This window comes from Leptinotarsa decemlineata, unplaced genomic scaffold (genome assembly GCF_025532065.1).
Source record: "Leptinotarsa decemlineata unplaced genomic scaffold, Ldec_3_MD MMD2_tig00000505_RagTag_RagTag, whole genome shotgun sequence".
Taxonomy (NCBI): Eukaryota; Metazoa; Arthropoda; class Insecta; order Coleoptera; family Chrysomelidae; genus Leptinotarsa; species Leptinotarsa decemlineata.
Window position 1 is genome coordinate 20,054,593 of NW_027412549.1, and position 201,968 is coordinate 20,256,560.

Sequence of the window (201,968 nt, forward strand, 5' to 3'; positions counted from 1 at the left end):
ATTTGTTCACAACAAGTACATTTTTTTCATCAATCATCGTGCCAAGAAATTCAGTTCAGGCTTGTGGACACTTCAAAATCTTCTATTTCGACAGTTGTTTCTCCACTAGCCAACTGTTATATGGTCATATTTATCATATAAATTATCCAAACATAATTTCGTTATTTGGAGTCTTAGAAATGTTGTCCACATTGACATTTCATGAAGCTGCTAGGTAATGTGTCTATGTTTACTCAATAAATTAAAACTTAATAGCAATAAATATGCATGTATATCTTTTTTCAGAAATAACATACCGATACATTTTCAATACTCCCTGGACAATGCTATTATTAACAGAGTAGACCACATAGACATTGGAATCTATTTTGATACAAAAATAACTTTCAATTCCCATTTTGATTATTACGTAATAAATTCCTGCAGCCAAACCTTGGGATTTTTCTGCAGAATATGCAAAGACTACAACAACGAGGCAATCAAATATATTTACTATGCATTTGTTTATAGTAAACTTAATTTCGGAAGTGTCATATGGAGTCCACATTAAAATACACATAGATTACGATTAGAAAGACTCCAGAACAGATTTGTAAGGTTCTTGCATTTCAAAATGACGAAGACTTATATAAACTTGGCATTAGCGAAATTCGATCTCACTACAAAATACAGCTTCTAGAACAACAAAGAATAATAACCGACTTAGTTTTTTTTTCATAAAATTATAACAAACTTTTATGACTCACCCAATCTAGTATCAGTGATTTTTTATCACGTTCCTCATAGGAAAATTATTTGCTAGTTCGAATTTCAACACAAATTTGAACAAAAACTCCCCAATGCGTGATTCAACAAATATTGTAGTAACGTAAATGTCTTCTCTTTTACGTTGAATTCCTTCAAAATAACTATGAAAAAAATATTCAACCCATTGCAAAAAAAAATGAATAATTGGTCAGTATGTACGAAATTTATTTATTCATTAATTTTTATTTTTTCTTGTATCTGTTGACACCGTGTATCTCTGTAACCACTACTATCAGTGGATACTTCTATGGGTATTTATCTGTTTGCATCCCAAATTTTGAATAAATGAATAAATAAATAAAGTCTGCAACGGTAACTGGAGCAGATTGAATGATCTGTTGATTGCTCAAGGAAGAAATTAGAAACCATGTGTTTTAAAAAATATTGTGATTCTTGTAAGCAGTTATTCACTGAATTACAAATTTCAACTGTGATAACTTTGAATATTTCAAATTGTGGCACTTAACAATAAAAATCATTACTATAAGTTTCAGCAAAGGGATACTATTCGCATAGCCGTTGGTTATTCTCTTAGACAAAATTATAATCCGATAGTTTCTGTACATGAATTAACATCTGTATCAAACGCACCTGATATTATAAGAAAACTTCTAGTCTCATTAGTTTCAAAAATAGCGTTAAAAGTCTATTGTGAAAAAATGTCTTTACTCACTTGATGAGTATTTTCAAACTGATCTGGCTGCTTGACACAATTACTGTTTGCTTGTTTACTATTCTACTGTTTATACTTTATATTTTTTAATTGAATAGAACTGGCCGATACTTGCTGAAAATCCTTAATAAAACCCATCATTATCGGTAATTGTATGATTTTCACTATATAGGATTTTGCAAAAACCGCGACATCGGTTTCACTATAGAATAACTTTCTCAGGAGGTTTTTGTAAAACCCTTCATGGTGAAAATCATACAATCCACGATATCAATGAGTTCTTATATATTTTTTTTAATACTTGAATTTATAATTATTGCATATAATACATTTGTAATATAATTGGAACATACAAATACAAATCAATTAACAGAATTAACAGAAAAGAGAAAAAAAACACCTCAAAAGTGCTACTCCGTTCTCCCCTTCTCATAAAAGATGACATATGCCTCCTCACTCACAAGCGAATTAGGTGAAATTGGGCACCCATTTGAATCGTTGTATTCATGACATGTGCCACTATAAGGGTGTCTGCAATATGCTGTGTAGTGGCCGTTGTAAGTAGTCCCACTGTGAGTCGAAAGTGCATATAGATTATAACGACAAGGGGTCACATTGTCTGCTGCATAATTGCTCATATCTAATGAGCAGAGTAGGAGTGGATTCTTGGTTTGGTTTTTTCCACTCGTATATTTTGACAGGTGGAATTTTGCCAATTCGAGTAATTTTGTTTCAAATAGATTAATGAAATAACATACAATATATTTAGAATAATAGTCTAGCATTCTGACTTATGAAAACTGACATTCGTCGGTCTGCAATGAATGCTTTCGCCAACTCTCCACCAAGGAAGCCGCGGGGTTTATGACAATGCTAATATGACCCTTTCTATCTATCTGAATGAAAATTGTTCCAGATGAAAATCAATTGATTGAAAACAAAAAATTGAAAAACTTTGCTGATACAGAGAATAAAACTAGTCGAATTTCTTGTCTCTAATTCAACGTGTCCAGAGTGGATACGAATGTATTCAGTTTCACGGTGAATTTACTTGAAATGTTCATGACGTACCTCATAAAGTTTTTCAATAACAATTCGTGTCCGAATGAACGATAGTGAACAGTAGTATGTGAATGATTGCAAAGTGAAGTCTTCTTTTGTGGAATTATCGTAACCTCGTAGTTGAAAACTCAGATTATTTTCGGTGAGTGGTTTCAGTAACACGGTAAATTTATTCGGAAAGTTCATGATGTATCTCATTCATTTTTCTAATAACAATGCGTAATAGTAATTTACGTAGCAAGGCCGGAAAATACTGTTTTCGGACGTATTGCGTAGGTGAACTATTTTTTCAGCAAGTGTGTAGAATAAGGAATCGAAGAGGCACATTTCTTCATTATATTTCTTTATACAAAGGAAGTTTCCACATTGAAATTTTCATTTGTCCTCGATTGTATTTGATTTTTCAGGAAATACTTGTGCTGTAGCAGCAGCTGCTGCGTTGGAAATTCCGTAAAGTATATTTTCAAACTCACTGTTGTTGCTGTTTTCAATAGTTTATTGTGATAATTGCGATCAAAAACCACGCAAACTTCCAAAAATCGAAATGTTAACTAATTTTATGTCAGAAAGCTGTCAGTCGTTATTTCGCTGTTATATAAATGACCAACGTCTTTTATCACAACCATACCTACCAAGATTTTCATATTTACAATGACAAGAATGATTCTTCTCGACCTAGTCAGGTCGAGATATAAAATTGAATATTTTGGGAAAAATTTAAATTTTCATGGGAGACATTAATACAGGGCTTTTCATGATGAGCGTTAATTAGCCGTTTCTGACAAACTATTCGACGGATCAACCTGAAAATTCCACAGTATGCATAAATCGATACGACCTACACGCCTAAAATATTTCAGACGAAGCGGCGTTGCCGCTTCTACTATAAAGTAGCGGCTTCTTTCATTTTTCAAATGGAACACCCCGTATATAATATCATATTATGATTCATTATCACTTTTTCGACAAATTCATATACTATTTTCCTATACCTATCTATTACCGTTTAGAAGATATAGATGAATTTCGATATTTGTTTTAACAAACATGAACTTTTATATATGCTGATAATTTTGAACTCTCTTGAACTAAAACGCTCAAATTTGAAATGGAGTGGAGTGATACTATGAGGATCTTCACTCCGAGTCATATTTTCATTTGCCTCATACAGGGTCTTCAAAAAATGCAGATACTTTGATCTCATGAAAAAATGAGTGGAACTCAATTTTTTCAAATGAAACACCCTGTATATTTCAACATTTTTGAGCTCAACATCCAATTTCAGATTAACTCTGTTCTGATGATACTATTTCTATTTTGAACCGTTTTCGAGATAAACTGTTTCAAACGGAAACTGACGTGGTTTTCTTGCTCGTTTTTTGGAATTCATCACTTATTTTGGATATTCAACATTTTTTTTCATACCTAGTAATATTTATTTTAGATCCAGTTTTTCAACTGTCGCAGATCAGTCAATTCAAAATTGGTATGTACCTACCATAGAAAAAGTTACAATTTGTATACATTGAGGTATTGGTCTCTGACGTACAACAAGTAAACATTGATATTTTTTAATAGTGTGCTCTGGCCGAGTATTTCATGAAAGATATCCACAACTTCCGAAGCCAAATAATAATGTGATAAATCGACTACTAAAAAACTGTAGGATGAATGGAACCTTCCGTCCACAAATCATTCGTAAGAAGACTAAAGTGGATGATGATGACAATGGTATAACAGTTTTGGGATAGTTTCATGCATTTCCAAATGCCTCTCTACACGAGGCTGAAAGGGAGATAGGTATACCCTACGTGACAATTCTTAATAAGCATAAATGGCATCCCTATAAGTTCTACTGTGTCCAACATTTGAAAGAGACTTACCTCGTAGAGTGGAATTCTTCGAATGGTTACTTGTCAAGACTCAAGAGGATGAACATTTCCTTGACAATATCATATGGACAGATGAGGCCAAATTCACAAAAAAATGGAGTTTTCAATAGACACAACAGTCATTATTGGGCGCCAGAAAATCCCCATATTGTCCGCAAAAGGGGTTTTCAAGAAAGATGGCAATTCAATGTATTTTGTGCCATAAAGAATGAGTCAATTTTTTATATCGAGTTTTATCATGATAATTTGAATGCATCAAAATATGAAGATTTACTGAGGAATGGAATTCAAATGATTTTAAATAATAGACCAGGAAGAAAACGTGTATGGTACCTAATGGATGGTGCTCCGCCCCATAATTCTCATTCAGTCAGCGAAGCTTTAACCGAAATCTTCGAAGACAGATGGATTGGTAATAATGGATTTTTTCGTTGGCCTCCTAGAACACCAAATGGCAATCCAATAGATTATTTCGTGTAGGGTTTCATTAAAAATATGGTTTACTCTACTCCAATGACAACAATGGAAGATATGAAATCGAGAGTTACAACTGCTTTCAATAGTTTGACTCCAGACTTGATCAGAAGCGCTACACATGACAATCTTCTGGAGAGATTACATGTTTGTTCAAGTAGAGGTGGAGATGTGTTTGAACATATTCTGAAATACACTGACGATTAAATTAACTCATTAATTTATGGGTTTATTATTTTCAGTTCGTGTTTTAGCGTTAATAAAACCATTGTTTTGAAAAGAAGTTTCATTCAATGGTTGAGGAGTATTTAAATAATTATCTTTTCATTGTATTATCTGTGACTAATTGAGAAACATCAAACGAAATCTGTTTTACAAAAATTAGTGATGAACAAGGAAACCATGTCAATTTCCGTTTGAAACAGTTTATCTCGAAAACGGTTCAAAATAGAAATAGAATTATCTGAACAAAGGTGATCTGAAATTGGATGTAGAGCTCAAAAATGTTGAAATATATAGGATGTTCTATTTGAAAAAATTGAGTTCCACTCATTTTTTCATGAGATCAAAGTATCTGCATTTTCTGAAGACCCTGTATGAGACAAATGGAAATATGACTCGAAGTGGAGATCCTCATAGTATCACTCCACTCCATTCCAAATTTGATCGTTTTAGTGCAAGAGAGTTCCAGATTATCAGCATTTATAAAAGTTCATGTTTGGTAAAAAAAATATCGAAATTAATTTATATCTTCTAAACGGTAATAGATAGGTATAGAGAAATAGTATATGAATTCGTTGACAAAGTGATAGTCAATCATAATATGATATTATATACGGGGTGTTCCATCTGAAAAATCAAAGAAGCTGCTATTTTATAGTAGAAGCGACAACGCCGCTTCGTCTGAAATATTTTAGGCGTGTAGGTCATATTGCTTTATGCATACTGTGAAATTTTCAGGTTGATCCGTTAAATAGTTTGTCAGAAACTGCTAATTAACGCTCATCATGAAAAGCCCTGTATAAATTTGAATAACAAGGTCTCAAACGAAGTCAATGATTATGTCAACAATTGAACAGAGAATGGTTATCTTTCAGACATAAATGAATCAACTAGAGTAACCAATGAATCAAAGAGTATTCTGGATCACATTTTTGTTAGAAACTGTACAAACTCAAAAAATTATGCAACGGTAATCAAAATAATGTAGCTTCACGAACCTAACGTGATAATATCACCATTAAAAAAATTGACTATGAAAATTAAAGGACATCCTAACCAATGAAACATGGGCCGATGTTTTACAATGCGAAAATTTCCAAAGTTCATATGATAATTTCAGCGACAAATTGAAGCAATGTGAATCGAGCAACTAAACATCAAGTCATATCAAAAAATAGAAACTACAAACTTACACCGTGGATAACTTGGGGTTTGATAAAATCAATAAACAAAGACAATATGAAAAAAGGTTTATGAATAACTATTTAGATGAGTTTAAAAATGAATTTACTCAATATAGAAATGAATTAAATAAATCAGTTAAAACAACGAAAAATCAATACTATAAACAGAGGTTACATGAAAACTCAAGTAATTATAAAAAGACGTGGAAAATAATAAATGAAATCACGAATAAAATGGTAAAAAAAAGCTCTAATAATAATAATGTTAATAATATGTCAGGTTCAAATGGTGAGGTTTTATCTAACAACAAGACGAAATTCAACTCATTTAATGCGTTGGCTACGATACTTTTAGATACTCAAATGGAGTAGCCGAGATTTTGTAATCTTTAATTAGGAATAAAATGTCTGCAGGTCAAGAAGAAAATTAAAGGCCCGTATAGAAACAAAGAAATGGGTAGCAAAACAACGTATTTCGAAGACGTACCACTTATATTGGAAAAAGGCCTGAAGTACAATAACAAAACAGAAGATGAATTAAAACAAGATATTCAGATCCTCCAAGAATGGGTGGAGACTCAGCCACATTTACCTGAAGTGCCAGGTTAGTTGATATTCTGAAACTGTTTAGTGGAAATTTCTTTAAATTCATTTTGAAATCAGTGTTTGTGAATGCAGGAAAATGATTTATGACAACAAAGTTATTTTCAAATTTCCAGAATGATATTTTCATCTTTTCACTGTTTGAGATTCATTTCATTCTTCCACTTTCACCAGGTCTCTGGAAAACACTGAAACCACGTGAGCTTATTCATATATTCATGAATTTTCATCCATAGGAGATTATTTGTTGGATGTTTGTTATTTTTTTCTGCACTGAGTTCAGGTTGTTCATGAAGTGAAGAATGTGATCCAATTCTTATATTTGTATAGGACATGATGAGCTGTTCCTTCTTTTTCGTTGCTGTATTGGATAATATTCAGTGATTAGCCCTCAGCCGATATCTACTCTGCTGAATCAGTTCTTGGGTTTTTTTTTCAGATAACCTTTCGTTTAGTTATACCTGCTATTAACTGACTGATTTCAAAATTTAGTCAGATTGAGTCGATACGGGCTGTTTGCTAACAACAGTACGAAACTTCAGAGGGTAATTCATTCGTTAGGTCGTTTTAAGGAAAAAGTTCCTATGAACATATATGTTCGGAATTGCTTCGTTTCTGAAATACATGGTATTTATGAAATATCATAAATATCCTTACACCGATTTGATTGAAATTTGTTACAGTTATTTAAAGTAATAAGGCGATTATTTAGCCCTAACTAGATTGGAATTAGTAGGTCCAGTAGAGTCTCAGTGGGCAACACTATTGCCAACAATATTGGGAGAAAAAGTACGCCACTGACTTTTTTCAGATATTCAACTGAAAATACAACTTTCTCGTCGCTTGTGTTGCATATCATAAACACCTACTTCGGAGACTAGCTGACAGTGGTAGTTTTGTTATATCAGTCAGAGTTGTCAATTAGCAGTGATTCCATTATGAATGATTTTACCAACGCGGAATTGGCTGACATGCACTTTTTTATGGATCAACAAATGGAAATACGGACGAAGTACGGAGGATTCACCAGGGCAGATATCTTGACAGAGTAATTCCATGTGCTAAAACATTCAGAACGCTACGTGCAAAATTACGTGAATCTGGGAGTTTCGAATTGCAGGTGATGGAAGGCCAAAAACTGTAACTACCTTTCATACCCTAGGAAGTAGAATGGTAGGCGCGAAACGATGATGTGGCCCCCACAATCTCCAGATCTGAAGCTGGGTGCAACCAAGTTGCAAAATTTCAAATATTTTCTTGTGAAAGGTTTTGCTTCAGATCTGTGCGATTTAAAATCGTCATAAAATGTAGAAATTGAAGCGTAATCCCAATACACCGGTGCGAGTGATAGATTGAAGCTGATAATAAAGGAACCCTAGAGATTCGATCAGCAGGGTCCATTCACTAACCACCATTAGTGATTGGCCACTGTTTCGACAATAAACAAATCTACGGACACATACCGTGCATTTTGCGAATAACTTCCAAAGTAATTCTGCTGATTTCGACTCGGATTCGATTTTCTAACTACTCTGAATTCAACGGTCCAGTAGCTTCAGATCTGGAGATTTTGCGGGCCACTCTATCGTTTCGCGCCTATCAATCTACTTCCTAGGTTGACGTCACATGGATAATTTTAAAATATACCAAGTTGCAACCATATGCTTCCATTGGGTAAGTTGGGGTTGTGTGCGTTTGGAACAATACTGCGAGACTTATCTATGCTGTTCTCAAGCTTATCGCATGGTTGTAACATCCCACGATTTTTGCTCGGATTAGTCCAAGCTTGCGCTCGTCTCGTCACAACCTGAGATTTAGGAAAACATTGCAAAATGAATATTGCAAAATGTCACTCCTCGGAGCTCTCACCAAGGCTCTAACCCCATAGACTACACCAATGGTTTCTTTTCAGGTATGAATAGTTCGTATATCCCATACTTGAGTTTTCATCTAGCTATTTCTCTAAAACGGATGAAGAACAATCGCAAATTCTACAGGAAAAAGTTAGTTAGTGTCAAGTACAACTCAGTTGAGAAATAGACCTTTTGTGAAATATTCTCCACATATTCTGAGTGCAGAAGGTTTTGAAAGTGAACTATGGCTGCTTTGAGTGAAATCCAACATATGTTAATTCTGATATTTGATGGATTTGGACATAAAATCAGAACTCAGCAAGAGGCATTCGAACTGTTCTACACGAAGAATCCAAATATACTACTCCTCACTCGTTCAACAGTGTACATGATTGAATAAAATAAAGAAACTGGTCATGTTAAACATATTCCGAATGCTGGAGGTCGTTTAATTGAAGATAAAGTTGAACTTGATACTCTATCAAGTGCAGAGAATAGTACATTGTATTTCAGATTGTATTCTAAAGTGTTCTTGAAGTTGACCAGTACTGAATTTGAAACACTGAGGAACAAATACTGTTTTTTGATGAGGGTACTTTCTAGCTGAATGGTTCAGCGAATCATCAAAAATGCAGATATTGGAGCTGGTCGTCATTGGACGATTGAGAAAGTCAATGTTGGAGCAGGGATTATAAAAAAAGCATTGTTAACCCTTATTTTGTGAAAAAATTCTCACAAGGAAGCGTTACTTGGATATTTTTAGTAATAAACTCATACTCCGCACTATGAATGTGATGGTTACCAGTTTCTAAATGAATGTTTCTCTAGGAGGTGAATTGGTAGATGTGGAACGGTAGAATGCCCTCCAAGATCTTCGAATCTGGCGCCACAAGATTTTACCTTGTGAGGTTACTTGAAATCGAAGGTTTAGGTTTGTAGTCAGCAAGATTCAGAGGAGTTTGAAAATCGTATTCGGGTCGAAATTATCAGAATTACCCCACAAGTTATTCACAATGTGCAAGAGAAATGTAACTGTAAATTTTCTGATTGTCAAGATACTAGTGGATGGTAGTTTGAACATCTCATTTGAGTGATGTTTTTTGTCGGCTATAAAGTTGTTCTCCCACTGAAAAAAATATTGATTTTTGGTAACCCAGTACAAATAGATCAAGTTAATGATGATCACTGAACGCAACGGGCAGGTTCCCTGCCCGTGTGGGTATGGGGAGCCGGAAGCGGCAGAGCACGTGATCGATAGATGTTTGATAGGGGACAGGATTGGATGGAGAGAATGGAAGGAGAGAATGGAAAGGATGAATGGAGAAATGAGTCTAAGGGATGAAAACGGAAATAAGAGGGAATGGATACGATTTGCGAATGAATGGGCAGATTGTGTGGTGAGGGACGATAGGGAATGATTTGGGCAAGTTACCAACTCATTGCAATAAAAGAAAAGGTCACCTCTGGGTGGTGTGAACATCATCCTGGTTATGGTTGAACACAAGTTTGGAATTGTATAAGAATCCGACATATGACACAAGAATATGATGTGAAGAAAAAAGAAAATGGGTGGGGGGATAAATTATTGTAATATGGGCTTGGGTCACAATGGTTTGAAGAAATGTTCATTTGCATTATTTTGAATTAGTTAAGTTTAGTTAAGGTAGCGATAGGTAAATAGTTATTGGAATATGGTTACATTGGTTAGAAGGATTGTTAAGTTTCATCATTTTGATTTAGTAGTTAGTTGAGTTAGTGATAGGAAATAGAAATTTCAAATGTTTTTGTATTATAAAATTATGTATTGAAAATTATTATTTAAATAAAGAGATGGGTCTTCTACCCCGCTGATTCGTCCCGGCGCATTGGCGTCGCTCTGCGGCGGTGATGCGCTGGGGGGGAGAGTTCGGAGGAGTAGGGGTTCCCTTGAGAGTGGTGGCGTTGGATAGAGGGAAGTTGCCAGTTGAAAGGCTTTCGGGCTAGGCCAACGAAGGCATAGGCATTGTTCATGAACGCAATATTCAAGACACAAGACCTATATTTCAACTTGAAAAAATCAACAATTTTGTCACTACGTCAAAACCAGTGGACTGATATCTTGAGAATGAACATTTGAAAATTGGCATTTAAAAACAAAAACCGACCCATTTCAGGATTTTTGTCATGCTCATGAGGCAATTACATAATTACATCCGCGTAGTTTCAATTTGATCATCAAAGCGTTATACATGCCTTAATAAATTGTATTTCCATCAAGGAAATCTGTTAGGAAGATATTTTCGAAGCTGCAGAAAATAGGAATGAATTGATAATCTGTCCGGATCAGATACCTAGCTTTGTTGAGTCTACACGAGTTCCATCCAGTGGTCAGAAGTATTCGTACACCGAGTTGCGTCCCATGGTCAAAGTTTGTACATGAAAATCCGTCCGGCGCGCCCTCGTTCACTAATCAACTGAGAATGCAGAGACTAAAGTAAAGCAACTAGTATTGGAGTGGGGGTAGAATATGATTCTGTCACGATCTCGGACGGCAGCTGGTTGGGTTGTCGTGGATGGTTTGCACCACTCACTCAATCGACTGCTGTGTGAACCGGTGGTTCAAACCGTTACGTTACGTTACGTTAAAAGGTAAGACCTTGTTAGTTCTCAGCTCGCACAAGTTTCGACTTTTGAGAGTTGTCGTTTGTAGGGGTACGACAGCCGGTTGACGGAAAACAGATTTTGAACAGTTTTTTTCCACTTTGAAATCATTTGACTTCTTGTCATGGTAACGAATGCATCACACCCTATCGAAACAAACAAATACACTCTAAAGTTTCAATTCCAATATATTCAATCTTTTCTCCATTAACTTTTTGTTTTATCATGAACAATATATAGGACGAATGAATGCTTAGTGAGAAAGGTAATCGTTTTTTTTTTTTTTTTATTTAGAAAAAACCGCATCAGCCGTAGCTATTAGCGGCAAACATATAAAATATATCTAAAAGATGCAGTTAGTAGGAGATTTGAGCCGGTTCTAAGCCTCCCCCCACCACTATGACGTATTAATTGCTTTTTTATTGGTTGTTGTTTGGTGAAGTCAAGGTGATGTGACCTTGAAGGGTGTGGTGTATGGATCGTTCAGAAATTTTTGCCCGGTTCTAATCCTCCCCCCACCAATATGACGTGTTATTTGCTTTTTTTTGTTGTGCAGTGAAGTCAAGGCGTTGTGACCTTGAAGTGTCTGGTGCATGGATCGTTCAGATTTTTTTTTTCATATGAGATTTTGTGTGTGTATGTGTGTGTGTGTGTGTGTTAGAGAATGCACGGTACAGGGTTTCATCATGTGCTTGTTTGTCTATGTACAAACATACGTCTGCATACTTCGAAGATCCTCCAAGTAATGAATGCTCCATCGGTGTGAGGGCACCAAGTTAGTAGTGGAGTGACGTCACAGCAATAACCGTTCAACGGCTAGAGAGCGACATGTTCACTCCACGACGTGTGGCAGAGTAATGCGTATTCATCGGTCTGCTCTCACCTCCCTCGATGTAGTGAAGGATGTGACGTAACGCCCCAGACTCGCCATCAATGGTGACACGCAGGCGGGCGAGGACTGCGCTAACGTCTGTCTTCTCCGAGAGCGCAACGACAATTGCTTGTTCGGCTATCGCTCTCGAAGCAGTGAATGATGTGACGTAACGCATCACCCTACCCTCGCTATTGATGGTGACACGCAGGCGGGCGAGGACTGTGCAAACGTCTGCCCTCTCCGAGAGCGCAACGATCACTGCTTGCTCGTGCCGGCAACTGTTATCGCATCAAATTGGGAGATGGGCTTGGCTGTGACGTCAGGCATGTCTAGTGGATAGCAACTAGCAATGTGAACCTTTCACGGTTTCATGGTGGGGGTGACTCGCACTGTTTAATATAAAAGAAATGCCTGGCACACTATGAAATCAGTAGACGAATATATCTGCAGCAGTTAGCAATTGGTAGAGTGTTATTCAGTTCGTAATAGAAGGAAGACGGTGAGTGTATTTGTCTGTTGGAAATTGTTTATATTTTCATATATATTATCATCATGTCCGTTTCAAAAGTAGACTTGAATAAAATTAATAATTTGATTGTACAGGAGGTTGAAATACTAGAGCAAAAGGCCTTATCATCATTGCCAATTGATGAAGTGTACATAATTAAAAATATGTCAACTTATTCTACACGATTTGGTAAATCAATTTTATTAACTTTGCAAGATGTGAGCAATGATAAATTATTTAAAACATGGCTACCAAAACGTATTTCGTTGCAATTCAGTGATGACGATATATCTTGTATCAACTCATCAGGTGGTAAATATACGATGGTGTATTTAGGACAGAGCCAACAAAGTTTTGCTGGCATGAAAACGCGATCTCTAGTTAAATTCAATATGATTGAATAATAATTGTAATAATTTATAGCGAATTTCTTTAGGTCATAGCTTACAAAGTTTTTTGGTGTGAAAACGCTAACTCTAGTCAAATTCAATATGATTGAATAATAATAGTAATTATAATGAATTTCTTATTGTTTTATTAATATTCATATATTAGATGATAATTATATGGAAATATAAACATTACTAACTTAGTTGAATACACCCACTTTGTAACTACAAGTAAAATGGGAATGTGAGTATTATATCACTGAAAAATTGGAGGTTGCTTATTGTTTTTTTTTATTCGATTTCAGTTCCACCATTTAAAGATGTGGATGCAGTACGCAAGTCAAGATTGGGTCGATGTTGTAGATCTCAAATCATCGGTTCAACATTTGTCGTCTAAATTGAAGGTGTTGGGTGATGGAGCCGAACATGCAAGCAATTATGATATGAGTGTATGCTATGATGAAAAACAAATCGAATTATGCCTTCGTGATGCTGAGAAGTATTGGAGTGGTGCAGAAGTTTGTAACAAATTTTTGGATAATGAATTGGAATTGTGGCAACTTTGTGAGGTTATGATTGAACTGAACCTAAGAAGATTCCTGTATAGCCTCCAACCATACTTGCCAGAATGGATTATTCATCACTTTGAATTGAATGATGAAAATCGAGAGGAAATTGAAGATGGTCGCGAAAATGATGATTATGAGGAAGAAGTTATTTTAGATAGTCTGTATGTTCCTGTAAATCATAAATAATGTCAAATAAAAAACTTTGAATTATTTTCATGTTTTATTCATTTAAATCTCATGAAATACAATAGAAAATGATTACAAAACAATAAATATGATATAAAATACAATACATGATATAAGTCAGTTACAAATAAAAAAAAGATCATAAAACAGTATATGATAGAGTGAAAAAAAGTGTCAATATCTGCTATGAACTGAACCATCCAATGCATTGTATGTTAAAACTGTATCATGCAAAATTAATGCATATACTTTAGTGTTGTCTGGAAACTTGGTCTTCCTCGTCTCAAACTCAATCTTTATATCAATAGTTGATGATTTTGTTGCATTCGGTTGATGGGAACAATCGATGACGAATAGTGGATTCTCTCTAAATTGCCCAATGTCCATCAGAGGTTCACTCATATCTTTATCATAATAACTTCGCTGGAAACTCTCAAAAGCATAATAAGCAGGAGCATCAAGTTTTTTATCGAAATTCAAATTCCAACGCTCATATGGATAAACTTCAGAATTCAAGTATACTCGAATACTATTGATATCAGCAGTTGTGAATTTTGTAATATCCTGTGTTCTATCTTCAGATGTGGTAGTACTTTGGAATGCGATGATGACAAAACGAGGAGTTTCCAATGCATTAGTTGTTTTGATGGCCCATATGTCTGAAGAAGTCCCACGTAATGATGGTAGTTCATAGAGGTCCCACATACGATACGCCAACTTGATTTTGGCATTCAGACCGCTTTTGTTTATTCTACTCAAAAGTTTTAGCTTGTGTTTATCATCTGGTACAATATGTCTTATTTTCCATTCGATTTTATTTATTTCCAAATCAGCATCAACCTCACCTATATACGAGTTTTTGAATGATCGAGCGATAATCAAAATCAATTCCTGTTTGGCATTCAAGATACTTTTGTTGTAATCTTCAGCAAAACCCATCAAATATTTCAGTGGTAGTTTTCCACTAAAAACATGACTGTTTGTATCCAAGATATCTTGCTTCAATTGTGAAAGTCCCCAACCAGATGTCAATAATGTGTTAGCATGAGATTGTCCAAATGATATCATGGTTTTCATTGTAGATGTTATCCCAGGTTTTCTAACAACAGCCACTTGTTCACCACCCATTTCATAACGAATTTCGTCAAAGAGAAATGCAATTGCATTATTCGAGAGATAGCATGTTTTCGCTACATCTTTGGGGGTGAATTTACCTTCTATGTAAATGAAGCTGTCGGCAATATCTAGTATAACATCTTGATTATTGATTGCAATTCTGATTTCATCCGAATTCCTGAATAGCGGTGATCCATAGGGCTTATATGTGTGCTCATGTAAACTTATGAGAGAATGATCGAGCACTGGTTCATTGAATATATTCAACTTTTCACTGTTTGTTTCGAGCACCATTGTTATTTTCTCACTTTCAATCCAATCGATTTCAAAAATTTAAGATCACTCACAGACAGAGCGTTATGTGCTAACTGTTTAGCATACACTTGTGGAATGAGCTTCTTTTTATGCACACTTTTCTTTTTATGCACACCTTTCTTTTTGATAGTGCAACTCGTTTGGGATTGTTCAATGCGATTTTGTCTATTGTAAATGAAACCCATAACAACAGTTATTCGATTTTCTTCAATTCCAAAATAATGAAAATCTCTTCTTCACTTCCAAAATCGATAAGGTTATTTTTTTCATCCAAAATACGCACTGTAATGTTGTGAATCAATTGACGACCTTCTGGACTGACAGGCATATATATAATACTGTGTGGTTCTTTAGTAAGATTGTAGCCAGGTTCAACATCAATATCGAATGAGAAAAGAATGTGAGATTCTTCACCATTTATATATGAACCTGATATTATATTGCAATCTAAGCGGATAAGTCTCACAGTTGTAATGTTTATTGGTAATGATGATTCATGTATCTGATTTGGTGGAAATATTCCATGAGCGAACCCCATCATTTCTGCTATAGAATTTGGATGTGTCAGATCAATTTCATATTTGGATCGCATTTCACATTTGAATGTATTATTATTGGCGTGTAGATAGAAAATATCATCTGCAACGACATCATTTGGTTTTTTATCATGAAACAATCTGAACATGATATGTTTCTGTATGACGGCATTGATCTCTTCTATTTCGTAAGCACCACATGGAATTTCAATTGTCAACTTTTGGGGTATCGATGAGTTGTCATTACTGATTCTAAAACTAACTAAGTTATTAGCTTCAGTTATATTATTGATTGTATTGCATCCATAGAATCCCAAAAGTCCTAATCCATAACGACTGTTCCTATCCAATTCAATTGGTGGAAAAAAATCCGCACTCAAGACACTTGTCCCGACAGCTTGTAGCTCGAACTTTCGTGACATGACTGATGAATATTTTGAAACACATTTCAATTTATTATTGTACACAGCAACAGCACATTTGAGACAATTTACACTTTTTGGAAGGTGTTGTATTGTAATAAGTATCATTTTTATTGATACCAATATTCACATCCTCTATATTACAAATACAACACATAGATTTTCGAGGTATAGGACCATCATTAACATCCGAATCTGAATTTTGATCGTGGTGGTGCTCATAACAATATCTATGTTTCATTATATCGATGTCATCTTGCAGATGCTTAGGCAACTTTTCCCAAACATATGCAATCTCATGTGCAACACATGCAAGTATCACTTCCTTAGGCATATTTGCAAGCATCACTTTATCCATTTTTTTCAAGGTACCATATTTTGAAAACATTCTAAGTGAAAACCCCATTCCCTTGATAGCCTCCCGATCCAGTTTTGGTGTTGAATCCATTTTTATTTGGAAAATTATTTAGAGAGAAACTGCAAGCACAAGTGACCACAGAGAACTGTATTAAATTTCTGTTGTCGATCATAGTTATATTTGATTTTTACATTCGAACATTTTCGAAAGAATCGAGTCAATTCCAATGGTGGGGGTAGATCTCCAAAACTATCGAAATATGTGACTTCTTTCCCACATTTTTTATATGCCACCCAATGTGTTCCTGGTCCACTTATTCCATCTAAATTAACAATAGCTGTCTCGTTTTGTTTTGGACCTGAAGATGGTAATCTATCACGCATAAAAACACCACGAAAATGTGGAATTTTCATTTTTTGTGCATAATAACTGAGATCGAGATCAGTAAGAGGCCTCTGAGGTAGGGGTTCAATCAGTTTTTTGTTTTGTTTGTGGCTTTGTATGGTTTTAAATATAGTCCTAAACCTTTACGGTATGGTTTGAGATATATTCCACTTCCGCGTTTGCCTAATGCTACAGCCTCCATGGTTTTATTGTGACGATTGGCTTCCATTAAAGCCGCTCTGCTGGCTTTTGCCGAATTCACGGCCTTGGTAATACCAGCAGCGGCTCCCGCCAAACTTCCTAGTGCGGATAGTCCAGCAAAAATTGGTATCAATGGTAAAAGTCCACCGATCTTGGGAACAGGAATTATGCGTGGTGTGCGGATTTTCTTCTTTCCACCGGCAGCTTTAAGGTATTTACGTGCCGCCTGCAATGCCACAGTGATAGCTTTTTTGCTATTATTCGTCACAAATTGATTCCCACCAGCTTTCTTCAATACATTTCGCACTTTATGGACTATCCCAGCACCAAATGCAACTTTTTTAATATTATTTTTCTTCGATTGTTTCCTCTTACATTTTTTCTTATTGGTACTACAACCCATGCCCATATGTCTTTTCGCTTTCATAATGTTGGTGACAAGTAATGCAGCTGCTCTTTCCCCAATACTCGCGTCCTTTGATTTAACCCTATCCCAAGCGCTGTATTCAAGTTCTTTGTCGGCTAAATGTCTTGCTGCAAGATCAGATGGATGCTTAGAATATTGAATATCGTGTTTTTTGCATTCAATATCTAATTTATTGATTCCAGGATCGTTACGAGCTAAACGTTGTTTCAATTTTGTACCCGGTCCACAGTATTGATATCCTCCAGGTAGATGTAATTCGAAAGGAAGTTTGTTTATTAAATCATTAACAAAACCACAACCTCTTTTAATTTTACGATCACTTTCAATACGTCCGTATCGTTTGATGGTACACATTGAAATGAATAAGCTAATAACATTTATATAGTCTCCAACCACGGCACGATGCGCATTGTAAAACAGAAAGAAAAGTTTGCTGTAGATAATCTAGATGAGAAATTTGGGTGTGGATTGAATGGACAAAGAGTATTCAGACATGGTCCACTACTTCCATCATCAGTTCGAGGACTCATTATAGGACCTTCAAATTGTGGAAAGACGAATGCAATGATATCACTATTAACACATCCACAAGGATTGAGATTTAGAAATGTGTATCTCTATTCGAAGTCACTCAATCAACCTAAATATCAGTACTTGCGAAGTGTTTTGGAACCTATAAAAGGATTAGGTTTTTATACATTCAGCAATAATGCAGAAATAGTGGAACCCTCCGACGCTAAGCCTAATTCTGTTTTCATTTTCGATGATGTGATATGTGAAAAGCAAGATATTATTAGATCATATTTCTGTATGGGACGTCATAAGGATGTTGATTGTTTTTATCTAGCACAGACATATTCACGGGTACCCAAACAGTTAGTGCGTGACAATACCAATTTCATTATAATGTTCAAACAAGATGAGACGAATTTACATCACATTTATTCAGATCATGTTTCACCCGATGTAACATTCAAACAATTCCAATTGATGTGTGTTAAATGCTGGGAGGATCAATATGGATTTCTAGTAATTGATAAGGATAGAAAAATAGATGAAGGTAGATATCGCAAAGGATTCGATAGTTTTATATACCCATGATCTTGTTTTTGAAACTTATTCGATCACTGAATATTGTAGAGGTCACTTCATCAACGAATTGAGCTATAATTTAAAAAGGGCATTATGAATACAAAAAACGATTCTGAACATAAAAACAATGAAATGAATTTGAAACGTCAACTAGTAGAGACAACAGAAGCTGTCAGACAGAAATTCAACTCTATCAAGAATGATAATATTGAAAATCGTTCGACACTTGAAAGATTGTATGAGCCCATAATGAAACCATTGAATGTTTTATCATCAAACGCTACTTCTAAATCAGCAGTGTTATCACCAAATCGTGGATCTGTTCAATCTACTTCAAATTATCCCATGAGTACTCCAATAGGAAGAAAACAATCTTTTGATGGTGTATCATCTGTGAATAGTGACACGAGCACACTTCAAGACGATATGAGAACAACTCTATTCGAAACACCATCATCGTCCCACATCGATTCCTCGGATCCTGACATCTCACCTGTTATGAATGAAAGTGGTGAAGATGTTTTGATGAAACATTTGAATAATGTAAAATCTAGAAATCCAGCATATGATGGAACATTTGGCGTACGTATGGATCCAATTACACAAAAGCTGAAAATGGGAAGTCTAGTGGTACATTTCAAAGATGGAAACATTTCATTTTGGGATGCTAATAAAGTAAAAAAATATGAATGCGCAGGTAGTCCAGAATTATATGATATGATCTTTTTGAAGAATCCACAAGATGTTGATAATGAAGAAACTCGTCAAGTATATTCCAAAATATTGAAAATAACGAATGCTCCATATAAACAATATCATCTGAAGAATGGTTTTAAAAATACAAATTCTAAAAAATTTCGTGAAGTCATCAAACCACTATTAGACTCACGACAATATCCAATTAGGAGTAGAAGTAAAATTGGTGGAGCACTCAAACGAGTGAAAATGGAGAAAACATATAATTCTAAACCTGCGAATTATGTGTACTGGAATTCACCGAAAGAGTTAGTTGCTCGCCTACGACTATTGGTAGCATCAAAGTCAGCTGGACATACCGGACATGATAATGAAATAATTTCAATAATTGAAGAATTACGTGAAGAAGGTATAATATATTAATATATATCCACAAGTAATGATCACTGTCACATCATCATTCAATGCAGTAACATTATCACTTTTTTTCTCTTTAATCATATTGAAATAGAATGACTAATGAAGTAAGTGATATCAAACGACAAGTTGTTAATGAATTACATAGACCTGCAAGACGTAATTTTCGTAGAAGAATAACTACCATCAAAGGTTTTGCAGATCTATGGCAAATAGATCTAGCTGAACTACAACCTTATGCAAAAAGTAATGAAGGATACCGATATATACTTGTAGTAATTGATTGTTACTCAAAATATCTATGGACTGTGCCAGTTAAAGATAAAACAGGTAGTACAATAACTAATGCAATGAAATATGTACTGAAGGAAGCCAAATTTTCCCCTAAACATATACAAAGCGATCAAGGGAAAGAATTTTTTAATAGAAGCTTCTCATCTCTCATGCGAGAATATAATATCAATCATTATTCAACATTCAGCACAAAGAAGGCAGCTATAGCAGAAAGAGTGATTCGTACAATAAAGGCATGGCTCTACAAGGAATTTTCGATGAGAGGTCACCACAAATGGCTTGATATTCTTCCAATTATAACTAGTAGATATAATAATAAAGTTCATCGTACAATAGGTATGGCACCCATCAATGTTGATTCAACAACAAAATTGAAATTCAAGGGTATCAATGGAATTGGAGGAAGACAAAGTAAACCCAAATTCCAATTGAATGATATTGTACGTATAAGTAAATACAAAAATATTTTTGAAAAGTCTTACACTGCGAATTTTACCACGGAGCTATTCAAGATTGTTAAAATTAATAAAACCATCCCAACGACTTATAATCTTGAAGATATGAATGAACAGCCGATTAGAGGATGTTTTTACGAAGAAGAGTTATTACGAACCGAGAATCCTGACGTATATCTGATTGAGAAGGTGTTGAAGAGAAGAAAAAATAAAGTATATGTAAAGTGGTTAGGTCTTCCTAGCGAACAAAATTCTTGGATTGATGAATCAAATATGGTTTAAATGTATCTAATAGTGACTTTTATGAATAAAGTAATATTAAAGTTCATTATTGTTTTCATTTCAATTATAAGTATGTGAATTGAAAAATATTGCAGCGGTAAACATTGCCCCAGCCATTCGCAATGTTCTGTGTATACCAAACCAAATTAATTGTATACTCCATTCCCGCTTATATTTTTCAACTCACGATATTGAAAACACATTATCATTCCCAAAACTAATCGCCGTCACTTTGAAATGCAGTATCCAACTCCTTTTGCCAATTATCTCTCACTGATAATGCCGTCTCATAAAGCTTAGTCGACTGCTCAAGCTCAGCCTGAGCTTGCATTCTCGAACGTTGATGGAATTGCTTATCTTTACCTATTTTTGAACGGAGTTCATCAGCATCTTTAGACATTCTAGCCAATTCAACCTTCGCTAATGCAATCTTGGCATCTAATGCTTCAAGAGTTTCATTATTAGCATTAATAGCTCGCTCACTCTTTTCAAGTTCAGCAATAGTCATCTGTGCCTTTACAAGACGGTATTTTGCTTTCCTTTTCATTTCCCCAAACCGATGGAGGGGACTGAAAGAAGATAGCGGTTCAGCTTTCAAATCACTCTTCATTTCTTTAGGAGTACCTTTTGGCTTCCTCTTCGATCTGTCACTTTTCGTTGCGGGTTTTTTCTGTCGCACAACACTTTTGGATTCTTTCTTTTCTTTAAAGTCAGTGACAATCGATGAAGATGCCTTAGTAACCTTCCTCTTGATTGTTCTAGATTTCTTATCAACACCAAGAGGAAGGGTAGATGAAGAGTGTTTGAGTGATGATAATTGCGAAACGATCGGATTTTCAATAATAATTTGCTCATTTGGTTCTGGCACATCTGCAAAGTTAACGAAGTCGTTAATATCAAAATCATTTATCGAATCTTGACTGGATAAATGTAATACTGGAATATTTTCAAAATCAGTCTGATCGATATCAATAAGTGGTGAACCATCTTCAGCAATCAATAGCGGCATAGAGCTCATGATTATTAAGGTCTGAGGAATGATATGTGATAGCAATAGAATGTGGATAGGAAAGGTGATGATGTTACTGAGACCTCACCATTTATAGAAGAAAATAAACTAGCGCATGCGCTCTTTCATCAACTGGCACATGCGCTCTCTCACTAAACTATTCACGCATGTAACAATCTTTGTCATTTAAGAGGAAAACTTTGTGTTGCATGCATGTATTTTTAAATGTTAGAAAATAATACAAATAAATTCAAAATATATATATATATATATTTATTAATAATAGAGGACAATAACGATAATAAAAAATATAAAATGAAAAATGTTAATATGTCTCTGTGGATGTGGAACGTTCTTTGACTCTATTCCTCAATAGTTGTTGCTCGTGCGTCAAACACCAACATTGAAAAAAATGGATTCTCCTATTGGGGTAGAGTTGACCAACCTTCTCACACAGATCCCAAGTACTTCTACATGCATTGCATACATGATTCCAACAATTCATGGAATATGTATCACAACGCAAACAACGTTGCAGTGGAGTTGGAACGGCAGCACAGGTACCGCAAATATTTCTACAGATACCTATATTGTTAAATATTATAGGTTCGGAACACTTCAGACACTGTAACTGTTGTTGACGATAATCCGATTTTGTTCGCTTCGGTGGATGAGAAGGAGGCGATAGTTGAATCCGCAACACGCAATCACTACACATACCAGTACATGGATTGATTGAATCCTTAGGTCTACTTATTTGACAAAAGTAGCACACAATAGCCCCTGCAATCATCATTGGGTAGACACACACTTTTGGTTTTTCATTCCACTCTTTTGGAAACGGCATTTTACTAATTCGATTAGAAATATTAAGAGATGACTTACAGAAACTCTGAATGCTCTCTCCTACACCTACGATCTCTATTTATACAAATCAACATCATGTGAAAGTATAGTGGGATAACTTCTCCTACTATTCCACTCTAAACGAGTCAAGTGGGAGTCGCATCACCTCCTATATAAGTCGACTTGCAAACCTAGAGTTCATTCATTCACTCTCTACAACTGTGAGCAAACAACAACAAGATGAATTCTGCAAAAATAAATGCTGCATTAAATAGAATATCTGCTGTTGATGAAAACAATTGGATAGACGAATCAGATGATGAGGATGTCAATGTTCCGCTAGAGGAAGTGATAGTTGAAGCAGAAGATGTTGGAGTCGATGAAGATGAGATAGACGAAGTTGAAAACGAGGCCAACCAAAGCGACGAAGATGATGACGTGATGGAGTTTGAGAGGGTCATGGATGAAGAAGGAGATGATGAAGGGATAGAAGCTGACACAACTGAAGGCGATGGTGCTTTGAGGATCGGTATGCGAACGCTCAATGTCAGTGAGACACTGGAAGATCCCTTGGATTTGTATTGTGCAATGGATGCATACGTATTGATCAGCACAATAGATGGAGAGAACAAAAAACTATGTTGGTGCTGCTTTCGGTTTTATTCGCATAGAAACAATAATGGAGGGTGGTATGCCCATGTCAACACCCACAACACTGTCTCAATTATGGAAATGGGACAGAATTGGTGTGAAGCTTGCGAGAGGCCACTAACAAACTTCACCCGAGTATCTACATGTATTATATGTAATAATGTCCAACCTGTGGCACAATAACCGTGGACCTACTGGTCAAAAAAAAACAACAGCCCTTTTCAGGGCTACATTATTCACACAAACAGTAGTTAGTTGTATTAGTATTCATAGATTATATGACAAATGAATACTTTGACTAATAAAAGTCTAAGTAATTTGTTAGTCTTTGAATATCTATACATTATATGACAAATAAATTACTACTTTGACTGAAAAGTCGATATTTGGAATTTGATAGTCATTGAATATCTATGCATATGATGAGTACTACTTTAAATGAAAGTTGAAGTTGGCATTTTGTCAATCATTGTATGCATATAATGATGAATACTTTTACATACATACATTTTGTTTGAGACTATAATGTTAACAATGGTATGAACCTGTTTCTGTTTGAAAGTATAATGATAGCTCTGAAAAGAGCTATTTTTTTTTATTGTTTCAGTCTTCAATTGTAGCCCTGAAAAGGGCTGTTTTTTTTTATTAATCCATGCAATGGTATGGACTAACGCTCCTCATCATCATCAGAAACAATGATGATTGTATCATCATCTGTATCTGATGATATACTGATGATGTCATCCTCATAATCATCTGAATCAGACGATATACTAATGGCATCATCATTAGCATAATTATCTAGCTCGTTATCCTCTAGATCGTCTAACTCATTGACATCCATCTCTAACTCTGCCTCTACTTCCTCTTGCATACCTTCTTCCATACGTGCCGGGAAATCATCAGGTAGATCATAGATACGTTGCAGCATTTGTGCAAAATTTGTACTGAAATGATCGAACGTTGAATCTATTCCATGTACCTGGATGGGGCCTGTACTCGTCATAGAACACTCTGGTACACTCATCGGTTCGGTGGTGGAATCAGCACTCGACATTGTGGAAGAATGATATAGAACTGGGATTGATGCTTTATTTATATTGGAAAAAAAAGGAGGGGGTGATTATTATTATGAGAAACTCTGAGTGATTATTATAAAAAAAACTAATAAGGGAGAGGGAAAAAGACACTGCCCCAACCTCGCAGTGCCTCGTGTACACCAACCAAAAAGTGTGTACTCCGTGGAAGGAAAGGAAAGGAATAGAAAGGATGGGAGAAATGAGGAAACGATTACATATCATCGTCTGAATTCAGGACTTCATCAATCAGGATAGGGGATGGTGGAGGACTATCATCGGACTCATTGTCAGCGTCACCGTCATCATCGTCATCGCTGTCGTCGTCGTCTGTGTTTCCGGACTGTGTATCCCATTCGTAATCATTCCGCCAATCATAGGGATCTGGATAATCCCCATCAGACAGGTCCGCTTGATCGGTTCCAGTAACGTGAAGCACTTGTATCCGATCATCATAAATTATGTCATCATAATCCATCGAGTGAGGTGCCGTCGTGGAGGTAACGAAACCTTCATGGATAGAAGCCCAGTAAGGATGTTGATGCGCTGGGTCACTGTACGGCTCAGTAGTTGAATCAGGTTCCATGTTGAAGGTGGCTGATCAACTGAATATTCCAACAGATAATTCCTACTTTTATACTTTTGAAAGGGAGTGGGGGAGGAGTGGGGAGGAGAGGGGATTAAGTGGGAATGAATTTCAAAAATGACATGAGCTATATTCCATGAAAGAGAAAATTGAAAATACTATATGAATTATATGAAATATACTTATTGATTTCATTATGAAACATATTTTCTTCCCAAGAGATTATTTACAATAGATTAGAGAACACAAAAATTGATGTGAGGTATTTGCATAGAAGAACTTGTAATTGAAATAAAAAAAGGAAATAATAATGAGACGAAGTGAAGAAAAATGCTCCAACCATCGCATTGTTCAATGTGTACCAAACCAAAACAATGTACACCCTTAATTTCACTTCTTTTTTTTTATTTTATTTTTATTTCCTAAAATTACAAACATAAACTTAAAACTATCTTAATTAAATATTCCTAACTAACCTAAAACTAATCTTACTACACTTACACTTAATCTATGGGAAAGTTTTTATAAAAGTCACTAACTTTTTATAAGTCTCTATCGAAGAGGTATCTGCTTCACACTTTTTCTCCAGAGATGCATACTTCCGATCTAGTTCGGCTATTACTTTTTCTGCTTCCCTCCGTCGGTTAACAATTTCAGCCATTTCGCGCTTCCTTTTAACCAACGCGGCCTCACTAGCTCGAGAAGCATGTTCTGCTTCCTTACATCTCTGTAGAAAACTGTCCAACATTTCACTAACCTCTCCGATAGGCTGTCGCACTTGTGGCACTAACACTTCAGGATTCGTCACCGGTGTTGCCAGCATCGGCGAAAGCGGCACCACCGACGGAGTGAATACGATGGGAGCCTCCTCCGATGGGGACAATACAACTGGTGGCTCCTCCGGAGAAGGCGCCCTAGGTTGTTCCACTACTGCTGCGGGTGGTGTGGAGGGCCTTAAGCTGTTTGGAGCGGTCGACCAACTACCTGCATAAGGATTAGTCCTATTGCAAGTAGCTCGGTACTTAGAAATAGGACCAACCTTCGCTGCAGGTCGTTGGCAAACCTTCTTTACAGGCCTGACTTCCTCCTCCTCCTCGAATAAGTCAGGGCTGGTGGATCTGCACCTAACTCGCGAAGTGGATGCCTTCTCCTGCTCTGTCATAGGCATGATGGATGCCACAGCGTTATTTAATTCCTGAGTGTTGGATGCCATTCTGAAAATGTAAAATAATACAAAGTTAGTAGATGTAAAAAATTAAAGTACATTGTTAACTTACTCAAACTTAGCTCCTCGTCGTATAGTACACTGCTTCTGGTTGAGTATGGCTGGACTGCTCTGGATGACTGGAGTTGTCGTACTGAATGTAGAAGAACGTGCTCCTCGGGGTATCAACATCATTGGGAGTGGAGGGAATGAGGTGGGGGCGTGCATGCGCAATGGTTGGAATATGGTGGGGCGAGAAATGGTAGGAAGTGGGCGGGGTGAGCAATGGTGGGAAGAAAGCGGGCCGCGCTCCGCGCGGCTTACGCCCCAATTCGCTACGCTCGCGCCGGCGCGCTTCGCGCGCCGGCGCGAGCGTAATGGGGCCACCGCGCCGGCGCGCTTCGCGCGCCGGCGCGGTGGCCCCCCACCCACCACCCCGGGGGGAGGAGGGGGGGGTGGGGGGTGGGGGGCGGCGGGGCCGCGCTACGCGCGGCCCCGCCGCCCCCCACCCCCACCCGCGCGCTTCGCGCGCCGTGAAACCTAACCTAACCTAACACCTATGACCCTAACCTACAGTATGTATTAATCTAATCTAACCTAACGCGGGAGTAAATTCACCATGTTGGTTCAATTAATACGTCATCTGTTGGTTTTGGTTTTGGTTCTATTATTCTAACATTTGGATCAATGTCCAGTCCTGGATATCCCAGTCCACCTGATGGCCTGACTTTATGGCTTTTCTCCAAAACTTCAACTCTCTCTTCTAGTACATCATACTTTTTCATTGTAGTCCCTGTTATGTTTGACATAGCATCAAATTTTTTATTTGTAGACGCTGTTATGTCAGACATTTTTATGTCCACATCATTTGTAAGTTTGTCAAATTTACGAGTGAAAGTTATCCGAGCCTCTGCAATTTTATCGTCAAATGCTTGACGGGCATCGCGAGCAATATTACCTATTGTGGATTGTATTGCAGCTTGTAGGGCTAGAAGTATAACCTCCTTTGTTCCGTTAATTTCCCCCTCAAGATATGATACAGTTACACAATCACTCTTGTCAATTGGTTCGCTTATATTTTTCAATATTTTTCTTTGCATGTCATAATGACCATCTTTTGTTAATTTAAAACCAATCCCGGGAGGACCTCGAATGACATTACCACCCAATTTTCTTTTTCTACCAAACTTATCGATTGTTTTAGACATTGTGCACTCTACGATGATTCTTTTCAAACTGATATTTCTTTCATTTACATTATGCTATATACTTTACAGTAATTGGTTAGGAAAATAGAAATGAAACAAATAATATTTTTATCATTTTTTATTCATCTAAGTAACTTGGTAAAAGTGATACATATACAATACATAATACAATAATCACAAATAATCACAAATAAGAATGTTCCGGTTTGAAGGAATAAGCAATAATACTTCGAATTATAATTCAATTATTCATCTCTACAGTCAACAAATTGATTAGTTGGTCTAAGGCGCTCTCTTGAGAAAAAGAATGAACGATTTCAGACACCCAACGAATGTTATCATTAGGATCATTTCGATAAAATTCTATATCGCTATGACCCCATGGAAGAGTTCGAGTGGTATTCGGAATGATGAATCTCTTGTCGTCATGATACGATAAAGCGACTTTATTTTTCAATTCAGTGTAAATATCATGCAATACGCTTCTGAACGAGTTCATCTTCCTGAATATCATACCTCCCTCTTCAATGATTTTTTCATAGTCTTCACATGTCAATTCATTCTTTATAACAGATCGTTTCACACCTTTGGCCTTCTTCAGTTCACCATCAACAGATTTCACGTAATACGCTTTAGCACCTGTACCGTAAAAGCTGATTATTGGATCATTTGGGAATTCATCTTTGAAATTACCCAGAACTGACTTTGTCACTGGAATATTGAATTGGTTTCCTATTTTATAATTAGATGTATCGAACTTATTTATATTATTTTTGATAAATTCATAGAAATTGTCTGTATTTACTTTGAGAATAAGGGAGTCGGTATCAGTGTAGAGTAAGGACGCATCTTCTCCAAACTCTTGTTTGATACATCCATAGAAAAAATCATACATAACTGTTTTAGATAATTCTAGAATGGAAAATCCTAAATATAGTGGTTTATCATAATGAACTTTTACTCTAGCCAATTGAATGGCAACAAAATTTTCTGTAAAAATAGAGCATTTTTTAAAATTTGGTCGAGATATGAGACAACTAGCACCTATAGTTCTTTTTATATTTTCCCAATGTGTAATGAGTCTAACATCAATTCTATTGTCTACGTTTTCCATTGTTTTTCCATAGACTGCATTATTCATTAGTTTGTAGAAATCTTTTTCAGATTTGTTATTAGACCTATTACGCATTTCAGTATTCAAATCTATATAAGGCTTCATCCAACATGATTGCTTAAACCTCAATACTCTATGTGTGTTCATCACTATCAAACCATGATTGACAGCTTGCTGTAAGTTTCTATAGTGAACAATATATTTTCTTTTGTCGTTTAAATTTGGAATTAATTTGGGAACTTTCGATTTTGCATATGGAGGTATCAAACGTTCAACTAAGAATGGTAAATCGGAATGTTTATCATGAAGTTCTTGGGGATAATGTATATCCACTTCCAATACATATCCATAAGGACTATCGATATCCACATTCATTATATCAAGATTGAGAATTTCATGAGGTGCTAACCATGAAAATTCACCTGTTGGTAATGGTTGCGACATGCTGTGACCATATAGATTTGTTGCATCCAAATATGAAATGAATGAAGATGGTTCATTTGGATTATAATCCGGTAAAAATGTATTGTTTGCTTTATGTTTCCTTTCACTACATTGACTTATTCCACCACGAATACCTTTTTGAAAGAAGTGAACCATATCAATATCAGTTAGTAATTCCAATTCAATATTAGTATATTTCAACATGGCATCCCACGATAATCCGGGTGCAGTGAAGTATTGTGCCGGATCCAATTTATATTTATCAACAGATATATTTCTAAAGTTTTCAAAAATGTCACATAATAGTAACACATCTGACTTTAAATATAAATCAGAGTATTCACCCAAATCCTGACATTCGAATAAATTCCAAACAAGTTGAGCTCTCCCATAATCATTATCTGATATATGTTCACAATTGAGTTTATCATAAAATTGATTTTTGGTTGGAAGTCTTGGATGATTCAGTTTTTCGATGTCATCAACAAAACTATAGGGAAATACACCTTTCTTTCTCATCAAATTAAAATTTTCAATTTGTGGGAAATGTTTGCGCATCTCGATACACTGATCAGATGTTAAATTTGCACCTAAATTCTCCAAAGAACTAGGCATGAATCTGAAACTATCAATGAATCTCATTTTCAAATAATTCTTCTTCACCCTACCATCTTTATCCGTATAGGAGTGTGTAAAGAGATGTTTTGTGAAAGATATATATTTTTCATTAGTTTGTGGGATGACATCCACTTTATCTTTGTTTTTATACAATTCCTTTATGAATAAATGACAATCATATCCACTGAGATTGTGAAAAATTATAGGAATGAAATTTGGCAATTTAAAATTCAAATTACAAGATGAATGAGCAGCAGGGGACCTTTTTTTTCCTGTGAGGTGACAATGATCCCTCACTTTGACTTCGCCATCATTAAATTGTTTGGAACAAATGCCACAATTTGTGGCAGAAGCAAACTGTTCCTCTTCCTCAGGAGTTTGTACATCCATAGGAATAGGAAACCTGAGATGATTTTCATAAATATTTTTCAAATCATCTTCGATTTTGCTAACGAATTTTTGGGCTGCATCCACACCCCTATACGAAACAAATTTTGATAAATCATCATTGTATGAACATTTAATCAAATAAGCAAATGAATAAGGCTCATGTTTGAATGTCTTGATCGAATACGAGTATTCAGGATTTGGTTTAGTGGTTTGAATCGGCTTCAGTACTGATTCAAAATCTGCATACACTACAAATGGTACCTTCATTTGTTTCTCAAAGTTTTCAAAAGTTAGTATATTTTCAGGTACCGTTTTCCCATATTTATTGACTTTGAAATTGGTTGATGGTGTTGTAGTACTCAAGTGATTACAATCATTTATCTTATGACGTAATAGTAATTGTTCATTAGAAAAATATAATAAACAGCCATCACAAAAATATTTCTTATGTTCATGAGCCGATAATTGGCTTGAAACTAATCTTGAAAGATCTTTGATCCAACAATAATGATTATTACCGAAATCATCTGTGATAAGTAACAAATTGACATGTCTTCTAAGTCTTCTCTGAGAGTAACGTAATGGTCCAATTATTTCATACATTATTTTACCCTTCTCGAATTTACTTTCTAAACCGTACACATTAACTGAAATATCATTCTTGTCTTCAAATTTCACAATATCTTTCAACTTTACCGGAAAATTCATACCTGTTACATCTATGACTGTACTGAAATGTGGATACGATGAAACTTCTGATGTTCTATCGATTGCAGGATGTAGTGCTGAAGTGATAGCCCATGCAAAACAATGCTGATCTTCATTACGGACATTAACCACGGCTTTCCTACGCTCAATACATTCAGGCAGCTTCACATATGAACATCCACTGAGCGGGCTGTATTTATTAATGTTCAACTCCAGAAACATGATTTTTTCACAAGTCCAACCTTAAATACAGAACAATATTACTAATCCATCCAATTAAAACTTGGTAGAAATGTTTACCTGAATCACGTTCCTGGAATTCTGTAGTTTGAGCGATAATCCCATTTCGAAATCCATCAAATAAGGAATTCAAATCAGTAGATTGATCAACTGTTCTATTCTGTGAATTAAATGATTTGGTTTCCTTCAGGTCTTGTGTTTGTAGAATATAACTCCCAAATACTTCCATATTCACTTTGATGATTTTGTGAACCCTGATGGCCGATTCCAATAATTCTATAACTTTCTGCCTGATTTCATTAAAGAATAACATGTAATCGGTGGAAACAATGGAACTCTGCACCCTGTATGTCGCAATCCGACGTTTGAAGGCGCTCTTTATAATTTGAACACCATCACTGAATTGAACACATGTATTATTCTTATGTTGTAGAGTTCTATTGTGAGAATTCACTTGAGTCAATGGAATCATCACATTACAACAATTACATGTGTACATAGGTGCTGCAGCGTCATCTAATCTCACTCGTTTCACTGATGGCCCTCCTTGGCAACTCTGGAGCTGATGACGACGAAGGTTGTCACTACGGGTAAAAGATTTACCACATTCACAAGAATACATTTTCTATGATATGTTCTCACTAACTCACTCGATGGAAACTGACATAACCAACACTCGCCCCCTTCTTAAATACCATAATCCACGTCGCCTGCGCATCACCGTAGAGAGTGAGGGTAGGTAAGGACACATCGATGCATCCGCTAGAGATGCCTGACGTCACAGCCAAGCCCATCTCCCAATTTGATGCGATAACAGTTGCCGGCACGAGCAAGCAGTTATCGTTGCCCTCTCGGAGAGGGCAGACGTTTGCACAGTCCTCGCCCGCCTGCGTGTCACCATCAATAGCGAGGGTAGGGTGATGCGTTACGTCACATCATTCACTGCTTCGAGAGCGATAGCCGAACAAGCAATTGTCGTTGCGCTCTCGGAGAAGACAGACGTTAGCGCAGTCCTCGCCCGCCTGCGTGTCACCATTGATGGCGAGTCTGGGGCGTTACGTCACATCCTTCACTACATCGAGGGAGGTGAGAGCAGACCGATGAATACGCATTACTCTGCCACACGTCGTGGAGTGAACATGTCGCTCTCTAGCCGTTGAACGGTTATTGCTGTGACGTCACTCCACTACTAACTTGGTGCCCTCACACCGATGGAGCATTCATTACTTGGAGGATCTTCGAAGTATGCAGACGTATGTTTGTACATAGACAAACAAGCACATGATGAAACCCTGTACCGTGCATTCTCTAACACACACACACACACATACACACACAAAATCTCATATGAAAAAAAAAATCTGAACGATCCATGCACCAGACACTTCAAGGTCACAACGCCTTGACTTCACTGCACAACAAAAAAAAGCAAATAACACGTCATATTGGTGGGGGGAGGATTAGAACCGGGCAAAAATTTCTGAACGATCCATACACCACACCCTTCAAGGTCACATCACCTTGACTTCACCAAACAACAACCAATAAAAAAGCAATTAATACGTCATAGTGGTGGGGGGAGGCTTAGAACCGGCTCAAATCTCCTACTGCAGTTGTTTACATTACAGTTTAAATAAAAGGTTACATTCTTTGAGAAATTCAACAATATTGTTGGTATTGGTATTTTGGAAAATTTCACTTAGTTTGGAGGGAATTTTATTGTTCAGTCTCTCAACTGTGAAGAGCAGGCACTCTACTAGACCATGCTTAACAGTCACAAGCACTTCACACGCGAAACATTTTGGTGGCGGTTCTTTCCTCAATAGATGTTCATGCGTGAGGCGAGTGTGGCCCAGTCGTAATCTGGTAATTATGACTTAATGGAAGCGGTTTGTTGCTTTGTTGTTCCAAGGATATAATTTAGCCTGGATTTCATTAAGTTTGGAAGTGGTGATTCCACATTTCTACAATTTTGCAATGGAAATAGGATTTGAGATCCATCGGCAATGCTTTCATACTGATATTACATGCTGGATGTTCTACAGCTTCTCTGGCAAGTTTATCGGCTATATCGTTCCCACAAATCCCAGTATGTGAAGGAACCCATAGAAGGGTTACTGTCCTCTTATCTAGTTGTTTCATCTTCTCTTCAATCATATTTACCAGTACGTGATGGGTATATATTTTCGACAAAAAAATAAGGGAGTTGAGAGAGTCCGTAATTATCAAAAACACTTTGCCAGGTGTCATTTTAATGAAGGAAAGAGCTTTATAGATGGCATAAAGTTGTCCAGTGAGAATAGTGGCATATTCATGTAAAGAATCAGGCGGTCTCGTTCGTTATGAATGCACATCCTACACCACGAGTTGTTTTTGAAGCATCAGTGAAGATTTTCTGGTGAAGTGGGTATTCAGATATTACAGTTTGGTAGTCAGCTTGGATCAGCTGGGGATTTGTGGTTGCTTTGCTCATGGATAGTAGCTGAGTATTTGTTGATGGGTTCAAGTGTGAGTATTCCGTCTCTATTGTGATATGAAGCATTTTTGTCTTCAGAAATTCTTCAATTTCAGTTTAGTGTGCGTGCTTGCGTAAGTGTGTGTGTGTGTTTGAATAACGGGTAATTTTTTTGAGAGGTAAAGGATTTGATTTTCAAAGCAACACAAAAAATTTGCAAAAATTGATGAAATCTTTATTGGAATCGCCAGAACGATCAATATAATTCAATGTTTGAAAATGATTCCATGCAAATATTGTTCGCGGTTCCGCTTTAGATGGCCTATGCGCAAGGTCCAATTTTGGCACACTCTCTCTAACATATCGACCAGTATTTCACGTATAAATGTTTCAATATTGGCCTCCAGAGTGTCAGTCGTTGCTGGTTTATCCCTGTAGACATGATCCTTAACATGACCCCACAAGAAATAATCCAAAGACATTAAATCACACGATCTAGGCGGCTAACTGACGGGCCCCAAACGTGAGATAAACTGTTCACTGAAGGCGGCTCTCAATTGAGCCATTTTGTCGCACTGTCTTGTTGAAATCATATGTCAGGTAGTTAATAATCTTTCCCATAGAGGAAGGTTTCATACATCCAGTTGAGCCGCGTTGAAATTAATCAATTTCCAGACACGGATCTTTCCTGCACTTGTAAGTGGTAATATATCGAAACCGATGTGTAGGTGATCTATTTGAATAATTTTAGCATGGTCCTGCTGCTGGATGAACGAGAAACACCTGTTTGACTAACCTCTGTGAGGTATCTTCTCTACCATCTCTATTCTTCCCAAAGTCGTTGAAATAATAATGAAAAAGCGTCTGTATGAATACTTCGAGAGCAACAACTTCTTTTCTCAAGGTCAATATGGGTTTCGCAAAAATCGTTCTACTTCTCTAGTCGTCTTTGATGTTGTTGGATCTATTGTACATTGTACATTGCGGATATATTCCATGATTTAGCCGCCCAGTATATAAAAGTATGGTTGGATCTGTTTTTTTTTTACGAATTGTTCCGTGATAAGTATTTGACAGACTTGATCAGTTTTTCATTCAGAGTAAAGCGAACGAAGGAAACAAACACTCTTTTCAAAATGTTCGTTAGTGAAAAATGAAATCAATGTTCAAATTCAATACGGAATTTATACAAATATGTTTCTCATCAGAAAGTTGAAAATTTGTTATGTTATATAAGTGTAGATGTTCCAAAATATTTCAATAGACTTTTTTTTCAGACAATAACATGATGACATGCTTCTTGATGATGAACAAATTCAGTATCGAGAATACCAAGCGAAGGATTGATATGTATTACAGTATGAGATCTTTGTTTCCTGACTTTTTTGAGAATAAACATCCATTGGCCTCACATATGCTGAAACTAATGGATACTGTGTGAGTGGAAACAATTTCAAACCCTGTAATAATGATTTGTCATGGGAATTCAATTTCATTTGTTCTTTTAGGTATTTTTTACCATTACCGAAAGCTACAGAAGAGGGATATCGAGTTAGTATCTTCACAATTCCTGTAGAAGATCACTGCCTTTTTGAAATATCAGATTTCTTTGGACATACTTATAATATAGCAGATGTTAAGTTGCGAGAGGACTGTATGTTAGGCGATATTTTGATCTACGATCTGAAGAATATCAAAATGGCTCAGCTCACTACTGCTACACCTACCATTATGAAGAACTCAGCGACCATTTTTCAGGTATATATATTTTTCCAAAAATTATTGTAGGAAACTGGAAATTGAGTTGTCACAAAAAAATTCTCATCTAAACTACAAACTGAAAATCAACGAAAAAACCATCTCCTTTCAGTAATAACGAAGAAAATAAATATTTATTTCATGTTGGTGCGTTACATGCAGTGTGACCCATTATATTAATGGAAAAACCCCCCTAAAATTTGAAATTGTAAACCGATTTCAATAATTTTTTTTGAAATGTCAAGTACTGAAAGTTCTACCTTGGGACAAAATTTCAAATGTTCATTGAAGTTTCAGGGCATACTACAATATTTTTTCTTAGTCGAAAATCGGGATTTTTCATTAACGATTTTTTAATTGAAAAAATTACTACGTCACTGGATTCATAGTGCCTCTAAACAAACTTGACCGAAATTTCATGGAAAAATATTCATTATCAACAAAGTTATGACAACTCAAAAATTCGAAAACTCACACAGCTCAGTCATAAAAAACACCCTATATCAACAGATATAGCCATGACAATATTTTTTTTATGATTTCAACAATAAAGTGCCCCCAGATGAAAAAAAAACAAATAGCGTAAATATTTTTAATGAAAATAACGGAATTACATTGAAGTTTTCACGAAAATTACCCAAAACTAAGACCTAATATTTCAATTTGAATCTTAGTTGCCATGCAAATTATATTACAGTTTGACACTTGTGAAAGATTTAAGTGTACTATTGTCAACAATATTCACCTTACAGTTCTTCGAATTATTATGTGTCATGGCTGCAAGATTGAGCGTAAGAGAGAAAATTGAAATTGTACGCCTTTCGGGAGATGACGTTAGAAGTGCCATAGAGGTTTGTAGAGTATTTAATGAGAGACATTCAGATCGTCCTCGTATTAGCTGCGGTACGGTAAATATAATAAATAAAATATTCAATGAAACTGGTGCAGTATCAAAAATGGTGTTAAAAAGTAATCCTGTACAAAGACGAAACAGGAGTGGCAGGAGTGATCAAATCATTTTAGATTATTTCGGACATAATCCTAACGCCAGTATAAGGAATGCTTCTTTAGATTTGAATATTCCACGAGAAATTATTCGAAGCTTCAGTGATTACCCTGTTTATTCATTTATATGTATTTGTATATTATATGTGAGAAATATGTATAACTTCTATTCGTATTTGTTGAAATGAACATTACAAACAAACAAACATAACACCAGTAATGACATTTCTATATGTCTTGCAAATTCCATGCTGATATATTTTTACGGTTACATAATGCGAAAATTCTTAGGAATTTCTTTTGTAACATTCGAAGGTGTACATAATTGTTCAAAAGTGCCTGTGAATCATTTTATGCATGAAGTTTTTGTGTATCATTGAAAAAGTTATTTTCTGATTGTAATGATAATTCTCATTTCATACATATATGCTTCTGAGATTTCAACCGTTACAAATTGAACTCAAAAATAGTAGATACATTCGAAAATATATCCATTATTACTAGTGTCTCGTCCATGAATTCTATGAAGTCAATATCAAGTGATATAATCATATATTTTTTTACAGGAAGTTTTCAATGCAAATTTGAAACAATTACACTTTGTCAACTGCCCGTCATTTGCGGAACCTATTATATTGTTAGGTAAAACACTGACGAAACCAAAAGTTGCTCAAAGGGTGAGTTGTTCTAAAATTGTAATCTTTACGTAATTGCAAAAACTACTACTCACGATTTTATCTCCACAAACTTTATTTGAAAAATATATCACATGTTTCGCTAGCACAAGAGCTTTGTCAAGTGATTTGAATACTTCAAGAGGTTTCTTACACTAATATTTATATACTACAGGTAACTATAATTCAAAAAATTACCAAAACCTCTACCCAATGAACCTGTTCAATTATGATCACCTGAAGCATATTACCTCACATCTACATACAGAGTGGTCCAACGAAAGGTATGCACCTTGCTTTTCTCCTTTTTTTGTAACTTAACGCAAAAATGATCGGACAGGTCGATTTTGCTTTTGAGGGGGACACATTTTAGATGTATTTTTTTACCTGTGTCTTCAACCCCCTAGCGAGGGTGAGTAACAACCCTAAAATTTTAAATGGAAAGTGGGGTCGAGTGATATATCATTTGAAAGGGCACAAAATTATTTTTCCAATGATACCTAATTTGTTGTATTTCACTCAAACATGTAGGTATTATGAAGAAAAACCTTTACAACCTAGTACTTTGAAATGTGTAATTGACTTAGTAGAATCCTAATTCAGCAAGTGCTGGAAATGTGACCCATTTGCTTCCATACAATAATACAGATTTTGCTCAAATCTATTCCTAACATTCTATAGCATATCAGGTGTTATACTTCTCTCTGCTGTAATTCGTTGGCGAAGATCTTCTATGGACTCGGGCTGCGTAGCAAAACATTTATTTTTCAAGTGTCCTGAAAGGAAAAAGTCTAAAGGCGATAAATCAGGTGACCTGGCAGGCCATTCGATGGGGCCTCTCCTTCCAATTCACCGTCCAGGAAACCGGTCATCTAAACACTCTCCCACCAGAGCAACATAGTGAGGAGGTGCTCCATCTTGCTGGAAATGGAGCCGATCATCATTATGATTTTGGTCATTTTCAATTATTTCTGTTATGAGAGGATCAACTGTATCTTCAAGCATGTAGACTTCACCAGTTAAATTTCCAGGAATGAAAAGTGGCCCTACGATATGACTACCTAATATGCCACACCAGACATTGATTTTTTGAGGGTACTGGGTAAGGACCTCTCGGAATAAGTGTGGGTTACTGTCATCCCAGTAACGGCAATTATGCCTATTCACAGCTCCATTCGAAAAAAATGTACTCTTATCGGGAAAGCACGTGTTGAATGATAGGTGCGGATCATCAATTAGTAGCTGGCTCAGTTGTTCACAAAATTGCAGCCTTCTATCAGGATCATCTTCATTGAGTTACTGTATTAATTTAATTATGTACGGATGAAATTTATAGGCTTCAAATATCCGTATTATGGACGAACGGGAGACACCTGAGGCTGCAGCAAGCTGACGGGTACTTTGAGTATGATCCAATTCAACATGTCCCAAAACAGCGACTTCCACTGCTTCATTTCTGATCGGTTTCCGAGGCTGGTGTTTCACATTACAGACAGATCCGGTATCGATAAACTTTTGGACTAACTTGGCAACGTACGAATCATTCACATTTTTCTCGTGATAACTGTTATTGAAGAGGCGAGCAGTAAGTCTATCACAACTATTATGTTGATAATAAAGTTTAACAATTTCAACTCGTTCAGGAATGAAATAAACCATTTTTACAGTAAAGTTGAAATAATTTCAAAAGCAACCGAACTGAATCAATGAACGTTTGCCTAAATTCTTTTTGTACACTTATCTGCTGTTGTTATTTGAACCAAAAAACACACGAGAGAAATTGAGGAATGTAGTAGTGATAAAAATGCCGTTTTTTCCGCATTTTAATTAACACCATCATTGGAAAGATAATTTTGTGCCCTTTCAAATGATATATCACTCGACTCCACTTTCCATTTGAAATTTCAGGGTTGTTACTCACCCTCGCTACGGGGTTGAAGGCACAGGTAGAAAAATACATCTAAAATGTGTCCCCTCAAAAGCAAAATTGATCTGTCCGAGCATTTTTGCGTTAAGTTACAAAAAAAGGAGAAAAGCAAGGTGCATACTTTTCGTTGGACCACTCGATATATCAATAATAATTCTTTCTCGGTTTTCAAGAAAACAAGTTCAATAATGGTGATCTATTCAAATCCAGTTGGTTATTCATTAGGATGTTTGAATTTTTGAGTTTATTAATTTCCATTGTTCCAAATGATTCAGTTTCAAACCTTTATTTTCTATGTGCAAAATTTCGAACTCTTCGTTGAAAATATGATTTTCTTCTAGAAGATGATTTGAATATGTTGAATTTGTTTTTTTATTTACATAGCTCATAAGATGTTTCTGGATTCGATTCTTAAATGTCCTGCCAGTTTGACCAATATATACCTTAGGGCATGTTCCACACTTTAATTTATATACTCCTGATTTCTCAAATTTAGATGTTTTGTCTTCATTATTTTCAACTAACTTTCCCAACGTATTACCTGTTCTATATGCAATTTCAATATTTCGTTTCCTCAAAAATGAAGCCACTTTTTCCGTTGGTTGTCCAAAATACGTTTAAGCTCTATAATTTTGGTTATCTATCTCATCAATAGGAAAAACGTCTCGAATTGCTTTTACGTAGACTTTCTTGACAAGTATTTTGTTTATTAATTTGACTTTAAACCCATTGTTAACCGCAATTTTCTTGATAATATCAAGTTCTTTATTGAAATTATCTATTGAAAAAGGACCATTGACTAATCTGTGAATCATGCTATTAAAAGATCATTCGGATATGCCCACTGACTACTTAAGGTGAAATTTTATAAAGTTCTATGCATGTAAATATTTCTTCCTGAATAAAAATGTAAAAATTTTATGTATTGTTATGAAAATTTGTACATGAGGAGAAGTTGATTCTATTGAAGTTGATTCAATTGTATGTTTCAATTCAGGAAACTGCAGTCAATTCATTGAGAAATCTTATCAGAACCAGATCACATGGAACAGATAAGGCCGACATATCTGTTAGGTGAAGATATCCATGAATTTCAATGAATACAAAAATACATGAACTGAATTGAATTTCCAAAGATCAACAATTCATGACAGTGGGTGTTATTAAATATTGCTTTACTGAAAATCAACAAACTTTTGTTTTGACTCCATTTTTAATTCCTATCTCCGTATTATGAATATTATTTATGAGTCTGTTATTTTGTTTTCAGTTCCATTTTCACAAAGATATACACTCCCTTCTGAATTTCATCCCAGCTCGAATACTCCCAAGTGATTTTGGTGGAGAAGAATTGCCCTTGCAGAAATTGAATGGTTAGTATACCTGCTTTTCATGATGTTATGATATATCTTTCAAATCACCAGAATTACTGGAACTATTCATTAACTAATTTCGTGATGAGGTGAAAATTTTTCTTTTTCAGAGCAATGGAAAAAGAAATTTGGGGAATATAAGGTTGTATTCGATGTATTGGCAACATTGCGAGTGGACGAAAAGCTGAGGCCTACTCCATTAGTCAACGACGAAGTTCTAGGATTTTACGGAAATTTCAAAAAACTAGACGTTGATTGAGTGTATTTAAGCTGAACGCATGTTGTTTTGTTGGATCACAAATCCATCCTGTTGAATACATGCTTTTCCATATCTTTTTTTTTCTCATTCATTTAGTTCGAAGGTCTGTAATTTAGGTCGTTTGAAGTTCGCTTGGTAATGACATATCGTAGTTTCAAGGAGTAGAGGAGTTTTTTCAGATAAAATCTATCGTTGTTCACGTAACAAGGTTGTATAGAATATAAATATGGTGAGGAGTGAATAACAAGAAATTAGTGATACAATTTTTGATACAAGCTAGTATAGAATGATTTTTATAGAGGTAGAGAACTTTGAAATGGAATAAAACAAAGATGAATTTTTAAATTGACATGAAATTTACTGTATTCGAAAGATAATCTTCTGGCATTCAAATTCAAATATAATCGGTGAAAGTTGTCATACAAATGATTAATTGTTTTGAGCTTATCGGCGTAGACTGGCGACTCCACATTCCTACAGAAAATAATAACAAGAAAAAAAAAACTGTTTTTTCATCAATCAGCTGTCTCCCACATACGAACGATAACTCTCAGAAGTACAGAAACTTGTGCGAGCTAAGGACTAACGGGGTCTTACCTTTCAACGTGTGATTCCTAATAATAATAATGATAATAGGTAAAGACTAAAGATCAGTTGGTTGCATCAAAAGATGCAACTTCTGTTCTTCATCTTAGGCCAAAAAAAAACTATATATATACAGCGTGACTCACGGTCGATGGTAGGTTAGACGTTTCTGGAAAACGCAAAGCATGATTTTTCTGAAAATTTCACCTCTTACCTGTTATATCGATCTAAAATATTTTCAGCATTGCGGCGTTGCCACTTCTATCAAAAAGTCCTGGCAATTATATTTTCTCAAATGGAACACCCCGTATATTAATACATTTTTGGAATCGCTCTAGTATTTTAATATTTTTTTGTCGATGATATCCTATACAAATCTCTATCTGTTTTAGAGACAAAAAATAAATTATGCTAAATATGGTCCAAAACATAGCCTTAATTGAAATTGAGTACATCAGTACTCTCAATTCATGAAAAATTGATATTTTGATGATAGTTTGGACAAACTCGAAATATTCACCAAGAAATCGACTCCACATCATACAGGGCGTTCTAAAATTACTATTATTTCCATTGTGCATAAAAGTAGTCAAAAGTTCCTTTTTTCAAATGAAACCCCCTGTATATTACAGAAAAGTTGAAAGATGGTGAAAAATGCTTCAAGATGATATACATATCCCTATACCTAAATCGTCAAGTTTTCTTGATAAAGCCGTATTTGTGGAAAAATAGTTATTCACGTTTTACCTACAAGTGTTGAAAGTGGCATTTTATTTTGTGAGTGGGGATTATTACAAAACGAGCGTCAGCAAGTGGAGCAAACTCACAAGCAAAATAAAATTACTTTTAACAAATGAATCATAATTTTTTTTTGTATAACGTTACTGCTGATAATAAAAAAAATTATAGGGTCCATGGGATTTGAACACACGATCTTCGGATTAGAAGGCATATGTTACAACTACATACGCCAACTCACGTTATTTTAAGGAGGATTATTGGTTAGTCATGAATGACTTTTTACAGTTGGACTGAATACTACTTCGTCATCGTCAGTAACTTCACAGGGATTCAATTTTACCAATAGCACGAACTGCATGTGTGAACTTTTATAAATTATTTTTTGGTAGGTGTTCTAATTGAAGTGTTTCTATCAAAGAGATTTTCAAAAACATTGGTACAAAAAGAATTTTTGAAGAATTTGATTTCTAGGTAGCCGTGAAAATATCAAGCTCATGACAGTTTGGTGACTTTTATAAGTAATTGATGAATGGTTATTGACGGTGTTTCAAAAAATCGCCAAAAATGAATGCAAATAGTGATTATTCAAACGAAGTTCTTGTGAAATTATTCATTATACACGGACAGTGTATAATGGATCAAATCATTGCCAGAACTTGTAGAAAATTCAACCAAATGTATCCTGAATTAACACCAATGAACGAGAGGAAGTTTGTAAGATTACAAAATAATTTCCTTAACAATGGCTCCATGTTAAAAGCGCCTTCAACATTATCAAAACCTGTTATTTCAAATGAGAACAATACTGTTAACGTTTTGGTATATTTTTATGCATATCCTGAAGCTTCCATTCACAGTGCAGAAAAAGATTTAGGTGTATCACATGATTCAGTACAACGAATTTTGAAAAATCACGGAATGCATCCGTATAAATTTACCAAAGTTCAAGCTCTAAAAGCAGAAGACTTCGAACGTAGAATGCATTTTTGTGAACCCCTTTCGATTCATACACAGAAAAATCGGAAATTTTTGTCAAAAATAATTTGAAGCGACGAATCAGAATTTACGAGGGATGGTACTTTCAATAGAAGAAATAAACATTTTTGAGCTGATCATAATCCTCACGTTACAAAAGAAATAGGTTTTCAAGAAAAATTGACCTGAATGTTTTCTGTATTCTGAAGACCAATAAAATTAGCTTTTTTATTTATGGAGACACACTGAATGCAGAGAGATATCTCCAAATATTAAGGACGACTGTGACCGATTTTCTTGAAAATTTGCCTTTAGAGGAATATAGGAATTCGTGGTTTCAACTGAACGGAGCGCCAGCTCATTCTACCCAAGAAGTTTCCAGGAAACTTGACGAACTCTTCGACGATCGTTGGTTTAGGCATTTAGGGCCGTGGGATTGGCCACCGAGATCACCCGATCTCACGCCACTTGACTTTTTTGAACGGAGTGTTTTAAAAGAAAGAGTATACAGTACTCAAGTGCTCACCAAAGAAGAATTGCGACGGCGAATAGTGCGGAATATTGAAGATCTGGATCCCAGGAAATTGAAAAAGCAACCACAAGTCGCGTACAAAAAAACATTTTAAAGTGTTTAGAATGTAATGGACAACATTGTCAGCATTTATTGTGAAAATGTGATATTTTGTTTACAATTTTGTTATTTTGAATCATCCTATTCTATTATTGTCTGTACTTTCACATGTTTTAGCCCACAAAATCTTAATTTTATCTAGAAATGACTGATTTTCGGTACAGTTGTTCCCTGAAAACTTTGAGCCATAGTTAAGGAAATTATTTTGTAACCTCACAAACTTCCTCTCGTTCATTGGTGTTAATTCAGGAAACATTTGGTTGAATTTTTCACACGTTCTGACAATGATCTGATCACTTTGTTCATGTGTACAATAAATAATTTCATAAGAACTTCGTTTGAATTTTGAATAATCGATATTTGCATTCATTTTGGAAGATGATTCGAAACACCGTCGATAACTCTTTGTAAATTACTTATAAAAGTAACTGAACTGCTATAAGCTTGATAATTCCACTGCTACCTAAATCCAAATTCTAAAAAAAAATGTTTCTAGAAGAAGTGACTTTATTGAGAAAACTTGACGATTCAGGTATAGGGACATGATATATTATCTTGAAGCATTTTTCACCATCTTTCAATTTACCAGGGGGTTTTCATTTGAAAAAATGAACTTTCGACTACTTTTATTCACAATGGAAATATTAGTAATTTTAGCACGCCCTATATGATATGGAATCGATTTATTGGTGTTATTTGAATATTTCGAGTTTGTCCAAATTATCTTCAAAATATCAACTTTTCATGAATTGAGAGTACTGATGTACTCAATTTCAATTAAGGCTATGTTTTGGACCATATTTAGCACAATTTATTTTTCATCTCGAAAACAGAGATAGGTTTAGGACATTATCAACAAAAAAGTAATAAAATACCAGAGCGATTCCAAGAATGTATTAATATACAGGGTGTTCCATTTAAAAAAATAAAGTTTCTGGGACTTTTTGATGGAAGTGGCAACGCTGCAATTCTGAAAATATTTAAGATCGATAGAAAGATAAGGAAATGTGAGAGGTGGAATTTTCAAAAAATTCATGCTTTGCGTTTTCCAGTCTAACCTACCATAGACCGTGAGTCATGCTGTATACTTTTATACACATATATACATACATGAATATACACATATATACATACATATATATACATATAGTATATTAGACATAGATATAAATGTGTAGAAAAAAGAAGATAGTGATGTTACGAACCACCATTCTTATTGACAATGGGTCTATTTATTTAAAGGGGTTTGATCAGGGCTTGCTTCCAACAATTTGGATGATCACCTGTTTGAATGCATGAATTTATTATGTCTGTTAAGTAATGTACTATGAAAGGGCAACACATCAATAATCTGATATGAATGCCATCGGATACTTTAACATTGCTTTTTATAGTGTATATAATTTTTTGTATATCAATTTCGTTTATTTGTTGGGAGGAAAACACAAGACTATTCTGCTTCCTATTATTTTTATAATATTCCAGAATTTCAGGATTCACATTTGAATTCACGTTAAAGTTATAAAGTCCATCAGGCTTCTTGAGTTCCTCTGGAATATCAGTAGGTTTTGTTATGTTGAGTATACCTAGTTTCTCACACTACATTCAGTCATCGTGTAGGTGAATTTGTGATATTTTAAAGGTCTTTTTTGATATGCGGATTGTTTATTTTTCTGGCATCAAATGAGAACTTTGATTATTTCTTGTTTCTTGCATTCTAATGTTCATAACAGTTTATCACAAATCATGATAAACTGAATTCCCCGCTCTGTTTGTCCCAACAGATTTTCTACAGCATCATGGCTGCAAATGATGTAACAAGTGTGACATTAATGGAAACTCTTTGGATTGTATCTCACATAGAATTTTTCATTTATAGTTTTTTTTTATATAATTTTCAATTGTTTTACGTCAACCTTGTGAAGGTTAATTCATTTATGATATGTCAATTGAATCTAATTATATTATTTCATTTATATTATTGATATCATTTGTATTTTGTCAATTGAATATGTAATATGTGAATTTATTTGTATCGAATGTTATTTTCTTCAGTATATTTCCTGTAATTGGGTGTACACCTGTTAGAAATGAAGTACTATCTATCTATCTATCTCTATATATATAATTCTATCTATCTATCTAAATGAAAATTTAGAGGGAATAATGTGTTATGTGATGTGAGTGAACAGCTGTATTGCAAGAAAACCCTACAGAACAATTGATGATGACTTAAAAATTGTATGCTGTGAAAGGCTGTTTCACTAAACAATCGTGATTATGTGAATTTGAAAACAGAAAATTTTTATTTGAAATAGGTATCAAGCGAAATGAATCAGAAGTTTGCAATTCTAAATGTAAACAAAACACTTTTGGACGATAAAATCGACTTCAAACCAAACAAAACAACCTCATTGCCGGGCTACAAGTACGTCAGACAAAAAACAAGCAACATACCATTCCATATAGCAGTGCAGGTGGACCTACGAATAAAAAGATGCAAGGTCAAAATACGACATCAAAACATAACAGTGGCGTCCTAACCAAGAAAGAAGACTTCAAAAATGAAAATAAAAATACAGATGGCAGATGTTTATGTTTCCATAAATTTGTTCGATAATTCTGAAACGTATTTGTGTCGAACATTTATTCCTGGATGATTATCATTGAACAAACAGCCAGCAGCTCTAGAACTATTTCCATTCTTGTAGTACAAACTCACTATTTCAATCCGTTCTCGAAGCGTATAAACAAACCATTGCTTCTCAAGAATTCTCAAAAACAGAAACACCAGTTGTAACTTCATCTGGTAGGTAATCGTTATTGTAGGATGAGGCAAATACAAAATGAGGAGAATATCGAATTCAAACTTAACTAGGCAAGTAAGACTTTTTGAAGTATACTTCACAAAAATACCTCTGAAACCAATGTAATAGATTGTACAAAAGTTCATTAAGGGTGGTTCTTGTTCAATTTCAATAATTTTTAGCTACCAAACTATGAGCTTTAGACCATAATGTATTATACTTTGTTGAAATCTATTTATTATGGAACATCTAATGATACAAAACAATTGTATGTGTATGTGTATGCCATTTTGATAACAAGTGAATTATTGAAGTAACAAATTAAGAACAGAACAATAACACACAATTAGTTTCTTTATCGATCTTTTTTGGGTAATTGTTACCTTCCACAATCTGAAAAAATATAAAAATTATAATGGAGAACTTTATACAAGTGTAGAAGGGCAAACTTTTTAGTTTACTCCGATAAGTTACTGCGTAAAAATCAAAGTATTTTTCTCAAAGAAAAATCTTCTATTTATCAGTAACTTGTCGTATTTAACAATTTTGCCTTTGAAAAAAATTTTTATTTTACGTTTCAGAGGCCAAAATCTGCCTCCGTCTTCAGAAATGGATAAAAAATTCGAATATATTCGCAGTTATTCCTTTTTTGATAGCTTATTTCTTTACTTCTTTGACAGATGTCAAAGAAGTTTTCAAATATATTCGAATTTTTTATCCATTTCTGAAGACGGAGGCAGATTTTGGCCTCCGAAACATAAAAGATAAGTATTATTTCTTAATAATTTTTTTCATAGGCAAAATTGTTAAATACGACAAGTTACTGATAAATAGAAGATTTTTCTTTGTGAAAAATACTTTGATTTTTACGCAGTAACATATCGGGGTAAATTAAAAAGTTTGCCCTTCTACACTTGTATAAAGTTCTCCATTATAATTTTTATATTTTTTCAGATTGTGGAAGGTAACAATTACCCAAAAAAGGTCGATAAAAAAACTGATTTTTTCCTCAACAAAAAATGACTTTCGTTGAACACAATTAGTATTATTTCAATTTCGAAAATTCACAAACTGACAGCGTCATACCAATTTAATTGTGACTATCGCTAATAGCGACCTACTGGATAGATTAGTTTCGTATTTTCGCATTTAGGACGATGTATCTCTGTAGTTTGTCGTAAAATAATATTTTGCTGCGAACTGGTTTTTTTTTGGGCAAAAAATCCAAGAGACATTTTTTGTTAAGAATGAAACATGTAACAAAACATGTAAAAACAGAATGTAACAAAAAGTTACATTGGAAATAAATTAGGGGTTGTGTTTTCCACCCCTTATAACCATGGGGTAAACCAAATAAATTTCTGGCTAAGCGTCTTTTTGGTAGTACAAAACGTCAGGTTAATGGTTGAAGTTTGTTTTTTTTTCTGCGAATCATTGTACCAAAAGTTATTCAGGGTGGCTCATTTTAAATGTAAAGCACTGCATACGTATTCAACTTTTTGAAAGTAGAGGTACAAGTGAAATATAAATATATAATTTCATCTCAGAATACATTGAAATATTTTCATTATACAAAAAATGGAAGTGAATTTGAATTTTTGCCTTCTGAAATGTCTATACTGTAATTCATAAAAAGTAGGCACAAAATTCTCAAATATGACTGACGTTTTTGCCTCGATCTATTTCTTGTATAGCATACAAAAATTATACTGAACAGTTGAGAAAAACTGAGTTTCCAAATATCATGCCTCTTTAATTTCTTTAATATTTTTCCAATCAACCAGTCAGGATTTCGTAAAGAAGACAGCTGTTTACTGCTCTCTTGAAATTAACTGATGATATTTTCGAAGCTGCTAATAAAGGTAATACGACTGCTTTGATTCTTATAGACTTCACCAAAGCTTTTGATACTATTAGTTATCCAATTCTATTTGCAATTTTGAACTTCATTGGGTTCTCTGAACCTGCTATAAATTCAATTAAAAGCTATTTCAAATATCATTCACAGTTTGTAGAAACTTCGAAGGGAAATCAAGCAGTGAATTTATTGAATTTTGAGTGCCTCAGGGATCTATACTTGGACCCTTATTATTTTGCATATACACTTGTGATCTACTTTATATTTTAGGACATTGTCATTCACATATGTATGCGAATGACACACAACTATATCTATCATTCAACCCTAATGACGTTGCTACTGCTAATTGAAAACTGAATGAAGATCTAGCTCGTCTTATTTCAGCATCTGAAGCTCATAACCTCAAAATCAATTCAAATAAAACTAATCTGTTTGTTTTTGGCACTAACCGTAGCTTGGTGGAAAGACATAATAATATTGTTAGTGGTGATATAGTAATATGCCCCACGAACGTGGCAAAAAATTTAGGTATCGAAATGGATGTGAATTTAAGGTTTACAAAACATGTCACAAAATGTGTTCAAAGATGTTACATGAGTTTGAAAATGCTTCATCCTCATCGTCATTTATTATCAATATGTTTGAAAATAAAATTAACAAATGCGCTTGTGTTCAGTCATTTTGCATATTGTGATGTTGTGTATGGTTCATGCCTAGATAAAAAAGACATATTTAATGAATTGAGAGAGTTCAAAATTATGTATTAGAAAATATGACAGAATTTCATATAAACTTAAGGAAACCAATTGGTTAACTATGGAAAATAGACGTGTTTTACACTCGGCTACCCTCTTTCATAAAATATTGATTAACAATTGTCCATCATATTTGTAGATGTAACAAAATAAGAGTTCGTAGCGATGTACATACTTCAAATTTGAGGTTTAAAGGTTTACTTTCTCCTCCGCCCCTCTCGCCCTCCTCGAACCACTCTACATCGACGATCCTTCAGGTATAAATATGTAGTTTGTATAATAATATTCCACAAAAATATAAAGTTCCTTCATTTAAGTGCTGTTACAAATAATATCTTTTCGCTGCTCAATCAGAAAGTCATTGATTTCATAGATTTTTTACTTCTGAAAACTTTTCAGTAATAACATTCAACATGTTTCCTCTCCCTCTTCCCTGTCTCTCCTTCCTCTTTTCTTTTCTCTTCCTTTTTCTTTGTTTTATCACTAATTTAGTTTTCTTTTCTTCAAGGCTAGAACTAAGATCAATAGTACCCTTCCGGTACATGTTGTGTTGTCTCTAGCCTTATTCGTACTTTTTTTCAATCATTTTTATAGATTGAATATTTATTGTATCTATATGTAATAAGGAACTACTATTATTATTATTATAAATATATTGAATCACAACCTTGACAATAATGTTTTCGTTTTATTGTAATGATATTTCTGAGAATTCACTGCCTACTATTATGGAATTGTACTATAGTTGAAAATTCTGTTTTTATTTTATTTTTCTACATGACCTACATAAAAACTGCGTGCATTCACGGATGATTTTCAACATACTAGTTTGTGAAAATTCATACATCCAGTTGCATTTCATGCACTCGAAGTAACAAGTTTCTTGCATTTCTTGCTGGTTGAAGGTCGGTCACAACTTTATTCAAGAGAAAATGGGCGACCGAGGACGTGACAGTTTTTTATTTTTAATTCCGATGAACTGAATATCGTTTCGTTGAATTGTTTGTACTACCTTTTGAATTTTTAGTAGCACTTGATTTACGTTTTGCTTTCTTGTATTCCTGAACGCTATAAAAGTGAGTAGATCAGAATACTGAAAATTCGTCGGAAGGACTTTTGTATTGTGGATATTTACTTTAATTCAGATGTATTTATGTTATTCTCAAAGTAGAACATTTATTCGACAAATCCACCTACATAAATGAAATATGAAATCGTGTATGTCATTCGGAATTAACTGCTCTTCAAACTCATACCCCTTTCAATCGAAGTTCTCAGATGTGCCAAAAATCGTAGCAAGTTTGTTGATATTCCAAAAATGCTCACTACAAACAAACGAATGTAAATAACTGCTAAAACAAGGAACTACGTCTGTCATAAGACGCAGATAATAATACATCAATAATAATAATAATATTTATTTGTAGCCCCTTATTACACATGAATACACTAATTATTTGATCTATAAAGATAGAAAAACTACAAATGAGGCCAGAAACAACATGTACCGGAAGGGTACTGTTGATCTTAGTTCTGGCCTTGAAAAAAAGAACCCAAACTAGAGAAAAACAAAAAAAAGAGAAAGGAAGAGAAAACATTTCGAATGTTCATACTGAGAATTTTTCAAAAGTATGAAATCAATGACTGTCTGATTGAGCTGCGATGAGATATTTTTTGTAACAGCACTTAAATAAGGAAACTTTATTACTAACTTTACATTTCAGTGAAATATCATTATATAAATTATATATGTTATAACTGAAGGATCGTTGATATAGAGTGGTTCGTTTGTTAATTGATATTTTATGAAAGAAAGTGGCCGACTGTAAAAAACGTCTATTTTTCACAGTTAACCATCTGGTTTCCTTAAGTTTATATGAAATTCTTTCATATTTTCTGATACCATATATATAATACATGATTTTTGAACTCTTCCAATTCTACAAATGCCTTTTTTCATCCAGACATGAACCGTACACCAAATCACAATGTGCAAAAGACTCTGAACAAGCGCATTCGTTAATTTAATTTTCAAACTTATTGATGATGAATGACGATGAGAATAAAGCATTTTCAGACTCATGTAACTTTTTTGAACATATTTTGTGATATTTTTTGTAAACCTTGTATTGTTGATGACATAATAAGGAAGAAGAAGTTTAGGTTAAGAATGAACGAAATCTCGACTTTCAAATACAACAAAACCCAAGATAAATATATCTCAGTTCGTTTGAAGTTGGTTGACAATGTTTCGGGGTGTATTTCATCAGTTCGGACTTCCATTGTCTAATATAATATACATTGATTTGAAATCCCTGAAACAAAAATGAAAAAGATTAACCGAAAATAAAATTTTTTATCAAACAAAAAACTGTTGTTATAAAGAAATAACATACAAGCAACAACCAAAACAATAAAAATTGAAATATCAATAAAAGATGAAAATTAAAAAATATTATTAACAAAGAAGAAAAAGTTATCACCAAAAGACGATTGTGAATACTAACAATCGAAACGTCATGACATAACTTGGTTTGAAATTTTTTAATTTTAATTTTTCTGTTTTGTTAATACTTTTTTTAATTTTCAGCTTTCATTAAATTTTTTTTTTTTTTGTTGTTGCTTGTATATTATTTCTCTGTATTTATAGTTTTTTGTTGAATAAATATTGTTATTTTTGTTTAATCTTTTTGATTTTGTTTTCAGGAACTTCAAATCAGTTTATATTATATTAGACAATGAAAGTCCGAGCTGATGAAATATCTCAGTTCCATACCACCAGTACATGGAAATATTTATAAGTAACTCGGTATGAAGGTGGTTTTTAAAACAAGTCATACACCACAGAGACGTTTAGGGAGTCCAATTCACGAAATTGAATGTAAGGACTGCGATGCAAAATATTATAGACAGACAAAAATATCTATTAAAATGAGATATAAGGAACAATTAGCACACTTGAAATATGGAAGACCTGAAAAATCACCAGTCGCCCATCATATTTTGCAACAAAACAATTCCATAGGATTAGTTAGACAAGTTAACAACAACAGTCATCTAGATGCCTATTAGAGTGTAGAAATCAGTAAACATAATAATATCATGAATAACGATAGTAGACCAATACCTAACATAACATTATCAAATAACATTATATATGCATCCTTCAGGGTGGGTGATCATTCCTCTACAAAATTTTGGTGGAGCAATGGATGCCAATATCTGGCCTATAAACACATTTATAGGGTGTTTTCTATTCCACAGGAACACGAATTGGCAGGCAGAAGATCGACATTCCAGCCTTCAACTCCGGTCATCAACATTCAAAAATTGAACGATGCTAAACGAAATAAGTGAACTGGAATTATTTTCAAATGATTTCAAGAAGATGAAATCAATATGTGAGAATGAAACATGTTCTACGAAAAACTCTATTCCAAATTTGATAATACGTGGTTTTGATTTGACAAATGATTTTTGCCGAACTAAACTAAATAAGGAGAAGTCAGCATTTGGTGTAGCCTCGTCGTTGAGGCGATTGATTTGAGTGACTTTTGTATAAAGGGTAGTTGTGAGGGTTGTATGTGCCATATCACTTGAAAATAAGAAGAACCAAATGTTCAACATGTTGTTATAGATCCCAAAGTGCAAAATAAGAATAAATTGAGAATGAAGCAGTCAGAATCAAGGATAGGTATCATAAACCTGATGTTATATTCATTATTTGTGGTGACTTGAATTTCGATTATTCAAAAGTGAGAAGTAAATATGGGGATTTCTCTAATGCTTCACTACAGTTCAATTTCCGTAACTCGGTTTTTCAAGTAACCAGATTGACGGACACGACAATCTCTTCTATTGATCATACATATTCAAATTTTTTGTGTACTCGATTTTCAATTTTCTGATCATAGGATGATCTTGGCGTCACAGGATATCGTGTTGTGAAGTCGTTTTATGGCCGTTCCAATAACAAACAGGCACTTCCATATGAAATATCCTCCATTGCTGCGTTTCAAAAAATATAAAACAATGGATCATTGTTCAATTTATGATTGGCCGAAGGCAATATGTAACCATCACCAATATTATTGAGGTTAACAGAAAAACAATCTACTCTCAACGGAACCCTCTATCATTCGGAGTACCAAAAGGTTCAGTCTTGAGACCTGTGCTAGTTCGAGTATATATAGATGAAGTTCACTAATCTGTTCCTGATGGAAAGTGCGTGGAATTTTCTGATGACGCAGACACAATTATAACACACACCGACCAAACGAGTATACAACGGAAATGCGAACAGACAATGAACTGGTAGTTTCCCAGTATCTCATTTGTTTCAAATTCAGAAGGAGCAGTAGTTGTTCAATTTTGCAATCATTATAAAATTCTTGATCCACTATATATTGATGTGGATAATCATTTGCTTGCATTGTCGAAAAGTATCAAGCTCATGGGTCTTTGGAATTGATGAAAACTTGAATTTTGAAGCACTTTGCGATGGGCTCATACCAAAATTGCATTCTTCAGCATTTGAGCTATGAAATCTTAGCAATATTCAAAGTTAAGACCAGCTTATATACTATGCTGAAGTGGAGTCGAGGTTGTGCTATGGTGCCCGTTTCTGGAGTTGGTCAATCAACACAGGTGAAGTTTTTTGTTTCAGAAAAACATTATCATTAATATAATAATAATAATAATGTTTATTCATCCATTGAAATCATACACATGATATAGGACAAGTCATAAGATGTATATATATAGAGACATATATAGGTACACATAACTATATTACTATCGTCCATACAAACAAGCAAACAACAAATCAAAAAAACTATGAATTAGCAAAATATTCACTAATATCATAAAAATAGGACTCCACTAAATATGTTTTCAATCTTGTTTTGAATTTATTGATATTTGTTTGGTTTTTGATATCACTTATATTTAGGAATGCTTTCGTAAAGTGATGTACGGTGCTTTATACTTCTAAAAAAGTTACCATGCCTCGTAGCATGGTCATGAGAGTCAGAATTTTTTGAGAAGCTCTTGATGTTGAGTTTAACATATGTTACAGTTTTATAAATGTAGATCGATGGTACCGTTGGTAATTTAAACTTTTTAAAATGATTCCTACAATTCATTCGGTAATTTAAGCCAAAAATTAGACGAATCAGTCTTTTTTGACTGATGAAAACTCTGCGATCATTGGCCCTACTTCCTCAAAGGACAAGATTACGAGAAATATGTGAATATGAGAGAGCATAGTACACATTTATCAATTGTTCTAGTGTGAACATATTTTTCAGTTGCAAAACTGCATAATAACTACTATTGAGCCTTGAGCCTCTTATACACCTGATCAACATGTGTTTTCCACTTCAAATTTACATCTAAATATGTGCCCAGAAATTTCATTGAATCCGAAAAATAACTATTTTTGTTGTTTACGCGAACAAAATAGTCATTTGAGATTTTTGTACGAGAATAAAACTGTAGACATACTGTTTTGTCAGGATTGACAATTGAGGAATTGTCACTACACCAATCAGTATTCTTTTGACAAGTTATTCATTTTCTGCACAAGTATTACTGTATCACTGGTATAAGTTATATCCAGCCCTGTAAACCTTTTTTCAAGAAATTGGAAATACTAACTCCACCCTGTTTGTACATAATGGAAATTTGCGTCTATGATTTTCAAAATAAGATCTCCTTCAACAGGCTCTATTCTTACAATTAACACCAGGCAAAACGAAATTATATCTCAAGTTCCGCTAGCTCCAGGACGGATTGCTCTTAAAAGGTCTTAATGTTTATTTGATGTTTTACTAGCTGAAATAAGAGGAAGCATAACATTGAAGAGGTTATTTTTTTCATTTTTGATGCGTTTTGAAGAGTTAATGAATTTTCAGCGTAATAGTCTGTATGGTATGTGTATGCGTTTTCGTGTGTGTGTCTAGTTGAGTGTAGTAGTCTGTAGTTCATCTTTATTTTCATTATTTAGCTCTCACTGATTATTCCTAATACAATTACTCGTGAAATTGTCAAATAGAACAATAAAGGATTGGAGTTTGATTTTGACATAGTCTTTTTTTCCCCTAATCATACCCTGAACTGCTAAATTGAGTCCTGAAAAGAGCCGCATTATTTCAAGAAACATTTGCAGAGTATTTCGATGTTCTTTGAAAGCGTGTTTTTCAGTTTTTTAATTTTTTTTCATTTTTTAGTTTCTTATGCAATAAAAGCGTGTTTTTAGTCTTTTTGAACTATATTTATTTTATCTAAACTTTGGGATCAATCAGCCGTATATTGTTCAGAAAAATGACCATAGATTTTTTCCGATTCCGGAGAGGGAACCTGAAAATCAACCACCAAGCCCAAGGCAGCAGGCGCGCGTGTTGATAAAAAAATATTTTTTTCAAATGAAGAAATACGTGTAGAGCGAGTTCGAATTATATCAAGGAAGCTACGAAGAGCGCCATCTGCCTGCAAATCAAGCAATAATGTTGATAATTTTGTCAAATACAGATCTCGAGCTTGAGAGTTACAAACAAAAAAACCAACATACATACAACCATACAGATGAAGCTAATGAAAGCATGTTGAAATACCTGCGTATGTTGCTCGCTTGCTTATCAACCAGTTCTTCCATAAAAGTTTCAACTGTGATGAAAAATAGTAAAGTTCTTAACGTTTTCTTATCCAATATCTGCCTTCATCTTCAGAATTGGATTATCAAATATGTCTAGCAGCTTCTTTCCAAAAATATATTCTCAAACTTTCTTGCCATATGTCAAAAAAGATTCGAGAAAAAATCATCAACTAATCATATGGACACCTTTTTTTGCATGCAACAACTTTTCCAAATTTTCAGTGTATAGAGCATGTCCCCCCTTTTAATTTTTTCAACGGGTCAACTAAAAAAATTGGAATTTGGGATAATGAAATAAATGCATGAATACTTTATTTTGAAGTGAAATTGACAGATGAAACTTTCAAGATGGCCACTGGGCGTCTCTAGGAAAAAATGTAATGGACAGGATGTCTTGTTATATATCATTTTGAAGCTCCTGTCGGAAACTTCAAAACCCTATGATATGAAGTCAATATCTTTACCTACTACAAAGTGACGGAACATTTAATAATTTCCTTAAAACATATTGATATTTCTAGAAATATTCCTTTTTATCTGCCATGTGGCAATTCCAACAACCCGATAAGATTTGTTGAGTTATGTTTTCTTCATGAAAAATTTTCACGTTTTCCAGGAAACACATACCAAATATCCAGAAAAAATTAACATTTGGACAGGAGTATCGGGAAACCATATTGAAGGGCCTCTATTTATTGATCAAAATTTAACAATGGCCTGTATTTGGATATGCTGGAAACTACTGTTGACCCTCACATCACTGAAATCGTCGAAGCGAATCCTGATGAATTCGATATGGATATTGTATTCCAACAAGATGGAGCACCACCAAATTACTCCAGACCAGTAAGAAACTGTTTGGGTACTACTTTTCTCGGTCGTTGGATTGGTCGTCGAGGTCCTACAGAGAGGCTAGCCCGCTCGCCAGATTTGACACCTTTGGACTTTTTTTATGGAGCTATTTGAAGCAAATGGTGTACGAAACTGAATTTGCTCCAATATTGGATATACAGCAGAGAATAATAGATATTTGTAGAGATATTGATGTTACTGTGTTCGAAAATGCTCGGCATGAAATACCGGATAGGCTGTTCATATGTCAAGAAGTTCAAGGCAACCATTTCGAGCATCTTCCGAACTAACCTCAAGCTTATTACGTCATATTATGTAGTTAAATGTCAATGTATTCAGGCAATTATTAAAAGTTCCGCCATTTTGTAGTAGTTGAAGATATTGACATCATATTCTAGGGTTGTGAAGCATTTGTCAGGAGCTTCAAAAAGATGTGTCACAAGATCTCCCTTTTCACTCAATTTTTTCCCAGATGGCGCACAGTCGTCAACTTGATAGCTTCATCTGCCAATTTATAATAATAATAATGAAGAGGACATCCATTACTAAGACTTATTCTGGTCTTATAATGATGGGCAGTTTATATTTAAAATTGGCTTTCGAATAGAAGTAGTTTGAATCTTTTCTGTAAAACAGAAAGTTCTGAATTTCTTATTTTTTTTTGTAACAGGTTGATCAGTTGGCAAATATTATAGCTAAAAGATCGCTTGGAAAATTCAGTTTAAAAACTAGGTGGGGTAAGAGTACCCTTAAATCTGATGTTCAGATTGTGAACATCAGTACGAAAAGTGATTTTTCTGTACAGATAAGGCGGCGTTTTGGTTTGTATAATTTTGTTATATAAATTAGCAGCATTCAATATCCGTCTATTTTCCATTGTGATCCGCCCCGTATCCCGTAACTTAAGGGATATTCTTTGATATTTCCTAACTCCGTGAATGAACCGCAGACACGAGTTTTGTAATTTCTGTATTTTCTGAGCATACTGTTTAGTTAAACATGGCCCATATAAAGTATCCGAGTAGTTGAAGCGCGATAAAACCAGTGCATCACAGAAAGTTGTTTTGTCTGCTTCGTGGGTATGTGTCTGTGTCCATAAACAAGTTTCAACGAAGAATATGCCAGTTGTATTTGTTTGTTTATATGTTTCTCAAACCGCAAGTCAAAGTCGATTATAACTCCAAGATTTTTGCATTCATTTGTGGATTGTAAAGGAACATTATCATTCGTGATTGTAAGAGATTCACTTGTTTTCTGGCGATTCTTTTTTGATCCGAAAAGGATGATATTCGATTTAGTGGCATTTAGTAGTAGACAGTGCTCTCTTGCCAACTCAACAAATGACTCGAGATCATTGTTGATAAGCGTACATGCGTTTTCTACATCTTGAGCGAGAAAGCTGTGATAGAGTTGAGTGTCATCAGTATAAAGGTGAAATTTACAGTGTTCTAGACTACGCAACATGTTTGATGAATAAATTGTAAACAATAGTGGACCCAATATTGAACCCTGTGGCACACCTGACTTAAGTTTTAGATAGTTTGAATAGATTCCACCCTGGCACAATTTTTGTTCCCTGTTTTTGATGTAACATTCAATAAGTCTGATAGCACTACCCGATAATCCCATATAGTTTAAAATGGCGAGAAGTAGATCATAGTTTAGAGTGGCAAAAGCTCGACTAAAATCAAGAAGTACAAGTACAGAACAAAGACCCTCATCTGTAGCCCTAATAATGTCGTCCACGATGTGCAGCAGAGCAGTGGCGCAGCTATGACCTTTGCGAAACCCAGATTGTACTTCCGGAAGTAGAGAAAACCGAGAGAGATGATTTCTCAGCTGCTCTTCAACTGCTCGTTCAAAAATTTTTAATAAAGTGGGTAAGACACTAATTGCACGCAAATCCTTATATTCGGTTGGATTAGTTTTTTGGGCAATACTGTCGCCACTGCTCTCCCCCACATCGCTGGAAATACACTATGGGTTGAACAAAAATTCACTATATGGGTGATATATTGCACAATATGGGTACAACATCTTTCAATTAATTTAATGTTTATATCATCACAACCTTTAGCATTCGATTTTATGTTACATATAGGTAATTTTATTCACGGATGATTAATTTATTGCCTGGAAACCAAAATTCGGTTCTACTCGATGGTTTTCCTTCTAAAAAGTTATCAGATTTTGAGCTGGCTGCATGTTAGGTATAGAATTAATGAAAAGTTAATAAGCCAAATGCTTATTCAAATAATCTGGAATTTCATTGCATTTTTCAGATAAGATTCCATTTGATTTTAGTATTTTCCACATTTCTTTATTATTTTTAGTGTTCTCTAACTGATAACATAAACATGCTTTTTTTTCTCATGATGTCTTTATAATACTGCAGCCGCCCCTCGGTTCTATTTCTTTTCAATGCTCTCAGTTTGTCCCTAGTAGATATTATCTGCCTCATGTTAAACGTTAGCCAGGGTGCTTTGGGTTTGGTGACTCTAGAAGTAGCATGCCGATCAAATAAATTATGAAGGATATTTATCAACAAAGAAATTTTTTCATCAATGCTTTCTTGATCGTAAATCTGGAAGAATGGCATATTGTATAAGTCTCTCTGAAAAAGTTCTTCATTAAAATTTTTAAAATTCCTGTATGTACACAATTTTTTAATCCGCTCCTTATCAACAACTCTTATTTTACATTGAACTATGAAGTGATCTGAAATTCCATTATTATCGATGACACCCCCTTCTATCTGTTTTTACCGATTCTAGTAGGCAAGTCAATGATTTGAGTCAAACCAAAGTTTTTTAAAACTGTTGAAAGATTGTCTACGTGTTTATTTCCGAAATCTAGGACGTTGATGTTGAAATCGCCAGTGCATATAATTTCATCAACAGTTGGATGAAAATAACTCAGAGTATCTTCGAATTCTTCTAAAAACAGTTTTTCATCATTTTGAGGGGGCTTGTATATTACATCCAATGCAAAAGATTTCCCTTGAAGAGATTTTTACCCACAATTGTTCACAAAAACGGTTCAGTCGACTGATGACTTCACATTTCAATTTATTCGAAACATATATACAAACACCACCTCCTCGGCTCTGCCTGTCTTTCCTAAATAACTTAAAATCATTAATTTTGATCAGATGATCCTGTATGTAAAAATATAAAAATTTTCCTGTATTATAATAATTTCACTTCAAAAAAATAAAAGGGGTGGGGGAAATTCAAGAAATGCACTGTATACAAGGTCGTGACAGAAAGGAATCTAACAGCATATTTTGGTTGTAGCTGAAATATGCATCTTATTTCCCTGATGATACTTTTGTTAGCGCTACAGAAAACGATAGACATTAATTTTTTAAAGTTCATGAGAGACTTCAATAACGTTCACCTCTATTTCAAGGCATGATGATACGAATAGAGTTTTTGTTGCTCACCCCGTACTATTTCATGGTGACAAGATAATGTTATGGGACTTGAAGTTAATTATCTTCGAATGTACAGGCATCAAGATTTTCCCAGCGACTCCGTTGCAATCTTCAAGTATAACAGGTATTGGAGTTATTTTTGTTTTGCTCAGCGTGAATTGCTGAAATCTCAGATCGACCTCAACAGTGGTTACCGAAAGTGAAGCGAACGAAGTGGAGATCGTCTCTGACGCCGACTGGAATAAAATTGGTGAGTGTTTTTATCATTTTTCTAAATGAATATTGAGTGGTTGAATTATATTGGTTGAGCTGAATTGAATTATTTGCAAATCGCGATTACTCATATTCTCTCAAATTTCGAATTGGAATTACTGAAATTTTAAAGTCTAAATTTCTTTCCGAAATTTTCAAAACCGACATCATTTTCGTATTATTCCTATATTTTTTTTATATTCCATATTTCTAAACATTGAGTGTATGGTATTCTTATTCACGTTCAGTCTTTTTTGATTTTATAACATTTTGTCTTCCATAGACTCGTAGGATATTTTTTTTATGTGAAAAAATTCACATCAATTATTCCAAAGATATTACAATTCGTGTAATGAATAACAGGTTCATGAAAGTAATTTTTGATGATATATTTGATAATCTCATTTCTTAATTGTCTCAGTATATGTCTTTCTCAGTCGATATTTCTAATTATATACGAATGATACAGACACATTTCAATCTTTATTGAAAGAAACGTGTACTTTCACTCGTTTTTTTGTGATTGATTCGGATGCTACTTGATGAAGTTCCATTGCATATAGAACAAGTAATACGTTGGGAAAGTTAGTTAAAAATAATAAAGACAAAACATCCAAACTCGAGAAATAAGGAGTAAATAAATTAAAGTGTGGAACATGCCCTAAGGTATATATTGGTCAAACTGGCAGAACGTTCAGGAATCGAATCCAGGAACATCATACGAAAAAAACAAATGCAACATATTCAAACCATCTTCTAGAAAAAAATCATATCTTTAACGAAGACTTCTAAATTTTGCACATAGAAAACAAGGGTTTGAAACAAAATCATTTGGAAGCATTAGATTTTACTAGATATGACTGGATTTGAATAGATCAACATTATTGAACTTCTTTTCCTAAAATCCCAGAAAGAATTATTATTCATGTAGATGTGAGGTAATATGCCTCAGGTGATCATAATTATGGTTACCTGTAGTATATGAATATTAGTGTAAGAAACAACTTGAAGTATTCAAATCACTTGACAAAGCTATTGTGCTAGCGAAACATGTTGTGATATATTTTTTAAATGAAGTTTGTGTAGATCAAATCGTGAGGTGCAGTTTTTCAAAATCTTTTCTCGTTGTTGATATGAATATGATATTGAAATAAAATGACGACACTGTGGCACAACTGTGATCTTATGGGTTGATTTGGTAACATGTCAACCTCAAACCACCCTATATCAACTTGAGAATTCACAAATCTAATTATACTACCCGCCATCAAAATTACTATTATCATCAAAGAAAAAGTTTGCCAAACTGTAGGAAAAATTACAAGAAAGCATTTGAGAACCAATAATTTATAAGTAGTATTTGGAACCTCTAACGTGAAATTGATCTATCGAAAATACTGTTGCCACACCAGAACTACTGTCCTCGACACTCATTTCGCTAACCAAGTTAGCATCATCAGGAGATGATGCTAACGTATATACTATACATTCACTCCAAATACAATATTACATGTGAATGAAAATGTTGTTATTCCAATAAATTAAAAAAAGTGAATATATAGGGTGTCCCATATAATAGAATAGAGTATATTTTTTTCATCACATTAACTGCAAAAGTACAATACTGCCGCCAGTAGTAAAAAGGCGGCAACTACAATTTTTAGTGATTTTCAGGTTTAACGGTCGGTAAGTTGGTGTGACCGTTTTCAACCTATATACGAAGTTTAAAAGCGGTAAAAGTAGTCAGTATAAATAAAAAAGGCGAATCAAATTGGCCGTAAGTTCGGAGCGTCATCATTTCAGGAAGTTAAAAGGCGGCAAGTAGTAAATATTTAGTGAGAAAGCGGTAACTACAGAAAATGTTGTCAATTACCGCCTCTTTATTACAACTCCTCGATTGATATATGTTAGATATATAGTTGGTGGTCAGTTCAGTAAATGAGTGAGTGCTGAGTGGGATTATTAATAAATAAAAATAGTGCAAAGAATACACTTCTATAAATAGTGCATTTTGCTGAAATAATATTTCACTATAATGTCGACAAGTAGAGGTCATCTTCTAGTGGCCTTAGCTAGAAATGAAAGCCTAATGTCTAACATTGTAAAGTGTAAATCAGCGAAAACAAATGAAAATGATGATCCTACTTTTTCTCCTCCGGACAAATCTTGTTACCGAAGTAGTTGTAGTAGTAGTTTTCACTCTTCAAATCTTCCTTGCACACGAAAGGAGCTGCAGGAATTACAAAATATCAATTGCGACAGTCCCAACACTTTTTCAACAAAATTTTCAACAAAATGATGACTTAGGTAAAAATCATTTTTTATATTACGAACTGATTATCTAATTGACACTCATTATTTCAAGATGTTGAATCTGATAAGATAACCGATTATACTGAAATTAGAGAAGTTATATTTGAAAGAACAACTTCAACGTTCGATCAGCTAGATGTTTCCAATGATATTCAAACAAATCCAATTGATGTTAATGGTAAGTTTAAAACATACTACTTGTGGTTTGGGGTGGTTATTATTAACAATATTTGCAGACAATAGTTGGAATATTGATATCAACAACATAAATGAATTCATTTATGTCCGAGAGAGTAAGGATGATAACAATTCAGGCGTCTTTAAATATGGTGAAAATGAGATATCATCAGGCTCAGCTATGATATTGAAGGATGCTAATTCATTTCCACATGAGCATGCACCATTTTTACCAGTCTCTAATGAGAATAGCAGGATTAACGTTATACAGCAGATTATAATAATACCGACACCAATCGCGAAAGTAGATTCTGAAGACCAATTCAATCAAGAACATATTATGGATCCCTCGAATAGTCTTTTATTGGTTACCAAAAAAGGTAAATCCAGAAAAAGGCGTACTCTTTCGACGCCACTCGATGCGAGAAAAAAAGCCAAAAAAGATGAAAAACGAAAAGTATATCACGTTAAACCTCCATGTTCAGTCAAATGTAGAAGAAAATGTATCTCGCATATAGATGAGAATAGGAGGATCCAGATAAATGATGAGTTCTGGCAAATGAAGTAACTAACAGAGTTGATGTTTCTGCTAGGAAAAATAGCTACACCTATCACATGAAGAATGAAAATGGGACCATTTTTCAAGTATGCAAACCATTCTTTCTGACTACCCTTGGTTTTAAGCCAAGCAACGACAAAGTTGTTCAGAACACTCTCAATATGTCTGTCAATCACCTTACGTTTACACGCAATTTGCGAGATTTGCGAATTTCGGTGAGGGAGGCGGAAAAATCATATGTATAACATGAAAAGTGCCTTTTCCTCCCTTGAATGATCAATGCCCTCCGCTACGCGACGAATACTTCATATCGGAAGTAAAGTGAAACTTTTCTCCCTTGTCATACAAATAGCTATCATTCAATCAGTATTACCTTTCAAGAAAGAAGCCTTCTACCAAAAAAACTGGACAGAACTAAGATACGGCTCCATATTGAATCATTTCACCCCTCAATCTCTCATTATCGTAGAGAACATGCTCCCAATAGACGGTATCTACCAAGTCATTTAACTTTTACATATATGTGTGGGAATTTAATGAGGATAATCCAAATTTTGAACGTTCATATGACGTAGGTATATAGAAATGTTTCGAAAGAACTCAATATTTCCTCTGCTAAACTTGGCCACGAAGAGTGTGATATTTGTGGAACATTTGATCAACACGAACACACTAAAGATAATCATCTGCAAGCAGATTGTACCACTTGTAATTCATACAGCTGTCATAAGGATAGAGCTAATAAATCCCGAGATCAGTATCGTAAAGATGCCAATATGATGAATAGACACATATCAGACGTGTGCTTCTCTGCGGATCTGCAGAAAGTCATAATGCTACCACGCATGGATCAATATAAAATTTTCCTATTTACCCCGAGAATCGTCTTATTCAATGAAAGTTTTGTTCCTGTAGGTGTACATCAACGTCAATTAAATCCCATTGCCATTTTATGGCACGAAGGAATTTCTGGAAGGAAGAAAGAAGACATAATCAGCAGCTTTTATGCATTTTTACTCAAAAACAGGGATACTACCACGATAACCCTCTGGTTAGACAACTGTTCGGCACTGAACAAAAATTGGTGTTTCTTCACGTTTCTGGTCTATATTGTTCATAATTGTACTGAGATTAGTGCAACACAAATTTACATGAAGTATTTCGAACGAGGACATACATTTATGAGCGCAGATAGTTTCCATCACCAGGTGGAACAAGCGATGAAGCGTTATGGAAATATTTATGACTTTAGTGATTTTGAAAAAGCAGTACAAGATGCAAATTCAAAAAAGGTGTCGATTATTTCCATGCAGCCAAAAGATTTTGCAAATTGGCTGGATTGCACTTCATAGGCCAAACTTGAAAAAATTAACCCTCGGCCATATTTGAAGAGCATAGTTCAGGTTTGTGCAACTAGGGGTAAGAATACCCTCAGATACTGGACGGATTTTGATGGTGAAGCAGTTGAATTGAATTTTTTAACAGCAAAATCAATTAAAACAGGTATAACAAAACCACAATTTCGAAGTGCCTTTCGTGGTATAACTCAAAATAAAAAAGATACCATCATAAAGAATTTATGTCCACTAATGCCGTAGAACAGGAAACAGTTCTGGCATAAAATGCCCGATTTGAACGTTGTTCAAGAATAAAAATTTTATATTAATTTTGTGTCTAATAAATTTATTTTCTTATATTTTGCGTTCATTTTATTCAAGTGATCTGAGAAATTCGGACAATGATTCTTATATTTGGTACTTGCCGCTTTTATATGTATAACGTAATACCCTACTTTTTGTCTATTATCAAAGTAGTTGAAACGGATGCATGTGATACAATGTAAATGTTACGTATCGCTCTAGGTTCCAAATTGTATCTACGTAGTTAAAACGATGCATGTGTTATAACTTCAATGTCTAAGGACACAAAGCAAAAATATACAGGGTGTCCCTAGACTTCCTCTTTTCCTCTCGGGAATGTATAGATGGGGTCAAAATATCACCAGTACTTCATATAACTTTTTTTCCTAAAATCCTTCGTTACCAAGTAACGGGCCCTCGAAGTTACAAAATAAAAAATGTTTTTCTTTGATAACTTTTCAAGTGAATATTCAAAATCATCCAAATTTTGGTAATTGACTAAACAAATGAATTCCGTCGATGAGCTTTCATGCAGGAGTCAGTTGTTTTGCTACAAAGTCAGGAACGGACTACCCCCGATGGTCCACACCCCAAAACTTTGAAATGACAGATATTTTTCAATATTTTTCAACAAATTAAGGTTACTTGGACAATTTTATGAATAAAAGTACTCGTGTGGAAAGCCGATCGGAGCAACGAGTCTTGATAAAAATGTATTTTCACTCGACGACATCAAACCCGCTCGTCCACCATTATTTGAAATGAATAATTATCAAAGCAGAAATAATAATGATAACGTTAATTCAACAACATTTATCCTGAGATGTCTACCATTATTCGAAAATATTAGTTTTTGAGGAAAATGGAAATGATAGGTAAAATATTCATAACGAATTTTTATAATGCAAACACGTTTAACTAACGAAACTCAAGAGCCTCAAGAGCAAACAGAAATGAAAAATCCGCTACAGAAACTGCTCGATATGACCACCTTCTCTCTCTATACATTTTCTTAGTCTGCGAAGACACCCTCTCTGTACTTGAAATAGCATTCCAGGGTCGTTTCGTATGGCTTCACAATGTAATGTTATTCTATTCAACAATGCATCTCTTGTGTGAATAGGTGTAGCGTAAACAAGGCTTTTTAGATGCCCCCACAGAAAGAAATCCAATGGATTTAAATCCAGAGACCGCGATGGCCATGAATATGGCCCACCTCTACCAATCCATCTATTTTGGAAAATATGGTTCAGATGGTCACGCACAATCAAACTAAAATGAGGAAGAGCGCCATCATGCATAAACCACATATCTCTCCGGGTTTGCAATGGAACATGTTCCAAAAGTCCATTCAAATCGTTCTGAATGAACTCCAAATAACGTTCTCCATTCAATCGGTCCTGTAGAACGAATGGTCCTATAAGATGGTTTCCTATGATACCAGCCCAAACATTCACGTTGAATTTTGTGTTTGGTGTTTGGTTTGCAATATCCCATGGGAATTTTCTTCGGCCTATATATGGAGATTATGAGAGTTGATAACTCCATCTCTACTGAAACCTGCTTCATCAGTGAATGAAACTCGATTAATAAAAGTCATATCCTCTCTTTGCCTATCCATGAACCAATTGGCATATTCCAGTCGTGCTGGAAAATCTTGAGGTGTCATGGCATGTACCTTCTGGATGTGAAATGGATGGAGCAGTTGTTCCCTAATTATTCTATGAATAGTGGACTTGGATGTATGGAACTGTTCTGATAGATTTCTGATGCTCATTGAAGGATCATCAGCGACGGCTTCCAAAATATTTTCCTCCAATACAACGGTACGTACAGTCCTAGGAGCGCCCTCACCACCTCGTACAGACGACGTACACCTCGTACAGACGACGAGCTTCTGCAGCATTACATTCATTGAATGTAAACTGTTCGGCCATATAAAAAAAATTCAAAATATCCTATAGAATATTGACAATACAATGATAGTCATATGACAACGCACCACTCAACAAAACAAAATCGCATTCCAGTTTCTCATTTTTTATCAAAACTTTCTAAAAGGTTTTTTTGTCAACATCTGTGGAAGAAATATTATTCCCTGGATATTTTTCACCTGATCATGTGCAGCCGTTTTTGTAGTTCATTCGTTTGCTTTTTATTAGTATAGTAAATATTTTTTCCGATGTGCGTTTTTTCAGCTAAATTTAGATTCGTGTTAAAGAATTTCTCCCATAAAATTATAATTATCAGTGAAACTCCTCAACAGTTTAGCTGTGAAGAAGAATTTGAAACATTCGAATGTTGAGTTTCATGAGATTCAGATAACTGATCGACACGAAACGTGATTATTCCACACGTATTATGTACATACAAAATATGGAATGAATTCGATATTTCATAGTAGAGTAGCTTGTTAGTTTAAAAACACCACGAATCTACAGAACTTGATATTTCTTTTGAAAAAATATCTGCTATCACAATTGTGACTTAAACTTCCATTTAGGTACTGTACTTTTTGTTTACGACTTCATTTTAGCATACTTTGTATTATTCCTGTTATAAATGTTGTTGAATTAACGTTATCATTATTATTTCTGCTTTGATAATTATTCATTTCAAATAATGGTGGACGAGCGGGTTTGATGTCGTCGAGTAGAACTACATTTTTATCAAGACTCGTTGCTCCGATAGACTTTCCACACGAGTACTTTTATTCATAAAATTGTCCAAGTAACCTTATTTTGTTGAAAAATATTGAAAAATATCTGTCATTTCAAAGTTTTGGGGTGTGGACCATCGGGGGTAGTTCGTTCCTGACTTTGTAGCAAAACAACTGACTCCTGCATGAAAGCTCGTCGACGGAATTCATTTGTTCAGTCAATAACCAAAATTTGGATGATTTTGAATATTCACTTGAAAAGTTATCAAAGAAAAACATTTTTCATTTTGTAACTTCGAGGGCCCGTAACTTGGTTACGAAGACTTTTAGGAAAAAAAGTTAAATGAAGTACTGGTGATATTTTGACCCCATCTATACATTCCCGAGAGGAAAAGAGGAAGTCCAGGGACACCCTGTATATTCCAGAACACAAACACTTCCATATTTTTCACTAACGAAACGAAATATTTTGAAGTTCTTTCATTTCTTTCGTGGCATAGCACAAAATCGTTTTTCGCCATTTTCTCAAAACTGTACTTATGGTAATTGCCGCCTTTTTGCTAGAGGCGGCAGAATAGTGGCAAGTCAAGACAAACAATAATAACAATATTTGAACGATAGTTATTGTTATACACGCTGATTACATCTTGAAAAATTATTATGGAAAATTAATAATAATAAAAAACACTTGTAACATATTGAAATATTAATGCCTCACAATTCAAATATTCGTCAATAGAATAGAAACAGTGCCTTTATAGTGAGTGCTCAACTATAGTCTTGAAATGGTTATAACTCAGACCAGTAATGTCTGTTAGTATTTTATTGCATTCATGTAAGTTGACTGAATTTCGAGCTGATAGATCCAGTCTATGAAATTGAGGCCTCAGGTGTGTACCTCTTCGAGTAGGGCTATTATGAAAGTCAGCATTTGTAAGGTACTAAGATGTTATAGAGCATGAAAATACATGGCAATAGTAGAATTCTCAGTTTTTGAAATAGAGGACGACAGTTTTTTCTGTGAGAAACATTGGTTATGATTCGGATTGCTATTTTTGCATACGAAAAGCTTCAATTGCATGTGAAGACTGACCCCATAAACGTACGTATGTCATATGTTAGGTAGCTGTTAAAAAGAAAAAAGTATGTCTGTGATACCATACTTTGACTGAGACACATTTTCAGCTGTCTCAGTAGAAATAGTTGTGTAGAAAGTTTTTTGCACAGACCAGCAACATGTGCCTCCCAATTTGAGATGTCATCAATTTTAAACCCCAATTGTTGTTGCTTCTTCGTTAGTTATCTATTTGTTGATATTATAATTTTCTGTGTCTTATCCCTGTTTAGTTTGATATAATTTGAAGTAAACCAAGTTTCAGCATCATTATCTGTTTTAGAACATAAGTCCATTAAGTATTTAACATTTGAGTCTGCTTCTACCGTTGATACATCATCTGCATAGCGAAAACATAAGGTTGAGAGTAAGAAATTCAAAATATCATTAATATATACCACAAAAAGAGTTGATCCCAGTATGAAGCCTTGTGGTACACCGTGTAAAATAGATCTACATGTGCTAGAATTTCCAGATGTATAAACAACTTGTTTTCTCCCACGCAAGTAGGTTTTCATTAGCTCTAAAGCTCCGCCACGTATCCCATAATATTTCAATTTACCTAGTAGGAGCTCATGATTTTCATTGTCAAAAGCCTTACTTAGATCACATAGAGTTAGAACAGACACCAACCCCTTTTCGATATTCTCTATTATTGTATCAACTATAGCCATCACAGCTTGGGTTATCGATTTGTTAGACCTAAATTCAAATTGATTTTTATTGAATACTGAATTCAAAAAAGAAATTGAGCGATCTTAAATTAGCATCTCCCAAAGATGGGAATGATAGAGATGGGTCTATAGTTATCTGGAATATTTGGATCACTCTTTTTGAATATGGGAATATTTTTTTGTAGAAAAATATCTGGAAAATTGAAGAGAATGTCCATATATCATATAAGTAGATGATTTCAATGTCGACGGGTCCTCTCATTTACGTAGAGATCCAGCCCTAGGCGTCATCCGTTTGGGCGTCGCGATATCGACAATCATTTTTTTGAATGGTAACCTAGATCTCTCAATTTTTTTTTGGATTCTGCATTCAGCCATATATCACACTTATGATTTTCTGATGAATGAAAGGCAATTTCATTGTACTTTTATCATAAAGAGGGTCATGAATAAGTCAAAATAAATGCAATAATGAGAGTTTCATAAAATTCATTCATCAGTTATAATTGCATTGCCTATTCATTTCCATCAAGTTGTGTGTTTCTGTGAAATCGCAATAAATACAAATTAAAATAAATTCAAATTAGCAAAAAATATTTTACTTTGACCATAACTCGACCATCATGATAATAACAAAAACAATTAGTTATAACATTGAATGTTCGAACTACCTTCTTTGGCGTAGAATACACATGTTGCATCTTTTTAGTAATTCTCCATACGTGACAGCGGAAAGCATCTCTCTCGAGCTGAACATGGTATTGAACCCTTATTTCCAATTCATTTCTTCTATTATTATGCGGAAGTGCCCCTTCTTGTTAAAACCACATATTCAGTTGAGTTTGTATTGGTAAATTTTCCAAGAGATTGGGACGCACATGTTGGAGGAAAATCAAGTACCTCTCCCCATTGAGAATTCCTTCGAGAAAAATGAGGTGCTATCAAATAACCAATAATGATTCCGCACCAAACATTAACCCCCGCAGACTCGTTACTTGCATCCAATGAGGGTTCACGTCAGACTAATAGTGACAATTATGTTTGTTTATTCTACCGTTGTTATGGAAACGGCTTTCAACACTGCATAATATTTTGTTCATTAACTTATCATCATCATGAACACGGGTGGATAACTATGCAAGTAATTGAAAATAAAGCATGAAGAGTATTCCTGACGTAGTCTTTGAACCAGATATATTTTGTATGGATTGAATTCATTTTTGACAAAATACGTTGTATGGCCCACTTTATGATATTGTTACGTTTTTTCTCGTGGGTTGACCAATAATTGACTACACTGAACAATCAAATTCAACTTTGTTTCACTTTGAATACAACTAACACTTCAACTAAAGATTTGACTGTTATTTGAATGTATATCGCATTACTAGATCACTTCGCGTACCGCACTGTAGCTTCCACTTGACTGTGTACTTGACTGTCTCGATATGCCCGCCGCTAGCGTTTAAATATCGTGATCGAACATCGTAGAATTTTCGCCGAAGTTCTTGCTGCTTCTCGAGCGGCAGGGAACATTGGGCATTCCCGCGCTTTTAGCTACGCCACGTTTGGTTCGTGGTTACCAGTAGCGGAAGGCGTTACTTTCTTTCGGGCGTGATTTACAACAATATGCATTTGAATTACTTTACATTTCCAGTATTCAAGGAAAACTACAAGTGTGCAATATGGCTGGACTCCGAATTTGATGCAGGATCCAAAAACAAATTGAAAAATCTAGTATTTGAAAAAATTGGCGTCGGTGTCGCGACCCCCTAACCGATAACGCCTAGTGCTGGATATCTACGTGAATAAGAGATCCCTTTTACATCAAAATCATCTACTTTCACAAAATATGGATATTCTCATTCATTTTCTAGATATTTGCCGCTGAGTTTTACATGGGACACCCTGTCTAGTTACTACAATATAATAATATCTGGTGTAATCGATGGAACACGATAACGGAAACTGTACGAGTATATTGTGTAATTTATTATTCACAAACTATGTGATAAAATCGTCTGATACTTGACGAAAATCCATAAAGTATTCAAGTGAAACTTTTTGTGAGATTCTCACTAACCAGTTTTACAAAAATGCAATAGGTGTTTCGCTACACGCTAGCTACTTCAGGCGCGTCTATACACCTGAATAGCGAAATATGTGTAACGTTTTTGTGATGTGGTTCTGTAAATATCTCACAACGAAGTGATTCTTTGAATATCTCACAAAGAAGTGGTTCTAGAATATTCGCAAGCTATAGTTACATATATAATCTATTTATAGCTGCCATCCGTATAAAACTGTGAAACATTTATTATTTGTTTGTTTGTTGAATTTAAAATTAACTATGGTTTGATAATTTCGTTGATATAATTTCAGTTTCGATAATTCTTTAATAATCATTGAATAAATCATTCCTACCTATTTACTGATTATATAATTTTTGAATTTCCAGATCTTCAAGCATTTTCGATATGGATACGAAATCTGACTACTTCGAAGATATTTCTGTTCTGCTACAACAAGCATTGAAAATAAACAACAAAACAGAAACTGATTTGAAACAAGATATTCAAATTCTCAGAAAATGGATGGAAAGCCAAACACATCTGCCTGAAATACCCAGTGAGTAATACTGTGCAATTTATAAGGATATATAACATGTTTTGAATGTGATTTAATGAACTTTACGACGACTCTGATGGGAGTGAGGTCAAGACCAATTACTTACAAAATAATAATGTTGTTATTTCCATCTGTTTTTTCAAAAACAGTGAACTACCAGAATACTAACGCCGATTTATTTTTAGCCATGGAAATTCCGTTTTTTATTGATGAATATTTTTTGGTTCAGATTGAAGGAAACAGTGTCTAAGTGGGTTGAGCAATATGAATGAAATAACTGAAAATCAATTCATATGGTAATTGAAAGAATACATCTTCACTAGCAATTGATGATGAATAACTCCGGCACATCGGCATAAGTTAGAATAAACGTCTTTCCTGTGTAACATGTGAATAGAATTTATGCAGTGAAATTCTCTGATTTTCCCTTTTTTTTTTGGTGTCATCGTTATCCACTATTTTGGTCCTTAGCCTCGTGTTCTGAATAGACAATATTGATGCCATGTAACGATGCAAAATGATCCCAATTCCAATTGGATACATTCTTACGAAAAGAATATCTGGTCAAAGTGGGGATCGAACTCACGACCTTTGGCTTATGAGTTGACAAGTCAACACTGCATCAATTTACTGCTGATTACCGGTATTTACTGATTACCGCTATATACTGATGATTTTTAAGGAGAAACTCTAACCCCATGGAGGAAAGGAAGAATTGTCCATACAATAATACAGTCATACAAAACGGGGCAAGATATCAGAGTCGAACAGTATTATTGTTAAAATATATCATTTGAAGCACTCTTTGATGAAAAAAACGTTGTGAGGTTATTTATATTGGAAATTGAGACTAGAAATTTCGTAATTCGGCCACCCTATTTCAGATATTCTGAAATGAATGATTATTGGAGAGCGAAATCGTTTGCAATAAATGAATGGTGATTTCAAAGGTATGAAACGGAAGCATTTCCTTTCATGAATGAGGTAATGCTGATACAAGTTTCATTAAGAAGAATAGCATGGAAAGGGGTCAAAATCGGTGAACGAGCAGGCCATTCCGCTTATCAATTCACATGCCTGGGTTTGTCTAAATCCAACCAATCTCTTACAGGCGTGAAAAATGTGAAAGCACACCATCTAGTTGAAAAATGAGTAGATTTTTCATTTCATTTTGATATATGGGACCAACAATTTGATTAGCCATTATTCCTGCCGCATTCATTTATTCAGGCGTTTGTGTGTAACCTTTTCAAAAAATATGTGGATGTTTGGGTTCATATCGGACCAATATTGCACCTTTTGGCGATTTACATTTCCGTTTGGCAAAAAAATACAGTTGTCACTAAAACAGTTTCGAAATTCGTTCGGACATCAACTCACAAAACTGCAATCTTTTGTCAGGGTTATATTCATTCAATTCATGTAATATCTTCAATTTATAGTGGTGAAATTTATATGTTTTGTGATATTTTTCGACAGTGGCTCCTAAGATATCATTCTCACTGATGTCATGGATTGAAGGGGGTTATTCAAGATTTTTTTTTGTGTCTCTAATGAGAGCTTCTCTAACGCTAGCTACTTTTTCAGTTGTTCGAAACTCTTCAACCAATTAGATAAATACATAGATAAATATACTTTATTGTCCAAGAATTGATACCCATTGACAAATAGATATGAATATATGTATACATATATAAAAAATATAAATAACTAAAACAGTAATTGAAGAAAAGAATATGTCAAATATATTTGTCAAAGAACTAAACCTTGCAAATAAACCATCCATCTAATTAACACATACAAATATTATTGTGAAATAAAAACAAGAACAAAAGTGTAATAATAATAGTAATAAAAACATGATCATTAATATATATTGTAAAGCTTATTTTGACAGAACACTGAGAATATTTATAATTTGCCATCGTGATATTTCTGCAGGGTATAATAAGCTTTCACGAGCAGTATATTTTTGATCGACTTTCTGAAACGTCACTGTTTTGTTATATCCCTAACTACCCGTGGTAAATAGTTGAATATTTTTTTTCTTCGTACATGATAGAATATTTTGTTTAACTCAATCTGGGTATTGGCAGATGGATATTTGATACTATTGTATCTTTTGTTGTGAATTCTATGTGCCAGGAGAATCGCCATATCTCTTATGAATCAGGCAAACAAATTCAGGAATGAGGATGCTGAATAGAGTGGGGGTTCAGTATTCAACGAAAAGTTGTCTACAACTATCCCTATTGTTTGCCGTACATAAAAACCGCAAAGATCTCTTTTACAACATGAAGACCGGATTCAATAGTTGTTTACTACCGAATCTCCAAAATGCAAAATTATATATCCTAGATGAGACTCTACTAGCGCAAAGTATGTCAATCTAGCAGTGAAAATATCAAGTTCATTGGAAACGATTCTGTCATTAATTGATCCAGAAGCCGATTTTGTGTATGAAGATGTGATATGTTCCCTAAATTTCAACTTATTATCAATATGCAAACCAAGAAATCTAGTGCAAAGCGTTTCTTCTATGATCCTCCAATATCGGCTGTAGCAATATCGTTGATATATAATAGGGGTGAAATAGGCCCTAGAACAATTTGTACTATACTGAAAATCACAGTTTCATAATTTGTCGATAGCTGAAAATCACAGTTTCATAATTTGTCGATAGCAAAATCTATGTGGCAGACTGATGTGGCAATTGGAAGAGAACGACATGAGGACCAAAATAAGAAACAAGGTCACTGATTACCGGAAGGAAATGAAGTGCATTAAGCGCCAGAAGAGCAGGGGTTTGAGGAACTCCTGAAGCTGTGAGCCATAAAATACATAGAAAAGCCATGAGTCAATTATTGATTTAGGCCTGAGCCGTAACAATGAGGAGGCTTGTGACATTAATTCGACAATAAGCAATGAATTTTGAGGAAAAATGTCAAGCGAAATATCAACGAATTGAGTACTTACCAATTATGGGAAAAGTAGATCAACCATTGGGAGAATAATGAGTATATGAAATATTTATTAGTTGTTCATTGAAAAAGAAAGTAATACAAATCATGAAATTATGAAACAATGAAAATTATTTGGCGTTCCGGAGCAACTTCATTGACTCCAGTGGCGCATTTGCTTTTTAAGCAGCAGGAAAACCTGGAAAAACCTGCAGCAACACATCATCTGAAGATATTGATATGCATTGATATGCATTAAACAAAATGTAGGATGTCTCCAGAGGCTCCAATAAATTCAAAACATCTCCAGTGGTCAAATATTTGACAATATCAACTAGCAGACTGAGATACAACATTGCCGAGGATACATTTCATTAAGTCATGTTCTATGACAGTTTGTAATATATTGAGACTGCTCTGTTTATTTGCCTCACTTTGAAGGCAAATTTGAAAACAATACAATTTTTTCAATCATCGATGCGTTCGTTATTTTCGTTAATCTCAGCCAAAAGATAGACCAGGTAGCTGATCTTTCAATGATTATTGTCAACAACCTGATTTGAAAATTTCACTCATTACGGAATATTATTCAATGTACTGTTTACCTTAGTGATTTTTTATTATGATATCACTGAAAACAATTTATTTTTGTAGATGACCAAGTAATAACAGCTTTCCTCATATTTAATAAATTCAGTATAGAAAGTGTGAAGAAGAAGTTAGACATGTATTACACGATGAGGAGTTTATTTCCAGAATTTTTCAATAACAAGAATCCTTCTTCGAAACATATGCTGGATCACATGGACATTATGTAAGTTTGACGTGCTTTCTCAAAAAGAATGTCGATTTCCAATATTTCAGTTAACAGTTAATTCAACAACAACTCTCATGAACCCTTCAATCCTGTTGCACGAATGTACTTTAGAATTCAATTATTACAGATGATGGGTCCCTTATAAAAAATCTGTCATGAGGACCTATATATATACAGGGTCCTGCAACAGTGGCGCGGTGTTCCATATCTCTATATAGGAAGCAGATAGGAATCTAATTTTCTATAATATTACCTTATTGCCCGAGCTCGACAAAATAAAAATATTGGCGGTCACACAGGGTGTTCGATTTTTTCTGGGCAGATCCCAACTGTGTCTTTTTAAATGGCAACCTATATTTTTCATCGCTTTTTCGGTTTCTTCATAGAAAATAAAATAAACTTTATGTATATCTGCACTTCGAAAATATTGACGGTTTTCGAGATATCTAGCATGACAGGTTTTTTTTTCCAATATTCGTCACTCAGAATATTTGAAATTATAAAGTGGTGCCAAGTCCAGTTGAAATTTTTTTTTTGGTCGAATATTCTACATTGGTAACTCTCTCAAACGATATATCTGAAATCGACCTGTGATATACAGGGTATGAAAAACCGCTTGCCAAATATTGTAAATGAAAATTTGCAAAATCTTCCTTAGATTAAATGGAACACCCTGTATATTATTGATCCATAAGAAGCGCCAACGAAACCTCTACAAATTTCATTAAGTATTCCCTATGGCTAAGTTCAATAGTTTTTCTTAAATGAGCATTTCTTTCGAAAAATGGTCATTTTTTCAAAGCGAAATCCATTTGACGACTGATAAAAATATACGAAAGATATCTTGTTTCAATTTTGTACATTAGAAGGTGTCCAAACAAATATTTTTAACGAAATAAATGTATGTACCTATCACTTTTTGCTAAATGGAAAATTATTTTTTCATTGGATGCAGAATTTCACTCATAAATCGTGCAATATCAAACCAAACAAGTTAAAAGAAAGAAACATTATAAATAACTATTTTTTTCATGTTATTATATTCATTCAGAGCTTGAGTTCTAGATATTCAAATTTGTCAACTGGCAAATTACAAAACTACAAAAGGGAGAGTTTAATTAAGGTTGATAATGAAACTTTTATAAAATATGTTCAACATGTCTTCCATTTTCTTGAATGCAGAGCTGAAGTCTATGTTTGAAAGACTGTTCTACCCTGCGCAAGACAGCTGGTGTAATGCTGCGAAAAGCATTCGTTATTCTAAGTCGCATATTTTCGGGAGAAGTTGGTGGCTCAACGTAAACCATATTTTTTATGTATCCCCATAAGAAAAAATCTAGTTTCGTCAAATCTGGTGATCTAGCGGGCCACCGTACAGGCCCATTCCGTCCTATCCATTTATTGGGAAATACTTCATTTAGATGATCTCTCACTTCTGCCGAATAGTGAGCAGGTGCACCATCATGTTGTAACCACATTCTATTGCGGAGGTCAAGAGGAATATCATCTAACAAACCTGGTAAATCATTTCGTAAGAAATTGAGATACATTGCACCATTCATATGTCCCTCAAAAAAGTATGGACCAATTACATATTCTCCAATGATGCCTCCCCAGACATTTATCGACCACCTATGTTGATAATCCACCTGTCTCAATAAGTGAGGATTTTCTGTCGCATAATAATGGTAATTATGTCGATTTACAAATCCATTTTTATGGAATGTCGATTCATCCGACCATAAAATATTATTGAAAAAATATTCGTTTCGACGAATTTTGTTCATGGCCCAATTGCAAAATCTCACTCTTTTCTCGAAATCAGCATACAGTAGTTCTTGATGTAACTGAACGTGGTATGGATGCAAGCGATGTTTCTTCAATACTCGTTGCACTGATCTCTCACTTATATCCACTATTTCCCCAATTTGTCGTTGACTCCTACTAGGATCTTCTTCAACAGCAAGAAGAACTTGCAATTCATTATCTTCATTAGATAATGAATGAATTGGAATAATTAATAGATCCAGTTTCAACGAATCGTCCCAAGACCTTTCGGAAAGATCTTTCATCTGGATGCCTTCTATCTGGATACCGTTGAGAATAAATTCTACTTGCCAATAAACAATTCCTGTCTGATTCACCTAATATGAAAATCATATCAATCAAATCACTTTTTGATAACAACATTCTGATGAAATTATACCGACAGTTCAACTTCACGATTGACTAAAAATTTCAATATTCATTTCCAGCCAAATATTTTGTTCTGTCATTTGCCAGACTACTTGATTTCCAATAAATATTTCATTCGCTGAAAGGTTGTTTTAGACCGAAAGAATATGGCACAAATTCCGAGATTTTTGAAATTATTGTAAATATTCAAGAACGTCCATTTTGTGGTGTAATTCGCAACTTGTTTATCTAGCAACAGGTAATTTTAGGAATGGGCGATATTTTAAGGAAAGGGTATTTTTTGTATATTCTTATCAGTCGTCAAATGGATTTCGCTTTGAAAAAATGACCATTTTTCGAAAGAAATGCTCATTTAAGAAAAACTATTGAACTTAGCCATAGGGAATACTTAATGAAATTTGTAGAGGTTTCGTTGGCGCTTCTTATGGATCAATAATATACAGGGTGTTCCATTTAATATAAGGAAGATTTTGCAAATTTTCATTTACAATATTTGGCAAGCGGTTTTTCATACCCTGTATATCACAGGTCGATTTCAGATATATCGTTTGAGAGAGTTACCAATGTAGAATATTCGACCAAAAAAAAATTTCAACTGGACTTGGCACCACTTTATAATTTCAAATATTCTGAGTGACGAATATTGGAAAAAAAACCTGTCATGCTAGATATCTCGAAAACCATCAATATTTTCGAAGTGCAGATATACATAAAGTTTATTTTATTTTCTATGAAGAAACCGAAAAAGCGATAAAAAATATAGGTTGCCATTTAAAAAGACACAGTTGGGATCCGCCCAGAAAAAATCGAACACCCTGTGTGACCGCCAATATTTTTATTTTGTCGAGCTCGAGCAATAAGGTAATATTATAGAAAATTAGATTCATATCTGCTTCCTATATAGAGATATGGAACACCGCGCCACTGTTGCAGGACCCTGTATATATATATATATATATATATATATATATATATATATATATATATATATATATATATATATATATATAAAATGAATAGATAAGTACTTTTTAATCATTCCCATATCGATTTCAATATTTTTTGAAATCGAGGACCGCCTGCCCAGCAGCTTGACTGCATTAACCGTTCTAGATTATATATATATATATATATATATATATATATATATATATATATATATATATATATATATATATATGAATATTAAATTCTACAAAAAGGATTTGAAGCTTTATATCTTCTATTAATTATCTGCGAGCGCTTTCGACAGTTGGTAGTACTGTAATCTTCATTATTAGATTAATGAAGTGTCGTCAGCAAATGCAATACACATATCCGGAAACAAGTAATGAAATATATCATTGACATGAATGACAACAACGGCCCAAGTACGGATCCCTGTGGCACGCCATGATCAGTACGAGCCCGTAGCGAAGTAGTTCCTTTGACAGATACCACTTGTTGATGGTTGGTTAAATAGGACTTCAAGAGATTCAGTGAGGTTCCTTTCACCCCATAGTGCTCGAGCTTTGCCAGCAGCAGCTCATGTGAGACACAGTCAAACGCCTTAGATAAGTCACAGAGTGTGAGACCTGTTAACTTCCCACTCTGAAGGCCCTCAACTATTCCTTCCACGACTCTGTTTACCGCCTGGACCGTGGAACAGTTCGTCCGAAATCCATATTGACAACAGTGAAATGTGTTGTATTTACTAAAGAAACAATACAGCCGATTTTTCTGAATGATCTCAATAATTTTTCCTAGAATTGGTATCATGGAGATAGGTCTGTATTTTTGAAAATCGGAACAACTTTGGATATTTTAAAAGCATCGGGAAATACACCACCATTGAAACAAATGTTAATTTGTTTCTATGGTGGTGGTGTTTATATTATGCTGGATTATATCACTGAGGTAACTATCGAGTTCATCCAGCCGTCTGCTATTCTATTCATTTCACACTAGCATAGAATATGGGTCCGAGCCCTCCCCATGCCCTCTCACGGATTGAGTGCCCTGAGTTGAAATCTTCCCCACATGGTTTTTGTATGCAGAACATCCCATCCCATTTCGTCCATCCACCCTCGCTCCTCCGAAGCAGTCCTCAACTTGATGATGGTCACTTCAGCACGCTTGACGTCTAACCTCTTCTAGTCGAAAGTTAGCCTTTAGGTGCTTTTGCTTTCTAATCTGTGTTTGCTTTTTTAACGGCTTTCCTAACTGAATTTTTGCATGGGGTCCACAAAAATTAACCGTAGACAAGTGTCTTTTGTCACGAGCAAGTATTGTTTCCCAGTGAATCTGACAATGAAGTGAATTTGAACCTGGTTAAGAAATTCTTATATTACCCGGAACTGCCTGATAGCGACTTTCGGGGGTTGTCTTTGGTTCTGCTTCTGGTTCAATTCGGTACATATTTTGAAGCGTTTACGGCGGCCTTTACGCACGCGATCATAAACGAATGAATCTGTCTTCTGTATGTCGCTGCGCACTGGTCCCAGGCAGGGCAGGCATACATGATTATCGGTAATATTACGGTCTTCATCATCAGCAGCTTCACTTTCAATCCCATGTTGCTTCTTCGAACTATTATTGGTAATAGGTTTCGTCGGGCAGATCTCGCCATTCCTATTCTCTGCCAAATATGAGACCTAAATGTTAATCTTTTGTCTAGGTTGACTCTAGCTTTGTTGGTCCACGGAATCTCTTGTCCGTTGAAGGTGAATTTCCTTCCGGCTGTATCATTCATCCTCCGGGTGAACAGTTAGGGTTAGGGTTTATACTGATCTTCCACAGGTTGCCTAATCTATCTGCATGTTGCTGCAAGTATCTGGTGACGTGCGCTTGGCTTGTTGATCTCGCTAGCAGAGCTGTGTCGTCCGCGTATAGCGCCAACTTGTTGAAGTTGTTCTCTGGCTTGGTATACCGAGAAGAGGTGTGGCGAAAGGCTTCACCTTGTGGGACCCCTGTTTCTAGTAATCGCATGGTTGAGAGTTCTTGTCCTACTCTGCAGCGGCATCGCCTGTCAGCTAGAAAAGACTCGATTGATCCTACTTTTGGTTTCGTGTAGCCAAAAGTGTTCATTTTGGCCAGAAGTCCATGATGCCAAACTCTGTCAAATGCCTTGGAGACGTTTAAAAAAATCACCCGGTGTTGTATCCTTTGCTGAGGTTGAAGCCTTACGTCGCAAAGTCTACTATCCTCAGGAATTGCAACTCTGTCGATGGATCCGGGGAAACCGATCGCAGGATTTATACCAAAGTGATAAGCGTAAAAGACGACTGTGCTCAAACATGCAGGAGCACCAGCTGCGTCTCCGGATGAAGCTTTTTGTTCACTATGGACACAAGGAGTCTGGCCAAATGCGCTCGAGTGAGGAGCAACGACCATGAAATTAGAGAGAGAAGTTATTATTGAATATTTGCAATGCATCTTTGTTTTTCGAAATAGTCAGTATAAACTCCTATATCAAGGATACTTTTTCCATTATATGCAGAGATTAAACATGCTACATGATATTTGTAATCGACTTAGCAAGAATAGTAGTCAAGTATGTATACAAGTATGTAGTGGGTTGGTATTATCAATGAAAAGTAGTTATTGGACATAACAAACCACATACACGTGTTTCTGGCTTTTTAGCCTTCGCCAGTACGGTACAGTCAAGTGTAAAGGATAGACAACACTTGGTTGCAAGGAAGGGGTCGAAAACAAACAAACGGATACATCATCAGGGGCCAACTGCGATTTCGTGTCATCGTGTTGGAAGACCTTGTAATCACAAGGTCTGTCTATCAACCCTTGCTAACCCTCCCGCTATTTTTTCGTGTTAGCTGCATTTGAATAAAATTTGACAGCTGCTGTCTCCAGATTCGGATTTCTCTAGGTCAAATTTTGGATGTGAGGCAAATCCGAAAGAGGCTTGAAATCGGCCTCCTGCACAAAAAGAAGGTATTTAGTTGCATAGAGGAAGATCTTGAGAATTCGCAGACACTTTTTTTCAAGAGGTTACTATGATAGATTTTAAAATATAAGCCTGCCCAAGATCTTTGAAAGATACTATAATCAATAGTGAATTGAACAAAGAAAAAAACTATATAACAAAATAGACAGAGAAAAAAACCCATAGTTTGGCCGATGATTTCTGACCGCGAAATGACGGAACTATAAGGTGCACACTGTATGTGAATTTATTATAGCTAGCTCCTTCTCAAAATCAAAAAATGGTTAGTACACATGTGCATTTAACTCACCGCTGCCTTTTTCCTGCTCGTCTCTTATTTGAATTTTCGCAATACACTGCTCGATATCCGCTCGAGCCTTACACGCTTTCCCATTCCTACGTCAGAATAAAATAAGTCCAAAGTCGCGCTAACCGCCTGTTTTTCAAAATATTTAAAGAAAAACTGAAGATTCAACCCAGGAAAACTATCTTCTAATACAAAATACCGCCGTTGACCGATCGTCGAGAGTACCCTTCAAACTCCAAGTCTTTGAACCCTCCTCAAAGTTCACGCAGACTTCCAAAAACTTTTCTGCGCTACTCTGAGACCGATGCTTCATGCAAAGAGCTCCCTGAACTCTCTGTCTTTTCTGCCTTTCAAAAAGCCAGGAAGAAATCATGGATTCCTCGTCCCTCCCATTTCTCAAACCATTCTTCGTACGAGTCATCCACGTGCGACGGAGGTCACCAGAAAACTCATTTCACTGAATTGATAAAACTCAAGATTTCAAGGCTGGAATATTGATGGGCATATATCTACATCCTGGTCGGTTTTTAGCTACGTGACTAATATATCTGACTGTGCAGCTTTCCAAAAACACGCCGATGAATTTTGTTTATATAAACACTCTCTCGGTCTTGCCATGATGTTACATTGTATGAGGCACAGAACCGGCGTTTAAAAATATCTGCATGGAAGAATTACGTCTCTTGCCGAGGCTAGAATGTATGTTTACCATACATAACTCCGTCCAGGTATTACAGAATCCAGCTTGAGCAGAAGGGTAGAAATGACATATTCTGCATTTCATCAGCGGTGAGGAGCTCAGGCGATTGATGTTGAAGAGTCATGTCTATCATTATTGTGATTTTTGTTACTGCTTTGGAACATACGGATATTGCATATAGAATATAGAAATTTTCGAACTGGTAGTTAACTAAGGTACATTCAAATGTTACACAAATCTCACACTACATATCAAACTGCACACTTATGTTCACAATATCGTCAGAACCAGATAAGATCTCGGCAACATCAATTCGAAATTCATGAATTACCATATGGCCCACTCAATTCCAAGTAAATGTAAATCCATTTCTAACTTTTCAAATTCCTTTACATTTTTCATCGCATATCAACATTTTTCTCAACTGTGATATTCCATATATTGATAAATTGTCATTCTGCACTGTAAAATAAAAAGTTTCATATATTCTGTCATACTTTCTATACTTTCATGATGAGAAACAAATATATCAACCTTGAAGTTTTTCAACTGATAGTTGAATCATATATCTCACGATATTTTTGTTTGTAGGAATATCATACCATTACCAAAATCGACAAAGGATGGGCACAGAGTAATAATGTTCCACTTAGACGACGACAATCCTGGAAATTTTAATATTTACAATTTTTTCGCTCACACTTACAATCTGACAGAACTCAGAATGCACGAAGACTATCCTCTTGGAGATATCATAGTCTATGACTTCAAAAATGTGAAGTTGGGTCATCTGACACAAGCAACACCCACAATTATGAAGAATACTTCTACAATTTTGGAGGTATGATGTATATTGAACCACTAATCTCAGACTTATATTGCATAATTCTGAAATAAAAGTAATTCCATGCTTGCAATAGATATCAAGTTGAATATAGTTGCAAAAATATTTCATTTGAGAAACCAATATAAAATTTTATATCGAAAAATATTACTTTGGAGTGAAAACTGACGAGAAATCAGTTCCTTGTTTATGTGTTCTCGTTTCATTTGCTTTTCAGCAACTGAAATTTAGCCATCCAACCAGTATATTATGTTGTTCATAAACATCAAATTATTTGAATATTTGTCAGATTTAGTTTGAAAGATTTAGTTTTCAGTTATTATGACATGATTCTTGCTTTCAGATTCAGCAACACAAATGCATTGTCAATAACATTAAAGTTCTTGCAACAATCCTGTAAAATTTCAAAATTCGAGCTACTCAAATAATAGTTTCACTTGAACTCCAATGTGAATTTCATCTCTATTTTTTGTTTGTTTTTCTATTTCAGAATGCCTTCAACAGTCACATCAAGCAGGTACATTTCCTGAACTACCCATCTATTGCAGAACCTCTGATAGTACTGGCAAAACAGTTACTGAACCCAAAAATATCACAAAGAGTAAGTTTATCGAAACTGCTTTCGAAACATTCCATTACCTATAATACAAAAAATTACCAGTACTGAAAAAACTCCAATCGATTTTCATCGATAAAGAGACGAACTGCAATTGCAGGAGATAATATTCCTAGTTTGGTAGTTCGATAGTTTTGATTAGTGATGTTTTTCATATCATTATTAGTATTAGTTGACATATTTTGTTATGTTTCTCATGAGCAATTTTTATCAACAATGCAATTATCGATGAATTTTCCTTTTGTCAATGAAAGGGCTGATATTTACCGCGAAATGTCAGCGTCAGCAGCTTTTATTTGGTATAGGATACCTCCGATCCAGAAGTAAAACGGACAGTATATATAGCCAATGAGCTCGCACCACTATTTAGCAAACTTTTCAACCTGTCTTACGAGGAAGGTTTTTCTTCATGTCATTCCATTTGGATTCCAGGAAATCCGGTGCAGATACACATCTTCATCGGCAGCAAGAGGTTGCATATGTCAATGAGGATCTAGAGGCGATTTCAAATTGGGGTGAAGGTAACCACGTCAATTCAATGTCATAAAAAAACAGGCATCGGTTTTCTCCAAAAAGATAAATGTCTTCGAATCGGATATAATATAGTCAGGACAGACAATTCCACTTGCTGCTCAAATAAGTATGTTGGAGGTTGAAATGTACACCAATATGTCTTGGCACAATCATGTCGCGCAGGAATTGCAAAATTTGCTTCTTAAAAGTTTGGAACACTGTCCCGGACTAGTAAACTGTACAAACCTCAGCAATTTTTGGTTCTTTATAGAGCTCAAATTAGACCTTTTTTGGAGAATTCTTCACATGTATGAAGCTCCGCCCCTAATCATATCCTGTAGCTGCTGCATTCCATACAGAAATGAGTGATCCCCCTGATTGGAGACGCAAACGAACATCAGTTGCAACCTTGATAGTCTGGAATATCAAAGTGAGGTTGGAGATTTTTTTTTTCGTAGACACTTCCACCAGAGGTGTTCAAGTGACTTGGCATATTTGATTCCACCAAGAGCAGTACATATAAGAAATACGCGACGGATTGTGGCTGCTCATCGTTTTGAAGTTCAACCCAGTACACCTCAAACTTCACTGAATTCATCACGAAACATTGTCAATCACCTTCAATCAAACTTCACTATTTTGGTAAAAATAATTCGCTATGTGGTAACGGGTGGCAACAACAAGACACTATTCAGTTCACTATTTTGTTTCGGCGTGGAACTTCATGTAAAATTACTTCATTTGGAGTGTTTATTTTTGGTAGATTGAAATTGTGATTCGTCCATTCGTCCCTATGCCATCATTCATCAAATCCGCCTTGATTGTATTCGTTCCATAGTGTTTTAGTCTTCTTAATAATGATATCATCCAGTATTTTGTTTTTCTTTTCACTGTCGCTCAAAAGTTTTGCTTATCTAAAACCACATGCCATTATTAAAACATTACCTAGAGAAGGCAGTTGAACAGTATTGATAAGTTAGGAAATCTGTTAGATATGGTGATCACGTGAGGTATATAAAATTAGAGAAAATAACTCACTTTTTGTATGTTATTCACAACAAAAAATGTACTGTAGTTTCGAAAATAAAGTTTGTGAAGATCAAATCGTCAGGTGTAGTTTTTGAAATTAGTATGGATCTTCATCAGAGAACATTCGAGTCAATCAGGAAACTTTAGAAGTCCTCAGTTCAAGAACAAAGTCCTTTTTCAGATTGTTTTTATAGTATTGATGACTAGGTGTGAAAATCATTTCTATATTACAACAGCTCCCATATAATTTCCATTTTATCATCCTGTGAAGTTATCATTCTGATCCGAGTTCTCTCCAACTTTCTATTTTTGTTTGTACTATATTGTTTACCATATTATCTAAATCTTGATTTTTGATAAACTTTTTGAAGTGTTTTCATTACTCTACCATATCAACTACTTATTCTTTATCCAATGCATTTTTATAATCTAATTTTATATGTTTTGATACCAATTGAACATTTTCATTTTTCACTTCGATTAAAATTTTTGATATCCACGTGAGGTCCAAGGATGAACCTTGGACCTAACGTGTCTAGGTGGTAAATAATCTGTTCGACACGAGGGTAAAGATATACTTGTTATTTCGAGAAAACCTACAAATTATTGGAAAAACAACTTCAAAAACTGCGTGTGTGTTGGTCAGTTATAACGTAGTTTTCAGTTTAATATTCAAAATAAATATATACTTAGAATTCTCATTATCGAATCGAATAATTTGTCTTTTTTTTGTCTTTAAATGAAATGATTAGTTTTCGAGATAATTTGAAGTTGAAATTGCCATGTTAATAATACATTAGACAGACCACTCGGTAATTTATATGCCTAAATTAAAAAAAATCGAGCAGTTCTTCTTATCAGTTTTTTGTTGAATAAAATCCTTTTTTTGAAATCAATACTAACTCCTCTTCTTCCAGTTTTCATTAGTACATCGTTCGATTGTTTTGTTTAAACGGGTCGTGTATTGTTATTTGTTTAAAAATGCCTTACACTACCGCTGAAAGGGTTTCAGTTATTGCTTTTTTTTTTGGCAACGACCAAAATGCTAATAGACCATCAATTTTATTTAACGAGCAAAACCCTGGTAAACACCTAAGCAGAAATTACGTTCTGGATTTGGTCACAAAATTCAGGGAGACAGGTTCTGTTTTAAATAAGAAAAGAAATGTTCAGAGAAGGGTAGTGAATGACGATAATGCGATTGGAGTGATTGGTCAAGTCATCGCCAATCCCAGGTTAAGTACCAGAGGTTTATCAGCAATGGCCAGAATAAACCATATGAGCGCATGGAGGATTCTTAAAAACCCACAAATTCCATGCTTACAAAATTAAATTTGTTCAAGAACTCAATGAGGATGATTTTGAAAGACAGGTGTTTTGTGAGAACATTAGTGAGAGATTATTGCAAAATCCCGAGCTGCTTCATAACATCTGTTTTTCGGACGAAAGCTCATTTTATTCAAATGGTTGCGTGAACCCTCACAATTGTCGTTATTGGTCGGATGAAAACCCAAGACAATACGCAGAAATACATACCCAACATCCCCAAAAGTTGAATGTCTGGGCTGGAATATCAGGCAATCATATTATAGGTTCATTTTTTATTGATGGAAATTTAACCGGTGATTCTTATTTACAACTTCTTGAAGAGGCAATACAATCTCGTATAGTTAAAATAATTGAACAGGATCCAAGTTATCAAGATGAATTTATCCATTTTCAACCAGACGGTGCACCACTCCATTATGCCCAGCAGGTTCGAAATTTTTTGAATAATCATTTTGAAGGACAATGGATTGGCAGAAGACGTCCAATTGAATGGCCAGCACGATCACCAGACTACTTTTTGTGGGGATATTCTAAGTCTGAAGTTTATGCTACACAGCCAGCCAATTTGAATGAATTACGTCGTAGAATTATTGATGAATGCCGAGCTATAACTCCTGAGATGTAGAATAATGTAAGAGCAAAATTCGAACAATATCTTTATTGTTGCATGGAGCAAAATGGCACACATTTTGAACATTTACTCTAAATTTCCTATGTGAGTTACCCTTATTAGGTGTTACTTTTTTTGTGTGTGCTTTAAAAACAATTATTGGGATTCATTAACCCTAAAACAGTTTTTTAATCTTTTCTGTGTCATCAGCATTCAAGGAAATCAGCAGGTTGTATTCGTTGTGTAGGTAAGTTTTTAGTATGATTCACTTTTTTATCAGAAGCCATAGAATATCTACGTCAAAAGGCAACCTTCATAAGGAGGTGCCTCTCAATTTACCTAAAATGTAAGGGTGGTAACCAACCCCATCCCCCGAAAAAATCTCCTCGTGATAAAGAAATAATTCTTACTGTTTTACGAAATGAAATGGACACGTATTAGCAAGTTGTCATAAAAAACAAAAATTAATTTTTTTTATGAAAGTTCTGAACCTAAATTGTACCTTGAAAACAATTTGATTTATTTTAAAAAGAGTTGAACTCAATAAAAATACCTTTAAATCTTCAAATTATTTCGAAAACTAATAGTTACAAAAATTTTCTTTTAACAGAGATGTTAAGGTATTTGAAAGACCTTCAAAACAAGGTGCAACCTACTTTCCCTATCTAAATAAGGGTCGTCGAACGCATCCTTTCGAGGGGGTGTGTACTACAAAAAATCCAATCAGTCTGAAAGGTGTTCCCCTTCAATTGGAAATCGACGTGTCCGAGTGGGTTTTGAAAATGGTGTAATAGCCGAAACCGGTCAACAGTAAAGAAATATAGTGGAAAATAGACAAAAGTATGTTTTTGTAGTGTATCCTCAGTGAACATGAATTTCCACAAAATAAACAAGTCGTCAATAGAAGAAGTGAAATAATTTCAAGCTGAGTAGGGTATATTCAATTTGTTCCCAATGAATAACATAAATACATTTCTGAAGCATTTCTGAAGCAAAGACGTTTCGGAATTCCACAAATATTTACATGTTGAAATCAGAAAGTGTATCACATATACATAAGCTTTTTATACCTACTGGTGCCTATTTTGTTTTTTTTTGTATTATAATTTATTGTCGAAACTATAAGAACCTCTATCTTTCAATAAAACATGAATTCGAGCTAAGAGAAAATCAAATTTTATTTAGAGAAAATGCTCTTATTCGAAACAAGGTAAAATGTATGTTCAAAACAAGAGATTGACAAATTTGAATCAACGTGGAGGATTTTTCAGTTTAAATCAATATACACTTGCAGAGTTCGGCAACTGTAATAATGCATGTGTTAAAAATTACGGTGCATTGGTATAATTTTCGCAAAATGAGGGCAAAATTAAGAGTTGCCGTCAAAGTTCACCACTTTCTCTTCGGTACTACGTATACAACGCGGTACTTACTGATATAGCGGAGTTTTATCCAATTATAATACTTACCCATGAAAATATCTTTCAACTGTGCAAGTCCCCAGTAATGTAAAATCTGTTCCATTATGGTAGATACAAAATAATCGGAAAGAAATTGCACTGCCTACAGACACATAAAACACTTCCTCCTCAAAATCCAACACATACTGGCGCGTACACGATGCTTTCAACGGAAATCCCCGCTACCCTCTTACTTAAAAGGGTCACATAAAGACCAGAGCACCACATTTTTTTTCAAATTGAAATTCCTGTTATTTTCAGTCGATCATAATGTTTTGTATGTAGATACACAAAACTCTTGTTACAAACGAATTGAGTTATTTGAAGGGTTACAGTATTGAATTCAAACAAACACTATGTGTTCAGATCAAGTTGATTTTGCTCTCCATTTGAAACAGTTTATTTTTCCCTTCAAATAAGTGGTGGATTTTGAGATGATATTATATTTTCTTGATTCAAAATAGTTCGTTTTCGCAATGATATAATCAAACGAATGATGTCGTTGAAACTATCTAGTGAAAATCACACAATGAAGTGTTTTTAGAATACGTTAGTTATGAATTTTCATCAAGTATCGACCGATTTCATCATATATTGGAAAAACTATTACTTTATGCCAACATCGCCATGTTCCACCAGGAAATCACACTACTTCCAACAAAGAAATATCCATTTTTAGCAAAATAATTGCGAATTTTATTAAACACGTCTCTACGCATATTTTGTAAAATATAAATTATTCAAGGAATCTCAGTTTGGTTTTCGTAAGTACCGCTCTACAGCAGAGGCAGTTCTCAATGTGGTGAGTGAAGTAGTCGACAACCTCGAGCATATAGCTATTACGCTCTGCGACCTCTCTCAGGGGAGTATCTCTATCCCTCATAAAATCATATCTATCGAATAGGTATCAAGCAGTCAGTAGCAATAATTGCATTTCGAATTTTAAACTTGTTAAACATGGTGTTCCCCAAGGATCAGTATTGGGACCACTTCTGTTCATAATTTACGTAAATGACGTTAGTAATTTCATGCATCCATATAAAGCTGTTTTGTTTGCCGATGACACTATATTTATTTACTCTGATAAAAATTCTATTGAAATTGAAATGTGCCCATTTCACATCTCAACAGTTGATTTTCCTGGTGCAAAGTTCGAATAATGTTTATCCTGCCAAGCCTTGGCTTCGACAGTATTTTTTTCATTACTAGTAGCGCCACCTTTTTTTAGCTTATGAACATTCCAGTCCATCTGGTATACATACATAAAATATTTGGGGAGGAAGGGACGCTTGTTCAGTAGGCGTATATTCTGTAGTACGCCTTCAATTTGAATCTCAATATGCCATACCTCTTCGAATAACTGAGAAGTGAATTATTATAAAGGAAAGCTGCCCAAAGGTTCTTGTAACTGATACTGATATACTAGATTTGTTATGGTGACACTTTTTTTCAGTTTCATTTTCATAAAAGCGAAGAAGATATCAGGAAGTTTATACCAATTGAAGTGTTACCAAAAGATTATGGTGGAAAGGAAAGGTCTCTAAAGGAATTGAATGGTATGTTGTTACATAAATCTGTTCGGAATTTCATAGTTTTTAACTAACTGTACCCATTTTTCATTATTGAAAAATATTCAATCATTTGTCAAAGAATGTAACAGAAATAAAGTCTTAACAATGCTTCAGGAAAGTTTTTTCAAGTCATAGACCATACTATAATATACAAGAATTTTATAATGATAATAAAAAAATTATTTATTTATTATTTTCATTGATTTAAATGCACTTAGTTTTCACATATGAACTGCACTATAGATTAAGTGAAACTTTGTCCACAATATTACTCTTATGATAATAAAGTATATTCTCTCTTTTTCAGCTATATGGAAACAAAAATTTGCCGACTACAAAGAGAGATTTGATAAATTAGATCAACTGCGAGTCGACGAAGCACTTAGACCTACCCCTCTGATCAATGACGATGTTCTGGGATTCTATGGAAACTTCAAGAAACTCAGTGTTGACTGAATTTATTTTTTGAAAAAGCTTCTTTTACAGCTCAATCATTAACGATGATTATATCATTTCATTTGAATTGGATGTATTAACTAATTGTAGGATAAAAATTATGTCCTGGCTGTATAAACCATTACAAAAGTATTTTTATTCAATAAAAGGTTCAATAGAGTTTCTGTAATTGAAATATATAAATGCATACACAATACAAAAAAATTCTCATGAGTGAGAAATATACGTCAAAAATATATTTTCCAGAAATAAATTGATGGATGTGGCCAGTACTACATGGTAGGAGATCATCATGAGAAATGAGAAATGAAACATCCAATCTTTTTTTATCATTTTTATTTTTGACTAAAGTTACTGTATTGTATTGTTACTGTATTGTATATCATAGGACGAAAGTGCAGTAACGTTAGTTACAAGTGAAGGTTGTAAAAAAACATAGAAATTTTTATCTTTATTTTTCATATTTGCACTGAATTCAGTAGTGAAATTTCAACTGCAAAACCGACTGGGATCATTTATATCTGCATTAGATAAATTTATTCAGAATTTCCAAACGATCTTGATCTTGAACTGAATGATCAACAGAACATAGAGACTCCCGTGTTAGGAATCACACGTTGAAAGGTAAGACCTTGTTAGTCCTTAGGACTCACATGTTTCGATTTCTGAGGGTTTTCGTTCGTAGAGGTGCGTAGAGGTTAACGAAAAACAGATTCTGAACAGATTTACTATATTTCATGTGAGTTGAAAATGACTGCAATGAAATATTCCAAATAATTTTCCTCAACTCTTCAAAATTGCATTCCAAAATTGAAGACTATCTGGTTCTACGTTTATGGAAAAAAAACTCCCATTTTTTGGTCACATGGCGTTGTTAAACGTGGGTACAGTTACACTTCAATGTCAAAAAAAAACTTCCGAAATGAGGAAGAATTGAGTGAAAAATTGCCTTATGAACATTTTCGAGAAAAATAGGAATCACTCAAATTGCTGACCACCAGATTGAGTGAACTTCCTGAACACGTTGCATTTTTTTGAAAAATTGTTTGGCGATACCAAAACTCATGTACGCCTTCAGATGTTCCCCCACTTGGTCAAGTCATTTAGAGCTTGACGAATTTGATAATTAACCCGTAACATGACCACATATGTTACCAACAATTAGTCGGTGGAGTTCAGTATTTTCTTGTAAATTGCTTCCAATGATTCTGAAGCATAATATCCAAGAAGATCGAAGGATTCACTTGCAACAAGGAGAAAACAGTAGAAATTGAGCGAAATTGAGTATTTCCGATATTTTGATCTTTCTCCAATCACAGCAGCTGCACTACTGGAATTAGATGTTGCAGCAAGATGTAGAACTGCAACTATCTTTACGCGAGTAGGTCCCATACCAGAGGTTTCTCGAATTTCCAAAAAATCAGAATCATGCCGTCTGGATGCTTCCCAACTTCTCGACAGACTTCAAAAGGTTCAAGAACTGGGATAACTTCTGCAGTAGCTGGAGCTTTTTTCATGAGAGAATTATTGGAACGATGCCTAGAAATTCTGCGAGAACTAAATTTACAGCTCAGCTCATGGTAACTATTTTCTTCTACAGTGAATCCAGATCTGCACTTGTGACTGGCACAAGTTGAAGAACTCAACCGAAGACGTTTCGTAATTCTAAAAGATGCGTGAGAGTACCCGAAGAAGCCACAGTAAAAGCATTCAGCTTTTACTGTGGCACCAGCTAGGCACCAGCTTTTTTGGACATAACTGCTTGAAGTCCAACCATTTCAATTTCGGAACGTTCAGCTGACTCAAGAAGTTGTTATAAACCAAACTGATCATTGGACAATATTAGGCTAACTGACAATTTTATTTTTGGGTACCATGCCTTTCGTTTGAGATGACCATTTATTTCCACCATCAAAGTAATACGCATCACATATTTCAAACAGAGATTCGAAAGGATTGGAGCTGATTGAATGAATGAACAGTTATTGGAGAAAAGGAAAACTGGTAGCTAAAAGAATTACTTTGTTTTTTTCATCAGAGGTGTTGCGTAGAAGCACCAGTATTGGTTGAAACACACTTTGTTTGACTCTGACTACTCGAACTAAACACAAATGTTAGTGAAACTGTTATATTTAACTAGAAAGCTGGCCGCAAAATGAGTTTTTGGTTACAATATCCCAAATGTTTATATAAAAAAGGTATGACATTGTCAAAGGCGAACACGTGGAATATAAGAAAAACTTTCATTGAGCTATGATGAACGCTGGTGTTTCCCAAGGATCCATATTGTCTCCAACCTTCTTTTTTCTGTATACAAGAGACTTATTGGAAAAAAGCAAGAATCCAATATATTGCTTTGTTGACGACAGCACACTTGTCTCGTCATTCCATTTGGATACCAGGACATCGGCTATGGAGGCACATCTTCACCGGCAGCAGGAGGTTGCATATCTTAATGAGGATCTAGAAGTGATTTTGAATTGGAGTGTAAGAGTAAAAGAAGGTAAATGTCTCCGAATCGGATACAATAATGTCAGGACAGACATTTCCACTTTCTGCTCCAATAAGTTTATTGGGGATTGAAATGAACACCAATATGTCTTGACAAAGTCATGTCGCTGTTCCTCAAAAGTTCGAAACACTGTCACCAACCAGGAAACTGTACACACCTAAGCAAAAATACCCTGAAGCAACTGAATTCCATCCAGAGAAGAATCATCCACCTGATTGAAGACGCGAATGTCACGTACAACCTTGATAGCCTGGAACATCGATGAAAGGGTGGAGATTTGTCTTACTTTTATAGATACTTTCACGGAAGGTGTTCAAGTGACTTGACACAATTGATTCTACCAAGAGCGCTACATATCAGAAATACGCGACGAACTGTGGCTGCTCATCGTTTTGAGGTTCAACTCTGTACACCTCGAACTTCTCTGTTAGATAATTCTTTCATCCGAAGAACTGAGTTTATGTGGAATAAGTTTTCTGAGACCGTTTTTTCGAGTGGATTCAATCTCCAGCGATACAAATCCAATGTGAATGGCTACTTTTGCACAGGCATCGCTCTGAGAGCACCTCAAGGATTTTTCTGTACTGCTTTTGTTTTGTCCTTGAAAATATATTCAAGAAAGATGGATGTCAGCAATAACCGGTTCTTATCTTCTACTCATTGTCAAAGATATAGTTCAAGAAAAAAAAAGTATTTGCCGGTTATTATCTTCTGATGATGTTGATCTTCTGAGGACGCTAACTTGGTTAGCGAATCGTGCGTCAAGAGACCGTAATTTTTGCTGAATTGTTCGAGAATGCTTGATAGGAGTCGAGGTGGCTCTAGAAAGAATAATGTCTATTCATCGAAACTTTTCCGTTTGTCTCTAGTTTGTTCGATAATCAGTCACTTGAAACTGATGGTTCTCCCATGGAATATTTCACATTTAACCGTGTCTTACTGATATGAACAATTTTGAAGTAACATATATGCATTTCATTCGTCAACAAGATTGAACTGAGAATACAATCACGTAATCAATAAATTTTTACTTATCAGATTCAATTGGCGAAAAGATGGAATGAAGTGAATGAATTTCACTCAATTTGTTGTAGTCAGTTATAGCGGTTGTGACCAGCAGTACACCAAATAGATACAATAACTACATGAAAGTTCTTGTTGATGATAAGAAAAAGTGAATTAATGTAAGTGAATGAATGTGTTCAAAATAAACTTGAAATAATCAGTTTTCAACACGCTTTCATTACCTTCACTGGTGTGTTTGTAACCGATTCCTTTGGAATTGATTTTGGCTAGCTCCAAACGAACAGATTTATTTTAAACTTTGTACACAGGAATTGTTGACAATACAATTATTTCATAAGTTCATCTCGTTATCTTAATCAGGATTGTCAGGATTGAATAATTTCCCCACACAGTCCCCTGTGTGAGAGCAAGTGAGACAACTACACCGTTTACGCATGCGTAAATATTTCATATTAAAACAAATGGGCTTGAAATAGCCAAACTGAAACGTAGAGAATGAATAATAGTTCAATCAACTAAAAGAAAGTGTCATTAGTTCAAATGAGTCTAAATTCATATTTTCAACAGATATCTTTTCTGAGAAATCATTTTAGGAATATGTCAAGTAACATGACCAATAGTTATGAGTCTTTGTGAGAATTTTTCTGTTATCGTAAAGTGTACCATTTTGTAGCTATATCACATAATTTCAATATGGAACACTTTTCTATTCAAACTGAAAGCGGTATATTTTTCGAAGATTATAATTTTTGATAAAGAAGGGTTTTGACTTTTTACATGTTCATCTTTATACAAAAAATGTGGAATTCTTTCAAAGAAAAGAAGAGATCAATTAATTTCAAAAAGAATTCAATACAAAGATTCGTACCTTGTTTATGCAAAAACTGGGTAAAATGTAATCTTGTAACAACTACTTTCATATAAAAAAGTGAATTACACGAAAGAAAAAATACTGTCGGCACAACTACTTTTACATGAACATTGAACACTTTCTTCTAATCTAAACATTCGTTATGGAGTTGAATCAGATATCATTCACAGGATTTTCACACAATATACAATATGAAAAAATTTCACTTACATGGAACGACAATGGTCCACAACAACAACAACCGATGTGTCGGAAGATTTTCACATTTTTTTTTTTGTATAAAGATAGAGAAGTAGAAAGAAAAATCTTTTTTTCGGTTTCTTTCAAAATAACGACCGTTTAAAATTCAAATAATTCTATAATTCTGATCCTAATCAGTCTATTCACAGTTATTCAGTTGTTTCAACAATAACAGTTTTTGAAGGTGTCTAACTTTTAAATTTCACTTCTGTTCAAGCTCCTTTTTTTACCCACTTTATATTAGCTTAACCTGTATGTATGTATGTTTGCTAACTCTAAAAGCTCGGGATGTATATTGACAGAATTATCGACATTATTATTGCTTGATCTATTCGCGCGCAAATGGCGGTGTACATAAACTTCTCGATATTTCTTGATCTATTCGGGGGCAGATGGCGCTGTATGTGACCTCCTTGATATTTATTGATCTATTCACGGGCAGATGGCGCTGTACATAACCTCCTTGATGGGTTGTTTAAAAGAAAATCAAAATAAAAAATTGATTTCAAGAACTATAAGTGTTATAAAATTTTGTACTACAGATGAAATATTTAGATATTTTCAATAACCCGTGATTTAATACAGAAAAATATTTTGAACGAAACGTAAGATACATTTCAAAATCTAATTTGATTATTTGAAAGCAAACCACAATATGGATTTCAACAATGAAAACGTTATCGTAAAATGTACACCTGAAAAATTCAGATTTCAAAAAATCGAAAAATCAGAATTAAGGTGCTTGATATAAGATATCAAATCGAAAGATTGATTTGAAAAATGAATATAGTTTGGAAAACAAACAAACACGCTTTTCTAGCATATGAAACTAAAAAGTAAAAAATAGATATAGTTGAAGGAAACTGAAAATCACGCTTTTGAAGAATATCGAACTGAAAAGTAAAAATAAATATAGTTTAAAAAATAAGAAACACGCTATTGAAGAACATCGAACTGAAAAGTTCATTTTGTTCAATTCTCATGTTTTCTACTTTTTTGTAGCAACGCGATATTAAAAAAATATGGATAGTACTTTAAAAAAAAATCATTGATTATTTTTTTACTGGATAATTGCTCTAATTCATAAGTAATGAAATACTTTGTATCAAAAGTTTTTACAGCATAATTTTCATGAGTTTGTCAATATGTCTCATTTTCACGAAACTCATACATTTCAAAACTAATAAACACTTTTTCCAGATCTGTGAAAAAAGTCGCTAATCGTTATTGGACCGAAAAAATATCAAAACAGAAATGTGTAGCAAAACAACGTATTTTCAGGACGTATCACTCATCCTAGAGAAGGGACTCAAACAGTACAACAAGACTGAAAATGATCTGAAACAAGATATCCAGATCATAAAGAAATGGGTGGAGAGTCAGCCGCATTTACCTGAAGTACCAGGTTAGTGTAGTGGTTAAATGATTGTACAAAAAAAGTATAATACCCATCTCGTGTCTCGAAGAAAACAAATCATCTGAAGGAACAATTCGTTCAGGCCAGTCTCATCTCCCTACACTGTAGGGTAATGGACTGACACCTATTGGAAAACAATTACTCCCCTGGTTAATACCACGAAGGGCGTTGGATTATATTAGTGCAGGATTCTTCACTGAAATTATTCCTGTATATGCTGTATATTCCTGTATTCCTGTATATGCACAATATATTTTCAATTATTGAAACACACTTGCAGACCGGTTTCGGGTTGTTTGGCCACTCTTCAGTGTAAGGTAGTGTCTATCATCGACATGAAGTCGATGATTTCCGATAATTGAAAAATGAAATTCCTTCAGAGTATCATTTCTCGAACTAGGCTGAAGTGGAAAACAAACGACAGGTTTGTCATCGCTCCATCTGCTCGTAAACGAGGTACTTACCAACCGCATATTCGAAATTTGTCTAAATCCTCGTATAAGAAAAGAAAACTTTTCACATATAGTTTCAGATATGCGGTTGGTTACCTCTTTCACAAGCAGATGATGCGATGACCAACCTGTCGTTTGTTTTCCGCTTCAGCCTAGTTCGAGGAATGAAGGAATTCGATTTTCAATTATCGGAAATCATCGACTATTTATTGATGATACACACTACCTTGCACTGACGAGTGGCAAAACAGCCCGAAACTGGTCTGCAAGTGTGTTCCAATTATTGAAAATCTATCGCGGCAGTTGTATCGCCAACAGCATATGCAGGAATAACTCCAGTGAAGAATCCTGCACTGACACTTGTCGGATATAATCCAACCCCCTTTGTGGTATTAGCCAGACGAGAAGTTGTTTTCTGATAGGTTTCAGTCCATCAAACTACAGTGTATGGAGTTGAGACAGAACGAATAGTTCCTCCAGATGATTTGATTTATAGCCAGTCTTCACTGACTATACGTGTCTAGCGAAGAAGTTAATAAAAGAAGAGAATCACCATAAAAAAATGCTAATATACTTAGTTTTTTCAAATCAATCAACATTATGACAATTTGTACCATTACACTATAATGATGCAGTTTTATTATTGTTCCATTTTCACTGCTCAGAATTTTTAGAATATTCTCCAATGAACTGAAAATCAACTGTATTCTGAGAAGCTGAGTCAGTCTTTATATTGATTCATCGAGAAAAAAATTACGGTTTGCAAAACTTTGCTTTCATAATAAACTCGACGGGTTTCTTCAGATAAAACAATGTGGAAGTGGCATTGAGACCACATGTCAGGTTATCGGATTTCCTTTGCAATGCCGAAGATAAGGTGGTGAAATCTGGAGTTTATGAGCTTAAGTGTTCGAAGTGTAATTGTGTTAATGTAGGAAAATGTGGTCAAAATTCCCGAAAACGGAATGCTGAATATGAAAGGTCCTTCAGACTAGGAAAAAATTATTCTACGTTTTCAAACCATTCCTTGGGATGCAACCACGAGTTTCCGAATCTGAACGACACGGAAATTTTGCAATATGCAAGGAAGTGTTACAACCTCAATTATTAGGAATCCTTGAAAATTCAGAAGCATAAACATTGCGGGTACAACCTGTTGAATGATCAAATCGATTTAGTTTACTCACTAGTTTTCAAATCAGCACATCCGCATTGTGAATTGTAAATTCAGGTACTCAATTAAACCAAGTACCTCTATTATCACCTACAGAAATGCTATAAAAGGGCTAATAAACCATTGTTAGTTCATTGTATGAGTTTGAAAATGTCCTTATAGGTCAAAACTGCAGTAACGTTAGTCACAAATAAAAGTGGTAAAAAACATAAAGAGTTTCAATTCTCTTTTCTTCATCATGATTTCCTACCACGTAATAACGGCTATCTCCATCAATTCATCAATTTCAACATTTCTATTTCAGACGATAACATGTTGACTTGTTTCTTGATGATTAACCAATTCAGCATAGAGAATACCAAAGAAAGGATAGACATGTACTACAGTATGAGATCTTTGTTTCCTGACTTTTTCGACAATAAACATCCACTGTCCCCACATATGTTGAAACTAATGGATACGGTGTGAGTGATAATATCAAAGTTAGATTGTTAGTGTTACATGAATGTTTAACTTCATGAAATTTTTCAGATATTTTCTATCACTACCAAAGGCAACAGAAGAGGGATACCGAGTAAATGTTTTCAAAATTCCCCAGGAAAATAGTTTGTATGACTTGATAGATTTTTGGGCACACACTTATAATATTGCTGACGTGAGGTTTCGGGAAGACTGTATGTATGGAGATATCATAGTCTACGATTTGAAGAATACTAAAATGGCGCATCTTACTCAGGCTACACCTACTTTGATCAAGCAAATTGCGACGCTTTTTCAGGTACTGAATATTTAACAATGCTTGAAAGAATTCAGTTTACTCAATTGTCATCAGTTTTTCTGCTCCATATCCAATTCTAGTTTCATTTTTATGTGAAAATGAAGAGCTTTTTATTTTATGCTGAAATTTTGAATAATAAATTGAATAAAAAATTGAATGATTTCATTTTGGTTAGTTATTATGATATATTTTAACTGTTGGTTTTTAATGCAAAACCTAAATCACTCACTCTTTTTGTTGTATTTATCATAACATAATTGAAGTATATTGTTTCAGTTTCTGCTACAATCCCTTACGATAGGCTCGGAATTGAATTATGAGACTCCAAAAATCACTACCGCCTCTGTTTGCTCAGAAATATGACACCCTTCTTATCTCAGTTAACAAACATCACTCTGAATTAGAAAGAGTCAACAGAAACTTTTTTTTTCCATTTCAATAAAGGAGTTACTAACTCGTTATTTTCAAGTACTCATTTGAAATTCATAACATGTATTACAAAAAATATTACGTTCCATATTAAAAACTCAGAGGGATGAATGATTTTCGAGTTTTCTGAATTCTTCAATATGAGAATATCAATTTGATTCAATTCATTTGTTAGTCAATGAATATTTATATGATAAAATATATAATGAATATTGTCGGTCGAATTTTTTTTGTCAGAAGACTAATATTTTTAATTTCTTTCTGGTTTTGGTTTTATCCATGTTTCATTATAGAAATAATATAATAATAACAAAATTTTCTTATTATTCAGTGGGCTATGCTTGAAGACTGGCAGTAAACAAATCTAAAGAAATGAACTTTAAACGTTCAAGCCAGTCTCGAATATACCTACACAGTAGGTACCTACTATATATATACCTACTATATAATATACCTACTATATTCAAGACTGGCTTGAAGGTTTAGAGTTCATTTCTTTAGATTTATTAACAAAATTGTTTGTTTGTTTTCTCAATATATAACTCAAATCACACTTATTGAAAATGATTTTCTTGCTTTTCTACACAAATACGATTTTGAGACATCGGCCATTAAAAGCCAAGCCACAGAGATAGCCCAATTTATTTAGGTGATACCTTCAAGATGATCATTTTAGGATAAAATATGGCTCATTAAAGAATCACGTTTTGAAAGTACTATTTGACTGAGAAAAACTCTTGATTTTCAAATGTGTCTGAAGGCTGTACCAAGGAGAGATACATTTAAAAAAATGAATTTTCGAAATAAAATTTTGAAACAATAATGACTACTTTCCCGGCTAATACCACGCTGAATATTGAATCAGATATTCATTCAAGATATCTCACAGAGCTTAGTTTCGCACATGTCTCTCGTTTCTCCAGCGTGGTATCAACCAGGGAAGTAGTTATTTTACGGCAGGAATTCACCAGAACCAACTGTGTAGATAGTTGGGAGGAATGAATGTTTCAAAATGTAATTTCCGAATATTTTTTTTCTAACTGAATATTACTCAATCCGTTTAATTTGATGTTGATAAATACAGCTTGTCAAATTTAGGAAGAGACTTGAGAATTTCTGCTCTCTCTCTCTCTTTGGCTAGTACGGTACTAGTGAAAGAGAGAGAGAGTAGAAATTCCCAAGTCTCTTCCTAGATTTGACAAGTTGACCATTCGATTTGATTCAATATGATCCATTCAGAAATGGATTACTGAATTATTACTTGTTATTTTCGTTTCAGAAAGTTTTTAATACCAATGTCGTTCAACAACATTTTATCAACTGTCCGTCATTTGTGGAACCCCTTATATCTTTTGCTGTACAACTGGTGAATTCAAAAATAGACAAAAGGGTAAGTTGTTACAGTAACGTAGGCTACAATTAATGACTTATCGTCAAAGTTGCGGCATTAATGAGATCTTCCAAACGGAGACTACTACAAACACATCACAACCTGTCAGATTCACATCGAAATACTTCAAATCATTGATTGAATTTGCTCACAATAAAAACTTGATAATTCATCTTCATGAAGGCCATCTGCGGAAGTGATATTTGATATCTAATAACAGGTACTTCTCCAGGTACTCAAATATATTGTTACTGGGTAAGAATTGCCTGGTGGCCGAAGGCTTTACAGAAATCGACCAAGGTGAAGGCTTGTCTGGCCATCATTGGTGCCATCAGTGCCATGGAGATTCTTCTAGATCTACCTCCTCTCCACATTTTTCTGGAGAGAGAAGCTAGATGGGCTACCTATAGACTTGTTCCCATTGCCAATTGCACAAATCAATACAATTCATAGTGCAACAGACTGATGGTTGACACTGAAATTCACAGCTTTCTGGAAATGATATCTGACTTTATACCTCCAACTGTCAACTACGAACTGCCTTATAAAGTACTGTTCCCGACTAGAGAGGACTGGATCCTCCGAGAGAAGGAAATATTAAGAGCAGATAGTTGTTGGTTCACAGATGGATCAAAAACACCTTCCGGTTCTGGTGCAGGTTTTCAGTCGCAGACCCAGGACAGAGATACTAACCTGCCTAGGAACCTATGCGACTGTATTTCAAGCGAAAGTTTACACTATTCAATTGTGTGCGGAGAGATTTGAAGAATCCAACCTCATACAAGAGTCAATAAAAATATTCTCGGACAGTCAAGCGGCATTGGAAGCTCTTGACACCTACGAAGCAACGTCTAAATTGGTAGCAAATTGACGAAAACGACTCTCATTGATTGGAAGACTTAACAGATTGTCTCTGGTCTGGATTCCTAGCCATACTGTCATGGAAGGCAATGGGACTACTGACTATCTTGTAAAGAAGCGGGCTGCAAGCAGCTTTATTGGAACAATACTTGTCATTGGCATCGCTTTAGGCTTTGCCAATCAAAATTGAACACGTGGTTGGCAAGAAGATTCATGGACTTCTGGCCGAAACTTCCAGGATGGGCTCACTCCCAGGCGTTTATTCACTCTTCGAAACTTGATATCAAATCAGTTGTTGAACTACAGTAGGGATGAATTACGATGTCTGACAGGCCTTCTTACAGGTCACTGTTAATTGAATCATCAAATGCAGAGACTTGGACTGTGGGAAGACAGTGTGTGTCGCCTCTGTTTGGAAAATGATGAAACAGCACAACACAGCTTCATTTAATTTTCATCGATACATGTCTAAAGTAAGAGGTAAAAATAGGTTATATGTTCGATTCATTGAATATGTAGTAATCAACTGATCCTTGAGAATATTTATTTCATTATGGAGCTATCTTTTGTTTATAATTTTATATAAATTAACTCAATTCATTTCCAGTTTCATTTTCACAAAGATGTGAAATCTCTTCTGGAATTCATCCCAGCCCATGTATTACCAAGTGATTTAGGTGGAACAGAAAAGTCACTACAGGAATTGAATGGTGAGATTTTTTCTATCTGAAATATAATTTTAGGATATGTAAAAACTATACCTACGGATTGAATACACAGCTTCATGAAAGAACCTTTTTTATCCCGAACAACAGAATTTTTTGCATCACTGGAGCCATCGATAGCGAATACAGTTGCTAACAATGGCTGACAAGTTTCTACAGAAACCGTATCTGATATACAGGGTGTTTCTTAACTACGGTACGAAATTTCAGAGGATTTCAGAGGTCGTATTAAAAAAAAATCTTATGAAAATATGTCCAGAGTTGCTCCATTTCTGAGATAGAGGGCGTTGAAGTTTTTAAAAAAAAACGGTATTAATGAATATTATGAATATCCTGACACCGATTTGATTGACATTTGCTTCAGTTACTCGAAGTGATAGGGCGCTTATTAAGCACGAAGTAGATTGAAATTTTTGGGTGCAGTGGCGTCTTAGTGAGCACCAGAGCCGACAATATTGAAAAAAAATAACGCCACTGAATTTTTGTTGTAGTTTTTGATTTTTCCGGATGAGGCAATTGAAAATACAACTTTTTCGTCGCTGGTGTTTTCTTCATATCAGGCTTCGAGAAAAAAAATCACTTATAAAAAGAATCCATGAACAACATGAAATTAAAATAAAAAAAAGCCTTCAGATGATCACATGAATAGAAATCGAGAGGATCATATCAGGACTGCGAGCTGGCCAATTTTGAGGTCCTGCTCATCCAATCCAGCGATATGGGTAGATGATGTCAAGATGCTGTAGGATTCACCTGTTGATCTTGTTGGAAAAAAAATGGGCCGATTAGGTTACCGTCAATTCTTTCTACTCAAACGTTGTTGCTGAAAATGACTTTCTCAAATAATAATACTCTTTATTCAATTTTGCATAATACAAAGAAATGTCTCACAATAAAATGAAGTGAATAAATCCGATGAGCGATAAGTGCTATTGCACTTGTTTCGCCATACAATACCTAAAAATACGGATAACTATAACATACATATACAAGTACTAAACAATAGAAAATTTATAAACAAATACATAGTATATGAAATAATAATCAGAGTAATTATGAAGTTCCTCCCTATTTATGTAAGTCATAATAATTGTGATAATTGTTGCACTTGTTTAGCAGTAAAATGTGATAATGTTTAAAAGGAATGCGAATGATGGAATAGTTACGCAGAAGAATAAACAATGTTAAAGTAAAAACATAGTTCATAAAGTAGTATTAGTGGGGATGACAATAAAGCTCTCATTCATGTGAGCAGTACACAACAACATACTAGAGTTCAGGATTTGTTTAGTAAACATGATCATCGAAAAAGTGATGGACTAGTTGTCTTGGATTCTAAAGAATGAACTTCTTTAATGCATTTTTGAATTGAGGCAGATATATCAATATTTTTAACCGTTCAGGTGATTTATTATATAATTTTGGTGCTAAGTATTGAAAAAAACGTTGTGTTGTTGTTTTCATCATATAGGGAACTGGGTGTTGGTTTCGATTTCGTGTATAGTACGGATGAGTATTGAGAACTGGTGTTTGTGTGGAGTGATATTTTATGAGTGTAAGGGAAAAATATAACTGTCTAGTGTCCATGATTTTTGCTTCCAGGTACAGTGGCTCTGAACTGTATAGTCGATCTTTTGAGAAAATGAGCTTATTTTTGACTTATTCTAGAAGATGTAAGTAGGTTTTTGCTGCAGCTTCCTATCCTAGTATTCCATATCGAAGATGACTTTCCACTAGTGCGTGGTATAGTATTTTTAGTGGGTGTGTTGGTAATATCTTTTTGAGATATTTGAATCTATAGAGAATAGTCTGTAGTCTATTGATAATATATTTTATATGAGAATCTCATCTTGAGTGTGAGTCGATTATGACTCCCAGATATTTAATTTCTTCGAGATGTAAGATATAGCATGGCTTGTCATTTATGTTCACTGTTAAGTTATTGAATATAGGTAAACCAATTTTGTTACAGCTGAAAGGGGCGTAGTTTGTTTTTTCTAAGTTCACTGTGAGCAGTTTACTACTCAAAAATGTTTTTATTTTACTTAAAGTCATTTTGAGTTTTTTCTTTGAGTGCCTCCCAGGTATCAGCAGTATAAAGTATTGCTGTATCATCAGCGAAACCAAGAATTAATCCATCACTTTGAAGAGAGTATAGTTCGTTCACGTATATATTGAAAAGAATGAGTCCTAAGACAGTACCTTGTGGTATTCCCTATTCAATTTTTCTCGTTTTGCTGACAATTTGGTCGAGTTTCACTAGTTGCTATCTATTTGACAGGTAACTTTCGAAGAGCTTGAGGGTCTGTCCTCTTACACCTATATTTTCAACGTAGGGTTTTTTATCAGCCCAAAAATGGTCATTGTGAAAGTTCATAATAGCATATCGTGAAAAATTCGCTTTTTCCGTAAATATAATATTTAAAAAATCATTATTGTGTGCCATCGTATGAATCAACCACCTGCAAAAACATTAATCTTGGGTGGAAATTTCGAGGCAGAACAGCTTGAACCCGTTGTTTGTGAAATGAGTATGAGGTTCTTTTTTTAATTGTCCATACAGGTTTTGGGCGAATTTCAGCTGCAGCGCAATCTTGCTAGTACTATTTGAGGGATCTTCTTCTATCACATCAAGTATAGCAGTTTTTGGTCTTCCACCACCTGTATTTTCATTAAAATTTCCAGTTTTACATAATCTTGCAAGTATGTAGCGTTCTGAATGTTTTAGCACATGGAATTACTTTGTTAAGATATCTGTCCTGGAAAATTCTCTGTGCTTCTTCCGCATTTTCATTTGCATGAATACCAATTAAAAACCTAAAAAGTACAGAGAAATCCTCTGATCCAGAAGAAGAGAAAGTGATAGTTAGGAAATCAGCAGAAGACATGTTGGAAGACATTCATTGTCAGGTTATTCTTTGCTCATTCTTTCGACAACTGTGATAACGAAGAACATGAACACATATTTTGCTAATGTTTTCCACTGTATCAGTATTACAAAAAACAGTACATACCTTTTCCACTCAGTATGGTTATGAAAATTTTCATACTTTTTGTATGTAATAAAACTTTCTTCAAGTATTATCACGATTCTTGTTAGACAAAAGTATTCTATAACTAACGTGAAACATCTTAAAGTTTGAAAAATTTCAACAAAGTGCGACTTTTCAATTTCATTGAGAAGTGCTTACCAGTCCTAGAAACAAAGTTGAGGAACATGCATTGTAGACAATTCTGACCCCTACAATGTGGAATTCTTTTGTAGCCGAAATGCACGAAAAATTGAGTAAAACTGGACGATATTTGATGGAAATATCTATAGATTCACCGATACCGTGTACTGTAATTTTCAATCTGACAGGTTTACAAAACCGCCATTCTTGTGTGGCTATACAAGAGATTTTAAAAAAAATATTGTTCTTGGAACACAGGTAAGAAATACCATTTCAAAGTATTACCTTGCATCAGTGCATCATCCCAACTACCTAAACGTACGATGTAGGTGATCTACTAGAATGATTTCAGCTTCATCCTGCTGATGGATGAACATGAAACATCTGCGAGACTAACCTCATTGAGGTATTTATCTTGCATGAATGCCTGTCAGCTATAACTCAATATTCTGCGTGGTATTGGCCGAGGAAGTAATTGTTTTCTGGCAGGAATTTACCAGAACCTACGGTGAAGGTAGTAGAAAGTGATAAATATTAATCGATTTCATTCTCTTGTACGACACAGTTTGATCTCTGTTAAAAAGAAATAGGCGAAAATCTGAGAAGAGCAACATTTTCGGGTTTTCAAGATGATGACAGGTGCAAAAATGCGGGAATTGTGCATTTTGCATCAGAAATGCAGACCTATCAGGCATTTCATGAGTAAACTTGTCTTTATCAATTGGACCAATATATCTTTTTTCGGTGATCAGTGTCTTTGTGATGCACTGTTTGAAACCTTCGGTATAGTAATGAATATTACTGGAGTACTATCCCAACACCAAACCGTTATTTTAAACACCTCGACACGTGTTTAAATCACCAAGTGATTGGAATATTGAACTTGTATTCAATCTTAAAATTAAATTTAAAATTGAAATTGAACTCAAGGTCAATCTAAAGATTAAATCAATCAATCAATCAATCTTTCTCTTGAAGATGATCACTTGGTAATTCAAACACGTGTCGAGGTGTTGAAAATAATGGTTTGGTGTTGGGAATAAACTCCAGTAATATTCGTGATGAGTGTCGTTGACTGCTGTAGGCATACTTTGGAAACTCTTGAGGCAAACAACTTCAACAGAAGATCACAACTAAATGTTTCAACTCATTATGATTATCGCAAGTATTAGGTGACTTCATGACATTATTTACGCTTTCAGAAAAATGGAAGAAAAAATTTGCTGAATATAAGGATGTATTTGAAAAACTGGCAAAACTGCGAGTAAATGAAAAATTGAGGCCAACTCGATTGGTCAACGATGATGTTCTAGGATTTTATGGAAATTTCAAAAAACTGGAAGTGGATTGAATTTATCTAGGTGGAACCACTAATTATATATGTATTTTTCAAACTGAAATATATTTCGACCTCTTAAGTATATCAAATTTTCGTTTCAATATCTATAGGTTTCACAAATTCTTATTTCATTATCTATTATATTAGTTACTGCCAAATATCAATCCTCAGAACCTGGCATTTCATTACAAGATACATTCCTGAAAAAGAGTACGACTAGTAAAGTTTTGATTATATTCTTCGAAATAACTGAATCAAGTTCAGTACTCAATATTCTCAAGAGAACTTTCCCAAACACAAACTCATTTCTTCAAAAAGTAACTTCATTAGGCCAAGATATATGTTCACTCAAGTTGGAGTGACTATCAGTGACGAAAAATATGTTCTACAAGAAAATATATTCAGATTATGAAAAATCCTAATAATAATAATGATAATAATATGTATTTATCAATTAAAGATTATACAAGGCATAATACATACATAAGTGTATGAAACTTATCAGACTAGTCAAAAAAAGGAAGTAATCTATACATACATAAAATAGAGAGTTTCACAATGTTACGGTATTAGAAAATATGAAATACTGTTTCAAGAAGAAAATTTCTCAAATTATTTTTGAATAGAATATCATACATAAAATTAAAGGTAAAATATGAGCATATGAGATGGTACAAACATACACTATATGTTACAAAGCGACTCCGCCAGCTCCCTCACAAAATGTATAATTTGAGAGAAATCTTAAACATTAAAAATCTAATGACGCTATATAGGTTTTTAACAGAATCAGTTATTAGGTATTGTATCTCCTGGTGGGGTGACACATTTGACTGTAACATGTATAGTCTATAAGCCATGCGACATATTTTAATCACAATAATTCTTAGGAAAAAAACTCTATTGAACAGAACAGCCCTATAAAGAAATCAAGATGTATAACATAAGATTTATTTATATTCATCACTGTCTTATATGGATGTTCAATAATAAATATATTTACTATAGTGAAAAGATAAAAAAACACTAGTTCTGTCGAAAATTCAAATGTAATAATTCCCATTTTTAAAAAACTCATACACAACGAACAATTTTCTATTTTGGACCTAAATTTTACAATATACAAAACCGCAGTTTGAAAGAAAACATCTCCTTCAACAAGTACAAAACTGGTATAAAACAATTCATCAACCATAACTATTTAACACTAGTGAAGTTACTATGAAAAATATATATGGTTGATTAAAAGTCATTTGTGTATGTCTACAGGGCTTTTCATAATAAGCGTTAATTAGCCGTTTCTGACAAACTATTTAACGAATCAACCTGAAAATTTCACAGTATTCATAAATCAATATGACCTACACGCCTAAAATATTTCAGACGAAGCGGCAGATACTTTGATCTCATGAAAAAATGAGTGGAACTCAATTTTTTCAAATGGAACACCTTGTATATTTTAACATTTTTAAGCTCTACATCCAATTTCAGATTAACTTTGTTCAGATAATACTATTTCTATTTTGAACCGTTTTCGAGATAAACTATTTCAAACGGAAACTGACATGGTTTTCTTGCTCGTTTTTTTGAATTCATCACTTATTTTGGATATTCAACATTTTTTTTAATACTTAGTAATATTTCTTTTTGATCCAGTATTTTAACTGTCTCAGATCAGTCAATTCGAAATTGGTAATTAACGCTCATCATGAAAAGTCCTGTATAAGTTTATATGAACGAACCCCATAGTTGCTGTGAATAAAATGATGGATCCTCGCCACATCGACCGCTCCGAAGACTGAAATGTAAGATTAGAGAAAAACCAATTGATAAAACAAGAAAGCGGAAGTTTATGTCGTTAGAAGAAAAACAGATTGTTTGTAGAGTGTACGAAAATTTAAAAAATACACGTATAGTGGAAGCTGTAGCCCAGTGTTCAATTTCAAGGGGAATATCCGTGTCGACAATTGAACGCATTGTACGTGAAAAAAAGGTGACTGGGATTGTGCAAGCTCCAAAAGTGTCGTGGTAGAAAAAAAACTGAATTGGACCAGTACTAGAAAAATTTTGTACGCTATACCATTCATTCTTCCTTTTTTGCGAATAAAGTGCCAATCCTCGAATCCATTAAGACAAAGGCAATAGATAATGATCTCATTCCAAAAATGAGCAAAGAGGAGTTAATGAAAATAATAAAAGAATATTTAAAATTTATATATGCCAAACGATCCAGTAAATCTGTCTTAATAGAGAAGATATAGTCTCATGGCGACGGAGATATCTTCACTCTATTAGAGAAATGTGTTCAACTCACAAAAAGATTTATTATCTGGATGAAACATGGGTTTATGTTGGTCACACAGTATCTAAGATCTGGCAAGATACTACTGTAACTAGTTATCGTCAATCATTTGTGAACGGTTTATCAATAGGGTTACGCGGACCAGTGGGTAAGGGCAACGACTAATTGTCGCCCATATAGGTGGAGATAGTGGCTTTTTAGACGATAGTGCATTAATTTTTTTATACGAAAGGAAGGGGGATTATCACGAAGACATGGACGCCCAACGCTTTGAAGAATGATATGAATCCCTATGACCACCAGAAAAGCAGACATACAGAGTTGGTTAGGACAAAAATTAATTCCATTTTCCGAGGACATGGTTGAGGCCGAGCTTATGAGTGTCATTAAACAGCATCGTGACAGATATCGCCAGCATGTGGTGAATACAATAGCTCGTGCTGAAGGCATCACCATTTTGAGACTTTCTCCTCACCATTGCGAGTTAAACCCGATAGAATTAATCTGGGCTCAAATTGAGGGTTACGTAGCTCATGAAAACGTGACATATAAAATTTTTGATGCTCAACGTTTATTAGAACTTGCAATGGAACGGATACGGAAAGAAGATTGGGCTAATGCTGTGATCGAGGAAAAAGAGAAAATGTGGAGATTGGACGGGATGGTAGACACTGTTTTCGACCTAATAATAATAGATTTAAGTGTGACTGGGGATTCCTCTTCGTACGAGTCAATGGATTCTGAAATTTCATAAGCATAATATAGGTAATTATTTCTCTGCTTTGTAGATCTCTTTCTATATGAAAAGAACATAATTATTTTGTGAATTTTTCTGTTTTTTTGAAGTAATGTATTAGGCATAATAAGAAAATGTAATCAATTTCACCAGTGACACCAGGTAGCGCCACCTATTATAATAATTCTTACCTAATTACCTATGTGTTTAAATGAATAAAAATATCATTTTGAAACGCCTCTGCAGAGTTGGTAAGAGGATTATCGTTGGTCACTTCAAGTGCGATGTTGCTTATGAATCACTTTCAATTGAAAATTGTTATAGTATAGGTATATTTTATTGATATGGATGCATTTTGATTTTTATACTAATAATATTTTTTATCGTTATTATCATTTCAATCCAGTTCAGCTCCAAAGCAAAAGATAAAGAATAAAAATGGTCAATCTGAAAAAATATTTCATTTGTGTATAGAATAACGTCTAACTCCAATAATAGCTGTAAAACCATTAGTGGGTATGGAATGATTGATAAAACGGTATTTCACTCCCATTTGTGAATATATCGGGAGTTTTTTTGGTCTTCTGGGAAAATTACTATTTCTTCAGTTAGAAGGTTTACAAATCAAGCCATCGATAAATATGGTTGCTGGTAAATGTGTCTTTTTTATGGGACTATTCTAGTTGATTTCCTGAAACTTGACTATCAAATGGTTGCTAATATATGATTGAAAAATTACCAAATTTAACAAAACAATTGTTTCTTTAACTTTGAGTTGAAGTGCAAGTATTCTTCATTCACGAATGAGTTCAATCAATAATTCATAGTTATATTTTTCAAATAAAACTTGAAAATTTATCCTTTTCCATTCGGTAATCATTAATACTTACATAATCAGAGAATATGAAAATAAAATATTACACACCATGTTGAGTTAAAAATCAAATCGTGTTTTCGAAAAATATATAATGATAGCTTCCACTAAAAATTCGTGATAAATGTAATATAATGTATGGAAAAATAATTGGTAATCAGGATTCGGTTGAAATATTTCAAAGCAATGGAACGAGAATACATAATTCAGACTATTCAGCATGAATTACTGAAGTTTGATAAAATTCTGACGAGGTTATCACTGGTAAATATTTTCTAGCGGGTGCTACCTACATGTTCTCAAATCATTCACGTTCGGAGTGTTGGCTGAAGTGATTGGTGAGTGTCAGAATAACTGAATCAATCATCTCATGAATCAACCCACTACTGCAAATTTGATAAATTAAGTTTTTTATGAAAAAAAAGTTGTGAACGGCTCCAATTCACTGAATTATCTCTATAATCAATATATGCAAGCTCGTTCATTTTAGATGATTACTTTGAATTGAAACATTTCGGGATGTCTGGAACACGATAGCTCAGGTTGAGATGTTATATCGTGTATTATGAAATTAACATGTTCCCTCAGCTGGGAATACATATAGGGTGTTTCCTAACTACGGTATAAAACTTCAGAAGGTTTTAAGAAAATACGTTTTTATATTGGTGTCGTTCCGTTTCTGAGATACAGTTAAAGTAAAAAAGAAAAGGTATTTGAAAATGTCATGAATATCCTTACACCAAATTGGGCGAAATTTGCTACAGTTATTTGTAGTAATGAGTTTATTCAAAATTGGTTACATTGAAAAAAAAAAGTACCTACGCCACTGTTGTTGCAGCTTTTCATTTTTTTTTTGATTACTCAATAAAAAATACAACTTTTTCGTCACTTGTGATTGATTCATATCTAACTTCGTTTTCGCGGAAAAAATTGAAGCCACTTTGCGTATCATGAACACCTGCTTTAGAGACCAGCTGACAGTGATAGTTTGAAGATGATTGACAATGTTTCATGATGAATTTCACTAGTTTGGACTTCCATCTAATAGTTCTCATAATACAACCATTACAAGGAAAAAATCGTCTTTTGTGAAGAATTCAAGGCATTTTGTCGAACTACTAGGGTCAATTGAAGTACCTCAGTTACTTTGGCAATAAAGTTCAGCAATATTTCGTATTTTCTATTCTCTTTCCCGAAACAGTGAAAAATGTATTTTGAAGGCATCATGAATATTTGAAATGACGGAAACTATAGAAAATAGTGAAAACTGAACGAAAAATCTGAGTAGGGTGCGGTATACTTCTGTCAACATTTTAATCAGACACCCTGCCACCTTCATATTTTGTTATAGTGTTAACAAAAGGAAACGAAGAAATATATCAGTGACGAAATCAAAAAACCGGCCGTCGGAGGCGGTACAAATTTACCAATATTTTTAATAGAGTCTCTGCCACTTTCGTATTTCGTTATAGTGGTGACAACTGGAAATAAAAAAATATGTCAGCAGTGAAATCGAAAAACCGACCGTCGGGGGCGGTACAGATCCAGCAATATTTTTATTAGAGACTGTGCCTTCTTCATATTTCGGTATAGAGCTAAGAAATGGAAATATTTTTATTAGAGACCCTGCCACCTTCATATTTTGGTATAGTGTTGAGAAATGGAAATGAAGAAATATGTCAGGTGTGAAATCAAAAAACCGGCCGTCGGGGGCGGTACAGATCCGGCAATATTTTTATTAGAGACTCTGCCACTTTCATATTTTGGTATAGTGCTAAGAAATGGAAATGAAGAAATATGTCAGATGTGAAATCAAAAAACCGGCCGTCGGGGGCGGTACAGGTCCAGCAATATTTTTATTAGAGACTCTGCCACCTTCATATTTTGGTATAGTGCTAAGAAATGGAAATGAAGAAATATGTCAGATGTGAAATCAAAAAATCGGCCGTCGGGGGCGGTACAGATCCAGCAATATTTTTATTAGAGAACCTGCCACTTTCATATTTTGGTATAGTGCTAATAAATGGAAATGAAGAAATATGTCAGATGTGAAATCAAAAAACCGGCCGTCGGGGGCGGTACAGGTCCAGCAATATTTTTATTAGAGACTCTGCCACCTTCATATTTTGGTATAGTGCTAAGAAATGGAAATGAAGAAATATGTCAGATGTAAAATCAAAAAATCGGCCGTCGGGGGCGGTACAGATCCAGCAATATTTTTATTAGAGAACCTGCCACTTTCATATTTTGGTATAGTGCTAAGAAATGGAAATGAAGAAATATGTCAGATGTGAAATCAAAAAACCGGCCGTCGGGGGCGGTACAGGTCCAGCAATATTTTTATTAGAGACTCTGCCACCTTCATATTTTGGTATAGTGTTAAGAAATGGAAATGAAGAAATATGTCAGGTTTGAAATAAAAAAACCGGCCGTAGGGGGCGGTACAGATCCAGCAATATTTTTATTAGATACTCTGCCACCTTCATATTTTGGTATAGTGCTAAGAAATGGAAATGAAGAAATATGTCAGATGTGAAATCAAAAAACCGGCCGTCGGGGGCGGTACAGGTCCAGCAATATTTTTATTAGAGACTCTGCCACCTTCATATTTTGGTATAGTGTTAAGAAATGGAAATGAAGAAATATGTCAGGTGTGAAATCAAAAAACCGGCCGTCGGGGGCGGTACAGATCCAGCAATATTTTTATTAGAGACTCTGCCACTTTCATATTTTGGTATAGTGCTAAGAAATGGAAATGAAGAAATATGTCAGGTGTGAAATCAAAAAACCGGCCGTCAGGGGCGGTACAGATCCAGCAATATTTTTATTAGAGACTCTGCCACTTTCATATTTTGGTATAGTGCTAAGAAATGGAAATGAAGAAATATGTCAGATGTGAAAGCAAAAAACCGGCCGCCGGGGCGGTACAGGTCCAGCAATATTTTTATTAGAGACTCTGCCACCTTCATATTTTGGTATAGTGTTAAGAAATGGAAATGAAGAACCCAAGCAATATTTCACGTCTAATATTTTCGAAAACTGTAACGTCGATATTTCTTCAAATATTTATTATTCTCTGCCGTATATCCAATACTGAAGTTCAGTTTCGTACAACTTTTGTGCTTCAAATAGCCTTATAAGAAAATCAAAAGGTTTCAAATCTGGTCAGCAAGCCCTCTAATCACCAAAATTGTCGAAGCGAATCCTAATGAATTCGATATGAATATTGTATTCCAACAAGATGGCGCACTACAACTCCAGACAAGCAAGAAACCATTTAGATATCAATTTCCTCGGTCGTTGGGTTGGTAGTCGAGGTCCTACGGAACGGGAGGACCCTCTCGCCAGATTTGACACCTTTGGAGTTTTTTATGGGGCTGTTTCAAGCGCAAAATTGTACGAAACTAAATCTGCTTCGATATTAGATATACGGCAGAGAATAATGAATATTTGTAGAAATATCGATGTTACAATTTTAGAAAAAATTGGACGTGAAATATCGATTAGGCTGTTCTTATGTCAAAAAGTTCAAGACAACCGTTTCGAACATTTTCTCAAGTGAAGTCAGCTTATTTTGTCAATTTATGAAGTTGAACATCGATGTATTCAAGTAATTATTAAATGTGCCGCCATTTTGTAGTAGGTGAAAATAGTGATAAATGATTCATTCAAAAAATAAAAGGGAAAAACTTTAAGGAAAAGCACTGTAGAATTCAGTAAGCAGTGTCTCCTATTTATTATAAATTTGTATTATTTTACCAATAGGCTCCCGACTTGAATTTTATTCATATTAATTTTTTGATATTATATTGTGATATAGAGTTTAGTTTGTATTGTTATTGATTTATTATGTTTTTTTTGATGTGTATGTCAAATGGCTTTAGATATAGATTTTTAAGATATTTTGTGTTTTGAGATTGTTTTGTTGTAAAATTTAGTTTGCGTTGACTTTGATTTATGATATAATTGCATTTTTTAGGATATGATTTACGTTTTGTTTTTTTTGAGATTTTAATAAGTAATATATTTCAGTTTGCATTGCCATTCATTGTTTATAATTTTGTATTTATTTTGCATGTGCCGGTTTTAATTTCCTATCTGCCATTTCTCTTTATACTTAATCAATAAACTACAACAAAATATGAAAGTGATTGGGGCTCTAACGAAAGTATTGCTGGATCTGTACCACCGCCGACGAACGGTTTTTTGATTTCACCTCGGCCATATTTCTTTATGTCCAGCTGTGACTACTATATCAAAATATGGAGGTGGCAGGGTCTCTAATGAAAATATTGCTGGATATGTACCGCTCACGACGGCCGTTTTTTTGATTTCACCACGGCCATATATCTTTATTTCCATTTCTCAACACCATACCAAAATATGAAGGTGGCAGGTTCTCTAATGAAAATATTGCTGGATCTGTACCGCCCCCGACGGCCGGTTTTTTGATTTCACACCTGACATATTTCTTCATTTCCATTCCTTAACACTATACCAAAATATGAAGGTGGCAGAGTCCTTAATAAAAATATTGCTGGATCTGTACCGCCCCCGACGGCCGGTTTTTTTATTTCACCTCGGCCATATATCATTATTTCCATTTTTTAACACCATTCCAAAATATGAAGGTGGCAGGTTCTCTAATAAAAATATTGCTGGATCTGTACCGCCCCCGACGGCCGGTTTTTTGATTTCACACCTGACATATTTCTTCATTTCCATTTCTTAACTCTATACCAAAATATGAAGGTGGCAGAGTCTCTAATGAAAATATTGCTGGACCTGTACCGCCCCCGACGGCCGGTTTTTTGATTTCACACCTGACATATTTCTTCATTTCCATTTCTTAACACTATACCAAAATATGAAGGTGGCAGAGTCTCTAATAAAAATATTGCTGGACCTGTACCGCCCCCGACGGCCGGTTTTTTGATTTCACCTCGGTCATATATCTTTATTTCCATTTCTCAACACTATACCAAAACATGAAGGTGGCAGAGTCTCTAATAAAAATATTACTGGATCTGTACCGCCCCCGACGCCCGGTTTTTTGATTTCACCTCCAACATAGATCTTTATTTCTATTTCTTAACACTATACCAAAATATGAAGGTGGCAGAGTCTCTAATAAAAATATTGCTGGATCTGTACCGTCCCCGACGGCCGGTTTTTTCATTTCATTTCTGACATATTTTTTTATTTCCAGTTGTCACCACTATAACAAAATATGAAGGTGGCAGATTGTCTGATTAAAATCAGACAGACAGACAGACAGACAGTATACCGCCCCCTGCTCGGATTTTTCGTTTAGTTTTCACTATTTTCTATAGTTTCCGTCATTTCAAATATTCATGATGCCTTCAAAATATATTTTTTACTGTTTCGGGAAAGAGAATAGAAAATACGAAATATTGCTGAATTTTATTGCCAAAGTAACCGAGGTAATTGAAGTCACACAGGAAGATCAACTAATTAGTTCCGACGTGGAAAGCTTTTACACCTACGTTCCGGTCGAAGAAGCACTCCAAATCATACAGAGAAAGCTATCCGACGACGGGAACCTGAAAGAGAAAACGAATCTACCTATAGAAGTAATTATGGGATTACTAGGATGCCAATGGGATCGCCACTTTCACCAGTCATAGTCAACATATATACGGAGTGGTTTGAAACTCTGGCCATTGAAGAAGCCCACAAGAAAACTCGAGTATGGTTCAAATATGTTGACGACACCTTCATAATACCATGAGAATACTGTACTAGACGCTTTCCTGAAACACATCAACAGCGTGAGACCTTCCATCACTTTCACAATGGAGAAGGAAATCCACAACGAATTGCCATTAGACGTTTTGGTGACGAGGACCGACACTGAGTGGGAAACATCTGTATACCGAAAACCCACTCACACGGGACAGTATCTGAACTACGAATCCAACCATCATCAATCAACTAATAGAGAAATCATCAAGACTCTATTAGACCGTGCTTTCGGGATCTGTAACACGAAAGAAGGTCTCGAGAAGGAACTAGACATCATCAAGAATGATCTTCAACGGAATGGCTACTCCAAAGCGATGGTAGAAAAGATTTTGGCAAAGAGACAGCAGGAGCCTAGCACAAAGAAGAGAAGCCGTCACAACCAGTGCTTTCGCTTCCCTACATCAGAGGATTATCGGGGAGAATAAGCAGAATTGGTTCCAAGTACAACATCAGAACCTGCTTCAGATCTGGAAACACTATCCGTAGCAGCCTCATGAAAACCAGGCCACCAAACGCGGACTGCGATTCCAAGAACTGCATTTACCGGACACCCTGTGAGTGCGGAAAATCCTATATTGGTGGAACTGAGAGGCCATCAAATGTTCGCATTGCCGAGCACAAGAAACACACACAGCGAGGGGAAACCAGCGAATCAGAAATAGCAGACCATGTTTGGACCCATCAACACAACATTGAGTGGTCCCAAGCTGAGATCTTACACAGAGAGGAACATTGGTTTAGGAGAAAATTCAAGGAAGTCGCATACATTCCGTTAAACAATGTATTCAGCCAAGCCACCGTAGAAATACTCAACATCGTCAAGCGAGAAATGGCAAACTCCCGCCAAACGGTCATCTCCGACTGAACCAGTGAAGCGGAAAAAATGGAAAGCGGGGATAAGTGAAAATACTCGAACGACTCATAAATAGTCATCTCTCGGAGAAGTCAGTCCAGTCATCACCCGAAGACGTTTGTGGATACTAACAATCGAAACGTCGTGAACTAACTTGGCTTGAAATCTCTCAACTTTTCATTTTTACCATTATTCTCATTTTTTTTCTTTATTTTGATTTTTTGTTCAATTGTTTTATTTTTATTTGTATTTTATTTCACTATTTCAGTTGTTTCAGGGATTTCAGATCATTTTATATATTAGACACTGGAAGTCCGAACTAGTGAAATTTGACAGTGATAGAGTTGTCATATCAGTGGAAGTCAGAGTTATCAATTAGCAGTGTTTTCATCATGAATAATTTTACTAACAGTGAAACGGCTGACATGCACATGACTGGAAGACCAGAATCTTCCTGAACTAGAAGAATCTATAGTTGATGCGACAGAAGAAGATCCTTCAATTAGTTCCTGGAATATTGCACTGCAGCTGAGTCATCCGAAAAACCGTATGGAAAGTTCTAAAAAGAAATCTCGTATACCCATTTAACATACAGCGGATCCAATCCCTACTGCCTTGAGATTTCCACACAAGATCAATGTTTTGCAGGAGGTTCATTCATATCAAGACACACAATAATAATTTTTCACCAAATATTTCATTTACGAGCGAAGCAAATTTTTCACGAAATGTTATTATAATTTATAACGAACATTTTTGGGCCGACGAAAATCCCCAAGTTATTGGAGAGAGTCTTATTCAGCAACAATTTTCTGCTAACAACCTAACTGGCACTTTTTTCTAACAGCAAGATTAACAGGTGAATCCTACTTGGACTTTTTGCCAGATCATCAACCCCTTTTGTTAAAAGAAGTGTCGGTACTTGTAACAGGCAACATGTGGTTCATACACGATGAGGCTTCACCTCATTTTAGTGTTCTTGCTCGTCAGCATCTCGACATCAACTACTCTAATCGCTGGGTTGGACGTGCATGACCTCAAAATGGGCCAGCTCGTAGTCCTGAATAGAATTCTATAAATCACTCTTCATGGGGGCATCTGAAGATTCTTGTTTATGAAACTCTTGTACTAGATGTGAATGATTTGAGGAATCGAATAACTGACATTTGCAATGTCATAAGGAATACTCCAGGTATTTTTGAACGTATCGGACAATAAATGACGAATCGATTTCAGTCGTGTATTTCATCAGAAGGTGGACCTTCTGCTCATTTACTTTGAGGTCGAAATCGTTTATTATGAACTGTTGGTTTACATTTCATGTTTTTCATGGATAGTTTTCAGAAGTGATTTCTATTTGAAAACGAAGCTATATATGAAGAAAACACAGTCGACGAAAAAGTTGTATTCATGGTTGCTAAAAAATAAATAAAAAACCACAAAAAAAGTCAGTGTTTTTTTTCTCAATATTGTTGGCTGTGCGGTACCCACTGAGACGCCACTGGACCTGGTAATTTCATTCTAGTTCGGGCTGAATAAGCACCTTATCACTTCAAATATTTTTAGTGAATTTGAACCAAACTGGTATGAAACGAACTAACGAATCACCCTTTGAAGTTTCGTGAAGTAGTTAGGAAATACTGTGTATAAAAGATTTGGTTAATTCGAAAGAGGTGAGTGAAATTTTTTTTTTGAATTTCATCAGTTCGGATTTCCATTGTCTAATATTATATAAAATGATTTGAAATTCCTGAAAGAACCAATACAATTGGAAAATTCAAATTCAAATTCAAATTTATTTATTCCATGTTAATATGCAATTTGTTGTATGACATACATAATTAATAAATTTCAATTATCTTGAATGAGTAACTTTCACATAGACATTGAAATGCCTGTATTGTGATCTGTTACTTACTCACCAAGATAAGAGTTCCGTAAGTACATTTTATAAAACCATAAAAAAAATATGATAATATTATAATAATCCATGGTAATACGATTAGTGAGAAAGAGAAAAAAATAAAATTAACATTTTTTTCAAACTAAAATAAATATTTCAAAATAACAATTATATTTAGCAAAAAAACCCTGAAACAGTGAAATAAAATTCAAGTAAAATATAGTAAAATTAAATAAAGAATTAAAATTGAAAATTAGGAGATTCCAAGCCAAGTTACTTCACGACGTTTCGATTGTTAGTATCTACGATCGTTTTCTGGTGATGACTTCCAGTTGTCACCCAAAGAATAATAAGAATAAGAAAAATTACTTGACATTCTATATCCCACATGAAGGATCACCCAAGAAGACAGCCAAGATATTTTCATTTCATTTTTCGATATGAATATCAAATGATAAAGTTTGTTGAAAAGGCTACGAAAAAATGACATCACTCTGAACTCAGTATAACGGTAATCAATAATTTTCTTGGGAACGAACTACTCAACTTTTGAGCAAACTCAGTTTTTGAGAGAGAAAAACTATTTTCGGAGGCATGTATTCATAATATGGAAGAAGATCCGTTCTCATCAGTAAATTTGGTGTATCAATAGCCGTCGATACAAAACAATCCAAGGGAAGTTGTATCTTCATTTTTTCGCAATGGAGATGATAATGTTTATTTTCGGACAAAACGAGTTGTTTAAAAATTCAGTAATCAACACTTTCATATAAATATTTTTTGTTTTTGAATGATAAATTACTTGTGAATCAGTTTGATTACAATATCTTTTCAACCTTTGGTTGTTACTTATCCTGACTACAAAAATGCAATACCTACAACTGATATATATTTATCACAGTTTGATACAGATATTATTACTCCAGAATATAATATATATTTGATAATCAATCTGTAATGCAACAAATGGAAAAAAACACAAAACTCGATATCTCAATGGTTTGAGATCTCTTACAATTCATCATTATTTTTATATAAAGGGCGTTTCAACCAAAATTTGACCCCCCATGACTGATTTTGGTATGAAAATCATACTCGAAACTTCACCCCCCTGCGATCAGCAACTACCCCCCATATTTTTAACAATGGCATGGGGAGTCGCGTAATAGATTATTTGGAAGGTCTTTTGACCCTCTATTATTTCTGTGATTTTTTTCAAAATTGGTTCATTCGTTTTTGAGATATTGAATTTTGAAAGTTATATTTAAGAAAAACCAGAAAATTTGCTGTCTCTCATTTTATTTAGGAAATGAACAAAAGTAATATCAATGGCAACACAATCAATGGATATAGTGTTGAAATGACCTCTATCTAGTGCTATACAATAATACAGTCTACTTTCGAAAGAGTTTCTTACATTATTGAAGATGTCTGGAGTCAGAAATCGGCATTCTCGAACAATTCTGTGTCGCAGGTCTTCAAGATTTATAAAATTATTTAAATTAGTAGTGAACGTTTAAAAATGGACGACAAGAATTCATAATATGAATCATCCAGACCACAACGTGAGCCATCAACAGGTTAAACAGTTAATGGATAAGTCTCGAACTTCAGGTTTTGTTCACAACAGCAAACATGAAGATTCTTGTCCTGTCAGAAATTACGGAGTCAAAAGTTGCAGTCTTAGGACATTTACAAATGAATAATCGACAATCTATCAGACAACTAGCTAGAGCGTCTAGTGTATGAGCTACTAGTGTTTTTTGGATTTTGAAAGCCTACTAATTCCATTCTTCCAAAATAACGCTAGTTCAGGAATTAAACAAAGATGATCCTGATCGTCGGTTTCAGTGAGAAATTAACAAATAACCCAAACCTATTATATAATACATGTTTTTCAGATGAAAGTTCTTTCATGTTGAATAGTGAATAGACATAATTGTCGTTACTGGAGCGATATGAATCCTCATTTGGTGAGGCAAACACATTCACAAACTCCATAAAAATTTAATGTTTGAGCCGGCATTCTTGGTAATCATATTGTTGGACCATTCTTCATTAAAGGTAATCTCGATGGAGACACATACCTGAATCTATTACGAGAGTGTGTATCCTATGATTACACAAATTTCAGAAAATGATGACAGTTTATTAAAAAATGAATGGAACATTCCAGCAGGATGGTGCAACCCCACATTTTGAGGTTCGGGTGAGACAGTTTTTGGACGAACGTTCTCCAATGCGGCAGAAGGGGTCCAGTGTAGTGGCCAGCCAGATCACCTGATCTCAGACAGATGGACTTCTTTCTGTTGGGACACCTAAAGTCGAAAGTGTACTCTACTGCAACTACAAATCTAGAAGACCTGCGACAGGGAATTATTTGGGAATGCCGATTGCTGACTCCGAAGATCTTGAATAATGTACGGAACGCTTTCGAGAGTAGACTGTATCATTGTATGAAACTAGATGAAGGTCATTTTGAACAATTCATCCGTTTATTTTGTTTCTACTGATATTATTTGTTGTTGATTTCCTCATTAAAATGAACGATAGCGAATTTTCTCTTTTTTCCTAAATAAAACGTTCAACATTTAATTTCTCAATAACGAATGAACCAATTTTGAGAAAAGTTACAGAAGTAATAGAGGGACAAAAGTCCTTTAAATGATGTATCATTATACCCCCATGCTATTGAAAAAAATAGGGGGGTATTTGCTGACCGAAGGGGGGGGGTGAAGTTTCGGGTATGATTTCCATATCGTAATTAGTTCTCCTAGAAATGAAAGATTATTCTGGTAGTTGAGATATTACTCATTGTTAGGAGAACACTTCAAACAATCATTGTGAAGAATATGGTTTATTATTCTCGAGAATCATGTGAAATTCATAGTACCTCAAATTTTTTAGAATAAAAATACTATCATCTGTTTGTTGAAAAATAATCTGTCAAAATCAGTTTTTTTTTGTTAACCAGCTGTGGTAGCACCCCTACGAATGACTCCACTCAAAAATCGAAATTAGTGCGAGCTAAGGAATAACAAGGTCTTACCTTTCAACGTGTGATTCCAGCTACGGGTTGGATAATGAGAAGTAAAAATCGATCGTTCGGTCTTGCGGTTCGAACCATCGGTTCACACAGCGGTGGATTGGGTGAGTGAATCAATCCACTTACGTCAATCCACCATGTTACCGTCTCATTTATACAGTGTGGTACCTTTAACTGGAATAAATTCAGTAGAATTGTAGCAGAATGTTTCTTGCAAAATTCCTGAGACAGGTCGATTTTGTTTTCAAGAGAGATACATTTCTACATTCTAATGAACCAAATTACATGCATCCCTTACATAGGGTAGCTACCTCCTAAATTTTTTTGAATAGCAATAAGGGTTGATTTGTATTAAATTTTAAAGACATATTATTCCTCTAAACAGCAGTGCTCGATTTTTAAAATTTCGTCGATTAGTTTCCGAGATACTACCAATTTAATAATTTGCATAAAAAATTAGCATTTTTCAAATTATCCTCATGTCTTATGAAAAATGCGCAGCTTTGAAGAAAATGTTCAAACAGGTCGATTTTGCCTTCAAGGGAGAAACATTTTAACAATGTAATAAATCAAATTACGTACACTCCTAAGCAGGGTAGCTACCCCTAGAAAATTATTAAATAGCAATAAAGGTTGGGTTGTAATGTGCTTTAGAAACAATTTATTTCCCTTAACAACAGTAATCGATTTTTAAAATTTGATCAAGGAGATTATAGTGAATTAGTTTTACAATAAACATAAGGGTAACGGTTAAAAAAATGATACAAATAAGATTTCATTTAATAGATGCTCAAAGTTTTCACCAAGTACATGCTGGCATAGTCTAAGCCGATGGTTAAATTCATTTCTTACATTTTCAAAATGTCTCGAGATATTTGACGGATTTCATGCCTAATGCGTTCTTGGAGTTCATGTATGGTTTCTGGTTTCGTTACATAAATTTTGGTTTTGAGGTATCCTCATAAGAAAAAGTCTAGTGGGGTAAGGTCAGGAGAGCGTGCCGGCCACTCAATTGCACCTCTTCTGCCAATCCATCTATGTGGAAAAATGTGGTTCAAGTATTGACGCACGCCGCGAGCATAATGTGGTGGTGCTCCATCTTGCTGCATCCATATCCTTTCATCAGGCAAATAGGGATCTATCGGACTAGGATATAGGGCAGATAAGGCCGGAACTAGTTCGTTTCGAAGAAACTGCTCATATCTTTCTCCAGTCAAATTATCATCGAAAAATATAGACCCTATCACTTGCCTACCAATAATACCAGCCCAAACATTAATTTTCACTGGGTACTGAGTGTGAGTTTCCCTCACCCAGTGCGAGTTAACGTCAGACCAGTAGCGACAATTTTGTCTGTTAACATGACCACTTAGACTAAATGTAGCCTCATCAGAGAAAAGTAGCCATTCCGATGATATCTGATTTCCATCAATAGCGTGCATCATAATTTCACAAAACTTAACTCTGCGATCTGCATCGTCTTCACGTAACTCTTGGACTGCACGCATTTTGTAAGGCCGTTTGCCTGCACACGCTAATATTTTCAGCACAGATTTATGACAAACAGAATTGTCACGAGCAACTTGCCTGGCTGCAGTAACAGGTTGTTCTTCGAATGCCAATAGTATATCCAATTTCGTATTATAATCGATTTTAGATGGCCTTCGTCTAGGAACATCTCTAACATGCCTATGTTCTCGGAATCTCTTTTCAATTTTGCTAATAGTACCTTGATTTAAAGGTGGCAAATCTGGGTACTTCTGTCTAAACAAATCGACAACTTCGTCTTGAGTTCGACGTCTCTCTCCATAACCAACCATCATTAAGATTTCTATTCTGTGGAGCTCTGTTAAGTGAGGCATCCTCTCAAAAAATTTTACAAAAGTTCAAAAAAGTAGTAATGGGTTTAACGTCACGCTGACAGTTACAACACAACAGTGTAGATAGATATCACGATTATAAATAAATGAACTAACACCGCTAGAAACTACTAGTCACAGATAACTTTTTATACAAAATCAAACTCAGTTTTTTATTTCTTTGAGAAACAGTCAAGTTTTTGTACATTCCGTAGATTTTCAACTTGCCAGCATGTACATGGTGAACACTTTGAGCATCTATTAAATGAAATCTTATTTGTACCATTTTTTTTAACCGTTACCCTTATGTTTATTGTAAAACTAGATAGTTCACTATAATCTCCTTGATCAAATTTTAAAAATCGATTACTGTTGTTAAGGGAAATAAATTGTTTCTAAAGCACATTACAACCCAACCTTTATTGCTATTTAATAGTTTTCTAGGGGTAGCTACCCTGCTTAGGAGTGTACGTAATTTGATTTATTACATTGTTAAAATGTTTCTCCCTTGAAGGCAAAATCGACCTGTTAAAACATTTTCTTCAAAGCTGCGCATTTTTCATAAGACATGAGGATAATTTGAAAAATGCTAATTTTTTATACAAATTATTAAATTGATAGTATTTCGGAAACTAATCGACGAAATTTTAAAAATCGAGCACTGCTGTTTAGAGGAATGATATGTTGTCGCCTCACAAACCACAAGAGGAGACTAAATCATCTGTCGGTAACAAATAAGACAGATGGGTATCCGCGGCTAAGCTAAACAGTGGAGACGGGAGTGGGTCGAACAACTTAGCAAATTTCAAATAGATCTTAATGGGCGCCAGGTAAATTTAATCCTCCAGATACCCTAAGTAACTCACAATATCAATAACTTACCAATTATTATTGGAAATAAAAGATAAAGATCCCCAATATGATTTATTCAGTAATCCTAACTTACATGGAATAACCAACAACGCTTCTGAGACAACAATGCAATATTCACACTACTACGCGATGTTCAAATGTCAATACAAGAACGCGGTGTATATACCACGAATTCAATCAGCCACAAATTACGGTAGTAACGACGCTCAAAAGAAACTACAATACGTCAAGTAAAACTACTACGAAAATTGAGTAGGTGAAATCGTAAATACTAGTATCGGATGGTGAGACAAACTCGTTTGCGTCGCGTGAGCTCAGGCGTAGGCGCATCGGTGTCAACTAGCAATCGTGAAAGGAAGAAAATACCTCAATTTCCGTTTCACAAATGCATCACTATATCAATCAGGTATGAATAAACAAACACTATATCAAACAGGTATCAATAAACATAAGGGCAACAATCATTTAAATAACTCAGTATGTCACCAATATTCAAATAAAAAAAATATAACTTGCGTGCTCCTTTTGGGCCACCCGGTATATGGTGTTAGGCTACCCCGTAGTTCGACGGAAGTGGATAACACTGTAGTACGGCGGAGATGGATCACCTTGTAGAACCAGTGGATCACCCTGTAGTACGGCGGAGATGGATCACCCTGTAGCACCGCCAAGATAGATCACCCTGTATGGCACGACAAGCTGGACCAGTAATGGATCACCAAATAAGATCCAGAAAGATAAATAAAAAAAGGAAAGAAGAAAAAAAAGGAAAACAGAAAAACCGGAAAACAGGAAAAAAAAGGAAAGAAGGAAAAAAAACCCTACGGAAGAAAATTCTCAATCAGAATCAGATAATAACAAGGTGAGATTCAACCCCCATTCAATAGGGACTATTTGACTAATCAATACCCCTGGTATATTTCCATTAAGCAAAGTAGCAAGATAACAAGAGTATATTTTTGGGTGCCCTGTATAACCATATGACCCGTAAAAATCAAGACAATTGAATGAGTGTTGAAACCTCTCTTCAAAACTAATATTCACTTGAATGACAACGCTGGGAGCAAATATTACTAAAATCATGTAAAACACATTTATTGGTAAAATTCTTACCCTGGCCAAGGGGTTTTCTATACGTTTCTCCGTGTGCGGTGCTCTGCACGGAAGTCCTACTGGGACTTGATGAGTGACTGAGGGCCTTCTGTTTCTTATGAATCTAGAGACGAGAAACGAAGGTTGTAGAATTGAAGAGGTGATATCATAGCTAAGACCACATGAGAGATGCGACAGTGATTCAGACATACCTAATTTCGGAAATCCTTCCACCTGGCACGAGTTCGGTAACCACCACAAATCCTCAAAAGAGATTAAGTTTCAGACTGCAAATATCCACACCAAAATGACCAATCAGTCTTCCACTAAACAATCCTGACTTGTAGAAATAATCCCCGTGAAGGATGGCACAAATACAACCATATATATCCTACAATCAGTCTGATGGTACGTTGAACTCCGAACCAAGCTCATCGAAGGCTAACTTCCGAATACTAAGACACTGCCACATCTGACAGCTAACCAGTTGTTGCCACAGTGCGTCCAATATACACTACAAGCACCAAGGGGGCGCTGTGCACAACATCCTAAATCTATCAATTCCTCCACAGCCACTTGAGACATCATCAACAAGTCCATGACCCATCAAAACTCCTTCTCAATGCAATGCAACCCTAAAACAACCCTTGACAACTTGAGTAACCGATCAATCCTCCACCCGTGAACAACTGTAGAACTAGTTCGGTGTAAGTCGACGGAACGACACTACGAAAGTTCGGCAGATGTCAACCAACAGCTGTCTCTTAACCTTGTATTAGAATGTATACAAAAATATTGTTCCAACCTATTTTCAACTATTTACCAATCCTTATTCATGCGATGGAATAGAAACATATAAGGTAAGTCGCCACATCTTTCCCATTCAGTACGAATATTTGAACATTCATATTATGCAGAATATTTACCGAAAATATCAAACAGTATTCAGAAACCAGAGCTAACTAGTATTGTTTTTCAGGCGATATGACTCTAATATGTAGTAATCCTTCTGGAAGTGATTAATAACAATCTATGCAAGAAATATTCTCGGAAAGGTATAGAGAATAAGGCAGGCAACGGCTGAAAAATGATAGGCGAAGTAAACTGAGAAACAAACAATAACAACTATTTCAACCTAGCGAGGAATTTTCGGATCTCCAACGTCGATTGGCAATAGGAGAATGCGTAAGTACTGGTCAAGCAGTTAGTCAGGGAGCATACATATATTCTTGTACATTTCAGGTATGGTTTTCTATGGAACGGAAGATTCCCATTACTATGATGTTAAATGAATAAAATATACTTGTAAATTAATTACATTGTAGATATCCGTTGAATAAAGATATTAGAAGGTAACGTAATGTTTTGAAAGGCCACATAGGAGCAGTATTGATCTAGTGCTAAATTGAAACGTAACAACTCCCCCCTTTCTCGAAGAAATTTACCCCGTAAATTTCACTCAATTCTCAAAACTTAGTCTTCTGAATATGAAGGTTTTAAATCCTTCACATGCCAGGAACCCTTCGAATTACCATCAGAGTCCCTCAATTCATAAGTCCAAGGCGACAGCCGTTTCTTGATGTAGAACGGGCCTACGTACTTCGGGGCCAACTTCTTACTAAAGTATCTCGATGCATCTGATAAGGTGTAGTTACGTTTCCATACCGGCTGATTCGGCACATACTCTTCATGACGACGCCTGAGATTGTATTTATGACAACTTTTCTTAGTGGCAACTTCTAACCGTTTCCGAACATCATGGAACATTTCACGAAAAGCTTCATTCTTCGTAGTATCACCAGTCTGAGAACCATTCTCCTCTTCGGGAGGAATACCCTGTATATATTCATCTCCAGACAAAACCATGTTCCTACCAAAATTTATGAAATACGGGGTCAACTTAGTGACTTCGTGTCTAGAAGTGCGGATAGCACAAGCAATCTCATCAAGTTTCTCATCCCAGCATCGATGGTTGTCAGAGACATACATTGCCAACATTGTCTTCAGGATGCGATTAATTCTTTCCGTTGGATTCGCTCTCGGGTTGTAGGGAGCACTGAACTCAATTCGAGAGTTATAGCGATCAGCAAACTCAAGAAACTTCTTATTACGGTACTGAGGACCATTATCACAAATTAAAACTCTTGGTACACCAAACATAAGGAAAACATTACTTTCAATTTTGGCAATTATAGCCTCAGTAGTAGCTCGCCTCAGAGGAAATATAAGAGGAAACTTACTGAGATAGTCGGTTACGACTAAAATAAAACTGTTTCCTTTCTTAGATCTCGGGAGCGGACCAACAAGATCTGTGGAGATGATTTCCCACGGACGGTCAGCCTTAGTGTGTGATACCATCTTATCAACAGGTCGATCCTGAGATACTTTATGACGTGCACAAACCTCACAATGACGAACAAATTTGACAATGTCACTTCGCATCTTAGGCCAATAAAAGCGATCTGCAACCCTAGCAAAAGTTTTGAACACACCCGTATGCCCACTAGTGGCAGGTTCGTGAGCAGCAACAATAATGTTGTACCGATCGGACTTAGGCACGACTAATCTCCAGTAGTCAGATTTTGACGACAAATCAGGATAATCAGACCTAACATACTTCCATAATTTACCGTCAGAATATCTCCAATTGGCAAACTTCAAAGGGTTCTTTTGAATTCTGTCTCTCATGGACCTATACCACTTGTCATCGTCAATCCCTCCCAATGTCGGCTGATCATCATCGCTGACTGCGACAAATTCCACAATAGGTACTGACCGAGAAAGCGTATCCGGCACTACGTTATCCTTTCCCTTTCGATGTACAATCTTAAAATCATATTGTTGGAGTCTCACTGCCCACCGCGCAAGTCTACCGCTCAAATCCTTTAGGCTATGAAGCCATAGAAGACTGTGATGGTCTGTCACTACCGTGAAAGACACTCCTTCAATATACGGTCTAAGTTTCTCCACAGCCCATAGAACTGCAAGACATTCCCGCTCGGTGGTCGAGTAATTTCTCTCTTGCTTTGTAAGAGACCTACTCAGGTAGGAAATCACCTTATCACCTTCGGGGTAAGGTTGCGATAGGACTGCACCGATTCCGAATCCAGACGAGTCAGTCTGCACCACAAAGGGTTCCGAATAATCCGGACAACATAAAATTGGCGCTGCCACTAAACACTCCTTGAGTCTTCGAAAGGATCTAGCACACTCGTCTGTCCAGGTGAACTTCGAGCTCTTCCTCAGTAAAGCTATGATGGGAGCGACGATGGACGAAAAATCTGGGACGAATCGGCGGTACCAAGAGAAGGTGCCAACAATTCTTCGGACTTCCGTAACATTAGTCGGGGCCGGTATTTCCAACATGGCCTTTACCTTATCGGGGTCAACATGCAATCCATTACGATCCACCACGTAGCCAAGATATTTCATTTCAGGACGGCAAAATTGACATTTATCAATGCTAACTGTAATATTTGCCTCCCTGAGTCTGCGGAATACCTCATCCAACGTTGACAGATGTTGTTCGAATGTCTGACTTACAATTACCACATCATCTAAGTAGACGAATACATGTGGTTCAAGGTCATGACCTAGTACTTCATCTATCAATCTTTGCCAACGGGCTGGAGCGTTATGGAGCCCAAAAGGCATGCGCCGAAACTGGAACAACCCACGATTGGGGACAGTAAAAGCCGTATATTTTTTTGATGATTCTGCCATTGAGACTTGCCAGTAAGCAGATTTCACATCTAAACTGGACAAATACTGAGCATTACGAAGTTTATCTAGAGTATCCGAAACATGGGGAAGGGGGTAACTATCATGTATGGTCACAGAATTCAATTTACGATAGTCCACGCAGAATCTGAACTTGCCATCCTTCTTTTTTACCAAGAGAATGGGCGAAGACCAGGGGCTATTGGAAGGTTCCACAATTCCCAGCTTCAGCATCTCCTCAAGTTCTACGTCAATTTGTTGCTGTACAATAGGATTGACCCTATAGTAGCGTTGTTTGATCGGAGGACTATCTGTTTCAATAACGTGTTCAGTTCTATTGGTACAACCTAGTTCTGTACCCATAAGTGCTAGATTACGATCTATGACTTCTTGGAGTCGCATCTGGTCCAACGGACTTAACAACGTTGAACTAGCAACATGTTCAACAGTGTTGACGGTAACAGGTTCATCAGAAAAATGCCATTCATCATGACGCAAATCAGGAATCAGTCCCATATGTTTCCAAAAGTCAATTCCAAGGATGAGAAGATGGGGCATCTCAGGAACAACAATAGCTTCCACATATTTCAAACGACCCCTCAATGAGATAGGCAAATCAACTACTCCTATACTCCGAACACGGGCGCCGCTGGCTACGGTACAGTATGTTGTCCTGGACCCATCCACTGGTAGTCCTAAGGCACGAACAACCTCAAATCCTCTACTACCTAGTATAGTCCGTGAAGCACCAGAGTCCAAAAGACCTAATAACGACTTCCCTAAGACATCCACTCGCAAATAAGGGCGTTCATCCTGGTTGGCGTGTTCTAAGACATAGTCCAGGATGACTTGTATTTTGTCGATCGAGGGTTCTCGACCAACACACCTACCTCGATCTCCTAGGTGCGTCGGCGACCGTTTCCCGTCGACGAACAATCAGGATAAGATCGAATAGTAAATCCCTTCTTTTTACACCGATAACAATGTAAACCCGCCGACTTCATCAAACAACCAACAGCTCGATGTCCGGGTTCATTACACTTGAAACAAAGTTGGTCACTTCGGGACACATCCGAGTCACCAACAGCATGTGGAAGAGATGAAGTTCCACAGCTATCAATCATACTATCGTCAACCTGTACATAAGCCAAATCAGGTTTTAAAGCATTAAACTTCTTCGATGGTGCTGAGAAATTTTCTACTGCTTCTTTTCTGGCTTCTAATCGCCTTCCTAACTCTCGAAGGTGATTGATCGAAGTTACGTCAACCAGAGCCAATTGAATTTGATAGAACGGAGCAATGTTTCTCAGAAGTATTTTAAGTTTTACTTCCTCAGAAATTGAGCAAGTCAACCTGTTGAAATAACCTGTCATGACTGCCAGATAAATACCAATAGACTCATCAGGACCTTGAGTTCGTTTTTTAATTTCTTCAAAAAGCTTTTCATCGTAATTGGAAGACAGATATTCTTCTCGGAGAAGTGCAACAAATTCATCCCAAGTCGATACTTCCCTTCGATACGCGGTATAGAATTGATACGCCCTACCTGTGAATAAATCGATCCCGGAGTCAAGCAATACCTCTTTTGATACATGTCGAGCTACTCGCAATTCTTCGACCCTGCTCAAAAAAGCACACAAGGACATACCTTTTTTGTCTCCCGAAAATTTACAATCCCATTTATTGGGAAGAATCGGCTTGACATTAACAGTGGGAGGTTGAGTAGGAGTGATGTCGGAAGATCTTCTATGAGGAGAGAGAGAGAGCCACCAAAATTACTATTCCCCAAGAGCATATGGAAAGGTGGGACGTCTTGTGTCTTCTGGTAATCTTCTGCTTTACGGTGTAAGTTATCCAATAATGCCAGTGCCTTCGCAAGCAACTTCGGTTTGTCCTGGGTGTCCTCTTCACTGATGTTGTCCAATCGGTTCAGGACATGGAACAACTTCGATTGAAGTCTTGCAAACGCATTACTACTCATTGAATCACTGAAGGTATCTATAAGTGGTTCCAGTTCTTCTAACTTCGCAGTAACTGCTGCAATATCTTCTTCAACTATTAATGGATATTTGGGATACTTCAAACTTTCGCCCTTCTCCTCTAATCTGATTGCCATCGTCAGAGAATGCCGCATCTCCTGAACAGTTCCTGTTGCAATTCCTCTAACTCTAACCTCATACACGAGCTCATCTTGACTCAAACGGTTCACTAGCATTTTGCGGGACATGATAACAATTCCAATGAGACACAAAAAAAAATATTAAAAAAAATGATCAAAAAAAAATTTTTTTTCTCAAATTTATCAAAAATTTTTTTTCCCAAATTTATAAAAAAAAGAACTATGAAGACGTTGTTTTTAACGCGGCCCCACGTTGGGCGCCAAAAATGTCGCCTCACAAACCACAAGAGGAGACTAAATCATCTGTCGGTAACGAATAAGACAGATGGGTATCCGCGGCTAAGCTAAACAGTGGAGACAGGAGTGGGTTAAACAACTTAGCAAATTTCAAATAGATCTTAATGGGCGCCAGGTAAATTTAATCCTCCAGATACCCTAAGTAACTCACAATATCAATAACTTACCAATTAATATTGGAAATAAAAGATAAAGATCCCCAATATGATTTATTCAGTAATCCTAACTTACATGGATTAACCAACAACGCTTCTAAGACAACAATGCAATACGCGATGTTCAAATGTCAATACAAGAACGCGGTGTATATACCACGAATTCAATCAGCCACAAATTACGGTAGTAACGACGCTCAAAAGAAACTACAATACGTCAAGTAAAACTACTACGAAAATTGAGTAGGTGAAATCGTAAATACTAGTATCGGATGGTGAGACAAACTCGTTTGCGTCGCGTGAGCTCAGGCGTAGGCGCATCGGTGTCAACTAGCAATCGTGAAAGGAAGAAAATACCTCAATTTCCGTTTCACAAATGCATCACTATATCAATCAGGTATGAATAAACAAACACTATATCAAACAGGTATCAATAAACATAAGGGCAACAATCATTTAAATAACTCAGTATGTCACCAATATTCAAATAAATCAATTATAACTTGCGTGCTCCTTTTGGGCCACCCGGTATATGGTTTTAGGCTACCCCGTAGTTCGACGGAAGTGGATCACCCTGTAGTACGGCGGAGATGGATCACCTTGTAGCACCAGTGGATCACCCTGTAGTACGGCGGAGATGGATCACCCTGTAGCACCGCCAAGATAGATTACCCTGTATGGCACGACAAGCTGGACCAGTAATGGATCACCAAATAAGATCCAGAAAGATAAATAAAAAAAGGAAAGAAGAAAAAAAAAGGAAAACAGGAAAACCGGAAAACAGGAAAAAAAAGGAAAGAAGGAAAAAAAACCCTACGGAAGAAAATTCTCAATCAGAATCAGATAAAAACAAGGTGAGATTCAACCCCCATTCAATAGGGACTATTTGACTAATCAATACCCCTGGTATATTTTCATTAAGAAAAGTAGCAAGATAACAAGAGTATATTTTTGGGTGCCCTGTATAACCATATGACCCGTAAAAATCAAGACAATTGAATGAGTGTTGAAACCTCTCTTCAAAACTAATATTCACTTGAATGACAACGCTGGGAGCAAATATTACTAAAATCATGTAAAACACATTTATTGGTAAAATTCTTACCCTGGCCAAGGAGTTTTCTATACGTTTCTTCGTGTGCGGTGCTCTGCACGGAAGTCCTACTGGGACTTGATGAGTGACTGAGGGCCTTCTGTTTCTTATGAATCTAGAGACGAGAAACGAAGGTTGTAGAATTGAAGAGGTGATATCATAGCTAAGACCACATGAGAGATGCGACAGTGATTCAGACATACCTAATTTCGGAAATCCTTCCACCTGGCACGAGTTCGGTAACCACCACAAATCCTCAAAAGAGATTAAGTTTCAGACTGCAAATATCCACACCAAAATGACCAATCAGTCTTCCACTTAACAATCCTGACTTGTAGAAATAATCCCCGTGAAGGATGGCATAAATACAACCATATATATCCTACAATCAGTCTGATGGTACGTTGAACTCCGAACCAAGCTCATCGAAGGCTAACTTCCGAATACTAAGACACTGCCACATCTGACAGCTAACCAGTTGTTGCCACAGTGCGTCCAATATACACTACAAGCACCAAGGGGGCGCTGTGCACAACATCCTAAATCTATCAATTCCTCCACAGCCACTTGAGACATCATCAACAAGTCCATGACCCATCAAAACTCCTTCTCAATGCAATGCAACCCTAAAACAACCCTTGACAACTTGAGTAACCGATCAATCCTCCACCCGTGAACAACTGTAGAACTAGTTCGGTGTAAGTCGACGGAACGACACTACGAAAGTTCGGCAGATGTCAACCAACAGCTGTCTCTTAACCTTGTATTAGAATGTATACAAAAATATTGTTCCAACCTATTTTCAACTATTTACCAATCCTTATTCATGCGATGGAATAGAAACATATAAGGTAAGTCGCCACATCTTTCCCATTCAGTACGAATATTTGAACATTCATATTATGCAGAATATTTACCGAAAATATCAAACAGTATTCAGAAACCAGAGCTAACTAGTATTGTTTTTCAGGCGATATGACTCTAATATGTAGTAATCCTTCTGGAAGTGATTAATAACAATCTATGCAAGAAATATTCTCGGAAAGGTATAGAGAATAAGGCAGGCAACGGCTGAAAAATGATAGGCGAAGTAAACTGAGAAACAAACAATAACAACTATTTCAACCTAGCGAGGAATTTTCGGATCTCCAACGTCGATTGGCAATAGGAGAATGCGTAAGTACTGGTCAAGCAGTTAGTCAGGGAGCATACATATATTCTTGTACATTTCAGGTATGGTTTTCTATGGAACGGAAGATTCCCATTACTATGATGTTAAATGAATAAAATATACTTGTAAATTAATTACATTGTAGATATCCGTTGAATAAAGATATTAGAAGGTAACGTAGTGTTTTGAAAGGCCACATAGGAGCAGTATTGATCTAGTGCTGAATTAAAACGTAACAATGTCTTTAAAATTTAATACAAATCAACCCTTATTGCTATTTAAAAAATTAGGGGGTAGCTACCCTATGTAAGGGATGCATGTAATTTGGTTTATTAGAATGTAGAAATGTATCTCTTTCGAAAACAAAATCGACCTGTCTCAGGAATTTTGCAAAAAACATTCTGCTACAATTCTACTGAATTTATTCCAGTTAAAGGTACCACACTGTATAAACAGCTCATTGAAACTTATATCTGTTTTTCCGTTAAACAGCTGTCGCACCCTTATGAACGACCCAGTATTTGGGACAGTGTAAGCGAAACCTCAATATGATCAAATAATTAACCAATGATATGGCAATGGTAGTGTTAAAACGCACTGTTAGACGTTGGTTTGCAAAATATCGTTCCGGAGATTTTAACCTCGAAGATGACCCGCTAAGTGATCGACCTACAGTGATCCAAGACGAGGATTTGACTACCTTGGTGAAGACTGACCCATGACAAATGGTGCGTGTGTTGGTGGAAGACCTAGGCGTCAGCTCTCGTGTGGTCTTTGATGCTTTGGAATGAACTTATTCGAAATAATCTCAAAAAATGGGTGCCCCACTATTTGAACGATCGACTGAAATCATCGAGATCTGCTTTCGCGCAACCGAAATGATCGTTTCTTTTTGGATCGTATCGGATCATCTACAACAATATACGTTCATGACAATGGTTGGTCACCGATGAGCCATTCAGGCACTTCCCAAAGGCGAACATCTACGACGGCTAAGGGCTGGTGTGATTCACTATAGCTTTCTGCAACCGAACCAATCCATCGCATCAAAGTTTTATTGTGGGGAAATCGACGAAATGTACCGAAAATTGCGTCGACAGCAGCCACAACTCATCAACATGAGAGGTTCAATCCTGCTCAACGGCAACGCCCGTCCTCACGTTTCACAAATCACCGTCTGAAAATGGAAGTAATTGTCCATCGAAGTTCTGTCTCACCCTCCATTCTCCCCAGACCTCTCGCCATTCGACTATCATCTTTTCAAGCACTTTGATGACATCCTCATCGGTAAAAACTTTGCAAATTGAAACCAAGCAAAAACGGCCTTCGTCGGCTTCATCGATGCCCGAAAATAAATTTTCTATTTGATTTGTGTTACGTCGGTTGAATTGAATATTTTTATTCACTGACATACTGCAGTCTGAAGTAGACTCATAAAATCGGACGAAACTTCCAAAACAACTCAATAGTACGAAATGTCAGAGGAATGTTGGTGGCAATTCTACCACGTAGAATGTAGATACTTTCACGGATATTCAAGTATGTTACTGGTACGCGGTTAGCTACAAATGGTCGCTCTGCGACCTCTCTAAGGCGTCTCTCACGACATATTATTGGAAAAAGTATAATACCATAGCGTCAGGGGTGTATCTCTATCCCTCATAAAATCATATTCGTCGAATAGATATCGAGCAGTCAGTAGCAATAATTGCATTTCAAATTTAAAACTCGTTCAACATGGTGTTCCCCAAGGATCAGTATTGGGACCACTTCTTTTCATAATTTACATGAATGACATTAATATTACTGGAGTTTTTTCCCAACACCAAATCGTTATTTTTAATACCTCGACACGTGTTTCGATCACCAAGTGATCGTCTTCAAAGAGGAAGATGAAAACTAGAAACTAATGCGAGCGTACCCTATTTATGCTATATAGGTATCCCATACAGGTAAACCATCCAGGCGTACCACCCATACAGGTATACCATCCCAAATTAATTTCACAATTTTGCCTTATCTATTATTTTACAATATATGTTTATATTGAACAATTTTCAGCTATATAAAAATTAATTTCACAATATGTGAAATGTGAACTGTCAGAAATATACCTGTACGAAATATACCTGTTTCTTTTCTAAGTTTATCGTATTCTAAAACCTCCATATTGGCTCCTCATTTCCAAAATGTCAAGAAATGGTAGTTGTCCCTGATTTTCTAACTCATACGTGAATTTTATTGAGGTTCATCTATTATTTACAATGGAAACAAAGTCGTCAATATTCGATTTTTTGGTATCGAATATCGCGAAAATATCATCCACATACCTTAGCCAAATCCTAGGAAAATACTTCGACTTCTCTTTGATTTCCATTTCGAATCTACTCCTGAACAGGTCTGCCAGGTAGGGGGACAAGGGGTTTCCCATGGCCGTTCCTTCCTGTTGTTTATAAAAGCAACCTTCCACCTGGAACCAATTTTGTTTCATATACAAATTAGTAAGAGAAACGAATTCATCGATTATTGAAATTGTTCCCTGAGGTATTGCAAGGTCTGTGGAATTGGGACGCTAGGAAATAAGGAACTAGCATCTAAAGGAACCAAAATCTCACCTTCTTGCAGAACTACGTTTTTTGTATGTTGTATGAACTCTAAAGAGTTTTGGAAACCTGTTACTTCTGTTTCAGTTTCAGCATACGGTCCGTTAGTAATGAGAGTATTGATCTGTTCGTAGTAGTTCGATTTATCCAGAATTACTACTTTGTTACCTTTGTCGGCTTTCAAATAAAAAACGACCTTTTCTCTCAATCGTTTGGTAAGTTTCTTTTGGTTTTTATTATTGTTCATTGAATGCTTGCATTTATCTGTTATCTTGTTCTTGGAGATTTGATTCCTGACCTTTTCTCAAACTGGTCCCTTCGAGGAATCGGGCATATATTGAATCGAACTTTCAACACTAGCAACGATATCCTCATGAACTTTTTCGGAAGGCGGGATGCCAACTTTCAAACCGTTGTTCAAAAGGTTGATCTCTTCCTTATCAAACGATTGTGATGAATGATTCTCAACAATATTTATGACTTTCGGAGTTTCTCTCGGTGTATGCTTAGATATGAGGGTTTTGAGTTTCTTATTCAGCGTACACATTTTTCTGATATATTTTGATTCAATCATTCGAAATATTCCTCTCTGAAAGTCATTCCATTGTACGTATTCATTTTCGTCTGATCTATATGTTAGTTTTTTATATAGACTATAACTATCTAATTCTAAGAGACTACGGTTAGTGTACATATGATCGATTTCTAAATCAAGCCATTTTTCTTTGGCGAATTTTTGGATTTTATCAGCAACTGAAGACTCAATAGGAATATTTACGGTAACAAAATTTGGAAAAATTGAAATTGAAATTTATTTGAAAGCCGACAAAGGTAACAAAGTAGTAAATCTGGATAAATCGGACTACTACGAAAGGGTCAATACTCTCATTACTAACGTACCGTATGCGAAATTGTCCAGGAACCCGTTACCAAAGATGATTGCCGAAGTGAAAGACGTCCTCAAGAAATGCGACAACATACTTACTCTCAACTGAAACGGAAGTTACAAGTTTCCAACCCAATGGTGTTGAAGCTATATTGCCTCCCAAAAATCCACAAACCGGAAAAATCAATGCGCCCCATCGTGTCAGCTATTGGAGCTCCTATCTACCAAACAGCAAAGTGGCTCACTGAGGAATTTGAAACCTTGTCTATTGCGGAACCAAGTTTTAGTATCAAAAACTCTTTAGAGTTCATACAACATATAATAAACGTAGTTCTGCAAGAAGGTGATATTTTGGTTCCTTTTGATGTTAGTTCCTTATTTTCCAGCGTCCCAATTCCACTGACCTTGCAATACCTCAGGGAATTACTAGATAAAAATAATTTCAATAATAATGAAATCGATGAATTCGTTTCTCTTACTAATTTGTGTCTGAAACAAAATCGGTTACAGGTAGAAGGTTGATTTTATGAACAACAAAAAGGAACGGCCATGGGAAACCCCTTGTCCACCTACCTGGCAGACCTATTCATGAGCAGATTCGAAATGGAAACCAAAGAAAAGTCGAAGTATTTTCCTAGGATTTGGCTACTACCATTTCTTGACGTTTTGGTAATGAGGAGCCAATATGGAGGGTTAGAATACGATATATTTAGAAAAGAAACAAGCACGTACAGGTATATTCCTGACAGTTCACATCACTGTGGACAGCACAAACGTGCTGGGTTGAATTTTTTAGTGCATCGTCTTTTGACTTTCCCTCTAACACATGAAAGGTTCACAAAAGAAAAACGTACAATACAGGAAATAGCAGCCACTAACGGTTTCTCGAGGGGTATTGTAGATGACATAATAAGGAAGAAGAAGTTTAGGTTAAGAATGAACGAAATCTCGACTTCCAGAAAGGACAAAAACCAAGATAAATACATTTCAGTTCCATACCACCAATATACGCGGAACTTTGGAAAGATTTTCGAAGAACTAGGTATGAAGATGGTTTTTAAAACAAGTCATACACTACACAGAGCCCTTTGGGAAGTCCAAAAGACAAAGTCGAGAATTCGTAAAAGTCCGGAATTTACGAAATGGAATGTAAGGACTGCGATGCAAAATATTATGGACAAAATATTATTAAATGTTTATGATGTCAACAAACATAGGTACTCAATTTTGTTCTTCCATTTTTGTTTCTCGTTTGTTTTTATAATATTTTGATTGTCAACAAATTACTTTCATGCTATTTCTTGATTCGCTACAAACATTTTATTTTGTAACGTGGTGAAAAAAAAAGTTTTTGTGAAAGATTTTGGGATCTCGTTTTCTCAATCAATTTATAATTCCGTTCATCTGTCTCGAAGCGATTTGAAATATTTCAAAATATCATATATAAAACTTGTTTTGATAGCTTTCAAGTATTTCCCTGTTGATGAATTTGAAACAAAACAACAAATAAACAAATATATTTGCTCGAAAACTGTAAACACCATTCAAAAATCAATCAACTCCACAAGCAGACAGGTATTTATGGTAAAACTCAACTAATTTGTTAGTTTTCAAGACTGACTGGTTCACATGATATCATCATGTCGATATCATCAAGAAGCTAATTGTTACATCAAAACAAAGATAAAAGAAAGACACTGCCTGAAACTTGTTTCAGAATTATATTCGTGAAACTTTAATACAAATGTTGACCTGCCTTTCAACCAACGCATTCGTGTGAACAAGAATATTACAATTTAATGTTATGGTGTGCACATATATAAATCAAGTTTCTGTTGTGGATGATTTTCAGAAAATAGTGAGATTATTGGAGGTGAGTATGGCATTTTATAGAGTATCTTCACGGTATGTGGTGTGTGGTGAAAACTGTAGCCAACATAATTCTCAATGTAGCTGACTGACGGTTTTGAATTTTTTTGTGGTTTCATATAATACTAGAAATTCATTACTGATTTTTCAGTTTATAACATATTGAAATACGTATTGAAATATATCATATCTTACCGTTTTCAACAGCTTTATTTTCCAAGTGGTGAAAAATGATGTTGTTCTCAACGACTGACGTGAGTAGCTATGAAGTCATAGAAATGGTGGATCAAATTATTAGATTTTCTCAAATATCTCACTAACCAGTAAACCTGTACTCATGCATGAGGTTAGGTGGCCTAAGGAAAAAAACGAATTTTTTTGTTTAAAATTGGTTTTATGCATCAACTTTATCTCCATCAAGAGCCACACAGGGCCGCTCTAATATTTCAATATCACTTTTGTAGAACGATTCATATTTTGCTTAAAAATAGGTCCCACTTTCAGCAATATCCTCTCCATTCGAGCAATATTTTTTACCAGTGGGTTTTTTCGAGATCTGTGAACAGCCAGTAGTCGCTGGGAGCCAAATCTAGTGAAACGGGGGATGTAAGAGTAATTCGAATTCAGTTCATGTAGTTTTGCCACTTCTTTGATTGACTTGTGACACGATGCGTCGTCCTTTGAACGCTTCAATAACGCTATATAATATTCACTGTTGATGGTGTTTCACTTCTCAACATAGTCGTTGAATATTTCACTACAGACATCCCAAAATACCAAGGCCATGACCTTTTTAGCCGATTGTTGTGCTTTCGGGTGCTTTGGACAAGGTTCAGCAGTTGCTATCCACTCAGATGACGATGGTTTTGATTCCGGAGTGAAGTGATGGATCTATCTTTCATCCATTGTCAAACAAAAAATCATATTTTTCCACAAAATGGTCCTCAGTTCCAGCAATAAACTCTTCATTTGCGAGACATTTTCCACTGGTGAGCATTTTTTTGAAGTCTGTAAAAAGTAAAAGTCGATGGAGGCCAGACCTAGAGAATATGGTGGATAAGGAAGCAATTCAAGGCCCAATTCATAAAATTTTGCCATTATTTTGATTGAGTCGTGACACGGTGCGTTGTTTTGATCAAACAAAATATTTTTTTTGTCATATGCTATCGTTTCTTTGCAATTTCGGCCTTCAAATGCTCCAATAATGCTACATAGCTTTGTCATAGTCAAATGCTCATGCAATATGAAGCCAAAAAATTCTTATGATATCTTAACAATGTCAGCTAAGTCAATTAACTTATTTTTTTGATCATTCGAAACTGTTTTGTGCATTTTCGTAATGTTCTCTGGTGTTATTACCTCATTTGGACGTCCATTGCGTTCTGCATCATCGATGTTTCTACGATCACGATTGGAGTTAGCAAACCAATGTTTATTTATTGATTCTGAAAGAGCGGTGTTCTTATAACACATTTAGAACCATTGCTTCGCTTGAACGGTATTTTTTCACATCAAGAAGCAGTATAAAATCAAAACACGAAATTGTTTTTGATCCATTGTTTTGAAAATAACAAAATTAGTGTCACTCTTAGCATAATATTTCACAAACTTATGAGTAGAATATCATGAAATTTCAACAGCTCTCTTTTGAATGTCAGTAATAGTTGATAAAGCGGTGAATGTAACAAGACCAGCGCCATCTATCTATTAGGCCCGAGACTTTTCAGCGCATGTAGTTATTTTGAATAGCTCAGTTGAGATTTTCAGCTTTATAGAAAACTCTGGAATCTTTCAATCGTCCGATAAATAACATGTTTATCATCATTATTCGCCTGCTTCTCACCCAAGGTGATGTTGGTTGGTGCTTGGTTTTTTTTCTCAAACTGCTGAAAATCACAAAAACAGTCAATTCTTTTGGACTATGTTGTAGTCCAAGAGGGAAGTGAAGTAGAGAATGGTAGTATACCTCACAACATTTCTGATCACGACATAATATGTTGTAAGTTGAGGTACTTGAAAAGCAACAGGATCCCAGACTCTGTACATACAGGAGCTTCAAAGCCTTTAACCAAGATCTTTTTCATGTAGATCTCTTCAATACTTAATTTTTTTAAATATATGTCCAAGAAAGTAAATTGAAGAGAAAGTTATATATTTGGTAAATTGTTTGAATAACTTATTTGATATTCATATGCTAATAACTACTTCCAGAGTAATAAAACCGCAAGCTCAATGGTAGACGGATGTGATAAAAATACTGATTGCTGAAAGAGATAAAGCTCTGGCAAAATTCAAGAGAAGAAGATTACAAAGGCAGTTGAATTTCTATTGGCAAATGCATAATCTAATCAACCAGGCTATTGAGAGAGAGAAAAAAAGCTTATTCCGCCCATGAATAGAGAAATACAATTCAGATATCTCATATCTCAAATCGGGGGTACCTCAAGGATCCATACTCGTCCCTTTATTGTTCTCTATATATACATCCAACTCATTACATTCTCTTCACACTTATCAGGTGTATTTATATGCTGATTATACTCAAGTAAACCACAGCTTTCCAAAGAAAATGACAGACAATGCTTGTGACATTATCAATAGAGATATAAATAAATTTGTTGAATTGGCAACGGACCACTGTTCATTTATAAACCCTAGTAATTCAAATTTAATGATCTTTTGTCCAAGATTTCATCGTTCTATAGTGAATATGCATTTCGAATGCAAATATCTGCATTCGAAATGAGTCACTAGATATTGTTAGTGAAGCAAAAAATCTTCACTGAAAATCATTTATGGTAATCGACATATTTTGCCTTATTATGTGAAAGAGTCCTTATGTGAATCTTTGGTTCTTTCAGTTTTAAATTATGCGGATGTTCCTTATGGCCCATGTTCAACCAATCGATACAAAAATAAGATTCAAAAAGTTCAAAACTCGTGCCTCAGGTTAATTTTTGGTTTTGGTCGGCGACACAGGATCTCATACGAGCTTCAAGAAATCGGATGGCTGAATATGGAGAAAAGAAGGTTACTTCACGCTGTCTGTTTTTTTCATAAAATAATTGTAACAAAAAAACCTTCATATCTTCATAGGAAAATCACATATCGTATGGACATCCATAACCTGAATATTCGATATAAAAATATGATTGCAATGCCAAAATTCAAAACAGAAGTGTTCAAGCGGTCTTCCAGGTACCAAATTTGTTGAAAGTATAATTCTGTTCTCAGAAATTAAATTTCACAAAGTTCAAAACTACATATAAAGACCAAATGAAATTTAATTAAAACAACGACTTCATCGATGCGATGGGGCGACTTCATCGATTCCAGTGGCGTATTTGCTTTTTCAGCTGCAGGAAAACCCGGAAAAACCTGCAGCACCACATCATCTGAAGATCTTGATCTAACAATGTCCTCTCTCTTATAAAACAAAATGTAGGGTGTTTCCAGAGGCTCCAATAAATTCAATGCATCGCCAGAACACTTCGTGACACGACTATCGTCAAATTTAAAACAGTCCGTTTCTTCTTTGACCAAGGCGTAATAATGACCAAATTCAACGCAAGAACTACAGTGAACAATGACTGCATGAATATTATAATAGTGGTCTGCTAGGTTGAAATGTTCATCTATTTCGAACCTTCCAAAGAGTTTCTTGCTTCTGTTAGAGGTTGAGTCTTGTTTGAAAATCATCAATGTTATTATTAGATTGACTAGTGCCTCACCTATACTTGTTTCTTTATAACAGTCAGTTAGTTTGGCGCATGTTTGACAATAGAGTCGATCATCACCTATTTGTTAGACTGAAATTAAATCAAATTATTGATATCTTGTAAGGAAGAGGTGAAGTAAATTCTTTATGTAAGGTGTATATTCGTATTTACAGTATACAGGGTGTAACTGAATAAGTGATTTGATGAGGTGATTCCTCATCAAAAAAAAAATACGATCTTTCATATGAAGAAACTTCATTGGAGCATCCCTTGTTAAGATACAGCCCCTAGAAGGGGGTACATACAATTTATATATTTTTTCACAAGCACTGAAAAAGTTACAATATTGAAATTAACCTGACGTTTTGTACTACCAACAAGACACTTAACCAGTAATTTCTTCAGTTTACCGCATGGTTGTGAGGGGTGGAAAACGGAACCCCTAAAATTTATTTCCAATGTTACTTTTTGTCTTATTATTTGTTTACCATTCAAAAATTCATTTCCGATATCCTGTTTCATTCTAAACAAAAAATGTCTCTTGGGTTTTTTGCCCAAAATAAACCAGTTTGTAGCAAAACATTATCTTAGGAACAACTACAGGCGAACAGGATTTATTATTATTTTGTAGTTAGTACCTGCATTGAACGATTGAAGGGTAATAAACAAAACTAATTTATTAATAACAAAACACACAACATGTAGAAATCATAGTAAATGTTCAATATGTCTACCTTCAGACATTATGCATGGGTCTAGACGTCGGTGCATTGAGCCACGTATTCGCTGAAATATTCCTGGAGTCTCTCTGATTACCCTGCACGCATCGATTATGCGGTTTATCAAGTCCTCCACATCGTGAACAGGAGTACGATAAACCAAATACTGTAAATGACCCCAAATAGAGAAATCGAGAGGATGGAGATCCGGGGATCGAGCGGGCAAGTTCTGTGGTCCTTCTCGACCTATCCACTGATTTGCATATGTTTCAGTTAAATGGTGACGTGCTACTTGACTAAAATGGGCGGGAGCCCCATCATGCATAAAAAACATGTCCCTTTTAATGCCCAAAGAAACTTCCTCCAGAAGTACTGGATGCACTTCTCTTAAAAATTGAACGTACGCCTTACCATTTGATCAAGCAGGTAGAAAATGAGGCCCAATTAATCATCCCCAATAACTCCGAGCCACACTTTGAGGGAAAACTGTTCTTGATGGTTAGTATCGACAATAGCGTGAGAGTTTTCATCTGTCCATATGTGGTAATTATGAAAATTAATAATCTTGTCCCGAGAAAAACTACATTCGTCTGTGAATTCTATCGTCTTCAGAAAGTCACAATTTCTTCTAATCATTTCCAGTATCCAATTGCAAAATTCAAGACGGTTCGGAAAGTCTCGCGGTAACAGTGCCTGTACTCATTGCAGATGGTAAAGGTATAAGAGCTGTTCCTTTAAAATTCGAAATACCGTCATATGATCAACATTTAGCTGGAAAGCAATCTTTCTAGTACTGGTAGTAGGTTGTTCTTCAATCAAATCAAGTACTGCTTTCTCAAGCTGTGGTGTTTGTACTTCTCGATGGCGACCACAATCCTGCGTTCTTTTGTCGAATGAACCATATTCTCGTAATCGTTGACGAAGTCAAGCAAATATTCTATGTGGAGGATGCTGCCGTTGAGGATACATTTCAGCATATCTTCTAGAAGCTTCTAACCCATTCCCCTGCGACAGACCGTAAACGTAATGCATATCAGCCACTTTTTCATTTGTGTATGCCATTTCAATAACAAGTGAATTATTAAAGTAACAAATTAACAACAGAACAACAACACACAATTATTATTGATTCAATTTCGAAAATTCACAAACTGATAGCGTCATACCAATTTAATTGTCACTATCGCTAATAGCGACCTACTAGATAGATTAGTTTCGTATTTTCGCATTCATGACGACGTATCTCTGTAGTTGTTCCTAAAATAATTTTTTGCTGCGAACTTGTTTATTTTTTGTTTACAATGAAACAGGCTATCGAAAATAAATGGTAAACAAATGATAAGACAAAAAGTTACATTGGAAATAAATTTTAGGAGTTGTGTTTTCCACCCCTTACAACAATGGGGTAAACCAAATAAATGTCTGGCTAAGTTTCTTTTTTGTAGTACAAAACGTCAGTTTAATTTCAATATTGTTACTTTTTTAGTGCTTGTGAAAAAAATTGTTATGCAAATTTTATGTACCCCCTTCAAGAGGCTGTATCTTAATAAGGGATGCTTCAATGAAATTTCTTTATATGAAAGATACTATCTTCAATGAGGAATCACCTCCTTAAATGTTTTAAACTTATTTTGTTACACCCTGTAATATCATTATACATATATAACCGTCACAGTTTTATTTTTGTTTTTCTCTTCTTTCTATTCTTATTTGTTTTTTTTTTCAGGGTTGAGCGGAAAATATTTTCCGTGTTGTATTTCATTACGAATGATAAAGTTAGCCCTTTATTTCAATTGTGAGTTGAATATATAAGTTATGTTGTGTTTTTTGTTTTGGTTATGAAATAATGAAGGCGATATTATCATTATTATTGTTTTGAGAATAAATGAGCTGTGGTATATGAAGAGAGTAGGAATTGTTTCCATTCCAGTGATTATCAAGGTCGTAATGAAAAATCAAAATGTAGTTCGGAAACCTCGGAACTATCTGTTTAAAAATCTGTTTTTCCGTTAATCAGCTGCCCCATACGAACGACAACTCTCAGAAGTTGAGAAACTTGTGCGAACTAAGGTCTAACGAGGTCTTACCTTTCAACGTGTGATTCCTAACACGTGTGATTCCTATCGAAAACATATGCAATATCCTCATCATTTTATGATAATGAATATAGGCTGTAATTGAAATTTCAAAATAGAGGGTGTGTCAACTGAGACCACGCCCTTTTTCTATGATCATATACTGAAAGTGGGATGAAAGTTATGATACCAATGTATGAACAGATATTGATCACTGCAAATAAAGAGATGTAGCAAAATAACCGGTATTTTCGGATTATCCTGTTCTCCGGAACCAAGCAAATATAGTGGATTTTTTCTGCTCTGCTACAATTCAACCGACTCTTTTCCCCTCATCTTGTATGCGATCCCCATGCATTGATTCGAATTCGAACAACAGACCTGTATAAATGAAAGCTGAATTATCGAAAAAATGTGATGATCTCAAGATGAATACATATTTTTTCAGAATCATCTCTTAATTTCCATTGGATCAACATTCATTAGTAATGGAGGAGAATTCAGATTATTTCGAGGACATTTCTCGAGTATTGAAAGAAGGATTGAAAGTCAGTCACAAAACTGAGCAGGAGATGTATGAAGATATCAAAATCGTAAGAGACTGGCTGGAGACACAACCACATTTACCAGAAGTACCAAGTGAGTGAAACATAATCGGTAATCCATATTCAATGGATATTTCTAAATTTTCCATTATTTAACTGAAAATAGGACAAGAAAGTGGCCATAGAATATAAAAACGCTTGAAACAGATATCGTTTAGCAAAACACGTGTCGCGGTGTCACTGCCTATGTTAGCAGAGAAGGAATATGTAGGAAATGGCGGTTCAAAAATGGATTAGTATATTTCTTTGGTGAATAAGTTACCAAGAGTATAGAAGACTTTTTCAGTAAATTGTTTTAACGAAAAGTTAAGTTAACATATTATTAACTTGAATTGAAGGGGTTATATTTTTAGGAGTGATTAATTTTTTGGGAAAGAAAGTTTTTGGCTTTCTACTACTCCATCTGATACAAACAAAGGGGATGAGAGAATCTTCCACAGAAAAGAAGGAAGTAATCAATTTGAAACTCTATACATGAATGTGTAGATCATGCAAAGAAGTAACTTTCAGACACAAACTGAAAGAAAGTTCTCCTGAAACAGCTACTTTCATATAAACATTGAATTACACGGAAGAAAATAATTCTTTCGAAACAAATACTTCTATATAAACACTGAATTATACAGAAGATACTTTTCTCTACTCAGTTTGTATTTCAAACATTCGTTGTGGAATAAGAATCAGACATCATTCACATGAGTTCTACTTTGAATGAATAGTAATAAATTGTACTCAGATGAAACACTGTCACCCTAACTGGTATACACCGATGTTTCGCCTTAAGACACTTGCCCTAAGGCTCTTCAGTACCAAATTGGATAACATTATAGAAAATACACACACTTCATTCATGAATTACGATTTTGAATGTCACGAAATAAGCTTGATCTGCTTATGTCAATCTTTGGAAGATTCTCTCATCCCCTGTTTTTGTATCAGATGGAGTGGTAGAAAGCCAAAAACTTTCTTTCTCAAAAAATGTATCACTCCTAAAAATATAACCCTTTCAATTCAAATAAGATTCCTCGTGGCTGGGATTAAATCAAATAGGTGAATGAATGTCATTACGATGTCATCGATGACATAAGCAGATCAAGCTTATTCCGTGACATTCAAAATCGTAATTCATGAATGAAGTGTGTGTATTTTCTATGATGTTATCCAATTTGTTACTGAAGAGCCTTAGGGCAAGTGTCTTAAGGCGAAACATCGGTGTATACCAGTTAGGGTGACAGTGTTCCATGTGAGTACAATTTATTACCATTCATTCGAAGTAGAACTCATGTGAATGATATCTGATTCTTATTCCACAACGAATGTTTGAAATACAAACTGAGTAGAGAAAAGTATCTTCTGTATAATTCAGTGTTCATATGGAAGTATTTGTTTCGAAAGAATTATTTTCTTTCGTGTAATTCAATGTTTATATGAAAGTAGCTGTTTCAGGAGATATTTCTTTCAGTTTGTGTCTGAAATTTACTTCTTTGCATGATCTACACATTCATGTATAGAGTTTCAAATTGATTACTTCCTTCCTTTCTTTGGAAGATTCTCCCTTTTTTTGTATCAGATGGAGTAGTAGAAAGCCAAAAACTTTCTTTCCCAAAAAAATATTATTAACTATTTTGATTTTTCAGGTGACCATGTAATCACGAGTTTTTTGATCATGAACAAGTTCAGCATCGAGAACGTGAAACAGAAGATAGATATGTATTACACGATGAGGTCCCTGTTTCCTGAATATTTCGAAAATAAACATCCCTTATCAAGTTGTATGCAAGAAACTATGGATAATCTGTAAGTTCACTCAGAATTTATTTAATTGTGACACAAATAGAAACACAAATCAATTCAAAGAACTGAGATTATAAAAAAAAAGGAAAGAAGAAAAAAAAAGGAAGGAAAAAAACACATCAAAGGTTTTGCTTCGTTCCCTCCTGTTCATAAAAGAGGACATATGCCTCATTGCTCACAATTGCTTTTGTTGAAATTGGGAACACGTGTGAATCGTTGTATTCATGCCATGTGCCACTATATGGGTGTCTGTAAGTTGACCAAAAATTTCCTTCTTCAAATTAAGAAGCACATATGATATATTATCTTCGTCTACATCCTTTGAAAAACATTTTTTTGTAGATGACTCAATACTTTCCACTGTAGTGAGAAATAAACAAAGCTGAATCAATAAAGAATCTGCTGAAGGGTGTTGAAGGGCAAACTGAAAATTTCGCCCGAAAAGATTCTGCGTAATATAAATCACTGAAGGGTTTAATTATTCAGTAATTTGTATCGATAAATTTTGTGAAAAATGAGAATTGAAACTTCCTACAAGTCCTTAAACGAATACAATAAACTGAGATAATTAACAATCTGCACCCTTATATACCTATATAACCACAGTTGGTAATAACAGACGATCCTTAATGACTTTTTCACCTGAATGTTGTGGTACGCTAATTTGTTTACAAATAGAAAAAATTGATTGAAAAATAGCAAATATTCATACTTTGCCTTCTTTAGTGGTCAACGTTTCGAAAAACAATCTCTTTCTGTCAGAATCAGGAATGTTCTTTAAATTTTTTTGCCTGAAATTGTGAATAACTCTGTTTCTTTTGGTACACTTCAGCAGATTCTCTATTGTTTCACTTCTGTTTATTTTTCAGATTTATACCCCAACAAAACAGTAAGAAATGTTTTTTTTATGTTGCTGGGATGCTGGTAACTTCAACCTATTCTCTTCAAATAATAGATCCACCTTCATATAATGTCATCTGAAAAAATATTAAACCAATTATTATATTATACTATCATTTTTACTATTTTTTTCAGAACAATCATGTAGCCTCTTAGTTAATAGGTCTGAAGAGAAGCCGCCACTTATTGGATAACATTCCAAATGTATTTTCCACGACACGGCGTGCTCGGTACAACCTTTTATTAAAGACTTCTTTTCTTAGATCAGATTTGATTGACGATGTGGAAAAGGTCGCATTAAATATTCCTTTAGTGGGAAAGCTTCATCACCAACAAGAACACAAGGTGTACACTCATCTTGAAATGGCAAAGGTTTATCTTTTGGGACATTAAAGGTTTTGTTATCAAGTCTTTGCCCCATAATAGATTGTTCGAACAATCCACCATCGCTATTTCTGCCATATCCTCCAACATTCAAACAGATAAATTTGTAATCATAATCTACGATAGCTAGTAAAACGAAAGAAAACTTTTGCAAATAACAAAAGTAATTAGATCCAGTTTTATCCGGACATTTTATGGTAATATGCTTTCCGTCAATGCTTCCTAAACAGTTTGGAAATTGCCATTTTTCGTAGAAACTTTTTTCCCATATTTCTTCAGTTGGTTCAGGCATGTATAAGGGTTGCATATAGTTCCAAAGCGCAGTACAAACCTCAAAAACTATGGCGCTCACTGTTCGAAATCCCATTCTACAACTATGGCCAATAGTTTTACATGAATCTCCAGTTGCAAGGTATCCTAAAAATGAATATTTTCTTAAAGCATTTTAATAGATTAGCAATAAAAATGTTATCAAGAAAAATGTTAACTTGTTTCAGGTGAAGAAATAAAGAAAAAATGGAAAAACCTACGCGATTCCTATAGTAATACTCCGAATAAAGTTATTATTATTATTAATAATTTTTTTGCAGCTGTTTCATCCCAATGCCAAAAGCAACAAGTGAAGGATATCGACTGGTCATGTTTCGTATTTTTGACGAGAATCCAGGATTCAACCCCGTCAATTTCCATTCCCTCATTTATAACGTAACAGAAGTTAGGATGCATGAAGACTATAACGTTGGGGATATAATGATCTGCGATTTGAAACATTTCACCTTGGAGTATTTGGCGCAATGCACACCTACTCGTATAAAAAATTATTCGATTATATTGGAGGTAGGAACTTCATTTACTTCAGTATTATTCATAAAACAAATGTGTATGAAAAATTTAGCTCTGCTTATAAAACTGCTAGTGAACCATTTCTTTAAAATAATTTTCATCTTCGAACTTGGGGTCAGAGACTCATATGGAGAATATACCAAAAGTATAAGATTTTACCTATCATGTATGTATGTTTTTGTACATGATAATAATCAAACAATTTTCAAAAATATTTTAAATTCTAGAGGGGTTTCGCCCACACCGTAGCTTCTTCGGTAGTGATAAATAGTACACCCCCCATGCCCCCTCTAGGGTTGAGTGCCCTGGGATAAAAACCCCACAAAATAAATTTTGTGAGGAAAACTTGATATCCCATTCCTTCCACCCCTTCTCTTACGTGACCGGTCCTCAATCCTTGCTGATAGGCACTTCAGCAAGATTTACAACTGACCTCCTTCGGTCGAAAGTCAGCCTTTAGGTGCTTTTACTTTCTAATTTCAAATGTTGTTATATCTTGGCTTTCCTAACTGAATTTTTGCATGGGGTTCCCGAAAACTAACCATAGACTATTGTTTAAAAAGAGATCGCGGTCGAGGATTTGCAACTCTGTCGAGTGTTCTGATCTGAAACTGAACTGTTCATCTGGTAGGATTCTTAGTTCACTGGTTTGGTCCTCTAATATTTTCAGGATGACACGTTCCGCCACTTTGCTCAAGGAAAAATTAAGCTGATTGGCCTGTAGTTATCTGGAAATAGATGGTTTTTCTTTGGCTTCGGGATGTGGGTAACCGTTGCCTCTTTGAACGGATACGGAAAATGTTGTAGTCTGAGTATAGCGTTGATGATGTTGGTTATAGTTGCTAGACCCTTGCGTGGTAAAACTTCCAGTGCCCGGTTTGTTATTTGGTCCGGGCCTGGGGCTTTCCGAGTAGCTAGAGTAGCTATTTCCTCTACCTCGTCTGTGAACGGGATATCGTTATCTCTGCACTGTCTCTCGATGTTGTCGGCGAATGCTTTTGCTTCCCCTAGATCAGTCTAGACGATTCCTTGCTCACCGTGTCTGGGCGAGCATGGTTTTTGGGGTACCTTTCTAAGAGCTTACTGCATTCTCCATGCAGATTGGTCCTCTGTGTAATAAATAGTACACACTGGACAACAACTCTTATATATAACAGTGCGTTACCTCACTTGACTGCTCATTAGTAAATGAGCAGGTGGATAGATAGTAGGTGAATTTTGAGAAATCAGATAGAATTCGTAAAACAATAAAGTTCTATGATAGTGGAACCGTAATGACACTTACATATATTTCCATTTTGTCGATTCAAAATCTTGCGTTTTCAACAACTCCGAAGAATAACTCTCTACAGCCCCCTACGACTCTGAAGAATGATTCTCCACAGCCCCCTACGACAATGATATGATAGACCAGAGCTTCGGAAAGGATACACCGAAATATGTCCCGTGGGGTCAAATGAAATTATTGGAATAACATCAAATGAAATGAAAATACCACTGAATAAACAAATAAGTGAAATAGCATGAATTGAAGGGGTTATATTTTTAGGAGTGATTAATTTTTTGGGAAAGAAAGTTTTTGGCTTTCTACTACTCCATCTGATACAAAAAAAAAGGATGAGAGAATCTTCCAAAGAAAGGAAGGAAGTAATCAATTTGAAACTCTATACATGAATGTGTAGATCATTCAAAGAAGTAACTTTCGGATACAAACTGAAAGAAAGTCCTCCTGAAACAACTACTTTCATATAAACATTGAATTACACGAAAGAAAATAATTCTTTCGAAACAAATACTTCTATATGAACACTGAATTATACAGGAGATACTTTTCTCTACTTAGAAGTAGATAAAAGTCCTCCTGAAACAGCTACTTTCATATTAACATTGAATTACACGAACGAAAATAATTCTTTCGAAACAAATACTTCTATATGAACACTGAATTATACAGGAGATACTTTTCTCTACTCAGAAGTAGAGAAGAAACACCGAAGAAACGGGTGATCGACCTCGATCTCAATGAATAAAATAATATTTTATGTTACTTTCGCAATGGCCGTTATTACACTACTCCGCCCTTCGCAAAAGTTCTGGGCACCCAGTGCCATACCTTTTCAATAAAATAAAACAACAATATGATACCAAAATGAAAATTCGTAATGTATCCTAATGCTAACAAAAATTCTGTCACTTTTCGGCGAATAAAAGTTTCGCGTCTGATCCGCGCACTGCACTCGCAAACACTCGCGTTTTTGCGTGATTCACTTCTGCAGTCAGCGAGGCTCCCTTGCCTGCTGTAACCTGATGTGGTGTGGTGTGATGAGGGAAGTAACCTTTTTCACGAGTCCGGGAAGTCCCAGGACTTTCCGCAACTCTGCTATTCTGGAACGCTGCTACTACTAGACTCGAGAGTTAGCGATTAAAAGCTTCGCAACCCTCACCAAATGATGCTTACATTAATATTCACATGATTCTCGCTGAAAGTTCTCTCGCGCACTGGCGACAAATTCAGTCCATCGTACTGTGCCTTACTATGGCTTGGGCACAACAGCTCGCGACAACTGGTCCTCTATACTTGGCCGAATGCGTTGGCCACGGTTCATACATTTTTTCGAAGATCCCACTTGCTCTTCTGGATTTCTTCGCAATATATTAATTTGGGGTTGATCCTGACTTTTTCTACCCTGGTGCAATTATACTAGCACCTCTATAGTGGGTTATGTCCCTGAACAGTCAAGACGTTACTACTACACCTCAATCAAATTTGAGTGTACTCCACTCCTGCTTCCTGATACAACGTCAGCGACGCCACCAATTCATTGTATATAAAGATCCCTGACCTTTTTGCCTGCATCCTGGGCTGGGTATACTGCAAATACCCTCGTGGCACTCATACTGCAATTTATCTGCCGCTCGCAGTTCACACTGCAATTCATTAAAAGTCTTAAGTCTATTCACCGCGTACTATTATTTGTCGCACTCCGATACTGTCGTGGTCTTCACTTGGGTGATGGAACCAGACATCATGAGCAAGGTTACTTCCACAATCTGCTAGGTTGGCAGCTCCCTGTTGCCTTCTCCCATAAGCAAGGCGATTCCCTCACTCCGGTCGCTCCTTCTTCACCATAATTGTTCATATTATCCACAAAAGTCCAAATAAAATATTCACAATCATTCAAAATGATACAAAATAGTGCAAAACATCATACAATCATACTACGCATGGTTTCAATCCACAACTCAAGTCGCTAACTAATCCTACTCTTATACAATCTAATATAAGCAGTTCAGGCAGACTTCATGACCAACAAACATGTCTTTATAGGAATATGATCCTGCCTACCCATATCTACGGTAGATCATTTTCTCGCGATATCCAATATCGGGAGTTCAGACCCTTTCGCGACCTTTCCCTCTACTCTCGCGCCCTCATTTTTCGGTATTCTCTACTTCTAATCTCATGCCCTATTGACATGATCATCCGTTTTCGGTATGAAACTAGCGGTTTATAAATCGTGGGACACGATTTCCTGCACTTCTCAGGGTCGCTCATAGATGAGCACAAGTACTTCATCCGTAAATCTCCTCTAACAGACACTATGTGCCTGTTCCTAGCAGCATGTCTCCGAGCCATAATCTCATTACACTTGGCTCTGAGGTCTATACTTCGTTGTAGCGATGGGTTACCAATCACCTGTTTCTGAGGATCCTAGCCACAATCTCTCTCTAGGATGGAGGGAATGTAGCGTCCTCACATCATATTCCTCTAAGGTCAATGCCTCGCTGTAGTCCGATACTACTATTTACTCAATTCAAATACCTCTGAGGCCAATGCCTCCATTTTGTTCTCTATCGTCGCCCCTGTCTGCAGAGCGTCATTCCTTCAGAGCTCCAACCACCTCTACCACCGTATCGTGTGCGATGAAAACAAACGATACGACGGGAGGAATAGTATCCGTTTAGTGGGACTCCTACCCCCACGGTCGATACTTACCGGCAGTAGTATTCGAGCGCCCCTATCTGCAGAGCGTCTAAGCTCCTGCTACAAATATAAGCGCCTGCTACAAATAAATCTGCCCCAAAGTTCCTGGCTATATACCAAAAAAAAATAATTTCCTCCAGAAATATAATTGACCCAAATACGCCTAGCTATTAGGCTTTCAACCAAATAAACATAAAATGTCCAAAATCGATAAACTTAGCAAAAATAAGACTTTTTCCGTTATTTGGAGTTCAAATTACTTCAACCTCTGATCAACTGGCCACCCGTCTAATTACGTGTCTATCCACTCTTCAGAATATTTTTTCACATTTTCCTTTGAAAACCTTCCTATATAGCCCTTGTGGATACGTCACTGGTCCCCACACATTATGGTGGCATTTCTAACGTCACGTCCGTGCCACCTCTCAGTCACTGGTCTTTTTCATTACTTGGAGCGTTAGTAAAAACATTGGAGAGAGTTCAACATTTTGCAAAACATTACATAACAATACCAAAAAAAAACAAAAAAAACCTACCTTTATTGGCTTCTTTAATGACCTGAAATGCAGCCTGAAGCAATTTTTTTCTTTTTAAACCAAACAAAAACCTGCTTTTTCTTATTTTTATTTTCCAGACAGGAAGTGCTTTTTCCTACCCCTTAAAAATTGTACAACTAATCACCCAGTATATGTATTCCTCTACACTAATTTGAAGAACACAAGAATTTCCTCTGTATATACATCCCGCTAAAACAATGAAATCACATAAAAATACAAATCAAAAACTGCTTTTATTCGTACCACCCTCTTCTTTAATAACACTATAGAACCGACTGTCAGGGTTCTAAAATAAGAAAAAGAAATTATCTAATCCTCTGGTCCCTTTTTCTCTTTGTCCCTATACTAAATCAATTAGCACACTAAACGAATAGGCAAAATAAAATTCACCCTGAACTTTTCCTAACAGAATGTCACGAATTTTGAAGTTATTTGCCAATGCTGCTGGGACACACGAATGTTATCGAAAAATTAACTATTCAAAGCCACAGAGAACTCTTTCGCTTTGTAACTTCTCAGTATTTCAAAATATTTTGAAAGTATACTTTCAAACCCAAAGTGGTTTAACACAATGTCATTTACAAATGTATAGTCAACTTATTTAACGCACCCTGTATGCGCTACACAACTCAATAAAATCATTTCTCCCTTTGAGACCTATCGGACACACCCAGTATGTGTCGCTCACACAAAGTTATTTATCTCTCTATAAATTATTACCTCCTGCAAGCATTAACTTCACACTTCCACCTATCTCAACAAACTCAGGTTGTTCAAAATATTTAACTTCGCTCGCTCAAGCTCCTACTTTGCCATTACTATTTTCCGTCGGCAAACGCTACAATTAAATTTACCTTAGTCCTCCCTAACACCAACTTTAGAAAATAAACTCCCTGTGGCTACTTTAAGTTTCAATTTCTTCAGACTGCCTACATTCCAAAAATTCCTTTTTTTTTATAAAACCTAGCTATGAATCATATTTTAATCCACTTCCCAAACTAATAAGAATGCAGATACTTCCAAAATACAAAACGGAAATACAGTATGTTACTTAATTAACCACTGCTTCTTCACTAACTACATTGTCCACTATCTATTCAACACAGAATCATAGTTATTTCAGAAAAAATTATTTCACCTCTCAGTTAACCAATGTGATCAGATTTATAGACGAAATAAATCATCTATTTATCCCACCGCTGTCACCAGTGTAATAATATAGTCCTTTTCTCAGGACAAGAGAAAATGAAAGAAACTGAAGGTTTCAAAGTTTCGAGTATAGGAGCTTTCTAGCTCGTTTCTTCTTCATTTATTTTCTGAAATGAATTTTAGCAGCGCTGTCACCAGATGCAGATTTCTCCGCATCAAATTTTGAATATCAAGGCAGGTCCGAAAAAGCTGTAGAGTTCGTGCCGATCGCACGAAGGCCGGTCTTTTTTGAATCTGATCATTTGGTATACTTACTTATATTCTTTCTCATTGTGTGGTTCCAGAACTGAATTTTAATCTTAATTGAATTGCTTTTCACTCACTATTCTCTTCTCGATAGATTGACAAAAGGTCTCTTATTTGTTTGTGTTCTCTTGACTTCATATTACTCTACTAGGATGGTATTTTTCTCAGTCCAAAAGAAAATGAAAGTCCAAAGTTTCAAATATAGAGTATAATAAGTAGAATACGACTCTATGGACAAAATAATAAAAAAACAACGTGTAAAATCTTATATAAAAAATGTTGAATTGCAATAAAACAAGAGAAAATAGAACAAATAATTCGCCGCAAATGTTTACTGTGCTATTCGCTATTTAATTCAAACTCTTAAACAAATATAAACATACCAAATCGGTACAAAATACTTTTATTTTTACTTTTAATTCAGGGAGAGTGGTGTATAACTTCAAATTTTCACCATTTTTTTTTGTAATTGTACTCTAGCTTAACTATCAGCACTAGGAACCCCACAATATGTAACCTCTTTGTAAATAGGAAGTGGACTCAGATAAAATATTATGTGAACTCTCTCTAAATATCAACTGGTTAGTAGAAAAAATAGCGCCTCTTTGTGTGGTTCGTGGTCAACCATATGTTTCGTTGACCCGGTGTGTCTTCTACACCAACACTTTTAGTTTAAACTCCCCTGTACCCCATACGGGCTTAAGATTTCACTATCGTTTTTACTTAAATTTCGCCCCACGCGCTTACAAACGAAATATCTCCCCTATTTAGGCTACTTCCCTCAGCCTCAAAGGCTGAGGGATGAGACCCCCGATCTCGTCACAACGAGGTCCGGTGACCGACCTTTTTTGTCTGTGAGAAACTCCCAAGCCCTCGCGTCAGCTACGCTATCTACAAAAATCTCATATCAGTAATTCAGCGCTTTTTCAACTGGAAAAATATCGACACCGAAGAAACGGGTGATCGACCTCGATCTCAATGAATAAAATAATATTTTATGTTACTCTCGTTATTACAACCCTGTATGAGGAGTATAGTACAGTGGATACTACTCATTACTGTCTATGAAGCTTCGGTATTATCGAAACGCGTCTAGAATTGAAAAATGTTCGTGAAAATTGTTTAATTATTATCATTTCATATTGATTTCCATCGAGTAACAGAGCAGTCCATTCGTATATATATTTGAATGTATTATTCATCAAATCATGAATATTCTACAAAAAAGTGACATTTTCTTCATGGAAAAGACACAAGCACTACAGGAAAATATCTAAGGAACTCTGACAGCGGTGCCTGATCGAAAATAGTGATTAAAATTGGATTTGAATCACTTTTGAGATTGAATCCATTTGGAAAAACGCTCTCAAGAAGTAAATTCCATGCAAAGGCAGTTCTCCAAATGAAAGAGTTTTTGAACAGTGAAGTTCGAAGTGAACTGAGTTGAACTTCAAAACGATGCGCACCCACAATCCGTCGCGTATTTCTGATATGTACGACTCTTGGTGCCAAGAAACTTGAACACTTCCCGTAAAAGTATCTATAGAAGAGACACGAATATCTACCTTTCTTCGATATTCCAGAGTATCGAGGTTACAAAAAAAGTTCGCGTCTCCAATCAGGTGGATGACTCTTTTCTGGATGGAATCCAGCAACTTCAGGGTATGTTCGGGGGCAGAGCTCCATACATGAGAACAATACTCCAAATAAGGTCTAACCTGAGCTTTATAAAGCATCAAAAATTGCTAAGGTGAGTACAGTTTTCTGGTTCGTAACAATGTTTGAAGCTTTTGAGAAGCAGCGACATTCCAGCGACATTATTGTGCCAAGACATATTGGTGTCGATTTTAATCCCCAACAAACTCATCGAAGCAGAAAGTGGAATTGTCTGACCAGACATTATTATAATTCATATGCACAATATGTAATTTTTTCATAGGAGTGAAATTATTCAACAACCTTCCGGAGTACCTGAGGAAAATAAAGTGAGAATTTCTCCAAATCAAAATTGGTTACATTTTCGCGAGAAAACTGCTTTCATAGCGTTTCTGAATTTATGAATCTAAAATAATATACTATGTACCTATAATATTCTATATACCTTCGTCCATATCTATATTTATTCACGTTTATATTTATTCATATCAATGAACAATATGCATAATCAATTATATATGTACTGCCAATATGTTTCATTTATATGGATATGTATTTGATAATTTGACATTTGATAGTTTGGCATACATTCTGAATGTTAGATTTTCGCAACAAAATATAGTTGACAAAATGTTCGAGTGTTAGATCGGGATTCAGACGTATTATTGATTATTTTTGTAATAGAATATTAGATCAGTGTTTCAAAATTCGATAAGAGCCACGTGCAAGTTTTCAAGATATCTATGTCTCGAAGCAATTCATTCTAGATCTTTCTGCGATTTCCATCACAGAAATGAAGAGAATTTTCAGTGGAAAAATGTACTCTGATTACTCACCTGAAAGTACGAACAATAGTTTGGATGAGCGTTTCATTCAATCAGACAAGAACAGCAGAAAGATTAGTACGAAATATAGAGCAACCAAATGATCGATAAAGTGGTTTAAGGAAACTACTATTCGACTTACTATATTTATTTGAGTACAGCCATTTGAGTTGACCATTTTATATGAAAGACGTTGGAAATATGCATATTCAGCAATATTTTTGAATTCATGAAATGTATGTACCTCTTGTAGGAATTTGGAGGAACGACGAAAAAATACTATTCGTCAATACCGAATTGGCACTTCGATTTTCAATAATGCGCTCACTTGGAAAGATTTTTTTCACATCATGATCCATAAATTGAAGATCTGAACAAAATACCCCTGATAAATTTCAATTCTTCCACCATCTATTAATATGTGAACAGAGTTGGGTCAATTTTATTGCTCATGTCGAAAGTTTTTGACGAAACAAAGGCATATCGAGTTTTATGCAGCTTGGCTGATTTTTTCTTGAGATAATTGAACCAATGAGTCACAGAAGTTATAAAAACCGATGACGAAATCAGCAAAATCAGTAGTAAGGTAGGAGAGAGGTGTTACAGATTGAAACACATCCAAGTTGTCCTACAATCGTCACAATTAAAAAAAACAGTTTTTCATGTATATTTGAATTTGAATAATCAAATTTATTTTTATGAATATTGTAATTGAATGCTGTACTTACTCACATTTCTTTGTTTACAGAAAGCATTCAACAGTAATATCAAACAGCTGCATCTTCTCAATTATCCATCAATTGCTGAACCAGTCGTAACGCTAGCAAAAAAACTTTTAAATCCCAAAATTGCACAGAGGGTAAGATACTTCAACATATTGAAAAATGAATCAACAGTTTTGAAAAATTTCACCTGAATAATATAAACTATTTCATCAAATTGTGAAGTTTTGACAAAAAAATTTATTATTCAGTTGCAGAACAAGTTTTAGCCTTACACTTATAATTTTCATCTGAAGAAAAACATTTTGTACAGCAGCAATTTTGACCTTTCAGGAGTAAAACTACATTCCTATCTTTAACATTTCTCTTATGTTAATACGCCGACGCCATGTTTTAACGAATGCCGTTATCCGTTCAAATTTCTATAGTTTTCCATCTCCTTTCTGCGATGGTGGAATCTGAAAGGATATTTTTACCTAGGAAAATATTTTCGTTTGGCCAATTTTCAATTTTGGGTGTATTCAAAATGAATACTCCCACCAAATACTCTGAATAATAAAATTCACCTATATTCAAAAAATAAAATCATATCCATTATTTAATTTTTGAAAGTGTCACTTATTCACCAGTCTTTTTTGGTTTCAGTTATTGATGAGAATATTTGAAAATTGATTTTTCTATAAATATCGAATGATTCGAAACGAGTTTGAACGAACGAAATGAGGACACGATAAATTCCATTTTTCTAAACCAAGAGTTTTTTAATTTCAAAATTATTTATTATTCAAATGTGAATTTTCAGTTTTATTTCCACAAAGAGACCGATACAATTTTGAATTACGTTTCCAAGGATGTTTTACCTAGGGACTATGGAGGTGATGGTCTATCTCTGAGAGAATATAGTGGTAAGTAATGGAAACATGATAAATGATTGTGCCATATGGAACATTTCCGATAGTTGAAACAACCTTAAAAAATTTCAAAGGTGGCGTGCTTCTTCAAATAAAAAACAAAGGAGAATGTTCTTTCTTAACGTGACAATTTCTGTCTATAGTTGAAATCGTGAGTCACCCACTTTGTTAATCGATCTTGTTTATCTTTTCATTACGTTTCAAACTGTCAAAAACCTCTTGGGAGGTGACGCCCAGTTCTTTGGTCATTCCTCGTGATAGGTCAGTTTTCAATAGGGTCCTCAAATCCTCGTACAGGATCACTGTGGGTCGACCACTTTGGGGCTCATCTTCAAGGCTAAAATCTCTGGAATGGAATTTCGCAAACAAATTTCGAACATTGTCTTCATCAAAGGTTAGGTTAGGTCCAAAGTGAGTGGGTCTATTTGACCCTCCATCGCAACCCGAAAGTGTTTATTGTGGCTCATATCTATTCACACTCGACCAAATACACCCAGCTTCCTAACGAAGCCGATTAGTTTGTATGATGAGTGGTCTTTCAGAGCAGATGGTGGAAGTACGGCTCTGCCGCTGGAGACCTGATTCGGTCCCCAGCGGGGCAGGCACAAAGTATATGCTCTGCTGTTTCATCGATAATGAGGTAGTTGGATAGTCAAGGTGCAAGATTCCCACTTTGAAACTCGCGACAACCTTCCTATATGAGGGTTTTTGTACATCAGCTACACCTGACGATGCCTTAGATTCAACCGTGAAGGGTTTTTTGCCTCTGATTTTGGTGAATCATCACTTGAGCGCAAACATTTGCTAACCTGCTCATTAGGGGTCTGTTCCTCCATCTGAAACAGATTATGCGTACGTCGCTCAAGAATTTGGTGCAAAGCGGTTCATAAGGTATACCGCTTTCGAGGAGATAACTCAGTCGTTTCCTGGCTGCACCACCAAACCTTTTTTAGGTTCAGGTTTTTAGGTTCAGTCATTGGATCAGGAGTTGGAGAAGTGAGAAGCTCTCGCTCCTGATATAAATTTACAGGAGGTCAGTTGGAGTCGTAAGTACGACATCCATCTCCTCTGTAGACTCAGAAAGATTTTAATTTTACTCTGTCCATGAAAGTACCACGAGTAGCTGGGAAAAGAAGGTTAATCACGGCAGAGCCCCGCATTACCGTCCGTTCAACAGTTGTACTACCCCCCGACAACAAGGAGGCCGTGAATTTTTGTGTTTGGAGTGTCTGCATGACAGAATGGTGCTGCATACAGCCTGTAAAGTCGTCAGGAGTTCGGATCCCCTTCTCTGCATGGTTCGTGACCATGGGAGTAATTGGAACATTTCTCTTCAGGGCAGCTGTCCGAGCAGCTGATGAACTCGGTATAGTTTTTGAAACTGAACGAGGTGACTACAACTCTGTCACCGAGTTGGAACCTGTTCAGCAAAAAGCTCAGATGAAAGCCGCAGAGATCACCTTACTTCTGCGGAAACACAAGGATAGGCCAATGCATGAGGTCTTCTTCAATAACATTGGAGACCTTGGCTTATCAAAGCGCCTGACCTTCGCTTTTCTCAGGTCGAGTGGGCTGAAGTCTGAAACTGAGGGGTTCATTATGGTTTGCCGTGATGGTGTCTTCAACATCTTAGTCTACCGCAGTCGCGTGATGGGTAAAGAGGTACCTGATACAAGGTGCAGGGCCTGCCGCGAGGCGCCCAAGACTTTAATGCACTTGCTATCAGCATGTCCAGCATATGTGGTCTCGGCCTATATCAATCGACATAACGCGGCCCTAAGAGTGCTTATATAACCATCTACGACACTCTTACGGTATTGACGAGACACCGGTGTTCCCCTACGCTCCGGGGGATATTGAATCCGTTGTGGGGAACGAGAAGTGCCAAATTTATTGGAACTATTCGTTCCCCACCCTCAGGCTCATACAAGCTAATGAACCTGATGTGATCTTTCTCGACCACCAGAGCAAAACGATATTTGTCATGGAGTTTTCAGCTCCTGGCGACACGAATATCGTCAGAAAAGAGGAGGAAAAACGGATAAAATATCGAGATTTTCTCTTCGAACTCCGTAGACTCTATCCAGATCACTCTGTCAAGATGATTGTTCTGATTATTGGAGTCCTTGGTGGAATGATGTCCTCTCTACTCTCGAATCTTAAGATCATACCGGCTTGCCGCACTAAGCCAGAAATCTTAGCCGCACAGATGAAGAAGGCTGTCATTCTTGGCTTACTGCGATTGCTCAGGGCACATGATTCTCGGACCCAATGATCACTTACCCCACGGTGTGGGGAGTGGTCATTGGTTGATAATGCTGGCGCTCCGTCCCGAATGTATCGGGGCTTCGGGGGATAGGGCCTGACCAGCGCACACTATGGTGAAAAAATAATAATAATAATAATAATAATAATGAGTTTATTGCTCATCAAAATACAAGATAATAACAAAAAACAAAATACAAAAGAGAGAAAAATAAAAACACTTTGTATTTGATTGGAAATGGCTTTTGGTTCAGACCGCGAATTTGCATTCGCGTATGCCCATTTTTAGTTGGGAGTGGAAGTGTAGAATCGTTATTCACATGAAAGTTGACAGAAATAGACCATCACTATAAGGATCACCTTCAACATTACAACAAAATTGTTTTTCGTCAGTATTTTTTCAGTAGCTCGATTGGTCGAAGGTAACCAGTGGATTGGATTGCAAGTTGACCTTATTCTGAACCGTTACTCTTTTTGATAATTCACCTCAAAACTACAACTTCACTGTAGATGGTCCATATCGACAGTTAATAACAGAATGTCAAAACATTACATTAAGAATGTCTGAAACCGCTTTGAACAAAATATCAATTACTGTGTGGAAGTAGAGTCAAATCATATCGAAAGTAAGTCGGTGAATATTTGAATGTTGGGGATGAAGGTTTTGGTCTTGCCTAGGTGAGAAACTATGCTCAGAACAATGACCATTTTTCCTCAAAAGATTTGTTTCAGTTGAAAGTTCATAAAAAATAGTTTTCTACGTCTTGACTTGCTATCAATTTCAGGCAACATTTTTTCTGGACATATGCAACATTAAATTTGGAAAAGTAAATAGGGCTGAAAAGACGAACCGATAACCATTATACTCGGAAATGAAAAAACTGAAAACAGGCTGCACATAAAAATTGACGGTTCTGAACAAGTGATTATTTTGTTCTCGTCGTCAGCTATGACATATGAAATTTGTTTCATTTTCGTTGGCCAGTGTGGAATTTTATATTAATATTCAGCTTACGCTCCATAAAGCTATTGTACGAAAACGATGAATGATTGCATTCGCTATGGAAACGATTGATGAAGTCATTGTATGACGAAACACGTGTTGAGTTAATGTCTAGTGTAAATCTCACAGTGAATTAAGCAAGGCATAATGGATTCCACTATCATTGGTTCACAGAAAAAAAATCGATATATGAAAAATCTGGTTTCCTTTCAGACGAATCGATCCCTCTACGAAACCTTTCTTCACTTGGAAGGATCGATCGCAGCTTGGAAGATGGTTCTTATGCAGATTATGTGAAACATGTTCTTCCTTACGAATCAGTAGAGAGTTGTCCTGAAATTTATGAGAAAAAAATTGGATTAGATGATTTAGAAAACACTTGCTACATGAATAGCATTTCACAAGTGTTGTTTATGACGAAAAATTTCAAGAACGAGGTTTCAGGGATGAACAAGAACGAGAATGATTCCTACTTATTCAACAAACTTAAACACCTGTTCATGCAGCTGCAGTTTCGTAGGAATATATCATCTTTCCCTCCAACCTATTTCCTGGAGTCTTTAAAGTTCACTAGATACTCGTTAGGACAACAGGAGAATTGTTCTGAATTCTTGGGATTCTTGTTGAATACTCTTCGTGGGCGAAACAATATCAAAATCAATACTTCAGGCCGCTCTGGATTGAATGATTCCGTACAGTCTACTACTTTGTAGTACATGTTCAAGAGGTAGCAAAAACGTATGTGAATTTCTGGAACTTCAACTAGCGTTTCCTAATATGACTAATAACCAGTCCGTGCAAAGATTATTGTTGAATCATCTGGAAATGGAATTTTTAACAGGTTATGATCGACTGTATTGCCAAACATGCGCCAAACTAACTGACTGTTATTAGGAAACAAGTATAGGTGAGGCACTAGTCAATCTAATAATAACATTGATGATTTTCAAACAAGACTCAACCTCTAACGGAAGCAAGAAACTCTTTGGAAGGTTCGAAATAGATGAACATTTCAACCTAGCAGACCACTATTATAATATTCACGCAGTCATTGCTCACTGTGGTTCTGGCGTTGAATTTGGTCATTATCACACCTTGGTCAAAGAAGAAACGGACTTTAAGTTTGACGATAGTCGTGTCACTAAGTGTTCTGGCGATGTATTGAATTCATTGGAACCTCTGGAGACACCCTACATTTTGTTTTATGAGAGAGAGGACATTGGTAGAGCAATATCTTCAGATGATGTGGTGCTGCAGGTTTTTCCGGGTTTTTCTGCAGCTGAAAAAGCAAATGCGCCACTGGAATCAATGATGTCGCCTCGGGGCGCCAATTAATTTTCATTGTTATTTTTTTCTGAAAAAATTACTATTGATAATACTAACTAATCAAATAATTTTTCTACTCACGTATCACATTCAATCTTTCAATATGATATATCAATATGTCAACATTATTGATAACGTTTCAATATACTTGAGCTACGGTTAAGTACATGCTTTTTTTCTACTCTTTTTATCTATTTTATATATTTTTTTTAGAAATATGGAAACGAAAATTTCAAGACTACAAAGGAAGATTTGATATTCTGGAGAAACTACGTGTAGATGAATCACTTAGGCCGACCCCTTTAGTCAATGACGATGTTTTGGGATATTACGGAAACTTCAAGAAAGTCAACGTAGATTGAATCGAAGGAATGGATATAAAACATAATCCTCCAAATGAGAAGAAGATTCATTTGGGTTTGTCACATGGTGATCCAATTAATATGAATGTATTTATTATTTTAAAAAAAATTAATAAAAATGTACTTATTATCAAAAATTGACATTTCAGGATAGTTTTTCTCATGAACTTCTTTACTTTTCATTAGATAGAAAAAGAGAGACGACGTTAAACTCGAAATTAAATAAAATTGCATAGCTAGCTGCATATGGAAAGAAGTATGAAATAATAAATTCTATCTTGTCATTCATGAATTGTTACTAGAACGGTAACTCTAAAAGATACGATGTTGGCTGAATTATACAAATGATGTACCTACTTTTCAGAATTCAAAAGATTCATGTTGGAGAATCCAGACTATCGCGAATCGTTCTCGAATTAATCGAAAACAATTGAGCGTTTCGTATTATATATGGAGTTGGGAAAATATAGTATGAATGTAAATTTGTCAATTTCTCAGAAACTAAAGTTGTTTCAGTGGAACTTTTGTTTTGGTGATTTTGGGTTGACACAATCTATTGGCTCAGAAATGGAGATGAATATCAATAATAAGAATAATAAATGACATTGACATTGATTGTTCATAAAGAAAAAGTGGATACAAAAAACAATGAAAGGGCGAAGTGCCGAGGCTGTTTTACAACTCAACCTAGGGGATAGCCTGTACTATATAGAAATATAAAAATGATTACCTAGTATACAGTGGTAAGTGAGTAGTTCATAAATCTTTGTGAAACTAAGAAAAAAACAGAGGTTATGAATTCCAAAGTGAATATTAAAAAACTATTTAGTTTAAATACGGTAAAATATATAGCAAAACATACACAAAAGTGAAACAAAGGGAAATCATATGAGGAAGGCATAACATGAATATATTATTCATCCAGGAGACTTCAGATACTTCAACTTTTTTTTAAAATTATATATGTAGTAGTGTCTGAATTCACTGGGCAGAGCGTTATATTGTTTGATAGAGTTGTAAATAAAACTTCGAGAAAAGCAGGCTGTCGAGTGTTTTGGAATAATAAAAGTGTGACGGTTTCGTGAACTCGAATTATTCTGAGATTCGAAAGTTTTATATCTTTTATATATATAATTCGGCTTTTTGTAAATTAGGAATTTATGTGTATTGACGAGTAGGTGGAACTGTCAGGTTTTAGCAATCGGTAACCAACCTGACTCCTCGAACTTGGGGGATATATGGTCAAATTTTCTCTCATCATAAGAAAGACGAACGCAATTGTTTTGTATTTTTTGTAAGCTATTTACATCAATGTGTATCAAAGCAGGTCCGTAGATTATCGCAATATGCTAATCTAGACAATATGAGGGTTTCGCAAAGTTTCAACTTCAATTTGGAAGTCATAATATCTCTACTTTGATACAGTTGACGTAAGATACCTTATGAGCTACGACAAAGTGAATTTATATGTTTGTGAAATCTTAAATCAGCATCCAGCTACAAATTATTGTTTGTAGTAGGATGTAATTATTTGTAGTAGGTCTTGTCCAAGTTGGATTTAAATTCTTCCTTCAATTTCCCACCTTTTGTGTTTCGGGTCAAAAAGTATCAGCTGAGATTTTTTAGAATTCAATTTCGGGTTATGGGCTATAGATAGATCCAGTAACTTTTGTAGATCGCTGTACATTATTTACATTGCCACCTGCCAGTTACTTGGAGAAAATCGATAATATAACATCTGCATAATGATGAACTGTGCAATGATTTATTGATCATTGCAGATATATACAGCGTGACTCACGGTCTATGGTAGGTTAGACGATTCTGGAAAACGCAAAACATGATTTTTCTGAAAATTTCACTTCTCACATTTCCTTACCTGTTCTATCGATCTGAAATATTTTCAGCATTGCGGCGTTGCCACTTCCATCAAAAAGTCCTAGCAACTTTATTTTTTTGAATTGAACAGCACATATATTAATACATTTTTGGAATTGCTTTGGTATTTTATTACTTTTTTGTTGATAATGTCCTATACCTATCTCTATCTGTTTTCGAGATGAAAAATGAATTGTGCTAAATATGGTCCAAAACATAGCCTTAGTTGAAATTAAGTACATCAGTACTCTCAATTCATGAAAAGTTGATATTTTGATGATAATTCGGACAAACTGGAAGTATTCAAATAACACCAGTAAATCGACTCCATATCATACAGGGCGTGCTAAAATTACTATTATTTCCATTGTGCATAAAAGTAGTCAAAAGTTCATTTTTTCGAATGAAACCCCCTCTATATTACTCGATAAATTGAAAGATGGTGAAAAATGCTTCAAGATGATACATCATATCTATATACTTAAATCGTCAAATTTTCTCAATAAAGTCGCTTCTTCTAGAAACATTATTTTTTTTTAGAATTTGGATTTAGGTATTGACAAAAGTTCCCGATCCTCCTGTGTATGAATCGAAAGGGATTCACAACAATGCATTCTACGTTCGAAGTCTTCTGCTTTTAGAGCTTGAACTTTGGTAAATTTATACGGTACCTAACCTGCATTCCGTGATTTTTCAAAATTCGTTGTACTGAAGCATACACCTAAATATTTTTCTGCACTGCGAATGGAAGCTTCTGGATATGCATAAAAATATGCCAAAACGTTAACAGTATTGTCCTCATTTGAAGTAACATGTTTTGGTAATGTTGAAGGCGCTTTTAATAAGGATCCATAGTTAAGGATATTATTTTGTAATCTTACAAACTTTCTCTCGTTCATTGGTGTTAATTCAGGATACATTTATCAATTACTTATAAAAGTCACCAAACTATTATAAGCTTGATTTTTCCACGGCTACCTAGAAATCAAATTCTTCAAAAATTATTTTTTTTACAACTGTCATTGAAAATCTCTCCAATCAGAACACCTACCAAAAAATCATTAAGAAAAATCATTGAATCCCAGTGAAGTTACTGACGATGACGAAGTAGTATTCAGTCCAACTGTAGAAAGTCCTTCATGACTAACCAATAATTCTCCTTAAAATAACGTGAGTTGGCGTATGTAGTTGTAACATATGCCTTGTTATCCAAAGATCGTGTGTTCAAATCTCATGGACCCTATAATTTTTTTTAATTATCAGCAGTAACGTTATACAAAAAAATGTGTATGATACATTTGTTGAAAGTGATTTTATTTTGCTTGTGAGTTTGCTCCACTTGCTGACGCTCGTTTTGCAATAATCCCCACTCACAAAATAAAATACCACTTTCAACACTTGTAGGTAAAACGAGAATAACTATTTTTCCACAAAAACGGCTTTATTAGGAAAACTTGACGATTTCTTTCTTTCTTGTAGCATTTTTCACCATCTTTCAATTTATCGAGTAATATACAGGGTGTTTCATTTGAAAAAATGAACTTTCTACTAGTTTTATGCACAATGGAAATAATAGTAGTTTTAGCACGCCCTGTATGATATGGAGTCGATTTCTTGGTGTAATTTGAATATTTCGAGATTGTCCAAACTATCATCAAAATATCAAATTTTCATGAATTGAGAGTACTGTTGTAGGTACTTAATTTCAATTAAGGCTATGTTTTGGACCATAGTTAGCACAATTTATTTTTTATCTCGAAAACAGATAGAGATGGGTATAGGACATTATCAACAAAAAAGTATTGAAATACTAGAGCGATTCCAAAAATGCATTAATATACGGGGTGTTCCATTTAAAAAAATATAATTGCTAGGACTTTCTGATAGAAGTGGCAACGCCACAATGCTGAAAATATTTTAGATCGATAAAACAGGTAAGGATATGTGAGAGGTGAAATTTCCAGAAAAATCATGCTTTGCGTGTTCCAGAAACGTCTAACCTGCCATCGACCGTGAGTCACGCTGTATAGAGAGAACAGATACAAGGATAGAGCCCTGAGGTACTCCATAGTTAACAGTCCAGACATACTGTCTGAGTCCGATTTCTGAGGTAACTTTTCAATAGATCTACAGTCCCTTCACTAAATCTGGGAAATGACATTTTCCTACACAGAATATTGTGGTCTAATGTATCGAATGCTTTACTGTAGTCCAAGAGTACGATGGCAGTTTTACTTTTGGTGTTACTCGAAGAGATTGGGGATAGATACTGACCCTCCACAACCTACCTGATGAAACAAGACACCGCTGTGATGGATGGAAAACAATCATCTTGGTATTTTGGTTCACTAGGTCAGCTACTTTGGAACAAACAAAAAACAATACTATTCTACTGAAGAGAAAAATTTGGCAAAAGATGGTACTACAGAAGTATGAAAAAATTCGTCATGCCGCCCTCATAGTTCGAAAGTAACCAGATGATATGAAACTATTGCCTTATCTTGAATCGATCACATGTACAGGTTGGTACAGGAGATTAATTGAGAAAGTTGAGGAGTGCTTCAATGAAGTATAGTAATAGCCTTCTGTAGCAGAAGCAAAAGAAATATGAGTCAGACATACAGAGAAGTATTATGATTTCTCAGTATGATTCGATTGTAGATGGTATATGGGTAATACCTGTTGGTTGTTGAAAACTTTTGCGGTTAATGTGGTTCATATAGATATCCCACATGATTTTCATTATTATTTCATTCGAGTCGTCGATGATAGTGCAATTAGTTGGGAATTTCCTGAAATGCAAATAATATAACAAAAAGATTTTAAAACATTCACAATCAGAGTCGCTTGAATGGAAACGGTCATTGGAAACTTCATTGTTATTATTGAATGTGTTCAAATTCTCAGTATACAATAGCGACAAGAGAAATCCCCAGAACTCTGTTGAAATTCGCCAAGTTTTTGAAGGTCAATTTTAAATTCATTCTATACAAAATTGGTGACTGAATTGGAGTGCTGTTCTTGTGTGAAACCTGGTTAGTGTTAAACAACGGGATCAATACATTTCAGTATAGGATACAAAGTAAGTGTTCACATTTTTTTCCAATAATACATCTGGAAGAGTAGGAAAATATTTCAATAAGACCTGAATGATTATAAGAACATGAATCTGAAAGTGATGTTTAGTGTTTGATTGAATTTTGATTTCAATTGAATAGAACTGGGCGATACTTGATCAGAATCCATATTAAAACTCATAAATACGAAATCTGGAAAGCTGAAAAAACACCTAAAAGATTGTAGGGAGGTATAAATGATTACACGAATAATTATCGAAATAGTCACGAAAATATCAGGAAAATAAAATTAAATGACAATTCTGAAATTACAGATTCACTTGTAATAGCTGAGCAAATGAATAATTATTTATTTTTCACATGTAGGGCAACAATTAAGAGAAAAAACCACATATCCAATTGAAGAGCAGAAATTTGAATATTTGAATAAATCTTTTCTCTTAAAACCAACTGATAAAGAGGAACTGAGAGCTATGTGTTTGACCTTAAAAAAGGGGAAAGCACCTGGACAGGATAATATAAAAATGAAATAATCAAACTTTCATCTGATTATATATCAGAACCACTTTCCTATATCTTTAATTCATGTAAAGAAACTGGTAAAGTACCAAAGCATTTCAAAAGTGCTACTATTAAACCATTATACAAAGGAGGAGAAAGAACATGTGTATCAAATTATCGACCAATATACTTAACTTCATCCTTTGCCAAATTATTCGAGAAAATCATAAAAAATAGATTAGTGAAGTATTTGAACCAGAATAACATTATTACAGATACACAATATCGTTTTCGTGAAAGCAAAAGCATCCAAGACGCCATTGCAAAACTTACTTGCATGATATATAATGCTGTTGATAGCAAGAAAAGTTGTTTGGGTGTTTTCATAGATCTGGCAAAGGCTTTCGACACGGTTAGTCACGAGCTTTTGCTAGAAAAATTGGAACATCTTGGTGTGAGAAGAGTGGTGTTGGATTTGTTTAGAAATTTCCTAACAGGTAGAAAACAGCGGGTTGAAGTTAATGGAGTCGTGAGTTCAGAGGAATCAGTTTTATGTGGTGTTCCTCAGGGTACGGTCTTAGGACTGGTTCTATTCATAATTTACTTGAACTCCTTACTGAAACTGAAGTCGTCCGGACGCATTTTTTCACTTGCTGATGACACGGTGATTTTATATACAGCAAATTCATGTGGTGAAGTTAAGAGAATTGCAGAGCAAGATATGCAAAAGTAACAACATGGTTTAAAAGTAATTTATTGACGGTAAATGTGGATAAAACAAATATATTACAATTCACATCATACGAATCATATTTACCCAGATGCAGAACAATAAGTTTGGACAACTACGATGTAGAACTCACAACATCTGTAAAGTATCTAGGGATCTTTTTAGATTCCTCCTTGGAATGGAATATTTATATTGAAATCCTAAAAAGGAGAATAAGATCAATGCTCTATAAATTTTACTTATGTCGTCAAATACTTACTACCAATTAGCTAAAGACCATATATTCTGCTCTGGTCGAATCTCTGTTGAGTTACGGAATAGTTGAGTGGGGCGGTGTTAGGAAGATTCACCTAAAACAATTGGAAGTTGTACAAAAAGCAATACTCAAAATAATGTTATCTAAAAAAAGAACCTTTCCAACTGATTAATTATATAAGGATTTAGTAATCATGGATATTCGACAATTATATGTAAAATATATTTTGAATTTTGCATTAAATAACCAGACATATTTTGAAAAATTACATCATACTCACCGAACAAGGGCATCGATTTCGGATTATTTCAAAATTCCAAGAGCACAGAAAGCTGTTGGGCATAGAACTTTTACCTATCTAGTACCTGAAATATACAACACATTGCCAGATAGTACAAGAATTATTTATAGCAAACATATATTTAAGAAGAACATTAAAGAGTGGATTCCCAAAACGGATAGAACCTTTTTTCATGTGATAATTGATCCTTAGTAAAGAAAACAACTTGAGTTGACGCAATTAACACATATCTCAGATAGAACAGTGTTTCGAACTGATTAATAAAAATTCCATTTCAAAATTTGATTCGCTAGCAGTATTCATTTTATTTGCAAATCTGTAAATGATTGAAATTTAGTACATGTATTTTGTTATTGAGAATAAATTATTATTATTATTATTATTTGATTCTCATATTGTCTTTGTAGAAAACATTTTCAACCAAGCAATCATTTGTTGAATACAAATGATAATAATTGAAACAAAAAAAATTAATGTACCTATAATCAATCATAATCAATCAATGACTGCTAGTTTGCATTCCAATTCTTCAATAGCTCGAATTAAAAAACGTATATACTTGCAAGGAACATTTTGTATAGAAAACTTAAAAAAATATGTATGTTGCCTATGAAAATATTTCAATTTCATCTAACTGTTTTGATTTCTGTTTTTTACATAGGTTCTAAAATTGAAGATATTGGACATGGGTACCAAATTTGAATATTTCGAAAACCTTTCAAATGTACTCAAAAAGGGGCTGGAAGCCAACGATAAGACGGAAGAAAATTTGAATGAAGATATCAACATTTTAAAACGATGGGTGGCAAGTCAACCGCATCTACCTGAAATTCCTAGTAAGTAATTCAATCAAAATTTGTAATTGACTTCAAAGTTGGATAAGTAAGAACCTGAAAAATCGTCTCACATATTTGTGACTCACTTTGGGTTATCAAATGAGATGATTGATGAACTATTTTGTGTATCAATTTGTGAAGAAAAAAAAATGGAAATATGTATGAAAATACAAATTTTGACATGAAAAGATTGTCCCAATCAGTTGAAGATTCATTATAAAATTATGAAATATCTGATTTCATTTTTTGAATGGGAAAGTCATGTCTAACTCGAACTGAGATTCAGATTCAATAAAAATACTAGTCGCAATCGACACCTCCTGCTCAAATCAAAATTCGACTCTTCATACTCCTAGTTTTTTATACAGTGTGTCCCAGCTGAAACTTGTCACCCTCCTAATCTGTGAACTAATTATTATTTATGGTCGTGAAATGGAGTATGCAACCATAATACTGATAATATTTTTTTGCAGATGATCATATGATGACGTGCTTCCTTATCATGAATAAATTCAGTATCGAGAACGCCAAACAAAAAATCGATATGTATTACACAATGCGAACTCTTTTTCCAGAGTTTTTTTTAGATAAGCACCCCCTTTCGCCACACATTCAGAATACGATGAATGATCTGTAAGTATTTTCCCATATGTATCCAAATGAAACTATATAAGGCTAGCCGTACACTGGCAGTGGCATTCAAAATTATGTTGAGATATTCATTCTTTAATTATCTGAATATCTCAGTCTCATAATGATAGTATTCGTGCAATACTAGCTTTTACCAAGGCTTCAGTTTTACCAAATTTCCTAACTGTATTTTCTCATGTATTCGCCTATATAGATAATCATTCTCTTATTGTATGAATATTCCAGTCTCATGAAGACAGTACTAATATTCATGCATAACTAGCTGTGGTAGCACATTTTCTCACTGCAAAAAGTGTTCATGTATTCGCCTATTATTCGCCTATATGGATATTCATTCTTTTATTGTATGTATATTCCAGTCTCATGACGACAGTTCTAATATTCGTGCATAACTAGCTATTGCCGAGACTTCAGTTTTTACCAGATTTTCTAACTGCGAAAGATTTTCTTGTATTCGCCTATTATTCGCCTATATAGATATTCATTCTTTTATTGTATGAATATTCCAATCTCATGAAGACAGTACTCATATTCGTGCAATACTAGCTATTGCCGTTACTTCAGATTTCACCAGATTTTCTAACTGCGAAAGGTTTTTTGTATTCGCCTTTTATTCGCCTATATAGATAATCATTCTTTTATTGTATGAATATTCCAGTCTCATGAAGACAGTACTTATATTCGTGCAATACTAGCTATTGCCGAGACTTCAGTTTTTACTAGACTTTCTAACTGCAAAAGGTTTTCATGTATTCGCCTATTATTCGCCTATATAGATATCCATTCCCTTATTGTATAAATATACCAGTCTCATGAAGATAGTACTAATATTCGTGTATAACTAGCTATTGCCGATACTTCAGTTTTTACCAGATTTGCTAACTGCAAAAGGTTTTCATGTATTCGCCTATTATTCGCCTATATAGATATCCATTCCCTTATTGTATAAATATTTCAGTCTCATGAAGATAGTACTATTGCCGATACTTCAGTTTTTACCAGTTTTGCTAACTGCAAAAGGTTTTCATGTATTCGCCTATTATTCGCGTATATAGATATCCATTCCCTTATTGTATAAATATTCCAGTCTCATGAAGACAGTACTAATATTCGTGTATAACTAGCTATTGCCCAGACTTCAGTTTTTACCAGATTTTCCAACTGCAAAAGGTTTTCATATATTCGCCTATGTTCAGTTTTTTAGTAATTAATTTACAAACTAACAACCAGGCTGAAAATTCCCGAACCAAAGAGAGAAAACGCGTTTTTTTTGTTGAAAATTGGCTTCATCCATCAACGTAATCTCCACACCAAGTGCCACACAATCATTCCAGGGCCGCTTCAACATTTCAATACCACTTTTGTATAACGATTTATACTTTGCCTAAAAATTGGCTTCAGTTTCAACAATAACCTTCATTCGAGTGAATTTTTTTCACCGGTGATCATTTTTTTGAGGTCTGCGTACAGAAAAAAGTCGCTGGAGGCCAGACCTAGAGAATAAGATGGATGCGAAAGCAATTCGGAACTCAGTTGATAGAATTTTGTAATTATTATGATTACCAAGTGACACGCTGCGTTGTCTTGATGAAACACATATTTTTTCTTTGCCGTAGGTGATCATTTCCTTGCAATTTCGACCTTCAAACCCTTCAATAATGCTAAATAATATTCTTGATAGTCGATTGATATTACACCACGCACATTCCAAAATACTGGGGCCATAACCTTTCCAGCCGATTGTTGTGCTTTCGGGCGCTTTGGACGATGTTTACCAATTGCTCTTCACTCAGATGACCATCGTTTTGATTCTGGAGTGAAGTGATGGATCAATGTTTCATCGATTGTCACATATCGACGCAAAAGTCCCGGTTTGTTATGTTTGAACATGGCCAGACACTGCTCAGAATAATCAAGACGTTCTTGGTTGTGGTCAAAAGTGAGCTCGCATGGTTCCCACTTTGAACAGAGCTTTTTCATAGTCAAATGCTCATCCAATATGAAGCCATTAGGTTTTTTTGATATTTTTATAATGTCAGCTAACTCACGCAATTTCAATTTTCGATCATTGAAAACGATGTTGTGGAGTTTTTTTATGTTTTGTGGTGTTACTGCTTCATTTGGACGTCCAGAGTGTTCTGCAGCATCGGTGTCCCTATGACCACGTTTGAAGTTATCAAACCAAGCCATTGCTCCGCTTGAACGTTTTTTTCCCTATCAAGAAGCATTGTAAAATCAAAACACGAAATTGTTTTTGATCCATTGTTTTGAAAATAACAAAAGTAGTGTCACTCTTAGCACAATAACGCACAAACTTATGAGTAGAATATCATTAACATTAGTTCGGACTTCCATTATCTGATATGATATAAATTGATTTTGAATAACTGAAAAAATCTGTAAAAAATTAAAAAGATTAGTTGAAAAAAATGACAATTTTATTGAGCAGAAAACTGAAATTACAATGAAATAACATACAAGCAACAATCAAAATAAAAATAAAATTGAATCATCAACACGAGCTGAAATTCAACAAAATATCAACAAGAAATGAAAATTAAAAATTGAAAGATTCTAACCAAGTTACTTCACGACGTTTCGATTGTTAGTATCCACAATCGTATTCGGATGATAACTGGACTAAATTCTCCGAGATTTGACTATTTATAGGTCATTCGAGTGCTTTCACCTATCCTCTTCTCCCTCTCTCCGCTTCATTGGATTTAGCGGGAGCTGACCGTTTGGCGGGAGTTGGTCGTGCTCCGCTAGATTAGAGGTTTTCATACGTTACGTATATCTACGTTAGCTTGGCTGAATGCGTTGTTAGACAACATATATGCGGCTTCTTTGAATTCTCTCCTTAACAGTGTTCCTCCTTGTGGATGATTTCAGCTTGAGCCCACTTGATGTTATGTTGATGAGTCCAAAAATGCTCTGGTTTCTCTTCGCTGTGTGTGTTTCTTGTGTTCGGCAATGCGAACTCTCAATGGACTCTTAGTTTCACCGATATATGATTCTCCGCACTCGCAGGGTATCCAGTAAATGCAATTCTTGGAATCTCAGTCCGCGTTTGGTGGCCTGGTTTCCGTGAAGTTGCTACGGATAGTGTTCCCAGATCTGAAGTAGGTTCTGATGTTACGCTTGGGCCCCATTCTTCTTATTTGTTCCGACAATCCTCTGATGTAGGAAAGTACAAGTACTGGATGTGGCAACTTCTCCTCCTTGTGGAGCTCTTGCTGTCTTCTAACTGAAGCCTGTTCCACCATCACATTGAAGTAATCATTCCGTTGAAGGTCATTTTTGATGATGCCTAGTTCCTTTTCGAAACCTTCCTTTGTATTACAGAGCCCGAAAACACGATCTAGTAGAATCTTGATGATTCCTCTTTCAGTCGATAGATGGTGGTTGGATTCCTGGTTCAGATACTGTCCCGTGTGAGTGGGTTTTCGATATACAGATGTTTCTCATTTAGTGCCGGCCCTCTTCACCAATACGTCTAAGACAGGCAATTCGTTGTGGACTTCCTTCTCCTTTGTGAAAGTGTTGATGTGCTTCAGAAAAATGTCTAGTTCTGCATTTCCATGGTCCCATATTATGAAGGTGTCATCCACGTATCTCAACCAGACTCAGGGCTTCTTGTGGACTCCTTCAATAGCCAGAGTTTCAAACCACTCCATATATATATATATATATATATATATATATATATATATATATATATATATATATATATATATATATATATATTGGCTATAACCGGTGAAAGTGGCGTTCCCATTGGCAGTCCCTCATCTTGCGTAGAGAATTCATCCTTCAGTTCGAAGTAGCAGTTTCGTACACATCATCCTAGTAATTCCATGATCACTTGTAACCGTGAGTTTGTTCTATCTTTCAGGTCCCTATCTTCGGATAGCTTCTTCTGTATAATTTGAAGTGCTTCTATAACAGGAACGGTGGTGTAGAGGATTTCCACCTCGAAACTGATCAGTTGATCCTGCTCATTGACTTCGATTTCCCTTTGTAGTTCAACGAAATTCCTTGAATTTTTCACAAAAGATGATGTTTTTTTTGGTAGTACAAGTTCTGAGTGGCTGAATCTCTGGAGCTAATGATCGGTCTGAGCGGAACATCCTTCATGTAGATTTTGGATATTCCATACAAGTGAGGGGGCTCAGTGTGGTGCGGTTTTAGCGATGATTTCTCTTTTTTCGAAAAGTAGACTTGGTGTTTTTTCAAAGTCTGGTACAACTTTCTTTCAATTGGTGCAGTAGAGTCTCTTAAGAGAACTAATCTTTTTAATTTTCTACAGGTTCTTTGAGGGATTTCAAATCAATTTATATCATATTGGACAATGGAAGTCCTAACTAATGGAATGCACCACGAGACATTGTCAACCACCTCCAAACAAAAGAATATCTTTAATTCTCAACAGCTTCCTTTTGGAGTTTAGTACTAATTGAAAAAGCGGTGAATGCAATAAGACTAGCGCTATTTATGTGTTAGGCCCATGTAGTAGCAACCAAACCAAAACATAAACTCACAGACAAGTAGACAATCACTAGTTAGCTACAAATGTGTTACATGTATTGATTTGCTTTGAGAATCAAATTATATCGTTTTTGCACTCAGCACTATGAATTTTGTCACATGATGCCAAGACTATAATCTCAAAATGAAGAGAAACAGAATATCACCAGAAACCTTAGGATAAGACGACAAATTCGTTCGAAAAGTTTGTTGTGATGAGACGGGAACGAGAGGAAACCAAAAATTTCATCATTTGATATTTATACGTGTTGGAAAAATTCACCTGTGATACCATGTGATAAAACAGTTCTCTGTTGCCACCGAAACAAGATTCACTTTCTGATTAGAGACGGCTCTCACGGCTGTTTGCAAACAGATGAGTCTTTCAAAATATCAATCTTATTTTACTTCGATAATTTCAGGTGTTTCATCCCATTACCAAAAGCCACTGATGAAGGTTATCGTGTAACGATAATCCAGGCATTCCATGACAATACTGAAAATTTCGATATCTGCAACTATTTTTCACTCACTTATAGTATCACTGAAGTCAGATTTCAAGAGGATTATCCAGTAGGTGATGTTATCATCTATGACTTCTCAAATCTACGGATGGGGCACTTGGTTCAATTCACCCCCACCATCATGAAGAAAACTGCTGCCATATTGGAGGTAATATGTCATTTCATGAATTTAGGACACATACACAAGATTTCATATTCTGATGAAAAGTTTGATGGATGATTTACAATGGAAAAAACAAAAAAATGTGAGAAACTTCCATAGTGGTTTTTGTATAATTCAATGTTAACATGAAAGTAGTTGTTTCCAAAACTATTTTCCTTTCATGTATTTAAATTTTCATGTAGAAGCAGTTGTTTAGCGAGGGTTTTCTTTCAGTTTGTATCCGAAATACGTTTCAATACATCTGTGTACTCTCTACTGTGGTTATATTCTTTCTTCTACCAAAGAAGTATCCTATATTCTTTGGTTGATGAACGACTAGACAGCAAAAAAGTTTTCTCTTCTGAGAAACTGATATTCATACTGAAAATATTCCTCCTTCGATTTATATGAAAGTTCAGCTGAGATTGAATTAAATAACCGTATACATGTTATTACAAACTGTAATAGCGAGAGGAGCAGAGTTGACATGAATTTGTAAAGTTATAGAACAAAAGAGTGAATCGTGTAAAATATTGAAACGACACAGAAAGGGAGATGGGACAAGTGTCTCATCCCGGAACTTCGAAGTACATCATTGAGGATGAGTATATTTCGTATAAGTGAAAAAACGATAATTGAAAATACAAAAAAATAATAATACATAATAATTTGGTATCACCTTAATGGCCTCTTGAATGGTCTAATAGATTGAAGAGAATAAGACTGTTAGAAGACTTTACATTTCCAGGTAGACTGTCATAATTATTAAATCCTTTAAAAATTAATATTTTAGCGTTGAACGTTTTTGTTTGATTATTTACATACAAATTATTTTTTATTCCAGATTATTTTTTATTCTAGAATTATACTGATGAAATTGATTATCAAAAATTAAGGTTGTGCAATATAATAAATCGTCGTTAAATATGTAAGCCTACTTCCAGGGCCGTAGAGAAAAGAAATACCAGGGGGGGTGGGAATCCAAATTTTCCCAACCCCACCAGCAAAATTTCCCAACCCCACCAGCAAAATTTCCCAACTTTCGAATAAATGAAAGCCAAGGGATTAGTTACTACTATAATATTGCAACGTTTATTTCTCTCAGTTGGAAATAAAGTGCAGCTCCGGCAGCTGTTCGTCTTGGTGAGCAAAAATTAAGGTCGAAGGCATTTGAGTGTACATCTGATTGAGAAGAGTACAAAATTATGTAATGGGCGCCATCTGGCTAAATGCAATAATCAGAGTTCAAAGTTCGCCCTGCCAGGGTGACAAACTACATTATGAATTGAAAAAATATTGCATTCGATTGAACAACCTGAAAATATGAAAGAGAGCAAACAATTCTGAGTCCAATTAATCGGCTATAATCAAAGTTCTTGTTTAGAAATACAGACAGATATCACTAATGTTTTATCCTGAAGGATCAATACCATTTTTTAATTTTTTGCACAGATATCCACCTTGCGATCACCCAGTACTGTGTGTTAGCTCACAAATCATATAAATTGATGATTTCATGAATTTGAGGTAAATGATAACATTTAGAAAATTAAATTTATTTTAAAGTAATATATCTGACCTGTTACTCCTGGACAAGCGACTCTGATGAACATAAAATCACCCCACTGGAGGAGGTTTAAAAACTCAAAAAAATAAACGGAAGACTTTTTATTCCTCACAATTCGGAAGTAGAGATACCACAACTTCAACTTCACTTATGGAATAAAAAAGGAAGCAGGTAGTACACAAAAAACTACCAAGAGTCGTTTTAATCATCATATATGATTCAACTTCAAGAGGAATATCTTATGGAGGAGTGTTCAAATCGACAAATGGAACTTATCGGTTCAGAACGCTATTTATTGAAGGCTCGTGATTTTTCCAAAACACATTCGCATCCACTGTTCATGAATTCGCCTTGGACTCTGTTCTAGTGATCATCTACGTACTATTCGCATTTGCGCAGATAGCGGCGGGACGAATATCAGGGTGCCATCTCTGGGAGATACAGTTGGCATATGGACTTTTGAAATTTGAATATGAAAAGATCAGACTCAAAAAAAAATATGATCAGAGGCGTAATCACCAGCGATGACCAGGATAAGAAATAGAGGAATTGATATCTATAGACAAGAGAAGCCATTCCAAATCAAAATATACTGAAATATTAACAGCTGATTTTGTTTAACTAATTCGATTTCTGTCAATCACTGATTGACACCATTATCTTTGAATTGTTATCATAAATAAAAAACAAAATTCTGACTGTATTTATAACTGGAGTATTTTTCGTGAATAAAAATTAAACTAATGATTTTGATTCATTATTTATAAAAGGAAGATTCATTGGAAATCACGTTGAGTAGGCAATCAACATTGCATTCAAAAATTGTATCGTTAGTCTGGACTGTGTTTGAACCTTTCTGAGCGCTATCCATTCTTGAAAAGTTGAACATTAACTTTTCTTATGAAATTTTGTGTTGAACCTCAAGTAATCTTTAAAATGTTAAAATAGTAGCATTTTCGAATGCTACAATATAATAATTTTCTTACTTAGCTATTCAAAGATTGGATGAATGCTTATGCCCGTTAGGGTATGCACAAACAAAAATAAATTTTGGTAATCATAAAAATAATAATGGGAATTATTGTACTTTGGACCAAGGTCGTTGGTCTACCACCATATCCACCATGTATAGGAATATTCAATACAAATGAAAGGAAACAACACTCAAATAATATTGTGCTTATTGTTTTCCACTATTATTTTTTCTATCTTCCCGGTCCGAAATTTTCCAACTTTTCCAAGTTGAAAAAACAGCGAAAAGTTGGGAATTTTGTAAAATTGTCACTTCAAAATTTGTGGATTGTTCAGGACTGTTCTCTTATTTGGGAGAAATTAAACTTTTTTAAAGTTTTCAAACAACTCTGAATTTCAAAGTATGGGATCTCCAAGTTATGCATGTTGGGAAATCCCAACTTTCTCCCGGTTCTTTCCCTTTTCTTATTACCTCTTCCTTTCTTTTCTTTCATCTTAATTCTTTTAATTTTCATTAATTTTTTTTCTATTATTTTTTTCTATCTTCACGCCCAAATTTTCCCAACTTTTTCCTACTTTTTTCCAAGTCGAAAAAGCAGGGAGGAGGCAGGCCCCCATCCTCCCATGGCGACGTCCCTGCCTACTTCATATAGATAACCATTCTAGAGAAAAAAAACCTTTATTTGTGAAATTATAAAACAACAATAAAAATTAATTGACGCTCCGGAGCGACTTCATTGGTTCCAGTGGCGCATTTACTTTTTCAGCTGCAGGAAAACCTAGAAAAACCTGCAGCACCACATCATCTGGAGTTCTTGATAATGACCAAATTCAACGCCAGAACTACAATGAACAATGGTCTGCTACAGTATTTAACATTGAAGATATATGGGTACTCCTGTTACATCTCAAAATAATCCTCATTGCGCGATTCTGTATCACTTGTGTATAGAAGAGTGGAACAATATTCGAAATGTGGTTGTATAATGGTGTTATATACAGTTATCCGTGATTGCACAGTTGAGTGTTGGGGCACTCTTTTGAAAAAATATAATTTCTTCAAAAATGTCTTCTGTATGTAAGGTAAATGATTATTCATTGATAGATGCTTGTCCAACATGAATCCTAGGTATTAGAATTCAGTAATGAGCTCAATTTTGTCATTTTCTATTTTCATTTCAATTCGATTCAAATTTAATTCTCTGTACTCAAACGGTATAGTTAGTATCATAGCCTTTGTTTTGTTGACATTTAGCTTGAATTTATTAGTTTTTAAATATTCAGCAATATTATTCAATGATTCATTCATTTTTTGAATAGCTTTATCAATATCTTCACCACTAAGTGATACTAGGGCATCATCAGCATAAGGTTCATAATCACATTCATTACATTTGCTGATATCTTCAATGTAAATTAAGAATAGCAATGGCCCTGCGGAACCCTGTGGTCTACGCTTATTGCTGCTGAGACAAACTATTTGAATTTGGTTACCTGCTTCTTTCCTGTAAGGTAATCACTGATCCAATCCAGTACTTTTCCTTAAATTTCAATTTAATCAATAATTTAAGATTAATCGTTTCAAACGCACGTTTAAGATCCAAAACCAGATTGATTTGTGAAAAGTATGTTTTTTTAATTGAAATATTCCAACAGTTGTTGATATACTATTGATTCTAACAGTTTTTCAGCGCAAGGTGTAAAGTGTTGATTGGCCAATATTCATCAGATTTTTTTGTGTTTGGAACTTTTTCGTTTTTAGATCATCTGGAAAACTACTATTTTGTATCGAGTTGTTCACAAATTGACACCACACATGTGGAAGTAGTTACATTTGTGAAGGGTATTGTTTCTTCCCATCTTCGAAAGTTGTATACATTTTTTGTTGAATGACGGTTGAAGGTCGAAGAGCTATTTCACTCTTTTTTTAAAAAATTATTCTCTTTCGAAAACATCCATTAAGCATTTTGAAGGAGATGATTTTCGAAAAATATGAACATTTTTAATAATGAGATGAGTTGGGAAAGTAAATTCGTAAAAATTTTTATCCCTCACGATAATTTTGATATTTTCACAATGAATTATTCATTTGAGTATTTGAAGTTTTCCTAGTAATATTGTATTATAATGGTTTTTTTGAAATCTTCCTGTTTCATCACGCTAATCATTTATGCAATTGAGTTCTGTGAGAACTTACTGTTTTGATTCACCATTCGAATTGATAAAGCTATCGTATAGCGAAACGCATCTTGAATGAAATTTATTGTGAAAATTCTATGATTATTATCATAGATGGTGTAACTGAATCTCATCAATTAACGGGTCAGTTTAGTTATGATATGATCAAATTATTATCATCTCTCGCAAATTGATTCATCCCCTCAAATGTGTTTCAAATTTATTTCTGAATTTCAATTCTGAATTCCGTTTTATTCCAGAAAACATTTAATAATAATATCAAGCAAGTACACTGTGTTAATTATCCAAGTTTTGCAGAACCTGTGATAAATCTATCTATGAAGATGGTGAAACCAAAACTAGCAGAAAGGGTGAGAAACATTAATTGATTTTTGTACAAACTGTTTTTAATTATTTCTTTTTGATGATTCTGAATGAAATATTAATATTTACAAAAATCATCAAAATCGAATGATATTGAAAACGCAAAATACTTCCATACCTGGAAAAAAGGTTTTAATTTCTACTGCTCCATTTTTATACAGAAATAAAAAACGTCGTCTATCTCCATATACTATATTGTGTAGCAATCCATTGAATGAAATCTGATTTAATTCCATGAAGAATGTTTGGAGTACAAACTGAATAAAAAAAAATGTGTCATGAATAACTCAATGTTCATATAAAAGTAATTTTTTTGAAAGTAACTTTTCTTTCGTGTAGTTCAATGTTTATATGGAAGTAGTTATTTTGAGGAGGTTTGAGAGGGCTTCCAGTTTGTGTCTTTGCATTACAACCTACACATGTTTGTATAGAATTCATTTTGAAATGTATTGCTTTTTTCTTTCATTCCCACATTTTTTTGTATATAATTGGAAAAGTAGAAATCCAACACCTTTCTCTTCTACAAATTAATCCCTCCTGAAAATATACCTCTTCCAATTCAAACATATAGAGGGCTTTTCATGATGAGCGTTAATTAGCCATTTCTGACAAACTATTCAACTATTCAGTATGCATAAATCAATATGACCTACACGCCTAAAATATTTCAGACGAAGTGGCGTTGTCGCTTCTACTATAAAGTGGCGGCTTCTTGGTTTTTCAAATGCAACACCCCGTATATAATATCATATTATGATTCATTATCACTTGGTCAACAAATTCGTATTCTATTTCCCTATACCTATCTATTACCGTTTAGAAGATATAAATTAATTTCTATATATTTTTTACCAAACATGAACTTTTATAAATACTGAATATCTGGAACTCTCTTGCACTAAAATGATTAAATTTGTAATGGAGTAGAGTGATACTATGAGGATCTTCACTCCGAGTCATATTTTCATTTGCCTCATACAGGGTCTTCAAAAAATGCAGATACTTTGATCTCATGAAAAAATGAGTGGAACTCAATTTTTTCAAATGGAACACCCTGTATATTTCAACATTTTTGAGCTCTGCATCCAATTTTAGATTAACTTTGTTCAGATAATACTATTTCTATTTTGAACCGTTTTCGAGATAAATTGTTTCAAACGGAAACTGACATGGTTTTCTTGAATTCATCACTAATTTTGGATATTCAACATTTTTTTTATACTTAGTAATATTTCTTTTTGATCCAGTTTTTTAACTGTCTCAGATCAGTCAATTCGAAATTGGTATGTACCTACCTTAGAAAAAGTTACAATTTGTATACATTGATGTATTGGTCTCTAACGTACAACAGTACACATTAACATTTTTCAATAGTGTACTTTGGAAAAATAAATAAACCAATTATTTTACGTCAGACTTTCGTTAGTGGTTTTGACTGATTGTGATAGCTACCAATTATAATAGAATAATGTCAAGATTAGGTTACAGTACTGAAGATTTCTTGAATTTATTAATAATTTATGGTGAGTGCAATAGGATTGCAAGTAGAATTGCAAGTAGAATTGCAAGTAGAACATGCCGAGTATTTCATGAAAGATATCCACCACTTTCGAAGCCGAATAATAATGTGATAAATCGACTACTAAAAAACTGTAGGTTGAATAGAACCTTCCGTCCAAAAATCATTCGTAAGAAGACTAAAGTGGATGATGATGACAATGGTATAACAGTTTTGGGATACTTTCATGCATTTCCAAATGCTTCTCTGCACGAGGCTGAAAGGGAGATAGGTATACCCTACGTGACAATATGTCGAATTCTTAATAAGCATAAATGGCATCCCTATAAGTTTTACTGTGTCCAACATTTGAAAGAGACTGATTTACCTCGTAGAGTGGAATTCTTTGAATGTTCATTTGTCAAGACTCAAGAGGATGAACATTTCCTTGACAATATCATATGGACAGATGAGGCCAAGTTCACAAAAAATGGAGTTTTCAATAGACACAACAGTGATTATTGGGCGCCAGAAAATCCCTATATTGTCCGCCAAATGGGTTTTCAAGAAAGATGGCAATCCAATGTATTTTGTGCCAATGAGTCAATTTTTTATATCGAGTTTTATGATGATAATTTGAATGCATCAAAATATGAAGATTTACTGAGGAATGGAATTCAAATGATTTCAAATAATAGACCAGGAAGAGAACGTGTATGGTACCAAATGGATGGTGCTCCACCCCATAATTCTCATTCAGTCAGCGAAACTTCAACCGAAATCTTCGAAGACAGATGGATTGGTAATAATGGACCTTTTCGTTGGGTTCCTAGAACACAAGATGGAAATCCATTTGATTATTTCGTGTGGGCTTTCATTAAAAATATGGTTTACTCTACTCCAATAACAACAATGGAAGATATGAAATCGAGAGTTACAACTGCTTTCAATAGTTTGACTCCAGACTTGATCAGAAGCGCTACACATGACACATGAATTATTTTCGGTTCGTGTTTCACCGTTAATAAAACTATTGTTTGAAGAGAAGTTCCATTCGATGGTTGAGGAGTATTTTGATAATTATCTTTTCATTGTATTATCTGTGACTAATTGAGAAACATCAAACGAAATCTGTTTTACAAAAGTCAGTGATGAACAAGGAAACCATGACAATTTCCGTTTGAAACAGTTTATCTCGAAAACGGTTCAAAATAGAAATAGTATTATCTGAATAAAGTTAATCTAGAATTGGATGTAGAGCTCAAAAATGTTGAAATATACAGGATGTTCCATTTGGAAAAAAATGAGTTCCACTCATTTTTTCAAGGGATCAAAATATCTGCATTTTTTGAAGACCCTGTATGAGGCAAATGAAAATATGACTCGGAGTGAAGATCCCCATAGTATCACTCCACTCCATTTCAAATTTGATCGTTTTAGTGCAAGAGAGTTCAAGATTATCAGCATTTATAAAAGTTCATGTTTGGTAAAAAAAATATGGAAATTAATTTATATCTTCTAAAAGGTGATAGGTATAGGGAAATAGTATATGAATTTGTTGACAAAGTGATAATGAATCATAATATGATATTATATAAGGGATGTTCTATTTGAAAAATCAAAGAGGCCGCTACTTTAAAGTAGAAGCGACAACGCCGCTCCGTCTAAAACATTTTAGGCGTGTAGGTCATATTGACTTATGCATACTGTGGAATTTTCAGGTTGATTTGTTGAATAGTTTGCCAGAAACGGCTAATTAACGCTCATCATGAAAAGCCCTGTATACCTGTAAAATCCCAGCATTGTAGATATCTATAATTGGTATGCCGGAGATAATTCCAAACAGAATAGTTATCTGGTAAAAATTTTTCAGGAGTTTTGTCTTATAAATAATATAATTCGTTTTCTGTATAACTGAAATCTATTTGTTCAATTTTTTTTCCAGTTTCGATTCCATAAAAAAGTTCAGGATATTAAAAATTTCATCCCATTGAGAATTCTGCCCAAGGATTATGGAGGAGAGGAGAAATCGTTAAAAGAATTGAATGGTATTTCTTATTTTTAATGCATTTTTTCATAACTCAAGATGAAACTGAACATTTTTGGCTAGTGGTGTTACAATTTATCAATTCTGAGTCCCTGAAATGGAATTATCACCAAAAACGATTGTGGATACTTACAATCGAAACGTCGTGAAGTAACAAGGCTTAAAATATTTCAATTTTTTTTTTGTTTCCACTTGTTCAATTTTCAATAGTTGCTTGTGTTTTAATTTATCGTAATTTCATTTCGGTTTTTTTTTTGCTTAATATAATTGTTATTTTTCAGCTATTCATTTCAATTTTATTGTTTCTTTCAGAGATTTCAAAAAATTTTTTATCATATCAGTCCGTCCTGATGGAATTTGAAATATTATTTGATTCTCAGTCATTATCCGAAAATCATAGTTGATACTAACAACCGAAATGTCGTGGAGTAGGTTTGCTTGAAACCTATATTTCCACTTCAATTTATTTTCATTTCTATTTGTTCTCACTTTTCCTTGTACAGGGTGGGCTATCGAAAATTTGACATGGAGGTTTTGGGTACTAAATCTTTCAAATCCTAAAAAACGCTCAGGCAGGTCGAGTTTTATTGGGAGGGGGGCAGTTTTTTCTCCTTTTACAGCGTCATCACTTCAACTCCGGAGCTGAACAACCCTTGGAATTTTAATAGAGAACTGGGGGCGAGTCACACTTGTGTCGCCTCATTTGTTACTGATGGTTTAATTTGCCGTTTTTTATCTGCTACAGATCCAGTTGCACGCACGGAATTTCGCAATTAAATCGAAAACATACTGTCGCGACACATTATTCTCAAGTTGTTGATTGAACAGTTCAGCGGCTCTCGCAGCACAACGTCTATTTCCATAGTACAGTTCAATCAACTCAACCCTCTCTGCAGTTGTTTCTTTAGCAACACGTTACGGTACCCTCTACTAGTAATAATGTAGATATCACTTTTAACATAAAAATGAGAAATAGAAACAGCATTTTCAACCATTTCTCAATTGTCATAGTCCTTTCATAAGAAAAAAACTGAAAAATTAACGAAAAAGTAGCGTAAGAAACAAATGAAAGAGTTCCAAATACAAACAATCCCACTGAGCAGTGGCGTACAACAATTTGTTGCTATTAACAATATTGAAAAAGTTATTTATCGGAAAGAACTCTTTCAGTTACGTCCAAATTAAAAAAAAAATGTTCACCATTGTTTAGAGAAATACAATATCTTTCAAACGATGTGCAACTCGCCCCTTATTTCCTATTAACATTTCAAGGGTTGTTCACCCCTCTGCTCCGGGGTTGAAGGGACGACGCTGTTTGTGGAAAAAAACTGTCCCCCTCCCAATAAAAATCGACCTGTCTGAGAGTTTTTTCGGATTTGCAAAATTAGTACCCAAAACTTCAATGTAGAGTTTTCGATGGCCTCCCTGTATATAACTGACTTTTCACTCATCATTAGTGACTGCTCAATCAGATCTCTGTTATAACATTCCACTCAAGGATAGCTCATTTCATGAGGCGTTTCGTTTGATCATATCATATTTTCAATCGATCTAGATGGTTTTCTCAATTTGAATCAAGCTAAAGTCTCATTTCATCATTTGGAATTTTTCAGAAATGTGGAAAAAGAAATTCACTCAATACAAAGATAGATTCGACGTTCTGGAGAAATTGCGTGTTAATGAAAAGCTGCGACCAAATCCACTGATCAACGATGAAATATTAGGCTTTCATGGAAACTTCAAGAAAATCAATTTGGATTAGTTATGCGAAACATTGAATACGTTGGAATTTTTACCGATGTATTTTATTAAGAATAACATATTTTTTTAGTAAATTTTTCATTATGTTACCTTTGTTTTTCTTTGACGTTCACCTAATACTATACTCCATCAGAAAATGTATTGTTTTTCACAAAAACCTTCAATAAAAATTCAATTATAAGTACTGAAAAGAGTTACCAAATGAACTATACCTATTTGGACGCCATCTAGAAATACTGTACCCCTTTTCAGCACTGGTTGCTGCAGACTGACTTTGTTAGATTGGAATAGGAGACACTTCAAAGATACCAATAAAACAAGGAATACGGTTCATTAAGTTTTGAAAAGGTTTTGCATCACAACCTTGAAAATTGTGAATGTTGAAAATAATTGTGGCCTGTGGCGTGCGTTTCTATAACTTATTAGATCCATGTTTCACTAAAACTGAGAAAATGACGACAATACCTTCTTTGACAGCTTTGACACATAATAATTGTATTGGACCAAATCTGATTACTTTCAGTAATACTATGATATTCAAAAAACAGTCCGTTTCCAAAACTAGCTACATACTTCATAAACACTTACAAAAGTGTGTAAATCCACTGCCGTAAGTGCTGTTTCAAAGGTGCGTAGATCCAATAGTATTATGTTATTCTTTGCATGCTACGGTTTCAAAACTTGTTAGATCCTGTTCGTATGTGTACGGTTTCTTTATTGTTTACGTACACATACGATTTTTGTCAGTAGTTGTTTGAACGTGAAGAAGTCTTGTTGTGATTTAGTGTGTTTGCGGTTTAGAAATAAAGCTCAGATATCTTTAACTATCAGAGCCTGGTAAAGGAAGGAAAAGGAATGAATCACATAAGTCTTTTCCAACTTCATAACCATTCAGATACATTTTCAAAGCTGTGTGAATCCACAATTTGTTTCCAAAACTAGTTTAATTCTACTTTTGTTTTCAAATAACTCAGCAAAACATTCTCTAATATTTGTTTGCTGACCGTATATTAGTTTTTAAGGACAACTTACAAATAACAAATCAGTCACACAAACCTACTTGATTTCCAATCTAAAGGTATTAGAAAAGTTTGATTTTCCCGAAATCACTTCTGATGAATTAAACAAGTTTTGGAAACGGGCGCCTCAATTGGTCACTATATAAGAAAGTTAGAGAGTCAATTTTTGAAATTTTTTTCCCAATGATGATCTGAATAGGAATAATAACAAATTACAGGGTGTTACCCTAATGTTTAATATACTGAACCTCACAACTTCTGAACAGAATCCTATTCCTAGAAGTGAAAATCGATAGTTCAGCGTGGGGCTTGAACCAGCGACCAGCACGGCGGTAGATTTGAGTGAGTGAACAAAGCACCCACGTCGAACCGACCGACTACCGTCCGAATCTCCCCCAAATAGACTTTTCTGATTCTTGAGATCCGAGATCCTCCAATTCAATTTGAGAAAGAATGATTTTGGCTTTCTACTTCTCGATACAAAAAAATTAGAAATCTTCGAAAGGAAGAAAGATAGTAATAAATTTCAAAAAACTAACTCCATACAAAGATTCTCACATTTTTTTGTATGAAAATGGAAAAGTCTAAATCTTTCTTTCCCGTATAATCCAAATCTTTTCATATGATTCATTTTTTGTGATAGATATGTAGGGGTATGGCGGGGCTTAAAGGTCCAGTTTGACTATTTTGAATTTTTCTGTGAAGACTGACCTTACTATATCAAAATATATAGCACTAATCAAACAGTTATCTGACTATGTTCAACACCATTTTCAATTGAATTATTATAATAGAAATATGTATTCCTACAACTTTTCTAGACCTTGTCGTTTGTCTCTTTTTGCCCCATAGTAGGGGTAAAAAGGGACAGGCAGGAGGCAAAAAGGTCCAATATTTAATTTTTATTTAAAAATGATTTTATGCAACTAAAACAATATTTGGTTCATTAAAATTCAGTCGTTTATTTTTATTCCAGAAACAAAATTTCAAAAGTATTATAATTTTCAAATGAAAAAAAATCTTTATTATAATTCCTAGTTTCATATTATTGAAAAAGTATCTATTCTGAAGGAAAACATTTTTTAACAAACAAAACATATTTTTTTCTAATTATATTACAACAGTAACAGTCTTACTAATAATTTCTAACTTTGTCAAGCTCATAATAGTTAAATCACTAATGAGTCTATATTGAAGAACACAATCAAACAAGACAGCATTATTCATTAGGAATGTTGGCATAGCCTGACTTTATAACTAATCTTACATAATCTTTCAAAGGCTTTCAACAGTACAATTAACAATCTTTTGAAAAACAAAATACACATCTTTAACCGTAACACAAAAAATTAAACTTACCTTTAATTTTGATTTCTACACATCAACCTAGTCAACATATCTTGGTACCTCTATTTTACCTTAATGAGACTCATTGTTTACTGAATCACAATTATTACAAAGTAAATGCAACTTCTGTTTGTTTGCAAAGATTGCATTGAATCCAACCTCCGCCTGGAACACTGTCACTGTACTTCATGCAGCAAATCAAACGGAAGTATTCATTATCAGAGCTGAAATCACTATTAACCTCTTGTAAAATAGTTTTCCTCACTTTCTCAACTCTTTTAGTTACTTTGCTTTTCTCGTTAACACTTTCAGCCTTTTTTCATACATTCATACATACATAACCATCGTATGAAACATCCTCAGAAAGTTGTAAGTCTAACCATCCATAATTATATATATATATATATATATATATATATATATATATATATATATATATATATATATATATATATATATATATATATATATATATATTTATATATATATATATATATATATATATATATATATATATATATATATATATATATATATATATATATATATATATATACATCCCGATATCAATATGGCATCCATACATTGAATGCGCTGATAGGGCGTCCATCATAATTTGAAGAATTTACCGAATATATTTCATGGTAAGTACTAGAAAACTGATTTCTGTAGGCTGGCATGACATTTTTACCACCATAAAAAAATTGAGTTCACTATTGATTCGATAGTAGAGCGTCCGTCCGTCAAACATTCATAAGAACTCCTCAGTATACACCATCATCAGACATCTGATTGATAATAGGGAGTCCAATAAGTATATTTTCATACATGAAATAGATTATTGGGAATCCTTACAACGTTGCCAATATTTACCGCATTAAATGTAGGCAGCAAGTGGGTTTTAATTTCTTCACATCTGTTTTTCAACAAGCGTTGTGCCAACGACAAATTGCGTATGGATTTCAGGTAGCCGGTATGTATTTCATTTTTACATAGGTACCAAGTGATATTGACTGATCATGAAAAGTTTATTCCATAACGAAATTTTCAATATCATTCGATAATTTTTGTCTTGGTTGGCATATTTCCATTTTAACACTGTATGATATTTAAGCGAGCCGAATATAATGATAGGAGAAGTGAAACCGACACATGCATGGTGTGATTATTGAAAGTTCAACTTTAATTACAAAAAGTTCATTGTATATTTCCATTAGAAAACAGCAAGAATTCAAAGTATTCAAACTAGTTGAAGACGCCAAAATGACAGACGATAGGATAAATAATATGAATTACCAAAGAATGTAAATATTCACGGCCGTAGATGACAGTGTAAAATCTGTTTTCAGCGTTTGCGTGGTTTGCAGGTTTTTATGCCTGACGTTTCGTCTACTACTGCGGTATACATTATCAGAGGCGATGTGGTAACGGTTGCAAAGCCCGAGTTCGTGGTCGAGTTGTTGTTCCCGTTAACTGAGTTATTGAGCATTGAAAAATTTGGTTGTTGAAAATTGGACGTGCCTGAGTGTTTTGTTGAGCACAGTCATATTTACTCAGTGTCATATTTATTCCATTTGGCTGATACACACTACACAGGATAGCCATCTAGAAGGCATCAAGACCTGTCAAGATTCATTTCCGTGTATGGTATACGACTTTTCGAGTCATGCATTTTTCAATATTTCTTTAAGGACTGACCTAAATATTTTTTAATTTTTTCTAGAGTTTTTCGTTTTTAATACGCTTTTATTAGGTCGACCTGTATGTATGTATGTAACTATGTAGTCAAATCTAAGAAAACTAATTTAACCATCTTTTAAAGATCGTAGCGTTATGAAAATTGGCAGTTTTATGTGATTTTGATGACAATATGGTAGGTACTCTGGAGCTGATCTGATGATGGAGCCGGAAGATAGGCACTAGGATTCCATGATGAAATATCGTATCATAGTCGTGTTTGGTCTTGTAATGAACGTGAATCTCTTTTTATCAATGTGCTCCACAAGATCACATTATAAAAGTTCAAAAACATTATATTTTGTTCATTATGATTTTTTTTAGTAACATAACATATTGTTTTAATTTTTCTATATATTTATCATTATATCCTATTTCTGTATCAAATAAAGACATTCGGTAAGTTGAACAAACTGTTTTAGCGCAATTTGTTTATAAATTGTGTATGACCGTATGGGAATTCAAAAAATTTTTATCTTCATAATATGATATTCAGAAAAAAATACGATTTTTAATTGTTTATGAACGTTTTTTTATATATCTCGAATGTTCAAATGATTATTCGGAGAATGTTTTCTATTTTGAAAATCATAATTGACATTTCTCTACAAATTGACAGAAACATTTTTCATAATTAATTTTATCATTTATTACCAAAACAATTTATTATTAACGCATTCTTAACCGTCAGAGTTAGTATCTGAGTTTGATACGTAGAATGCCTGAATCAGTTTTCGATATACTGGATGGTTAGTATTTTGTTGATCAACAATCATGCCGTACTCGAAGTTGAAATTGTCATCATCCCAACAACATCGGATGCACTCATCACTGTTTTTCTACTGCTTTAAGTTTTACTGCAGTTAGATACCTACTATGCAACTACAATGAACTAGTTTCAGTAATTCTAAACCTGCCAATGATTATGGTGTTTTCATGGGCAAAAACAGAGTCTCTGTTTTTTCTCATCCCCAATCTGTAGCTGTTGAAAGATTGTTAAGCTATGTTTGAACTTGACTAATCTGATCAAGAAGTGCTTTTTTCCGAACTTTCTTCAGCAGTCTCCGAAAATTATGGTTGAGGTGTCATTCGATTCGGAATAGCGTCTAGAAAGTTTTTGAAAACGGACGACTTCCGAAAATGAAAATAGCAAAAGTTATAAACAATTTAGGGAATAATAAAGAATGGATTTAATTTTTTGAAAATATTTCTAAAACTAATTGAGATTTTCAAAATCGAAAATTCGAAAATAGGAAGAAATTTCCTATAAAAAAGTTTCAACTCCCGGAACTGTAGGACCAATATATATAATTTTCCCGAAGCCCTGAAAATGAGCTCGAAATCGGCTGTCTGGCCGCGCGTGAGCCGTGCCTGTTTGGGCCATTTTTACTAAAAAAAATTTCAGCATTCAAAATATATAAATTAAGGAATGAAAGAATTCAGGCATATACTCAAATGATAAATGAACAATAATCTGTCGGTAAAAAATGTTTATTGCAGTTATTCGATTTATTACGCTATTGTTAATTAACAATTTTCTATAGCTCGATCATCAACAAATCAGAAGTTAGATGAACATATTTCTTTAAAATTTTCATCACTCATTGTTTAAAAATTTATTATAAACAAATGCATTGTTTATAACATGATTGAATTTTTTTTGGATCTTAATTTTTGATAAAAATCATGATTTTTTTCAATTGTCTCTTGAAGAAATTTTTACAATGCAAAAAAACGCATTTGTTGAGTAACAATTTTTTTACCACCAATTAATAATATTAAGAAACCAATTTTTTAAAATAATTATTCATCTTGTTTTTAATTCGGAACAAAAACAATTTAATTTTTAAAATTCTCCATTGTGTATTGAATAAACAATTTGTTATAAACAAATGAATGTTTTCATTTCATTTTTGTTCCAGTTGCAATTGATGAATGAAAAAAACCATGCATTTTTTTATTCACTCCATTTTTTATCGAATTTATAACAAAGTTTTAAACAATAAGTGATGAAATAAAAAAAATATTTTTATGTAGCTTCTGATTTGAAAAAAAAATATACTAATAATAATAATCAAAAAAAAATTGTTCTTCGATTATTTAATAAACTTTTTAATTCAAAAATGCAGTAAATGGTTAATAAATAACTGAAAAATAATAATTTTTCAATATTTTGGAAGTAAATCAATTCCTAACCGTTATAATCATAACTCTATGGAAGGAAAAAAATTCCACACTTTTAGTTTGAAAAATATCACACTTGCAATAATGATAATCGAGTGATAAAAAATTGTTAATTAACAATAGCATAATAAATCTAATAATTGCATATCTTTTGAGTATATGACTGAATTTTTTCATTCCTCAATTTATATATTTTATATGCTATAAATTTTTTTTTGTAAAATTAACCTAAACACGCACGGCCTACACGCGGCTAAACACCCGATTTAGAGCTCTATTTCAGAGCTCCGGGAAAATTATAAATATTGGTCCTACAGTTCCGGTAGTCAGGACTTTTCGATAGGAAATTTCTTCCTCTTTTCGAATTTTTTTTTTTCGATTTTGAAAATTCCAATTAGTTTTTGAGATATTTCCAAAAAACTGGACCCATTTTTTATTTTTCACTAAATTGTTTATAACTTTCGCAATTTTCATTTCCGAAAGTCATTCCGAAACATTGGCAAATGTTTCTCTGAAAATAGCTCAGCATTCTTGGATTATTCTTTCCTTCAGTGGCTTTATTGAATCAGATTGCGTCGTCTTTAAAACAACCTATTTTAAGTAAGTGGCCCAGAGGAAAAAATCTAGAGGAGATAGGTCCAGGGATGTGAGAGGCCATTCAGTAGAATCTCTTCTTCCAATACATTGATCAGCATAATTATTATCTAACCATTGAATAACTGGAACTACAAAATAATAAGGTTCCCCATTCTGTTGAAAATGTAATACATTTTCTTTCAAAGATAAATTGCCGTGTATGTCTCTGTGATTCTCTAATTCATGAACTATCCGAGGTTCGATAGATCTTTCTAGCATGTGATCATACATTTCGCCATTTACATTTTCTTCTATATACAGTGTGTAACAACGAAAACCTAACAGAGCCGTTTTTGAATATAAAAAGTAAGATTTTCAAAAAAGCTCGGACACGTCGATTTCTAATTGAAGGGGGACACCTTTCAGACTAATCAGATTTTTTGTAGTACGCACCCCCTCAGAGAGGTGCGCCCGACGACCTTTATTTAGATGGGGAAAGTAGGTCGAGTGGCACCTTGTTTTAAAGGTCTTTCGAATACCTTCACAACTCTGTTAAAAGAAAATTTTTGTAACGATTAGTTTTCGAGATAATTTGAAGTTAAAATTGCCATGTTGATAATTCATTAGACAGACCACTCGGTAACTTGTATGCCTAAATAAAAAAAATTTTAAGCAGTTCTTCTTATCAATTTTTTGTTAAATAACAACGTTCGATTGTTTTGTTGAAACGGGTCGTGTATTGTTATTTGTTTAAACATTTCTTTCACTACTGCCGAAAGGGTTTCAGTTATTGCTTCATTTTTTGGCAACGACCAAAATGCTAATAAAACATCAATTTTATTTAACGAGCAAAAACCTGGTAAACACCTAAGCAGAAATCACGTTCTGGATTTGGTCACAAAATTCAGGGAGACAGGTTCGGTTTTAAATGAAAAAAGTGATGTTCAGAGAAGGGTAGTGAATGACGATAATGCGATTGTAGTGTTTGGTCAAGTCATCGCCAATCCCAGGTTAAGTACCAGAGGTTTATCCGCAATGGCAGGAATAAGCCATATGATCGCATGGAGAATCCTTAAAAACCACAAATACCATCCTTACAAAATTAAACTTGTTCGTGAACTCAATGAGGATGATTTTGACCGAAGACAGGAGTTTTGTGAGGGCATGAGTGAAATATTAATGCAAAATCCCGAACTGCTTTATAACATCTGTTATTCGGACGAAAGCTCATTTTATTCAAATGGTTGCGTGAACCGTTACAATTGCCGTTATTGGTCGGATGAAAACCCAAGACAATACGCAGAAATACATACCCAACATCCCCAAAAGTTGAATATCTGGGCCGGAATATTAGGCAATCATATTATAGGTTCATTTTTCATTGATGGAAATTCAACCGGTGATTCTTATTAACAACTTCTTGAAGAGGCAATTCAACCTTCATAAGTAGGTGCCACTCAATTTACCTAAAATGTAATGGTGGTAACCAACCCCATCCCCCGGAGAAATCTCCTCGTAATAAACAAATAATTCGACATCAAATGGACACGTATTAGCAGGTTGTCATAAAAAGCAAAAATTTATTTTTTTTATGAGAGTTCTGAACGTAACTTGCACCTTAAAAACAATTTGATTTATTTTAAAAAGAGTTGAACTCAATGCAAATACCTTTAAAACTTCAAATTATCTCGAAAACTAATCGTCACAAAAATTTTCTGTTGACAGAGTAGTAAAGGTATTCGAAAGACCTCTAAAACAAGGTGCCACTCTCCTTCCCTATCTATCCCTATCTATTATCGAGACGAATAAAAAAAAATAGAAGAGGCGTAAAATATTCAAGTCTTAATATTAATGCTACGATGGTAAAAATCATGTTTTTGAAAATTTACTAAATTAATAATAGAAAATAAAATTTATTCTGAATGAATTCTTTTATTTGATGAACCAAAACTTACTGCATCGAATGTAGCTTTGAAGAGTACCATTGAAGAGCATATCTTAAGAGCTTTCAGATAATGTATCACAAGTAGGTGGTTGCCTTTCAAAAATATGAAGTTGTGGTGGCTGGGGGCAAGGGTGTGAGAGAAAAAACAAGTTAGTCATCACATCATTTGTTTCTCCCTTTGTATTATGAAAGTTGTTTTCAGCGATTTCTTATATTTTATTTGGTTGCTCAGAGATAGACCTTGTAAGTTTTCAAATTGTCACCCTGTGTATGAAACCGGCGCCGACCTACAAACATACCAAATCAACGATATTTCTAACAAATCATTGAGACTTCCCTCTCGCAAAAACTATTGCATTGTTGTCAGTTATATGGACGCCTCATAATCGCTCACATGTATGAAAAATATACGGCACAAGTATACGCGTACCTCCCGAGCGCCACCAAAATAAAAAAGACTCAACTAGAATATACGCCAATACATATAATTTTGACAATGAAATTGATAAATAGGCGCCCATCTGAAATTTTGTCAGATGGAAGATAGGGAACCTCTGAACTGCCTGGCATGGTGAAACAATTCGGCGTCCATATATGGACGCCTCATTGAAACCGGACGCCCGATTGATAGAAAATTGTAAATGTACGGAAGCTCTATTGATAGTTGGATATATATATATATATATATATATATATATATATATATATGAATTTTGAAAATCCAAATATTTCAGATAGAGAAACCAATACAACGAAAAGAATATTTTTTGAAATGATACATATTAATAACGAAGAACATTCCATGAATAAACGAACTGATATTGATAGTCTTAGCAAAATTTACACATACCTACTGGAATATGATAAAGAAAATAAAAAATCTAGTAATTCGTGTATCATTCAGAATTTTCCCACTTGACATTGTCAGCCAAAATTTTTATCAACTGTCATTTATTAATGTTTTTCTATCTGTTTTTGAACCATTTTATATTTTATTCTCACGTTAGTAAGTTCTCTATATTTATATATTTTTTACAAGATATATAATCTTATTATTGTAGTTGTCCTGACGAAGGTGTGAAATATACCGAAAGCTTGACATATAACAAAGAGTTTTCTTTGTAACAGCCCAGCAATTGACTGCAACCTCACGAATTAAATCGATTTATATATATATATATATATATATATATATATATATATATATATATATATATATATAATATTGTGATGAAGTTTATCTTAGAATATAGATTTCATTTCACTCACCTCTTTCGTTATGATGTCACGATGTTGTTTCACATCATTTTGTTTTTTGTTTCTGGACAATTGAAATATATGGTGTTTTTGAAAGAGTGACTAGGAATGTAAAGGATTAGAGGAGTACTACAACTCATCATGGAGAGAATTTCAGAAATGTCAAAAGAGTTTCTTTTCAGTGGAAGAGATTCATGGACCAAGAACCAAATCAATCCCTCTACGAAACCCTTCATCAGAAGGATCGATTGCAGCTTGAGGAATGGTTCTGATGCAAATTCTATGAAACATTTTCATTCTTACGAATCAGTAGACAGTTGTCCTGAAAATCTTGCGAAGAAAATCTGATTAAATAATTCAGGTAACACTTTCTACATGAATCGCATTTTCAAGTATTGTTCGTGACAAAAAATTTCATGAACGAAGTTTTAACGATGAACAAGAATGTTTCCTACTTATTCACCAAACTCAAACACCTGTTTATGTAGCTGAAGTTTCGTAAGAATGTATCATCTTTTCCACCAACCGATTTCCTGGAATCTTCGAAATCTACTAGATACTCGTTAGGAAAGAAGATGATTGTTACGAATTCTTGGGGTTCCTGTTGAATACTTTTCGTGGGCAGAAAACTAGCAGAGTCAATACTCCTGACCGCTCTATATTGAACAATTCCGCGCAGTCTATCTCGTGTGTTTGTAGATTTTTTGCTGGAAAAATCCTCACTAGTTTACTTTGTAGTACATGTTCAAGAGGGAGCAAAAACGTATGTGACTTTCTGGAACTTCAACTAGCATTTCCTAATATGACTGAAAACCAATTCATGCAAAGCTCATCGATAAATCATCTGAAAATAGAACTGTCAACGGTTGATGATCAACTGTATTGCCAAATATGCGCCAAACTAACTGACCATTATAAGACAACAAGTATATCTCAGGCACCAGTTAATATTATAATTAACACTGATGATCTTCTAACGTGACTCAATCTCTGACGGAACCACCAAATTTTTACGAAGGTTCCAAATAGATGAACACTTCATTATAGCAGACTTCTATTTCAATCTCCATGCAGACATTCTTCAATGTGGTTCTGCCGTTGAATCTGGTCATTGTTACGTATTGCTCAAAGGCGAAACGGACTGGATTAAGTTTGGCGATAGTCGTGTCGTGAAGTGTTCTGGCGATGTCTTGATTTCATTGGAGCCTCTGGAGACACCCTACATTTCATTCCATGTAAGA

General features: G+C 35.0%; 6 protein-coding genes and 1 long non-coding RNA gene across 17 annotated transcripts; 5 read left to right on the top strand and 2 right to left on the bottom strand.

Annotated features, from left to right (window-relative positions):
• The first annotated feature begins 2,539 nt into the window (after nucleotides 1-2,539).
• LOC111503317 (retinol-binding protein pinta) lies at nucleotides 2,540-40,548 on the top strand. Of its 5 annotated transcripts, none has more exons than XM_074174148.1 (7): nucleotides 2,540-2,684; nucleotides 6,729-6,918; nucleotides 34,758-34,917; nucleotides 34,989-35,238; nucleotides 36,810-36,920; nucleotides 40,115-40,217; nucleotides 40,328-40,548. In XM_074174148.1, the coding sequence occupies exons 2-7, from the start codon at nucleotides 6,768-6,770 to the stop codon at nucleotides 40,474-40,476; spliced, it is 924 nt and encodes a 307-aa protein (XP_074030249.1). In that variant the 5' UTR covers nucleotides 2,540-2,684; nucleotides 6,729-6,767; the 3' UTR covers nucleotides 40,477-40,548. The 5 variants fall into 5 exon arrangements, with proteins under 5 accessions (XP_074030249.1, XP_074030250.1, XP_074030252.1 ...); XM_074174149.1 differs by having other exon boundaries at nucleotides 2,588-2,684; nucleotides 6,712-6,918; XM_074174151.1 differs by lacking the exon at nucleotides 6,729-6,918 and having other exon boundaries at nucleotides 2,600-2,684.
• On the bottom strand, nucleotides 25,608-26,531 carry LOC141481856 (uncharacterized). Its single transcript, XM_074174147.1, has 2 exons — nucleotides 26,377-26,531; nucleotides 25,608-26,313 (listed from the first exon to the last, which is right to left on the bottom strand). Exons 1-2 carry the CDS (start codon nucleotides 26,529-26,531, stop codon nucleotides 25,608-25,610), a joined length of 861 nt encoding a protein of 286 aa, XP_074030248.1.
• A 19,287-nt stretch (nucleotides 40,549-59,835) lies between the features above and the next one.
• Nucleotides 59,836-91,283, top strand: LOC111503319 (alpha-tocopherol transfer protein). Of its 2 annotated transcripts, none has more exons than XM_074174153.1 (7): nucleotides 59,836-60,024; nucleotides 71,621-71,790; nucleotides 75,405-75,564; nucleotides 83,287-83,536; nucleotides 84,030-84,140; nucleotides 90,550-90,652; nucleotides 90,975-91,283. In XM_074174153.1, exons 2-7 carry the CDS (start codon nucleotides 71,640-71,642, stop codon nucleotides 91,121-91,123), a joined length of 924 nt encoding a protein of 307 aa, XP_074030254.1. In that variant the 5' UTR covers nucleotides 59,836-60,024; nucleotides 71,621-71,639; the 3' UTR covers nucleotides 91,124-91,283. The 2 variants fall into 2 exon arrangements, with proteins under 2 accessions (XP_074030254.1, XP_074030255.1); XM_074174154.1 differs by lacking the exon at nucleotides 59,836-60,024 and adding an exon at nucleotides 62,422-62,517.
• A 3,381-nt stretch (nucleotides 91,284-94,664) lies between these two features.
• Nucleotides 94,665-107,599, top strand: LOC111503318 (retinol-binding protein pinta). Its single transcript, XM_023157601.2, has 7 exons — nucleotides 94,665-94,819; nucleotides 96,973-97,177; nucleotides 99,120-99,279; nucleotides 99,347-99,593; nucleotides 101,302-101,412; nucleotides 102,881-102,983; nucleotides 107,374-107,599. Exons 2-7 carry the CDS (start codon nucleotides 97,027-97,029, stop codon nucleotides 107,520-107,522), a joined length of 921 nt encoding a protein of 306 aa, XP_023013369.1. The 5' UTR covers nucleotides 94,665-94,819; nucleotides 96,973-97,026; the 3' UTR covers nucleotides 107,523-107,599.
• Nucleotides 107,600-111,685: 4,086 nt separating this feature from the next.
• On the top strand, nucleotides 111,686-166,973 carry LOC111513342 (retinol-binding protein pinta). Of its 5 annotated transcripts, none has more exons than XM_074174157.1 (7): nucleotides 111,686-111,760; nucleotides 147,689-147,879; nucleotides 149,483-149,642; nucleotides 151,514-151,760; nucleotides 160,992-161,102; nucleotides 161,768-161,870; nucleotides 166,684-166,973. In XM_074174157.1, the coding sequence occupies exons 2-7, from the start codon at nucleotides 147,729-147,731 to the stop codon at nucleotides 166,830-166,832; spliced, it is 921 nt and encodes a 306-aa protein (XP_074030258.1). In that variant the 5' UTR covers nucleotides 111,686-111,760; nucleotides 147,689-147,728; the 3' UTR covers nucleotides 166,833-166,973. The 5 variants fall into 5 exon arrangements, with proteins under 5 accessions (XP_074030258.1, XP_074030256.1, XP_074030257.1 ...); XM_074174155.1 differs by lacking the exon at nucleotides 111,686-111,760 and adding an exon at nucleotides 119,558-119,714; XM_074174156.1 differs by lacking the exon at nucleotides 111,686-111,760 and adding an exon at nucleotides 140,576-140,731.
• A 4,495-nt stretch (nucleotides 166,974-171,468) lies between these two features.
• Nucleotides 171,469-190,751, top strand: LOC111513344 (alpha-tocopherol transfer protein). Its single transcript, XM_023169544.2, has 7 exons — nucleotides 171,469-171,792; nucleotides 174,237-174,411; nucleotides 174,885-175,044; nucleotides 180,012-180,261; nucleotides 185,233-185,343; nucleotides 188,800-188,902; nucleotides 190,515-190,751. Exons 2-7 carry the CDS (start codon nucleotides 174,261-174,263, stop codon nucleotides 190,661-190,663), a joined length of 924 nt encoding a protein of 307 aa, XP_023025312.1. The 5' UTR covers nucleotides 171,469-171,792; nucleotides 174,237-174,260; the 3' UTR covers nucleotides 190,664-190,751.
• Nucleotides 173,031-182,159, bottom strand: LOC111513345 (uncharacterized). Of its 2 annotated transcripts, none has more exons than XR_002723205.2 (4): nucleotides 181,835-182,159; nucleotides 173,555-173,639; nucleotides 173,278-173,368; nucleotides 173,031-173,218 (listed from the first exon to the last, which is right to left on the bottom strand). It is a non-coding gene; the product is annotated as an uncharacterized lncRNA (long non-coding RNA). The 2 variants fall into 2 exon arrangements; XR_002723204.2 differs by lacking the exon at nucleotides 181,835-182,159 and adding an exon at nucleotides 180,123-180,261.
• Nucleotides 190,752-201,968: the final 11,217 nt, after the last annotated feature.

Excerpts from the sequence above, each read along its gene's own strand:
- LOC111503317 (XM_074174148.1), top strand. The coding sequence starts at position 6,768 with ATGGGTAGCAAAACAACGTATTTCGAAGACGTACCACTTATATTGGAA. Across the intron at positions 34,918-34,988 it reads CTGAAACTAATGGATACTGT|GTATTTTTTACCATTACCGA; the intron begins GTGAGTGGAAAC and ends TTGTTCTTTTAG. Across the intron at positions 40,218-40,327 it reads GCCCTTGCAGAAATTGAATG|AGCAATGGAAAAAGAAATTT; the intron begins GTTAGTATACCT and ends TTTCTTTTTCAG.
- LOC141481856 (XM_074174147.1), bottom strand. The coding sequence starts at position 26,531 with ATGCACGCCCCCACCTCATTCCCTCCACTCCCAATGATGTTGATACCC. Across the intron at positions 26,314-26,376 it reads CGACGAGGAGCTAAGTTTGA|AATGGCATCCAACACTCAGG; the intron begins GTAAGTTAACAA and ends TTACATTTTCAG.
- LOC111503319 (XM_074174153.1), top strand. The coding sequence starts at position 71,640 with ATGGATACGAAATCTGACTACTTCGAAGATATTTCTGTTCTGCTACAA. Across the intron at positions 75,565-83,286 it reads CTGGATCACATGGACATTAT|GAATATCATACCATTACCAA; the intron begins GTAAGTTTGACG and ends TTTTGTTTGTAG. Across the intron at positions 90,653-90,974 it reads GTCTCTAAAGGAATTGAATG|CTATATGGAAACAAAAATTT; the intron begins GTATGTTGTTAC and ends TCTCTTTTTCAG.
- LOC111503318 (XM_023157601.2), top strand. The coding sequence starts at position 97,027 with ATGTGTAGCAAAACAACGTATTTTCAGGACGTATCACTCATCCTAGAG. Across the intron at positions 99,594-101,301 it reads AAATTGCGACGCTTTTTCAG|AAAGTTTTTAATACCAATGT; the intron begins GTACTGAATATT and ends TTTTCGTTTCAG. Across the intron at positions 101,413-102,880 it reads ATTCAAAAATAGACAAAAGG|TTTCATTTTCACAAAGATGT; the intron begins GTAAGTTGTTAC and ends ATTCATTTCCAG.
- LOC111513342 (XM_074174157.1), top strand. The coding sequence starts at position 147,729 with ATGGAGGAGAATTCAGATTATTTCGAGGACATTTCTCGAGTATTGAAA. Across the intron at positions 147,880-149,482 it reads ACATTTACCAGAAGTACCAA|GTGACCATGTAATCACGAGT; the intron begins GTGAGTGAAACA and ends TTGATTTTTCAG. Across the intron at positions 151,761-160,991 it reads ATTATTCGATTATATTGGAG|AAAGCATTCAACAGTAATAT; the intron begins GTAGGAACTTCA and ends CTTTGTTTACAG.
- LOC111513344 (XM_023169544.2), top strand. The coding sequence starts at position 174,261 with ATGGGTACCAAATTTGAATATTTCGAAAACCTTTCAAATGTACTCAAA. Across the intron at positions 175,045-180,011 it reads CAGAATACGATGAATGATCT|GTGTTTCATCCCATTACCAA; the intron begins GTAAGTATTTTC and ends CGATAATTTCAG. Across the intron at positions 185,344-188,799 it reads AACCAAAACTAGCAGAAAGG|TTTCGATTCCATAAAAAAGT; the intron begins GTGAGAAACATT and ends TTTTTTTTCCAG.